This window comes from Sebastes umbrosus, chromosome 20 (genome assembly GCF_015220745.1).
Source record: "Sebastes umbrosus isolate fSebUmb1 chromosome 20, fSebUmb1.pri, whole genome shotgun sequence".
Taxonomy (NCBI): Eukaryota; Metazoa; Chordata; class Actinopteri; order Perciformes; family Sebastidae; genus Sebastes; species Sebastes umbrosus.
Genome location: NC_051288.1, coordinates 1,064,194 through 1,323,000, shown reverse-complemented (window position 1 = coordinate 1,323,000; position 258,807 = coordinate 1,064,194). Strand labels below are relative to the sequence as shown.

The window sequence follows — 258,807 nt, the reverse complement described above, 5'->3', positions numbered from 1 at the left end:
TCTCAGCTTTATAGTGATACCCAATTTATAGAATTCTAGACTGTTTAGGGACCCCAATATGCAATTTTATAGAACCCATTTTCATTCACATATCTGGAGGTCAGAGGTCAAGGGACCCATTTGAAAATGGCCGTGCCAGTTTTTCCTCACTACAAGTTAGCCCAACTTTGGAGTGTTCAAAATTTTTATTAAGCCGTTCCCTCAAGTTAGTAACTCGTTCCCTCGAGTTAGGTATCTCGTTCCCTTGAGTTAGTATCTCGTTCCCTCGAGTTAGTAACTCGTTCCCTCGAGTTAGGTATCTCGTTCCCTCGAGTTAGTATCTTGTTCCCTCGAGTTAGGTATCTCATTCCCTCAAGTTAGGTATCTCGTTCCCTCGAGTTAGTATCTCGTTCCCTCAAGTTAGTATCTCGTTCCCTCGAGTTAGGTATCTCGTTCCCTCAAGTTAGTAACTCATTCCCTCGAGTTACTTCATAGTGCACTTCTTCCAATCATTCCTGACTGTCCACACATTGCTGATGTACGGACCCCCCTAGATGATGTACTTCGGTAAAGTTGGAAAGATATTAACAGATTCAAACTTCCCGGATCAATAACTCATAACTAAAACGTTGTTAAAACACAAACAACGGCTCTTTCTAACCGTAGTGAGGTAGACAGCGAGCTACAACCTCATTTTAATCAACACATAACATTGGTCTCTATGTGCAGCCGGCGGTGAGACGAGTGGTCAGGGACCATCTACAAAATGCAACGCCGAAAAGAGAAAAATATTCAATAACTTCAGTATTATACAGTGTAGTACCACCAAAATCACTTCACACATCAATGGTCTCCTCATAGTTGTACTACAACACTTATGCTTTTGCATAATTTTGGCAAAAATATTCATTAACTTCACTTTTGTAAAGTGTAGTGCCATCAAAATGTCTTAATAAGTATAATCAGGAAGAGACCATTGATGATAACTCGAGGGAACGAGTTACTAACTCGAGGGAACGAGATACCTAACTCGAAGGAACGAGTTACTAACCCGAGGGAACGAGTTACTAACTCGAGGGAACGAGATAATACAAATTTTCTCCTAGGGGTCTAGGGGGCTCCGTAAGAATGGATTTCTCAGCAGCTACAAAAAAAAAAAAAAAGCTTTTAAAACTCTAGACAACATGCATGCAACAGATATGATAAAGTCTAGCCTATGTTCTCAGCCTATTTCCTCACATTGTCACTGAATTCACAGTTTTTATTAACTGTTACTCTGTGTGGAGTGCATTGAACAGAATGATGGATGAGAATAGGAAGGGACTCCTAGCTGGGTCTGGTAGATTTGCAGTTCTCAGCAAATCTCTGGTCTGAAGCATGTTAAGTAATAAGTTCTGTTCTAGGGTTCTTCCTGTTAAAGAGGAGTTTTTCCTTGCCGCTGTTGCACTGCTTGCTCAAGGGGGAATGTTGGGTCTCTAAATGATAGAGTACGGTCTTGACCTGCGCTATATGAAAGGTGCCATGAGATAACTTGTATTGTGATTTGGAGCTATACAAATACAATTTGACTTGATTTAAACAAGGAGCTACTTGGAGCTTGGTGGTCTTCAGGAAGCCTCAATCTGAATCTGTTTAGAAAAGGCTTAAGTGGTGGACACACTGCCCGCTTGAGGCTCGCGTGAGTCTCGCGTGGCGTGTTGTTTTTTATTTCGGCGTCCAAGTTAACAGGTTAGAGTGGACACACTGCCCGCGTCAGACGCGCGTCTATTTTATAGAATAGAAGGGTCGCCTATTTTACACACGAGCCTCTCGCCTCTCGCGTCTCAGCTGCGTGTCCCAGCAGCAACAGACAGTGAAGGTGATCTATTGACAGTATATGGACATCATATCAGCTACATAATACAGTTTACATGTCTAGACATCTGTAGAATATGTCACAGACAGTGAAAGGGATCTAGTGACTGTATATTAACATCATACAAGCAAGACTTTACTGTAGTTTACATGTCTGGACATCTGTAGAATATGTCACGGACAGTGAAGGTGATCTAGTGACTGTATATGAACATCATACCAGCAAGATTACCACAGTTTCCGTGTCTAGACATCTGTAGAATATGTCACGGACAGTGAAAGTGATCTAGTGACTGTATATTAACTTCATACCAGCAAGACTTTACTACAGTTTCGAGGTTTATCTGTAGAATATGTTACGGAGATGAGACACTTCCTGCTTTCATTTCAAAATAAAAGCCCTCAGGCGTTTTTTCTATAGTCAGAATCCCTTCATTTGTTAACACGAGGCTTTTATTCTGAAATATGAGCAGTCAGTGCTGTGGAAACACGCAGTCACTTTGGGAACTCAAAAAATTGATAACGTTTGGGGTTTAAATCAACACTTCCTGCTTTCATTTCGAAATAAAAGCCCTAAAGCGGGTTTTCTTTGCACAGAATTCCTTCATTTGTTAACACGAGGCTTTTATTCTGAAATATGTGCCGGACAGTGATGTGGAACAAGCAGTGACTTGGAAAGCATCATAAATGAATACAGTATGGAGTTTTAATTGTGGATTATTACTATTATTTACTAATTACCACACGTTTCTGAACCTTTCCGTCTAAAATAAATATAAACTATAATTATCATGAAGTTAAATGGCCATTAAAAGGCAAACTCTATGTAGAAAGAAAGGGCTGTCAGCAGCAGCAGAAACAGAGCTGACAGGTAGCTGACACGCTCCCGACAGGCAGCTAACTGGTGTCTAGTGTGAACACCCTAGGTGGGCTTAACGCAGCCACGACGTGACGCTGCCGTCACGCGAGCCTCATGCGGGCAGTGTGCCCACGGCTTTAGACTGGCCCTGCAGCTGCTGTGCTATGGTTATACTTGTAAAAGAAGTTCTTCCTTTTGGTTACATTATTATGATAAAGTTTTTCTTCTCACTCAAGAAAAATGTGTTCTGTAAATTGCCACAGATGGGCACTGCACTGTATCAAGGGTACACACTGTATACATCCATGCTAATTAATTACAGTAGGCAATGGAAAGTATCCATTTGCTACAGCCATACATCTTCATAAGAAAACACTGAAAACACAAGCTTAACAGATTTATTGACATATGTATGAATATATTTATGTTATGTAAACTTCGGTTAAAAGATGCAGGATTGTGGATCGATCAAACAGTCAGTCCTCTGCTCTCTCCTCTTCTAAAGCCGTTTCCTGTTCCCCACCTGACAAAAGAGAAAACACTAACACTAAAATGCAGATTTTGATCCTTTATCTTTTCCCCCGGCTCATCATATCCTGTCTGGCTGCTTTGTACCTTGGTATTTGAAGCATGTGAGGCATGTTACAGCAGCACTTCAAACTACAGTCACAGAAACAGCCATGAAGCTGAATTTATGCCTCAGAAACAACAACAAAGACTGAACTTCAGCAGATGATGGCATATTTACTGTAGGTCTATCGTATTGTATTGGTATCAATAAGTTAGATAAAGTTCACCTGAAGTGTCTTTGTCTGGAGTCAGGCCGGTGACACTCTTGGGAATCCAATTGAGAACGGCGGTGGAGGCCAACTCGCCCCACTCACCCTCAGCTTGGTCCTGCAAAGAATTAGATTACACAATTTATTTTGTGCACGGAAAAGAAATGCTCTGAAATATATTATTGGGACACATTTTGGTTTGTATTGCAAGCAAAATGCACAGATTTTCATCTCGATGTTTTCACAAATGACATAGGCCTCACTGTGTTCAGTTTAAGGAAGCAGCGTGACTGTGTGGAGCAAGACAAGCATGAACACGTCTGCAAACTCCTGGCTCACTAAAGATGACACACACTGCAGCTTGCATCTCCAACATACAGTACTTATAGTTATTAACATGCATTCTGAAGGTTTTATATAGTCACTCAACATGGCCCATCACATCATGCATATAAAGTGAAACATGCGCTTAGAACAGGCAAGTGTGCTTACTGAAAGAGAAGCATACTTCTAGCAGTGCATTCAACAACAGCAATGCGTTCTTGAACATGAAAAGACATTTTCGTCATCCAAGACACTGAAGTGGCTGATTGATCTATGCTACTGACAAAAGGTTGCACAAAGGCAGTGACGGCACCTCCTCTGCTCCTCCTGATGTCCCTAAGGTGAGATAACCCTCTCTGGCGCCCGGGTAGGGCGTCTTCTGCGTTTTCATATTTTTATCGTTCTCCTCATCGGTCGCTGGCTGGAGTTTTAGTTAAGAGAGTTGTCACGGTTATGTTGTGTCTCAGTGCACTGGTTGTCATATCAGGACATATTATATATTCACTCCGTGTGACCTGGCACAGTTCCAGTTCTCATGATTATCGTGATGTTGAATTACCTGCTCTGCGTGGCGGTATTCACCGTGCTGCTCACACCCAATGTCGAACACATACTTCCCCAGGCCGTACGGCTGTAAAATAAGAATGGGATGGCAGACACAGCTCTAACACTGAGGAGGAAGAATCTTTTTTGATAATGATACAGATCACAATGATACAAAAACATTTAAACATCATTTAAGCTATGCTTTCTTTGTGTAGCTCTAGCCAATGTTTCCATCAGTTGTAATAAACTCACCAAAGTAATTGCTGAGATGTGGGATGGGCAGGGAACACGAGCAGTCAAACAGGTTGTAAACAAGTGTACCTGTGCACCTGTAATGTTGCTAATCATTCATGATGGGCAATCATCATATAGTTTGTCTCACCTGAGGGTTAATAACCTGTCTGATCATCACAGTGCTCATGTTTCTTTCTATTAGCAATGTAATTATTATTATTATTATTATTATCATAACTGATCGAACTGATGGCCAGAGCTACAAAAGTGAAAATCAAGTTGTAATTAACTGTAGTTTTCTCTGAGCGATCGTTCTGGCTTTATTCTGATACTGGCAGCACCACAGATGGAATGTAGAAGAACTGGATTTAGAGAGACTGCCAGATTGATGTAAAGAGATTTGAAACCTGAGATGTTCTAACTACTTGTATTCTGTTTTATACTAAACCATCTACACTGTTACTTCTGACAGATATTGATCTTGCCTAGCGTAACTCAGGCCCCAGTGAGAGATGTTAGATATTGTCATTAATCTTTAGTCAAGCTTTTTGTGAATGAGTGATCAAAGTAGAACTTACGTTATTGTTGACAAAGTTACCCTTGTATCTGTGGCTAGAGTGGATGTACTCTCCAGATGACTCCAGCTTGCCATTCATCCATGAGCCCTTGTACTTTGAGCCCGTTTCATGGTAGTGGTAGACGCCCTGGCCATCCCTGCCAATCAGATCACACCAAGGAGGTCAGCACTTTTAAAACCCCCCCATCCCCTGTACCTAATAAGAGTGGATTTGGTGGTGCACAGGTAAAAAAGAGGTTGACGTCTCTGTAATTTTGAAAGCATTTCAGTTACTTTCATATGTAAACAGGTCCTGCTGTATATTGAAATATAGTCATTTAATGCTGTTGAAACAACATGTGCAACCTGCAACAAAATGTCGTCATCATAGATGTTTGACCTGCAAATCAACAAATCCACTCAAAACACATTTCTATTTTCTACAGCGATGTATCCCGAGATAACTCACGTTCTCATTAATTCACAATCAGATTTATTTGTGTGCACGTACAAGGAATTTGACTCTGTTTTTGCATTTCTCTCAGTGTACTGACACAGAAAATAAATAACAGCTAGGGACAAACAAAGGTGAGGAATAGACAGGACTGTTATGTACACAAGTAGTGAAAAAACAGATGTATATATGAATGTTATATAAATATATACACTGATCAGCCATAACACTATGACCACTGACAGGTGAAGTGAATAACATTGGTCATCTGGTTACCATGGCACCAGGCAGTGGGGGGGATATATTAGACAGCAAGTGAACATTTTGAACTTTGAACTTTGTGTTGGAAGCAGAATAAATGGGCCAGCGTAAGAATGTGATTAACTTTGACGAGGGCCAGATAGTGCTGGCTAGACGACCGGGTCAGAGCATCTCCAGAACTGCAGCTCTTGTGGGATGTTCCCGGTCTGCAGTGGTCAGGACCTACCAAAAGTGATCCAAGGAAGGAGAACCGGTGAACCGGCGACAGGGTCAGACCCGAGGCTCATTGATGCACGTGGGGAGCGAAGGCTGGCCCGTGTTGTCTGATCCAATAGAAGAGCTACTGGAGCTCAAAATGATGAAAAAGTTAATGCTGGTTCTGATAGAAAGGTGTCAGAACACACAGTGAGGAGCAGTTTGTTGCGTTTGGGGCTGCCGACCGGTCAGGGTGCCCCGTGCTGACCAGTGTACACCGCCAAGAGCGCCTACAATGGGCATCAGAACTGGACCACGGAGCAATGGAAGAAGGTGGCCCGGTCTGATGTATCACGTTTTCTTTTACATCAGGTGTTGACTCAGCCTCCAAATTCTCCAGATCTCGATCCGATGGAGCATCTGTGGGATGTGCTGGACAAACAAGTCCGATCCACAGAGGCCCCACCTCGCAACTTCCAGGACTTAAAGGATCTGCTACTGACGGCTTGGTGCCAGATACCACAGCAGACCTTCAGAGGTCTAGTGGAGTCCATGCCTCCATGGGTCAGGGCTGTTTTGGCGGCAAAAGGTGGACCTACTCAATATTAGGCAGGTGGTCATCATGTTATGGCTGATCGGTGTAAATCCTGAATGGATGGGTGATGGGTGATTATCTACAGTATGTCTATATACTGTATGTACAGCATGTAGGATTTATATTGACTGTATCATTGAGTTTAGATAAAAGAATCAAGCAGCTATGAATCAAGAAGATCACAGGAATGTGTGCTTTCAGAAATGAAAACTACCAACATCTAAGTGACATGCACTGTACACATGTATATATATATATATATACATATATATATATATATATATATATACACACATATATATATATACACATGTATATGTATATACATATATATATATATACACATGTATATGTATATACATGTATATATATATATATATATATATATATATATACACACACACATGTATATGTATATACATGTATATATATATATATATATATATATATATATATATATATATATATATATATATATATACATATACATATATATATATATATATATATATATATATACATACATACATACCTCATATGATGCAGCCACTCTCCATCATACGTGTCTCCATTGGGGTAAGTGTAGACTCCATGACCCTGTCTCAGGTCCTCCACCCACGACCCTGACAGACAAAGAGGGCAACAATGAGAGTTAGTTTCTGAGGTTCTGTGTCAGGGCTTCAGCTGGACTGTGTTGATAGACACCCTGCACACACACACACACACACTAATGACATGCAATGGTTGGCAACGATCTCAACTCGTATGCTTTAGCTTTATTGTACCTTCATACCGAGAGCCATCTGGATAGTAGAAGGTGCCCTGTCCATGTTTCATGTTCTCGTAATACTGTCCCACATATCTTGCCCCATTCTGGAAGTGATATGTCCCCTATTAGACAAGACAGTCAGAGACAAATATACATTAGTCAAAGAGACTTATTCTTTTATAGGTAACATAATGGAAACCTCTGTGGCAAGAACAGAAACATTGCTTTCATCATAGACTGAATATGGATCTATAGAGTGAACTAAAGAATATGAGAACATTTCTTATATTCAAAGTGTACATTGACCTCTTTGTACAAAGTCTACACTGGCATCTAATTACAGTTTGTCTCATTCACTTTGGCTCAATTCTCGAATGAGAATTATGTTGTTCAAAACAATAAATAAACTAGAATGGCACTCGGGGGGGCGCAGACCTCCGCCAACGCGTGACTTTAAAAACAAATCACAGCTCACAGCTGGCGGTACCGTGAGGTGATCGGCTGGTTATTAACACGGTGTGTTTCCGTGTAACGTATCGGCGGATGCCTCTCTCATTCGGCAGCCTTGTTATGTCTGTATAACGTTACACTACGTTGTCTCTCATCCTGTCAGCTACCGCTTTGTTCTTTCTCACCGCGCACGGCCAGCAGCTCCCGCACACACATCCACACACGTATCTCTCTGCTCTCAGAAGGATTACGCGTCATCAACGCGTCATCAGTTACACTGCGCATGTGTTATACCCTGTGGTCTTAATGCTCAGGCTGATCGGAATCCTAAAAAAAATATTCCTGAATCCGGAGCATGATCCGGATCGCCACCAAAATCTAATGGATTGTTCATTGTGCCACACCCCACCCCTCCAAAACATTTGATTTAAATCCATCATGGACTTTTGGAGTAATCCGGCTAACAGACAAACGAACAAACCAACACCGGTGAAAACATAACCTCCGCCCCAGGCCGAAGGCCTGGGAAGGAGGTAATAAAAATCTCTGAACAATTAGTTTTTTGTTCACAACAGATTAGAATTTCTCATTCATTCAAGCAATTGCACGTGTTTTGCCACATGTGTGCAAAAGAGTCAGTACAATTGTCTAATTTGAACAATAACCACTCGCACATTTCTTATTGATCAAAACTGATGAGTTGATTCTCAGTGAAACTGTCGTCCTCTTCACAACTTCCAAACGTTTGAGCTGTCACTTGCAAAATGATCCATTCAATTAACCAAATCTGTCAGACAAACACGTACTGTATATGGCATAAATATCCATTACATGGTGTTCAGTACTGTGAGGAGGTACAATTTGTCTTTGTTTTTTACTGAACTACAGCAGGTTCTCTCATTGTTGCAGGGTTTGGATGTCATTTTGTGACAAATTTTCTGTTCAATGACTTTACATGAAAGCTCAAAGGTGAATTTTCTATTTATAATTATTACATGTAACACATTGCTACACAAATACATTTACTGAATGAACACACAGGTACATATCATGTTTCTGTTTACTACAGTATTGTACATATTGACTTCTCCCAGTCAACGTTGACCTGCTGTTGAGCGTGAGTGCATACAAGACAGGTGGAGACCGAATCTCACTTCTTACTATGATGTGAGAAATATCAGGATGTGAGAGATGTTTTCACCCTTAGGAGCAGCAGCTCCTGAGCAATCTGAAGGAACTCCCACAGGTGCGGAGGTAGGCAACAAAACCACATTTTTAACAACTGGAGAAACAGGATATGTGTGTGCTTGAGACGAAACTGCAACAGGTGTGACTGCTTCTTTAAGGACCCATTCCTCTTGCTTATGTATTGAATTGACCTGAGAATTGAGTGCACACTGTTGACGCACAAGAGACTCAAGGGTAGCCTGCACTGAACCCATCTGCTGTTGCAATGTATGCACCACGGTCACCAGAAGTTGTACATCCTTGTTTTCAGTGACCGCGGATGTAATGGAGGTCATCAAGTTTTGACGGTCAGTAATCAGGGACTCTTGGAACTCAGACTGTGTTTGTTGTGCATTCCACTGAATGGCATTTATGCACTTTGAACCAAAATCCCTTACTTTTGCGAGCAAATGGTTACTTGCTTTCTCCACCACATTTGTTATGAGAGTAGTACACATTTTTAGAGCTTTATCGATGGGTATGCCCTTTGAAATGTTTGACAGCCACTCACGCTGCCAATCCACTGTATTTTTAAACACAAGTTTCATCGACTCTACAGCATTAGCAAAAATAACTAAATCCGAATCTGAGTGTTCCTGGGTGGGAGGAGCTACAGGAACTGGGGATGAAGGCGGAAGTAATAAGCCCTCTAAAGCCAAAAGAGGATGAGTGTCCACAGACAATTGTGGTTCTACTGGAGCATCTACCCATCCCTCTTCTTCATCATCATCATCATCATCATCATCATCATCATCCAGTAAGTGCACCTCCTGCCCAACTACAGGCATATCCAAGCTAACATTTAAAGAAAGCTCGGATTCCAATTCCGCAAGCGACGGTTCCAATGCGGTCATTGTAATGTCTGGATCTTCCCAAGACATGTTGAATAGTCACTAGTAATTATTTGGACTAATAGTCAAGCTACACTCCAAATACACATTTCAGAAATATACACTCAAATACACTTGCTAAATAGATATCAGAAGATGGGACACAAAACTAAATCTCTTTATTGAAAGATTATGCTTTGTGTTACGTGTCCCTTCGTGGTTGCCAATTATGTGGCGGTACTGAGTTCCCCAGACTTTAGTTGTTCAATCAGAAGACTGAAAAACAGTTCCCATCCACATAATAATATAAAATAAAATGCCTTCTTAATAATAATAATGAACAAATGCCTCTTCGCTAATGAACAAATGCCTCTATATTAACAAACAATTAAGGAAACTGAAATATTGGTTTGTGTTTTTCCTTTTAACCTCCTTTAAAGTTTTCCCAAATAAAATACACTAAAAGAAATGGGTATAAAGGGTTTCATTGAAAATCAACAAATGAATAGAATACAAAAATACAGCCTGCAGGCATTAGGCTATCGTAAGGCAAGCCAGCTGTTGCACAAATAGCACCTAATCGTCCCAGTGCAGGTAACCTAATTGGTTGGCACTTAACTTGTTTCCCCAACTAGGAGTCAACACTCTCAACAAACAAAACACAAAGATCACAGAATCCCAAAAGGGCCCAAAACAGACCAGAGTTTCTGGTAAAGCTGATAACACATGTTGCATTGAGTGAAGGAGAGATCAGAATGACACTGGGTGTGCAGTTTCCCTCCTCTTTTAAGCCCTACAGAAAGGGCGTCGTTACACCCTGATTGGCCAAGAGGGGAATGCACCAAGCTGCTCTCAACTATCATTTAAGAGCCAGTCCCCACACCCTGCGCAACAGGTGAACTGAATAACCCTCTAATCACTCAGCAACTCAACCAAAAAAACACCAGGGAAAAGGGAAACAACAGCAAACACCAGAGAATTGGCAGCTGCCACACTGTTGAAGTGGAGGCTCAGGAGAGAGAGGCGGTCATGCGCATTTTTCTGGACAGTGACACAAGTGATGAGGATGAATTTATGGGTTTTTTGTGACATTGTATTAAAGGTAAATAACTGTCTAAAGGATGTGTGTAAAACACCTTGGAGGCGGTGTTTATTATATGGGGGAGGGAGTGTGGCAGCTGCCACAATATATCCTGAGTTCATCCATCTCCCTGATCCTCAGAAAATAACATATTTATGTGGGGAGAAAAATCAATGTGTAACATTAGCTGCAAAATATGTTGACTGTTGCCGTACAATAAGAGGTGCTACAAGATCCGAACATGTTTCTGATTGATTACATCTGTAAAAGAAAGTATATTTAAAATGTATTTGGTATATTGTGATTGTGATTATTATTTTGTGATTATTTCTTGTGAAATGTAATTATTCATTAATATGTAATTTAGCTTTGGCAATAATGTAACCTGAACATTCATGCCAATAAAGCTTATTTGAATTTGAATTTGAGTGCCAACAGCATTCAGCTACTGACATTCTGGTATAGTACAGTCAGTAGTCAGTGTCAACAAAACAGTAGAACAAAACAGAGATTTGCATAAAATAAATATTTCCAGGGTTGACTGTCACGTTGAAAAAACATCTATCATTTTGACCAATCCGGCTCACAACATGACAAACTTTTCATTTGGTGGCATTGGCCAATTTACTGCCACAATAACTGCTTTAGAAGCATGAAGGAAGTGTTGTGGGTGAGTTACTTCCTTTATAGCAGACATGTAATAGAGTTGTGATGTCCCATCAAACAGTTGTGATAATTACACTTGAAGGTCCCATATTGTAAAAAGTAAGATTTTCATGTCTTTTATATTACAAAGCAGGTTTAAGTGCTTTACTGTGAAAGTATCGAAGCGCTCAATATACAGAGAAATACACACAGCCCGTATTCAGAAATTGTACTGTTTGAAACAAGCCGTTTCTGTCATCTGTCAATTTGTGATGTCACAAATCTACAATATTTAGACCATTACACGGTTTTAAACATAAACATTCTAAATGTGTCCCAGTTTATTTCCTGTTGCAGTGTATGTGAATGACATCAGCTGACAGGAAGTAAACATGGACCCAAACTGTTGCCAGGCAACGCAATTCTGTCGCAATTCCGTCACAAATTCCGTTGAAATGCGCTAAAACGGAGCGTTTCAGACAGAGCGTGAATACAGGTATATTCAGGCAGACAGTATGAGGAAAATAATGTTTTTTTTTAGCATTACAGCATGTAAACATGTTCTAGTAGAAACACAAACTACAAGTATGAACCTGAAAATGAGCACGATATGAGACCTTTAAAGTTTATAGAAAGTTACGACTGTTTAGAGAAATTAGCCAAAGCGACTGAGAAGAACTGTAGTCTCCTTTTCACCACATCTGAAGGCTAAAAAGTCTCATTTTCATTTGGAGGAATATTTAATAAAGTTATTCCTACTGCTGAGATTCACTACAACAGCACTCCTATATTCATTATTTCTATATTTCAATGTGTACCGCTACTCGGTGTCCACTCAGCCCCATCGGGATCGCTCTGGACCTGGACTGGTGGATTAGATTTGGACAGGGGTCAGCAACCTTTACTATCAAAAAGAACCATTTTAGTCAACAAAAAAAATTGTTTGGAGCCGCAAAACATTTGATCATTGTGATGAAGGTAACACAGTTTGTAGTCTAAGTATATAGTATATAAGTCTAATGCAGTGAGGGCCAAAGAGACAATGTTCTACGGAGTATTAGGACCACATTGAGGGAAAAAACATCTGAGATTTACACAATAAAGTCATAATATTACGAGAATAAAGTCATAACTTAACGAGAAAAAATTCGTAATATTATGAGAATAAAGTCATAACTTAACGAGAAAAAAGTCATAATATTATGAGAATAAAGTCATAACTTAAGAGAAAAAAAGTTGTAATATTATGAGAATAAAGTCATAACTTTAGAGAAAAAAAGTCATAATATTACGAGAATAAAGTCATAACTTTACGAGAATACAACTTTATAATATTATGACTTATTTCTCATAATATTACGACTTTTGTTTCTCGTAAAACTATGACTTTATTCCCATAATATTATGACTTTATTCTGTAAATATCAGATTTATTTTTTTTCCTCAATGTGGCCCTAATACTCCGTCGTACCATAGACCTACAACAATGATAAATAAAAATAAAAATGTAAACATAAAAACAGTTCTTCATTTCCATGTTAATAAGTCACACAGTGAGCCACTGGAGAGGGGCTGAAGAGCTGCAGGTTGCTGACCCCTGGGTCTAGTAGATGACGTACAGTATCATCATCACGTTAACGTTAACGTTACCTGTCCGTGTCTCTTGCCGGTCTCGTACTGTCCCTGATACATGTCTCCGTTGACCAGAAGAGCTTTACCGACTCCGTGTCTCTCTCCTGCTTCATTCCTGTCCCCTTCATATTCCTGTCCGGACAAAACAAACACAGGAGTATGTATCCCGAGAAAGACAGACAGAAAGACAGACAGACAACCACATGCTAAAGTTAGCTCCAGGCAGCTAACGTCATTCCAACAAACTAGTTTAATTATCTATCTAACTATCTATCTAACTAACTAAGGTTAGTTCATTGTGTTTTCTCACCCCCAGTTTACTGCCCTCATCACCAAACTCATCAGATTCCGCATCAGACATGGTTCTGTGTGTCTTCACTAGTAAAGACCTGAAGATGCTCAGTGCGCTCTGTTAGTTTATGGTTGCCGTGACAACGATTAGTCCCACGTGACCCAGAGTGAGGCCAGTTGAGCAGTATGTCTGTAACATGTAACATGAAACATGTACATGCATGGTAACATGTAACAGGGTCATTATGGATCCTATTCTAGGTCTATCTTGTTCTCTGGTTTTTATAATCACACTTAATGGATGAAGTTGCACTTTATTTAGACAGGGAGAACCTCCAGACTCCAGGAGGATGGGGGAAGTTCAGAGTCCCTCCTCAGCTCCTCCTTCGTATCTTCTTCTGTGGTCCTGACTATAAATGCCCTCTGCCCTCTTGTACCACTCTCCTGTGGGAGAGGTGGGGGTCATTTCTTTTGACTGAGTTATTATCCTTATCCATCCCATCATTTAGCGTACTGTTTTGTTTATATTTTTGTTTCCTACCATGTTATAACGTCTATCCCAACACGTCAATATAATGAGTTCAATGAACTGGCATTTAGGAATACCGTAGTTGTTTTAAAGGACCCATATTGTAAAAAGTGAGATTTTCATGTCTTTTATGTTACAAGGCAGATTTAAGTGATATGTAAATACTGTTAAACTATCAAAACACTCAATATACGGAGAAATACACACAGCCAGTATTCAGAAATTGTGCGTTTGAAACAAGCCGTCAGGATTTCTGTCCAGTTGTGATGTCACAAATATACAATATTTAGACCATTACACGGTTTTAAACGTAAACATTCTAAATATGTCGCAGTTTGTTTCCTATTGCAGTGTATGTAAATTACATCAGCTGACAGGAAGTAAACATGGACCCAAGCTGTTGCCTAGCAACGCAATTCTGTTGCAATTCCTTTGAAATGCACTAAAACGGAGTGTTTCAGACAGAGGGTGAATACAGGTATATTCAAAGTGTTTTTCGAACATTACAGTATGTAAACATGTTCTAGTAGAAACACAAAACACAAGTATGAACCTGAAAATGAGCATGATATGGGACCTTTAAGAGTAAATGCTGCTAGCTTAAAGTTACGGAGAGTTAAGCTAACTTCTGTTTTGTATATTGTAATCGTGTGTGTAGGAGCCGGAGCGGGCGGGCATGAGATTTGACATGGAGGTTCCGTTTCCCTGTGTTTATCAGGTATGTTTTACTATGTATTTGACTTTGTTCCAAGATTAATATTATGCCACATCGCTCGCCCTTTTGTATAACTATCCTGTGTGTAGGAGCTGGAGCGGGCATGCGATTAGACATGGAGCTTCTGTTTGCCTGTGTGTATCAGAGAATAAACAGAGGCCATATATGAAGAGATCCCCGTGTCACGGCCTCCTTTGTATCTAACCCACACAACGCAGAAGTCCACCGGTTACACATCCATCTCCATGTTGAGCTGCCTTTCTTTTTTGAACAGCTTCAACAACATGTAATGACCCCCCACCCCTCACTGCTGCCAGTATGAATCCAGATTGAACGTATTCAGGGAGCTTTTCCTGGCTCAGGGTCTCCTACATCACTTCTTCCTCTCAGAAACAGATCCATTCAGTGTCACTGCATCCGAGGGAACGTTAGCCTGCCAACAGGGGCAAACCTAAACACTGTTAGCCTCTTCAAACGTCCATGTTTATGTTCATTCATTTCACACATAAAGAGAGTAAAATACAATTCACATGAAAGGAATGTAAAATAGGTGTGAGGGTTTGGTAGAATCCTATGAAGGGTTATATAAAAACATCAGCCAAAGGACATACAACAGGTCAAAATATTACCATGATAAAAGTCACCAGTACATTTTAGATATTAGAGTTCAAAACATTTCACATATGAAAATATACAGTGTTAAGTGTAAAAGTAAAGTTCAAACAAAAAAATACAAAGAAGCAGATGAGTAATCGCCATATTTACAGTTTCTAAGAGCGATAATTTTTTTTCCAAATCATATGTTTTTGTCAGTAGAGCATTTCTACGTCTCATTTTATACACAGACACTAACACAGAGGAATCCATTAAATGGATTTTCATTCCAAAAGATAACTAAAATAATATCTGAATAAACAATGAGGTAAATCTGCATCCTTATATCCCACCTTAAGGACAAATATACAGGTTTGAAGAATGTTGATGTCAAATATAATCAACTGCAATTGAAAAATATATATTTTTTAGATTTTATATTCAAACCGGTCAATAAAATTGTGGTTTTTAATTTGACGGTTTTTATTTATTTATGTCGATTCTTGAGCACATTTCAATATAAAACAATTAGCTTTGTAAATTACCCAAAACATCTATTTGGCAGTACCTCCGCAGCCCACTAGATGGCGCTCTGAGGCCTGCCAGTGACCATGATCTGAGCCAATATCTTATCTACTTACAGTAGAGTTATTAACATATTTAATATCATCATATAGCGGCATACAGTTGTAACATTTGAATGGACGTGTATAAGAATAATTGTCAAATGTCACAGAATTGCTGGAGATGACCCGACTAACTAACTAGTGGTGGATTCAAGCTTACTTGGTTGTCTGAAGGGAATCAGGCAGAAGTTGTTTATTTGATTATTAAATGATTGTATAACATAGGAACCAAAGTTTATCTGAGAGGGTTTAAGCTTCATTATTTAGATTTCAATGCAGAAAATGCAAATGCACAGAAACCACACACACACACACACACACACGCACACACACACACACACACACGCAGCGAGGGAGGGAGAGAGACTTATTGATGACTGTTTTTGCCAGTTATAGTTAACCAACTATGGTCCTGTGCATTGATAGCATCAACAAAAAGTGAAACAATAAACATTGCTTTTTTTTACTACATTCATTTGCATTTGTTTAAAATATGTCATTAAAATAAGGGTTTTAATAGGCTGCTGAAAATGTCCAGCCCATCTACATCTCCTGGTTTTAAAACCTGGCCCAGTTGAATCTGTAATTGTTGTATTCCATTAGTACTATCACACGGGGACTTAAACATGGCTGCAATGTTTGTATTGACTCAGTTCCCTCTAAAAGATGTACGTTCACTTTTGTTCTTTTAACTTTGTCCAAGATAAACCACCAACACCATAGCAACAATGTCTGCACAAGGTGGCCTCAACATTCACAAGACCAAAATCCTAAAGAGCAGCACTGCCAGCACTGACCCGGTCACACTAGAAGGTAGCGCATTGGAAGAAATAACATCCTTCAACTACCTCGGGAGCATCATCGACAAGCAGGGTGGCACAGATGCTGATGTAAAAACAAGAAACGGCAAAGCAAGAGCAGCATTTATACAGCTAAACAACATCTGGAACTCACTACAAACCAAGGTCAGGCTATTTAACACCGATGTCAAATCTGTGTTATTGTATGGATCAGAGACACGGAGAACAACTGTGATGACCACCAAGAAAGTGCAGATATTCATCAACACATGTTTGAGTAAGATTGTCCAGATTCGATGGCATGACACCATAAACAACCACAAGCTTTGGCAGAGAACTCACCAACCTCCTGCAGATGAAGAGATCTCACAAAGACGCTGGAAATGGAGAGGTCACACACTCTGTAAACCTACAACAAGGAACACCAGGTAAGCTTTATCCTGGAACCCGCAAGGAAGAAGGAAAAGAGGAAGGCCAAAGAACACCTGAGACCTGGAACCAGCTGGAGAGAAAGGCCCAGGATAGAGATGGGTGGAGAAGCCTTGTCGATGGCCTGTTCCCCAAGAGGGGTAAAATAAGTAAGATCAACCACTAAATAGCCGACTTAAAACCATCCAGTATCCAACAGAAATTACCAGTATGCATGAAAATCCACACTAATCTATTAATTGGATAAACAGCAGTGTCTAAAATTAATATTTACACATTGAAATCTATTCAACAGATCAAAATGTATTATGTTATTATTTATGGTAATGAATGAGTTTTTGCTCAGGGAGGAGCGATTGTCCACCAGCTGTCCATCAAATGATATCAAAGTGCATCTCGGACAGATAATACCTCCATTTAGCAGCCCTTTATTTAGACAACTTGAACTTGACTTGACATTAACTCATAAGCCGTGAGATTTTGCCATCTGTTGCATTAAAGATTAGAATTCACTCTGATTATAATCCGCTGTATTCACTTTGGCTTTCTGAGACTCATGAGGAGGCGATATTCAGAATGTCTGAAGCAGTTATTCAATCAATAGAAACACGTGCCAGTTAAAAATGGCAAATGAAAGAGCAGTTTGTGGCTGCAGTGATAATCCACTGCATCATTGTCCCTTTGAGGACAGTCCCTAAAAATATCTCATTCCTCATTAACTCCCTAAAGTGGCCCGTGTCTAAGATGGAGGCAGTGTAACCCCGTGGGTTCACCGGCTGCTTGTTCATGATTTAGCACCCTTCTTGTCAGTTTACAGCCGTCTAATCTCCCTCTCATGACACCAGAATACAGAGTGACGGTTTGAAGACCTCAGTTCACTCACAGCTGGTCGAGCTGTTTACACGTTTTGATGTGTTACCTCTGAGGTGACCACATTTATTAAATCAAAACTGGGTCATTTCCAGTTCAGCGGTCAATATAGGTCTGTCATTAATACATCCAATATTATTAGCTGAAATAAAAAAGGGGGACCATTGTGATTTCATGTATTTTGACCATGGTAACTGTTGTACTGTAGTAAACTATTGGCAGCATTAACAGCTCTCTTTGATTGTTTCTGCACTGTGGGATGTGCCTGGGTCAGATATGTGACCTAAAATGTTCAAAAGTGAAACAATAAACATTGCCATTTTTATTACATTCATTTGCACTTGTTGAAAATATGTCATTAAAAAAGGGATTTAAATAGGCTGCTGAAAATGTCTGGCCATCTACATATCCTGGTTTTAAAATGTGGCCCAGTTGACTTTGTAATTGAATAGCCCTGATCTATATAATAAACTGTGACAATATGACATCACTAGTATCTCAAACGATTGTAATTTACCTGGCTTGAAAAGACATTTGTGTTGTGGATTCACTTGAACTTATAGCTTCTGGCCCAGTTTTACACAGCAGTTTTCGCAAATTGCGAAATCTGATCGGAGATCTGCAAAAACTCTCACGAGACTCGCTGCCCAACGACCTATGCTGACCTTAACTATTCAAGGTCGATGCCTAACCATCAGGCGAGAGTTTCCCCAATGTGCTGGTTCCCTTATAGACACAACTACACTAGCCTGAGCAAGTGGTTAGTAGAAGAAGAGTAATATGAAGATGTTATAGCAAGCAGCTCCCTCTGTTGGCCAAAACAAGCACAACAGGATTGAGACGTCAACTGGTAGGCTCCTCTGCTTTTAACCCTCTGAGACCACAAAAGACACGTTTTTGTCTTTTTTTAGGGGGGTACAGGGGGTCTTTATAGGGAGATAGTAGGTCAACAGTAGATGTCACATAGAAGTGGTGTACATCATCTGAAAACTGGGAACCTGAAGATTAATCTGAGATGCAGCTCAGCACTGTGTGTCAAGTTCTTCTAGTCAAAAATCAGAAATAATGTCATCATCATTAAGACACCAAGACCTTGAGGAACACCATAGAAAAAGCTATGCTATGATTTCGGATCAAAAACTTTTGACATTTGGAGATTTCTGCAAGAATATCATTTTTCGGCGATTGGATGGCGAGCACTTGTGTTGTGTAAACTGCTCAGAAAGCCCCTTATTGTCAATCTAGCTAGAAGAGCCATCCATCCTCTGAAAACTCTAGGTCTCTAGTTTGATCCATCCATCCTCTGAATGCTCTAGGTCTCTAGTCTGATCCATCCATCCTCTGAATGCTCTAGGTCTGTAGTTTTGTCCATCCATCCTCTGAATGCTCTAGGTCTGTAGTTTGATCCATCCTGAATGCTCTAGGTCTCTGATCCATCCATCCTCTGAATGCTCTAGGTCTCTAGTTTGATCCATCCAGCCTCTGAATGCTCTAGGTCTCTAGTTTGATCCATCCTGAATGCTCTAGGTCTCTAGTCTGATCCATCCATCCTCTGAATGCTCTAGGTCTCTAGTTTGATCCATCCATCCTCTGAATGCTCTAGGTCTCTAGTTTCATCCATCCATCCTCTGAATGTTCTAGGTCTCTAGTTTCATCTATCCTGAATGCTCTAGGTCTCTAGTCTGATCCATCCATCCTCTGAATGCTCTAGGTCTGTAGTTTGGTCCATCCATCCTCTGAATGCTCTAGGTCTGTAGTTTGATCCATCCTGAATGCTCTAGGTCTCTGATCCATCCATCCTCTGAATGCTCTAGGTCTGTAATTTGGTCCATCCATCCTCTGACTGCTCTAGGTCTCTAGTTTGATCCATCCATCCTCTGAATGCTCTAGGTCTCTAGTTTGATCCATCCATCCTCTGAATGCTCTAGGTCTGTACTTTGATGCATCCATCCTCTGAATGCTCTAGGTCTCTAGTTTGATCCATCCATCCTCTGAATGCTCTAGGTCTCTAGTTTGATCCATCCATCCTCTGAATGCTCTAGGTCTCTAGTTTGATCCATCCATCCTCTGAATGCTCTAGGTCTCTACTTTGTGGCTGTAAAGTTTCATGAGGCTGTGATTGTCCTAGAGGTCACCACAGGTCATTTTATACAGTGAGGTCAATGAAATGTCTCCTATGGGGACTAACATCATCACACATGAATACAGTTGGGCTCATTGGATCCACAAGAGTCTCAGCTTTACCTAATTTATGTAATTCAAGACTGTTTAGGGAATAACATTTCTGAAAAACTGTTTCTATAAGTTAATGATATTATAGGTCAAATTATTTTAAATAATTTCATATAGTAATTCTCCTTATCTACTGTAACTCTTGTTGTCATTCTTCAGTGATTTAATACCAAAGTGTTCTCTTTTGCATTATTCTTGACATTCTTAACTGTCCTTTTTCAAAGGTTCTATATTAGCCATCTCTCCCTCTGCCAGTCTTGTGTTCCTAACAGGTCATTATTTTCCTCGCTGTCCTCCAGTGTTCCTCTTTGGGAGATGATGGCAGGGGAAACGAGAGGACTCCAAATCTCTGACACAACCATTAGTCCCCTGTAATCTCTAAAGCCATGCGGAGGATCCTGGGGGAATTTCTATTGAGGGATTCATCAGCTATGCCTTTTATTTATAAGACTGTCATGGCAATCACAAGAAGTTACGGATGTATTTCATGTACTTTTCAAAACAGATAATAAGTCTCAGAGACAGTGCTATTGTATATTGGACTTCAACACTGAAATGTGTTCCTTTGAACACAATAACTGTATAAAATGCATGGTTAGCCGAGCCTAAGCATAAAGTCTGAAAATGCAAGGAAACAGGGGAGAGAAAACAACAACAAAAAAAGTTCCCAACAACTGGCTCACAAATTAACAGGTTGTATTTCATTAGTTTAATCCATACAGAAACCCGAAACATAGAAATGACAATTTGAAGCAGGGATGCACTGATGCCACTTTTTTTCAGACCGAGTACAAGTACTTACATTTGGGTACTCGCCGATACCGAGTACTGATACGAGTACTTCTCTGTGCCAAAAGGCCCTCATTAACAGCCAGCTGGAGGGTGTGAGCGACACACGGCAGGCTGGGGAGTCACGCATACGAGGCGGTGCGTCGCGACCGGCCCTAGATCGGCTTTACAGCGCTCCCCACCTGGACCTCGAGACACCGTGGACAAAGAGCTCGCTGCGCCCTCTCTCCCCGCCAGGACAGGGCTCGGCCCACGTAGAAGGTGCCAGGCGGCTGCGGCATGAATCGGATGAATTTCTGACATGTCATAAATTTTGGTCGGCCATCCAGACAGGCTTCTCCCCAGAACGCTCCGCTATTCCCACTCCCTATTGTCAGATACTTTCTAAGACTAAACACAAGGTATGTGTCACTGTGCACAAGCCCAGGTTGTCGGCTAAATGGTTGACTGTAACCCATTCTCTGATAGCTATTTTATATTGCTATCTGGCCATCTTTTATATCGTCTTTTCCACTGTGCTCAACCTAAAATGTACTAAGTAAAGACCGACTTTCTCTTCGGGATGACAGCTAAACCTTAGCGTACTGACGTCATACTAAGCGTCATAGTAACAGCCTTGACAACAACACGTTGATTGATTGACACACACATACAGACCAATCAGTGTTGAATTCAGATGCGTGGTGCATTGTTTATGTTTATGTATTGCGTTAGGTCATAATGTGTGGGACAGAACATGAGAAACGTCTATGTAAGCGCTGAAAACAAGTATAATATCATTATATTAATTGTGGTGAAAACCGTGACAATTTGGTGTTTTACAGATATTTGTCAGAACTCGTGTCCCAGCTTGAAACCGGGACAATCCCGGACGAACCGGGACATCGTATTTTGCTGCGTTAGCTACACACTAAGAGGAGCTGAACTAGGAGGCGTACTCGAGAGCGCGCATAAACGTCACATTCTTTGGAATTTCCTGCCAAAAACCGTCCCGTGTCCTTTATATAGAAATCATTCCACAGGCTGTTATAGGCAAACCAGAAAGTCGGGGAAGGTCTCAGTTTTTAATGGTCACACATTGGCAATACAAAGCGATTGATAGGCTACATGTAGATTGTTACATACGTATGTAAAGTTTTGTGTAAACAATTTCAATTCATTTTATTTTTATATAGTGTCAAATCATAACAGAAGTTATCTCAAGACGCTTTTTAGACCGTACTCTATAATGTAGAGACCCAACATGAGATAAGCATGCACTCACATCAGTGCGACAGTGGTTGGAATAATCTCCCCTTTAATAGGTAGAAACCTCAGAACCACGTGTGATAGGTTTCTTGTAACAGATGAGATACTGAGCTCTCAGGGTTAAGGGTTAAGAAGGCTAGCTGTCTTTATGCTACAGTAAGCTAGGCTATATCCACATCCTGACCCCAGCTGTGTACTTCACACACAGATGTAAGACTGATATCAATCTTCTCATCTCACTCTCAGAAATACAGCTAGAGATGTGAAATGAGAATGAGAAATGTGTCGAATATTGTCTTTAAATGTTATTTTTTTTCATTCTGTGGATGTTCTGTGTTGATTCATGCATAGGCCGATTTATGCTGCTATTTTGGCTAACACTCTCAAAAAAATGAGATTTTGATCCCAACAACACATTCTCATCACCAATTGACGCTTTGTCAGACCCGTCACAGGAAACACGTGCTTAATGTTGTGAATTAAACAAAAATGTGTAGGTTTAGGTAAGAAAACCTCTTAGTTAGGTTTAGGAAAAAAACAACATGGTTGGGCTTAAAATTAGCCTACTATATTTGTACAGTGAAAATATGACTTGACGTTATGAACACAGGACACGAACGAACAGCTGATTGTAACGTTAAAGTGAAACTTAACCCTGTGTTTGTTGGACCCATCCAACTCCCCTCATACCCGCCCTGTGTGTCTCTTTTCGCTCTTTAAACTACGTCACCACAGAACTTTCTCTGAGCGTTTACTGTTGCCATGGATGGGTTTACACTGGAGTTAATGGAAAGCTCGGTGCGTCTCATACCGGTGCTGAAGGGTGCTTTGTGCAGCGGTATCGAACGCCAACGGAGGTGGCGAAGCATTGTTGATGTCCTGTGAATGATAATGGGCCATCTCAACAGACGATGCTTATCAAGAAAAGGTCAAGTTAATTAATTAGATAAATGAAAATATATTGACTCTTAGGCTATAAACAGATAGGCTATAAAGACTGACTATATATGTCAGTTTAAAATCCTATAATAGCTGCTAATCATAGATATGCATCCTTAATAGTATTGTTTGGTTCTAATCTTCCAAACACAGCAATGAAGACGCTAAACAAACATCACGTTGGTCTCTGCGTGCTTGGAGCATTTCAGCATCTAGCGCCGGCTCTCTGGCAGAGGTCACCCTCGTTTGGCATTCATTCTTTTCTTGAGCTGCAGTTGCTGCCCGCCACGGATTTATAACAAAAGCTCAGTGACATCTCCATGATGCCAGACTAATCGCTTCTCTCCACCCACATTCGTTAGAGGCTTTGACCTAAATATAGGTGTTTGCTGTGTCTCCTAATGCACCAAGAGGGACCTTATAAAAGCAGTAAGGGTCAAAGCGTCCACATGTTTCAGCTGGAACTTCTGCTGGTGAGGACATGCTCCTGTTCCATTGTTGTATGGGTGTTATAGTTGGTGACTTCACTGTTAGGACTTCATCTCGTTTCTGATTCAGGTGTCTCTAGGTGGAGGAAACATAAGCAGACCCGTTGTAACCCACAGAGGTAAGAGTTGATATTAATTATTATGATTGATATCAATTATTCTACAGTTATTAGAAACACAATTCTAACCTTTTACCCCTGGACCTTTCAGTCCCCTCTGGGGTGTGTTGCAGAGATGAGTTCCGATGCTGAAATGAGTGTGTTTGGGGAGGCCGCCCCATACCTGAGGAGACCCGAACGGGAGAGAATTGAATCCCAAAACAGGCCCTTTGATGCTAAAAGTGCAGTGTATGTGGTGGATCCAAAGACGCTGTTTGTTAAAGGCACTCTGCAAGGCAAAAACGATGGCAAAGCGACCGTTAAAACCGATGCAGGACAGGTACGTCAGCTTTGGACGAGGCGAATCACCCACACACACTCTCCATATGGTTCCTGCTGATGAAGGGCACATCTCTCTTTCACAGGTTGTAACAGTGAAGGACGACGAAATCTTCCCCATGAATCCGCCCAAGTTCGACAAGATCGAGGACATGGCAATGATGACCCACCTCAACGAGGCCGCCGTGCTGTATAACCTCAAAGAGCGTTACGCGGCGTGGATGATCTATGTGAGTAATGATAATGGTCATTCCCACACAATGCCAGAGGACTGTTGCTCAACAGACAATGTTTGTGATGTATGATGCCGAAAATTATAATTATTAAATTAAGATTTAATTATACAGTTTAGTATCTGACAGCTACACGTAACAATCTGAAAAAAGGAATACTTTACCAGTGTCTCCAAACAAGTCCAGCAGTAGCGTGTTAATAACCAAATGAAATCTAAACAAGCTGACCTTGAGCTCCATTCTACACAGAAAGCTTGTTACATGTTTTCTTTTACATTTCCAGGAGAGGAAATACATTTTCCACGTTTCACTACAGCTACTGCCCTTTGACATTATTCCGAGTGTTGTACATCCTAGTAGGTATGGATTTGATGATATGCAGGTCAAAAGATGTCGACGTCTACATTAAAACCAGCAAAATTTGGTTGGAGAGTGGAATTATTATTATACATTGTTATTTCACATAAATACAGTATTAGTTTACAATATTAAAATTTCTATATTCTAATGTGAAGGAGGTCCTAACAACAAGTTGAAATATAGTCATTGGAATGCTGTTGAAAGAACTTTTATAGGTAACCTACAGACAGATCAACCTGTCTGCAACGGGATGGATTACATTCAGTTTCAATGTTTCTTTTATATTAAATCTGAGCATTTTAAAAAACATTCTAAAATACATGCAAGTACAGAGCCTGGGAGGTGTCATGGAGAAAAAAAGTAATCTGTACTCTCATATTTCTACAGCACTACTTCATGCTCTCGATTTAAATAATAAAATAGTAATAATTATTAGAAATGAATGAAGTTACCGCTGCTGTGCCACATGCGTAAAAATTCTTAATTCAGAGACCATTGTGCCATCCCTGCTGCTGTGTGACGGCCACGGATATTTAAAAATGAATATAAATAAATAGATTATTCAGTGATGTGTACATAATCAGTAAAACATATTAATCCAACATATTACAGACTCTGTGAAGTTGCAGAGCAAAGTGAAAGAGGCTGAACATAAATAAAATACATTGTGATTTAAGAGAGGTCTGTGTGAGCCTCCGTCCACTAAAGCCACACAAATTGTGTCTTTTGTCTCACAGCTGGAATATGGGAAAAAAGCCTGACGTCCAGATGCTGTCCTGTGTGAAGAGGCAGCAGTTAACATATGCTGTTCTTCACTAAGGAGTGGCTTTGTGGCTTTGACAATATGCCTAGCTATGTACTGGGCTGGACAGATGACCTGAATAAAGGAGCGGAGAATGTTAAACCTGCAGTAGGCAGTATATTTTTGGCATCATTGAGCAAAAATTCCAGAGAGAAAACTAGACTTCTGCTCCTCCTCATGGCTCTGTTTTCAGGCTTGAGAATATCTAGCCCGTGACGGGAGACTTTGACCAATCACAGGTCATTTCAGAGAGAGAGAGCGTTCCTATTGGCTGTGCTCCGGCTGGTGGGCGGTGCTTGGTATTTCTTCAACAGATCTCAACATGGCTGCCAGGTCACAAACTTTCTCATTTTACAGCTAAACAGTACACTACAAGATGATTCTGAGAACATGTGAGGAGAGAAATAGACATTACAGTAACAGAATATTGATTCATATTTGATCAGCGCTGCCTAGTTTGACCGTTTGGTCGGAGTTCGTGAGTGATTGACAGCTGCTGTTATGTTTTAGTTCACAAAAACGTGGACTCAAATGCAGCACACAAAACGAGAGTTTTAAAGGTAGAACAAAAAGAATATTTATTTTCCACACGGGTTCCAGGTTGTGGAGGAGCCGAGTTCAGGAGTGAGCAGGCAGGTTGAAGCAGCCACAGCTGGCAGGTGACAGACCTGAGCACAGAGCAACAAAAAACACGAGATAAGTCCAAAATCCAAAAACGAGCATTTAACAAAGTCAAGAATAATTTCACTAGGGTAAGAGAGTCTGAGTACGTCTAATACCACTGAGGGCGACGGAACGATCTGGCGATGATTGGTAGGAAAACCGGGGTAGATATACTGCAGAGGTGTGTGTTGATTTGATGATTGTTCACAGCTGCTCCAGCCGAGCCCGCCCAGAGGAGGAGGAGGAGGAGGAAGGCCACACCTCCCGACACACTGACAAAACTAGACAAACCAGGGGAAAACACACAAGAGACAAAAAGACAGGGAAACATAGGAAACAAAAGGAACCCCTAGACTAAAAGTAGTGATAACATGACAGTACCCCCCCCTTAATGAGAGCCTCTAGGCGATCTACCAGGTTTCTCAGGATAAGCCTGGTGAAACTCCCGGACCATCCCAGCATCTAGGATGCGGGCACGAGGTACCCAGGAGCGCTCCTCTGGGCCGTATCCCTCCCAGTCTACCAGATACTGAAGACCCCGGCCTCGCCGTCTAACATCCATCAGTCGTCTGACTGAATAAGCTGGCTGATTGTCAATGATCCGGGCGGGAGGAGGGGGATTGGTCAGAGGGACCAGAGGACTGGTGAGGACCGGTTTTAGCTGAGAAACATGAAACGAGGGATGAATCCTAAGAGACTTTGGCAGGATGAGTCTGACAGTGGTAGGATTAATAATCTTCTCAATTTCAAAAGGTCCAATGAAACGGGGAGCCAGTTTTCTAGAGTCAGTTTTCAAAGGAATGTCTCTGGAGGACAACCAAACTCTCTGACCTGGGATGTAGACAGGAGCCGGGGTCCTGTGACGATCCGCGATCCTCTTGTTTCTCTCAGCTGTCCGAAGCAAAGCAGCCATAGTGTCCTTCCAAACTTTGCAGCAGCGTCGAAGGTGATGCTGCTCAGATGGCACAGCCAACTCCTCCTCTTGTGCTGGAAACAGTGGTGGCTGGTAACCTAGTGAGGCCTCAAAAGGAGATACACCAGTGGCAGCAGAAGAGAGAGAATTATGCGCATATTCAATCCAACATAACTGTGAACTCCAAGAAGTTGGATTAGTAGCAGCGACACAACGTATGGCAGATTCCAAATCCTGATTAGCCCTCTCAGACTGTCCATTCGTCTGAGGGTGGAAACCAGAAGACAGACTGACAGTGGCTCCGAGGGCTTGACAAAAAGACTTCCAAACTTGAGAGATGAACTGAGGACCACGGTCTGAGACGATGTCCACGGGAATACCATGCAGACGAAAAACATGATTAGTCAGGAGTTCAGCTGTCTCATGTGCAGAAGGAAGCTTGGGAAGACCAATGAAATGAACAGCCTTGGAGAACCGATCAACAATGGTAAGTATCACTGTCTTACCATTAGAAGGTGGGAGACCGGTGACAAAGTCCAAGGCGATGTGGGACCAAGGGCGACCAGGTATGGGTAATGGGCGGAGCAACCCCACAGGCGGCCGATGAGATGTCTTTCCCCGGGCACAGACTGTGCAGGCGAGGACGTATTCCTTGACGTCCTTCTCCATTGTGGCCCACCAGAAGTGTCGTCTGAGGAGTGACAAAGTCCTACTCATCCCAGGATGTGAAGCGAACCTGGAAACGTGTCCCCACTGCAGGACCTGGGAGCGAACTGACACAGGAACAAACATTCGATTAGCAGGGCCAGTACCTGGATCCGGTTCTTCACGTTGAGCCTCCCGAACCGCTGACTCAACCTCCCAGGTTAATGTCCCCACCACCAAGGCTGCCGGCAGAATGGTGTCTGGAACATTTGGTGATTCCTCTGACGAAAACTGCCGGGACAAAGCGTCAGGCTTAATGTTCTTGGAACCAGGGCGGTAAGTAATGGTGAAGTTGAATCGACCAAAAAATAAAGCCCACCGAGCCTGGCGGGAATTCAGTCGTTTGGCTGACTGGACGTAGGCAAGATTCTTGTGATCAGTCCATACAATAAACGGAATCTCCGAACCCTCCAACCAGTGTCTCCATTCCTCCAGAGCCAACTTCACTGCCAACAGCTCTCGATTCCCCACATCGTAGTTCCTCTCAGCTGGAGACAGGCGTCGAGAGAAAAAAGCACAGGGATGTAGCTTCTTATCGGGTCTGGAGCGTTGGGAGAGAACAGCCCCCACACCAATGTCCGAGGCATCAACCTCCACAACAAACTGAAGAGAAGAGTCATGTTGCACCAGGATGGGTGCAGACGTAAAGCGGTCCTTTAATAAGGCAAACGCCTGATCCGCCTCAGGAGTCCAGCGAAAAGGAACAGCAGGAGATGTGAGCCTGGTCAGTGGCGCAGCAATTCTGCTGTAATCACGGATAAACCGGCGGTAAAAGTTGGCAAATCCAAGGAAGCGTTGTAAGAGCTTTCTGGAGGATGGTTCAGGCCACTCTGCCACCGCCTTGATCTTGTCCGGATCCGTCTTCACCTGCCCACTCTCAATGATGTAACCAAGAAATCCAACAGAGCTGACGTGAAACTCGCACTTCTCAGCCTTCACAAACAGCTTGTTCTCCAGTAGTCTCTGGAGCACTTGGCGCACATGAAGCTGATGTTCTGCGAGGTCAGAGGAAAAAATCAAAATGTCATCCAGGTAGAAAAACACAAACCGGTCCAAAAAATCTCTCAAAACATCATTAACCAGTGCTTGAAACACTGCAGGAGCGTTAGTCAGTCCAAAAGGCATCACTAAGTACTCAAAGTGACCCAGTGGTGTGTTGAATGCTGTCTTCCATTCATCTCCTTCCCGAATCCGTACCAGATGGTACGCGTTTCGCAGATCCAGCTTGCTGAAGACAGTGGCTCCCTGTAGTGGTTCAAAAGCAGAACTGATTAATGGCAGAGGGTACTTGTTCTTTACCGTGATATTGTTTAACCCTCGAAAATCAATACACGGGCGGAGAGTCTTGTCTTTCTTGCTAACAAAAAAGAATCCTGCCCCTAGAGGCGAAGAGGAAGGTCTGATGAGTCCTGCAGCCAGAGAGTCATTAATGTAGGTTTCCATAGCACCTCTCTCAGGACGTGACAGATTGTACAGGCGACTCGAAGGCAGAGTGGTACCAGGTAGCAGCTCAATAGCACAATCATACGGACGATGAGGTGGCAAGGATAACGCTCTCTCCTTACTGAAAACCTCCCCGACATCATGATATTCAGGGGGCACAGTAGACAAGTCAGGAGGAACACAGGGCAGAGGAGCAACACTAATATCTACTGGTGGTAATGCAGACTGCAGGCACGAGGAATGACAAAAACTACTCCAGCCCATAATCTTACTAGTTGACCAGTCGATCTGGGGGTTGTGTAGCTCTAACCACGGGTGTCCGAGAACAAGAGGAGTCTTAGGGGCAGAGAAAACAAAAAACTGTATTAGCTCACGGTGGTTTCCAGACAGAATTAGAGACAGAGGTTCAGTGCGGTGAGTTACTAATGCTAAGGACTTGCCGTCTAAAGCACAGACTCTGACAGGAGTCTCAAGGGGTTCAATGCTGATGCCAGCCTGAGAGACTAACTCAGCATCTAAAAAACTCTGCTCTGCACCGGAGTCAATCAACGCTAACAGGGGCAAGGACATTTTACTCATACACAGTTTAGCAGGTATTTGAGTTCGAGGTCTAGTGTTGGTGGGGGCATCAGTCTTACTCACCAGTATCCCCACAGCTACTGGTGAGCCCGCTCTTTTGGGCGGAGAGGACATGCAGCAAGGAAATGTCCGACTTGACCACAGTAGATACACTCACCCGCTCGGATCCGTCTCTGACGTTCAGCGGGAGTGAGCTTAGCCCGGCCCATCTGCATGGGTTCATCAGAGTAAGCAGAGGAGCTGGAACCGGAGCCGTGAGTCTCTGATGGGCCGGAGGCAACTCTCGCGAGAGTAGGAGTAGCAGCAACGGAGTTCACGGGAGTGTGGGATTTGTAGTTCTTCTCCCGGCGTCTCTCCCGCATACGGTTGTCCAGTCTTATGGACAGATCAATAAGAGCATCAAGGGAGTTAGTATCATCACGGACAGCAAGTTCATCTTTTAACTGCTCACACAAACCGTGTAGAAAAACTCCTTTTAATGCCTCGTCATTCCATCCAGCCTCCGCAGCCAGAATCCGGAACTCCACAGAATAATCCGCCACACTTCTTTGACTCTGTCGTAGGTTAAGCAAACGTTTAGCAGCGTCTCCAATACATACAGGGTGATCAAAAACCTTCTTCATTTCACTCATGAAACACTCATAGGACAAAAAATTTATCCCTCCTCTTCCCAACATTGCTTCAGCCCAGTCCAGTGCTCTCCCTCTTAACAGTCCCGTAACATACGCTACCTTGGCCTGGTCTGTGGTGAAGGTGACTGGTTGTCGGGAAAAAACCAGAGAACATTGGAGCTGGAATCCTTTGCATCTCCCCAAATCACCGGCATATGGTTCAGGTGGAGGAACAGGTGATTCTCTGAGTGGCTGAGGCGGAGGAGGAGGAGGCAGAGCGGGGGATGGGGCTAATTGGCCTGAAATCGTTTCCAAACATTTTCCCATCTGAGACATTTGATTACCTAAGGTGTGTTGGGTCTCCAATAAACCCTGAAGTAACTGGTGATGTTGTCCTAACAAAATATCATGGCTGGAAACAGCCTTCTGAAATACATTTGTGTCTGCTGAGTCCATAGTTAGGGCCAGATCGTTCTGTTATGTTTTAGTTCACAAAAACGTGGACTCAAATGCAGCACACAAAACGAGAGTTTTAAAGGTAGAACAAAAAGAATATTTATTTTCCACACGGGTTCCAGGTTGTGGAGGAGCCGAGTTCAGGAGTGAGCAGGCAGGTTGAAGCAGCCACAGCTGGCAGGTGACAGACCTGAGCACAGAGCAACAAAAAACACGAGATAAGTCCAAAATCCAAAAACGAGCATTTAACAAAGTCAAGAATAATTTCACTAGGGTAAGAGAGTCTGAGTACGTCTAATACCACTGAGGGCAACGGAACAATCTGGCGATGATTGGTAGGAAAACCGGGGTAGATATACTGCAGAGGTGTGTGTTGATTTGATGATTGTTCACAGCTGCTCCAGCCGAGCCCGCCCAGAGGAGGAGGAGGAGGAGGAAGGCCACACCTCCCGACACACTGACAAAACTAGACAAACCAGGGGAAAACACACAAGAGACAAAAGGACAGGGAAACATAGGAAACAAAAGGAACCCCTAGACTAAAAGTAGTGATAACATGACAGCTGCTCATAGATGGCAGCTGGACGGCAGACTCCAAATCAGCTCTGATTGGTTGTTTTCCTCCGGTCTGTGAAATCTTGCAGATGCCGTTAGGAGCACCGGAGGACACGATTTTTTTTCAGATTTCCTGTCTCATGCACTACTGTCAGGATATAGTGACCGTTTTTTGCTCCATTACTACCTACTGCTGCTTTAACTGATGTAGATGTGTCCATGCAGGTGACATCTTCCTGACATGAATCGGGTCCTCTTGTCCTCCCTGTAAGGATTCGTAGAAAAAAGTATATTTCTCAAACCAAATTTTGTCTGATTTTAACTATAGATTTCTAAACATCTTATGACTGCAAATCACCAAAGCCATGCTCACTCAAACACATTATTCTTCTGATTTGATTTGATGTGTTGTAGACCTACTCTGGGCTGTTCTGTGTCACTGTGAACCCTTACAAGTGGCTCCCAGTGTACAACCAAGAGGTGGTGGTGGCCTACAGGGGCAAAAAGCGTCAGGAGGCTCCACCCCACATCTTCTCCATCTCAGACAACGCCTATCAGTTCATGCTCACCGGTAAACTGAAAATGGAAAACAATTCTTGTTATATTCACTTTTCTATGAGGTTAAGGTTCTGATGCAATGCATGGCTCCTTTCTAATATGACTGTGGTGTTATCTGTTGTAGATAGAGAAAACCAGTCCATCCTCATCACGTAAGCTGCATGTTGGTGCAACTGTTACAGCCTTCATCTTTGAAGCTTGTTGTCAGAGGGAATAAAACAGTTTCTCTTGTTGTGTAGTGGAGAATCTGGTGCAGGAAAGACTGTTAACACCAAACGGGTCATCCAGTACTTTGCGACAATCGCTGGGTCTGCAGACAGGAAGAAAGATGCTGCTGCCTCTGGGAAAATACACGTAATATTACAATGATTTTATAGTCTTTCAAATGATATTACAAGTATTAATAACCTTCCATTGCATTTATATATTTGTAACCAAATCACTTCTGCATTTGTAATATTGTATGTTGTTCTTTGTGTTGCTGCAGGGGAATCTGGAGGACCAGATCATCTCTGCTAACCCACTGCTTGAGGCTTTTGGAAATGCCAAAACACTCAGAAACGATAATTCCTCACGTTTTGTGAGTTAAAACTTTGTTAATACCCGTTTCTGATCCGTCACCTCGTTTCCTACATTCATTGTTATTCCCCTTTTCAGGGCAAATTCATAAGAATCCACTTTGGAACCACAGGAAAACTGGCTTCCGCTGATATTGAAACTTGTGAGTTAGAATACAACGGAGACATGTGATGTTTAGTCAAGAGTCTTCAGTTTAAGTCAGTCTTCTTTCTTCTTTTGGTAGATTTGTTGGAAAAATCCAGAGTAACGTTTCAGCTGTCTGCAGAGAGGAGTTACCATATCTTCTACCAGGTCATGTCCAACAAGAAGCCGGAGCTGATAGGTAACATGTTGGAGGACAGTGTTACACTTTGAGCAAATGTCTTGTTATTATTATTATTATTATATTATTTTTCCATCCAGAGACTCTCCTCATCTCCACCAATCCCTTCGACTTCCCATTTGTTAGCCAAGGGGAGATCAGCGTGGCCAGTATTGATGACAGTGAAGAACTAATGGCCACGGACGTAAGTCGTCTTTGCAATGGCTGAGCCATCGGTGTGTGACTGAGTCTTTAGATCAGATCCTGATGGACAGGTTGGCTCCTTGCATGGCAGCCTCTGACATCAGTGTGAATGGGTGAATGCTGACATGTAGTGTAAAGAGCTTTGAGTGGTCGGAAGACTAGAAAAGCGTTATATAAATGCAAGTCCATTTACCATTTACCATCCCTGCTAACATTGGGCCTCATGCAAGAACATTTTCGTATTCTTGTCTTAACTTTCTCCTTCTTTTTTTCGTACCGTGGGCTCGTACCAGTGTTCCACATCAGATTCAGCAAACGCTCCTAACTTCAGATAACCACGTAAATGATACGTAAATGAGCACGCATTCATTAATGCCCACGCTGTCTAAAGAATCTGTTACGTACGAGCGGTTCTTGCATGAGGCCCACTGACTGTGACTGACATCAGCTCTGTTATGATGTACCTTCAGAGTGCTATCAACACCCTAGGCTTCACTGGAGAGGAGAAGATTGGCATCTACAAGCTAACAGGTGCTGTGATGCATTATGGGAATATGAAGTTCAAGCAGAAGCAGAGAGAAGAGCAAGCAGAGCCAGATGGTACAGAGGGTAACTGCCATAATCTCTGGATTTGTTCTGTTTATGATGATAGTCTTTTAGGTAACATTGTATTTGAATTGTTCATCTGTGGCGATGCATGTACAAATGAGCTTCTGTGCACCAGAATGCAGGAAATGAAGTGTATGAAGCTCAAAATGTCCTGGGCGGTATTAAAGCAGTGGCTATCCCTGCAAAACAGCAGTTGTGTTGTTACTGCAGTCAAACGGTATCTCCAGCTCAGACAAGCTTTGCTGGGTTTGGTCCAATCAGATAGCGGCTCAGTTGTGAACAGCCTCTCAGAGCCTAGGTGGGTCCCGCCTACATTAGTAAACATTTTACTGGTTCTATTTAAGATCTTTTTGACAAGAATTGATCATTATTATTGGGTGAAAAGAAATATATCTCCCGCGATTAATCGACTAGTCGACTACGTTTTGGTAGTAGTCGATGCCTACTAAAATACAGTGGTCATGAATGCCCTAAACGCCAATCAATATCCACAACAAGACCCTCCTGTTTTTTATAGGAAATATGTAAATATGCGCAATAAAATAGCACTCTACTAGCCGTGTCCTCCAAGTAAGTCTATTTACAGGTGCACAGTACTACAGGACACACCTACTACACCTACACCTACAGTTTGGTTAGGTTTAGGAGCTAAAACAACTTGGTTAGGTTTAGGAGCCAAAACGACTTGGTTAGCTTTAGGAGCCGAAACAACTTGGTTAGGTTTAGGAGCCAAAACGACTTGGTTAGCTTTAGGAGCTAAAACAACTTGGTTAGGTTTAGGAGCCAAAACGACTTGGTTAGCTTTAGGAGCCAAAACGACTTGGTTAGCTTTAGGAGCCAAAACGACTCGGTTAGCTTTAGGAGCCAAAACGACTTTGATGGGGTTAGGAGCCAAAATGACTTTAGGTTTAGGCACAAAAAGTACTGTTAGGTTTAGGAAAAGATCATGGTTTGGGTTACAATAAGTGTTTTAATAAATGTTATATCAGGGGTCGTGTCGTGTAGTGAAGTAGAGAAGCATGGCCTCAGAATTGGAGGTACTGACTCTCATCCTGACCGTTTCACATTTAGCTGCAAACCGCCCCAGTGCTGCTGAAGGTCACGGTCTGATGAAGCCAACAGAACCACATCATCTGCAAAGAGCAGAGATGACACAGCTATCACTTTGGTTATTCAAGGACCTGATGGCTCATAGCAGAACCCCATATTCCCGCAGTTCTTCTCTTCTGTGACACTCTGCTTTGTAGTTTTCTGAGTTTCTTCTTTCTTTTTCTCTGATCAGTAGCTGATAAAGCAGCTTACCTGATGGGTCTGAACTCTGCCGACCTGCTGAAAGCACTGTGTTACCCAAGAGTGAAGGTTGGGAATGAGTACGTGACCAAAAGTCAGACTGTTCAGCAGGTACTTGTGTGTTGTAAACAAGTAATGTGAAAACATCCTGCTCAACACATTAAGACTTTTATATTATTCCTTACAGAAGTTATTCTAATACTGTAAAACTGGGAAAACATGCAGGTAACAGAAAAGTCTGTATTTCATGCCCATTTGTTTGTTTCGGAAATGAAAACAATTTTTTTCCCCTTTGAGATCCAAACACTCATCTCTTCCTATCTCTCCATATAGCTCTGTAAACTACTACCATCCACCAGTGTGGCTAGCTGGTCGCCCAAAGTCTCATTTGATTGGATGATTTATTTTTTTGTAAATGCCCCTGAGTGCAGAATGAGTCAACAGACATTTAAAACCGTTTTACAGAAGAAAAAAATATAAATAAAAATACTCTTGACACATCTTTATCATATAACATGGGCCAAATGAACAATTGGACAGGAGGATTAAAACTGGGAAAATGTATTTTTCATTTCACTGGGTCTTTAATATTTATCTTATATATGTAGAAGCTGTCACTAGTAGTGGCACATTTTAGCCTCTTTCAGCTTATTGTTTTTGTTTTAAGTCTTGAAAACTCTGTTTGCCTTAAAACCGTACAACAGCAGGCAGCTGTTTCCACCTTAAAAGCTCAGATAAGCCCACAGTACACTACCTGCCTACTATCAGATGGCTAACAGACAAACTAGCTTGTGAAATAAGTTCCAACATATAACAACTAGTCATTATTGGACTTAGATTAATCAGAACACCAGAAACATGACTCCCAATGAATGATAATGTTGCTCTGTGTCTGATGGATATGTATGCTTGTTCAACATAATAACTTTATGAGGTGATAATATATCAGTTGTGGAATTCTTCTGCTCCAAAGTGGCCAAAAAATGTTAGCGTATAACAATAATGTCATCCAACATTTTCCCTCCTTTAAAGACCTTATGTCTTTGGTGTGTTGGGATCTCACTGCCACATGTCATTGTGCAGGTCTACAATTCTATTGGTGCATTGGCCAAATCAGTCTATGAGAAGATGTTTGTGTGGATGGTCCTCCGCATTAATCAGATGCTGGACACCAAGCAGCCCAGGCAGTTCTTCATCGGAGTCTTGGACATCGCTGGGTTTGAAATATTTGATGTAAGTTTGCATTAAGCAGTGCTTCTACTGTCATTTTATAACGAATCATTTGGTCATGCTCTAGTAAATGCTTTGTTTTACAGTATAACAGTCTGGAACAGCTGTGTATCAATTTCACCAACGAGAAACTGCAGCAGTTTTTTCAACCATCACATGTTTGTGCTGGAGCAAGAGGAGTATAAGAAGGAAGGCATCGAGTGGGAGTTCATTGACTTTGGAATGGACCTGGCTGCTTGTATAGAGCTTATTGAAAAGGTTGCTTCATTCAAGTATCATATTACACAAAGTTATAGAAATGAATGCCTTGTGTTTTTTTATGTAACGTATTTTTTTACTGTCCTCAACAGCCAATGGGCATCTTTTCCATCCTTGAAGAGGAGTGCATGTTTCCCAAGGCGTCAGACACCACCTTCAAAAACAAGCTGTATGACCAACATCTTGGAAAATCAAACAACTTTCAGAAGCCCAAACCTGTCAAAGGCAAGGCTGAGGCTCACTTCTCCCTGGTGCACTACGCTGGCACTGTGGACTACAGCATCTCCGGCTGGTTGGACAAGAACAAGGACCCGCTGAATGACTCTGTAGTCCAGCTCTTCCAGAAAGCCAGCCTCAAACTACTGGCCTTCCTCTATTCTACCTATTCTTCATCTGCTGGTAAGAACTGTTGTGATTCTGAACATTTCTTTCATTTAAAAGTGGTACATTTGAAATTCAGAGCATTGATATAGCAATACTATATATAGACAACTATATATGTAAAGATATAGGACCCTATGTAAACAATCTAGATTGATCTACAGACATTTAAGGCGTGGTCAACTCCACTTTTGCTAGTTAAACGGCGCATAATCTGAGCGCAAAGTAAGGCTCAAGGGGCGAAGGGGTTGTATTTAGTCTCTTAATTAATCATAGGTGTGTTTTGGGTGTAACATTAATTAAATCAATCAAAGTGTCATCTTCCGCAGATTCAACAAATTGGAGAAGCGACCGGTTTTCAGCTGAGGAAACGGATCTGCTCATGCGCGTGGCGAAAGCGCGATGGTCCTTGGCTGGTGGAGGAGGAGGAGAAGGAGCGCTGCTGCGCGTCCTTGTGTAACAACTAGAGTGTACACGTGCTGTGAAGAAGCCTATGTAGACATATCTTACTATCTGAATAATGAGCCCTTTAAATAGCAGGAATGTATTGTACCAGACTTTAGACCAGGTTTTTGTTGGTCAATGGCACAATCACTTTCTGTTGTCTCAACCTTATTTTAAGACCAACGCGCCCATGGGCGCACAGATGGGCGCAAGTACATTTGCTACATACACAATGTGGGCGCTGGGCGTGAAAATGACAACTACGTTGGTCTGAAACCAGCAATCGCTGTTTGCTGCGTGTGCGCCGCTTTGCGCCATTTTGCGCCATTTTGCGCCCGGTGTGAGATCGGGCACATAGTGGAGTAATGGCAACCTGAGCAGAGAACCTCTCGCTCTCCTTCTGTGTGTGTTGTAATCCGAGTTTATCTGTGAGCACTTTGTTTACGTAGCCCCCCTGGCCTCCTGGCTAGCTAATCGTCACTGCTTGGTACTGCGGTTACAGTTGATAACGGCATCCCGACCCACCCACAGAGTCGTCACGGAGGCGTAACACCCACCCTCCGGTTCCCTCCAGGTTAACACTGCTAGCTCTGTCAGCACTGTTCATGCTGTTAGCACCGTTAGCTGCTAGCCGCTGGCTCAGCCGCCGCCATGTTGAGAGCCGTGTGGAGGCAATCCCTCAATCATAGATGTGCTCTGAATTTGTAATTTAGCACCTTTAAAGGCCCAACTGTTCAGCCTGATGATGTTGATAAAAACATTTGTTCTTTTAGACAACCCTGGTGGAGGAAGTGGTGGAACTGGTGCTACTGTAAAGAAAGCAGCTAAGAAGAAGGGCTCATCCTTCCAGACTGTGTCAGCCGTCTTCAGGGTAACTACATACCAAAATTAATATTGGATGCTCCCTAATTTTGTAAGACTAATTTAATTTTGATTCCACGTTATAACAAAGTATTGACACTGATAATCTGGAACAGGAGAACCTGGGAAAGCTAATGACAAATCTCAAGAGCACCCATCCTCACTTTGTTCGGTGTCTGATTCCAAATGAAACTAAAACTCCAGGTATTTAAGTTCATGTTAATAAAACTCTTTATCAGAGTACGTAAAGCAGCTCAATTATAATGTGGCTCTGGTTGACCTTCAGGGATTATGCAACACCATCTGGTGATCCATCAGCTGCGATGTAACGGTGTCCTGGAAGGAATCAGGATCTGCAGGAAGGGCTACCCTAGTAGGATCCTGTATGGGGATTTCAAGCAAAGGTAAGAAGTAGTAGAGTAGGCTTATGAGAAATTTATAAAAAAAAAAAAAAAAAAAACATTTCTCAATTTTTTTCTTGTAGGTACAAAGTACTGAATGCTAGTGTGATACCTGAGGGACAATTCATTGACAACAAGAAAGCTGCTGAGAAGCTCTTGGGGTCTATCGATGTGGATCACACGCAGTATAAGTTTGGGCATACCAAGGTAATGTATTTTGAATTTGAGGGTTTCAGTGTGTTAGGACTGCAGCTCATGTGGGATCGTTTAACAACATCTGAAACCCCCTTTGTGAAGTAACAATAGGATAGGCTGTGTCCCTCAATTTTTGCAACTTTTCGGAACAGACCCTCTGACAAGTGTGCAACGCTATTCCAGTGATATGATTCATCGCATTAAGATGAGATTAGAAAGACACAGAGTTCTTGGAGACTTTGGGAGCTTGTGTGATGCAGTCAGAAAAGGCTATGATGGCTTTTTGCTGCTCCTCCGAGTGTATCCAGAACGCATATAAACACTTTTGCTGATGACATATCATACTACCTTGATCAACCATACTAAAACCTTTATACTATGAGATTGATGTTAAAACTGGTTTATTGATGTAGTATCTCAACATATGCCTAAACTTCTACTTCCTTTAGGTATTCTTTAAAGCAGGGCTCCTGGGTCTACTGGAAGAGATGAGGGATGAGAAACTGGCCTCTCTCATCACCATTACTCAAGCCTTGTGTCGTGGCTTTCTCAGAAGGAAGGACTTTCAGAAAATGACGGAGAGGAGGTAATCAGAGTTATGGTTAGATGAGTTCACAGATTATCAGTCACGTATACATCAAAGACTGTAGGTCTAAAGACATGTTTGCTGCTCAGTGAAGAACTAAGAACAAGCTCCATCTTTTCAGAGAGTCTATATACATTGTCCAGTACAACATTCGCTCTTTCATGAATGTAAAACACTGGCCATGGATGAAGCTCTACTTCAAGATCAAGCCACTCTTGAGGAGTGCTGAGACTGAGAAGGAGATGGCCATCATGAAAGTGGAGTTTTCCAAGTGTAAGGAGGATTTAGCCAAAGCGGAGTCTAAGAGGAAGGAACTGGAAGCCAAAATGGTTTCCCTGCTTCAGGAGAAGAATGACTTGTGTCTGCAGATTCACTCTGTGAGGAGAGAAAACACACCTTTTGCAATTAAGTAAGTCATAAGAAAGTAGAACTGTGTGTTACATATTTGCAAATTGTGTTTTTATTTAACAGGAAAGTGAGAGTCTGGCAGACGCAGAGGAAAGATGTGAGGGGCTGATTAAGAACAAGATTCTGTTTGAGGCCAAAACCAAAGAACTCAGCGAGAGGCTGGAGGACGAGGAGGAGGTGAACGCCGAACTGACCGCCAAGAAGAGGAAGCTGGAGGACGAGTGCTCTGAGCTGAAGAAAGACATCGATGACTTGGAGCTCACACTGGCTAAAGTGGAGAAGGAAAAACATGCCACTGAAAACAAGGTGTGTCTCTGCTTGGTGGTCATCTGAACACCAAACCCCAGCATCCCAAGCATTTACTAACACATTGACTACTTTTCACATATTCAGGTGAAGAATCTGACTGAAGAAATGTCATGTCTTGATGATGCCATTGGTAAGTTAACCAAGGAGAAGCTGGCCCTGCAGGAGGCCCACCAGCAGACACTGGACGACCTGCAAGCAGAGGAAGACAAAGTCAACTGTCTGGCCAAAGCCAAGATCAAGCTGGAGCAACAAGTCGATGATGTAAGCTGTAGACATTACCTCTTTGAAATCAGAACATGTATGACTACTAATTCTACTGTCCATGTGATAACACTATTATTATTATTGGTCATTTTTATATTATTATTACTGCTATATTATTGCTTTTATTATCATTATATTATATACACTGTTGGACTATATAAATAAAATCGGCATTAAAACTGATATTGAAATTGAAAATAGCTTGAGGGCTGTCTGGAACAAGAGAAGAAGATCCGGATGGAAATCGAGAGAGCCAAACGGAAGCTCGAAGGAGATCTGAAACTAACTCACGAATCCATAATGGATTTGGAAAATGACAAGCAACAGCTGGAGGAGCGCCTTAAAAAGTATGTACTGGTGCAGCGGTGTAAAGGCATAATGATAAGTTTGTACATAGCACGTGCTCTAATCATGGTATGGTTTTGCATGACAGGAAAGATTTTGAATGCAGCCAACTTGTATCAAAAATTGAGGATGAGCTGAGTGTGGCTGTGCAATCTCAGAAGAGGATCAAGGAGCTTCAGGTACTTCAAAAACTTGAGGGTTAATTGAAAATTTGCCGGAATCAAATGACTGATCTCAGGTCTTTGTTGCTTAACTCAGGCCCGCATTGAAGAGCTGGAAGAGGAGATTGAAGTGGAGCGTGTTGCCAGGGCGAAAGTGGAGAAGCAAAGGTCTGATCTCTCCAGGGAGCTGGAGGAGATCAGTGAGAGGCTGGAGGAGGCAGGAGGAGCCACCACCGCTCAGATAGAGACCAACAAGAAGCGAGAGGTCGAGTTTCAGAAACTGAGACGAGACCTGGATGAGTCGACCCTTCACCACGAGGCCACCGCTGCAGTTTTAAGGAAGAAACACGCCGACAGTGTGGCTGAGCTGGGAGAGCAGAACGACAACCTACAGAGAGTCAAACAGAAGCTGGAGAAGGAGAAGAATGAGTACAAGATGGAGATTGATGACCTGTCCAGCAACATAGAGGTCATGGTCAAGGCAAAGGTAAGCTAGACCAGTATGGAAAGGATAAGGATGTGGTAAATCAAGATTGCAATTTAATTAATGTTTATATATATTACAGGTTAATTATGAGAAGCTGTGTCGCTCTCTGGAAGACCAACTGAGTGAATACACGACAAAACATGATGAGACACTCGTCTGATCACTGAGCTAAATGCTCAAAGGGCAAGACTTCAGAATGAAAACGGTATGGAGTCAAATCATTTAAGTAGACTTCTGGAGTCCAACTCTTTTCTCTCGTTTCTTACCTTGTTTTTAAACCACTTGAACAGGAGAGTTCTCTCATCTCTGGAGGAGAAAAGAAGCGATACTCTCTCAGATGTCGAGGGCTAGACTTGCCTGCAATCAGCTAGTTGAGGAACTGAAGAGACACAATGAGGAAGAAACAAAGGTTTGTTGCACTGCTGCACTTTGTACAACCCAATCAGTGCCTGTCATATTAATTATCCTAGCAGGTCAGTGAGCTAACTGATTAGCTGAGGTAGCCAGAGACTTACGCCCTGTCCACACAGGGAATGTCAGCCGCCTATTTTTACCGCGAGCAGCGCGGTTCACAGCAACAACAGACAGTGAAAGTGATCATTTGACTGTATATTGACATCATACCAGCAACATTACTACAGTTTCAATGTCTAGACATCTGTAGAATATGTCACAGACATGAAAAAAAGTGAAGATTTATTTTTAAATCAACACTTCCTGCTTATGTTTCAAAATAAAAGCGCGGTAGCATTTTTTTCTGTGGACAGAATTCCTTCATTTGTTATGACGAGGCTTTCATTCTGAAATATTTGCAGGACAGTGGTTGTAGAAAATGCAGTGACTTGTATCGGGAGTTTTAATTGTGAATTATTACTATTATTTACAAATTACCACACAGTTCTTAACCTTTCTCTGTCTAAAAATAAATATAAATTACATTCATAATGTATTGAGATGGCCATTATGAAAGTCAAACTCCATGTAGAAAGAAAGGGCTGGCAGCAGCGGCAGAAACGCTGCCGGTGTGGCCGCACACGTGGTGAGAGACGGTTGCAGTTCAGAGAGGGCCAGTCTGGCCCAAGCGTTATAGGTTGTTTGAACTTGTAAGCTAAGCTAGGCTAACAGATTTGGCCTTTTTTTTACTGGGTTTCATTCTACTTAGAGACAAAAGGTCCTTTAAAGGAATGGAGGATTGGAGGTTTAAACGGAATAGTCAGACATTGGGGGAAAATTCACCAGTATACAATTAGTTTAGCTTAGCATAAAGCCTCCAGATAAATTCTGATTTTAACAAATGTTCTTCTTCAACTGAAAGCCTAATCTGCCTCTCTAATAGGCTAAGAAATGCCCTCTGCCCATGCTCTCCAATCTGCCCGTCATGACTGTGATCTGCTGAGGGAGCAGTTTGAGGAGGAGCAGGAGACCAAGGCTGAGCTCCAGAGAGCCTTGTCCCAAGGCCAACAGTGAGGTGGCCCAGTGGAGAACCAAATATTGAGACCGATGCCATCCAGCGCAATGATGAACTGGAGGAGGCCAAGTGAGAGTTGTTCTTATGCATATAGATAAGAAATACATAAATATACATAAGAAATTGGATATTTGCAATGTAAGAAAATGACAATCATGGCTCACTACTTTGCTCAGGGAAAAAAGCTTGCCCAGCGTTTGCAGGAGGCCGAGGAGGCAGTTGAGGCTGTGAATGCCAAGTGCTCGTCTTTGGAGAAGACGAAGCAGAGGCTCCAAGGAGAGGTGGAGGACCTCATGACTGATGTGGAAAGGGCGAATGCTCAAGCAGCTGGCCTGGACAAGAAGCAGAGATGCTTTTGATAAGGTAACAACAAGTATATTGTGCTAAAAAAAATCACAACAAGCCACAGATGCTGACAGTCTGAAACCTTGTCACTCAACAACAAACTCAACAAACACCTTGTTTGTTTTGCTTGTCGCAATTGTTGATTTATGTAGGCTAACATAGCAGTGACTCCTTCCATACCCAGTTAATAAAAGCTGTAACATTTGCTGCTTTAACCCTCTGAGACCCACGATAGACTCGTTTTAGTCTTTTTAGGGTGTACAGGGGGGTCTTTAGGGGGAGATAGCAGGTCAGCAGTAGATGTCACATAGAAGTGTGTACATCATCTGAAAGCTGAACCTGATAATTAATCTGAGATACAGCACTGTGTCAAGTTGCTCTAGTCATAAATCAGAGATAACATGAATTAATTAATAAATTAAGTAAAATAAATATTGAAAGTGTATAAGGGGTTTAGAACATTATGATAGAAGTATATGATGGTCATCCCCATGCTCTATTATGTCTCATACGTTGTTGCAGCACTTTTTGGGGTCGATACCAATGGCACCGTCGGAGATGCGACAGGCAGAGAAATGCCCATCCGGTGTAACCACCTGGGCTTCCACTTATAGATTTTGGTGCTAATTTAACAATTTTTTTATCACTGGAGAATTGATAAAAAAAAATGATCAATAATCCCTCCGAAATACCACATTAAGACACCAAGACCTTGAGGAACACCATAGAAAAAGACATGCTGTGATTTGGGATCAAAACTTTTGACATTTGGAGATTCTTGCAAGAATTACATTTTCGGCTATTGGATGCGAGCACTTGTGTTGTGTAAAACTGCTCAGAAATCCCCTTATGGTCAATGTAGCTAGGAAAGCCATCCATCCTCTGAATGCTCTAGGTCTCTAGTCTGATCCATCCATCCTCTGAATGTGATTATCCTAGAGGTCACCAGAGGTCATTTGGATCCACAAGAGTCTCAGCTTTACAGTGATATCCCAATTTATGGAATTCAAGACTCTTAAGGACCCAAGTATGCAGAAATATTCAGATACACCATTTTAGAATAGGAGACAATAACAAATTTATACTGCATGAAAAAACTGCATGTTTTTTGCCCCAAACATCATGTGATTATCATAAAGTGGGCATGTCTGTAAAGGGGAGACTCGTGGGTACCCATGGAACCCATTTTCAATCATATATCTGGAGGTCAGAGGTCAAGGGACCCCTTTGAAAATGGCCATGCCAGTTTTTCCTCACTAAGATTTAGCCCAACTTTGGAGCGTTATTTAACCTCCTTCTGTCCAAGCTAGCATGTCATGGTTGGTACCAATTGATAGTTTCATATGATATCTGTGTCTTCACTCAAGCCCTAAACCTGGACCTGCTAGAGCCTCTGAAAGACATTAAAGTCAGTCCCGTCTCAGAAGAACACCTGTTATGTGGTAGATCATTAGAATAAAATGACGTGGGGTGACCATTTCATGCAGCAACAGAAGTTTATTTGCAATATAGAATAACTGGGTTATTAGCATGAGCAACGACAATGTGGATCAACAGCGTGTGATCACCTACAGAGAAACACAGCCATTAGCACAAAAAGTTCAAATCTTAAAAATCGGACAAACCATCCTTATCCAAACCAATGTTTTATGTCCTCCTTAGATTCTGTCTGAGTGGAAGCAGAAGTATGAAGAGAGTCAGGCTGAGCTGGAGGGATCACAGAAAGAGTCTCGCTCTCTCAGCACTGAGCTCTTCAAAATGAAGAACTCTTATGAGGAAGCTTTGGAGCACCTGGAGGTCCTCAAACGAGAGAATAAAAACCTGCAAGGTACACGCATGTGACTATAAAATAGTACTGCTTTATTAAAGGAAGTTCATCTGGAACATGTTTGACAATGAATCAGACGATTTTGAATAAGCTCTAATGGACCAGAACGATTTGATATGAATGTTATGTTAATTCATATCACTTTCTCATGAGGCAAGACGGAAAGACTAGATAGTAGTGCATACTCCCAATTGTGGACAGATTAGAATAATTAGTTTTGTTTTGTTCCATTTGGTTGTTAATTGAAGAAATGCATTATTTTTTTTAGAGGAAATCTCTGATTTGACTGAACAACTTGGAGAAAACGGCAAAGCCATCCATGAGCTGGAGAAGACTAGGAAACAAACTGAGACGGAGAAGACAGACATCCAGACTGCTTTGGAAGAAGCTGAGGTAACATTCAGAACTATATAAAAAAATGATATATACAATATATCATTTTTTATTTCATATTTATATATATATATATATATTCTTATGTTTATCAATGCATTCTTATTTTATCTGTACTCAAGCTTCACTGGACATGAGGAATCCAAAATCCTGCGTATCCAGCTGGAGCTCTCTCAGGTCAAAGGAGAGGTTGATCGCAGGCTGGCTGAGAAGGACGAGGAGATCGAGCAGATGAAACGCAACCAGCAGCGCATCGTGGAAACGCTGCAGTCCGCCTTAGACGCTGAGACGCGCGGCCAAGAACGATGCCATGAGAATCAGGAAGAAGATGGATACCGACCTCAATGAGATGGAGATCCAAGCTGAGCCACGCCAACCGGCAGGCAGCTGAAGCCCAGAAGCAGCTGAGGAACATGCAGGCCCACCTCAAGGTGAAATACGCTTCACTGGCGGCTTTAACACAAGGCTATTAGCTTTTTGGGTAAAGCATCTTTTACCCGCCGGTCTCTCTGCAGGAACAAACCCTCCACCTGGATGAGGCGCTGCGGAGCCAGGAGGACCTGAAGGAGCAGGTGGCCATTGTGGAGCGCAGGAGCGGCCTGATTCAGGCGGAGGTGGAGGAGCTCAGAGCTGCTCTGGAACAGTCAGAAAGAAGCCGCAAATTAGCTGAACAGGAGCTGGTCGACGCCTGTGACAGAGTAGGGCTGCTGCACTCTCAGGTGAGCCGCAATAGTACATATATCAATGAGGGAATCTAACGGGACAGCAGTTGGTGGAGACCAAAGCAGAGTGGAAAGAGAGTGGATATTAGAATCTGTCCGGTTCACAGAAACACCAACCTCCCAATGAATGCCAATGTTGCTTAACTTCGTGAAGTATAAACATAAGTCACCTTTTATTGACAGTTTATGAATTGTCCTACAGAACACCAGTCTCCTCAACTCCAAGAGGAAGCTGGATGCAGATGTCAGCCAGCTGCAGGGCGAGGTGGAGGATGCAGTCCAAGAGGCTCGCAATGCAGAGGAAAAAGCCAAGAAGGCAATCACTGATGTAAATATGATGCACCTCTATTTATATCTAGAACGTACATCTTCATATAGTGTGATTAATAACCATAAGGTTGTCTCTATGGATGCTGTTGTTGTCAGGTCCAGCGTGATAATGTGCATTCGTTTGGTATTTGTAATGACAAATTATAAATCAAACACCAGTTTAACTTGCTGTGTTCTTGTAGGCAGCCATGATGGCCGAGGAGCTGAAGAAAGAGCAGGACACCAGCAGCCACCTGGAGAGGATGAAAAAGAACCTGGAGGTCTCTGTGAAGGACCTGCAGCACCGTCTGGATGAGGCTGAGAACCTGGCTTTGAAGGGGGGCAAGAAACAGCTCCAGAAGCTGGAAGCTCGGGTAACACACCATATGAGAGTCATTATTATAATTATTGAGAGCAAAAATGACAGCTGATGTTGTGTTTGTGGGGTTTGGACGTTATCTTGTAGGTGCGTGAACTGGAGACTGAAGTAGAGAGTGAACAGAGAAGAGCTGCTGATACCATCAAGGGAATCCGTAAATATGAGAGGCGAGTGAAGGAGCTCACTTACCAGACTGAAGAGGACAAGAAGACTGTTTTGAGACTGCAGGACCTGGTAGACAAGCTGCAAGTCAAAGTCAAGGCATCCAAACGGCAGAATGAAGAAGCTGTAAGATCTGATTTGACTGCTAGAAAAACAAACTAAAGAACGATTGTTTCCTTGTGTTGTGATTAGAGCTTACTCTGGGTTTTTTGCTGCAGGAGGAACAGGCTACTACTCATCTTGCTAAGCTAAGGAAGGTGCAGCATGAGCTGGAAGAGGCACAGGAGCGGGCAGACATCGCTGAGTCCCAGGTCAACAAGATGAGAGCCAGGAGCAGAGACTTTGGAAAGGTAACCCCTGATACATTTAGAGTCCAGTTTGGTTTAGTTTATTAGGAACCTTATTGGCTTCCTGAGCTGGAGCACCATCCATCCATCCATCCATCCATCCATCCATCCATCCATTTTCTTCCACTTATCCGGGCCGGGTCTCGGGGGCAGCAGGTTTAGCAGGGAATTCCAGACATCTCTCTCCTCAGTAACGTTTCCCAGCTCTTCCTGGGGGACCCCGAGGCATTCCCAGGCCAGACGATATATCTAATCTCTCCAGCGTGTTCTGGGTCTACCCCGGGGCCTCTTACCAGTTTGACGTGCCCGTAAAACGCGCCCGGAGGCGTCCAGGAGGATCCTGATCAGATGTTGAACCACCTCAGCTGGCCTCTTTAGAGGTGAAGGAGCAGCGGCTCTACTCCGAGCTCCCTCCGGATGACTGAGCTCCTCACCCTACCCACTCTTTCTCTAAGGCTGAGCCCAGCCACCCGACAGAGGAAACTCATTTCAGCCGCTTGTATCCGCAATCTCATTCTTTTGTTACTATCTAAAGCTCATGACCAGAGGTGAGGTTTGGAACGTAGATGGACGGTAAATTGACAGTGCCTGTCCAGCTCCCGCTCCATTTTACCGTCACTCATGAACAAGACCCCGAGATACTTGAACTCCCTCACTTGGGTCAGTGACTCACTCCTCCCCTGGAGGGTGCAGTCCACTGTTTTCCGGCAGAGAACCATGGCCTCAGACTTGGAGGTACTGACCCTGGGTCGAAGCAGTAAAGTAGAATTATTACCAACACGGTCATTAATGGTCATTAATCTTGAATGAAAAAAGAAACAAAATCAAAGAAACAAAAAAATGCATCATAAAGGTAAAAACAAATGTCTATCAATTATTACAAACCAACCAAATGAATTCCAGCAACAACACTCTGTCCTTTCTTGTTTGGTTATACTGCTTTTTGATTTACATCATAGCTACCAGTCCCTCTCCTTATGACATCACTCTTCCTTAACGGGGTCATTTACTACAATTTACCTGCTGAGGAGGACCGGTTGCGCGCAGTGCATTGTGGTCCAGGGTTGCGCCAGATGCAGTTTTTATCTCTTTTACAAAAATGACGAAGGAATGTGCAGGTGGACTGTGCGGGTGGCTTTCTGGTGTGCTTGCCATAGATCTGACCACAGCACAGATTACAGTGCCGACACACACACACACACATGGATGAGAACAATCAGTGCACGTATGGCTGCAGAGGACATGGGACGCAGTGACCCATAAGGATTCATCGAGACACTGAAATAAGTGAATCTAATTTGAAATGTTGTGTCAAGGGAAAAAAAGTGTTTCAGAAAGCTAAATGGTAACAGGTTGATTACTGTATGATGACCATAACACACTATGTTGTTTTAATAACTAGAAAATATTCTTTTATTTGCTCTCCCTTCATCTCCTTTTTTGTTTTTCTTTCCTTACCGTTCCTTCTTGCCATATCTGTCCTGTCCTGTCCTGTTCTGTCCTGTCCTGTCCTGTCCTGTCCTGTCCGGTCCTGTCCTCTCCTCTCCTCTCCTCTCCTCTCCTCTCCTGTCCTGTCCGGTCCTGTCCTCTCCTGTCCTCTCTTCTCCTCTCCTGTCCTGTCCGGTCCTGTCCTCTCCTCTCCTCTCCTCTCCTCTCTTCTCCTCTCCTCTCCGGTTCTGTCCTCTCCTCTCCTCTCCTTTCCTCTCCTCTCCTCTCCTCTCCTGTTCTGTCCTGTCCTGTCCTGTCTCAGGCTGCTGATTCTGAGTAGAGCCTGCAGTGAAGACACAGAAGACATCCTTTATGGAAGTTCTTATTCCTAGTAGAGACTCACCAGAATTGTGTTCCTGTGAGATGCTAGCAGAATAAATTGGTGTGAAGCATTAACTGTGTCTGTCTTTATTGTCTTTCTTTAGATATTTACTGTACAGTCACACATGTTTCTGATCATCATCACAGGATTCAGAGTATTTATCAGAGTTGTGGATGTATTAGCAGATTAGTAGCGTTGTGGTGCTAATGAGGCAGACTGCAGCAGATAATCAGTCCGGTAGGAGTGTGAGCTCATAGACGTCCCTCTCAGTGTGTCCACTTTGCGTCTAATTTGAGCATCTGTTTGCAGAGATCAGGGCCGATCCCAGCAGAACGCCTGCTGACATTAACATTCCGAGTTCAAATAGCCGTCCTGTTCACTGTCACTCATCTACATACAATAAGTAATGCAGCATGAGAGCAGAGGATTAACCGTGATTAGACCAATAACCAACGGACCTTATGGAGCTATCAGAGCAGCTGCAGAGGATTCATTGAAGATGAAGCCTGTTTGTTCAGCCCACCAGACAGAGGGATCCTCTACTCTTTTGTTTCTCCGTCAGTGTCTCAGAGTTCTCATCATTACAGGAATTTGTCTGAGACCCAGATTAGAAGTTAAAGCCTGACATTGAAGTATAATATTCATCAGCGTGTCTTTCATACTTAGTTAGCCACAGTTTAGTCTGAGAGTCATCATTTATAATAGAGCCGGTTATCCGCTGCAACTGTCTGGTGTACAGGAACCCTGGCTTGAAGCAGCGGTAGGCAGTATGTTTTTGGCATCATTGGGACAAAATTCCATAATAACCTTTCATAACCTTTCTAACTAGCTTATGCTACTTCCGCTACCTCACCGGAAGTTACGCCTATAATTATTTCTACAGTAACACCCCGAGAATAAGGTGGATGGAATACATCAACAAATACAAGTCTAGCATGAGACCCAGGTGTTTAACAAGTACAGGTGAGCTAACTGACGACTCCTCTATAGGAAACAAGGACTGAGGCTCAGAACCATCTCATCATGGCTGGAGCTCCCTCTGGGACACTGGCTATGTCCTTTATATACTGAGGACACTGGATATGTCCTTTATAAACTGAGGACACTGGCTTTGTCCTTTATAAACTGAGGACACTGGCTTTGTCCTTTATATACTGAGGACACTGGATATGTCCTTTATAAACTGAGGACACTGTCTATGTCCTTTATATACTGAGGACGCTGGCTGTGTCCTTTATATACTGAGAACACTGGGTGTGTCCTTTATATACTGAGGACACTGGCTATGTCCTTTATAAACTGAGGACACTGGGTGTGTCCTTTATTTACTGAGGACACTGGGTGTGTCCTTTATATACCGAGGACACTGGCTATGTCCTTTATATACTGAGGACAGTGGCTATGTCCTTTATATACTGAGAACACTGGGTGTGTCCTTTATATACTGAGGACACTGGCTATGTCCTTTATTTACTGAGGACACTGGGTGTGTCCTTTATATACCGAGGACACTGGCTATGTCCTTTATATACTGAGGACAGTGGCTATGTCCTTTATAATCTGAGGACACTGGCTGTGTCCTTTATACACTGAGGACTGTCCTTTAATAGAATAGAAGAATGCCTTTATTGTCATTGTATCGTTAAAAACCATACAACGTCATTTGGAGAGCTCCTCCAAGATGTGTACGGGGCACAGCTGTGTAGGCATGCTTCATGCTTGAATACACACAATGTATTACTCCCCCTGGTAGCACATCTCACATATTGGGTGAGATTGGGAAGTACAGTTTTTAAGCATGCTTGATTGAAGTCTCCAGCTCTGATGTGAACACCTTCAGGATGGGCTTGTTGCTGTTTGTTTATGACACTATGTAGATGAGCTAGGGCCGTTTGAGTGTTAGCATCTGGTGGAATATAGACAGCTGTAACAATTACTACTGTCAGCTCTCTCGGCAGATAGAAGGTCGACACATCACTGACAGAGCCTCTAAATCAGAGGAACAGTGACTGTCAGTGATTCGGCTGTTTGTACACCAGTCATTATGCACATCAATACAGAGTGCTCCCCCTTTGCTCTTACCAGTCTTTGCTTCGGTCCAGGTGGTGGATTGTGCGGCCTGCTAGCTGCACAGCAGCGTCGGGTATCAGTGGGTGAAGCCAAGTCTCCGTTATCAACATCACACAGAAGTTATTGACAGACTTGTTAGCTGCCATCTGTAGATAGATAGAAAGATAGATAGATAGTAACTTTATTGATCCCGAGGGAAATTCTGCTGTAGCTCCAATTCGTCCATTTTATGAACGATGGATCTGGCGTTAGATAGAAAGATATATATACTTTATATACTGAGGACACTGGGTATGTCCTTTATATACTGAGGACACTGGGTATGTCCTTTATATATTGAGGACACTGGGTCTAAGAAGGAGGTGTGTTTTTTTAAACAACTTGTGGAAGAGTGTACAATTTACAGTCTGAGGGAAGTCAGAATCTGACTCAATTTATTTACAATTAGGCTTTTTCTGGCAAAACAATAAAATAATATAGTGTATTATATATATAGTGTATGGTTGATCTATGTCAGTAGCATCTACACTAGTTGACCCCACCTACAAAGAGTCTCTAATATTCTCTAATATTATTATTGACATCTGTGTGTGTTTCATATCCACTTTGGGCTGTAAAGCTTATGTAAATGCCTTTTCATGTTTTCTACATCTTTATTGATCAGGTGATTCTTACTAGTAAAGACTATGAAACAACTCAATGTCTATTTAATTGAAACCAGATAGTTCTCCTAGCTCTCTCTCTCACTGTGTTCTGGTATCAGCTGTAGTTCTGTAACAGCAGCTAGATGGCTCCCTCGGACAGGACAAGAAACATGGAGGGAGGAAGAGCCAAAAGAGGATTCAGCTTGTTGAAAGAAGTTCATTACACACCTGGAAAAAAATACTTTTCTTGTATCATTTGTCACAGAGTGAAAATTGATTTGTGTTTATGTATATCTTATAAAAGCATAAAAGAGACAAATAACCTGAGCTAGATGTTTCGTAAAGAGCCTTGTTGCTGCTGCTCTGTATTTCATCAAATACTGAAGATACTAGAGAAACGTTTTACATGCCGTGTTATGTCTTCATTTACTGCTATGTTTGCATTTCAATCATCTCCATCCAGACTGTCATTTATGGAGAAAACAGAGAGACAAAGTGTGACTAATTTACACAAAGTATCTTTATGGTTTAACTTACTTTGAATACGCTGGTGACAGCCAGACTTCATTAGAGTATTTTTGATATCCAAAGTGTGCCAAATGGGTTTTCTAGCTCTTGAAAGTGAATCTGGCTCTAAAATACTCCTGATATCCACTACAGGAGGCTCTGTGCACACAGTGGAGCCTTTGGCAATGACATTTACCCTGTGCATCATCACATTCTACCATTGTGCACAGTATAAAACCAATAAAAACACAACTACATTGTATAATTTTGGCTCCAAATGGAGCAGTTTTATTATAATAATGAAATATGATCAAGTAAAACTCAATCAATAACAATGTACATAAGAAAACAAAATAGAATCCAAAGTCAAGTATGTACATTCAATATAAATATATTATAAAGTAACAATACAATTTCTCGTGCGTTGATTTTGTAACTAAAATATTGAAATCATTGCTGAACAAACATTGTTTGGACAAACTCCACTTGGAGTGTTATTTTAGTCGCGTTGAGGCCTCGTCTTCTAGAAACTATTCAGAAAAAAGACCACCACAGCATTTAGTGGAGTTTTTAAATGCAGCGTTTCAACACACAGCTGGACCAGGTCCGTCGGATAAAATAGGTACATTTATTAAATACGTATGATTTATGTTATTGATAATATACTGCAGAGAGAGCAGCTGGTATGATTCACTCCTTGGTGGACACGTATCATCCTTTTCCACATTCGACTGAAGAAGGCTCCCTGCTTTCCCTCTTTGTGCTTCTTTTCATCTAGAATAATCAAAAATAAAAAGGTAATAGCAGAAGTATTATGTAAGTATGTACAGTACAAAATTGAATAGAGTTTTGGAAACGTTTTTATAATGTTAGGATATCACTTCCCAGCCTAGTTTTCCCCAGTGTTTCCTTTAGTTTCCCGCCCTTTAGTCTCCTGTGTGTTTTCCCTGTCTGTCATCTGTGCGTCTGTGAGCAGGTGGGCGTGGTCTCTCCTCTCCTCCTCCGGGGCGGTTGCTGCTGGCACACCTGATTCCAATCAGCCTATCAATCCACAACCCTGCAGTATATCTACTGCGGTTTTCCTCCCAGACGTCGCCAGATCATTCCGGCACCCTCCGTGGTAGTTAACGTATTCAGGCCTACTTACCTTGTGTACCTTTTTGCCTTGACTTTGCTTGTTTTTGGATCCTGTGAAACGCTGTTTTTCTTCTGCTCAGGTCTGCCTACCTGCCAGCTGCCTCTGCTCCAAGGTTAATTCAACTGACCCTCGTGTAGATTCCTGGAGCCCTCTTCCTCGTGCCTCGTCTGCCCCCCTCCTCCTCTCGAAAATACAAGCCGTGTCAGGCTGGACGCCCAAACCCCAGCCTCAGCCCCTTTAAAGAACTTTATTTTTTTATAATAAAAAATCCTTTTGTTCTTTACTTACTTGTTGTCTGTGTGCTGCGTTTGGGTCCACGTGTTGAACCAGTTATAACATAAAATAAATAGAACAATATCAACAATTCACCAGTCGCCATACAGCACTCCTCCAGAGTCTGACAACAATATCTATGAATCTTAAATTATAAACATAGAAGCTATTCTTGCTTTGTTCTTCTACATTGTCAAACAAGTAGATGTAACAGTAATGTGACTCTGTTAGTAGGATTGGGGATTACTATGGGGGGGGCAGCTGTATGCAGCCCTCTGCACTCTGTCGTCCATGTCCTGGATGGCACAGACAACGCTCCTTCTCTTCTGCAGAGACGGAGCGTTCATCAAAGTCCATGAGGTGGAAGGTTTTGGAGCGGACAACAAATCTTTTGTAAATAGCTTTGACCTTATCCCGGGCCACCGATGAGGATGTTGAAGATGTATTCAGACAGAAGCAAGTCGCTGCTGTCAGCCAGCTGTTAGCCAGTCTGAGCGCTGGCAGCTTGAGCTCTGTTTCTCAGAGCAGAGGCCGAACTAGAGTCACTGCTCACAACGGCACCCTTAGTCTGGGAACTCCTGACCTCAACAAGTGGAAACTGTGGCAGTAAAGGTGCAGTAGTCTGCTGAAGCATGGCGAGCAGTGCTAGTTTGGAACGCTTGTTGGTGTGAGAGCCAGCAAAAGAGTTGAACAGCTTGTTGGACAGGTGGCAGAGGAAGGTTTGTACATCCTGCATTGCTTCTGGACGGATGACTTTGACTTTTAAACTTCCTTTATTAAAATATGTTCACCGCGTACTTTTGGGAGGATGACTGAGAGAAACATTTGAAATGCAAGATGACTTTCATATGGTTGGAAGAGAAAGGGAGAAAGAGAGAAGAGTGAGTGACTGTATGATTTTATCTTTACCTCTGAGTAGCAGTGAAAGCTCTTCCTCTTTTCAAGTTCCTTCTGGAGTAAGATGTCTGATGTAGATAGAGGCGCCTCGCTGAGGTCCAGGCCTGCACACCTCTCTCATTACTCATGCACTCTGATGAACAGTTAAATAATGCTACCACCACGTGACCTTTCTATTGTACCACTGTGTACATACAGTAGTGGCTTTAAAGTGAGACTATGTAGAAGAGATGATACATTCATTCTGTTACAAATTCAAAGTTGAATTCATAAGAAACTAGAAGTGCACTCGGGGAGCGTAGACCTCCACCAAGGCAGGTTTCATGTCAATTTCATTCAAATCCATCGCAGACTTTTGGAGTAATCCTCCAAACGGAAAACCAACAAATCAACCAACATCGGTGAAAACATAACCTCCTTCCTATGCCTTTGGCCTTGGTGGAGGTAATTAAATGCATTCTTGCTAAATTCAATTCAGTCAGGTGTTTTGCTGCTCCATAGATTATGGTAGCTGTTAGCTAATGTTAGCATGAACGAGGGTATACACAACGAGGGTCGTGATGACGTCTAGTCGCCTCATTTAGACACTTGTTAGCAACCACCTTTTTTTAAGACTCGTAAAAGCTTCAACATTCACTAATGAGATATTTACTGATGAATGAATCAGAAAACACAGGACGTGGTGTTAAAATGTGAACCCTTGTATCATCAGATGTTTGGGCCTTTTAACACTACACACCCTCCACAAAGGCGGCCAGCTACAGGGGGATCAATCCTCAGCTTGTGTACTGCGCCCAAGTGTCCCGAAAGGCCCACTGCCCAATGTTTAGTCATGAATAGTCACTACTTTTACTTTTCAGTCTCAGATTGTTGTATACATTTATTGACTTTATACATTAAGATCGGTTTACTCATCATAGAATCAGGGAGGGTCAAATGAAATATGTTATCAAGGTGCATTATGGGAAGTTGACTTTTTTAACTCATAGGGATTGAAAGTCAGGATATCTCGACAGCTGTTGCTTTGATTTTGAACATTCGTTTTAATTACTAAATTCAAGGAGTAGACTTTTTGGCCGTTGATGCCTCAACATATTGTTGACGTACATTTCACTCCTATTTCTACCCAGCATGTGTTTTCAGTGCATTCAGTTTCTGTCTGACTACTTGTGAACAGCCTGTTTCCATGTCAAAACGCACCTCCCAGAAAGAAAACAAATTACATTTGATTAAACATGGAGGGACTCTGTTGAGCTCAGTGGAAGATGTAAAACACCATAATGAAGTGATTGCTATTGGGTTTACTTCAGCAGATAGATTATATTGATTCCAAATGAAAAGAAAGAAAATATAGAATCAGTACTCACTGTGGCTTGAATTGGTCATTGTGGTATCTGTAAGTCTGTCATAATACCAAGGAACGCTGCAAATGAGGAACTCTTACCCTTTGGTGTGATTTGGGCAAAATTCATGTTCCTCTTTAAGTCAAATTGGCTGAAAGCTGCTTCATTGGAAATGAACATGTTACATAGAATTACAACAAAGGTTGTTTCAATCTGACTTTATTCTAGCTATTTATAACCTATTTATAGTAAGGCTACTACTAAAGAAGGCCTACTTCTTCTACTGTTATTGCTATGTGCTAATTATCACTGCCGCTACTGTATGAGTCATTTTAATTCTAGCCTAGTAGGCTACTACTGATAATAGGCCTATCTACTGGTAGCTTAGCCTTCTTAAAAAAAGTTTTAATGTTGAGTGTAAACTAGACCTACTTAAAGCTGCAGTAGGCAGTATATTTCTGGCATCATTGGGCAAAAACTCCATTACCTTTCAGCATATTGTAATTCAAGTGTTCTGAGAGAAAACTAGACTTCTGCTCCTCCTCAAGGCTCTGTTTTCAGACTTTAGAACATCTAGCCCGTGATGGGAGACTTTGACCAATCACAGGTCATTTCAGAGAGAGAGCGTTCCTATTGGCTGTGCTCCTGCAGGTGGGCGGTGCTTGGTATTTCCTCAGCAGACCTCTACATGGCTGCCGGATCACAATCTTTCTCATTCTACAGCTAAACAGTACACTACCAGATGATTCTGAGAACATCTGAGGAGAGAAATAGGCATTACAGTAACAGAATATTGATTCATATTTGATCAGCGCTGCCTAGTTTGACCGTTTGATCGGAGTTGGCGAGTGATTGACAGCTGCTCAGAGACGGCCCACGGGGTTAGCGAGGTAACTTCAGGGTTAACCCTTCAGGGTTTTCCGTCCTATGAAGGTGGTTCACTTCTTACCGGAGTAGATCACCATGGTAACTGATGCTGAACAGCAGGTTAGGTTCCAGATAAGACATCAACTTGTATAAAAGCACCTCCTACTGACCAATCAGAGCTCAGTGTGCAGATCGTATGATAATATTACACAAATATGAAGAAGTTTAAATCATAATCCAGACTAAAACCAACACAGTTTAAACTGACAGATGCAAGAAGGACAGCTGGATTTATGCTGTGGGTGTTTATCGCTTTGAATTATGTTTTTATATTTATTTTTTACCTGCTCTTGAGTCCGTTTCACACCGCCGGAGACGGGGACACAGCTGAAGAAGGTTGAAATACTCACACACGCCACATTTTACTTAATGGGCCTAGTGAAGTGTAATCCATTCATCCAGTACGCTTCTAAAAGCTATTTATATCCAGACGACTATATCTGACTTTTGAGTGTTCCGTTAAATTAATAAGGCTGTTAATTTACGCATTCACACATCGGGAGTTTTTTTTTTGCTAGTTGTTCTTCCTGCATTCGGCAGCTTCAACTGTATTACTTGTAGTCTGGATTATGTGTTTAATTTCTTCGTATTTGTCTAATATAGTTTACTCTTCCTTTGTTAAATGTGCCACTCTGACTGTCTGTCTGCAGTCAGTAGACTTGTCCATGTCTGTGATTGGTCAGATGCTGCAAACCCCGCCCCGTTTAAGTGAACGCACTCATAGCCAGAAATCAACCCTGGGTTGATTTACCGAGTTGTTAGCCACCGCCATAGGACCGCTTAGCGTGATTTCGTTTGTTAGGGTTAGTGAAGCCAGATAAGGAGGAGATACCCTGGGTATGTTGGACTCGCTTAATAGTACAGGCCTCTGATCAGCTCTGACTGGTTGTTTTCTTCCGGTCTGTGAAATCTTGCAGATGCCGTTAGGAGCACCGGAGGACACAGAGGAACATGATTTTTTTCAGGTTACCTGTCTCATGCTCTACTGTCAGGATATAGTGACCGTTTTATAAAAATATATTTTTTTAATCATATTTGTTCCATTTCTACCCACTGCTGCTTTAAAGGAAGTTTTAAAGGGGACATATCATGCTCATTTTCAGGTTCATACTTGTATTTTGGGTTTCTAAAAGAAAATGTTTACATGCTTTAATTTAAAAAAAAAAAAAACAATATTTTTCTCATACTGTCTGTCTGAATATACCTGTATTCACGCTGAAACACTCCGTTTCAGCGCATTTCAACGGAATGGCAACGGATTTACGTTGCTGGGCAACAGCTTGGGTCCATGTTTACATCCTGTCAGCTGATGTCATTCACATACACTGCAACAGGAAATAAACTGGGACACAGTTAGTATAGTTATGTTTAAAACTATGAAATGGTCTAAATATTGTATATTTGTGACATCGTAAATGGACAGAAATCCTCACGGCTTGTTTCAAACGCACAGTTTGTGAATACAGGCTGTGTGTTTTGATACTTTCACAGTATTTATATATCACTTAAACCTGCTTTAGAATGTAAAAGACATGAAAATCTCACTTTTACAATATGGGACCTTTAAAGGAAGTTGTAAGGTTGAGTGTAAGCTATAAGCCTACTTAACTAAATGACCAAACGGCAAATGGAGTTTGCTCGGTTGTCATGGAGATAGTTTACAGGAGAGCTTGTCACTTGTGTACTAACTTTGAAACACGTTGTGCTTTTATTTTGAAGGTTTATTTGACTTCCGGTCCTGGGGTGTCGCTCCGGGTAGCTTGACGCTGTCTTGTAGCTTCAGACTGACGGAGTGGAGCAGAGAGGAGCAGAGAGGAGGAGGACCTGTCCATGTCCACCAGCTTCACTCGAAAGTTTGTCTCCTGTGAGCTGTGAGCAGCTCCGGGTCCAGGTCCAGGTCCAGATCCAGGTCCAGGTCCTACTGCGGACACGACCCCTCAGTGGACTCCTAAAGTTAGACATTAGTTCCTCGGAGCTGTGTGTTCATCACCGCGCTGCTCTGCTGCGCTGCGCTGAGATGTCTGGATCCTACTGCAGAAGTTTGTACCCGTTCAGCGGGGAGCAGCACCAGCAGGGACTCACCTTCGAGGCCGGGGACATTATCAAGGTGGTCCAGGCTCTGCCCGGAGGCTGGTGGGAGGGAGAGAGGGACGGGGACAGAGGATGGTTCCCCTCCAGTTATGTCCAGGTCCTGGAGGTAAGACACACACATCTGGACTCAACACCAGCCTTAATTGGATCTTAATTGGATGAAAAGTTGCTCAACTTTTTATGATTTTGTTTTTACGAAAAACCCAGTGTTTCTTTTCTGTTCTCTAAGTCTCTCTTTCTCACACACCCACACACACGCACACACACACACACACACACACACACACACACACATGCACTCAAAGGGACAAGGGTGGTGGGTTCTAACCAGACACACGCACTCTAAGATAAAGACAGCATTGACATTACTAAAGGGTTTTCCCGTGCTGTGCTCATCAGATTAACTCTAACCTCACCGCCTGGCTGAGCTGCTGCTCACTTCCTCATTCCTATCACATTCCAGTGAGATCCTCAGGTCTGCTCTCAGAGGGCAGCCATGGTCAGCCCCCCCCCCCCTCTCTCTGAGCTCTCACACACTCTCATTCTGAACTCCCCCTCTCTTCTGTAGCTCTTTTAAAGTGCTGTGTTTGGCTCTGTGATGTGAATGATTGAGTTTGTGGTTGGATGCTGACACCCCCACCACCACCACCCAGTATTCTGACAGTTTGTTTCAATCAGCTTGTATCCCAGAGGGACCGGCACCAGGCCAGCATTCTTAGCTATGGCACCAAGCGCTGCCATTTGTATCACGTCTTCACTCTGAATGTGAGAAGATATAAACAGTAACATGATTTGTGACCCAGTGACACCACACTGATTCTGGGCGTGTGCTGGTTTAGATAGGATCACTTGAACATGTAGCACAGTTTCTCTTGTCTTGTCTGAGAGCAGTGTGAGGACTGGAGTTGACGGGTGGGGCAGCAGGGTGGTGCAGGGAGCAGAGACACAGTTTCATCAAGCAGCCACCCTGCTGAGGAGCTGGAGATAACTTCTAGGACCGCTGTTCTGCAGCTTGACCCCTGACCTGTCTGGTAAAAGAGAAATGAAGCAAACATTCACTGATTCTAGTCTTACTTAGTCCAAATAAAATCAATTGTATAGTATAGTATGTATGTAAAGTGTTTATGTAACAGAAAAAAATGATATTGGACAATATATTATTATTGGATATTTGCAAAAAGTTTTGGCATCAGTGGGCAAAAATTCCATAATAACCTTTCAGCATATTGTAATTCAAGTGTTCTGAGAGAAAACTAGACTTCTGCTCCTCCTCATGGCTCTGTTTTCAGACTTTAGAACATCTAGCCCGTGACAGGAGACTTTGACCAATCACAGGTCATTTCAGAGAGAGAGCGTTCCTATTGGCTGTGCTCCGACTGGTGGGCGGTGCTTGGTATTTCCTCAACTGATCTCAACATGGCTGCCGGGTCACAAACTTTCTCATTTTACAGTTAAACCGTGCACTACAAGATGATTCTGAGAACATTTGAGGAGAGAAATAGACATTACAGTAACAGAATATTGTTAAAACAAGTGACAACTGTCACTACAAAACGTGACAAACTCTGGAGCTCTGGTATGTGTGATGAGCATTCACAAGCTACTGTCTCCAAGGTCAAACTTCACACTCATATTAGAGGATGATAGAAACATGTGTTGGACAGAATAGATGAATATGAGGGAGAAAGCATGTTCTGGTCCCCCAACTGTGTGCACGGACACTTTTTTTTATAAAACTGATGCAAAGCTCGATAAAGGCTTAGCCCTTAAGCTAGGCTAAATTAAGTAACAACAACATGCTTATCTGATGTTGGCTGACTTATCACAGACAGATTCTTCTCACTTTCATGTGAGCCCACACTGCGGGAGCTCTGTGGTCTGTGTATGGTGTCGGATGTTTGTGGTGCTGTGGGTTCAGGTCTAGATTCTCACCACTAAATCAGCTTTCCTGTCACTGTTCACAGTTCTCTGCACTCAAGTGGAACTGCCTAAAAATGATGCAGTGAAATTGGTCTCAAAATGGTCACAAATGGTTATTATATGACCTACAAATGGAAATTAAGATTTACAAATGTGTGTAATTTTGGGTCACTCACAAATGCATGTTCCAATGTACACACAAATACCAATCAATTTGAATACATGTAAAGCAGTTTTAATAATGCATACATCACAACCTGAATAAATATTAATATTTTACGTACAGATTTTTAGCTTCGACTTCACAGATCTGATCATTTTCTGCTTTCAAAAAGTTTCCTGTGTGTGTACGGATCGCTTGATACCCACGGATCAGGTTACATTTGCATGTTGAGTTATGAGATTATTATATATATTATTTTCACGTCTCCAGCTCAAACTGATCCACAAATGCATGCTGCGTTTAAGTACTGCTGGAAAACTGGGACATCTGGGCTTTCGGTGAAATCGTGTGTAATTTCAAAGTGGGAAAGACATTTTTCTAAATAGACAGAACAGCTCGTCCCCCCTCGATTAGAACACATACATTTACCAACTATATACTCAATACAGTAGCCTATAGATGTAAATATATGGTTTAAATAGGCGACTGCTAGTTGGTGGACTTCTGCTGAGATAACATGTAATTTGTGACCATTTTGAGACTAGTTTCACTCCATAACAAAATAACCAGTAAAGCTGAGTGAAGTGACACTAGTGGAGGAGGTGGGGAAAGGATTGCGGCAGCACTTTGTTATTGTCATCTGTAGTGGTTATTTATATAAAAACACACAATTCAAATTATTAGAAAATAAATTATTTTATTTTTATTGATACAAATCTTGGAATTAGTAGTTATAATTATATATTAGAAGCTGCTTAGAGCTAGTGTTAGGAAGTTAAACAGGTCATAATTCCCTCTCTATTATCTATCTAATATTCCTGTGAAAACATCTCCTTCAAACAACTGGAGTTATTCAAGTTTCTCTCCAAAAACTCCATTTTACAAGATTACATTTGAACGCATCATGATAGCATTATAATCTACCAAAGCCCAATAATCATTTTACTGAGTAGAGCATGAACGCACCATAACTGAGCTGTGTAGCTGTCGGCAGACGAGCCGGTCACTGTGATCGCTCTGAGCAGCATCATGGGAACAAATTACAATAGAAGTGCCTGTTTAAGTTAGCTGTTCCAGATGTTTTAAGGTTGTTCCTCTGTGGTTTATTTTGGACTTGCAGATGTGGCAAATTACAGCTTAATGTCTTCTTCACATACACTGAAGAACTTCCACACCGACAACATGTTGTTGTCCGTCTGTGTGTGAGACGTTACTGACTGTGCCGCTGTGTGTCGACTTAGAACCCTCATGTGGCGGCGGCACATGTATGTGTGACCGGAGAAAAATCCGATATATGAGCATATGAGACTGCTGATTGACGCTGCATCTCTAGCTGTTAGTTTAGAAAGCATTTAATTTATGCAGCAGAGTTTTCTATGAGAAGAGCATTTTGAATGTCAATATCACAGTCGATCATGTTCATTTAATTGTGGGAAGCCAAAATCGTGATCATGTTTAATATTCGATTAATTATGCAGCCCTATGTTAAATGGGACAAGTTTCACCTCATCTCAATCAATCAATCAATCAAACTTTATATAGCACCTTTCAAACAAGTCAAATGCAATTCAAAGTGCTGTACAGACGAATGAAATACATGTAGAATGTTAAAAATGGATTTTGAGACTAAAACAACCAATATAAAAGTTCATTGAATAAGAAAGCAATAAAAGATGGGTATTTAAGATAATAAAAGATAAATTAAATACAAGGAAATAAAAATAACAATAAAAATGAATAGATAAAAATTATGAAACTACACAAAATAAGCAGATTGTATTAAAATAATGAAATATTAATAAAATAAAATAGAATAAAAGAGATAATAATGATCAGCAATAAAATGTTGATTAAACAAAATAGTGTAAAATAAACACTTTAATGATGATAAATAAAAAAAGTATAAACAATAAAACCGTAAAATTATAAAATTATAAAACATTGCATAAAAGCCAGACTAAATAGATGGGTTTTTAGTTTACGTTTAAAAAATATCATTATCTGAACTGGTCTGAAGAAGTTACAGCTTAGATTTTAGTCCTGGACCCTGTTACCACTTTGTACTAAGCTAAGCTGATTGGCTGCTGGCTGTAGCCTGATATTCAACAGACTGAAGTTACTATCAGCGACAACTTGACGGATACTTGATTTTTATGGCAGATACTGACATTGATACTTGAGAAAATCTAATAACAATCGACCAGCATTCATTCTGTTAACATAAATGAACATTTTGTGAGAAAGATGTGTGTGAGTAAAGATGTTTTACAGTTGAACAATAAACTTTATTTTTTTTTTTTTTTAAAGTTATTTTTTTGGGGGTATTTTCCATTTTTTATGACAGGACAGTGGATAGAGTCTTGAAAGGGGGGAGAGAGAGAGTGGATGCGGAAAGGGCCACAGGCCGGATTCGAACCCGGGCCGCCGCGTTCAGGACCAAGCCTTAATACATGGACGCCCGCTCTACCAACTGAGCTAACCCAGGCGCCCACAATAAACTTTATTAACAAAGCTGCCAGTAACAACAGAGATTACAGTTCAAATGGCTTAAATATAACTTAGACCATTCTAAATAATAACGCTAACATGTAAACCAAAACTCTATTGAATGGGAAAACAATTGTTTGAGAAAAACAATCTTCTTAACTCAAGGTCCTCTCTACTAGCTTTTTTAGTCAATTAATTCATATATATATATTAGCTTTCTACAACATCCTGCATTCTTAATAAGCGAGTGTAAGCTCTGGAAAAAGCTACTAAGAGGACCTTGAGTAAAGATCATTCTCTCAAACTACTTTCTTTCCTACCTCACGTAGGCGGAACTACACAAACGAAACTGGAGGTTTCCCCAGTTGTCCTTGAATGTGTCATCTGTAGGTTGGTGAGACGGGGGGGGGGGGGGTGTAGGATGGCACAACGGAATGAATGATGGTGAAACAAAAAACACTTCTCTATTTCCTCATTCTGGTACACTCTTAGAAATAAGGGGTCCAAAAGAGTTCTTCCTCAAGGCCTAAAGTTCTACCCTGAACCATTTGCTTCTGAAGAACCCTTTTTTGAAGAAAGGCTTCTTCAAGGGTTCTTTGTAAGATTAAGGGTTCCATTAAGAACTCTTTTCATCCAAAGAACCCTTTTTGGAAGAAAGAGTTCTTAAAGGATTGTAGAAATGGGTCCTCCCAGACAACACCCCCCAAAAACTGTGATGGAGAACCCTGATTGTTGTGGGTTGTTCTGAGCCACATCAGGACGTCTGGACGTGGTGCCAATGGCCCTGGGCTAAACTGTTAAACTAAAACCAACGTTAAGGTGGACAAAGACACATGGGTAATGTAGTCAGTTGTTATAAAACCAGTATAAAATTCCATAATTATAGTTCAAGACTTCTCTGTGACCCCTTGCCTTAGACAGCAAGGATTCCTCTTAACATTACTGTGTAATATAACTGATCAGTCAGAATTATACTATTCCACTGCACCACTGAAATAGTAAACGCTGTAGTAGAACTAATTTCATGAAATATTCACCCCAAAAATTGTATTGTGGAATCATGAATGTTGTGGGTTGCGTTGGACCACATCAGCCCGGCCCTTTAAGGAACCTTTCAAAGCCTAAGGGCGCATTCACACCTGCCTTGTTTAGTTGGGTTGAATGGAACCCTGGAGCGTTAACCCTGGAGCGTTAACCCTCTCGGTGCGGTTCGTTTGGCTAGGTGTGAACACAGCAATCGCACTCGGGTGCAGCACCAAAACAAGCGAAACGGGACCTCCTTGAAGGGGTGGTCTCGGTTCGCTTCCAAACGAACTGCAGTATGGTTCGGTATGGTTCGGTACGGTTCGGTACCCTTTGTTTGTGGTGAGAACATGATCCGTCCTCGATCCGGCCCAACTGGAGAAAGCATTGTGCCCTTTTGGATTAAACCAGCTCCGGTAGCGAGATGCACTGTGCACTTCAACACCAGACAACGTTACTACAAAAGAGCCTACGCTTGCCCTCACTATTCACATCAGTACTAAACAGGTGTAACGTCAGGCTGTGTTGAAGACCACGGGCATACCTGATGGATCTTCGGAAATATTTTGGGCCGATGAGCATGTCACAGTTTAGGAGGGTTGATGCATGCCTCCTCCTCCGTCCTCCGTACGTCTTGATATGCGCCTTCGGCGACTCCAGTTTATCAGTACATTGTTTTCCAGTCGCCTCATTTTCAAACTGTATTGTTGCCTTGAGGGAATAATTGCTACAAGGTAAAAAAAGATGACCCGTACCGAGATCAAGCCGCGCAATTGAGAGCAGTTTCTTTGCGCACAAAAATGTTGGTCCGCTTGTAAACACTGCCGTGTGAACACAAACCAAACTCGAGGCAACATGCAACAAGGTAACAATTTGGTCCCTGATTCAGACCAGAGGAAAACCAACTACAGGTGTGAAAACGCCCTGAGGCTTAAAGTAAAACCAGGATTAGGTCTTGATCACACAGAGTGGCGTTTTGCAGATGGAAAACGAGAGGCGTACTGCACTGCTTTTTTGTTGCCTGATGAGATAGAACGTTTTTTTGCAGTTAACCGCGTCTTTTGTATTTTATATTGTTGCTAGGCAAAAACCAAATGAGTGCTAATGTTGGCCTAATAAAAAACAGGAACTGTATGCTACCCAAATAGTTTTTCAACTTGAGGCGTTCAGGGCTCTCCAGTAAAAACGCACCGAGCGGATAAACGCGAGGCGCGCAGCAATGCAAAAGCAGCACACAGAACGCTTCACCCTCATTGAACACAATGTCTGCTAAAACGCTCTCCGTGTGATCAGGGCCTCATGGTACATGTCCACAGGAGCGTTTTTATCACAAGGGCACGCGCAGCTTCCCAGCATTGGACGCTTGGTGGGCTGCCACTAGACACAACACACTCGGCTCCTGATTGGACGAACGCTTTCCCTCCGTGGGCTGCTGCTCCCAACTTTCAAACTGGAAACAACACGGAGGCTCAGTTGGAAACTTTCTTCTCTTATTTCACGAAAATAGTTCACCGAAAGGTGTTTCTGAAAACATTTGCATAGTACATTTTGGAACGGTTGATAGAACCCCCAGAGAGGGATCTGGTTGGAACCACTACACCATAGAAGAAGGAACCAAAAACACTTCTCCTAAGACGACAAGCGGAAGAACCCTATATGGTTCCTTTATTTCTAAGAGTGTACTGTATTGGAACTTGAAGGGGCTCTATAAGGAAGTCACCGCCACTGCTTCCCTCTCATAACTGTAAATAATCATAAATGGAGGCTGATTCACCGTTAATCACCCAGACAGGGATTAGTAGAGCTGGCTCCGTGAACAATGCAGCTCTGATCTGTTCTTGTTGTCTTCTTCAGTGTCGTGGCTTTGTTCTACAAACAGCTCTATTCTTCTAAGCAGAATGAATCATTCAGAACCTGTTGCTGCCGGGCGCACCACACTACACTTCGGCTGTTTCTCAGAGACCAACACTGACTTCACTTACTAACTTTATTTTGCATAAAATAAAAATAAGAAAATGTATTTTTAATTAATTTAATTTGATTGCTGTTTAACTGTCATTTATCAGCCAGTCTTCCAACTATACAATCTTTCTGTTACACTATGCTGTAGCATTGACCATTACCCTATAATTGTCGTGGCCATACAAGTTACATAATCTGATTTTAAGGGATATTTCCGCTTTATTACAACCTGGGTCTTTTTTTAGCTGTGGACATCTTTTCATCAGTTATTGTAACGATTTAACTCCCCAAAGTAATCAGTGGTCAGACAATCACTCTTAAGATGTGTTGGTAATAATCCCTCATTGCACAGGAAATCTTTGTGTCTGTTAAAGTCTCCGTAAAGCAGAAGTTACGACCGGGTCATATAGGACGCTCGAGCAGCGCGGGTCCATCTCTGGAGCTGCGTTTCGTCTTTCCGGCGAGCTGCGACCACACTGTTGAACGCTGTTGAACGCTGTGGAGAGAAGGACTCGCTGTCCAGTCTGCTTTTCCTTCGTTCTGCTAATCAACAATTTCAGGTGATACCGTTGTAAATTAAATTGAAGTTTGAAGTGTATCAGATATACTTAACTTCAGTTTAACAATGTCAGCAGACATTTTTCAATTAGTCTATTTATCGATCAGGTGATTGAAAAACAAGCACTTTGAATATGTCAGGTTAGGACATGAGATGGGCATTTTTCTCTATTTTCTGAGATGTACACCAAATGATTAATTATACCCCCGTGTCAACGTAGTCAGGAGTATATAACGCTACGCGTGTCCGTCCTTCCATCCGTCCGCATGTCACACTTTCGTTTCCGGAGCAGAACTCAGAAACTATTTAACTTAGGAACTTCAGATTTGGTACGATGGTTGACAGTGTGGTCTAGTTGTGTTTGGTATGATGGTTGACAGTGTGGTCTAGTTGTGTTTGGTATGATGGTTAACAGTGTGGTCTAATTGTGTTTGGTATGATGGTTGACAGTGTGGTCTAGTTGTGTTTGGTATGATGGTTAACAGTGTGGTCTAGTTGTGTTTGGTATGATGGTTGACAGTGTGGTCTGGTTGTGTTTGGTATGATGGTTAACAGTGTGGTCTAGTTGTGTTTGGTATGATGGTTGACAGTGTGGTCTAGTTGTGTTTGGTATGATGGTTGACAGTGTGGTCTAGTTGTGTTTGGTATGATGGTTGACAGTGTGGTCTAGTTGTGTTTGGTATGATGGTTGACAGTGTGGTCTAGTTGTGTTTGGTATGATGGTTGACAGTGTGGTCTAGTTGTGTTTGGTATGATGATTGACAGTGTGGTCTAGTTGTGTTTGGTCTGATGGTTGACAGTGTGGTCTAGTTGTTCCTTTTGGGGTTTAGAAGTCCAGGGTGCCCAACATTTTTGCAATTTTGGCCACAAACTGTGATTTTCTTTTCCGACTTCTATTTCGTTTCCGGAGTATAACTCGAACTCTTGTCTTCTACTGACTTTATCCTGATAAAGGTGAGCTAATAACAAGCTAGATTGTGCTCAATAGACTAATTCCATTAGTTCCTAAAGGGCTAAACCTTTGGCCCTACTTTAGCAGGGGTCAAGCAGTGAGCGGGGGATGTGAGCCATGCTCACTTTTACCTTGTTGGAAAATGGTAAATGGACTTGCATTTATATAGCGCTTTTCTAGTCTTCTGACCACTCAAAGCTCTTTACACTACATGTCAGCATTCACCCATTCACACACACACATTCATACACTGATGGCAGAGGCTGCCAACTTTGCCCATCAGGATCTAATCTAAATACTCATTCACACACCGATGGCTATGCCTTCGGAAACAATTTGGGGTTAAGTGTCTTGCCCAAGAACACATCGACATGTGACCTGGAGCAGCCGGGGATCGAACCACCGACGTTCCGATTGGTGGACGACCTGCTGTACCCTCTGAGCCACAGCCGAAGAAAGATTTACTGATAATGAAAATAATTAATAGTCCAGTCCTGGTTTCAATATAAACAGATACTGTAGAGATCCCCAATAGACATTACATCAGCTGCTGGTGCCATGTTGGGGGCCCGTAGTAAACCCATTCATTGGTGAGGGTCTGGGTCACAGCCTTTAACGACTGGTCAGAGGCCAGTTACTCTGAGGCTAAATATGACTTCCCCATAACAAATTAGAACTCCCCTACAAGTGTTGAAATATCAACATGAGCAGTTATGTAATAGAAGCTGGGCCTGCCAGGGGCCATCTGGAGGGAGACCCCCCCCCAACCCCAACTACTTCATGTTGATGAAATATTGAGTGCAGGTTGCCACGTATTATACAGTAAAGTGTGACTTTCTTCTTCTACTTGAATAGGTCATTAATTCAAAGTCAATTTCTCTGATTTTAATGTTGGGCTCACATTATTATTATTATTATTATTATAGCATTATGTATTGTTGGTGTTTGGTGTGAGTTGCCATGTGGCGTTATATGTCTCTGTAGCCAGGGGAACTACTGTAAGCAATTAGCTGTAAATTATGGAGAAGCACTTTGTCTCCCTAATGCTTCTCCTGGTGGAGTGTCAGCTGTGTTTATTATGAAACTGTAGAGCTGAGAGCGAGTGGGGGTGGGAGGGGGGGTTCTAGCAGAGGTTTTGAGGGTGATTTAGCCTGGCATAATACCCTGTAGTGGAATGCCGGGGGTCAGACCACTGCTGTAGAGCCTCCAGCACACAGCCAGGTGTTTCCCCCTACACGCTGGAAAACTACCACCAACCCCCTCCTGTGCTGATGTCATAATAATAACCAAAATACAGTCATTCCTTGTCATGGAACAGAGGTGTGCAGAGCTGTGAAATATGAACTGGATGACTGTGAAGCGCTGTTAACCACAATCTGTTGTTTGTTTCCACACTGGAGAATAGGTTTGAGGTTTTTACACATCTACCAGCAGAGCTGTCATAGAAATGATGCGTCAGTACAGCAACAGGCAAAGAGAAGGAGACATGCTTTAAAAAGACTGGTGTCATGTGAGTGCAAGTCAATTTAGGAAACATAAAAGTCAATATGATTAATATAATAAGTTAAATTTGTTCCCACATGTAGGTAATGGTGGCAGAGAGAACTATTTAAAACCTTCCTCTCTGGTCCTCGTCTACATCAGTGGAGCTATTTTGAGTTCTAGCTTGAAAAATATTTGCTCAGTTAAAGAGTAATTACAGTTACTTTACACTTGGGCCTCATTTTCCCTTTTATTTTTTCTCCATACCATGGGCTTTAGTCATAATCTAGTGAAATACTCCTCTGTAGAGCTCTGTAAACCTGAACCTGCAAGGATCACTGGACTGAAATAAGCAAAATTGATCTGCCCTTAGTCTGAATGATCCATGTATGCTGAGGACCTTCTGTGAAATAGAGTACTTACCTGGCCAATCAGGACGTTCCTACCTGAATACATGCACAGCCCACAGTATGTAAGGCAGTGTTCACCGCTGTCAGACATCCTTTCCTCTTCAGCGAATGACGATTGCCCACTGACTGCTGTTCTCCACGGATGGAGTCGCCGCGTCAAGAACCTCGCCAGTGTCCGTCCGTCGTGCCCCGGCCTCATCACCGGAGTGGATCCTCATGACACTGTGATGATAGTGACCCGAAGACTGACCTCAACACCGCTCTAACAACCAACGCCCCCCCGCTGCCTCCGGTCATCCCTGCTGAGGCACCGGCTTTGTCTGTGGATGACGACAATATTTCCTCGATATACGGCACACACGACTTTTACGGACCAGCTCGTCCAGCTCAGTTGGCCTTCATCTCGCCTTCACTTCTGAATGTCTGGAGATGTGTTGAAGTGTCCTAGCCACAGCCATTGAATAGGAGAGCTCTGGTTGCAGGTATGGATGCAGGGTCACACAAAGGTGTCTGGCCCTGAGATGCCCCGCCTTTGCGGCCCACCTGTTTCCATAATCAGCAGGCTGGTCAGAGAGCAGGAAGCCTCTACCGCCGCTGGTTCGTGACACAGAAACGCTAGAATATTTTGACAAAATATTTCAACTGGGAGCGCAGCTGGCTGCAGCTGCTAATAAGCGTAAGCTCAGACATCCATTAATACAAGAAACCCACTCCTCTTCTTGTATCAATGATTTCATTCTCTCAGTCTCTATGCAGAGCTCATGACCACAGTTGAGGGTTGCAGTCTATAACGACTGATACATGAAGACATTTGGCCTGCATGGTTAGCTCCCTCTCCCACGACAGTCCAGTATAACTCTTGCGTTACTGCCGACCTTATTGAACCCATCTGCCTTTCGATCTGATGCTTCATCTTAGCCTAACTGGAACAAGACCATGAGATATTTTAAGTCCTTCACTTTTGGCGACAACTCAGTTCCCAATCCACGGTTTCCTGGCAGAGCACCGCGGCCTCAGACTCAGGGGTCATTACTCTCATTCTAGCTTCTTCACACTCAGCTGGGAACCGCTCCAGTGCGTCTCAGAGGTCACACGTTGATGAAACCAGCAGAGCGACATCATCTGGATACTCATGTGAGATCTTGATGTACAATGAACATTAATGAAAACATTCCATACATTAAAGCATGCGATTTATAACTTACAAAAAGGTTCATGCTTACAGATGAATGGGGGCCATGTGGGACCTTTGGAGTGGGAATCCAGGTCAGGTGAGACAACGTAGACCTAGTCTACCAGTCTGTCTTTCCCAACAATACATTTAACCACTGGCATGTCCACTTAATAATTAGTCTGCATCTGTTTAAAAGAGGGGGGCAGTGTGTTTTAATGTAAAACACTGAACTGACTCATATGGATCCAACCGGTACGTTTGGAGTTGTAAAGCGTTGCTTTACCAGCTGAGTGAAACAGTCAGGCTTTACTGCGTTGTCCTGCTGTGACTATTGACTGGTCCAGTCAGGTTTAGTACTCAGTGGAGAGCAGAGCAGCGGACTGACATGCTGCCATATCTGATCCTGAGAACATAAGCGGGCCTGTGCAGTTAGGATCTGCACACTAGAGAGCACGCTCCTTCATATGCAGTGCACAGTGTGTGTCATAGTGGTCTTGTCTTGGTCACGTCATGTATATGGCTGAAAGGGGGGGGGGGGGGGACGGCAGTGAGACGAACAAAGCTTGAGAAATTCCCATAAAGTGGACGGGGGGTGTGTAACAGAACAGGCTTTGTTAGCTGCGCTGGCCACTCCAGCCTGCATGTACTCACACAGACACACATGTGCCCGGTGCAGCGGCATGGAGCAGACAGTAATTACATGTGTGCATGTACAGTATGTGTGACTGAGTGCATGCTTTAACACGCATGTGCATCCCTCCTCCCCTCTGAGTATCTGAGAATGTGGCTTCGCTTCAGGCTCCCACATCTGCCCAAACCAAAACAATGTCTCCCAAATAAAGATACGGTCCACAGCCCCCATCGCTCTCTGTCTCTCTCCCTGTCTCACTGTCTCCCTCCAAGGACTCTTTCACTCCTCCTCCTCCTAATCCTCCTCCTCCTCCTCCTCCTCCTCCTCCTCCTCCTCCTCCTCCTTTCACTCAGTCTTGCCATATCTTGACACATTCTTCTCTCTAGGTCTAGTAGTTAGCGGCCAAGCATACATGTGAGAAACTTCTCCCCGGCTGTATTTCTCACGAGACCTACACGCCCACTGAGTGATCCCAGAGGGTTGGGAACCCTGTGGCTCAGCCTCAGACCTCCCGGGAACCAGGTTCTAGCATTACAGTCTCCACTGGGGCTTATTGACAACAGTGGGGATGAAATGTAGCTACGCTGCTCTCAGGAGTTTCTGTGTTAGTGTCCTTGTTCTGTGTCGGTCACTGGGAGGGTGTGAGTCTATTAACTAATCAAGAAACAGTGAAAATTGCCCATCACAATTCCTTAAAGCCCCAAAGTGACTCCATCGAATGTCCACAACCTAAACATATTCAGTTTACTATCAACTATGACGAAGAAAGCAGAACATTCTCACAATGAAGTAGCTTGAATGTGGAAGTTTTGCTTGAAAATCAGTTATTAAAATAATTTCTGTTGATTTACCAATTGATTAATCAACAAATTGTTTCAGCTCTTAGTGGCTGAGCCTTCAGGAGTAGTTTGGTGTGCAGTGTCTTGCTCAAGGACACTTCGACATGTGATCGGAGGAGCCGGGGATCGAACCGCCGACTTTCCGATTGGTGGACGACCTGCTCTACCCTCTGAGCCAGTGTTGCATTTATGTATCAGCATTTGTTCCTGTGTGACTGCGTTGATCGGGCCGTTGTGTTTTCTGTGTTTTGTGTCTTCTTGCACAGACACCAGCATCAGCATCTGAGTGTGAACTTCACAGTAACCAGCATGCAGAGTGCAGATATGACTGTGTTGCCCCAGAAAGGGAAGGTGGAGGTATTTATGAGTGAATAATAGGAAACAGACACTTCCCTTGTCTGTCACACCTCTGTTCCCATGCTCCTCTGACATGACGAGGTAGAAGAGGCGGTGAGCGGGGAATAAAACATCCACCATGTACCTCACTACTATTTCAGTAGAAACTCCAGACTGGAGTTGGCCCACGTTCTCCGTCTGCATCTCATCATGAAAAAGGGCTTGTGGCTGTTTACAGCTGTGCTCCAGTATGTATACAGCTGGAATATGTTTGGTTTGTCTTCAAGACGTGCATGCCTGTATACAGTATGAGATGTCTTTACAGTGACGTAGACAAGCACACTCTATTTGTTCAGGAAGGACTAATTAAAATGAAGTGAAGTCATGATTAGGTTTGCACTAAGAACATCTTGCAGTTTTCCCTGCGGCCTCATTTGAAATGTTTCATCTTGGGTAATAATGACTAAAGCAGAATATGATCAGTTACTCACAGGTTGTTAATAAAGTGAGCAGCCCATCATCAATTTCATTGGACTACATTATCAGTTAAAACTAGTAAGAATTAATATTAAAAATCTAATCTTACCATTACAACCATTTTATGTCGAGATCACACTGTGTCATATTTCTGTCTTTGGAGTTTTATTTGAAATAAGAACTTAAACAAGATTTACAAGAGTGAGAAAAATCGTACTTTAGCACCAAACCACCAAGTAATGTGTGAATTCATCACCATATATGTTAGACAAAGGTAAGACTGTTTATTACCTCACTGTAATGCTACTTTGGCACTATGGTGAGGCAGTGGAAGCACCGCAAATACACAGAATATTACATCTTCAACATAGTTTAGGATCAGGCTTTGTGGGTTGCATTCAAATAGATTTAAACAAATGACATGTACATCGGAGCAGCGGGGGGGGCCAGTATTGCATTCGCTTTCGACGAAAAGAGAGCTGAGCCGGAAGACAGAGCTCTCGATCTACGGGTTAATCTTCATTCCTACTCTCACCTATGGTCATGAGGGCTGGGTCATGACCCAAAGAACTAGTACAAGCGGCCGGGTTTTCTCAGGAGGGTGGCTGTCGTCTCCCTTAGAGATAGGGTGAGAAGCTCAGTCATCCGTGAGGGACTCGGAGTAGAGCCGCTACTCCTTTGCGTTGAAAGGAGCCAGCTGAGGTGGTTAGGGCATCTAGTAAGGATGCCCCCCCACTGGGTGCCTCCCTAGGGCACGACCAGCTGGGAGGAGACCACGGGGAAGACCCATGACTAGGTGGAGAGATTATATCTCCTCACTGGTCTGGGAACGCCTCGGGATCCCCCAGTCAGAGCTGGTTAATGTGGCCCAGGAAAGGGAAGTTTGGAGTCCCCTGCTGGAGCTGTGCCCCCGCGACCCGACCCCGGATAAGAGGTTGAAGATGAGATGAGATGAGATGAGAAATTACATGTAATTTGTTCCACTCTCTCCACATGATGTCAAATTAAACTTCATAGAAGATTCAAACGTCACAGGTGCTATAAGGACACAGTGCTTCTTAAACTGAGATTATGCAAAGAGATGAATACTCCAGTAAAAATCTGTCTTTTGAATATCAAATACTCACTGTCTTTAGGGTTGAAAGGTAACTGATTAGTTTGTAGCTCGCAGCTAGCTTTGTGAAGAACGGAAGCTGTGGTCTGCTTGGCTTCACACTCCATTACAGTGGATACCAATGCCAAAAAAGTGTGTCAGAACATCCATGGGAACGTCTCAAACCACTCAGCCTTTTCTGACAACATTTTTCTGATATATTGCTAGATACGTACCTTACTTTGAGCAGAGCTTCAGGAGGGGATAATGTGACTCGGAAGAAGTGTATCTAGAGTAGGTACGCTAATTTAGAATTTTTATTTTACCGATAACCGACCCTCGCTAACCGATTATTAACCGTTAACCGACTAGATTAGTGCGTCACATGCAGCGTAGCGCCAGTTGCAGTGTATGAGCAAAACTGACAACTGAGTCTCCAGTTCACCCGTCTGGTAGAGCTACTGTAGCAGCCATGATGCTGCGTGTAGTGTCGTGGACACATGCAGCCACTTTCCCAGTAAAAGTCTCCACCGCATCATTTAGTTTAGCTGCGAGGTTGTCAGCTGTGTATCTGCCTGGCTTAACGTCAGCGAGTACCCGACAGACCGTGTGTATGTTTGTGCTACGTTCGGAGCTATAACATTAGCGTTGCTGGTGGCTTCGTGCTCGCCGTTGTCCCACACATACGGTCTGTCAGAGCAGTGTAACGTTAGCGAGTGTCCGACAGACCGTCTGTGTGTGGTGGCGGTGGTGAGTGTGGGGTTGTCGGTGGCGTTCTAGCTGTGAACGTAGCAGTGCAGTGTGAGTACAGTTTATTTGTCGGTGAATAATGCTACAACTCCTCAAGACCCGAGCCAACTTCCTGTATCTGCAATACCGGCTCAGACTTTCTTATGGTGGACAGTTAAGGTGGACTGTTAAGGTGGACCAGCTTTCTCAGTTTTGCTCAGCTTTTTAATTAATCTTTAATATTTCTTTTAACCGATAGCATTAATCGGTTAAAATTCCTAATGTCGGTTAACAGTTAAACGGTTAATTATTAACAATTGGCAAAGTTTCTACCGAGGTTTTGAGTATTTGAGTATTTGATGCTGAAAACATAGATTTTAGCAGGAGTGCCCTCCAGCTAGTATAAAACTATACAGTATAAAGAGCCTTTTCATACATGGACCCTGGTGCTGTAGTCTAGGATCATTTCCACATCCTCCTCTGGACTTCTGCTCTCACAGACCTTGACCCCTACAGACTCTCCCCTTCCCGAATCCAGATGTTTCCACGGGGGTCACCAGAGGTCAGGTTCACTTGCAACTACACCAAGCTTGTACACACCTACACACACACTCAGACTGTGTCACCAGTCAGGGGGTACTGAGTCACTCAGGCATGTGTGAGGACAGCTCAGCATTAGTCCTGTCCAGTTAATCCAGCATGTTGAAACTCTGGACCACTGAGGCTGCACATTGGTCCTCCTCCACACGGCCAGTAAGTGGGTGAGCATCACGAAGCATGTGATCTCAGACAGCGACCGTTGCATCTGATGACTCACCTTTTCAGGACAATCGGTGTCTGTGTAGCAGCGCTGCTAACCTGCTGAAAGCTGACGGACGGATTTGTGACTCAGTATTTAGTTGTTGCTCAATGCTGAAAACTGCTCTGAATCTTTACAGCTAAAAATAATTGTCTCTTGACGTCAGGGGAAGAATGAACTCAATAAGGTTGTTCTGTGTTACAGTGAGCCATGGTGGTGGTTAATTCTAATATGCCATGGATTATTAACATGATATTTACTTTACGTTCATGTATGGACTCATTTAACTGACCTATAACTGACGGCAATTAGTCAAAGTGAGCTTCTCTCTTCTGTCCCCTATTGTAAAGTAAATGACTTATAATATGCCACAATTTCCACTAGGAGTTGGATTCTGCCCTGGGTTTGAACTTCCTCGCGGAGTCCTTCCTGCAGCTCTCAGCTGAGGCTGTTAAAATCCAGGTGAAGGTTTACTACATTGTTATTTTCTGACTAACCTCAAAGCAACACTGGCTATTTATTTAAAGGCATTTTCCAAGGGGGAATTTCACAAATGATTCTTGGTTTTCCAGGCAGCGAGCCAGCGTCCCTGAAATAGAGAGACCGTGAGCTATTTTGTTTTCCTTAATAAGAGATGCTGCCTGTGTTTGGGGGGCGTGTGGGAAATGTCTCTAATCTGAGAAAAAAAATGCTGATGTTTGTTTTCTGATATAATACTGTCATAAATATTTGACATATTGTTCAGTTCAATGGGAAACACATCTGTCATAAAAAGCCATCCAGAACTATCTAGCCATGACTGAACTGTGATGAAACATATCGATGCTGGTGATAATACTGGCTTTTCATGGGTTGAAAATGGCTCAACACGCCATTATCTGTTTTAAAAGACTGTTAATGCCCTCCGTGTATTGGTTATCTGGCTCTTCAGCTGCTAAATCAGCTCCACCATGTCCACTAACTAGTCGCCAACTCGTGCGTCTGCTGTTTGGCGCTGGGAAGGAAGTGTACAGTGGGTTTATTGGAGTTTGTTCACTGAAAATAGATCAGACTGAACTAAAACAGTAAAGTTCTGGGCTGTAAAACCAAAACAATAAGCTGAATGAAACTATAAAGCTCATTTGAGCTGAGAGGAACTGCAGAGTCCAGTAATAATTCTCTGTGGGTTTGTCATAGGGGTGGGGGAAAAAAATAATTTTTTTTAATTGATTCTTTTTTAGATTTTTTAATACCAGAATGGATATATTTGCTTCATTTGAGTCTATGTGGAGGTAGAAGGAAGTTACCGCTTTTATTGTTGTAGTCTGAGTAACGTGACGTCATATCCGTTCCGTATCCGTCAACCAAAACAAACCTCAGAGAGTCTAAAACGTTGGAGGGTCAGCGTGGATACGACCTGCACCCTCCCATGTTAAATCCAGCGTGGTAAACACTACACATCCAGTAAAGGATGGAAACACTTTGGGTTTCACACATTGACAGGAAAAGCAGAGCTAGACAGAGCAGAGCTAAAGCTGCATGCTAACTCTGTCACGGACAGGAAACGTTATCGTTTCACGGTAACGTGCGGTCGAGCCGACCGCCGCGCTCGTCTCCGTGATCAAATGGGACGACGCTACAACTATAGAGCACCCATATACTGACATTTATGTTAAAGGGGACATATCATACTCATTTTCAGGTTCATGTTTGTATTTTGAGTTTCTACTAGAACATGTCTACATGTTTTAATGTTAAAAAAACACATTATTTTTCTCATATTGTCTGTCTGAATCGCTCCGTTTTAGTGCATTTCAACGGAATTGCGTTGCTAGGAAACTAATGGGTCCATGTTTACATCCTGTCAGCTGATGTCATTCACATACACTGCAACAGGAAATAAACTGTGACACAGTTAGTATGTTTACGTTTAAAACTGTGAAATGGTCTAAATATTGTGGATTTGTGACATCACAAATGGACAGAAATCCTGACAGCTTGTTTCAAACGCACAGTTTCTGAATATGGGCTCTGTGTATTTCTCTGTGGATTAAGTGTTTTGATACTTTCACAGTATTTATAAAGAACTTAAACCTGCTTTATAATATAAAAGACATGAAAATCTCACTTTTTACAATATGGGACCTTTAAATGCATTGAAACGGCCCCGATGGAGCTGACTATGGATGGATAAAGAGAACGGAGCTGACGGGAGAGCTAGAGACCACCTTGGAGAGGTTAGAGGAAGTAGACACGTGTGACTACGTCCGCTCTTCAAAATAAGGTGTTAACAAAGGGAACTGTATCTACAAAATACATATATGGAAATAAGATTGATTGGATTATATTCACCAGAAGTATAAAACATTACATGTCCCTAATAAATTAAAAAGAAAATACCACTAATCTTTGAGGGAAATGTCTTTATTCTTTGATTTTTGGGTTGCTGGAAAAAATGAGTGACAATGACTGATATATTTGACTTCAGGACATCTCTGACTACAAACATGCTGAAAATCAAACATTCGTACTGGATTAATTTAGATATTTTCCAAAGTAAATGTCCCAAGAAGTGTATGATTAAACATTTTCCCATGGTCTAGTGTTAAAAAGGTTAACAAAAATCGCAATAAATCACAGTATCTAATCACAATACTTGTAGAATCGCAATACATATCGAATCAGCACCCAGGTATTGAGATGGTATCGAATCAGGAGATAGGTGGATCGTCCCAGCCCTAGTTTATCACTACGAGCGACACCTTTCACATTACACATCAGTTGCTTTCAGGATTACAACTCTTTCCCTTGTTTCCTTGTTCAGTATCAAGCACAATAATCATGAATATCAATTAAGTCACAATCTGGATATTCTTCCTTTTTCCTCTGTGGTCATCTCTCAGACTGCAGCAGCGACATGTTGAGAGCGTCTGCAGAGCTCACAGACAGCAGCAGTGATTGTTGTGGTCGCTCCTCAGTCATCGATGAGTCCTTGTGTTTCTCCGCCAGGGGCTATTCTATTCTGGCATGCTGTGAATGTGGAGCCAAAGGCAGTCTGGGGTTTAGAAGGTTAACCATCTGGAATGATGCATTATTTAATGTTGCATATGCCGAGCGGAGCTGGCTCTGAGATTCGTCATACTTCTCACCACCAAGGTGCTCCCATTCTCTCACTCATGTGACAGGACTGTCAGATGTGTCTCAGGCTCGTGTCAGGGAGGGGCTCGCTCGTGTAGCTGAGCACAGTTCAGTCAAAGCTTTGAGACTCAGTTTGAGAAAGGTCTGTGGATGTTTCAAAAGACAGAAACTTACACCGGAGATTCAGAGGTGCTTTGGGATTTTGGGAGATTGCAGCTTTGGAAATTAACCATGTCTTCAACCTAAAATGTCTTCATGTCCAAGAGTTCTGCATGTTATCTGTGTCCAAGCAGCCCACTCCCATCTGTCTTTCCTCCTCCTGAGAACCATTCCTGCTCAGCTCAGAGAAAAACAACACTGTGGTATCATCTCACTGTCAGTTCGCTTGGTCAGTGCCCCTCCACGTCTGATACCGACCCACGGAGGCACCCTTTAGCCAGGCCTCCAGCTTAAGGACGTCCCGTCGTCCATGGGCATGATCGGGGAGGAAGAAAATTAATTTTGGGACGAATTTGGGGCGAGAGTTGAAAGAAAAATACCCATTACATTAGAATGAACGGTGATGAAAATGACTGCACGTTGTGTGTAGCGCACCGTTAATATTAAACCTCCTTGACAACATAAACACACACACACACACACACACACACACACACAGAACATACCGCCGGCCTCTGACCTCACCACAGCCACAGCTGCAACGGAAAATGATTCCCTGGGTCAATGAGATAAACTTTCTAGTATTAACGTTACCAGTTAGCTAATGTTAGACTGTTTGATGTTAACGGTAACGTTACAGTTAACGCTCGCTAACCAGTCAACAACCGACGTTTGCATTTACAGTGAGTGAGCTGATAATGTTACGTTAACTACGAGGAGTCAAAGCTCAAATCATGTTACTAATGTTAAATACTTACAGGACCGGCTAGCAGGGCCGGTTCCAGCTAGCAGGGCCGGTTCCAGCTAGTAGGGCCAGTCCTAGCTAGTAGGGCCGGTTCCAGCTAGCAGGGCCAGTCCTAGCTAGCAGGGCCGGTTCCAGCTAGCGGGGCCGGTTCCAGCTAGCAAGGCCAATTCCAGCTTGCGGGGCCGGTTCCAGCTAGCAGCTAGCGGGGCCGGTTCCAGCTAGCGGAGCCGGTTCTAGCTAGCGGAGCCGGTTCCAGCTAGCGGGGCCGGTTCTAGCTAGCGGGGACGGTTCTAGCTAGCAGGGCCAGTTCTATCTCTAATCTTGTTTTTTGACTAAATGCTACTTTTTACACATAAAAAATATTTAAATTGAACTTTAACATCAAAATCAAAACAAACATGAAAATTATAAATAATAAAAAAAAAAAAACATTAAATGACACAAAGTGTAAAAACTTTTTTTTGCACAATAGAGGAAGTTTTATCAAATTCTGCCATTTCCATGCAGCTTTTCTAATGCAATACTTAAAAATGTGCATAATAATAATACGTTTATGGAAGCGTGGCTGTTGGCTACTCTGTCCTGTTTTCACCCAGTTATACACCAGATCAGTGAAAACAAATGTATAATGATGAGCCATGTTGTTTGGGGAGGAACAACATGTGTGCAACAACTGAAGGGGCCTTTCCTCTGCACACAGTCATGTACTGCAGCACTTTGCTCTGCTGTAAATGGATCTGTAGTTTGGCATATTGACCTTTTCTCTCTCCATTTCTGTTTCAGTACATGAACACGTGATCCTGTCACTGACGTGATTAAAAATAGCTCATATTTTCTTTAATGGCATGTTGGAGTTTATCAATTGTTACATCCATTACAACTTTTCACTGCTGTTGGACTATTTAAGCAAATTGGTTCCTCAAAGCTCACAAAGGACAAATATAACAGTGACCACGAGACCATCAAAGGGAAAACATGGCAGCAATGCTGTCAGAGACTGTAATTACATGCAGTCATAAGTCACCCGGGGTTGACATGGATGCATACTCTCCAGTCCTGCGGGACCTGAGAGCTCTGGCTTCCTTCCTTGCTCTTCTTCCAGCTATAGGGCAGAAAATGACTTTGTTCTGAGATGATGCAGCTTTTACCTCCAGCAACAGTTTGTGCTTAAATCAGTACTTTCTGCTGCTTGATGACCACTACAAATGGGGGATGAGATGAGATAGTATATATCCATGAAGAGATGTTTGCTTAGAGCTGATCTCTGTCCTCCCTCTGGTGTGTGACAGTGTGTAATGATAATGAATAGCATTCCTGTGTCCCATCATACGCCCTCATCCATCATCTCCACAGTGGCCTCCCAGGACTTTTCAGAGGCTAAGAACAGAATTTTGGAACATCAAATAATTTGCTCTGGGTTGTACCTTTATCTGACATTCAAATGCATCACCACTTGACCATTTGCTGAGCTTTTGGCTATTAGGGATGGTAAACAAATTTAATGAAAATATAAAGCTTTTGTTTAACAATTTTGAAATAGATGTTTTAATGCCAGAATCGATATATTTGCTTTATCTGAGTCTATGTTGAGGTAGAAGGAAGTTACCGCTTTTATTGTTGTAGTCTGAGTAACGTGACGTCATATCTGTTCCGTATCCGTCAACCAAAACAAACCTCAGCGAGCCGAAACTAGAAAGTTACTCAGTCCTAGTACGGGTAAGTATGATAAGGAAAAATGTAAGATCAGACTCTTATTTCATTGTTACGTGTTTGGTTGCTTAGCTCACATAGATGGACGATAAAGACAGAAGTTACTGTTGCTTTTTATTGAAGACACAACTGCTAACGCTAAGCTAACCCACACTCTGATAGCATCCAAGACCAGCTTCCACACAGTGGCAAAATACTGCACATAAAGGAGTAAGGGTGTAACAAAAAATGTAATATTGCGATATTATGTTTTATGATACTGTATTGATTCTCAATAACACTATCGATTTTTAGTTAATAGTTTCCATGCAAAGTATAACTCATTCAATACTTTATTCTATTTGCAAAAGAGATGCTCCCTCTCAGTGTATGTGTCCTCTCAAACTAGTGCAATGATGTCGGATGTTACAGCGACTGTGATAACTGTTCTGATTGCATAAAAAAAGTTAACTGTTTTTACTCAGATTTTATTGATATGATGGTGCGTTCTTTATACTATGACTGTTTTCCTGAAATTAGATTTAAAGCTCCCATATTATGCTCATTTCCAGGTCAATACTTGTATTTTGTGTCTAATAGAAACATGTTTACATGCTGTAATGTAAAAAAAACCAAACTATTTTCCTCATACTGTCTGCCTGAATATACCTGTATTTACACTCTGTCTGAACGCTCTGTTTTAGTGCATTTCAATGGAATTGCAATGGAATTGCGTTGCTAGGCAACAGTTTGGTTCCATGTTTACACACTGTCAGCTGATGTCATTCACATACACTGCAACAAGAAAAAAACTGGGACACATTTAGAATGTTTACGTTTAAAACCGTGTAATGGTCTAAATATCGTATATTTGTGACATCACAAATGGACAGAAATCCTGACGGCTTGTTTCAAACGCACAATTTCTGAATACGGGCTGTGTATATTGAGCGTTTTGATAGTCAAACAGTATTTATATAGCACTTAAACCTGCTTTATAATATAAAAGACATGAAAATCTCACTTTTTACAATATGGGACCTTTAAAAAATCACAATATATCGCCTTGATTACAGTGTCGAGAACTTCCTTACCATCCCCATCTCTGAACAGCGATTAGCGTACGGTCATTTATGTCCGTTATTGCTGCAAAGCCTCGTCGTCCTCCTCCTCCTCCTCCTACTCTATTCCATTGCATTCACATCTAGCCTGCAGAGACTGGATTTATTTGCAGTTAAACTAACCTCTTCTAGATGCTTCAGTGACTTGGCATGGACCTCGATAACCAAACTGTAGCTGTTATGGAATTTCATTTGGCTCTCCCAAGTCTTCAAACAGCATCCCCACAATGTGTTACAGCGGTCTCAGCCTGTTGTTTTCCTGCTAATCAGTAGCAGATGTGTGCAGTTTGTCTCCACGCTCTCTGGCGCTCTTCAGCTGTATGTTGTGTGCACATACGCTGACTCTGGAGCTCCGGGTCTCAGAGGCAGTGTGTTGTTCTTTGTGTGGCAGCGGTGGTAGCGCAGCCCGCTCCGCTATGATGTCATTGGTCGCTGGTTGTGAAATACTTGAGGAAATGAGAACCTCATTGAACCCTACTGCACATTTCATCTTCATCTCTTGTGTAGCCTGATCTCCTGTGGTTTTGTTTGATCTACTTTTATCTGTTTATCTCCAGCAATTATTTCAATTATGACTTGGATCTAACATGTTGTTTCAATTCACCTCCAATGTGCTGATGAGCCTGTTTGTGGTTATTGACACAAACTTTGCTTTGTCTGTTTTGACAGAGGACATCGTCTCTGAGTCAGCTCCCTGTTGAGGACCTCAGAGACCCCCTGCCTCCTCAGTGGAGGTGCTACATGTCTCCACAAGGGAAGCGATACTACGTCAACACCACAAGCAATGGTAAGAACAGTCCAGGACACATTTTAAAGAAATAGTTCAAGAACATAACTCTCCCTAAAACCACAATGTGCAGTTTTTACATTTCTGTTTATGTACTGGTTCAGCAAACAAGATACATCTTAATTACTCACTAACTGATTCCTCTGCTTCCAGCCTAGGCTAAGCTAGTAGGGGTGGAATGATACGTTTTTACAACGATACGATATGTATCACTTTCCCTGGTTCCGATACGATTCAAGGACGATATGTGGCTCATCTAGAGCGATACGATACGATACGATACGATAAGATTCAATGATTTGAAATCAATACAGTAACTTTTTTTGCCAAAAATTCAATCAGTGTGACTGTGAAATAAATATCTGAGACTGGACAGAGCAGGGCAGGATTCCTCAAAGTTTTGTAAGGGAATCAGGGATAAATTAATTATGGATATAAACAAGTAAATACAACGATTAATGGCAAATACATACAGCTTTTATTAGAATATAATAAAAAAAGTGCAACAACAGGACCTGCTGATTCAGTTCTCAAGATACAAGGCAGTGCAATATTTAACACAAAATATAATAAACCAACTTCTATTCAAGTTCAATGAACAGTGGTTTAACCTGCTGCTTCCGTTCTCATTTTCAATAGAAACGGCAGATCAATAATAATAATGATCAAACAGCTGATAGTGATCAAACAGCTGATAGTGATCAACCAGCTGATAGTGATCAAACAGCTGATAGTGATCAGACAGCTGATAGTGATCAATCAGCTGATAGTGATCAAACAGCTGATAGAGATCAAACAGCTGGTAGAGATCAACCAGCTGGTAGTGATCAAACAGCTGATAGTGATCAAACAGCTGGTAGAGATCAACCAGCTGGTAGTGATCAAACAGCTGGTAGAGATCAACCAGCTGGTAGAAATCAACCAGCTGGTAGTGATCAAACAGCTGATAGTGATCAAATAGCTGATAGTAATCAAACAGCTGATAGTGATCCAACAGATGGTAGAGATCAACCGGCTGATAGTGATCAAACAGCTTGGAACAGCTTGACTAGTCATAATTACATTGTGACTAGTCAGAATTCTTATTCCAGATATCTATAATGTCATTCTGACTAGTCAAGACGACAGTTGGAGATGGCTCTCAACATGGAGATGGCTGCAGCTAATGGTGCTATCAGTGCTAACAGTGCTAATAGTGCTGACAGAGTTAACAGTGTAAACCTGGGAGGGGACCGGAGGGTGGGTGTTACGCCTCCGTGACAACACATGCACTAAAGCTTGCACCACATGCACCACATCTGTCACTTTGCACAAAAATATTTCCTGCCTTGCTCCCCAACTACTCTTTGGATTGAAAATAAAGCAATATTTTTCATTAAAAATGTTCCAACAAGGAGTTTGTATTTATCATAAAATGTAATCTCTCAGTAAAGTTAAAGATCCACTCTCTGTCTCTACGCCAGTGATGGTACCAGTGGGAGACAGAGGGTGTACAAGAACTGATACTGCTGATAGAGCCTTGTTTCTGTCGACACAATCACCACTCAGTGTCTCCCTGAACACACACATTCACACACACACACACCCACACACACACACACACACACAGCGGCATAGAGACAGCTTAATACCCCCTCTGTTCCACAGACACAGCAACATAGCCTGCTTTTACTATCCCTGAGTGAACTCGCTGTAGAACCTGACTGATGATACTAATATCTGGTTGAACCGTTGACTTCAGCTCTAATAAAGGTTAGAGAGTGCAGCTTCTCAGACACAGTGTTCACCATTCACACAGAGTGACAACAGGCATCATGTAAAAACACAAATACCTATTCTTAAAGCTTCAGTAGGCAGTTTATTTTTGGCATCATTGGGCAAAACATTCCATAATAATCTTTTTTTGTCCTCCGTATTGTGCCGTTTACTCCCACCTGCCATCTTGTTATCGCGTTTCTGCATCATTTATTCAATAAAGCTTTTATTGAAAAGCTTGGTCACTCACAAAGTTTATTCAAAAGATGTATTATACTATCGACTCCAGTCTCATATCTGAAACCATCCCCCACTTGTGGAGCAGTTTATAATTAGACAAAGCAGGGTTAAATAAAAGTGAATGATCAACACTAGGGCTGTGTATCGGCAAGAATCTGGCACACCGCCATATTCATCAAATCTGAGTCAAATCTGTACTTTTTTGTATGCAATCAGAACAGAGTGGGATCTGGTAACAGCCAACATCATTTCATTTGCAAATGAAATAGAGCATTGACTGAGTTAATATTTGCATGTAAACTATTAATTAAAAATCGATACAGTGATATTGAGAATTGATACACAAAACACATGATTGCAATATTCAATATTTTCAATATTTCCTTGCTCCCCTATGCAACACAGCTAATAAGCTACAAGAACTTCCTCCATGTTGAACCCTCTAGCGCTCTGTTACCTCACAGTTTAGCTCTGTCTAGGTGGGCTTGTATTGGTCAATGGAGAGAATTAGCTTGTCAAAGTGAACCAAAGATGAACTCAATGGCAAAGAATTTGTGAAGATTTCTATTGTCCCTGCGGGCGAATCCATTACTCCCATGGGAATGAATTGATTATGCTGTTTTAAATGCTGGCCGGGCCTTTATCTCCTCCTCCTAAATCTGTGAGCAATGCTCGTATATGAGTGGAATAATAATAATAGACTGTGCTAAAATAACAGAAAGTGCATGCCATGGACTTTGATAAACCGGGGTTGTGGCTTAGTAGTCACTTTAGAGTGTAACCAGCTTCACATCAGAGATGTTCACATCATGTACGTCTCTAATGGCGGTTGCGGTGGTCAAATTGTGGCCATGAGAGGGGATCTAGAATTAGCCGAGGGCTCCACCCAGCCACGAGACCATGGGAGTCGCTCCTCCCTTCTCCTCCTCCTCCTCTACTCCTCTCCTCCTCTCCTCCTCTCCTCCTTCTCCTCCTTCTCCTTCTCTATGGAAATAAAAGGAGATGCTAAATGAACTCAAAAAGTGTGAAACAAACCAGACTCTTTTGGCTCTTTGGACTGTGTCGTTATTAGATGCTTTAACAGTTAAGATAACCTCATAAATTCAGATTTATTCCCCCTTATTCCCCATGCTATTCCTGTGGGAAGTGGCCAGCTCTGCTTTGTCTTCATACGATGGAGTTCGGAGGCTTCTCTTATCTAGTAGTAAAACAGATCATGTTCCAGAGAGTAGCAAACTGGAACAAAGAGAGTCCACAATATTTCCTAAGAGAGAAAATTATACATTTTTCATAACTTTCTGTGCGTAAAAAAAACACAGCAGCAGCATCTGTCTCTTGTGAAACTGCTGTCTGAAGGCACAGAAACCTCCAGGACTTGTTTTCTGTGTCTTCGCTGCATGCTGACTAAATGAAAGCCTGCTCAGCCCTAACACACACACACACACACACACACACACACACACACACACACACACACACACACACACACACACACACCCTGTACTACAGGCCTGTGGTTCTGCCTAACTCACCACCACAGCAACTGTTTCCAAACAAACCCATCTGATAACATTTTTCCTGAAACTATTGGTATTTATAGCATCTGTGCTATTTTTGCTGAACCCTTTTGTTACGCTAAAGTTCAGCTAGATTAGATACGGTCCTGCCTGTGTGTGTGTGTGTGTGTGTGTGTGTGTGCGTTTGTGATTCTGCATCGCCATAGTAACAGAGCGGGGTGCGTGGGTGAGGGCTGCATGTCCTTGTGTCAGGGCTTGTTTTTTTTCGAGGTTTTCCTTCCTGTGTTGCTGGGTGCAGCGGTACAGGGCGCTGTGGTTTGTACCAGCCATCTCCTAAGACTCTCCACTCATCCCAGCCTGACCAGTGGGCTGCTCCATAAACACACCAGTCTAAACACTCAACAGTCCCAACACACACACACACACACACACACACACACACACACACATACTGTAGATCTACAGCACACAGAAAATCCCTTCAGTTTCCAGCTAGTTTTTTTTTTTGGGGGAAATTCTTTTTATTCCTTTTTTCCAAACATAGCATAACAAACATAAAAAAACATAACACCAGTGCTATAATACAAACAAAAAAGATTTATAAAATGATATCTTACATTTAACATTTAATATATACATACATATACACACTCCTACACAGAGACAGGACCAGCCTTCTTCCAACCCTAGAGGTAAAGTTACAGAAAAAATAACGTAAAAATATTTTTTTAAAATAATTTAATTAGTTAGTTAGAATTAAAAGTAATAAGTACTACAATAATATAATTCATGGTAGTAAGATAGAAACCTTAAATAGATAAATAAATAAATAAATTAATTAATTAGATAAATGTAGAAAGAAAAAAGGAAAGAAAAAAAGAAAACAGCACGTAGAAAATAAAAATAATTAAGTAAATACCATAAAAGGTTAGGTTAAGAAGATTCTATATAAGTGATGCATGGATCCCATATCCTATAGAAAAGCTGTGGGCGACCTCTTATAGTATAGGTTATTTTTTCCAAGGGAGCACATGAATTGACCTCATTAATCCACTGAGTGATATCAGGGGGATCCTCATGATTCCACTTAGATGTGATACACACGTAGGCAAAATTGTTGGTACCCTTCCGTTAAAGAAAGAAAAACCCACAATGGTCACTGAAATAACTTGAAACTGACAAAAGTAATAATAAATAAAAATTCACTGAAAATTAACTAATGAAAATCAGACATTGTTTTTGAATTGTGGTTCAACAGAATCATTTTAAAAAACAAACTAATGAAACTGGCCTGGACAAAAATGATGGTACCCCTAGAAAAGATGTAAAATAATTTGACCATAGGGACATGTTAAACTAAGGTGTGTCCTGTAAATAGCATCACAGGTGTCTTCAAACTTGTAATCAGTCAGTCTGCCTATTTAAAGGGTGAAAAGAAGTCACTGTGCTGTTTGGTATCATGGTGTGTACCACACTGAACATGGACCACAGAAAGCTAAGGAGAGAGTTGTCTCAGGAGATCAGAAAGAACATTATAGACCTTCATTTTAAAGGTAAAGGCTATAAGACCATCTCCAAGCAGCTTGATGTTCCTGTGACTATAGCTGCACATATTATTCAGAAGTTTAAGGTCCATGGGACTGTAGCCAACCTCCCTGGACGTGGCCGCAAGAGGAAAATTGATGACAAATCGAAGAGACGGATAATACGAATGGTAACCAAAGAGCCTAGAACAACTTCCAAAGAGATTAGAGGTGAACTCCAAGGTCAAGGTACATCAGTGTCAGATCGTACCATCCGTCACTGTTTGAGCCAAAGTAGACTTAATGGAAGAAAACCGAGGAGGACGCAAATCATAAAAAAGTGAGACTGGAATTTGCCAAAATGCATATTGACAAGCCACAAAGCTTCTGGGAGAATGTCCTTTGGGCAGATGAGACAAAACTGGAGCTTTTTGGCAAGTCACATCAGCTCTATGTTCACAGACGCAAAAATGAAGCATCCAAAGAAAAGAACACTGTACCTAATGTGAAACATGGAGGAGGCTCGGTTATGTTCTGGGGCTGCTTTGCTGCATCTGGCACAGGGTGTCTTGAATCTGTGCAGGGTACAATGAAATCTCAAGACTATCAAGGCATTCTGAAGCGAAATGTGCTGCCCAGTGTCAGAAAGCTTGGTCTCAGTTGCAGGTCATGGGTCCTCAAACAGGATAATGACCCAAAACACAGCTAAAAACACCCAAGAATGGCTAAGAACAAAACATTGGACTATTCTGAAGTGGCCTTCTATGAGCCCTGATCTAAATCCTATTGAACATCTGTGGAAGGAGCTGAAACATGCATTCGGAGAAGGCACCCTTCAAACCTGAGACAGCTGGAGCAGTTTGCTCACGAGGAGTGGGCCAAAATACCTGTCGACAGGTGCAGAAGTCTCATTGAGAGTTACAGAAATCACTCGATTGAAGTGATTGCCTCAAAAGGTTGTACAACTACAACTATTAAGTTAAGGGTACCATCATTTTTGTCCAGGCCAGTTTCATTAGTTTGTTTTTTAAAATGATTCTGTTGAACCACAATTCAAAAACAATATCTGATTTTCATTAGTTAATTTTCAGTGAATTTTTATTTATTATTACTTTTGTCAGTTTCAAGTTATTTCAGTGACCATTGTGGGTTTTTTCTTTCTTTAACGGAAGGGTACCAACAATTTTGCCTAAGTGTGTACATCTTCTGGCAGCCCCTTATCCTCTGGGAGGGAAGATTCAGATCAGTCAGGTCCTCCAACATAGTAATCACAGGGGAAAGAGACATTTTTCTTGATAGGACTTTTCCAAGAATGTTACTGATCTCCAGCCAGCACCGTTCAAGATCAACACAGGACACACCATGTGTACCAACCTATAGTCTCCAGCTGGTTTTGAATGAAGATTCATACTAAACTATTCAAACTTCTCATTTGGTTTATAAATGATATGAAATCTGTCTAATATTAAATGGGTAGATTTGTTTCTGCTACTGCAGACAGATAAATAACTTCTTTTTTTTTACACAAAATCAGTATATTCAGAATAGACATTTTTATTTTATATGCTCTGATTCAAAGTAACATTTAGGGGGATCTATCTGCAGAAATGGAATATGATATTAATAAGTATGTTTTCTTAAGTGTATAATCACCTGAGAATAAGAGTCGATCCCTTAGAATGAGTCGTTTATATATATATATAGGGAGCCGGTCCTCTCCACGGAGCTGGCCGCCATGTTTCTACAGTAGCCCAGAACAGACAAACCTGCTCGGGCCGGAGTCGATAACGTTGCTCTCTCCAGAGTTAACCCCCGTCACTCCACCCAGCAGCAGGAAACAGGACACAGGAAACCTCTGTTGGTCTGGAGGAGCTGCAGCAGTTATTTCTGCACAAACTGAAACTTTCACTGAACATTCACTGACATTCTCAGAGCTGAACTAACTCTGTCTTCTGCTCCACTGCTCACACTCACCGCCGTTCTCTCTCTCAAGCTTCACCACTCACTTCCCTCGTACACACACACTCTCCACACTGGCTCTGCTACTCTCTAAAGGCCATTCATGTTTTCACATCGTCTACCGTAGTTCTCCCTATATGGAGAGGTTTCAATCTGCGACCTCACCACTATGCCGCCAGATGTTACACACATCAAATCATTTCATTTCAACCTACACCGAAAAGCCATAACATTAGGTCAGCACGGGCACCCTGACCGGTCTGCGGCTACGCAGCCCCGTACGCAACAAACTGCTCCTCACTGTGTGTTCTGACACCTTTCTATCAGAACCAGCATTAACGTTTTCAGCAGTTTGAGCTCCAGTAGCTCTTCTATTGGATCAGACAACACGGGCCAGCCTTCGCTCCCCACGTGCATCAATGAGCCTCGGGTCTGAGCCTCGGGTCTGACCCTGTCGCCGGTTCACCGGTTCTCCTTCCTTGGATCACTTTTGGTAGGTCCTGACCACTGCAGACCGGGAACATCCCACAAGAATACTTGATTCTGATTGGTTAATCACGGTGTTCTACAGTCTATAGCAGACCGTTGCTATGGGCGCAGCTCTGATGTCGGACTCTGGCGGACCGTTTATGTGTCAAATAATTGATTTCTTAAGTAAGTAGTCATGTATTAAGCAAGCATCGCCCTGAAGGGGATTCTCTCACAACAATGAGCCGCTAGCTGTGCATTATCCCTTACTCAGATTACTTGTCTCATGCACTGCTGTCAGGATATAGTGACCGTTTTATAAAAATCACTTTTTGTAATCATATTTGCTCCATTTCTACCCACTGCAGCTTTAAAAAAAACCTCTTTATTTTACCAGCGTGGCAGTGCTCATACTTACCATCATGGCATCATGGTGCAGTAGCCCGTCACTTGGCTGACTGCAGTCTGTCAGATTGGTGACCTTTAACCCACGGGGGTCTTGATCTTGTGGGAAAAGGTTTTCATTAATGCTGTTAAAAAGCATGTACATGAAATAAATAACAATATTACATAACTCTGTTATGTTGCATGGCTGGATTTTTAGTCATTTGCATCACCAATTTACATCACTTGACAAATGTCAGTGTGGTTTTCTTTCTTCTGAAACAGAACGTTTCATCTCAGCTCTCTTTCCTGCAAATGTCAACCCTGTTCGGTTTAGATGCTAAATGGTGGTCCTTATTCTGTCCTTGGCTGGTGAGTAAGTGTCCAACAGAGGTTTGTTTACATCGCGTCTCAATGCCTCTCACTGTCTGCTCAGCTATCATTCAAACTCAGAGTTATGTCATAGTCTCACAGCAGTGTTTTTCCACAGTACCTAGCCTGTATCTTCTGCTTTTTCCTTGATTGTTTTACTGCTATGAGAGGAGATCCCTAAAGCGCTATGGTTCCTCTTTTGGATGACACAGAGTGTGAATGGGCTGTTTTGACTGATAAAAATCAGAGACAGGAGGTAGCTAATGCATCAAGGCCAAGTGTCATATGGTTATGAATAAAATATAGCAGTGTCAAAGCTAACTAGGCCATTTCTCCTTCTCCCCGCTCAGAATCGGGGACGTCTCGCATCACTTGTGGCGTGGCTGGCGGACAGTAAGCTGGTGCTAGTGTATTTCTGTTTTTAGACCTGCTGTTGACTATTTCCATTCATACAGTCACTTACACATCTGCCATATCTTTATTCAAGAGAGTTGACTTTTAATTTGAGGGAATGACTCTTTGATTTCACGTTCCGATTTTGTAATGCTTTCCCTCAAAACCCTGTCCTCGCACTCAACAGCCCCTGCTTGCACTTGGATCTGCTCTGCTTCTGCTCTAACAGTATGCTTGTACTCAGATATGTTGTTGCGTGCACAGATTTCCTGCTGCAGCCCTTCTCCTCATCTTAGATCACGGTGGTCACAGGCCTCTGTGGCGTCTCCTCTCATCGTCCCTCTGTGTGTGCGAGTGTAGACGTTGGCTACTTCAGAGTTTGCGGGCCCTCTCCACCTAAACGGCGGCGTTTTGAGGCAGATGGATCTGCGTTACGCACCGCCTCTCCGTCAGCGCCCGGCTGTAAGTCTGTTCGTAAAGCAGATTCCGCTCAGCCGGTCCGATCTCCCCGTGGGTTGCATCAGAAAGCAATACAGTTTTCATTATTTATTAATACATGTCTGTCATATTTGTGCACGAGCAGATCGGTTTCCTCAGCAGAAACCAGCTTGCTTCTCCAATTTGCCGAATCCGCCTTTTAAATAGCGATGCATGTGCGCCATGCACTTCAGACCATGCTCAATAGATGGTTTAAATAGGGCCCTAACAGAATGCTCCCGTCTGTGATATTATGTACCGATTTTGCAGTTCGTGAACATGGATATATGGATATGTATGGATATGTTACAGCACCCTCGTTCTCACCCCCCCTCTCCGTGCCGTGCGTCGGCTCGTCCAGCAGTATGACGGCAGGGAAACGCCTGATATTAAACTAGTTTTAAGCTTGTGTCTCATGAGGCCCTCTGGTACTGGGGCCCGGGGCTTCAGCCCCAGTAAGCCGGTGCATTAAGGTGCTATTGGTTGCTGCTCCACTCTGAGTCTGAACCAGTGAGGTATTGATTGACTTTGGTGAATCAGAAAAGCATGAATCAGTGTTTTTTCCGTTCCATAAAAGACCCTCATCCTCACGCAGCCTGAACTATTGGAAGCTACATACATTGATCATGAATTCACATCATTAATATCCATCACAGGCCTGAAAAGGGCGGATGAACTATTCCACAAATGGTAAAGTGGGTAAATTGAGCTGCCTTGGGTTTATATTCTACAATCTAGACTATCAAGGTAATTTAGGATGATTGGCAGCTTTTTAGACTTCAGCTCGTCTGCGACAAGGCGGCTGATGAGAATCACTCCTGCTGCTGCACACAGTACGTATCTCTGTATCTGGAGCTATGAATCTGGCAGGTGCCGAGTCTGATCTCTCACCAGTATAAAGAAAGGAAATGAGAAACAATATGCATTTCAAGAGAAACTCAACCTGTTCCACTCGGGTGTCAAACATAGTAAATAACCTACAGTCACATGTAAATATAATCAAATCAAATATTAAAAAGATGTTTCATTTGACTGAAAAGTATTTTAAGAGAATGTTAAATTAGATGTGATATGATAACATAATTCAATCTATTATTTCAATTGAGTTTCCATCTGGCAAACTGGGTATTATCCACATGTTAAATGGAATATCATTTAAATGGGATTTTCACTGCTATCCTTTTGGCAATGCAGACTGTCACAATAACAAACAATTTCCCCGAGGTAAGTAGATTATGCTGTATTTTCTGCATTAATATCCTATATTTCTCACAGTATCGATTTGTTTGTGACAAGCTAACAGAGAGAAATTGAGGCGTTTAGGGGCCAGGGAGTAAAGGCTGTGCGCTGGTGTTGTACATCAAACGTAAAGGCACAGCCTCTCTCCGTAAGCCCGCTGCCAGTTATCCCCTCCATGCGTGTCATTTGAGCTGATGGGCTTGGCTCAGTTGTCTCCTCCGCTAAAGCGGCGCCAAATAGAGCCGAGCCAGTCCAAAAGGACCCAAATGAAATAAGAGCTCTTTACATGTCTGTGCCTTTTCTTTGTATGCTGACAGTAAAGGGCTAATTTAGCTCAGTGCTGTGGTGAGAATGGACACAGGGGAGCATCAATCAAAGAGAGCCCTTCTATATTATAGGGTCTTTGTCAGTCATGCTTTTTGTGTCCCTGTTCTCCAGCATCTTTACCAGCAGAGGTCAAACGGGGACAGATGATGGAGAAGTGTCTCTATGGAGCTCAGTTAAACTTTACAAACCTGTCAAAGGAAATCTGTGAAACATTTTTTCCTTTTATTGGGTTAAAACATGTACCTGTTGTATTCAGTTGGCTTTACTCTAGAAGACAACTGCTAAAGGAACCTGACTTTATCCAGATTCACTTGGCTGAGGTGAAGGGGGACATGTGGCTGTTGTAGAGGACATTCTTTCTTAACACGAGGCTCCTCTTCCAGAGTTAAGGCTCTCCACTATTATATGGGATTGTTGCCAATTCTGGTCATGATGTGATAAGCGTAGTTCTTGATAGATACTGGATCAACAAAATACAAATTTGAGCACATAACCTAACAAGCAAGACTGTGACAACCATCACGGGTGACTCTCATTGGCTGAGACACCTGTCAATCAAGTTAACATTTCCCAAAATACATTTATCTTAAAGACACAGTGAAATCCTAATCTGTTGTCCATGTGTTGATTCTCTCTTATCACATGCTAAATATGTGTCATCAAAATCATTTTTATAGCTCGAAATCCTCTTCCTGTAAAATTCATTTTTGATGACTCATCTTGAACTGATGAGTTCTTGTGGGAACAACACCCTGATAAAACTGGGACTTGGACACTTTTTAAGATAGCTTTTAGCCATGACGGTGGCCAGCTGTTTCCACTAGGTTATGCAATAGGAGAATTCCGCTGAGAGGGTCTATAGTTTGCTGTAACATGCTTTTTGGAGGTATAATTCATTCTTTTTATGAATCTAAGAACAGAAATGTTATTATTTAATACTTAACACATTGCTTTGTAAGCTGTCTTTGCTGTTAGCTGTTTAGTATATTTGTTTGTTTATTTGTAAGGAACAACTACAGCCAAACACTGACAATTCAAGTAATCATTAAAGTTTCATGTTACAGTTTAAAATCTTCAAGATTATTATATTTTTTGGGAAGCATTTCTGCTTCATTTTGATAGTGAGAGACAGACAGGAGAGGCAGGGGAGATGACATGAGATAAAACGCTCCAGGCCAGACTCCTGCAGCAAGGACTGAGCCACCGGGCCGCTGCATCAAGGACTGAGCCACCGGGCTGCTGCAGCAAGGACTGAGCCACCGGGCCGCTGCAGCAAGGACTGAGCCACCGGGCCGCTGTACAGTTTAAAATCTTAAAATGGACTTGCATTTTATATATCTCCTTTCTAGTCTTCTGACCACTCAGAGCTCTTTACACTACATGTCAGCATTCACCCATTCACACACACATTCACACACTGATGTCAGAGGCTGCCATACAAGGAGCCAAACTGCCCATCACGATCTGATCTAAATACTCATTTCATATCATATCCTAATCAAACAAGAGCAGTCATCTATACTGACAACACACAACAACATTCAAACAGGCAAATGAAGAAACAAGACATCCATAGCATTAACTCAAGTACACAAATAATGACTAGTTGGTGTCACGATCACAGCTCTGTGCTAATGCTAATGTTAGCCAGTTACTGTTACTGTTACTGTAGTGAAACAGTTGATGAACTAGGGAGCCAGAGATTGATAACAAGGCACATACAGTATGTCCTCTAGCCTTGTTCCAGACCTCTGAGCTGACGGCCGTATCTGAGATTTGTTCTGGTATTGTGCTGGTTGGCGTCAGTCTGATGGTCAGGCTTGTCATCACAGCAGACAGTGAAGGATCTGTGCCTCTTTGTGTGTCACGTTTGTACCCACAGATGGAATCACTTCTACTTATTGTTGTTGCCCAAATGGAACAAGTAGTTGCAACGCTGTTAACAAAATGACAAAAAGAATATGCAGCTGGTACTGATCTCCTAATGTCATCCCCCCCCCCCCCCCCCCTTCTCTTTAACACTTCATCAGAGACGACATGGGAGAGACCGTCCAGTGCACCTGGGACCCCCAAGACCTCCATCCGACACAAGAACTCCCTGCCGACAGGTAGCCTACTACAGATCTATCTCTCTATCTCTCCGTCACTTCCAGCCCGGGGCTGTGGATTCTCCTCAAATTCCACAGTGGTACAAAGCACTCGCTCATGCACACCAAACACACTTCCTGTGACTAATTTTATCTGTAGCCTCGACTGCACAACTAAGGCCTCCTCTGTCTGTCTGTTGGCCCTGTTCTAAAGGCAGATAAGCAGAGGGAGCCAGGCAGGTCAGTGTGATGTTTCCCACTCGAAGGAGTACTCAATGCTGGGAGCATCTCACCTCAGACCAAACAGAAACATCTCTCATACCCACTGAGACTTTTAATAGGAAAGTCAAACCAGTCCTTATGTAGACATTAGTTGTTACTAATATGCATAGTAACTAATATGTGACCTATCTGTTAGTGTGAAAGAGAAAAAGAGGTAACTAATATGGAATATGGTCAACATATCTGACCTGACACTTGGTCAAAATGCTGTTTTATAATGATGTCAATTGACCGATCCTAAATCCTGCCCCCCTTAGTTACTGTTGCTAGGTTGGACAAACTTGACAAAAAGAAACATACTTCGACAAACTTCGGGGCATCAGGAAGCGGAGTAAATATAATGAAATCAGACGAAATCATGCAGGTTCACCAGAAACTCCTTCAGCTCTTCGGAACTCCAGCAGGACCTCCGGCAGCGACCTGCAGTCAGAGCTACGTAGGGAGGTGGAGAGTTCCGCGCCCGGCAGCAGCTCCTCCTCCTCCGGCTCGGAGCAGAGCTTCACCGCGCTGCTGGAGGCCCAGGCCGTATTGCTGGGCCCGCTGAAAGGAAGGGAGGCACGGGAGAACCAGAACCAGGACAGCGCGAAGCAGGCTGTCAGACCCCGTTGCAGTAAAATCATGCACGGTTTTAAAGGGATGCAACCCCTACAATCTGATTTACCAACCCAAATGCCACCCCAGAATTTTTGCCACGTCATTGGCTTTCACCTCAATATGGGGTTTGGGGTGTCTGGCCAGCGTGTTTAGTTATGCCTGTATATGATTGAGTTCATGGTGCCCCCTTTGCCTTTAAGGGAGGAAACTCTTCTCTCTTCAGCAACACAAACACGTGCGAGCACCACAGCTTTTTGCCCGGTCGTCAAATACACAGTGTTGTGCATGAACTAGGGATGTTAATAATTAACCGTTTAACCGTTAACCGACATTAAGCATTTTAACCGATTAACGCTATCGGTTAAAACGGTCAAAAGAAATGTTAATAATTAACTCAAAAGCTGAGCGGCTCAGAGGAGCGGCTTGTCTCTTTAAGGAGAAAAGCTGGTCCACCTTAACAGCCCACCTTAAGAGGCGGAGCCGGAGTTGCAGGATACAGGAAGTTGGCTCCGGTCTCTGGCTCTCTTGAGCGGAGTGGAGGAGTTGTAGTTTCATAGCATTTATTCACCGACAAATAAACTACACACACTGCTACACCTACGATCACAACTAGAACACCACCAACAACCTCACACTCACCACCAACACACACACGGTCTGTTGGAAACTCACTAAAGTTACTCAGACTACGTGTGCGTCGGCGAGCACGAAGCCTCCGGCAATGCTAGAGCTGCTAACGTAGCACAAATACACACACTGTTTGTTGGACACTCGCTAAAGTTCTGCCGGGCAGACACACAGCTGACAACCTGCTAAACTAAACTAAATGTGTGGTGGAGACTTTTACTGGGAAAGTGGCTGCATGTCCGCGACACTACACGCAGCATCGTAGCTGCTAAGTTAACGCTCTCAGACGCTGAACTGGAGACTCCCGTCAACCAATATCTGTTGTGCTCCTGCAGCTGGTACACCGCTACATGCGAGGCACAAATCTTGTTGGTTAACGGTTAATAATCGGTTAACGAGGGACGGTTATCAGTTAAGAACATTTTTCAAAATGAGCATCCCTAGCATGAACGCACTAAAAGAGCGTGTTCATGTAATGTGCTCATGTTTTCGGTGAACCTGTTGATTGACACATACATGCATACTAAGGTTTTTAGTAGCTAAAAGATTCATTAAGTTTTAATGTTAGAAACTAGCTAGGAGTTACTAAGAACTTAGAAAGGACTCTACACACAAACTTAGTGATGGATGTATGTATAGTTAGCCTAACCCTATCCAGATCTGTGCTTGCCCCATTAAAAACATTTATCTAGCTACAAAAACAAAAGGCCAGTTCAGCACTGGCTTGGTTTGACTCATAAAGAGAAGTGGATTCTCCCTGGATCAGCACATGTTTACAGCCCATCTGCAGACACCAAAGAACTAATGAAATGTCTTTCTCTCTCTGTCTTCATCTCTCCTATCTGTCTCTTATTTCTCTCCAGTGAATGGATTTCACTCAGGTGGTAGTCCCTTGCATCATGTGGAACATTCACACAACAGTCTGGTTAGGAAGAGCAGTACAGAGCCACAGGTAACACTGTCTGACTATTGTTATTCCTGTCCCTTTACAACATGTTACACACCCACCGCTGTCCAAAACTGTGAGCATGAACTCAAACTGAAAGAAGGTAACATTTCCATTAAGCCGTGTCAACGTCATACTACTAACCTTTTTACATCAACGTTATTTCTCATCTTATTTGCACTTAACCTTGATGATGTCATCAAACTAAGAGGAGAATCTGAGAGAGAGAGTGAGAGACAGAGAGAGAGAATGAGTGAGAGAGGGAAAGACAGAGACAGACAGAGAGAGACAGACAGAGAGCTGAGAAGAGCTTGATTGACAGAAGTCTAATCAGTCAAATGAAGTGATAAGACCGGTGAGGTCAGAGTGGAGAGAGACACTCAACTGTCAGTCAAAACCAATAAGGTTCTACAGCCAGTAGTGTTGTCTTGACATAGCAGCTGCGATTAACTTTCAAATTTGTAGCTCTATCCAATCATACTTAACCTTACTAAATGTGTCTTTCTGTTGTGGATGGCGGATGTTCTGAATGTTTTTACCCACCACTGCCAACATTTTACCTGCATTTTGGCAGGTAGCCGGTGTTACTTTCAGCCCCTGGCTGTAGAGTTTCTTTTAACTAGGGCTGGGTTTTGGTACTGGCTGGTTTTATCCGCTCTCTCTCTCTCTCTGAAATGACCTGTGATTGGCCAAAGTCTCCCGTCACAGGCTAGATGTTCTAAAGCCTGAAAACAGAGCCATGAGGAGGAGCAGAAGTCTAGTTTTCTCTCAGAACACTTGAATTACAATATGCTGAAAGGTAATTGTGGGATTTTTGCCCAATGATGCCAAAAACGTTCTTCCTACCCTGATTTTAACCTGTTTTTGGACTACTTTTGAACAGTAAGCTGGAAATCACACATTGTGGACCTCTAAAGTTGATATGTAAGCAAATAGTTTACATGCACAGACACAAAGCAGTTGTGTTTCTCGCCACCTGACAAATGTAGGTCCAATATTCACTCTCCTATTAGCTCTGTTTTGGTCTCCACCGACTCTTGAAAAAATATCTGGTTCTTTAGCTGCTCAATGCTCCACTGCGTTCACCAGCTAGTCTCTACGTTTATCTCTCAGGGCAGGTAGCGCACAGTCCATTTATCCAAACGTTTGTTTCACTGAACACAGCTGCCTGCTGCTCCTGGAAACAAAGTGGATGAGAGCCATGAGAGTGAACTAAAACAGTAACGTTTTACAGCGGGCCATAAAACCAAAACTATGGGCGACAAGACATTACAACAGTCCATACAGGTGAAGGGGAACTGATGATTCTCTGTGGTTCCCCCTTTCAGATTACATTAAATCATTTAATCCATTGTAAATATAAAACATATTGATTAGCTCAGCTTTAGCGTAGCATATTTATAGAGTCATAAAAATAAATTACAGATAAAGACACAAGCCTGTTTGACAATAATGATGTATGATGCAGTGTTTCCACATTTCAGATGTCTCTCATCATTAGTGGAGAGGCTGATGGCAGTTAGAGCAGATTAGTCCCTCCTACAGTATCTGCTCCCTTGATCCTAATCCAGCAGGCAGTCAGGGTGCAGTTCTACAGGACCCACCCACCACTTGTTCTCTCGTCTCCTCACTTCTCTCCTTTGCTGCCTCTTACACTCGCGCACACACACACACACACACACACACACACACACACACAGCCAGTCATTCAAAACACCCAGGATTCTCTTTTCTGTCTTTAGTTTTTTGCAGAAGAGGAGGTGTAGAATTCCCTCTACTTTTCATCACTTTATATTTATTAATGTTCTCATCATCTCTGTCCGCTCCATATGCTCTCACTCCGTTGGTTTACTCAGGACATTGGAAATTACTCTGTAATAAGCTTAAGGGTTAAAAATCCCCCACCCCCCACACACACACATACATCCACACTCCCACACAAAGAGAGAGAAAGCCAACCATGCTTTGCTTTGCTCTGCAGAACTATCCTCCCTACTCTGCACAGCAACGCACACATACACAAACACACATACATACACAACAGCAGCAGCAGCAGTAGCAGCGGAGAGAGAGAGAGAGAGAGAGAGAGAGAGAGAGAGAGAGAGAGATGAGGAGAGAGAGAGAGAGAGAGAGAGAGAGAGCAGCAGACAGACGCTAACAGCACTCGCCAGGAAAACAACTGTGTTTGTGTGTGTGCGAGTGACAGTGTGTGTGTATGTTGAGCAGTCATGTCTGACACGGAGGACGGAGGTTTTGATGGAGCGTCCTTCTTCTCTCCGCAGAGCCCGGGATCAACGTCGCCCACCAGGAAACAGAACAAGGAGACCACGGTCACGGTGAGTGGGGCAACTAACGGCAACTCTTAACTAACCGTGAACTCACCGGGGCTCTCTACAGTAGCCCTGAAGGACCACATTTGATATCAGCAAGAGGAGAGCTTGTGTATCCCCCACTCCCCCCCAAGTTTGAAAAGGAAAATGCAATTTCCAGGAGTGTAGAATATTTGCCGCATAAAATACATTAATACACATATTTAACACGTTGGGACAATATAGAAACTTTATATTAGCTGCTAATGAGTTTAATTTCCTCTACAGCATTGCTCTCTCTATATATATATATATTTATATATCTCCTACCCAGTCCCTCCTGTGAGAAGTGTTTGGTGCTTGTTTACAGATACACAGTGACATCATCCTATTCAGCATCCAGATGCTCTGTTGTCAGGTTGTTGGTATCCTCGGGGCCTTACGCTCAGTACAGTACTGCTGCTGTCACCTTATGGATTTATTTCTGACTTTTATTTTCTCAAGATTTCTTTTCTTACTGTACATTTAAAACCACAAGCTTGAGATGTGTGGGGGGGGGGGGGGGGCATGTCTCGGCTTCCATAGCAACCAGGGTGATGCTATTGGTAACAGGAAAGGAGAGGTAAGGAGAGCTACTCTTGCTACTGATGTTGTATGTTAAAGGTCAAGACTCGAAGAGGTCCATGTGACTCTAGGCTGGCACGGCACGTGCAGTTTATAATATATTACCGGTAGCACATTTATCTGATTTTCAAACACAACTGTTGATTTTGCTCACTGAAAACAACATTCACTACCAGATTTGATCATCTTTTAGCCAGCCAACGTTCATTCTGACCCCCTTTACACACCCTGGCACATTAAAATGTATTTTGTATCTAGATATGATTTAACCTGATGCGTCTCCAGTGTCTACATTGAGATGTTTCTATAAGTTATTGATAACTTACTCACTTCTTGACCCGCCTGAAGCCACTCGACCAGGTCTGCACATCACATTCACTACCACCACGTAGGCCTTGTTGTTGTGTGTGGATTCATGCGATTGCATTTACGCCTGTGTTCAATGTGGTCACAACGCGTCCTTGGTTTAGCTGATGGATCACAATCCGTCCTGAGTGCGTTTTGGATGCATTAACACCTGTACTTTCATATGGTCACTATCTGATTGCAATCCGAACATACAAAACACATTTTAATGCCGGGTGTAAAGGGGTTATCTATCTCCGGCTGATTGTTTTTAAAATGAGAACTCTGTAAAAGGGTCTTAAAAAGAATCTAAAGTAAAATGTAGCTACAAACATGCTATAGTGCTAAAGGGACGAGGCTAAAGTTACAGTTAGCAGTACTTGGGCAAACAACACGTGAAGAAAGCCAAAGCTTGGCAGGCCTGCCCTCTTGTTACAAGTTTTCAGCTCAGATTGGACATTCACTGCTCAGAGGAGGGGTTTAGGGGATGGTCTATTGATCGAGGTTACCGGAGGTCAGGAGAGAAAGTGCCGGAAGCAGTGTGGTGCGCGTGAATGCAAACAAACTGTGCCCTTCATTGGAGACAGTTGGAAGTAGTCTGGTCCTCATCTTCACCAAAGGAAGCGGGGGTCAGTTTTTAAAGCCCTTCTAGCTGTCAACCTCTGGACCTCAGCAGTGATTAAATAGGAAGCCACTCCCTCAAACTAATTATAAGCTTCATAAGCCAAGATGTGGTTGAATTAGAGGCCCTTTTCTTCTTCTTCTTTCTGTATTTCAATCTGAATATTGGCTCTGGAAAAGTCATCAGCAGAGCCATGTTGGTCAATTTGCTCTGAAAGGCGAGGCTTTGGCATTAGTCGAGGGTGCTCTCTGGTGCCACTGACGTGTTTTAAATAGAAGCAGTACATCCTCGCTGCAGGCTGTTTACCTCCTGAGGTTAATTGGAATGAATGTGAGAGAAGATAAAGCTCCTTTTGTTTGCCCTGCCGTCTTCACTCAGCCCACTGTCTGTTTCTATCTTTATTTTCTTTTTGAGATGTGTTGAATCTTTCCTTTTGTTTCTTTCTTTCCTTTTTTCTTTCCTTGTCATGACAAATTGAATTGGCAGCTGAAGAATCTGCAGAGCAAATTTAGAATTTTCATGGCGAACCAGAGTTTTTGTTCTACTAAGGCTGGAAGCGATGACCTGTCAAACCCTAACCTTGTGCGTTTGTGTCTGAAGCAGCTGTGATTTCAGAGTATTATCCTGTGTGAATGCATTTCATAAAGCGCTGATTGTCTTCCACCTTCCCCTACCACCCCAGAGGTTTAAATGAAAGGAAAAATATAAAAGCACTGCACCAAGCCCCTGAGCACAGAGTACTAGAGTGACATGCATGGCGTACAGTCCTATTGAGTGTAACCCCGGAGCAGAACGGAGCAGCTCACAGCAGGGAGCCCTGCAGCCGACAGAGTCAACAGAGCCAGCAGACAATTAACTGCACCCAAATAATTAAAAGGCAATCTTTGGGAGTCCATTTTTCTGATTGCTGTGGGCCAGAGTAGAAGTTCAGAGTGTTGTGGTAGAAACTGGACGATGAACCCCAGAAAGCTGAGAACCACAAAGGCTCTGCATCGACGAGTGTCCCCGAGGATGGGGCGGGTAGAGAAAAGTGAATCAACGATGCGGGGTCGATTGGAAATGTCTTCTTTACTTTAGTGTGTGTTTAGTGGAGCTGCTGAGATGAGTGTTGCCAAAGCAACGGAGTGCAGACGACACTGAATACCAGCAGAAGTCTGTGTGTGTGTGTTTCTATAAACTCTCTGTCAACACATGGAGCATTAATAGTGCTGCTGTACAGTACGGTGGCATCAAAGCTAAGTTGTCATGATACGATAATGTGCCCAATTAAACTGCCCTCCCTGTGGTTCTCTCTCTCTCTCTCTCGCTCCCTCTCCCTCTCTCTCTCTCTCTCTCTCTCTCAGATTAACTGTGTGACGTTCCCGTCGCTTGCATGCATGCCGGAGCAGCAGCTGCTGAAACCAAACGAATGGAGCTACTGTGACTTCTTCTGGGTAAATTCACCTCAGCATTTAAGAGGCTATAGATCTGTTGTCTGCTGCCCTTAAGCACCAAATGGCTAAGGGGTTAGATCAAGATGAGCACCCTAACACCAAACACCAAACAGTTCTGACCCTCCTCTTCTCAGGGAGGCTGTCGTTGGACACATACTGCTGGAATCAGCTCAACCTTACACTTATATTAGTTTCTCTGAGGATACTTGTTTAGAAATTGTGTAAAAAAAAAAGTGCTACATACAGTATAACTTAGAAATATTAGATTTTTGTCTGTACATCCATTGTTCCGATGCAAACAGGAGCTGCCAGTTTCAGATATCCTAAAATGTGAAAGCTTAATTATAAGCTAAAAACACGGCTCCGGTGTACACCACAGCTACCTGCCAGGGCTGTCACTCCCTACACATAGTGGACTGTATGTACTGTTCATCATTTCATTTGACTGTGAAATTAATGCACCTATATAGTGCCTTCAAAGGTTCCCACAGGAGCCACAAACAGTCATATCCATACACTTTCTGCAAACCATCTCACACTGTAATTATGTAGATACAAAAATGAAGTGAAAAATGCAGCCTGTGCCCAACATCTCAATTTACTGGTCACTATAGATGAAAACTAATGTATTATATAGGGAGAGGCCACTGACTCCCTGGTAACATCACAGTATACTTCTTGTTTACGTCACTCCATTTGTCAATGCATACAAAATAACAAATACAAGATTATTAATTTAGTATCGTAAAAAGATCTGTTCTACAAATGAATAAACAATAAACCTCATGCCTATATTCTAGTTTACACCTATAGAAATACAAAGTGACAAGAATGTGACAGTACTCAGGTATAGAATGTGACAGGACTCGGGTATAGAATGTGACAGTACTCAGGTATAGAATGTGACAGGACTCGGGTATAGAATGTGACAGTACTCAGGTATAGAATGTGACAGTACTCAGGTATAGAATGTGACAGGACTCAGGTATAGAATGTGACAGGACTCAGGTATAGAATGTGACAGGACTCAGGTATAGAATTGCCACTTGACAACAATTTTATTTCCTTAGAACACACCAACATTAGCATCTTTCCATTCAGATACGTTAACAGGTAATATTGTCTAGGTAATTCACAAAGAATAACCCTTATAAACCCGAAAATATCATTATATGGCAAGCTTTTAAAAATAATAAACTGCATGCCAAGTGACGATGCCAAACTCCTGTAAATATGGGGGTAAAAACAGCAGCATTGTTTTTAAAAGGTGAAAGATTACAGTTCTTCACCAGCAGCTAAGATTCTGGATGTGAAGAGGTCACGTTTTAGTTTATGTCTTATTTGGAACAAGAACTCTCCAAACCAGGAAGATGAGGAAACCGAGGAAAAGGGAAGAAGGAAAATATCTTTTTGAGGAGACTTTTTAAGAAAACTCTGAATTCTAATAACTAGCAACCAAAGAAAAGAAACGTTCTACTGATGTTGACGTTGCTGCTCTCCCACTAAATCACTAAATGAACATCCCGAGAGTCTCTGTGAATGAAAACAACAACGGATCCTTTTCATCTTTCAACACGACTCCATATTGATCTCATACCGCCTGTGCTGCACGCTGAGAATCAGGCTTTAATACATCACATGTAACTGGCTGGAGTGATCCAGCTGGCCTCTGCTGCTCTGTTTGGACATCTTCCACCCCTGCAGTGTAATCTCTACCAGGTGTGGTGTGTGTGTGGGGCTAACACACTGCAGTCACACACACACAGAGGTGACAACACAGTGGGAAAGAAAGAGTGAGTCTGAAAAGTGGACACCAGAGCCGGGGAGGTGGCAGCTCAGTCACTCTCAAACCTGCTTTAGGCCTCTGTTCTCAGGACTTTACATGCACTTCAGTCACCACTTTACTGTTGCCTTTTCTGCATGAATCAGATTTTTTTAAACATCCTGTAGACAAGAAAAAACATTATTGGGATTAGTTTGATTTGGTTATCATAGCTTGAATTCTAGGAGAGTTTCAGGAGAATGTGTACTGTATGCATAACTGGGTTTCTAACAGGGTTTTATGTACAGTATGTACTTGAAAGGTTTCAGACAGAAATGGGCCGTGACAGCAGTGCAGAGGGGTGAAATGAACGATTATTACATGCATTTGCATTCAAAATGATTTAATTAAAACCTCTGACTAAAACTGGTACTGACACAAAGTTGTTTCTAGGATTCTACATGAGCTGTTTTCCACAGGTTAACAGTAAAACGTAGATTCACATGCCTTGTAAGGACAAACTAAGCTGAATGAGTTCATATTTCTGTCTACTTCAGGGCAGCGGAACAAACTGAAAACACAACAAGGACTTATTATCACCTAAGAAAATTGTTACAGCTAACGTTACATGAAAAATCCAGACACTGAGCATTAGCGTTCATTTGTGTCACATTTCTGTCCACATGACAAATGTAAGTCCAGTATTCACTATTAATATTCATTTTAGCTCTGTTTTGGTCTCAACCAAATCCAGGTGGAATGTCTGTCTCGTTAGTTGCTAAATGCTCCACTATGTTCACCAGCTAGTCTCTAACTGGGTCTCAAGTGGCTTCGGGCTGGGCAGGTAAGTGAACAGCTTCCTGCTGCTGGACACGTTCATTTAGGCCCGTCAGACCGGGTATTAACCTGCGTCCTCAGTGATCCCATCACAAGTGGACAGCTACAAGTAGTCCAGACGCATTGAGATCAGATCTTTCAGACCACATTCAGAGGTGGTCTGGGCCACATGTGGCCTCATTCTTTTAGCAGTGTGTAGTGAATGTGTCCCGGGCCATAAAAGGGACCTTCAGGATGCTTCAGTTAAAGGCAGCCTCTGATGTTGCTCCGTTACTCCTCTCCCAGCAAGCAAGCAGGAGGTTTATTTGGTCACGGTGGGGTGTTCTCATGTTTGTTGCTACCGTTAGTGTTTGTTTGGTTCAATGCGTTTCTCGTGTGCTTGCTGTGTTTATCTCGTAGACTGATAAGAAGGATCCCCCAAGGCAACGGCTGCATCACAGATTCGAGGTGTTGCTGCAGAAACAGCTGAAGGGGAAACAAATGCAGAAAGAGATGGCCGAGTTCATACGAGAAAGGTATCTCCCCTTTTCTTTTTTTCACACTTCATCCTCAAGTTACCATGAAAACATTACAGTTGTCAATAAAACAAACCATTTCCCCTTTTTTGTGCTCATTCATGTACACTCACTGTGTTGCACAACACAGGAAACGCACATGGAAACAGTGAGATTGCGTAAGGCTGTGCGGTAATGAAACTCTCTACTTCTCTCTCAGGATAAGATAGAAGAGGAGTACGCCAAGAATTCTCTCCAAGCTCTCCCAGATCCCTCTCGCGAGCCAGGAAGAAGGGTGAGTGAAGGAGAAAGACACACCCCCTCTCATCACAGAGCAGCTTGTCACACACATGGCCGGACAGGACGATGTGAATCAGTATTAAAGAATTAAAAAAACCACACGTCAACACTCGGAAAAAAGAAGTCTTTCCACTGTGCAGCACATCAACAATGATGTCTTTTTGTACTTCTACCTCCACAGTATATTTTGTAATAATATGAATCTGATACTTTATTGCACCATAGAGGGCATATTACTGCCAAGAAGGTCAAAGGTCAGGGTCAGCTGCAGAACAATGGCCATGAAGCTGTAAAGATTCAAGTATCAGATATGATTGACAATCTGGGAAAAATATATGCATGGCTGAAAAGAAACATCGCTAATTTACAAGGGAAAATGTCAAACATTCACTGGTTCCAGCTTCTCAACGTGAGAAAGGAAGTTGCAACCCTAGTGCACGTTGTACAGCAGCACTTTGGGAAGATATAGCTGCTTCTCTCCCACTTAAAATCACCCTGTGTAGCTTTACTGAACATAGAGCGCTGCAGGAGTGAGTCCCTAAAAACCAGAAATGAGTTAGCATTTTAGCTCTTCCTGTTCTTCTGGTCTGGAAGTCCAATGGGTTTCTAGGTAGATGTCTGAAATCATGTCTGTGGTTAACACAAGCTGAAGAGATTTTAATGTTTTGCTCTACGTTATAAAATACGTCAGTAAATCACTGGTGACTGTTGAAGCTTTTACGTGTCTTAAAAAAGGCAGTGCTAACAAGTGGCCTAAATGAGACTACAGCCTCGTTGTGTCTACTCATGCTCATGTGACCGTGGTGTAGTGTCGTTAACAGCCTAACGTTAGCGTCGAGCTTCTTCTGATTGCATTCACCTTCATAAGTCATAAAGTGGTGTTCATTAGTGGAGATTATCTTACCGAACAAAATGTGTAACTATCATAAACGTGTGTTTGCCAAATCCAATGGAACAATCCCATTGCTTTTTGTTGAGGTAACCCGACGGTGATGCTAACTTGTGGTTGGCCTACAAAAATACATCATCCGTGCAGCACTCTATGTCCACTGTGCAAAGTGACAATTACAGATGATCAGTTCCAAAAACATAGATCCAAAAGCACAACTAGATAGGAGGTCAGAAAGTCAGAAAACTGGTTAAATAATGTGCAGATGTGCTTGTTGTGTGTCTGCAGAACCTTCACAGTTGGTTTGCCACCTCTAGGTGAATAGCTTCTTAGGGCCCTCTTTAAACCATCTACAGCGCATGGTCTAAAGTGCATGGCGCAAGTGCATTTACTGTAGGGCGTGTCCAATCTAGGATAAGTGCATAATCTGGGCCAAATTAAGCGCAAGGGGTTGTAATTAGTCTCTTAATTAATCATAGGTGTGTTTTGGGCGTAACAGGAAATTAAACTAATCAGTGTCATCTCCCGTTCCCTTTAAAAGCCAGGTTGCGCCTACACATCGGCACATCGCTATTTAAAAGGCAGATTCGGCAAATTGGAGAAGGGAGCGGTTTTCTGCTGAGGGAAAACGGAGATGCTTTACGCACGGGTGTGTAAACGCACTGATCCATCAGCCTCAAAACGCTGCGTTTAGGGGGAGGAAGACGCCACAGGGGGCGTAGACCACCGTGATCTCTCTGGTCACGGCGGTCACACCAGTGACCAGAGGAGCGCTGAGGGCGCTGCAGGTTGATCATACAGAATTGCCGGAGAGCCTCACTACATTATATTCTATTATATTCTGAATGTCACTTGTTGCCAGAATTTAGGTTTTCCTTAACATAAATAAAACGGTGTTCCATTGCCGACGCTATAACCACAGGGAACGTCACTAGTGCGTGGCGGCTGCGGAATCTGTTGTTTTTTCTCCGCTGCCTATGTCAACAGGGTAGAGCATCCCCACAAGCCGTGTGAGCAGCACGGCTCAGGTACGGCTGCCTGTCTGCTGCGTCTCTTCTAGAGATTCAAGGTCTCTGCTCTAACCTGTTAACATTGGACGCTGTAATAAAAACACAACAGGTTTCCGGAGCCTCCGTGCGCTGCTGATGTTCCCTGTGTGGCCGGCCGATTACCATCTGAATAATGAGCCCTTAAATAGCAGGAACATGCTGTGCTAGACTGGAGACCAGGTTTTTGTGGTAAATGACGCAATCGCTCTCTGCTGCCTCAAGATAGCAATGCTCCAACAAAGCACCTGAACCAAGCGTCATTTAACACCAACACGCCTGGGCACACAGACGGGCGCTACTTACACAACGTGGGCGTGAAGATGACAATTGTGTCGGATGCAATGACAGCTGTGCTGCGCTGTGCGCTGGCCAGGTGTAAGATAGGACCCCTAGTGTGCTACTGCTAGTTTGGACTCAGGTTATTCATCTAGAACAACGTTACTGTTAGCATGTCTGGCTGCTGTGGCGGGTTTATAGACGCTGCTTCTTTTGATGCCACATCAACAAGCTCTTGCTGCTGAGTAGTGGAATACATAGCTTGATTAGACTGGCAGTCTGTATTTAACACTGGTTGGGTCAAATTTGAAACTCTATTGTCTCACTGTCTGACTCAAGTTCTCTCTGTGTTCCCCCTCTTTGAGACAGGCAAATATTAGTATAATATTAGCCTACTTACCATAGAGAAGGCTAGAAACACGCCCCTGGGTAATGTAGTCTAGTTAGAGCTATCATGGATCCCACAGAGAACCTGATTTAACATAATCTACTGGTCATAACATTGACTATAGCAGGGAAACCCACAGGTGTGTTGTAGTGCTCATGAATTCAACTCAAGGAAGAAATTGTTATTTCATCTTTTAGTTTCATAATCTAACTTTAAAGTCTGTTCTAAGTGATTTTGGGAGGTGGAAAATAAACACTCGAATTAGTCGGTCAATTAGCCCATCGGGCAGACAGCTCCTCGGTGAGCTAGCCAGTCAACTAGCCAACCAGGCGAGACATCCCGGTGTGGGTGTGGGTCTGGAGGTCTGGAGGTCCGGAGGTCTGGAGGTCTGGAGGTCCCGTCAGTGATGCTGTGAAACAGTACGGCCTTCCTGTAAATCACTACATGCTTTGATCTGTGTCTGCAGCGAACTGCAGCTATTAACAGAGAGCAGAGGAGCAGAGGAGCAGAGGGAGGAGAGGGAGGAGAGGAGCTACAGAATAAAGGAGGAGAGGAAAAATGAAGATGAGGGCAGTGAAGATTTGAGGAGGCAGACATTTAGTTGTGTGTGTTGGGGGGTTGTAGGGGATGAAGGGGATGAAGGGAAAACCCTGCAGGGGGAAAGGGTTTGCTACCACTCCTCTGTTCTCCAGTCTGACAGCAGAGGGGACATCATGCTGAGGGCAAGTCTTTGTTTGATTCTCTGAAGGGACGCAGGAACATGAAAAAGTAAGCTAACAGGAAGCTGAGAGGGGCACGGAGGGCTAAAGACACCCTCAAAGAGAAGAAGCTGTGATTTGTACGCCTACGGCGCCGTTATTAAACTACTCATCTTTATTAAGAGATTCCACGAGGACACAGCGATGAGAGCGTAGCAACGGGACGAAATGTCACTGCAGCATCAGATTCAAGAGGCCTCAGAAGGACATATTAAAGTTACCTGACAATCATTGTGAATGAAGTTTACTTTTCTTCATTTATACATGGAAGAAATAGATGTTAGGGTGAGTGGGACATTTCTAATTCCACGTATGCTTATAATTGCTTATGGTGGGTAACGTTAGCTTGTGTTAGCAAAGACGAAAGTCAGTTAGCTAACTCGTCTCTACTGTCATGCCACCTTCTGAATTGAAGTGACATGTATAGGCTCACTTTAACTTCATACAAATGATTAGTTTGTATTCTTTATTCTAAACACCAGACTGAGAATTGTGGGCGAACTCAAATGAGACCCGCGTGCAAACGCGCTTTAGCTGGGCTTACCCTCCCCTGCACTGTTAACAGCATATAACCCCCCCCTCTTCATATTAGCATGTTATAGAGGACCAGAGTGGGATGGAACTGTCCCATATAGGATCCAGATTATGCCATCCGGCTCAGTCTGCCCCACACCCAGAAAAGTGCAACACAATACTTTCATTTCTTCTCTCCTCAGCCCAGCGCTGTTGCAGACAGGACAATCACTGTTTTGTTGGTCAGTTCCTACCGTCGGACCGGCCGCAGCCAGAACCAGCCGTCTATTTATTCCTGAATTTACCATTTGTTTGGTAGAGACGTGGCCGTGAGGCATGTGACCACTTTTAATGCTACCAATCGTGGTGCTGTATCAGTTCTGTTGAACGCAGAGATTCATTTCCCTTTTGCAAAACAAGTGATTGTCTTTCATGGGGACAGTGAGACTGTAGGGACGTGACAGAGGTCATTTACTGTGTGAATAGCATCTAGAGTGGTGGGCTTAGGTTTTGTCCCAACATTGGTGGGACACATATTAAGCGGGGGGGGGGGGGGTCCTGCCCCACGAAATGTTCAGCGTCAAACACGTCATTTCCTGCATTCTATCGAATTTCTATGCACCAATTTATGTTTTAAATGATTTTACAATAAATTCAGGCACCAGGTGACCATTCACAATATTGAAATATAATTGGAAAAACAATGCAGTAAGGTTCTGTCATTCTGTATTGCTTTCAAATATTCATTCTCCTGTTGATCAATTGTCTCCTTTTAAAGGTAGAATATGCAAACAATTTCCTAAAAATCAGTGTATAGATTGATACTAAAGTAATCCCTCTCAATCCTCACATCTGACCCACTAGCAGTGTGTGCTGGTGTCTGTTTCCTGCAGATACCCTGCAGCCCCCCTGCCTGGATCTCTCTTTGCTTCTTATTTTGATTAACTCTCGGATGCTGCGGGCTTCAGCCAACAGCCATTAGGCCCATGTGGGGGTGTAACCTCCAGACAATAACAGCGTGCAGGTGTGCAGACCGTTCAGATGGTCCGATATCGCCACTTGTCATGCCAAGGCCCAAGCATTAGGCTATACATCGATGGGTACAAGTCACCCTTTAGATGCTTTTCAGCCGTATATGATGGATGAGAGCGGGGTTTGTTTGAGAATAAAATCACAATATTTCGAGAAAAAATCCCCCTACCCTATAGACATGTTCCTACATCGATATACAAACCTACGCCCGGTGGTGCAACTTTTGCAGCTTGGAATCATGAGAAATTTACAAAATGTTATTTCCTCATATGTTTTTAAGGTAGAGAACATACTGTACTGTATGAGCTGGGCTGGAGTTGACCACATTATAGATACCATGAAACAGCCTTTCACATCTTTAAATGTTGGAACTTAAAGCTTCAGTAGTCAGTATATTTTTGGCCATCATTGGGCATAAATCCATAATAACCTTTCAGCATATTAGAATTCAAGTGTTTCTGAGAGAAAACTAGACTTTGCTCCCTCCTCATTGGCTCTGTTTTCAGGCTTTAGAACATCTAGCCTGTGACGGGAGACTTTGACCAATCACAGGTCATTTCAGAGAGAGAGCGTTCCTATTGGCTGTGCTCCGGCTGGTGGGGGGCGGTGCTTGGTATTTCCTCAACTGACCTCAACATGGCTGCCGGGTCACAACTTTCTCATTGTTACAGCTAAACAGTACACTACAAGATGATTCTGAGAACATTGTGAGGACGAGAAATAGACATTACAGTAACAGAATATTGTTCATATTTGATCAGCGCTGCCTAGTTTGACCGTTTGGTTGGAGTTCGTGAGTGATTGACTCATAGACGGGCAGCTAGACGACAGACTCCAGATCAGCTCTGACTGCTTGTTTTCCTCCGGTCTGTGAATCCTGCAGATGCCGTTAGGAGCACTAGAGGACACCAGAGGACCACAGAGACACATGATTTTTTCTTCAGATGACCTGTCTCATGCACTACCGTCCAGGATATAGTGACCGCTTTATAAAAATAACTTTTTTTAATCATATTTGCTCCATTTCTCCCCACTGCTGCTTAATCAGTATGATTTTGTCTAACTGTACTGTAACACATCCATGCCATTTATTTTATAGGCTTACATAGGTCATCATCAACCAAAGGATGTGAAAAATATTTCAGAATTAATTGTAAAAACTAAAAATCTTTTCGAGCCGTTTGGATGCCGCAGACTTGCAGGTGCTAGACTTTACTCTGACGGTGTCAGGAATGTTTGGGTGTCAGTTATGAGGGAATTCCATCACAATGTCTGTCCATTCAGAGCGATGCTTTGAAGTAACCGCTTACCCATGAAGACCGTCAGTCCTGGACCTAAAGCCTCTGACTGCTTCTGCCTGGAGGAGAGCTCTACAGGGTCTCTGCCTCACAGCTCCTTATCAATCAATTCACTTTCTTCAAACCAAAACAAATGTGGGCCTATCATTAAAAGACAACTTTTGTTATATTAATGTGCAATCGGCTGACTTCATTTGAACTCTTATCTACAGAACAATACAAACAGTGTTATTGCCCCAGCTGTGTTGGAGAGCTGAGAGCCGTATGTCATGTCTCATACGTCCTAATCATCTGTTGAACTGGCCTGGGCCTCAAGCTCAGCTCTCTAGATTTACTGGTTATTGGTGTATCCCTGAACTTTTGCACCGGCTCCACTGCTGAACAACATCTGTGTGCGTGTGTGTGTGTGTGTGTGTGTGTGATAGGATTCACCCTCCCCTTTCCCCGACACTTTCTGCCCTCCCTGCATGTCTTTATGTAAAGTGTGTGTGGTCCTTTCTTGTGTGAGATATTAAACAGCCTCTGTCCTATCTCTTGTCAGGACTCTCGGGGAGGCTTGGGCCCAGTTGAAGAAGAGCCTGGCAGACGAAGCTGAGGTTCACCTAAAGTTCTCCTCAAAGGTAAATTCATCACACTTTTCTCCACCTCCAACCAGCTGCCACCTGCTCCATGCCCACACCTAAAATCCTGTTCATTCATTCATCCATCCATTATCCGTAGCCGTTTATTCTATTCAGGGTGGCGGGGGGGCTGGAGCCAATCCCAGCTGACATTAGGTGAAGGCGGGGGGGTACACCCTGGACAGGTCTCCAGACTATCACAGGGCTGACACATAGAGACAGACAACCATTCACACTCCAACAATGACCTGACCTGACGCTGACACGGGGAGAACATGCTAACTCCACACAGCTCCACTCTTGCTGTGAGGCGACAGTGTTAACCACTGAACCACCGTGCTGGCCCCTATTCTGTTTCATGTAAGCACATTTCCTCCACATTAATTATTAATTATTAAATTATTAATTATTCACTTTAATTTGACTGCTCAGGCGTTTTTGTTTATTTTACCCTGAACAGACAATGTACCAACGGTATGTTAGACTGTAAATCTACGGAATTTTCCATTTTAGGGTTGAAGATGTCCATAAACTTAACGGAAAATATCCTGGTAATTTTCTGCCAGGACATTATCTGTTTTTCTACAGATTTTTGTGTGAAAAATTCATGAATTGTGAAGAATTGTAGAAAAATCTCAATCTTGCACTTATACAAAGTTAACAATACGTCTTAGAGTTTAGAATATAAAAGTGATCAGCGTTACGTAGAGTAAGGAACCTCTTGTTGTACGGTATGTGATTCCATATTGACTGGGCTCTGCAGCCTAACAGCACGTGTGACTCATGTGGCAGACAGACTGCCTTCAAATGTAACTCCATGCAGTAAAAGGCTTCATGATGGCTCTGTGGGCTGAAACTCACACATATGACACTGAGACTTCCTCTGACTGGGGACGACTCTCCTCTCAGTGTTTGCAGTGTCTTCTTGATGCTAAGTCAAAGAAGTGCTAGATGGTTTGTCTTGGGAGTTTAGAGAGATGAAAATGGAGGCCAGGGATTACAGCTGGACCGATGGAGGAATTAGAGCCGGTGATGTTATCCTCCAGAGATGCACAGATGGTGCAGCACAGTTCCCCGGTTCTTGAAGGAGAAGTGAGGATTTGAGTGGAAATGAACTTTGAATGATTGTTTACAATGTGGCTGCAGGAGGGAGCTGTAGATCTCATTCATCACTGTGACGCTGAGAGCTTATTAGGATCATATAACCAGTGACGGGCTTGCTACCCCACAAGTTATTCATTTCAAAATAAATATTATCTTGTCACATTGATTAGAGTAGTACGATTTCATAATGCGTGTTATTTACATTTCCTTTACTCTATAAATCTGAAAAGGAAGCTAAACAATGTTGATACGTAATGTTTCTGGTTGAGGTTGGCTCCAAATATCAAACCATTTCACTCACAATTGTGAGGGGGATGATGACATCATGTTGAAAGTTACCACAGGAAATGGAACTAATTATGTTTTTTTGGATAATAAATCAGATATATAGAGGGGATTATAGTGATTTCCCTTTTGATCGATAACTTTATCATTCCTGAAATTAAATAGTATCATTTTTTTCATGACTTGCTGCTGGGAAAAGAGTCATTTTATTTCAACACCACTTTATATGCATGAAGAGTCATGTATCTTGCGTCTGGATTTATGTTTTCATTCAACCCTCAGGGCCCTGTCATTGCTCGTTTTCAAGACCAGCGCAGTAGTTTATAGATATAGATAGATAGATAGATAGATAGATAGATAGATAGATAGTAACTTTATCGATCCCGAGGGAAATTCTTAGTGTCCAGCATCCACAGTTTCCATAGTGCAAAACATGTTAGTAAAAAGGCAGTTAAAAAGTTAGTAAACAATAAATATACCAGATATAAAAATACCAGGAGATGAGAAAACTGTTAAAAGTGAATATCGTGCAGGGTAACAACTGAGATATGGGACTAATAAAAATGTGATATAGTGCAAAAAGTGATATAGTGCTGGATAATAAAATATAGGAGATATACACTAGAGACCAGGGGATTAAGAAATGTCAAATATAAAGTAATGCGGATGAGAACTGAGGGTAGAGAGTTTTTTAAAAATAGACCTAAAGTGCAGAATAAGCTGTACATTATTGGTAGAATACAGTAAAACCAGTCTATAAGGTGCAGAGTAAGAGCTGTTGGTGGGTGGTGCAGAATTAAAAGTAGCTCTGAAAGTGCACTGTGTGCATTATTATCTGTCCTGCAGACCAAGCAATTGCGCCATTGACCACCAAAAGCCTGGTCTAAAAGTCTGCGCAGTATTGTCCTGCTATTTAAAGGTCACATTAATCAGATAGTGAGATGCGCCTACATACACCCTAGATGGGTTCACGTGGGACATTTTGAACGTCACAATACTTCATTTCCTGCATTGTGGGGAATTTTTATGCACCACTTTATGGTGGAAATGTTTGTTGACATCACTCCTCTATATCTTTATATAGATAATAGTTGATGATGATATATTAATACTGATATCATAGACTCAGGTAGACATTACTCCTCTATATCTTTATATAGACAATAGTTGATGATGATATATTAATACTGATATCATAGACTCAGGTAGACATTACTCCTCTATATCTTTATATAGACAATAGTTGATGATGATATATTAATACGGATATCATAGACTCAGGTAGACATTACTCCTCTATACTCTTTATATAGACAATAGTTGATGATGATATATTAATACTGATATCATAGACTCAGGTAGACATTACTCCTCTATATAGACAATAGTTGATGATGATATATTAATACTGATATCATAGACTCGGGTAGACATTACTCCTCTATATCTTTATATAGACAATAGTTGTTTCCTGTCCTGTACCTGCAACTCTGTGGATGTTGTTAAATTGCATTACATAAAGGTCTTGGAGGAAAATGCTGCTAAAGCAAGTTACACATGTAACTCTTGGAGACCCGTGTTTTTTACATTGGCTTAAAGAGCTCAGGAGGGGGGTCTTCAGTTAAGACATTTAATAAAAAAAGGAACCTTTCGTATCTTCTGCTGGTCAGTCTTATTGGTTGTTTTCTGTTTTGAGCAGCTCCAGAGTGAAGTGGAGAAGCCTTTCCTGTCCTTCAGGGAGAACTTTAAGAAGGACATGAAGAGGTTCGACCATCACATCGCCGACCTACGGAAGCAGCTGGGTCGAGGTCGCTATGCAAGCGGTGGAGAAGGTACACACACAAACACATACAGATAGAAGAAAGGAGCACCATGGACTCTAACGTAACACAGTTCTGTCCTTGTACTCGGCAGCAGCAGGATTTCAGGGAACCGTCTCGCTGGTGATTAAAATTCCACATCTCTTCCATAAGCAGACGGCTGTTTCCCGTCCTTAGAATGTTTCCTGCTTTTGTATATAGATGATGAAAAGCAATTGGTTGAAGCCTGAAGGCAATCTGTCTCACATCATATGTCAAATCTGGGACAAAACAGTTTGTCTCTGATAATCTCATCTGATGGATGATTGAGCATTTAAAGCAGGACAGGACATACGATACTGGCTGTGGATGAATACTGAGACGGTTGTGTAGCGGACCACATTATGCTGTGATGAATGGAAGCAGAGTGTAACATAATACATAATGGCTGCAAACTTTTATCACTTTAATAACATTGATGTTTTGTTTCTACAACACTACATACTGGAACTTTGCTTTTTTATTAAAAGTAGGATAGTAGGAGGACGGTCTAGCCTCAAAGATTTCTATATGTGCAGCTGTGAGATGTGAGAGTGTCTCTGACTCAGGTCCCCTCACTGTGTCTCCGGCAGACCCGCAGAGCTCTGACTGACAGACAGAAAGAGCTGGAGCTGAAGACTCAGCAACTGGAGATCAAAACTCAGCAACAAGATTGAAGAAGACATCAAGAAGGCCCGCAGGAAATCCACACAAGCAGGTCAGAGCCAAGGGTCAAAGGTCACACTGCAGGGTTAATGTGGGGGTCACAGTCTCACTCAGGTGTTTATTGTTGAAGGAAGAAGAGAGCACTGCCCAGCACAACTCTCATATGTCTGTGGATGTAAAACATACGGTGTGACAAAAAGTGGCTGTTGACTGCTGATGCTGATGCAGATCTGCTTCTACAGTTTCCAGAGGTGTTTTGTAATTATGTGAAGTGCTTTTAATTTCTGCTTTTAAAATTGTCATGCCAAAAGAATGAAAGCTTTCACGTCTTTCCCCAGGTTTTTCTACAGGGAGAGGCTCTTAGAAGACATTTAAACTGGCACTAAAACTCTTGTGTACAGTTAAGAGAAAAACAGAAAAAGAAAGAATTGACTGAAGAACAAAAAAAGTTAAAAGAGACAGTGATAGAGCAATGGACGAAAACAAGAGTCAACCTTGGTCAGTCATTCAACAGAGGGAGAGAATCACAGGATTTGAAAGGATTCAAAACCGATCCTGAATTGGCCCTCTATCCTCCGAGACTGTATTTAATGTGTCTCTTTTATTTATGAAATACATCGCCAGTGTTTCCCTCTGGATTCTCTTCAGCATGCGGGGGGAAAGGTTTTTGTTGTAGCGCTGGGGGTCACAGTGGGCTGGTGTCCAGCTGATCCCAGACTATCTCGACTCCTCACCGGGTCAGCAAACTTGCTGGGACGCTCAGCGCTGGCCACCAGTCCGCTGGGACTCTCAGCGCTGGCCACCAGGGTTTGTACTGGCTGAATTCGATCAGCCATTAATGGTACCATGTCCACCAGATCAGCAGGACACTAGGGGACGCGGATGCTCCACTCAAGTGGTGACGTACCCTAATCATGAAATGCACCTGATTGGTTCCTGGTTCTCGGCTCGCCGTTTTAAAACAGGAACAACAATGTTGTTCCGTCTAAACGATCCACCAAAAATGTACTTCTGAAAAGGCGATGCCACTGCTGAATGTGGTTTCATTTTAGAAGTAGATCGCCTAGTTTTCACAGCTTGGTCAAAGTTTCGTGAGCCCGGGCATAGTGCATTCATTTGCATAGTGAGTTGAGATTTTTTCAACTTTATGCAAATACAGACTCTCTCCAACTCGCTGCAGCACTCCCCACCATGCACTGGGCCGACTGCTTCTCCTGCTCTCCATAGAAAAATTAATGGAAAGCGTTGAGACCCCTCCGGAAATGCGCCATAACTGAAGTTCCGCTGGCGCCCGCCTTCTACTCCTGGCGAACTATAGTCTCTTAGCAGCGGTGAGTGAGGCGGAGGGGACCATGGGGTGCACTAATTACCTAATTCTTGTCTCATTTGTGGTCTGATAAAGAGTAAATTCATCCAATTCAGTGACCCGTGTCCACTATTTTTCAGTCCGCCGATGCAAAATGTATTTGAAATGATTGCGAGACATGGTTCTGCATCAATATACTTCCGGGGCGGCTGTGGCTGAGAGGATAGAGCAGGTCGTCCCCGGCCTCTCCAGTCCGCATGTTGAAGTGTCCTTGAGAAAGATACTGAACCCCCAACTGCTCCTGAAGGCTGAGCCGTCAGTGTGTGAATGAGTCTTTAGATCAGATCCTGATGGGCAGGTTTGGCTTCCTTACACAGCAGCCTCTGTCATCAGTGTATGAATGTGTGTGTGAATGGGGGAATGCTGACCGGTGTAGTGTAAAGAGCTTTGATTGGTTGGAAGACTAGAAAAGTGCTATATAAATGCAAGTCCATTTACCATTTACCATACTGTTTGAATTAACGTTGGTGCCCAACAACGCTAGCTAACGCTTTAATTAACGTTGAATGTAGCTAACGCCAGCTGTTGGTTTGGCAGCTAAAGTCGTTCACTGCTAGTGGCCCCCAGAGGCTGCAGTGTTTATTACACCCCACTATAAAACACTTCTGGACAGAACCAAAAACACACTGATGATGTAGCTGAATTTGAAGTTGACTATATGATTCTGTTTGGAAGTACTCTGTACTGCAGAAATGTGGATCTGGGTTTCATCATTCAACCTAGTAAAGTCCCCCCCCCCACCTGATGTAGGATTATCAGAGATCATCTGAGGATGATCAGCAGTGGTTTTGTGTCAGCGCTGCCTTCAGTCAGACTCCACCAACAGCTGAACTCCTACAGTTTAGTAAAATAGTTAACTTACTGGACATAATTCTGTTTCTTTAGCTCTCCATTGAAGCTCCACTTGAGATCGGCTGTGAACCCAGACGCTGTGTTTGTCTTTTTACATGAGTCATGAGCTTTATCAACTGCTTTGTTTTTTTAATAGACAGATGAGAGAGGAGGGAAGAAGAAGGGGGGGGGTCAGAAACATTCTCCGCTCAACTAGTCTGGCGTTCACTCCAGACTCACAGAGAAGCGTGGGCGTGGACTAACTCCACAGTCCCTTGATGGAGATACACTCACACATATATAATAATATATTTATAATCTGACTGCAAACAAATAGTCCATCGTACAAAGAAATTTCATTTATTATAGAGATATTTTTGACTCCTCTGGTTGCAAGTGTGTTTTCACTTCCTCAAAGTTAATTATAACCTTTTTGTATTTAGCTCCACCTCTTGTGTCACCTCTGGTTGCAACATAAACAAGATGGCGACGTCAAAATGTCAAACTCAAGGCTTCAAAACAGCGTCCACAAACCGATGGGTGACGTCACGGTGACCACGTCCACTGTTATATACATGTCTGTGGTTAAAACAGAGAGGACGCTGTGTTGTTATTAGTGCCAGTGGACATGAAGTCCAGTTGGAGTATTAGATTCATGAGTTTGGTGGCTCATGTTAGCTTATATTAACTTTACATAGTGGTTATGTAACTGACATTACTGAGTCAGTTTGCTGGCTTTAGGCTTTCTACTAGTGCTACTATCACACTCCACTTTAGCACTAAGCATGAACCTGTAATTTCCACTTGTGGCCACAGTGGCCGCTGTTACGTACGTAGGCTCAGGACTACTGTAGGCGATGTAAACACAGAAATCGTTAGAAACATGTCCTCAATAAGAAAATTTGAGCGTTTGGTATTCTGTCGATAAGTTACATTGCTCGACGATGAACTAACAACCAATCACATTACAGAAACAAAGCAGTCCTTCTAAGAATAGACAGCCTCTTGCCCACGATGGGTAAAGAGTTAGCAACACATGTTATTTCTTTTGGTATCAAAAGTCAGATAGATAGACGGGAGAGATGAGTGCTTCCTGTGAGGAACATTTTTCGTGTCTTCAACAGAAAGCGACAATCACAGCAACCTTGAACTTAACAGATTTTCTGTCCGCCTGTCAGTCGGATGAATTTCCGACATGTCCGAAATTTTGGTCGTCTGTCCACAGGCTCTCACACAGTTGAAGCAGAGCCATGAGCCAATTCCCCAACGTCAGCGCCTTTTTTCTCCTCTTTTAAAGTAATCAGAGCGTAGCTATCAAGAAAACAATGTACAGTAGATATAGCTAGAAAAAACATAGCTAGCTTACCTCCAATTCTCTCTGCAAAATGGACCAAGCCATACTGTCCAAGTCTTCTTAGCCACAGCGATATATAGACATATATAGTCCATATAATATTACCTTTACCTTGCCTCATAGCTTTCAGACCAATCTTTATTGACAACAGCTAGAACTGTCTGCAGGGACCAACAGGGCCATGTTTTTTTTTCCTATTTTACATGTCCAGAGTGAGCACTCAGGTCGTGGCTGACTATCGGACCGTACAGTGTGATCACTCAGGTCGTGGCTGATGATCGGACCGTACAGTGTGATCACTCAGGTCGTGGCTGATGATCGGACTGTACAGTGTGAGCACTCAGGTCGTGGGCGACTATCGGACCGGGCAGTGTGATCACTCAGGTCGTGGCTGATGATCGGACCATACAGTGTGATCACTCAGGTCGTGGCTGATCATCGGACCGTACAGTGTGATCACTCAGGTCGTGGCTGATGATCAGACCGTACAGTGTGATCACTCAGGTCGTGGCTGACTATCGGACCGTACAGTGTGATCACTCAGGTCGTGGCTGACTATCGGACCGTACAGTGTGATCACTCAGGTCGTGGCTGTTGATCGGACCGTACAGTGTGAGCACTCAGGTCGTGGCTGACTATCGGACCGCACAGTGAGATCACTCAGGTCGTGGCTGACTATCGGACCGTACAGTGTGAGCACATAAATCATGAACTTTGGCTAGTACAGTACAGTAGGAGTAGGAGTTACACAACATTTCTAAAAAGGTACAGTGTATGCCCAGCTTAACCTGATTCTAGACCTCAGAATCCTTGCCCACATTTGACAAACTTTAAGTTTGTCATGTCAAGAGAAAATGGCTAATATGAACAAGCAATAGCAATCCAGTCTGATTATCAGGCTACATTCACGCACACATATGCTTCTAACGGTACACACGTTTAGAGCGCGAGGGGGGAAATAGGCAGGGTGGAAAAGTAGCATTAGCAGCAGCCGAGTTGGTTTGTACAAGTTTTTAATAGGTGTGTGACCTGAGGAAAGTGACCGGCTAAGAGTAAACAGATGTAGACTCTCTGCCGAAGTGTGATGTCATGACTCAACCAGGCACGACCACATGCTGTCACACATAAGTACGAATCCTCCATCCAAACTGGCTCTCTTCACACAAACACACACAGAGTCATCCCTCCTCCATGCTGCTTATGCAACCAGGGAGAAAAAACAGCAGCAGTTGTTGACGGTGCTCATGGCGTCTGGCTGCCAGTGCTGATGACTACAGTGTGAGGGAAGCAGAGAGGAGACTGATGCCAAAACAACTAAAGCACGGCATCTGTCTGCTCATAACAAAGACTCATTATCGCTTAGTGCTCTCGCTGCATTGGACTACACACAGCATTCACACATTTATGTCTCCTATACCAGGGGTTTCCTAATGTTTTTATATCAACCACCTAAGGCCATGATCACCGTTTTATGGAGCTCATTACTTTTGGTTTGTACTTTAAAAGAAGGGAATTTATTGGTATTCATTTTGTTTTTAAGGGTTGGAGGGCTGATGTGACGAGCTTATTTGCAGCATGAACAGCAGCTCTTTTGCATTTTCTTACTGTTTTTCTTCACTTTCTATTTATAGAAGCATATTCTGAGCTGACCTGAAGACCCTGTTTACTGTAAACTGTGCTGCAGCAGCAAACAATGAATGAAAATGAACAACTTTTTGATGTGTTTGTACACACAAACCTCATAAAAATCAATTTAAATAGATCTGTTCCTTTAAACAGACCCGCCAGTAGGTCTGTCATGATAAACCCATGCTGTATGGCCAAACATTGTTCCAATTTATTCTATTGGGGAGATCAAAGTTTCCAAAGATATCAAATATGTCAGTGTCAAAAAATCAGCTATGAAAAGGTTTAAGATGAAATTAAATGTAGAAAACTAGATGTTAAGGGGTTAAATGTATAATGTAGGTAAATTACAGGAAGGAAGGAATACGATGTGGGGGTCGAGCGCGAGCTCTGAAAGTCGGTTAGCAAACTACTAATGTAGCTAACTCATTCATTTGTACTCGTTAAATTACTAATTAGTTCATGTTGAATTTACCAGAAGACCAATACACTTAATTCCTGTTTTAAAGCTTCAGTAGGCAGTACATTTTTGGCATCATTGGGCAAAAATCCCATAATAAACCTTTCAGCATATTGTAATTCAAGTGTTCTGAGAGAAAACTAGACTTCTGCTCCTCCTCATGGCTCTGTTTTCAGACTTTAGAACATCTAGCCCGTGACGGGAGACTTTGACCAATCACAGGTCATTTCAGAGAGAATGTGTTCTTATTGGCTGTGCACCGGCTGGTGGGCGGTGCTTGGTATTTCCTCAACTGATCTCAACATGACGGTCAGGTCACAAACTTTCTCATTTTACAGCTAAACAGTACACTACAAGATGATTCTGAGAACATCTGAGGAGAGAAATAGACATTAACGTAACAGAATATTGATTCATATTTGATCAGCGCTGCCTAGTTTGACCGTTTGGCCGGAGTTCACGAGTGATTGACAGCCAGCTCTCATAGACGGCAGCTGTGGCTCCAGATCATCTCTGACTGCTTGTTTTCCTCCGGTCTGTGAAATCCTCTAGATGCCATTAGGAGCACCGGAGGGACATAGAGGAACATGATTTTTTTCAGATTACCTGTCTCATGCACTACTGTCAGGATATAGTGACCGTTTTATAAAAATAACTTTTTTTTCACATTTCACATTTACTCCATTTCTACCCACTGCTTGTTTAAAGCTTTCTGTGACAATCAAAGAAATAGTCCGATTTAAGAGTTGTTTGTTCTGTACAGCTGCGTCCAACAGTGAAACTTCAGATCATTTGTTCTGTGGACCTGAAGGCCCTTTTTGGTCCCCAGACTCAACACTGTCCCACACTGGCTGTGAGCTGTTTCACATTCACACATTTCAAAGAAGACTACAACATTAATGTGAATAAAAAGTAGCAGATATAGCAGCAGACGTTGACTGCAGAAGATTGAGAATCATCTGCTGAAGAACAGAATGATCAGCATCATTTCCTCCCTGATTTAATCTCTGATGATTAGTGTGTGTTGTGCTGTCAGCAGGATGCAGCCAGTGACATTAGTGAAAGGACAGATTAGACCCTTCCTTTTATCATTGCTTATGGTATCATAATGGAATCTATTATCAGTCCAGATTGTCTGAACTGTTTGGGTTAATCGCATCAGCTGAGTGAGGTAGAACTAATACTGTACATGAGTGTTGTGGTAACGCATCAGCTTGGAGTAAATACTGGTGCAGTTGCACCACCTAGTGGAGGAATCATGCACTACATATTTTAAGAGGTATTTTGTCAGGTCTCACGTAGTCCTATGTGTACATACTGTATATTTCCACTTTAAAAGGTCTCATTGTATTCTCTTTATTCTCTCTAACAGGAGATGATCTGATGCGCTGTGTCGACCTTTATAATCAATCTCAGTCCAAATGGTTTGAGGAGATGGTCACCACCAGTCTGGTAAGAGATCATGTGTTAAATATGTGTGCTTTGGTGTGTGTGAGAGGAAGCTGTGCTGCTGTGGTATATTTCTCATCAAATTTATTACATCTTACAGTATTTTACAATTGCTTTAGCTCATTTCTAACAGTTTCAATGTACAAAACTCATAATGTAAATAGCCAAACGGACTCACTGAATGATTGTACGAAGTGTAGCATTTAGTGTTGAGAGTTCTTTTCTAATTTAAACTCTATTGTAAAATACTGTACTGTACAGAGCAATTAACACATTAACATTAACACACAATTAACAAAATGAAATAAAAAGAAAGAAAGAAGTCTTGTAAAAATTAACAAGAATAAAAGGTAACCATGAAATATAGCCTATAGCCACTTTAAAATGAAATACAAAAGTTACACATAATATATTGTATGTTTCAGAAATACATATTTATTACACCCTTTTATCTCCATACGCATGCCCATATGCTCATATATGCAACCATGTACAGTATATATACTCACTCTTAGTCCACACGTAATGTCTATGATATATAATTCAAATACAGTTTGAAATAAATACAGTATATACAGTATAAATCCTCCTTTAAGTCACTATAATAGTCTATTCTGATGGTTGTACAGCCGTGATAACAACTTGGATTCCCTTCTAACCACGACCCCTGAAACATTACAGATATAAAAATTCTAATGGGACGTCTAACGTGAGCAGATCTGTTTTAGTTCTGCGAGATATTTCTCCCATCCTACACACACATCGTGTGTCGTTCTTTTCATTTCTTATTGGACCGTCTGTTCTGCTCAGTGTAGACAGATGGAAGTGTAGAGAGGTTTCTCCATGACTCAGGCATTCCTAACTGCTCCTCTCCTCAGGAGCTGGAGCGGCTGGAGGTGGAGCGGGTGGAGATGATCAGACAGCATCTGTGTCAGTACACCACCCTTCGACATGAGACAGACATGTTCAACCAAAGTGTAAGTACAACTTCAAGTCAGTATTACAACTACTAAAAAAAAAAGCTACTGCTACGTCAAAAGACATTTTTATAAATAACTTTTATCACTAAGTTTGCAATTAGAGGTAAAAGTCAAGGAAAATGTTGCTTTTACTAAGTACTGGCCTTGGCTTAACTGAAATGTTTGGGAGGCATTAAGATGATGAGAAGACAAGATGTTATTGATCCCTGAGGGGAAATTCACATCACAGCAATACAGAACCAGGCCAAGAGGTAAGAAAATACAGATAAAGGTGATAATAAAAAAACACCTTTGACTGACTTTTTCTTTTGCACACTATAGAGTTCTGCAGGGATGACGTATTTTTGTAGGCCAACCAGGAAGTTAGCATCGCCCTCGTTCCCTCGACAAAAAGCCAATGGGATTGTTCCATTGGGTTTTGGATTATTGCAGAAAATCAGCGTTGTGGCAAACGCAACTTTATGATAGTTACAGGTTTTGTTCGGTAAGATAATCTCCACTAATGAACAACCACTTGATTTTTGAGGTGTGAATGCGATCAGCAGAAGTAAAAAAGCGAACATTAGGCTGTAAACGAACTACACCACGGTCACATGAGCGTGAGTATACACGAGGAGGCTGTAAAGGAGGACGAGACGTCATGATGGCGTTTAGTAGTCTCATTTAGCCGCTTGTTAGCAATCGCCTTTTTTAAGACATATAAAAGCTTCAAAATTCACTAGCTGGGTCTTTATTGATGTATTTTATGTTGTACAACAAAACATTAAAATCTCTTCAGCTTGTGTTAACCACAGACCTTATTTCAGACATCTAACTAGAAACCCATTGACTTCCAGACGAGGGAACAGGAAGTGCTAAAATGCTAACTCATTTCCGGAGCACCGGAGGACACAGAGGGACATGATTTTTTTCAGATTACTTGTCTCATGCACTACTGTCAGGATATAGTGACCGTTTTATAAAAAATAACTTTTTTAATCACATTTACTCCGTTTGTACCCGCTGCTGCTTTAAAGGTATGATATGTAACCGGTTGCTGTTTGTTAACACTCAGCATTCATAGTTGGCCCCTCCTCCTCAGCTCAAAGAGTGAATAAAAGAGAAGAGAAGTGATGTGGAGCGAGCTGTAAATGTGACTGAAGAGGGGAGCGCCGTTACAAATAAAACTTATTTGATTATTTCACAGGAATTATGTTCTAAGCACAAATAACATAACCCTGCAGGAAGAGGCCGCGTCACTGATTATGAATGAATGCAGCCGACAGGCAGGCCTGTCCTCTCTGCTCAGAGCTGGAGCACACGCGATGTAACGTAACGTTCTGATCCATGAATACGGCCAGATGGCAGAGCTAAAGGAGACTTGTGCTTTGATATCAGAAGCCGAGGGGCGTGACAAAGCGGTGGTATTTGAGCACCTGAATGGCTGCACACCTGCGCGCTGTTTATTGGCTGGGGGGTTACACCCCCACGTGGGGCCCATATGCTGTTTGCAGACGCCCAGAAACGTCCTGCGTAAAGCAACAATAAGAGAAAAAGAGACAATCCAGGCAAAAAAGCTGCAGGGTCTCTGCAGATACAGGACACCACCCACACCTGCTAGTGGGCATATGTGATGATTGAGAGGGATTCGTTTGTATCAATCTATACATTTTTTTAGGAATATTGTTGCATATTATAACTTTTAACAAGCAACTAAATTTCCACATGGGAGAATATCATTTGAGTTGAAATCTAGTCCACATCAGTTAACCGCCACCTACACCAGCAGAAGGGGAACCAAAGAACCGCTGAACCAACGTAGAACAGTAGATATCACATGAGCCGATGCCTCAACTGTTCGTTCTGTCTGTCCAGACGATGGAGCCGTGGACCAGCTGCTGCAGTGTGTGGACACCGGCCAAGACAGAGAGCTGTGGGTGCGGGAGAACAAGACCGGGAGATATCAGGCCAGTGGAACGGTGAGATCTGACCTCAGTGCTGTCTTGACGGCTCTGCATATGCACCCTTTGACCCTCTGGCTCACACTCAGACACATTGACCCTGAGGAGATGAAATCTGTGCTGTGATCTTCACTCCCCCCCCCACTGATCCACTTGTGACTCCTAACAGACTGAGGATGAACAGTCAGCGCTCTCTGGCTCCTTTCATCCCAACAGCAACCTGCTGAGGATGATGTCAGTATTTGGGGAGTATTGTGAGAACCCTAAGCAAGGGATGAAGATTTCATATAGTGACAGGTCATAGTTTTCTGTTATGCAAGCTGATGCCCAGCTGGGATGGCACAGGAAAATGGGAACTATGAGTGTGAATCGTGGGGCAAATAATCAAGAAGCACCAAACAAAGAACATTTAACACCTGTAAATGTTGAATAGCTTTATGTCATGCAGCAGTTTGTATGTGCTTTTGCTCTGTGAGGTAATTCTCTGATGATGACTTCTGCAGGTTTTCGGCAAAAATGATTTAACAGATGCTGCTCAGCAAAATGCATTCTGACCTGAGAGTGATATTACTGTGTACCAGAATAAGACTAAATACTAATCTCCACTGTGTGCAGGTGACTGACTGTTTACTAAGCCTCGCCCACCCTATGTTACTGTTGCTACGAGCCTGTCTCGCTTGGCACATACTAGTTTACAAAAAAACAGTTAAATCTTTTTGAAACAATAGGTCTTCCATTTCACACACAAGTAAACAAAAACGTCTTCTCATTTCTGGATTTTGTTGGCTGAAATGACAACTGTCGCTAGCAAACTCTTTGGGCTGTAATTAGCTAATGCTACGCTAAAAATCTGTCTGCAGCTGACATTTCAAAGTTTCATATTTGTTTAAAAGGAGAAGCCTGTTGAAGGTCTTAAATATGCACCTAATACATACATGAAGTTAAGAGACTGAGACTAAAGCGAACAGATCCCAGGCAAAAGTTTAGCATCCTCACCAGACATGGAAATAAGACACAACATAGTTCTAGTATTGCATGGTCCTAGTATTATCATTAAAAAAGAATTCAAATGGTGTTTGTTCTAATATAGGTTTGGTTTAGAGCAGGGTCAGCAACCTTTACTATCAAAAGAGCCATTTTAGGCAAAAAAAAAAAAAAAAAGAATCTGTCTGGAGCCGCAAAACATTTGATCATTGTGATGAAGGTAAACACAGTTTAAGTCTAAGTATATAGTTATAAGTCTAATGCAGTGAGGGTCAAAGAGCAAAGGTTACTACGAAGTATTATGGGCCACATTGAGGGAAAAAACAATCAGATTCACAGAATAAAGTCTGAATATTACGAAAATAAAGTCATAACTTTACGAGAAAAAAAGTGAGTAACATTACGAGAAAAAAAGTCATAACTTAACGAGAAAAAAAAGTCGAATATTACGAGAATAAAGTCATAACTTTACGAGAGAAAAAAGACGGAATATTACGAGAATAAAATCATAACTTTACGAGACAAAAGTCGTAATACTTACAGAGAATAAAGTCATAACTTTACGAGACGAAAAAGTCGTAACATTACGAGAATAAAGTCGATAACTCTACGAGAAAAAGTCATACTTTACGAGAAAACAGTCTTAATATTACAAGAATAAGTCATATCTCTACGAGAAAAAAAAAATAAAAATAAAATTACCAGTTTTTTAATATTATGACTTTATTCTCAAAATCTCAGATTTATTTTTTTTACTATGGCCCTAATATTTAGTCGTAACGTCGTACCATAGACCTACAACAATGATAAATAAAAGTGAAAATGTAAACGGAAACAGTTATTCATTTCCATTTTTAGAAATCCACAGGGAGCCACTGGAGAGGGACTAAAGAGACGCATGTGGCTCCAGAGGTTGCAGACCCCTGGTTTAGATGACAACCTGTAAAAAAAAATGTCAGTACAGTAGAGTAGCCTATGCTTCAGTTTCATGAGAGAAAAGGATGTACGAATGACACATAACCAATGAGTTTGTCAAATTTAACACTAACAACAAGTGGAGTGTAAACTTCCCCAAACATATGAAGAGTTTGGACACAGCTGCTAGCTGCTAGCTGCTAGCTGCTAGCTGCTAGCTGCTAGCTGCTAGCTGCTAGCTGCTAGCTGCTAGCTGACTAGCTGCTAGCTGCTAGCTGCTAGCTGCTAGCTGCTAGCTGCTAGCTGCCTACTCTAAACTGATATAGTGGCAACCGTTGGCTCTCATGCAGTGGATGTTTCCCACACCCTGAACAGATATTTTTCTAGCTATTGTAACCTGTAAAATCACATAATAACATAGTTATCTAATTATCTAATTTGAAATGAAGCCAGGGTTACTGAAGGTAGTAAAACAAACGTCGGATAGTAACATGCTAACGTTTGCAGCCTACATTCGATTCACATATCCAGTGCACTTTGGCTCTTTTGGGTTTTAGGTTCTTGAAAAAAAGACACCACCTTCCCAAACCATTAGATACGGAGTATTGCTCGTATTAGTTTATGTGTTTGAGAAATCCTAAGATTGACAGGCCTGCTGTGCCTAGCTACGGTTGCCGAGCTATGATTGTCAGTACTGACAATCATTTTTCTCGGTCTGGGGTTTAGCAAACATCAATTTCTGATGGACGAAAAAAGTCAAATATGGCCACGTTTCACACCTCTGGAACAAGGTTCAGTTTTCCACCTGTGTTTCACTTCTGTCCTAAAATTTAACAATCAGGCCAAAATTGCACTTTATACTCAATGTTTTTAGTAAATATATATGAAAAGTATTCTAAAGAGACTTACTCGTTACAGAATTGTATACTAATGAGAGTTGGGAGTGTTTTGGTTATGTTCACAGGGAGCCTGCTGTAAATATATGGGATGTATGATTTGCAATGAAAGGAGACAGTAGAGTAAAGGATGTAAAATACAGTTAATTACTGCAGTGGAGGCTCAGAGGAGGCTGGTCCCATAGAGGCAGTGGAGGCTGGTCCATAGAGGCAGAGGAGGCTGCTCCGTCTTCTATTTTTGAGAGGCAAGAGGGAGATCAAAATATATAAAGAATAATTAGTTGAAATAAACCATTACCAATCTCATTATCATTTATAAAATATTTTCTTGTCTCTTCTTTGGAAAAATAAACCATTATTGAAAGTAAATGCTTCAACAGCGACACCTGCAGGGGCAGGAAGAAAGTGGTGGTGTGGGGCAAGGGAGGACGGGGACATGCTGTCCTCCCCTGAGGAAGGACCTCTTCTATCAATTCATGCATTTCATTTTTTTCATGCTGTCTGTGATGGTTGAAAACATGTAAAATGCCACTCCAAGGGAGGATAACCTCCCTTTGGTCATTACCAATCAACAACCTGCAGATTACAAGATTGACAGCCCGTTGGTCCAATAATGATGTCCAAATGTCCTCTTCATGTCTCTACCACTGTGTTGTACATGATGAGCATATTAGGAAAATAAATTGTAACGTGCAATTGTGAACTACTTTTAAACACATAACAAAACAAATCCTTTTTATTTAGGCCTTTTATTGAGCTGTAGCTAGCTACTCGTGTTAGCTAACGGAACAGTTAGCTTGTTATAGCAACCCTGAAGAACCCAGTACAGCAGACCGGGATCCAGAGTTTCCGAGTGCAGCAGCACGTTGGACCGCTGCGAACCACCGTGTCCTGCTGTAGGTCAGTCGCAGACAGTTGAGCGAGGGTTGAGGCTGCCTGGGGCACACGGCAGCGGTAGGAGTCGGGCCTCGCCTAGTCAGAGCTGGACCCACAGCTGAGCTACGTGACGTGCAGCGCCACGACGTGCTACTGCAATCTGCCCACCCAGGACAGCATCCCGCTGTGGGCAACGGAATGCTGTACGCGCCGTTCCAGACAGATTTAGTGACACATTACGAACACAGGTCATTTCCACCCTGAGCTGTGTGATTGTTTTTAAGAAATCTTGTAAGCCATTGTTTTTATTGTCTTATTTTTTTGTTTCACATAAGAAAGTAGAGATAAGTAACCTAGGTAACTAGTGATAATAATAATAATTTTATAGCACTTGTCAAACTTAAGCGCAAAGTGCTTTCCAGATTAAAAGATTTACAGAATAAAAATTAAAAAAATCTGAATCATGTAAGCCCCCTATATGAGAGGAACATGAGAGCACATCAAGCAGCCTGAGTCCATACATAGTGCAAAATAAGAGAAATAAGTCAATAAAATAACATGACACCGTGGCTTGGTTTTCTTCCTCCTCCCCAATTATTTGTCACCAGCCGCCACTGGTAAATAGTATTATACAAAGACATGATATACATACATTTGGTACTGATAATATATGGACCATACAAAGTGTTTTCTATAATGAAATACGCTAACAGCCCAGACTCTTAAATATTCAACAGTTTTGAAAGTCATTTGCTTCAGTTGGATTCAGTGTCAGTGCTGCTGCCTGCAGAAGTGAAATGTTGTACACAATGCTCTTCCACAACCATGTCTTCTTCTCCAGCATTACTGCCTTCGTATTACTTGAGGCTCTTGAGAGATGAGGATTGAGATGCTTTTGGACATTAACAGCTAAAGGTTGGCATTTTTCATTAATAAAATGAAAATATGTATCTTATGTCATAACATGCTCCTTTCCGAGTTGGTTTTTGTTTTCTGTGTGATGTTTTTGTATGACCACAAAATGAAAAAAGTCATATGTATATACATGAAAAAAAGTATTTTATTTCCTAAAAAACACATTTTCACATTCAACAATAAATGGTTTGATCAAGCCATGTTACAGGTTTAGGCAGCGATAATAAAGACGTGGTTAAAAGTTCAGACGGAGACACACTTGGACTTTATCAGATAGTTTAGGTAAAATACATTGACATCGGTTTCTTATTATTGACCTAAAATAAGTAATTAATTGATGACATCTTGTTGCATATCTTACTGGGTAACACTTTATAATAATGAAGTAATTTATAAGCCATTAGTTTATTGATGAACTAATCATTTACAAATCATTTGTATATGTGTAATTAAATGTAATTTATTGATACACCACACGACACTAACTCACACAGTTAGACTCCAATGTGCTGCAAGCTTCACCAGTCTGAACCGGTTTGACTGTACACATAACACAGTAGCCTAGCTGCTGTTGACGGCTACATACAGTGTTTAGCATGTAGACCTGTACATTATATGGGATTATATATTATAATGTTTAGCGTTGTGATCTTCCAAATAGCACTGTTAGAATCAACTAAAGCTAACCTGCTTTAGACTTCCTAGCTAACCTGCTAGCCTCTAGCCGTGTGGTCTATAATCCTAGCTATTTGCTAGCAACAATGTTCTGCTATATTAGCTAGTAGAAAATGTGATAAAAGTTACTAGTTAGCTATTTAAAGTGACAGAATATGGTGCTTACTACTTTATAACGTTACACCCTCCAGTCTGTAGCTGTTGGGAAACATTGAACTAGCTTACAGATGAGGTTAGCTAGCATTCATACAGTTTGAGCTAATGTTATGTTGTCCATCAGGGGAAGGTGAAGCATTTTTTAATCAATTGTTAAATATTCCATTTTTTCTGAATGGAGACAACATTGTTTGGACAGTTTACTACAGTACATCATTTAGAAGTGGTGAATAGTTTATAGGCTACTTCAGATTAACAGCTATTAATTATTATTGTGTCATTTACACATGTAAATAAATGATATGTTAATGATGCTCATAATAAACTGATGACTTATAACTGGTTGTAATAAAGTGCTACCTTTGGGGGATTTTAGAACACATTTGCAGTACAGATTTCAATATTCAATCTGTTTTTACATACAAATTGGACATTATAAAAATGGATATAAGAGTGTGTTATTAAAGTTGTGATCGTACAGACTGCAGTCATAACAAAGAGAGGAAGGAGTGAGTGGCTATATTGTTGAAAGGTCCAGTAGGAATGTACAGTACACACAAATGGGTTGTGAAACTGCAGTTTCAGCCTCTCGGATGTTTCAAAACGTCATCCTGTAATGCGACCATGTTTTCACTTCTTCAAAAGGCAACGGAGCTATGTGATGTGATGTGATGTAGCACCTGGAGAGAGTTTGATCTGTACGCTGAGATGCTGACCGTGATGACGTCACAGCTTGGTTTCTAATCAACCATGAGCTTCTTGAGAGAGTTGAGATACGCTGGGATGAGGGAGCTGACGGACTCGTTGTCATCATTGAGGATCTTCTCCCCTCTGCCCTCTGAACCCACAGAGCTGGGTGACCTGACCAGGCCGGGATACGGAGTGCTGTAACCCTGGAGGAGCACAGACACACCTCACAGTCATTATTCAGAGCAACCACGGGATTATATCAACACCCTGCTGCAGAGTTATGGAAGGTTTTAGTGATTATTTAGAGCAAAATAACAGTGTCACTTTAGTTGATTTTGGAGTAAAATTGCAGAATTGTTATTAGTGTACTACCTACCATTCTTAAACAATCAGATCTAATCACTTCCTGACATAGAAAGCCTGTTTCTCTACATACTGTAAAAAGATATATTTAAATGGTAATGCAGGATATTACTGCGCTTTGGTTCTACTCATCATAAAATACATCTTCAACTGTACATTAATACAGTTGAGCACCAAATTAAATCAGTTTATTTAAACAACAGTTTCACAATTTCTCAAGTCTGTCTTAAAACAATAGTCCAGTGTTAGTTTGGTGTATTCATTCCTCCTGTTCATACTGGGTGTTAGACCATCTCTTCATAAAGTCTGTGACGTCAGAAATCTGTGTTGTTTCATTAAAAATAGGCCCACTGAATTCTGAGGTATGCTTCACTTCCCTCCTTTTGTTTAATTCTTTTGACAAAAATCCAATCTCTGCTTTCAGAATAAATGTGCAGTAGAATACACTATACTAAATACACAATAAAAGTATAGCAGTTGTTCATTTGAAAATCAAATTGTTGTTTAAAAGACGTATACTAAAAGCACACTTCAAACAACATGCTGATTATCAGCAGGTATAATTAAGAAATGTTAGCATGCTAGCATGCTGCTTATTAGCAGGTATAAATCAGGAAATACATTTATAACTCTACATCACTTTACATCAGCAGCACATTACAGTATATGGTGCATACAGTGCTGAACTTTTTCCACCTGCAGGAGTTAAATAGACTGTGAGTGTGGTTTGTTAATCTTTTAAGGAACAATGGATAGGATAAAGGATCATTTCCTACAATTATAGGATGAAAATCACTTGATATAGCAACATTATGAACAACGTTCTAAATGCTAACCCTGAATAACAAGAAAACACAACTAGATTTGTCACAACAGAATCCCAATATGCTGAAGCAGATGACGTCTCAGTCATCAGTTGATGGTTTGGTTGATGCCGGTAAGTACTCACCGAGGAGTATCCCTTTCCGAAGCTGCCTCTGTTCTTGGTCCTGATCTTGGTGAGCGCTGACTCAGCAATGTCAGCTCGCTCCTCGGCGTCATCCAGCTCATGGACGGTCTTCCTGTACTTCGCCAGGTTCATGTTAGCTTGTTCCTCCTGCAATGACAAACAGACAAGAATGTCATCAGGTGACGTGCTCCGTATGTCAAAAGGTTTAGAGTAAGTAGAGTAAGAGGACGAGGTGACATACAGCCTCCTCCACTTGTCTCTTGTAGGCCTTCATCTTGTTCTGCAGCCTCTCCACCAGCTCCTGCATCCTCTGCTGGTTCTTCTGGTCCTCCTCCGACTGAAACAGCAGCTCCTTCAGCCGACGCTCGTTCTTCCGCAGCGTCTTCACCGTCTCGGCGTGCCGCTTCTGCTCCGAGTCCAACTCCAGCTCTATCTCCTTCACCTGCACACAGACACGCAGCAGTGACTCTGATGAACTCTGACTGTTCAGCAACTGATGACATCATCAGGGTTACACCTCGTGACAAGTAAACTGATCTTTGTGTGTATCAATATTGGGTCACTAGGGGCCCACAGCTCCTTTGTGCCCTGGGGCCCCCGAGCAGGTTAATCCGGCCCTGGAATATATTTAGCAATTTTCTTCCCAATGGATGTTGATGTTGGATATACTGTATTTGTTTCCTCAAATGAAATGACAACAATATCTCCTTTCCAGATTTTGATATTTCTTTTGTGTATATGTGGACATTTTGGCCTCATAGTGGTGCTAAAGGAAAGGTCAGAGGGGTCAAACACATCATCCTGTGGGAGTCATGAATATTCATATCAGCTTTCATGGCAATAAGGGGCTGTAAAGGTCAAAAATGTCTTCCTCTGGACCAGTGTTGACGGACCCGACCGGCATGTGACTCCGTACCTTTCCCTCCAACTTCTGGATGATCTTCTTGCCTCCTTTCAGAGCCATCTGCTCGGCCTCATCCAGCCTGCTGCTCATGTCTTTGATCTGGGCCTCCAGACCTTTCTTCACTCTCTCCAGGTGGAGGCTGTGCTCCTGCTCCAGACGCAGCTCCTCCCCCACTCGCGCCAACTGAAAGAATTACACAAACCGTTTAAACCGCCCTGAGACCCGACTGTCTTTACTGTCTTCAGAGGCTCTAGTAGGTTCAGTTTTAGGGCTTGAGTGAAGCTGCATATATCATATGAAACTAGAAAACCAGGAAGGAGGCTAAAATAACGCTCCAAAGTTGGGCTAACTTTTAGCGAGGAAAAACTGGCATAGGTATAGGTATAGGTACCCACGAGTCTCCCCTTTACAGACATGCCCACTTTATGATAATCACATGACGTTTCTTTCATGCAGTATAAATGTGGTATGTGTATGTGTCCTATTCTAAAATGGTGTATTTTAATATTTCTGCATACTGGGGTCCCTAAACAGAATTACATAAATCGGGCAGTTTACACAACAGAAGTGCTCGCCATCCCATCGCCGAAAAAATGCAATTCTTGCAGAAATCTACAAGTGTCAAAAGTTTTTGATTCCAAATCACAGCATGGCTTTTTCCTCAAGGTCTTGGTGTCTTAATGTGGTATTTTGGAGGGATTATTACAATTCTCCAGTGGTAAAAAATAGTTAAATTTAGCACCAAATCTGTGGAACAAATGGTATCAACCCAAAGAATTGCTGCAACAACTTATGAGACATAATAGAGCATGGGGATGACCATCATATACTTCTATCATAATGTTATAAACCCTTATACACTTTCACTATTCATGTTATGATCATGTTTATAATTAATTTATTAATTCATGTTTATTTCTGCTTTAATACTAGAACAACTTGACACACAGTGCTGAGCTGCATCTCAGATTAATCTTCAGGTTTCCAGCTTTCAGATGATGTTCACCACTTCTATGTGACATCTACTGTTGATCTGCTATCTCCCCCTAAACACCTCCTGTACCCCCCTAAAGAAGACAAAAACAGCTCTATTGTGGGTCTCAGAGGGTTAAAATGCATTTATTTCAAGTAACTCTACTACTATAATATCTCAATTCCAGTTGTATTGTATGTGTTTACCTCACAGCTGGCCTTCTTGGACTTGTCTGTGGATCCTCTCAGCTCTCCTTGCAGCTCCTCATGCTCCTGCTGCAGAGTCTGGAGATCCACCTCCAGCTTCCTCCTCCCACTCAGAGCCAACTGGAACTGAACACACAAGACAAAACTTTGAGAAAGTCATCAGTCTAATTCTGCCAACACAGGTTTGATTTCTAGCTGTTGCCTCTGCAGAGAGACACAGCGTATCACCTGGTTGTTGAGGTCGCTGTGTTTCTCACTGGCCTCCTGCAGCTCAGTCTCCAGGGCCTTGCGGGGCCCTCTCTGCGCACTCTAGGGCTGCACGAGTTTCCTCTCCCTCGCTGACCAATAGAGTGCAGCGTCGTTCCATGGCCGCCTGCTCCTCCCTGCACTCGTCGTGGCTCCGTACCTCCTCCTCCAGCTGGGCCTGCAGCTCCTGGGGCAGGGGACAGGAATTCTGTTAATAAGCCTCCTAGAAAAAAGCAGAGTATAAAAAACTATACTGTATCTTATCATCAGACCTTAATCTGTTGCTGCATCTTCTTGCTGTTCTTGCTGAGCTCTGCATTGTTCTTGTTGAGCAGGTCCACCTGCAGCTCCAGCTCGTTGATGTCAACCTCCAGCTTCTTCTTCAGCTTCAGCCCCTCTGCTTTGCCTTTCACCTCCACATCCAGACTGGCCTGCAGGGACTCCAGCGCCCTCTGGTGGCTTTTTCTGACAGAAGAGGAGAGTGATGGATTTAAAAAAAGAGGTATTACAAAGATGAACTGTGCATGTATCACTGCAGAGACAGTTTAATGAGATTAGTCTTACCTCTAAAGGTAATGTACTATGACTTTGTTGAAGGAATAAAGGGAGATAAAGGACAGGATGAAAACAATTACAGTTAGAGAATTACAGAGCAATAATGTCATAGGTCACCTTCCAGGCAAGACACAAAATGATTTCCACAAGTAGGGAAAAGCAAACTAACTTATTTCACAAAATGTCAAACTATTCCTTTAAGATAAGATTTCAAAGCAGAGGCAGTTTTAGCAGACCTCATGCTGAGAGCCACGGAGCCAATGCAGCAAAAGCTTCATCACCCTTAGTTTTTTTAACTTGGCCTCGGTAACAGTTAATAGACTCACGGTCGCTGGTACAATAAGCAGTTAGAACTTAGTTATATACTCAGACCATACAAGGCCATGGATGTGATCAATAGTCATTTAAAAGGGAATGGCAGACAGTGTAGTGGAAAATGAAGGATTGAGAGGAAGCTGATGTACCTAGCGACTTCTATCTCTTCCTCCTTCTCCTGAAGTCTGCGCTCCAAGTCTCCTTTAGCCTGAGACAACTCCAGCTGCAGCCTCAGCACCTTGGTCTCCTCAGCCTGGGAGGAAGGAAGGAAGGAAGGAAGGAAGGAAGGAAGACCAGGGATATTTTTATGGAGAGTTATCCAAACTATATTGAATGAAATGAAGCTTGGCATAAAATGAATTAAGAGTACGCATGTACTGGTGGACTCAAGGGGGGGAAGGGGGTCAGGGGGAATGACCACCCCTTTGGTGCCCACATGTTTGAAACCAAACCGCAGCAAAAGTGCCCTCTTAGGTAGATGAAACATGAGTGCCCTCTACGGTGCCCTTCCAGTGGAGAAAACCTCGATCTAATCTAAACACTCATTCACACACCGATGGCACAGTGTCCCGCTCATGGACACTTTGTGTGGACTGGAGGAGCCAGGGATCGAACCACCAACCTTGAGCTACAGCCGCCCAGTGGAGAAAACATTCAGTGCCCTTTATAGGGTGGCCTTAAAATGGAGAAAACATGATGCCTGGCGCCATGTAGGCTGCCCTACATGCTAGAAAACTCTCTAGGTGTCTCAGCGCGTGCAGCTGCCCCTCAGACAGCCTGAGTCCGCCACTGGAACGTAGCACATACTGACAACACAACAGGCTCCAAATCACAAATCACAGCTAATAGGCCGATCTGATGGAGTTCTGTACCTCCAAGCTGCCTCAGACTCTTCCAGTGAGGCCTGTAACTCTTCTTTCTCCATCTCAATCTTCTTCTTTGCTTTCTGGAGCTCGTGGACACTTTTACCTCCATCTGAGAGCTGGTCTGTGAGGTCGGCTACCTCCTCTGTCAGACAAAGAAAAGGCACACACAAGTCTAATTAAACCATGGTTACTATTCAGCTAGTCCTTAACACCTGCTAGAGGCATCATCATCATCCTACCCTGGTAGACCTTATTCTCCTTGCGTAGGGCCTCCAGATGCTCCAGGGACTCTTCGTGGGCCGTCTTGAGTTTGAAGAGCTCGCTGGCGTGTTGCCTGCTCTCCTTCTGCATTCTTCCACCTCGGCCACCAGCTCCTCACACTTCTGCTTCCAGTCTCCGAGCTGCTTTCTCCAGGACCCGCTGCTTCTTATCCAGAACCTGACCACAGCTGCTGGCCTGGGACAGGGAACATATAAAGACAACAATAAAGGAACCCATGGCACTTCAACACTCATACAACATGTCTCCTCTCCCACCTTCTCCATGTCCATGCAGAGCTCCTCCACCTCTCCCTGCAACCTCTGTTTGGTTTTCTCCAGTGAAGAACATTTGGCTTGGGTAGCTTCCACAGCCTCCTCGGCCTCCTGAAGCCTGGCTGCCAGCTTCTTCCTGTGACGCACACACACATTATTTGGACCACTGAGATACATTCAAAGCGTCAAATGTGACAGTTGACCGACAGTCCCAACACAACGTACTTGGTGTCCTCTAGCTCATCTCCGTGCTGGATGGTGTCGGACCTCGTGTTTGGTCCTCCAGTGCGTCACCTCGCTGTTGAGTTTGGAGACGAGACGCTGCAGCTCCTGCTTGCTCTCCTGCTCCTCCTCCAGCTGCTCCTTCAGCACCTCGCTCTCCTGCCGCACTGAGCTCAGACTGCTGCTGACCGCCTGCTTACACTGGCAGCCACACCAAACACACACACGTGAATATACAGTATAGTAGGACTTTGAGTGGGAGAGCAAAGGATTTTTAAAATGTATTTGCATACTCGATATTTTACACACACACACGCAGACACACACACACACACACTGACCTTGACCTCCTCGTCCATTTGTTTCTTCAGGTCTTCCAGTTGGGATTGGAGCAGAGTCCTGGAGCGACTCAGCTGGCTGGCTCTGCTCTCTGCCTCCTCCATCTGTCGACTCACGTCTGCATTATCAGCTGACAGGACACACAAGGAAAGGTGATTATCACATTAAGCACCGTACATGTGCACAAGAAAACAAGCATAAAATGTGATTTCATTGTCCTGTAATTATTATCTCTGTTTGGTTACAGCAGCAGATATGGATTACGTCACTGAGAAAGATAAGTAGCAAGGACTAAATGCAGTGTCAATGACTCATCTTCCAGTAAGCTACGCTCATATCTGTGTCTGTTGTATTGATCTGTGGTCAATAAATGAACACATTTACTTGCCATTGGAAACAAGGTAAAAGTATTTTTTTACATCTGTCACTTGCAAGTCCCCAAACTATATAGAAGAGTGATACTATGTCTCTGCATACTCGCCAACCTTGAGACCTTAAGAAAAGGGAGGAATTCAAAACCAACGTGGGAGTGTGGCGGTCCTTCTCCAGAAAAATGTGAGTTTCAGAGACTTTGTTTCCTGCATTCTGGTGACATTGAAAAATAACAAAATAATAAGTACACTGCAATAGCATTTTTATATTAAACTTTCGATTTGACCTTTCACTCCCAGGAAGGAAAACAGAATAATTCTCCCCTGTGCTGTGAACTTGCTGTGTGAATCTCTGGAATAAACTAATATTCATTAGTTTTTATTTATTTTGCTCCTGCTTGAGTATTTCTTTCTCTTAGTTCTCTCCATTTCTTTCTCCTTTCTAATAATAATAATACATTTCATTTGGTGGCGCTTTTCAGGACACCCAAGGACACCTTACAAAGATAAAATAATACTGGAACAGATAAAAACAGCCAGACGAAAACACCAGCAGAGCGGTGAGAGGGAATAAAACAGTACCAGTGTTGAGGGAAGGACACAGACTGATGGACACTATAGTGAATAGGCTAGTTTGAACAGGTGAGTTTTGAGGTGGGATCTGAATGTTGTAAGAGTGTCAGACTGTCTGATGTGTGGAGGGAGGGAGCTCCAGAGCCTGGGAGCAGTTCAGCTTAATGCACTATCACCCATGGGTGCTGAGGCTTGAGATGAGGGTGGTCAGAAGATCAGCTGAGGATGAACGCAGGGAACGGGCTTTCTCTCACTCAGTGAAGGTCCTTTCAGACAGATTATTTCAGATTATTTCCAGCGGCTTGCGCCGCCACAACGGCTTTTTGCGACAATGAACAAAGCCCAACTTCAGGTGCTGCACGCTGTGGCGAGCTCAGCTTAAACATGAGCTCAAACTGCGCTGTGTCGCGAGCACAGACTGCTCTCTTCCCCTGAGAAATGACAGTTGGTGTAGCTCTATTGTCGTCCGGGTGGAAACAGTAGGGATCATACACACTGTTCAGTTCCAGAAACAGGCTGAGATAACGAAAAAAAAACGGGAGAGGACGATGAAAAACGGGAGTCTCCCCGGGAAAATCGGGAGGGTTGGCTCATGTGTGTCTCCGAAATGTTTCTTTAACAAACAAAGGTTTTGTTTATATTCAGTTTTTCTCACCAAAACACATAGTGTGTACTCTTGAAGCCTAACAAAAGTGTTTGCATGCATTTTCTACCCAATAAAACATTTGCAAAGTAGATTTTTTAATTTATTGCAATATTGCATTGTTACATCCATGTTTGCAGTCTTCTTCTTCACTGTCTTTTTGGCAGATCACTTTGTCAACAAAGCAATTTGATGCACGTGCTCACACAAGTATCTTAATAGGGCAATGGAAGGAAATAGGTTCCGATCTGTCTTTCAGTTATTTATTTATCGATTTATTTAGTAATTTCCACCTTTTTCTGTACTCTCCTACATGTGTTATATTTTAGTTAGAGGTTATGGGGTGTGAGGTGGCTGTGAGGGTTGGGTAAGGTGGTTAGGGAACCATGCCAGTACAGGAATGGAGCACACTGGGGGCACACTGTTTTTACAGTCAGCGTCTTCTGGGGTCCTACATGAAATCACTTTGTTGCAGTTTCTTTCAAGAGCCATAACAAAAGCAAAAGATGGCAAACCCTGGATCAGACACTAAAGAAACTGTACGTGATGGGTTAGATGACTTGAACAAATAAGATCTTAAGAGCATCTGTAATTGCCTCCGAACACGAGGAGAAATGAACATGTACCTGTGAGTCTGTTCCTGGCCACACTGAGCTCAGTCTGGGCCCTCTGCAGGTCGTCTCCTCTCCTGTTGGCGTCGGACAGCTGCTCCTCCAGCTTCTTCACCTGGCTCTCTGAGGACGTCTGCAACATAACACCAACACCCCAGCACACATTACACTCACTAGTTCAAAATGTTAAAAACATTGTGACAGTGACCTACTGTAGCTTCCTGACCTTGGCTTTCTGTAGACTGTCCAGAGAAGCAGCCAGCTCATCCACCTCCATCCTCAGGTTCTGTTTCTCCTTCTCCAGTTTGGCCCTGGTCCGCTGCAGAGCCTCACACTGATCGCTCAGCTCTGCCATGGCGTCACTGTGCCGTTTCCTCAGAGACGCAGCCAGCGCTTCTGACTGGACAGACGTCTCCTCCAGGTCACGCCTCAGGCGCTGCAGCTCAGCCTCTCGCTTCTTGTTCACCTCCATCTGTAACTCACACACACGCTGTATGTCAAGTTCTGTATTTAAGGCTGCACAGCTTACTGTATGTCCTGAGGCACCCATAGGATTGTATATTGTTTGTAATAAGTACTGCGTATGTCCAATGTAAACCCATCAGCAGCAATATTAGTCGCTCAGAGCAACGGACATAGTATAACGGTTGGGTCCTGACCAAGAAGTCCTGACCAAGAAAACCTGACCAAGGGGTCCTGACCAAGAAGTTCTGACCAAGAAGTCCTGACCAAGAAGTCCTGACCAAGAAGTCCTGGCCAAGAAGTCCTGACCAAGAAGTCCTGACCAAGAAATCCTGACCAAGAAATCCTGACCAAGAAGTCCTGACCAAGAAGTCCTGACCAAGAAGTCCTGACCAAGAAGTCCTAACCAAGAAGTCCTGACCAAGGGGTCCTGACCAAGAAGTCCTGACCAAGATGTCCTGACCAAGAAAACCTGACCAAGGGGTCCTGACCAAGAAGTCCTGGCCAAGAAGTCCCTGACCAAGAAATCCTGACCAAGAAATCCTGACCAAGAAGTCTTGACCAAGAAGTCCTAACCAAGAAGTCCTGACCAAAAAAATCCTGACCAAGGGGTCCTGACCAAGGGGTCCTGACCAAGTGTCTGTATATGTGAGGAACTGGGAATGTGAACAGGTTGATATAGTTTACCTGTGAGGCGCTGACCCCTCCTGCTTCCTCCAGTCGGTCAGTGAGATCATCCAGTTCTCTGGTCAGATCTGCTCTCTGCTTCTCAATCTGCCAAAAACAGAGCAGTTAAAGAATGGTAACAAACATTAAGTGTACAACTTGCTACTAAATGTAGATGATATGATTATAGATAGTATGCTTCATATTACGCCAGAATAAACCATTAAAGGGACTATTTGTAACTTTCAGAATGTCTTGTTAACAGCGACACTGTGGCCGTTAAGTCAACGAAAGTCAGCGTCGGGCTCGCGCTTGCTCGCTCTAAATAGACATGAACGAGCATCGCTCAAAACAGTGAGGCGACACACGTCAGCTAAAAGCACAATATCACTCTACAGTATATTTCAGCTGCTTGGCAGTAATGTTAGCTGACCAGACGAAGGTCTCTCCATGAATCACTGCTGATCCTAGTGTTGGCTTTTCCTGCCTCAGCGTCGGTGCCGGGGCTCTGAAGCAGGAAAAGCGGGTCAGTGACGGAGCTCCCTAGCGAGACATGTTATCGCCTCCCCGAACGGGTGCTGGTGTCTCCCCTACGAGCGCAGTCGGGAGACACCGGCACCCGGTAGGGGAGGCGATAACGTGTCCTCGCTGCGGAGCTCCGTCACTTCACAAGACACGGGAAACCTCTGTTGGTCTGGAGGAGCTGCAGCAGTTTATTTCTGCACAAACGTCCACTGTACATTCACTAGATATTCTCAGAGCTAAACTAACTCTTCTGCAGTGTGGAGTGAGCGCGCGTTCACGTCTAGAGGTGGAACGAGAGAGCGAGAACACGCGCTGTCTGAGTGAAGGCAAGCAGGCATAGGAGCAGAGACTCCGGCCACACGCGAGCGTGCATATGCGAGCGCGCATAGTGTTCTGACCCGGTACATTTATACGCTTAAAAGTTACAAACAGTCCCTTTAAGACTGCTGCTGTCATAGTCACAATTTATCCCTGAGTGGACTGATCTTCTATCTGGAGTCACAAAAACCTTGCATCTAAATATTCATTAACATACATATGTTCACAATTCCTTGGTCAAATGAATGTGTTGGTTGAACACTGTGACTGTATTAAACCTTCAGGCAGAAGACTTCATCTATTCTGGCCCTATTCAGCAGTCCTACCTCCTAGGACAGGATATTTGCCCACCAGGGGATCAGTATGATTGACAGCCCACAAGGGGAAGTGATCTTTCCTGGGGTCAGAGGCCAGGAGAGTAACTGGTATCCAGGTTAGCTGCTGTCACACAGTCCAAATATTATCTGTTAACTCCTGTTTCCTGTGGAAAGTTAGCCCATGCTCTGTTCACCGCTAAACATCCTACAGAGCTGCTAAAGGCCCTTAAAGCTGCATTCATTGATTATTGTTGGCTAGTTGGGGACAGCTTAACAAGCTGTAAACACCACATTGACATATTATGGCTAACATGCTAACAAACAGTTTCCTATTAATACATGCAGAAGACACGGAACAACATTACATTGGATTTAATGGATGTTTCTGGCCACCTGCTGAAGGTTAAGTCCAATATTCACTTTCTTTTAGCTCTGTTTTAGCTCTGTCTCTACCAACTCCTGGGAAAAATATCCGGCAGCTCTTTAGCTGCTAAATGCCCCAACTTTGTTCACCAGGTGGTTCACTAACTGTGTCTGTCTGCTGTTTGGTGATGGGCAGTGGGGTTTTTCACACTTTTTTCGGCCGCTGCTGCTAGAAACGAGGTTGATGAGAGCCATGAGAATGAATCAAACATTATAGTTGTGTGAAACAAAACCAATTGGCTCAATGATGCTACAATGCTCGGTACTATAGAACTGAGGGTAACTGCAGAGTGAGGTGATAAATCTGGGTTTTTGTCACTACATTCCACATCTTTCACATTAGTCATTTGATCCATTGTTAATATAAAAACATTAGTGCAGCTTTAACTAACTTTGGCTCTGTTTTCAGGCTTTAATAATTGTAGCCCGTGACAGGAGACTTTGACCAATCACAGGTCATTTCAGAGAGAGAGCGTTCCTATTGGCTGTGCTCCGGCTGGTGGGCGGTGCTTGGTATTTCCTCAACTGGTCTCAACAATTCTTTTAATCATATTTGCTCCATTTCTATCCACTGCAGCTTTAAAATAGGTGCTTTATTTTAGTCCCAAACTCAAATATATCAGTGTAATAAAAGTTTTGATTTCTCATAAATACAATACTGTTTCAGAAGAAATAAAATTACTCTGACAGAATAAAAAAAAAAATCAAAGAAATATCAGCATCGTCAATATACATCTGGATCACAATCAAAATCCACACTGGCTAACCTGGTATGATTACATTTAATATAATAATATTTTTTATATAATAAAACTTGATACCTTACATCAAAAGAATTACAAACTGCATAGAAATGCAAAACAAATAAAACACATGAAGCCTCAGAAATGAATGAATGATAAACTCCTCAGCAAAGTGGTCAGAGAGACCCTTCTCACGCTCAAACGTGGCACAGCACACATGGAGAGAGTTTATAATCCCGGGCCATTACACGCACAAACAGCCAGCGCTCTGTAGTTAAAAGCACTTGTTGTTTTAACGCCGATCTTTTACAGCTGTTTTAGAGGCGGCCGTAGATGTTGAGACTGGTCTGTAAAGCTGCAGTCTCAGGCCTCCCTGATAGACACACCTCAGGCAGAACAAGGGAAAACAGATGATACTCACTGGGGGGCCCACCAGCTCATCCCCCCCCTCTCTGTAGAGGGTTAACACTGAGCACTCGGCTCACTCATCGCTCTCCTCCGCACTACTGACTGAGTCAACAGCTCCTCTGGGTCAGCACCAGTCACTCCCATTCACATGCTAATAGGAAGTCAGTGCTCCCAAAGTCTCCTGAAGGAGGAGGCCGATTCATCTTGGTTTGCACAACAGCCTGAAGGAGTAGGAGTAGGTCTCTGTCTGTATGTTTGTATATGTGCTCTCTAGTATCCATCCATGTCCTCTGCTTCCTGTATGATGGAGGTTCTTCCCTGACCTCAGCTGCATGGTTTATTTACTATTAATACGTTTAGGTGAGGTACACTACCCTGAAAAGAATGTGAAAGTGTACTTTACCAGCAATGTCCATTACAAGTGTCCATTAAGCTGCATGTGCACACAACTACTGTAATAGTAGAGTACATCAAAGCTTATCCTGGAACCACTTTTGTTATATCTTAGCCTTCTCCTCAGTTATTAAATTATAATATGTAGAGAAAAAATATATACTGTAGGTGTTGGCAATTCTCAAACAAACCACAGTCAGAGAGAAAAACATTGAAAAATGGTATGCATTTTAAAAGCTATAAATTGATGACTAACCTCACTAGGAGAACGGTGGCTGGTTTTGACTGTGAGGTAAACTTCCTTTAGCGGTCTATCTAGTCATGCAGATGTTGATTATCCAGAGTAACCAGGACATGCTTTCCCAACAAACACACTGCTGTTGGATTTTACTGTTGAAGTTTTCAAAGCTTTGAGCACCACAAATAAAATGACATTCATCTCCGTTGTACTCAGGCAAATAAAAACCCAAACTATCTGCATGGCTAGAGAATATGTTTTTTATTAATTTGGTTGAACTGAGGCTTTATTAACATCTCATTCTTTGGTGAATAATTCCAATATGGCGAACATGTTAGCAAACAGTTGCCATCCACCAGACACTGAGCAACATTAGCAAGCAATTGGAGTAGTTTTTCTGATAATCTGAAAAATGAAATGAAGTCCAAAATTCTCTCTAAATTTAGCTCTGTTTTTGGTCTCCACCAACTCCTTGGGAAAATATCAGTCCCTTTAGCAAACCAGGTGCTTCCACTTTATCTAATGTTCCCCAGCTAGCTGCTAACTTTGTCTGCTGTATGATGCTGGACAGATAGCGTACAACTGGTTGAAAGTAGCAGCCTGCTGTGACTGAAAGCGATGCTGATGAGCCATGATCAAAAGAGAACAGTTTTAGGTGGGAAATCCCAAACAATGAGCTAAGAAGCTAAAGAGCTCAGTAGAGCTGAGGCCAACTGCAGAGTTGGGTATGTGGGTATATCACTACTAGTGACCCCTGTCACATTACTCAAAGTCATTTGACCCATTGTTCATATAGAAATATGAATTTGTTCACCTTTCTTTAGTACGGGTTTCAATTGAGACTTTTAGTGTCACCTGAGAGTCCAATTCAAAAATATTGATGGCATCTCTGTAGTTGTCTTAAAGATTACATACCGGTTGTGTGTGTGTGTGTGTGTGTGTGTGTGTGTGTGTGTGTGTGTGTGTGTTTGTGTGTGTGTGTGTGTGTGTGTGTGTGTGCGTGTGGCGTGTGCGTGTGCGTGTGTGTCACACACATACAGTATATGTGTGTGAGAGGGGTCTGGCATTCAGTTGGGAGGAGATCCATGGAAAGTAGTGCTGTCTGTCAGCCTGTATCTCCTGATGATATCTGCCCTGTGCGACCTGAGGAGCAGAGTCTAACAATAGGGAGCCTGTCTACAGCAGAGGTATGTTGTATCTGAGCTCCTCTGAAGGTGCAGAGGCTGCGGAACAGATAAAGACCTGCATGTCTCTGCCTGCCTCTTTCATGGCTCTGCAGCTTTGAGACTGGTGGTGGGGGGGGGGGGCGCAACTAGCACCATTAGGAATGCCACCCAGAGTGGGGAGAAGTCTACCAAACACGCCCTCGGGCCCGTTGTCACTCTATTCAACACTCAGGGTACTGTACTGTAACATGGAAACTACAGGCAGGACTTAAGAGGGGCGCCCAGGTTCTGTGGCTTAAACACACACACACGCTTTAAGAGTGTCTTGTTTGAAACAACAAGCACTTAAAGCGTCCACCTTGGTAGATTAGCTTCATATGAACCAGGCCTGCTGTTTTCAAAGCCTTTTACATTACAAAGAAGATGTCTTGGAAACTTTAGTCCGGTGAAAAAGAAGGTGGAAAAAAAACGTCCTGTTCTTCCGATTTGCTTCGAGGAGCAAGGAGAGGGGATTACAAGAAACAGAAGGTGCACTATGTGTGTGTGTGTGTGTGTGTGTGTGTGTGTGTGTGTGTGTGTAAGGGATAGATTGGGAAAAATAAGAAAGAAGAAGGAAAGAAGAAGGAGGGAAAAGGATGTTGGGGTCCCTATACGCCTCTGGGGTTGCCCTGTATGTTAACTACAAACACAAGGTCCTTCCCCCCCCAGTTTATTATCACAGGTGCAGATAGTTTGGGGTGACCAGAGGCGCAGCACCAACCCCACCGGCTGCCAACAGATCAGCCATCTTTTTTCTCTCTTTCAATGGTCCCTCCAATCCACAAACAGCTCTCAACACCACAGGACTGACTGTTAGACAGAGCTGAGCTCATCCTCTGATCTGCCCTGCAGCCTGACACACACATTTAAGGCTCATCTGCTCTTTGTTTCATCCAGGGAGAGGAGATGTTACACAGTGCCTTATAGTTGTGTACCATACCTTGGCTCTGATGGCCCGCTCTGCCTCCAGCTCCTCCTCCAGCTCCTCGATGCGAGCCTAAAGAGAGAGAAATGGATTTCAGTGAAACGGCCAAAAGAATAACAGTCTGCTTTCACTAAAATATGAAATATGACTAGAATATGTGACGTTGAGCTGTTATCCTCTGGTTTCACAGTGTCTATATCATCCTGACAGAGAACAAATGGGGCGTCACCTCCGCAGATTGTTTGCTATTTCAGGGCAGCACTTTGTGTGGTTGTGAGGCCATTTCATACTCTCTGCTTTCTTTTGGGGATTTGGCACGCCTCTGGCTTTTTCCTCAGGTAGCAATTTAGAGCAAGAATGTCCGTAGCCACCATCATTATCTGTATTCTGACCCAGGGCTGGGTCTGCTCTAGAGACAAAAAAGCATCGGTGCCATTTTCATGACATTCAAGGAATTTGTGTTATGTTTTTGCTTTCTCTTGGTTTTACAGTCCTGGCTGGATGTCAGTGCTGCTCTTCCCAAAGCAACACCAAGGACTGAATATACGATGTACTTCTGCAAATTATCCTCATTTTATCTAATTCAATTTACACAGGTCATACTGAGTCCTGCTTAAATTATAATATATATATAGAGATATATGGTTATACACGTGTTTAAACAGTTAATAAATGTGTTTAAATGTACTGAATACATATAATGTATGATAACAAATACTGTGTTATAATGAGCTGTTAAGGTGTTATTAATGTGTTATTAACTGTTAAAACATAGATAGTGATGGTTGTTGAAATGTAAATTGATAAACACTTATTAAATGTCCTTTTATCTGCTTTACGGCATGTTATAAACCATTACTTAAATGCTTTTAAATGACAAACAGTGAGGTTATATGTTTGTAAAACAAATGAGAAATTCATTCTTAAACAGCCTTGCAAATCAAAAACACACCGGTGCTGATTACAATACTCAAAATGACTTGTAACAGTCAGGGGTGAATGTAACTTAGTACATTTACTCATGTGCTACTACATTTATTTGATGGTTATAGTAATAGTATGGCCAAATGTGGCTAAATGCTCTTAATATTATTCCATTGGATTCTGCTCCGACAGTGAAAACAATGAGAAGGATCCAACATGAATAAATCACCCACAGTGCATCTCTGTTCCACTAATCTCCTGCCAAAGCTGCGTTTTGCACTGCTGATAAAAATGTATCGCTAGTTTCCCAACATGGCATCATCCTTCCAAGTTGTGTCATGTTCTGCGTTATCTCCAGCTTCTATCTGTGTCTCCGTGTCAGGAAGTGTGTCTGACATGGCCTCTAGCCCGGGGCCATCCACAGCAACAACACCTCCACTCACTCACTGATGTGGTGAAAGCCACTCACCGGCTACACAGCTCCCCAAAGCTCCCCAAACAGGACAGTATCACACATTTAGAGCAGAATTAACACATGGACAGGGGATTATCTTGCAGTTAGTACCGTCTTTCATTCATCATTAATGCAAGGAGAGCTTGTCTAAATATTTCCAAAATGTCCCAAAAGTGGGGTCAGGCATGTCGTAGCCTAATACTAAAAATAACACATGACTTCATACTTTTCTCAACAGTATTTTTTATAAGTTAAGCGCAAACAGAAAGACATAAAAAGTGAAATAAAAACTCACATGCCAGCGTAGGACCTCAGCAGAGAGAACAGCCATGGTGAGGCAGCAGCAGCCCAACTGACTGACTGACTGACTGACTGTCCCACACACACACACACACACACACACACACACACACACACACACACACTCACACAGCTTCACTGTTGATCCCCTCCGGCATTTTACTGTCCACACCCCCTCATGCATGCACAGCCTTTTTCTGTCTCTCACAGTTCCCCACTCACATATCTGTTTCTTGTTAAATTCCTACTTTCCACAGTCTCAAAATAAATATTGTGGCTCTAATACAATTGTAGAAAACACAGTGTACTAACAGTGTTAAGATGTCTGAGCCAGAATGCATGGATAAACGCTGTTTGGACTACGCCACGGCAGAAAGAGTTTATAACATTGATTTTGTGCACCGCTCTAAATTAAACTGATATCATTCTAAATGATCTCTCCATTTAGGAGCACTCTTTGAGTCGTGTAGGGAAATAACAACATTAGCCCTTCATTGCTGAAAATGGTTGCAGGGTTTCATCTCCATAATTGTATGTACTTAAAGTTTTACTTTTCCTTTTTTCCGCTGCACTCTGAAACTATAATAATTGTCCATAAATTGCAATCAGATGTGGCCTCATAGCTGATGTCTCCTCTCTTGTGTCTGAGGGGATATTCAGGAGCGTGGGCAGTTATATCCTGAAACCCCCCACCCCCCATGTCAGTCGGAGGGGAGAACAAGAACCAAAGAATTTGAAGTCCTGCGTCTTCAGCAGACACAGCATTACAGACCCCCCGCTGATGACAGTTCACCATACTGTCCACACATGCTCACAGAATTCCGGTCCCTTCGACTGGGCTGGAATCTGCTGCTTTGTTCTTTTAAATGCCTTCAGATGGCCGTGTGCAGCCTCCGGCAGTACAGTCAGTGATGACAGGTCCTGTTGACCTGGTCAGAGCCTTGTACTGTGGGTGATCAGTGTTAGAAATGATGTGATGCCTGCTCATTGTACAAGTGAGATAAAGACATTTCAATGAGATACACATGACCTTTGTCCCCCTTTTTGAGGGGGACTATAGGAATTCAAGTTTTAAATAGAGTTTTCAAAAATCATGCCGATTCAGACCAACAGCAGGAAATACACCAACACAATACACTCCCTGATCTGTTACAGATCCCAGTCCTGTCCCCAAATCCCCAAAGTTTCCTCCCAGGTCACTGTACCACATTGTACGAGTTCTAAAACAGCAACGCAGAGCCCGGAGGGAAATTGGTCATTTAGGGACAATATTGAACACTAGAACAAAACCAGAGCATGTGTCTGTAAATGCCGCGCTTGGCTGCTGACAGTTCACTAATTTGGGAGATTAGCTTATTTGCTTTTTCTTAGAGTTACATCATATCTACACAGGAAGCGTTCAGGCACGGCAACTATTAAGTGCAGGTCACCCGTGTTTTCACAGCGCTCAGAGCCAAACACAGAATCGCTGTAGTTGGACTTGTAAAGTGGAAGAAAAAAGACTTGAAGTGTATAAATACGTGGCCTGTGTAAATATCTGTTCTGTCAGATGTGTGTGAGACAGACGACTGAAAAAACACGGCTTCAACGCCTCCTGTGTGGACACGCTGTTAGATGAGAAGACTGATATTACTCTCATTTCTTTGTGTTAAGTATGACGCTGTTGTCAGGATGCAACTGGCTTAGCTTAGCTCAGCTTATCATAAAGACTGGATGCAGGGAGAAACAGCTAGCCTGGCTCTGTTTAATTGAGGTTTATCCACCAAGAATTCCATCAGACATGTGCTCCTAAAATTAAAAAAAAATATTGCTAACCATGACCCAACTGACAGACCTGAGACTGATATCAATCTTCTCATCTCACTCTAGGAGAAAAAATGAATGAGTGTATTTCCTAAAATGTTAAACTATTCTTTTAACTGAATGAATGCAGTCCAAATATAAGTACATTCAATCCTAAACCTTTTTACTGTAGGGTGGTGCTTAAAGTTACTCATCTTAAAACACTAGCAAGAGTATTCTAGATTATAAAATGATCTGACCTATAAACCAGCCCAGTGTTGTCAATTCTTTTCCAATGAAAGCAGCTAGCAGCACTAGCTGCTAACTAGCTCCAAATGTCCCTCAATCTAGAGAGAAAGTCACCAAGTCCTCAACACTGACAGTTTGTCCCTCCCATGGATGTATTAAGAGAACTGGATCCAGCGTTGGAGGCGGGGCCCGTTCATTCCTATGAGAGTTGCTCAGTGGAGCATGATGCCAAAATGGCTCGACTTCCGTCTGGAAAAGTACACGGATCTTCTGGCGATCTTCTGCATCCACTGGGCCACCGGACATGCGCAGTAGCGTCTGCTCGATCACATGACTCGGTCACGGCTTGGCGCTCCAGACTCGGTCTGGGTCTCATTCACATGAACGGAGGAAGGGAAATAACTTTACAACTTTTAGGACCTAATGATTTAAATAAGGACTATTAGAGTGTTCATACTGGGGAGTTGATTCACCTCAAAATAAATGATCCTCTGAGTTACAGAAATCTCTTTACCAATGTAATTCTATGGGGAAAAGTCTTTTTGGGCCCAATGGCATCATGTGACGGACACAGAAGTTGCAGTACCACCGTTTGGCCACTACGAAGGTTGGGATCAACGACCGGCACTCTTCCAGGGGGCTTGGTCCCTTCAGGCCTCCCTCCGAAGACACTCCACCAACATTATCATTATGAAACAACCAACATGGCTGCTGTTAATACTCACAGCTGACAGACAGATAGGTAGACAGGCAGGTAGGTAGACAGGTAGGTAGACAGGCAGGTAGGTAGACAGGCAGGTAGGTAGACAGGTAGGTAGACAGGCAGGTAGTTAGACAGGTAGGTAGACAGGTAGGTAGAAAGGCAGGTAGTTAGACAGGTAGGTAGACAGGTAGTTAGACAGGTAGGTAGACAGGTAGGTAGAAAGGCAGGTAGTTAGACAGGTAGGTAGACAGGTAGTTAGACAGGTAGGTAGACAGGCAGGTAGGTAGACAGGTAGGTAGGTAGACAGGCAGGTAAGTAGACCGGTAGGTAGACAGGCAGGTTGGTAGACAGACAGGTAGGTAGAAAGGTAGGTAGACAGGTAGATAGGTAGACAGGCAGGTAGGTAGACAGGCAGGTAGGCAGGCAGGTAGGTAGACAGGTAGGTAGGTAGACAGGCAGGTAAGTAGACCGGTAGGCAGACAGGCAGGTTGGTAGACAGGCAGGTAGACAGGTAGATAGGTAGACAGGCAGGTAGATAGGCAGGTAGTTAGACAGGTAGGTAGACAGGTAGGTAGACAGGTAGGTAGACAGGCAGGTAGTTAGACAAGTAGGTAGACAGGTAGGTAGAAAGGCAGGTAGTTAGACAGGTAGGTAGACAGGTAGTTAGACAGGTAGGTAGACAGGTAGGTAGAAAGGCAGGTAGTTAGACAGGTAGGTAGACAGGTAGTTAGACAGGTAGGTAGACAGGCAGGTAGGTAGACAGGTAGGTAGGTAGACAGGCAGGTAGGCAGGCAGGTAGGTAGACAGGTAGGTAGGTAGACAGGCAGGTAAGTAGACCGGTAGGTAGACAGGCAGGTTGGTAGACAGGCAGGTAGGTAGAAAGGTAGGTAGACAGGTAGATAGGTAGACAGGCAGGTAGATAGGCAGGTAGACAGGCAGGTAGTTAGACAGGTAGGTAGACAGGCAGGTAAGTAGACAGGTAGGTTGACAGGCAGGTAGGTAGACAGGTAGGTAGACAGGCAGGTAGACAGGCAGGCAGGTAGACAGGCTGGTAAGTAGGCCGGTAGGTAGACAGGCAGGTTGGTAGACAGGCAGGTAGGTAGACAGGTAAGTAGGTAGACAGGCAGGTAGATTGGCAGGTAGGTAGACAGGCAGGTAGACAGGCAGGTAGGTAGGTAGACAGGCAGGTACACAGGCAGGTAGGTAGACAGGTAGGTAGGTAGACAGGTAGGTAGACAGGCAGGTAGACAGGCAGGTAGGTAGGTAGACAGCCAGGTAGGTAGACAGGTAGACAGGTAGGTAGGTAGATATGTAGGTAGACAGGTAGGTAGGTAAACAGGCAGGTAGACGGGCAGGTTAGTAGGCAGGTTGGTAGACAGGTAGGTAGACAGGTAGGTAGACAGGCTGTCCAATCATTACATTCGGGCTGAATGAAATGATTTTTCTTTTTCTTGTCGGAGCGTTTGATTTATTGATTACTGTCAGGATGGAATGACTATTTCAACAAATAACAGAACTATTGTTGAAGAAGACCAACTCCAGCTTTACGTGCAGGATAAACAACATTAAATGTGTTGTTCAATTAAGAACATTCTATCTTGAGTAGAAATAAAGAACACTTCTGAAGAGCTGGTATGTGTTGCAATATACTGTATGTCAATGTGAGTGTTGTGATTACAGCTTGTTGTGCTGATCCCAAACAGAAAAAAAATACAATTAATGCAGCTTTAACAAGTCCATTCATCCAAATTACAAAAAATACAAACATATCAAAACTTTCTATCAAAGCCATAGTCCCTATAAAAGCTGTTGATGGATTATCTGCTGTTAAATTTATTGCCCTGAGTACCACAAAATTCCATTCACCTCCAGTTGTTTGGGGAGAAAGCAGAAGTCTTCTAACACCTCCAGCAAAACATCTGGTATAAACTAGGACCACTGAGCTTTCTCCTGTCAGATTGTGATGACCCTTTACAGCACTGTGTCTGAGTGTAACTGCTTTACAACCATGTAATAAACCCACGGAGAGGACAGGGCTGTTGTAAGAAGATGTATCAGGACCAGTACACTCCCTTCAAGCCAACTGCTTTAAATTACAGCCCACTGGAGACAAAGCTATCTCTTTGATTCCACTCAAGTTTGTGGACATATTCATGTGACCTTTACGTCACAACCAGACGTGAGTGGGTGACAGAAGAGATGGGCCGTGCAGTCAGCTGGGCTGCCTGTCCACCTGCAGAGAAGTCCATAACATATAATGGCCTCATTGTGAGATAGGGAGAATGCCAAAGCTATAGTAAATGTGAAAACATGCCTACCCTCGAAGAGACACGGATCGTCTTTCACCCCTCCAATCAGAGACAAAGGCGCCCTTTATTGTTCCTCTTACAAACCTCTGGAGGAAACATCAGGCTCCCAGAGGCAACGGCAGGCCCAAGAAGCACCACCTCAACTCTGAAATCACCGTCTCCCAATGTCTCCTGCTCACTCTCCCTCTCAGCAGCTTTCATCCCATTCGCTCCATTGGAGGGACAGACAAAACACATTATCTGCAACATGCACCAGTGACACATAAAAGCTCTCAGACTGGCTTGATTCTATCTGACTAAAGACAAGGAACAGCTTCAGTGTAAACTGTCCAGGACTCTGTACAGAGGCAGACTAAACAATAGAGTAGATAGTGTAATGAAACCAATCTAGTCCAAACAAATAACGCTGTCCTACTCGGTGCTACAAGGCCTTTCAAAAGTCTAATCCTGAAGATGGTGTTTTAAATGGCAACATCTTTGGTGGCAGACAGTCGTTGCTGTGATTTTCCACTGCACACACCAAAAATGACTGGGTGGTGGGGAAAACTCCACCAATTTCACACATGAAGTTCAGTTCAGTCCTCTTGAGGACAGCCAGTTCAAACAGTTGTACAATGTCTTCTGTGGCTCTGGAGGAGCTTTCCCAAGTATGATGTCAGGGAGGGTATAATTAAAGGGTAACCATGCTATTTTTCAACCTGATCCCTATTTCCCCATGTTTTTGTGTCTAAGTGACTAATGGAGACAACACTTTCTGAAACTGTTCCAGTATTGAGGGAGAACGCTGCCAAACGGGCTGTAATGCAATCGCTCGGGGCAACTCCTCATCGTCAGTTTACGTCCACTAGAAGTGCTTGTTGTTGCCACTGACAGGCTCAGACTGTTATTAGAAGTGTCTGACAACATTATGGAGAGGACCCTACAGAGAAATTAAACCTTTGTCTTACCTTCCTCTTGATCAGGTCTGTCAGAAAGTGTAGCTTAGTGTTATCTAAATGACTTTCAATGTCATGGCTGAATATGATTTCCACAATGTGGATGAGACACAAGATTTCAGAATGAGACTTCTCCGAGCGAGACATGGTCGTACACAATAACAAACAGAAAGCGAAAGGTTTTATTTCTCTGTAGGGTTCTTTCCATGATGTTGTCAGACACTTCTACTAACAATCTGAGCCTGTCAGTGGTGAAAACAAGTACTTTTAGTGGACGTAAAATGACGGTGAGGAATTGGCCCAAGTGATTACATTGCAGTCGTTTAGCAGCTGCAGCACTCTCCCTCAATAATGGACCAGTTTCAAAATTTGTTGACTCCATTAGTCAGTTAGACACAAAAACGTGAGTAAATAGGGTCCAGGTTGAAAAATACATATAATAGTTATCGTTTATGGACACTATTGAGCTGGTAATGTCAGATCCAGTATTTTTGAACTTGACCCGGGTCTAAAAGTCCAGGTATCTGAGTCTCTGCTGCTTCAATTTAAACCATTCGTTTTGTCTCTGGTGAGTTCCCAAACTTTATGGAACTGCAATACTAAATTGCTAGAGAACTTCATTAACAGGCAGCTGACCTCTCTATCACTAAACGAAAAGTGGAATTAATGTTGAAACACATTAAACATGTTCTGTCCATGTTTTTGTTTCAGTTATCTAATGCTACCACCAACTTTGAGGTGGAAACTTCCACGTTAGAAAAAAGAAACAGTGAAGCCCACATCTGAAGAATGGCTGCTGACTGCAGCTCAACCCAACTGCTCCTAGTAACCCCGTCAGAGGGGAGCAGGAGATGGTTATCAGTTTGGGTGTAGGAGGTATGTTTTAACCATCTCCTGACAGGCATGGAGCTGTGAAGTGACTGCTCCAATCACGGAGCAGAGCCCAGCAACTCTGTTGAAAGGCAGGAATGCATCACACCGCTCTACTGTGAGCTACGGCTGAGACCCCTGCATGTCCTTTTAGGAAGCCGAGCTTGGTCGTCATTCCAGCCAAATATTGTAATTACTGATTAGCTACAGCCTAGAAAACTTGCAATGTCACTATATTTGTTACTTTTCCATGGAGCTGCTGTGTCCAATATATCCTCGAAACATAACTAAAGTGCTCCTGATGATTTGCACTGATTCATCTTGAAAGCCAGCTGCAGGTTGAGAAAGATTTCATCAAGGTACCCGTATTGGATGTGACGTACGTAACTGCACAGCTTATTGAAAATGTTCACATCTCTCAAATTAGAGGCTGCAGATGGAAGGCACATACCAGTCCTGGTAGATGACTATCAACCAAAAGGGAAGGACTTTATGCATTCTACAAACAGTCTAGTCCTACTACCAAGTACTGCGTGTGTATCAAAGCCTGATATCTCTTCTTCCTCTGTGCCTTAGAGCTCTATTGTTGTCCACAAACTAAAACCACTGGGTGACATGTTCCTCACCATGAACACACACACTGTAGTTTATATTGACTCAATCCCACATACACCGTCCCGCTGCCACAAATACTCACTAGCGTACCACATGTGGATTAATCCGCTGCTGAAAATAGTCCCCAACAAATGCCCTATTTCCTCCTGTTTGAATAACATTTGTTAAAAACTGCAGTGCCCAGCTGTTGTAGGAAATTGCTGAGCCCTTTTAAAAACCTAAACTTGGCCTCTTTTTGAAAATGTACATGTGACATCGAGTCCCAACAGCTGTGTGCTCCACATCCTACTGGAAACGTAACCGGATGTAACCACTTAAAGGATGGGTTTGTAGTACTTGCTATCTCCATACACAAGGGAAGGTAAGACAGACTCGAACACAACGCAACGCAAAACAGCGCACATCTGACTAGGCGTTCAAGGAAGTTGCGGAGGACGGAGCAAAATAGGCATAGTTTTCAAAACTACGTTGTTTTGTTGTTGCCAGCAACAAGGATGCATCTGTCCTGTGCTAAGAAGCATGCACTAGCACTAGCCCTACTTGGTTGGACGCGTGTTTTCAAAACAGTGCTTTCCTCCCAAAGTCTCGATTGAAGCGTAAACTTGTGTTGTACAATTCAGGTAAGTCAGACACACACGAGATTAGTGTTTCCCCCATTTTGCCTTCCGTGCCTGGCTGGCTGCCTCGTTTTTGTTGGCCACGGCCAGAGTTCAAAGTTGATCTGAACTTTGGGCCGAGTGGCGCGCTGTGCTCACGCTCTGCTCGACGTAGCCTTTGGAAATAATGAGTTTCAGAGCTGAGGGGGCCTTAAGATACTGTTGGCTTTGGTCTTCTTTAGTCCTTACTTGCTGTGGGAGCCAAGTTTAGTATAAATGTTTTAGTTTAATAAATAAGCACAATCTGTATTTTATGTAGGTGAGATAAATAAGTGATTTCATTGAATAAGTTAATTCATAGTAATTAATATGTTAAAAGGTTAAAAGTAATTTAATGATCATTTGATTTAATTCATCTTGATGTAATGTCTTTGTGTGTTACTTTGTAAAGGCAACACTATATAAGCTTTCTGCTAGACCGGTAAGTAGGTTACCGTCGCTTTAAGAGAAATAGGCTTCTTGTGCTCATTGAGGTAAAAACAGTGGTTTGTTCAGTTGAGGCTCAAGTTAAGGACCGAGCCACACGGTTTTCTTACCATAGTACAGTTTGCTAATTAGGATAACTTAGCTTTTGAATACTCCTGTAAGAAGATACTACAAAACTGTGGAATAAAGATTTTTGTTTTTATCCTTTTTTACAACGGAGTCCTGTGGAAGTTTTTCCTTCTCAAGTAAATGTACACGAGTAAATCCAAGGTGACCGTTGAGCTTCAACCCCCACATTTGTAAGAAAACCAGCTCCACTTGGACTAATGGACATTTGTGGAAGGATTTGGAACCTCAAGGAAAAAGGAGTTACAACCACTCCAAGATACAGTGGTCGTGAGTAAAGTCATCCTCAGCTCTGCTGATAAAAAGTGCTGTGTCACTCCATGTGGACGAAGCTACTAGCATAACTGGAGCCCACAAGCTAATTCCCATGTGTTAGCTAACGGACTAACCCTGACATCATCGAGAGAAATATACTGTTTCTTGCTGTTAGCCATGCTACTTTGTGGACGGTGATTATCATTAAAGACTCTGAACTGTTTCACATTAAGCTAATTTAAGCTAGTTTGCTTTAAGAATGGAGGAAGAAGATGAAGATATGACTACAGTTGTGGATGCTGCTAGGGTGGTGAAAGTCACAGCTAAGGCAATGGAGGAAAAGTTGCAACGTGCTATTAGCTCAAGGAAGGCCAAGCTGGCTAAGCTAACTGGTAAAGCAAATCAGATACAGCGATTAATGGACGACGGTGATGACACCAGCTTAACAGTGATTCAAACCAAATTAATGGTGGAGTTAAGCACGCTTTTTGAAGAGTTTGGTGATTTGAATTACAATGTTAAAGGGATACTTCGACAAATCTCTGAAGAAGAAATGAACCAAGATGAAGCTAACTGGTTTTTACCTAAAGCTGATGCCTACAAGGACTTTGTTGTGAGAGCTAAGGCTTGGATGGATGAGGCTCATCTACGCAGCGTAGAAGCTACAAAATGCAACGAAGAGGTGCAGCCATCAGATAGTGTATCCATGGCATCTTTTTCATCAGTAAAGCATAGTTCCAAGACTTCTGTGCGTTCTTCCCGTGCATCATCTACTGCTTCATCTACTCGTTTAAAGGCAGAGTTGGAGAGAGCTACATTATTAGCGCAAGCATCTGCTCTAAAACAGAGACAGATTTTAGAGGAAAAGGAAGCCAAAGTAAAAAGAGAAAAAGAGGAGCTAGAGATACAAACTGCTTTAGCAGCATCTGATGCTAAAATTAAGATCTTGAACGAGTTTGAAGGACTACGTCTCTCATCTAGGGCATCAAGTCGTGATGGAATGAACTCCTACTTCATTTCCGCCAAAGCTACAGATATGCCAGCTTACAGGCAACCAAAGCATCCCTCGCCCACAGACAGGCAAATAACACAGAGTAATGACATTCGACACAATGTCCAAAGATCAAATGCTGCAACTACTCAACTGCAGACAGAAATGGCTGAGGCTTTTCAAGGAGTTACTGAAATGTTGACTAAGCAGCAAAGAATAGCTACTCTGCCTCCTCAGAATATTCCTGTGTTCAAGGGAGACCCCCTAGAATATCAACTGTTCATCAGGGCGTTCGAACACGGAGTAGAGGACAAGACAGAGAGCAGCAAAGACCGGCTCTACTTTATGGAGCAGTACACCAGTGGACAGCCCAGGGAGCTGGTTAGAAGCTGTCTCCATATGGAACCCGAGCGCGGCTATCGTGAGGCCAAGAGACTTATGGCAGAACATTTTGGAAACGCCTACAAGATTTCAGTGGCATATATCAACAAAGTACTGAACTGGCCTACCATCAAGTCAGACGACGGAGAAGCTCTCCATTCTTTCGGCCTCTATCTCACAGAATGTCGTAATGCTATGTTTGACATGGAGTACATGGAAGAGTTGGAAAATGCAGCTAGCATGCGTGCTATCATTGCCAAGCTCCCGTACAAGCTGAGGGAAAGGTGGAGAAGCGTGGTCTGTGGCATTCAGGACAGAGAAAGGCGCAGAGCCAAGTTCAATGACCTTGTGAACTTTGTCAACAAGCAAGCGAAGGAAGCCTTGCATCCACTGTTTGGTGACATAAAGGACTTTTCCTCAAAGAGCCAACCTAAAGGGCAAGTGGACGAGAGGTTGCATAGGAGAAGTGGTAGCAACAGAGGCTTCACCACAGCTGCAACTATCGCCAGTAATCAAGCAGTGAGTCCCAAGTCTAAACCAGAACGTAAAGTCAACGGTAGCCTAGTCTGTGCATTTTCCACACCCTGTCTCTTCTGTCAGGGTGGAGAACATGCTATGGAACAGTGCAAGAAGATGAAGAAGTCTCTTCATAAAGAAAAGATTGACTTCTTACGAGCAAAAGGTTTGTGCTTCAGCTGTCTGAAACAGGGGCACATGAGTAAATCATGTAAGGAGAGAATGAGCTGCCAAGTCTGCATGCAGTCACACCCTACAGTGTTGCACATGAAGGCCAAAAACAATGGTACGAACAAAGAGGTAAAGCCTGAAGGGGAGTCACAGGAAAATGACGAAAGACTGACAGCATCGGTCGTAAGTGGGTTTGTGGGAACAGATACAACAACTTGTGGAGCAACAAGTGCTGAGAACACCGAGAGCATCTTAGCAATAGTCCCAGTTCAAGTCAAGACCGGCAAGGGCCAAAGGGTAAAAACGACTTACGCTTTCCTTGACCCTGGCAGTACCGCCTGCTTCTGTACTGAGGAGCTAATGAAAGAGCTCAGCCTGACAGGCAGAAAGACACAAATCTTACTTAAGACCATGGGGGAGAAAAAGATCGTTAACAGCCACATGGTGTCTGGCTTGGAAGTGAGCAGCTTAGGCTGCAACGATTTTCTCAAGCTCCCAGATACATACGCCCAGAGGACCATTCCAGCAACTAAAGGTAACATTCCTTTGCAAGAGGACGTCGACAAGTGGCCTCACCTTCAGCAGGTGATACTCCCGAAAATAGATGCAGATATAGGACTGCTTATTGGGACTAATGCGCCCAAGGCTATGGAACCCTGGGAGGTCATTGCCAGTGTAAATGACGGTCCATATGCTGTAAGAACATGGCTCGGCTGGACTGTCAATGGACCTCTCCGGGCAGACACTGGTCACAGTACAACAAGTAGGCTGATACAGGTTTCAGCCAACCGTATATCAGTTACGAGACTGGATGAACTCTGAAGTCAGCAGTTTAAGAACGACTTCCCAGAGTGCAAGCAAGATGAGAAGCTGGAGATGTCCAGAGAAGATCTTCAGTTCCTTGACATGGCCTCACAGTCAGCTAGACTTGTGGAGGGACATTACAGCATCGCCCTGCCATTGAGGAACAAGGACATGAAGATGCCCAACAACCGTAAGGTAGCTGAGCAACGGGCTCTGAACTTAAGGCGGAAGTTTGTGAAGAATCCAAAATTTCATGCAGAGTACTCGGCATTCTTGGGTGGTATGATTGAAAGGGGTTATGCCGTGAAGGTACCCAGAAAGGATATCAGCCGCGACGATGGTAAAGTTTGGTACCTGCCGCACCACGGGGTTTATCACCCCAAGAAGCAGAAGATCAGAGTGGTCTTTGATTGCGGAGCATCATACCAGGGCACCACTTTGAATGACCAGTTGCTACAGGGACCAAATCTCACCAGCACCCTCCTTGGTGTCATCACCAGGTTCAGGGAAGAGGAAGTGGCAGTCATGGCCGATGTGGAAGCGATGTTCCACCAGGTGAAGGTGCCAGAGGAGGACTCTGACCTTCTCCGGTTCCTCTGGTGGACATCAGGCGATATCAGTCAGGAGTTGGTGGAGTACAAGATGGTGGTGCACTTGTTCGGTGCTACCTCCTTGCCTAGCTGCGCCAGCTATGCCCTGAGGAAATGTGCAGAGGACAGCAGAGATCAGTCCAACATCCAAGCAGTTGACACGGTGCTGCACAACTTCTATGTGGACGACTGCCTTAAATCAGTCCAATCGGAAGAAGAGGCAGTGTTGTTGTACCACACCTTGAGAGCTGTATGTGGAAAGGGTGGCTTCAGACTCACCAAATGGGTAAGCAACAGCAGGGCTGTGCTATCTGCTATCCCCGAAGAGGAAATGGCAACAGAAGTTAAAGACCTTGACCTGGATAGGGATGCGCTTCCCATAGAGAGAGCTTTGGGAGTTCATTGGTGTATCCAGTCCGACAGCTTCAGGTTCAAGATCATCATGCCGGACAAAGCACCCACCAGGAGAAACATCCTATCCATTGTGAGCTCTGTTTATGATCCATTGGGTATCTTGGCACCAGTCGTGCTCCAAGTGAAGGGAATCCTGCAAAAGCTCTGCAGACTGAAGCTAGGCTGGGATGTCCCGATACCTGATGAGCTTGCATGTGAGTGGTTTGCTTGGAAGACAGAGCTTCACCAGCTAGAGGACATCAGAGTCCCTAGGTGTTTCAAGCCTGCAGGCTTTGGTGAAATAGTAATGAGCCAACTGCACCACTTTGCTGACGCTAGCGAAGAAGGTTACGGGACAGTTAGCTACTTGCTACAGAAGAACAGCAGCAACGAAGTCCATTGTGCATTTGTCATGGGGAAGGCCAGAGTGGCTCCACTCAAGCCCATGACTATCCCACGCATGGAGCTCACCGCCGCCACCATGGCTGCCCGCATGGACAAGATGTTGAAATCGGAACTGCAGCTGCAACTCCAACAGTCAGTGTTTTGGTCAGATAGCACAACTGTGCTGAGGTATATCAGAAACAGAAAGAGCAGATTCCGCACTTTCGTCGCTAACCGAGTGGAAACCATTTTGAAGATCTCTGAACCATGTCAGTGGAGATATGTTAACACTTCACTGAACCCTGCAGACTATGCATCAAGGGGACTCAAAGCAAATAAATTCATCCAAAGGCACACTTGGTTACAGGGGCCGGGCTTTCTCACCGAGCCTATGGATGATTGGCCTGAGAACTTGGACCACCCTGGGGACCTAACCACGGAGGACCCAGAGGTTAGGAACGCCGTGGTCGGTGCTACTGCAGCGGAAGACCAAAGGGATGCAGTAATGAAGTTCATGCAGTACTTCTCTTCCTGGATTCGCCTTATGAAAGCAGTTGCTTGGATGCTTAAGGTTTAGAGCACTCTGCTGAGCTTGTGTCATAAGAGGAAAGAGTTGAGCGCTACACTCTCTCCACTCAAGGTCGGTAAGGAGATGAGGAACTTCAAGGCAGTACTCATACTGTACTATATCTAGGTGCTACAGTATGTGCTGGTAAACTCTGGCACACAGTGTAGTAGTTGAGGTAAACAGTAAATCAAGCAACGAAGAATGAAGACTGTTTACACAGAGGGACTTTAATTTCTTTGTCTCCACATGTTGTATATTTTGGTAATTGTCTCCAGTTAAGAGCACAATTAGGGGCCGGTATGTGGGAGCCAAGTTTAGTATAAATGTTTTAGTTTAATAAATAATATAATAATAATATAACATATCATAAAATCATAAAAAGGTACATAATAAGCGCAGGGAAAATGTCACAGAGCTACTAGGTATTAAAAGCCAATCTAAATGAAAAAGTCTTGAGCTTAGATTTTAAAGTGACAGTGCATATATCAGGGGGGAACTTGTTCCATAGTTTAGGAGCAGCGACAGCAAAAGCACGATTAATCTAGTCCAAGTCAAGTCCAAGACCAGGTCCAGTCGAGTCCGAGTCAAGACCAAGTCCTAAGGCAGTCGAGACCCAGTCAAGACCGAGTCCAGAGATAATTGAGTCCTGTTCAAGACCATGATCGACAATAATGTCTTTCCAGTGCTAATATAGTGATTAATGAGTTAGGATCTATAAACAATATTGATCTTCTAACATCAAACTAATCAATACATAGAATTCAGGTTTGAGGACCGTTACAGTCTAACGTAAACCTTGAATTTGATCCGATATTTGCTACTGATGTTTCTACCTCGCGCCGTCTCACTCTCTCTTACTCTCATAGAACTACAGTTATTTTTGTTACCGTGGTGGCCCACAACGCATTTGGGGAGATTTTTACCAGTGGCACTGCACCGTTGAATGCATACAGGGGAGACATTGTGTAGAACCAGGCAACATTCTGTACAACTGATCCCAAATCAGCTGCCACTTAAACAGTTCTCAATAGCCGAGCCCGAGACCAAGACAAGTCCGAGTCCAACAAGGCACGAGTCCAAGACGAGTGCAAGACTTGAGACCAGACTCAAGATCGATACTCAAGTACTACAGCCTGGTAATACACACACTAGATGCATACTGTACTATGATCATGTACTATACTGCATATGTTAACAGACTAGAGGGTCTGACCTGGAGCTCCTTGCTCTTTCTCTGCAGTCCAATGTTGAGGGCCTCTTCTGCCTCTAGTTTGGAGCTGGTACTGCTGATCTCCAGGTCCTTCCTGCAGAGACAAACAGATAATCAACAATCTCCATCGATATCACAAACTTGTTCTAGAAAACACAAGCAGCCCGAGCTGACCCATCACAGAAAGATGCAATCATTTTGATGTGATAAAGGCATGCAGGGTGCTTTCATTCTGAAGATTTATGGATTCATTGTACGTGTTATTACCTGAATGTACTGTCTAGGCTTTGGCAGCATGCTTTTTGATCCAAACATAATGTGAATAAATATTATTTGAGTTTGGAGCGGAGTCAAACTGAGTGACAGATTTCATATTCCCTACAGACTGTTTGGAAAACACAGCACACCTGGTAACAAGGTGAGTCACTCCCTGTATTAATGCTCACTGAGAGAGAGGGTCTTTGATGCCAAAGAGAACAAGTTTTAACTTCATGTTGGAGATAGTATTGTTCAGTAATCAGTGTGCTCAGTGTGTGTGTGTGTGTGTGTGTGTGTTAGCTGATTGGTGCTGCGAGGTAAAGTACAGTGAATGATTCCATTTGCTCTCATATTACTGAGGGCGGATAGCAACATGTTGGGCCGTTGTTGAATGCCGGGGGGGCGTACACCTCAAAGTGGAGGTAACTGGACTGTGGAGCAGCTATATTCCATACTATAGCCTCACAGTCCAGCCCCCCAGGACAGGAGCTTCATATCAGAATGTCAAGAACTTTTTGAAGTCCATCAGTTTGTCTCCTCCCGAGGTTAATATGTACGATCAGAGCAGCTCTCATTTCAGGGGGTTGTAGATAAGACTTGTTGTCACATGCATGAGTTCTAGTACTACTAGAGAAAATCTCATAAAAATCATTTGACTGTGCTCTTTTCTTTTTTTGTAGGCTAATATAAATGTTTATGAGGTACCTTTAAAGCCTACAGTAGATCATAGCTGGCATAAATGTAGACCTGAAAAGGTCTACATTTATGTTGGTGTTTTCCCTTATGATCACTGACGGTTTACTCATCATCTTTTTTTTACTGCTTCATGACTGATTACAAGTTATAGAGAATCCCACAGTACACAGCATGCTCATGGTTACTAAACCAATGCGTTATCATTTATAGTTTCTCTCGTTCGCTTTGACTCAGTTCTTGAATTATAATTATTTTTCTCAAAACAATAAGTTCAAATATCTAAACAAGTAATTAACTGTTCGCAACAGATTCAAATTTCTCATTCATTCAAATTGCACGTATTTTGACACATGTGTGCAAAAGAATCAGTACAATAACCACGTGCACGTCTTGCTGATCAAACCTGATGAGTTGATTCTCAGTGAAACTGTCGTCCTCTTCACAACTTCTAAACATTCTTTCATCGTTTGAGCCGTCACATGCAAAATGATCCATTCATTTATCAAAATCTGTCAGACATACACCTATATTGCACAAAGATTCATTACATGGTGTTATGTACTGTGAGGAGGTACAATTTGTTGTTTTTTGCTTAACTTACTTTTGATATAGATGTCATTTTGTGGCAAATTTTCTGTTCACTGTATGTATCCTCTCCGGGAACCATCACCTTAACGTGGTGGAGAGGTTTGTGTGTCCCTATGACCCTGAGGGCTGTGTTGTCTGGAGCCTCGTGCTCCTGGTAGGGTCTCCCATGGCAAATTGGTCTTAGGTGAGGGGCCGGACTAAGAATGGTTCACAAAAAACCCAATGACGACACGAGGCAGAGGAGGAGTTACCCGGCCCGGAGGAAGCCCGGGGCCCACGTCTGGAGCCAGGCCCAGACGGAGGGCCCGTCAACGAGCGTCTGGTGGCCGGGCTTGCCACGGAGCCCGGCCGGGGATACCCCGAAAAAGGAACGTGGTACCCCCCTCCTCTCCATCCTGTGGGCTCACCACCTGCGGGAAGAACCGCTTGGGTCGGGTGCGCTGCCACACGGGTGGCAGTGAAGGCCAGGGACCTCGACGGACTGGACCCGGGCGGCAGAGGCTGGCTCTGGGGACGTGGAACGTCACCTCTCTGTGGGGGAAGGAGCCGGAGCTTGTGCGGGAGGTGGAGCGCTATCAGTTGGATCTGGTAGGGCTTACCTCTACGCACAGCCTCGGTTCTGGAACCGTACTCTTGGATAGGGGTTGGACTCTATTCTTCTCTGGAGTTGCCCATGGTGTGAGGCGCCGGGCGGGTGTGGGGATACTCACAAATCCCCGGCTGAGTGCCGCTACGTTGGAGTTTACCCCGGTGGACGAGAGGGTCGCCTCCCTACGCCTTCGGGTTATGGGGGGGAAAACTCTGACTGTTGTTTGTGCGTATGCACCAAACAGCAGTTCGGAGTATTCGGCCTTCTTGGAGACCCTGAATGGAGTCCTGTATGGGGCTCCAGTAGGGGACTCCATAGTTCTCCTGGGAGACTTCAACGCGCACGTGGGCAACGATGGAGACACCTGGAGTGGCGTGATTGGGAGGAACGGCCTCCCTGATCTAAACCCGAGTGGTCGTTTGTTGTTGGACTTCTGTGCTAGTCATGGATTGTCCATAACGAACACCATGTTCGAACATAAGGATGCTCATAAGTGTACGTGGTACCAGAGCACCCTAGGCCGAAGGTCGATGATCGATTTTGTAATCGTATCATCTGATCTGAGGCCGCATGTTTTGGACACTCGGGTGAAGAGAGGGTCGGAGCTGTCAACTGATCACCATCTGGTGGTGAGTTGGGTCAGAGGGTGGGGGAAGACTCTGGACAGACCTGGTAAGCCCAAACGCGTAGTGAGGGTGAACTGGGAACATCTGGAGGAGGCCCCTGTCCGAGAGATCTTCAACTCACACCTCCGGCGGAGCTTTTCTGGCATCCCTGTGGAGGTTGGGGGCATTGAACCCGAGTGGACGATGTTCAAAGCTTCCATTGCTGAAGCTGCGGCGGTGAGCTGTGGTTTTAAGGTCTTAGGTGCCTCAAGGGGCGGCAACCCTCGAACACCGTGGTGGACACCGGTGGTCAGGGAAGCCGTCCGACTGAAGAAGGAGGCCTTCCGGGATATGTTATCTCGGAGGTCTCCGGAGGCAGTTGCAGGGTACCGACGGGCCCGAAGAGCAGCAGCCACTGCCGTGACGGAGGCAAAGCAGCGGGTGTGGGAGGAGTTCGGAGCAGCCATGGAGAAGGACTTTCGGTCGGCACCAAAGTGCTTCTGGAAAACCATCCGGCACCTTAGGAGGGGGAAACGGGGAACCATCCAAGCTGTGTACAGTAAGGATGGGACACTGTTGACCTCAACTGAGGAGGTAATCGGGCGGTGGAAGGAGCACTTTGAGGAACTTCTGAATCCGACCAATAGGCCCTCTATGGTAGAGGCAGAGCTGGAAGCTGATGGGGGACCATCATCAATTACCCTGGTGGAAGTCACTGAGGTAGTCAAACAACTCCACAGTGGCAAAGCCCCGGGGGTTGATGAGATCTGCCCAGAAATGCTGAAGGCTCTGGGTGGGGAGGGGCTGTCTTGGATGACACGTCTCTTCAACACCGCGTGGAAGTCAGTGACAGTGCCTAAGGAGTGGCAGACCGGGGTGGTGGTTCCCCTTTTCAAAAAGGGGGACCAGAGAGTGTGTGCCAATTACAGGGGTATCACACTGCTCAGCCTCCCTGGTAAAGTCTACTCCAAGGTGCTGGAAAGGAGGGTTCGGCCGATAGTCGAACCTCAGATCGAAGAGGAACAATGCGGATTCCGTCCTGGCCGTGGAACAACGGACCAGCTCTTCACTCTCGCAAGGATCCTGGAGGGGGCCTGGGAGTATGCCCATCCAGTCTACATGTGTTTTGTGGACTTGGAGAAGGCATATGACCGGGTCCCCCGGGAGATACTGTGGGGGGTGCTGCGGGAGTATGGGGTGAGGGGGGCACTTCTCAGGGCCATCCAATCCCTGTACGCCCAAAGCGAGAGCTGTGTTCGGATCCTCGGCAGTAAGTCGGACTCGTTTCCGGTGGGGGTTGGCCTCCGCCAGGGCTGCGCTTTGTCACCAATCCTGTTCGTGATATTCATGGACAGGATATCGAGGCGTAGTCGGGTGGAGGAGGGTTTGCAGATCGGTGTGCTGAGGATCTCATCGCTGCTTTTTGCAGATGATGTGGTCCTGTTGGCATCATCGGTCTGCGACCTCCAGCACTCACTGGATCGGTTCGCAGCCGAGTGTGACGCAGTCGGGATGAGAATCAGCACCTCTAAATCTGAGGCCATGGTTCTCAGCAGGAAACCGGTGGATTGCCTACTCCGGGTAGGGAATGAGTCCTTACCCCAAGTGAAGGAGTTTAAGTATCTCGGGGTCTTGTTCGCGAGTGAGGGGACGATGGAACGTGAGATTGGTCGGAGAATCGGAGCAGCAGGGGCGGTATTGCATTCGCTTTACCGCACCGTTGTGACGAAAAGAGAGCTGATCCGGAAGGCAAAGCTCTCGATCTACCGTTCAATCTTCGTTCCTACTCTCACCTATGGTCATGAGGGTTGGGTCATGACTGAAAGAACGAGGTCGCGGGTGCAAGCGGCCGAAATGGGTTTCCTCAGGAGGGTGGCTGGCGTCTCCCTTAGAGATAGGGTAAGAAGCTCAGTCATCCGTGAGGGACTCGGAGTAGAGTCCTTGCTCCTTTGCGTCGAAAGGAGCCAGTTGAGGTGGTTCGGGCATCTAGCACGGATGCCTCCTGGGCGCCTCCCTTGGGAGGTGTTCCAGGCACGACCAGCTGGGAGGAGACCACGGGGAAGACCCAGGACTAGGTGGAGAGATTATATCTCTACTCTGGCCTGGGAACGCCTCGGGATCCCCCAGTCAGAGCTGGTTAATGTGGCCCGGGAAAGGGAAGTTTGGGGTCCCCTGCTGGAGCTGTTGCCCCCGCGACCCGATCCCGGATAAGCGGTTGAAGATGGATGGATGGATGGATGGATGGATGTATGTGACTTTTCTGTTTACAGTACATGTAACAAATTGTTACACAAATAAATGTGCTGTATACATACAAACAGGGTCTGAAATTAGCACCCGCCAAATGCAGGTCAATTATTGGCAGTGGCGGGTGAAATCATCAGGACACCTGCCACTTTGGCAGGCAGGGAAAACTCTAGTGATAGGAACAGAGAACCAGTTCCTAGTTGTCAGATTCCTTGGCATCTCATGCCTCCGTGACTATCGATTCCTCTTATTGATGCTTTCCCACAGTTACACATGCACAATGCATATACGCACGCTGTATCATGTTTCAGTTTGTTTTGGACTGGAGCCACGGCGGAGAGAAAAAGCACTCAACAGCATGGCGCTACTATACCTGAGGGGACGCACCCTATTTATACCTGATAATGAGACACTGTGGACAACAAATCTGTGTTGAAATCAGCAGGAGGAGAGTTAGTAACGTTAGCTGTTAGCAGCCATTAGCAGCACAGTCCTGACTGGTTAAATAACGGAAATACTAACGTTAACGTTAAGGTGCCATTGAGTTATTATTATGAGACATTCAAGCAGTAAAAATGACTATTGGGTGAAGGTAAATTACGTTTTCATGATGTGTTCAAATGTAATCTCGTAAAATGTAGTTTTTGGAGAGAAACTTGAATAAATCCAGTTGTTTGAAGGAGATGTTTTCACATCAATATAAAATAGATATTAGAGAGAGAATTATGACCTGTTTAACTTCATAACAACTTACCAAGAATTTTTTTAATCAAAGCAAATATTAGATTAATCATAATCATTTAAATTGTGTTTTTATGCAAATAACCACTATAGATTACCATAACAAAGTACAGTACAGTACTGTGTACACTACCCTCCCTCCCCCCAAAAATAGGACTCCCCCAGAAGCTACGGTGTAATTCAAACACTGTAATTTACCATGTATATAATTAAATTTCTGAGTGGAAGACAAAAGAAATACTTACTGACCACAGTGGCAGGAAGTGAAAAAAGTTCATTTCAGACCCTGCATGCAAATGTGCATATCCTGTTTCTGTGTACCACAGTAGACCTATCGTCTTTCAGTAAACTTTTACCTGCTGTTGAAATGGGAATCTAAAAAGCTCAGTACGTTACACAACAGCCTTCAGCTAGACAAAACTGACATTCTTATAGTACAGAAACAAGTCAGTGTCAACAAAAAGTAGAACAAAAAAGAGATCTGCACTATATTAGAAACATGTCCAGGTTGACTGCTGTGGTGAAAAAAAACACCTAAATATGTTGACCAGTAGCCTACGGCTCACACAATGACTAAACTACTTTTCATTGTAGTAGCGTTGGCCAGTTTACTGACACAATAACTGGTTTAGAAGCATGAATGAAGTGTTTATAGCAGACATGCAATAGAATTGTGATGTCCCATCAAACAGTTGTGATAATTACACTTAAAGTTTAGAGAAAGTTAAGACTGTTTGGAAAAATGACGAACAGTAATAGGAAAGAATATCAAAGAGTCTCCAGCATGCTAGCAGCTCTGTGAGGCTCTACTTAAAGACACAGCAGTGCAGTTTGAGCTAAATGCTAATATCAGCATGCTAACAGGACAATGCTAACATGCTAATGTTTGACAAGTCAAATGTTTACCATGGTCACCATTGTAATTTAGCGTGTTAGCATGCTAACATTTGCTAATTAGCACCACTAAACACTAGCTGTAGCTGAGGCTGATGGGAACGTCATTAGTTTTGCTGGTATTTAGACCTGATGATGGCGCTAAATGAAAAGTTTAGGAATCACCAAAGTTGTTACAGTTGAGGGGAGCATGAATGTCTGAACCACATTTCATGGAAATCCATCAAATAGTTGTTGAGCACAATCGATGTCTGTACAAAATTGTGTGAGGTAGATGTGGATGAAAGTCATGTGATCAACAAATTTAGCACTAATCTTCTGGGACATAGATGAGTGTATAAAACTGAATGGGAATCCATCCAATAGTTAAGATAATTCAGTCTGGAGCAAAGCGGTGGACTGACCTCGCTAGCTAACAGTGATAGCTGTGATTTTCACAAGCCAATACCAGAATTTAATTCAGCTTCAGAGCTACAGTATTTCTCTGTCAACTCTAATAGCTGTTTAGCTGCTTGTCATGTTCTTTTCTTTTGAGAAAAGAACATGACAACCAGCTAAACAACTATTATTTTGTTATGCAAGCTAATGACAACTCTTGGATTTTTTTCACATACTGTAAATCTAAAATGCTAGTGTGTGTGTGTGTGTGTCTTTGACCTTTTGATGAGGTCTTCCAGCCCACTCCTATTCTTCTCCATCCCTCCCAGACTCTCCTGTGTAGCTCTGCTATTCCTCCTGCTCTTCTCCAGCTCGCCACGCTGACGGCGCTCCTGCTCCAGCTGGTAGTCCAACTGAATACAAACAATGGAACAGGAAGGACAAGATACAAAATACAATCAGAATGCAATACAGCTGCAAAAGGTACAGTTGAAAGAAGGGTTACATTTATTTTAATTGTTTGTGAATAAACTGAAACTGAGCTGAACTAGCTACATAAAAGTACATGTATTCAATGATATGCCAAGGCCTCTTGGCTAACTGGGTTACAATTAAGTCAAAAAACATTAAGTTTCCATTCCTCATATTATTGTCTAATAGTTGGTTCATAAGCACTGTTACAATATTACATTATTTTATGTGTTCTGTTGGATGCAAAGGTTAGACCAATATTCTGGTCTTGTACTGACCTTTAATATAGTCCAGTCAGTATAATCTACCTCTGATTTGAAGTTTAATCAATTACTCAATTATTGTAGAATTTATACTGTGTAGGAACTTGTATTATTACTGTTTAACTGTTTGTTTCTAGTTAGTGACCAGCTGGTGCGTGGACAGTGGGGCTTTTAGCAACAAGAGCCGGATATTTTTTCTCAGAAGTTGGAGAAAGAACATGAATGCTAGTGTTGTGTCCTAACGTTCATGTCTGGTGGGTGTGTGAATAAACACGTTAGCCGCTAACCCCCGAAAGGCACAACTAGACCACACTGTCAACCATCATACCAAACACAACTAGACCACACTGTAAACCATCAGACCAAACACAACTAGACCACACTGTTAACCATCATACCAAACACAACTAGACCACACTGTAACCCATCAGACCAAACACAACTAGACCACACTGTTAACCATCATACCAAACACAACTAGATCACACTGTTAACCATCATACCAAACACAACTAGACCACACTGTAACCCATCAGACCAAACACAACTAGACCACACTGTCAACCATCATACCAAACACAACTAGACCACACTGTCAACCATCATATCAAACACAACTAGACCACACTGTTAACCATCAGACCAAACACAACTAGACCACACTGTTAACCATCATACCAAACACAACTAGACCACACTGTCAACCATCATACCAAACACAACTAGACCACACTGTCAACCATCATACCAAACACAACTAGACCACACTGTCAACCATCATACCAAACACAACTAGACCACACTGTCAACCATCAGACCAAACACAACTAGACCACACTATTAACCATCAGACCAAACACAACTAGACCACACTGTTAACCATCATACCAAACACAACTAGACCACACTGTTAACCATCAGACCAAACACAACTAGACCACACTGTCAACCATCAGACCAAACACAACTAGACCACACTGTCAACCATCATACCAAACACAACTAGACCACACTGTCAACCATCATACCAAACACAACTAGACCACACTGTAAACCATCAGACCAAACACAACTAGACCACACTGTCAAGCATCATACCAACACAACTAGACCACACTGTCAACCATCATACCAAACACAACTAGACCACACTGTCAACCATCAGACCAAACACAACTAGACCACACTGTTAACCATCAGACCAAACACAACTAGACCACACTGTCAACCATCAGACCAAACACAACTAGACCACACTGTCAACCATCAGACCAAACACAACTAGACCACACTGTTAACCATCATACCAAACAACTAGACCACACTGTTAACCATCATACCAAACAACTAGACCACACTGTTAACCATCATACCAAACACAACTAGACCACACTGTAACCCATCAGACCAAACACAACTGGACCACACTGTCAACCATCATACCAAACACAACTAGACCACATTGTAAACCATCAGTCCAAACACAACTAGACCACACTGTCAACCATCATACCAAACACAACTAGACCACACTGTCAACCATCATACCAAACACAACTAGACCACACTGTCAACCATCATACCAAACACAACTAGACCACACTGTCAACCATCACACCAAACACAACTAGACCACACTGTCAACCGTCATACCAAACACAACTAGACCACACTGTCAACCATCATACCAAACACAACTAGACCACACTGTCAACCATCATACCAAACACAACTAGACCACACTGTCAACCATCATACCAAACACAACTAGACCACACTGTCAACCATCACACCAAACACAACTAGACCACACTGTCAACCATCATACCAAACACAACTAAACCACACTGTTAACCATCATACCAAACACAACTAGACCACACTGTTAACCATCATACCAAACACAACTAGACCACACTGTCAACCATCACACCAAACACAACTAGACCACACTGTCAACCGTCATACCAAACACAACTAGACCACACTGTCAACCATCATACCAAACACAACTAGACCACACTGTCAACCATCATACCAAACACAACTAGACCACACTGTCAACCATCATACCAAACACAACTAGACCACACTGTCAACCATCAGACCAAACACAACTAGACCACACTGTCAACCATCAGACCAAACACAACTAGACCACACTGTTAACCGTCATACCAAACACAACTAGACCACACTGTCAACCGTCATACCAAACACAACTAGACCACACTGTCAACCGTCATACCAAACACAACTAGACCACACTGTCAACCGTCATACCAAACACAACTAGACCACACTGTCAACTGTCATACCAAACACAACTAGACCACACTGTCAACCGTCATACCAAACACAACTAGACCACACTGTCAACCATCATACCAAATTAGAAGTTCCTAAGTTAAATAGTTTCGAGTTCTGCTCCGGAAACTAAAGTGTGACACGAGAACAGACGGAAGGATGGAAAGACGGACACGCAGAGCGCTATATACCCCCGACTACGTTGTCGCGGGGGTATCTTAAAAAATAAATATTGTATATAGTATGAGCAATACAATAAATAAACATAATATGAGCTTACATCTTCAGCTTGCATCTTTAGCTTGGTTTTCTCTTTGGTCAGCAGGTTCACCTTCTCCTCTTCGCTCTGCAGGTCTTCAATGGCCCCCTTTAGGGGGGAAAGAACATGTTAGAGCCTGGGCCGCACATGTGTCCCTTAATCATTGATCCACCATAGCGTTGCCTCACATCCATCTGTCTGCCACATTGGTGCTTGGAATGATAGGAGTTATTGGATTGCAAAGAAAATGTCAGAAGTGATCCCCAGTTTGATCTGACGGATCAGAGATTTTCTCTCTGCGTTGGAACACTAAACTCACTGGTACAGCTCTAATACTAACTCCATTCATCTTTTTTCACACGCTTGTCTTTGTATTCCAGACTACATCCATAACCTGACACATGTTCAACAAATAGTAGGAAGATAATGAGGCTCCCACAGGTTACATAATGATGCAGACTGCTACTGTTGGTCAAAGCATCTGTGAGGACTTAGTGAACAGGGCCTCTTATTTCTGCCAGAGAGTGTGATGAGGTTGTTGAGGGTTAAGATTTCTTTAGATTTCAAAGCATCTGCTCTACTTTTCAGAGTGGAGAGAGCTATGTGTCTGATGGGGAGCACATTTATCGTGAGTGCCACTTTTGGCGGGTCCACAGGCCATATGGTTCTATTCTCCTCAACTGATGTTTCATTCTCAGTCAAGCAGCACGTGAGGTATCCCTCTATACTCGCTGTCGATAATACTAATAAATAATCACAAATAAAGCCAAACAGCTTCACATGCTGTCTAAGTGCAAGTAGATATGATTAAGATTCGCAGGGTCACGACAGTCCTTTAAACTGGATTTAGATTGGATGAGCATAGTCTAACTATTCATGTCAAAGCAACTTTTTGTCTGAAAATAACCTTTTTTTTGTGCTGTGATATCTCAATTTCCATGATACACATTGTGTGAAAATATGAGTTTGAATTAATGGAATTAAAGATCCTGTAATCTCTGGAGTTTCTGATTACTAGTTCACGGTAGGATATGTTTTTACAGGTGGGCACTGTTTTTTATGTATTGTGCTCGCACATGTGCATGAATGTGCAAGAAAAATGCATGGTTAAAATATTTTGAAATTCTGCTTTGCAGATGTTTTATGAGGACGAAATGCATTCAACGTATGTTAGCCCTCAAGGACACACACAATGTGTGGTGAGAAACACTGTACGAAACTTAAAGGGACTGTTTGTAACTTCTTGCACGTATAAATCATTGTGGGTCGGTGTACCATGCGCGCTCGCGTGTGGCTACGCTGTTCAGAAAAGACTCCAACACAAACTACAAGGAAGCACCAAAACCTCTTGGTTGTATCTAGTGAAGCCCGTCTGTTAAACAGTGTTGGTCTATGTTACAAATTGGAGGCGTGGCATTTATCTTTTGTTTCCATTTCTGGGAAATGTAGGATCTAGTGTATTTGTGTCTTCACCTACACTAGAGAATAAAAGTCAGGATATCTCGGCATCTGCTGCTTCATGTTTGGCCATTCATTTTTTCATCTGTCTCTCTAAAGTCCTCCAACTTTATAGAAGTGCAATACTAAATTGCTGCAATGGCCCTTTAATAAGGTATCACTGCATACTGTACAGCAATATCCTACCGTGAACCTTAGCACTCTCACCTGGCTGAGCTCCACCAGATGGTCTTTCTCCTTCTGGAGCTTCTGTACAGCCTCGTCCTTCTGAAAAAGCTGTTCCAACAGCCGCCGTACTTCACTGTCTGATAACTAAAGAGAGAGAGAGAGAATGGTCATCAACAAATCAACAAACTTTAAAAAAATATTTAATTTCTGTTCTTTCTTTATATCTTATTAGATAATACATATTGTGAATCACCAAACCAAAAAGTATCAAAGTAATCTTTCTCTGCATAACATTTTGTTCTGCGAAAAACCGTCTTTCTGTGGTTCTGAATGTTTTCCTTGTGGGCAGGCAGCCATGACAGCTTGTGAATACAGCGGTTTCCATCTGCAGGCTCTGACTTTGCTTCATCTCCTTACGTGACATAAACAGACATCATTATTTTGCCTCTCTCTTATGGACATCAAAGCTTTATTTGCATGTGATGTCCTGGCTCCTATTGTATTGTGGACATGTGGACCTAATGAGAGAAGTGTGAAATCAGTTAGAGCACTGGACTGCTAATGCAGCCCAGCAGACTGGGGGATGATATATTGTGGTATCAATTTGTACGCCTATTCTTCAAGGAGGGCAACAAATATCTGTTTTACAATACATTTCAGAACGGACAGATATTCTGCTTTGGATCAAACACATCATATCTAGTCATAATGACTGTTATGACAGCATACCATAAATATTAGACACGGTCACGTCATTTCTTTCAAAGTTCTGTGTCAACTCATCACACAGGTCTAGTCTTGTTGCTTCCACTGTGAAGGAGTCCTCTCACACTCGCCACGTGGGAGACCAATTAGCCAAGAAAACCTTCATAAAGCCAGAGGATCAAGTTCTTAAGGCTCCATACGGAATTCCTCCACACGGCTCTCAACATGGAGACAGCTGAACCGGTGGCTAGCCGCTAACAGTGCTAACAACAGCAACAGAGCAAACAGTGTTTACCTGGTGGGTGGGAGGGGGGGTCGGAGCGGTGCTATCAGTGGTAGGCTAACCGCCGTATTAGTGCAGTGCAGAGCAGTGGCCATTTGCTAGCCAGTGGGACACAACAGAGAGACTCACGTGCACTAAAAGGCATGCCCGGCCGGCCTGGCTATGTAAACAAAGTACAGAGAAGCTCTGATTACAACATACACAGAGGGAGAGAGACTTCATTCTCTGCTCAGGTAGACATTACTCCTCTATATCTTTACATAGCAAACAGTTGTTTGCTGCTATATTAATGCTCTGTATCCTATAGAACCTTATAGGGCGGCTGTGGCTCAGAGGGTAGAGCAGGTTGGTTGTCCACCAATCGGAAGGTTGGTGGTTCGATCCCCGGCTCCTCAGGTCACATGTCGATGTGTCCTTGAGCAAGACACTGCAACGATAACCCCATCCACTATTTATGACCAGCTGCAGTGTATGAACACAACAGACAACTGAGTCCCCAGTTCACCTGTCCGGGAGTGTTAGCAGCCACGATGCTGCGTGTAGTGTCGTGGACACATGCAGCCACTTTCCCAGGAAAAGACTCCACCGCATCATTTAGTTTAGCTGCGAGGTTGTCAGTTGTGTGTCTGCCTGGCGTAACGTTACTCTGTCAGCCCGTCGTAACGTTAGCGAGTGTTCGACAGACCGTGTGTGTGTGGCGGCAGTGAGTATGGGGTTGTCGGTGGCGTTCTAGCTGTGAATATAGCAGTGCAGTGTGTGTACAGTTTATTTGTTTGTGAATAAATGCTACAACTCCTCAAGACCCAAGCCAACTTCCTGTGTCTGCAACACCAGCTCAGACTACCAGTGGGCTGTTTCTCCTTTCTCCTTCAAACCACTCCTCTGTGTTTTGCTCAGCTTTTTATTTCATTTTTAATATTTCTTTTAACCATTTAACCGATTAATCGGTTACAATTCTTAATGACGGTTAACGGTTAAACAGTTAATTATTTACATCCCTAGAACCTAACATCATGACCCAGATCATATTAATCAGTGTGACTTTGCAGAGACTAAATCAACACCACCCTGCATCTCTGAAAACTCTTTATCACAATATGCAGTGTTGTGCGTAGGCCTACAGGACATTCTTGTGGCATTCCAGAACAGAGATAGCATCTTAATCCTTTGGTACCACCTCAATAAAACAGATAAAGGGGTTTGGTGAGGGGCCGTAATGGAGATGGCAGAGTAGCCTCTGCTTGTTAGTGTCTACACAGAAGAGATGGAGCTTCATCATGGCACGGAAGAACTTGTCTCCTACAAGAGTTCAGGCGGGATCAATACATTCTCTCTCCCAACTCGTCAGATATAGCCGCTTGGTCAGTGCCCCTCTGCATCGGAGACCGACGCACGGGATAGCCTACCCATCTTGCATTATTTCTGGACAAACCAGGGACTGCGTGTCAATATACGCTTGTTACATGCAGTGACGATAAAATCAAACAAGTTTAATATTATCGTAAGATCTCCAGCACCAAACAGGAAGCAGCAAACGAGGTAGAAAGTAAACATGGAGAAACTGGTGGAGTTGTGGAGTGAACAAGAGTTCCTCTTTGACGTGTCCTCCCATATGTACCATAATAAAGTGGAGAAGGAAAAAAAGTGGACAGAAATGGCTCCAGCTCACAAAATCCCCGCTGAGTATGCTATATGCTATAGCTAGCTAGCTAACCACTGTCCCAAACGGGGCTACTTGCAAGCTAACGTTTGCTAATTGAATGTTATCTATTAACCTATGAGTACTAGTGGAAAGTGGGGAACCTTCCAAAGGTAACAAAATCCTCCTACAAAATGTCAAACTTGTCCTTTTTAGGAGCAACTCTACTTTTATACAGTTAAAATATCAAGGTCAAGATTTCCCTGCAACTTTAATTTGTGGTTTTTAATTTACTTAATGACATAATACTGTCAGTGCCATCGAAGTAGCAACTATTGGCCAGGAGACTCTCCCATGGCGAAGATCACATAATGCTCTACCTGTTTGTCGTGCTCAGCCACAGTCAGGGTGTTCTCCAGTTCATCCAGGTCTCTCCTGAGGCTGCCACACTCGTCCTCCAGCCTGTCCCTGTGGAGGGCCAGCTGGGCCGAGCAGACCTCCTCCTCCTCCAGACGGTCCAACAGGCCTGATAGCTGCCGCTCCAGCTCCCGCTGGGCCTTCTCCAGCTGGACACAGCGCTGCTCGGATGCCTGTGCACTCTCCTGCTCCTGTAAACAGACACAAAGAGACTTAGATCTACAACTGGTAAAAACCGATATATTTCAGATTTACTGCTGTATTTTACACAACTTTGTGTGAATCTGTGGAAACCAGTACACCTGCTTAAAGATCTAGTTTTTGTTAGTTTTCTATCACAAGGTTATAAAATAAATTCCATCTTTCAACCCATTTTTTACTATTTACAAATTTGTGATTGAGTAATTTACCATTGACAAAATTGTAATTTTTGCTTTTTTAAGCACTCAAAACAAAAAAAATCATGTTGCATTCACTGAAATTACTAATTTGCTATATGTCATAAATTACTATCAATTCCTGTGGCATGAATGTTTCATTTTATCCTAATATGACAATAACCGAAGAGTAAATATACTGTAGTTTTAGTGGTTAGACAGACTAGTTCACAGCGTTAAAGGAAAGAGAGAGTGAAAAAAGAAATTATAATAATTAGTAAAAGGCTAAGGATAAAACATTAATATGAAGGGATTAACTGAATAAAACAGTAGTTATAATGAGACACAATTTGTTAATACAAAAAGGATCTTACTGCCACAAGATGAAACTATATCCTCTCTCAAGTCAGAATATATAATATAACATATAAATATAATATTACCCCAGCCTTCCAGATGAGTAAGCAAGCTTTAAACATGGAATTAAAACTGTTACCAGCATCAAAATGTCTGGTTGTTGCATGGTCAGTTGTCAGAATTGATATTCCATAAGCGGACTCAGGTTCTACTGGAATTACCGACAGGGTCACGACCGTCTCAGAGACACAGGTGTTTCAGTTTATTGAGTGAACGTGTTAACTAGTGACTTTCAGCTGAACGTCCACGGTTGCTCGTAGTAACTTACGCAAATGGTTGGCGTACCTAATAAATACAGATGAGTATGTATATAAAATAGATTTACATGGTTGAATGCTTTCAACAGTTGCCGTCACTACGAGCAACCTCCACACATTCGGCTAAGAGTCACCAGTTTAAACACGGTCACTAGCGTAGGGGATCATATTTTCAAACCCCCAAACCAGGACCCTTAAGTGCACCTCACATTCATGTGCGCACACGTGTTCGCGCTCTTTTAGTGCATTTGTTGTCTCTCTGTTGTGTCCATGAATGGTTGTGCACAAGCCCTCAGGAAAAGCGCCGGTCGTTGATCCAATTTTTCATAGTGGCCAACGGCGTTACTACAACTTCCGTGTCTGTCTCGTGATGCATTGGGCCCAAAAAACTTTTTCCCATAGCTATAATTTTTTTTTAGGTGAATCAACTCCCCAGTATGAACACTAATAGTCCTTATTTAAATCATTAGCTCCTAAAAGTTGTAAAACACACTAAAAGCTGAATCCAGAATTATTTCCCTTCCTCTGTTCATGTGAGTGAGACCCAGACTGAGGCTGGAGCGCAAGCTGTGATGACGCCATGACGTTGGGACCCCATGATTACCCGCCAGACGCTACTGCGCATGTTCGATGTGCCCACTGGACGCGGAAGATCGCCGGATGATCCGGGTACTTTTCCAGTCGGAAGTGGAGCCATTTTGGCTTCATGCTCCACTGAGCAATTTTTGTAGGAATGAACGGGGTCCCGCCTCCAACTCTGCATCCAGTTCTCTTAATACATCCATGAATGTGCCCCACTGGCTAGCTAATGGCCACCGCTCTGCACTCTGCTCATGCCGCAGTTATCGCTGATAATGCCAACCAGAACCACGGCGTAGCGCTTCCCCCCCACTGTGAGCTCTGTCAGCAATGTTGCCGTTGTTTGCACAGTTCATGCTGTTAGCACCATTAGCTGCTAGCCACTGGCTCCATGTTAGAGCCGTGTGGAGGCAGTACATATGCTCTGAGCAGTTTCAAGGCCCTAGTTTAGCCTACATGCTTCCTCGCTGGTATGGCTCACTGCAGCACCCAAATGGTCTGGAGCCATCATTTATGTTATTAAGTACACTTGTTCCTGTTACGACCATAGACTGTATAAAACATGGACGTATTTCATCCATAGGTTTCTGAAGAGCCAAAGTGAAGCTCAAAGTGGGCAGCTCCGGCTGTAGCCATCGTGGCAGTGAAAACTTTGGCTAAGCCAGAAATGGGCAAAGAGGTGGAGAGTTGGATGGAGCTGAGGTGGCCAAATGAAACCTGGTTGTTGAAATACACCCAACCTAGCTCGAAGCTATTAAGCTAAATAAGGCCATCAAGCTAGGCTAAGAAGCTAGGCTATATCATGGAAGAGAACGGACTATATGCTACTAAGTGTAGCCGGCTAACTTTAACCCTGTGGTCTTATTGCTCCCAGTTGCCAGTGGTATCGGTACTAACATTTTTATAAAATAATAATAATGTTAGAATTTCACTGACCGAAGGAAACTGGAGCGCAGACTTTTCAATCAGTCAATTTATTTGTTATATGAAATCATACAAGGCCACGTTGCAGCTCCAGTGAAATGCAACCCCGTCAGCTCCTTCAGTGTGTGCATGAACGTTAAACGTTGTTCATCATAAAGTACACGCCTCCTCTTTTTTTCTTCGAGTCCTCTGTTCTGTCAGATCGGTTTATAGAAAAAGAGTCAGGATTGAATGCCGCGGTCCGGTATTTCAGGATTTAGCCAAGTTTCACAGACATTATGTGGGTACGGAGGTCATCCAGCAGCAGCCCAGCAGGCTGCCCTGCATACAATTACCGCACAGCAAGCCATCTTATTTGTCTCATATTTGAATGAAAAATGTTCCAAAAGGCACCGCACCAACACCACTAACATACCAAGAGGTTAAGTTCAGGGACTCAAATTAGCTGAGGTGACATCTATAGCAGACAGCTAGCGGACATGATGGCACCCACATGTCACTCAACGTGGCCACACTCTTAATTATGCACAACTTCAAGCCTTAATATAATTTAAACAGGTGAGCCATATAAAAAATTTAGCTACCCCCCAGTAGGGGGTCACAGTAGGAAAAACAGGTTTAAATAAAATGAATGATGGCTGAATTCCATTTAGCTGCTTGGGTTTCAGGGTCCCGTCATACTGTTGTGACTTACTGGGACACTTGACTAGAACAGAACTGTCAACTGTCAAGTAGCACCTCTACTTTTCCTAAGTGAAAATGCTGTAAAAAGGTCAGTTGAGGTTTAGCTCTACCAGTAGGCTACAATTAGTTTTGCTTCTGAGAAATTATACAGTAGGCCTATGTAGATAGTATTTACAAACCAGCAAGAGTTACCCACAGCTGCTAATCTGTGCTCCAGTGTGGTGCTATAGCTATCCCAATCCAGCTCTTCAGGTTCCAGTTCTGGTCCAGGATCTGCATGGTTTCCATTGGCTTCCTCAGAGTCATCAGAGAGGGAGTGGCAACGCCGGTGGCTCCTCGCAGACATCATTCCTCCAGTCGATACACTTCGTTGCTTTGCAGACTTCACCTGTTTGGCAATGTGACAACTTTCCCACCTGTTCTGACAGTGTTTCCGCACTGCTGCAAAGATGCTTACTCACTTCCCTGTCTCTTCCTTTGCTTGGTGCACAGCTGTTCTGGTTGTTCCAGGTGGGTTTCAGCAGAAGGAACAGTAAATTAATTCACTGATGCTCCAGTCAGTACTCTCCCAGCAGATCCTCTCTCTCGCAACACATCAGCAGCTCTACTCACCTTTTTTTTCTCCTTCCTCACGCTACTCAATCTGTCAGTCCTTTTTTTCTTCTCTCCTCTCAATCAACCATTCATTACGTTTCACTTTAGGGTGTGCTGATATACGCTACTCATATCCAAAGAGTCCTCCGTACAAACTTCCAGCCTGCCCACAGCCTCCTACTGCTACTAGTAACCCTATTCAGGTAGTCACTGCTCTGTCCACTCTGTTTTAGCACGACGACCACCTCTCCTGCCTTCTTTCCTCACTGTCTCCTCCCCCAGAAACAGGTTGTTCTCCCCACTTTCAGGGGATTCAAAGTGTCCCACAGGGATAGAGGTTGGTGTAGGATGTCAGGTCAGGAGAAAAGCCTTTAAAGCTGTGCAGTTCTGCCACAGAAACGCAGCCCTCAGCTGTACTATCTATCAAAGCCACATGACAGAAAGACAAGAAAACAAGGGCAGTATTCCAGAGTCAAAAATGCCTTTTCTCCTCTCAGTCTACGTTATAATTGACATAAATGTTTTGTGCGCCCACGCCCACTCGGTCCCCCCACAATGCCACGGCATTCATCTTAGCATGAACAATGAGGCATATTGTGCTTTAGATTCAAGCGTGGATGTTTTTCTTGAATGAAGACCCACAAAGATTAGACTAAGCATTTCCACAGAGTTAACATCATGATGATCAAGATAGGATGGAACTTAATATTCTCATGAGAAATTTGGCCACTGCAATATTAGTATTATATATGAGAAATATAGTTGTAAAGAAAAACAGACTCCTAATCCTTATTGAGCAAAGAGAGGAATTGAACATTCATTATTAACCTGCACTTTGAATACTAGAACATGTTGAGAAGAGTATAAATTGAATGAAAGAATGTATAATAACTTTATTGTGAGGGTTCATTCTTGACCTTTGAAACTTGGAAATGCAGTTCTGGAGCTTTTGAACCATATCAAATGGTCTTCATCGGTGAGAGAGAGTTTGCTTTGTTGTCATGATGTAGATGTCCAGCTCTCCATTGTTTGGCAATTCTTGTCAACAAAAAGAAAAATGAATATAATCTCAACTCAAGATCTCCCTACTACCATTTTCAGGGGGTTTCAACCACAACTCATGGCCTTCATCATGACTGTAAGTGATGGACGTGACCTAAGTCTGACAACTGAGCATTCTCCACGAATAAACGCCAATTGCCGATGAAGACCATGATATGTGACTGAAGGCTCCAGAAAAATCTAGTGGACCTTGAGTTAATTATTTTTTGTCCGACTGAATAATTGTTGGACCTGTCCAGGGTGTACACCGCCTTTACCCAATGTAAGCTGGGATCGGCTCTAAAATCACTCACTCACTCATCACTCATCTTCAACCTCTTATCCGGGGTCGGGTCGCGGGGGCAACAGCTCCAGCAGGGGACCCCAAACTTCCCTTTCCCGGGACACATTAACCAGCTCTGACTGGGGGATCCCGAGGCGTTCCCAGGCCAGTGTAGAGATATAATCTTTCCACCTAGTCCTGGGTCTTCCCCGTGGTCTCCTCCCAGCTGGTCGTGCCTGGAAAACCTCCCTAGGGAGGCGCCCAGGTGGGCATCCTGACTAGATGCCCAAACCACCTCAGCTGGCTCATTTCAACGCAAAGGAGTAGCGGCTCTACTCCGAGTCCCTCACGGATGACTGAGCTTCTCACCCTATCTCTAACGGAGACGCTAGCCACCCTCCTGAGAAAACCCATTTCGGTCACTTGTACCCGCGATCTAGTTCTCTGGGTCATGACCCAGCCCTCATGACCATAGGTGAGAGTAGGAACGAAGACTGACTGGTAGATCGAGAGCTTTGCCTTCTGGCTCAGCTCTCTTTTCGTCACAACGGTGCGGTAAAGCGAATACAATACCGTCCCCCCGCTGCTCCGATTCTCCGGCGTGAACAAGACCCCAAGGTACTTGAACTCCTTCACTTGGGGTAAGGACTCACTCCCAGTAGGCAATCCATCGGTTTCCTGCTGAGAACCATGGCCTCAGATTTAGAGGTGCTGATCCTCATCCCAGCCGCTTCTCACTCAAATCAGTACTTGCCAATCTGCTGTGTATTAAAGAAGTTATGCTGCAGAGATGCCGTAACAAAGCGATGTGAGTAAACTAGCAAGCGCACAGCAGATTTGACAATGTCCCCAGAAAATAGCCAGGCCAATAAAAGACAAAAAATATTTTCATGAGTTTTTTTCTCGAACATGAACGACAAATGTGTGTGTCGCATTACAGTTGGTAAAAAAAAGATGTAACTTTGATCGCCACTTCACCAAAGTCCACTGCACCTTTTCATGGGACTTTCCGGCTGGTAGCGCTCTACAAACAGAGAAGGTAAAGGAGCCGAAAACAACGGTCAACAACAGTCTCTGTTTACCAAAGTGACAAAGAAAGCCAACACAGCAACAGACGCTTCGTTTACTGGACACATCCTAACGAAACACTAAAAGCCCTTTGCCTATGGCAGGATTGAAACAGATGCAATGACTGTGGTGGCTGAGACGTTATTAAAGGACCATTAAAGTAAGACAGAAATTATGTCTGCTATTGGTGATGTACAACTTGAAGCTATGAGTAGCTCTTAGCCACTTTCATTTTGTCAAATTAGCTCAAAGAGGAAAAAAAGGTTGTAGACCCATGTTGACATGTAGAGAATGTACATATTTTAGAACATTTGATAGCCATCGACTTTATCAGAAACTGCAGACTGAGAGCCATTTGTGGCTAAAATGGAAACCAACATGCAAATGCAATGAGGTGAAAATCAGAAAACTCCAGACTCCAAATTCCAGCACATTCATTGTACAGCATTTTATAGCAACAATGATTCTCACTCTAAACCAAAGTCTGTGGAAAAGCAACCATATGACCTTTCTAAATTACATAAAGCTAGAATAACACCGAATCTAAAACTGCCCAAAAGTGGACACAGCTATATGAGAAAGGATAAGCACTCTGCCAGTGCCACTGAGCCGTGGAAGACATCCAGCCACCCTAAAAAAACATGAAAACATAGGATCTCTGAGAATTCAGATTGTTTTCTATGACAATGTGGTCTGGGTTGTTGTGCGGAGAGGCAGCACAGAGAGATCCGTTCATGTAACTCCCACTTGAGCTGGAGAAGCCAGAGACACTGAGCTGCCTCTACAGACACCACTCATGTCCAACACCAACACTCAAGGCTGCCAGTGAATCAGATATGCACTAATTCACATTTTCATCATACCAACTCTAAGACTTGGAATCATGAAACACTATAAAGGATGGCCAGTTTCCTGTTTACACTGCTGAAATTACGCCATGTTCATTAATTTACCGAGAGATCTGAATTGCGGTTGATACTGATTACAGAGTTATAAGGTAATGTTAGGACGTGGTTACTGTAGATGAAAGCATTGCAGGAAAACCCTCAGGTTGCACAGATGATATCTGATTATGTTTGGCTGCTCTGTGCCAAATGCAACCCATATCCTGAGAGTCACAGTACGTCTATCAGGTAGAAAACCTCAAAACCTGACATTTAATTGCTAACTGCCTTTTAACATTCTAAAAACAAGATGAGTGATAACACCGGAGGGAAGAGGAGGTTGCGGGTTCCGTTGCAGGATGTTTTTAGTATGATAGCTACCATGCAGTCTTGTAAAAAACAACAACAAAAAAAGCAAGACTATGAGTCTGCAGCAGCTCTGTGAGGCTGTATTTAGACAGTGGTGCTTTGAGCTAAATACTAATGCTAGTAAGGCAACACAATGCTCACAATGGCAATAACATGGTGATGTCTAGCATGTTCACTGTCTTTGTTTGCTAGCACTAAACACAAAGCACAGATGAGGTTGATAGAAATGTCACTAGTTTTAGTGCAGCACCGTTCAAATGGTGCCTTGGTATAATAACCAAACTGCAGCAGTGACTCTCGTCTGACTTTTAAGGAATAGTATCCATAGGCCAACGAGCACTGCATACTGTCTGACTCTGGAACATGAACAACATGGCGAGGCCCAAAGCCCTGCGGTAGCCTATGCCTACGGTATTCTATGGCATACAGGCAGAAGTTTGACATGTAGGCCTACAGGGATAGTCAAGGACAGCGAGTATAGCTGGTATCATCATCAGCAGCCAAATCTACTCCGGTGGAGACGAGTGTATGGGTTTGTAGTCACAAACAGTCTCAGCAGCATGTACATACACCTACGGCCATTTTAATTGCTGGAAGTTGGTTTCTTAGAGTGTGAGGCTAGAGCTTTAGTGCAGACCCAGAGCATCAGGTGACCATAAACGTCTGTACAAAATTTCATTGCAATCGATCCAATAGTTGTTGAGATATTTCAGTCTGGACTAAAGTATTGACTGAACAACCAACACTGCCATCCTTACAGTCACAGCTAAAAACATCAAAACGCACCATCTGAGAAAGAAAGATTCTTTTTTAATGATAGAGGGAAAAAACCCAAATAAAGCTCAAAGCAGAGCCGTCAGTAGCTTCCTATTAACCATGCAGTCAATCTGACAGACTTTCACTCCAAGTTACCCTCAAAGGTTATCTCTTCTGACCAATTTGTTCATACATTCATTTGCTTCCTTCCCCCTTGTCCCTGAACATCAAATCAGTCTTCAATTCCTCTCCTCTCTTCACCCTCCTCTCCTCCCCTCTCCCCCCTAATTCATCTCTCCCTGCCAGTCTTTTGTCCCTTAGTTTGCCTTGGGCCCCAGAAACTTCAGAGCTGGTCCAGACTGAAAGTTTTTCCACATGCAGAACTGGGGCATCTGGATAGCTCTGCAGGAACGCTACACATTTATTTCTCATTAGCAGTAATTGAGGGGTAAATAGTGGACTTCTCTCTCTGTTTAAATCCATTTGTACAAAAGATAGTTGCAACAACAGTAGAATCGATGAAAAATCTATTCTTTTCCCCTTTTTCTTGCAGTGGTAATCCTCTAATACCTCATTTATTTTCAATGTCGTTTTTATTGGTGTTTTTGCACTGCACTTGTGCGTAGTTAATCACAAAGAGTGGGTGGTACTGTCACATCTTTTTCCTCTGGTTTTCTGAGTTTTCCCTTAGTGGCACTTTTTAGCCATGCTAGAAGCATGGCTATGGATTGCAATGTCGGTCAGTCAGTTCTGATGACTTTGGGGATCAGTATTTTCATATAGTGCCACCATGAGGTTGACTTTTTTCAATTTTAGGCAAGTGTCTCAACAACTACTTGGTGGAACTTGGTGAACCCCTGATTTTTCTTCTGCTACCAAAATTTTAATTTGTCCAATAATCGGTTGTACTTTGTGTTTGGTGCTAATTAGCAAATGTTAGCATGCTACAACTACACAACAAAACTAAGACGGTGAACACGGTAAACATTATACCTGCTAATCATCAGCATATTAGCAAATGTTGCTTTACTAGAGTTGGCTTTTAGCTCAAAAGCACTGCCGCTGCCCTGCTGGTCCCACCCTCTCAAGGATAGGCATCGGGGTCGGGTGCAGACCAGGTGGTTCCCATTTTTAAAAAGGGGGCCAGAGAGTGTCCCAAGTGGAGCCCCCTGGGGAATACTAAAAGAATATGGGGTACTGGGTTATTGCTACGAGCCATCAGGTCCTTGCATAGCCAAAGTGAGAGCTGTGTCCGTATACTCGGCACAAAGTGAAACACGTTTTCCGGTGGGTGTTGGCCTCCGCCAGAGTTGTCCCTTGTCACCGATTCTGTATGTGATTTTCATGGACAGGATCTCAAGGGAGGTTGTGTCCGGTTTGGGGACCTTAGAATTGCATTTCTGCTCTTTGCAGATGATGATGGTTCTGTTGGCTCCGTCAGACCGTGACCTGCAGCACGCACTGGGCGGTTTGCAGCCGAATGTGAAGGGGTCGGGATGAGAGTCAGTACCTCCAAATATGAGGCCATGTTCTCTGCCAGAAAACAATGGATTGCACCCTCCGTGGGGAGTGAGTCACTGCTCCAAGCGAGGGAGTTCATGTATCTCGGGGTCTTAGTCACGAGTGAGGGTAAAATGGAGCGGGAGATGGACAGGCGGTTCAGTGCTGTGTCAGCAGTTATGCCGGCGTTGTACCGGACTGTTGTGGTGAAGAGGGAGCTGAGCCAGAAGGCAAGTCTCTCGATTTACCGGTCCATCTACCGTTCCAACCCTCACCTCTGGTCATGAGCTTTGGAAACAACAAAAGAATGAGATTGCGGATACAAACGCCCGAAATGAGTTTCCTCTGTCGGGTGGCTGGGCTCAGCCTTAGAGAAAGAGTGGGTAGGGTGAGGAGCTCAGACATCCGGAGGGAGCTCGGAGTAGAGCCGCTGCTCCTTCACCTCTAAGAGGCCAGCTGAGGGTGGTTCGGGCATCTGATCAGGATCCTCCTGGACGCCTCCCTTTAAAGGTTTTCCGGGCACGTCCAACTGGTAAGAGGCCCCGGGGCAGACCCAGAACACACTGGAGAGATTAGACATGTCGTCTGGCCTGGGAATGCCTCGGGGTTCCCCAGGAAGAGCTGGGAAAACGATGCTGAGGAGACGGACGTCTGGAATTCCCTGCTAAGCCTGCTGCCCCTGAGACCCGGCCCCAGATAAGCGGAAGATAATGGATGGATGGATAGATGGATGGATGGATGGAATCATAAGATGCTTCTAGTAAACCAGAGAGCGAGAGACCTACATAACACCTGGAGCCAGATACATAAATCTCTGTGTAGATTCACAACTAAAACTGTGTGTACGCACAAAGACAGAAATATGGAAACACACTATTTTCGTCAGATTTATAAAGTTGCACATACGTCTGATTCTTTTTTATATATCTCAATCATTGTGGAGCTGGACACACATGTACACATGTGCACTAATTCATCACGTTTTTACAAACCATCATTGCAGTAAATTCTGAATCATCATTATCAATAAATGTCAGAATGATGATCAATGATTCATTCATAGCGCTGATGTTGAAATCGACTTTAGAAAGTGCTTCACAATTCAGGATAAAGTTAAATGATCATTAATTAGTGAGCTGATGTATGTACGTCTGGTCTGAAGTATGCGCGAGGTGTGCACATTCTCACTGGACATTCTTCCTTTATAGATACCAGTTTATGTGTGGGAGAGTAGCAAAATGGAAACTGTTTTCTATCTCTTTTTTGGAGAACATAGTTTGAAGAAATAAATTTTTCGCGCATTAAACAGTAAATGAAAAGTATGTTGGTCTGTCAGGACAGTGCTGACCTCAGGGCAGCAGTGTATTAAGGTTGATTAAGAAGCAGGAATTATTCGTAGCCCTGATGAAAGACGTGTGCAGTGTCTTCAGCCTTTAAGTACACGACGGAATAATGAAGAACGGGACAAATTTCCCCTGGAAAACTGGAAGGCTTCCTACAAGCAGCAGCAGCACTAAAATAGCTCTGACAAGGGGTCACATTTCTCACTGTAGTCAAATCAGAAGGGCTCCGAGGTATGAATTATGCAGGCTGATCTGTCTCTTCCACAAATTAACTTCATAATTTATGGTTGGCTAATCTAAGCAGTGAAGAAAAGAAACAGTTGGAGTCAAAGCATATCTGCATTTAAAAAATAAAAAAACAACAACCATTTTTTTTGTGTGTAAAAGCGTAATAAAAAAGGAGTTAGAAGTTATTGTTCTCAATTTACCTCCTCTGACATGAAAGACTGAGTATAAAAGAAGGATCTGGAAAAGAAAAACAGATTTGCAATGATATTAAACCCAAATTATCCCACATATTAGACTGACTTCTTATGATTTCAGTAAGGAAAAAGCACCGGTTAAGTGATTTCTGACAGTAGTTGTTTGGTTTATGATCATCAAATATGGGTCTGTGTACAGAAATCACTTAAATCACTCTGAGTCTGATAAAAAACAACTGACAGTGCAGATAGTATAAAGGCACTACATACGAAGATCAACAGTGACACATGAATTTGTCATATCAGACGGCAGTAAAATGCAAAGTGACGAGAGCCAATGTCCAGCTCCTCAAGGCGGTTTACGATGCGCTCCATCAAAGCCGTCTGAAGCGTCTGCTAAGGCACTCAGCACCAGTAATGACCAAATCCGTGGGCAACCCTGGATCGCTTTCCACAAACATTGGCCAACAGCAGTGCTGCTCCACACTCTCAATCCTCTGCCTCAAGGAGAGATTCACTTCAAAATGGGACATTGACTCACTTTTGGAAAATGAAACAATCGAAGAAGTTATCTTCACTTCCAAGACATATACATTTTTGCAAAAAACTATCTATTTTATTGGCCAGTTAGACAAAAAAAAGACAGTTGGGTAAATCCAAAGGCACGTCGGCCTACCAGGAAAGTGCCCGGTATGCCAGATGGCCATCCAGCCCTGGTTGCCGTGGATGGGTTTGCATTGTAGTTAATGAAAGCCCGGTGCGTCTCATACAGGCGCCAAGACAAAGCCTCAGTATTTAACACCCTGAGATTGAGAACGGCCTGGTTTATCGGGACTTTTTCAAAGAAAACCGCTGCCTGCTTTGGTTGGAAAAATGGTTGACAAGGGTGGAAAGACTGATTTCATTGGCCTCATTTGTTATATTGTTGATATAGAAACATTGATTAGTGCAGCTTTAAGTTCTTATTATACTGGATGAACAGTATTGTTTTACTGTTGATCTCAAAATCCGTGGTAGACTTCTCACACTTACAGTACACTTGCGGTAACACCTCCTCTCAACCAAATGGGATGTGCCACTCAAACAGTACCTCGTGGCAGTAAACCAATCAATCATACCGTGCACCTCAGGCCAGGAACAGCATGACACGGTGCCTCACACAACTATGACAGCAGTCTCAGTAAAAACCACACTCTGTACTTGGTCTCTCAATAAAACGATCAGCTGGAAAATGGTCAACACAGCAGTAAAAAGCCACAGAGAGAAACGCAGCATTAAAACAAGCTTGAACACAGCGACTGCCATGGTGGCTGCATCTCTCCCTCTCTCCCTCTGCTAGGGTATCATTATCCACTTAATTTCATCCACCCGGGGTTGGTATAATGACCACGTTCAAAATCCCTTATCGAGCACAAATTCAGACTGAATCACAATTCATGTGAGTTCTAAAGTATCAAGTTAGTGAAACAAAAGAGGAATGACTTTTTTTTTAAAGGGAAAAAATGAGAAAAGAGAAGGAGAAGTAAAGGGAGAGACGCAGCAGAGCAGAGCAGCAGACTTACAGCTCGGTATTAGTGGCCACCTCATTCTTTTCCTTGTTAAGCTGGGTGTTCTGCTCCTCTAGCTCACGGACCTCGGAGAGGAGTCGGTCACTCTGCTCTATGGCTCTCCTCAGCTCCTCTCTCTCCCTCATCCCTGCCTGCTGTGTATCAATGTGCTGCTGCGATGGCAAAGACCCGACCTCCAACTACACTCACACAGCTCTCGCACATACAGAAAGCCTGATATTTCAGCTTGGCTGGCTGGCTCTCTGACTGAGTCTCTCACTTTTGTTCCCTTCGGTCGGGAGTCTGGACTGTACCCCCCCTACCCCCCTCTCTCTCCCCTCCATCCACACACCGACACTGTCAAAGAGCTCTGAAAGTACATCCACGTGCATGTATAAATACGTGCACACTGCACACATTTCCTCCTCTCGGCCTCCTGCTGGCCTTCTTTCACTAAAACAATATCAAACTTTCTTCCCTTGCTGGTGCATTGATGCTGAGTGGTCTGCAGTCAAAGGGCGAAACTATGTCTGCTGCCTCCAGCCGGGTAGATGAGAAAGAGAAGCACCAATTTTAAAAATCCATTTTACGGCACTGTGACATAAATATATCAGTGACAAATTCATTACGGCTACGTTCACTGCAAGCATCAGTGCTCAGTTTGGATTTATCACTCAGATCCATTGTTGCTGTTCACATGTTTTAAATGTGGCCAATATCAGATTCCAGTGTGAACTGGTCGCGGTCTTAAACTGATCCGCATGCACAAAAGAACAATACCAAGAAGACGTCTCACACTGCCTTACGGAACTAAACACGGAGGCCACTGAAGTCAGCATTTACAGTTTCATTTCAAAGTTGATGTGCAGTGGAAGCCAGATGATAACATCCCTGTCCCTCCACTGACTACCTCCATCACAGCTGACTTCATTTTGTACTCAACAAGTAACTACCACCAGTGCAGAATTGTGATGAATGTCAGACACAGCCTCACGCCGCCGGCTTTGTCCGCTTATGTTAGTGTGATCATGGTCGGGTGTGGGACCGCACCGGCCTAGGACGGGATGGCTTGTATGTGTTTTAACTGCATTAACACTGGGTGACAGTTAAGCGTCATACTCGTTCTGGAGAAACAAGATGTTGATTTGGGTCTGTCCACGGAACAGACCATAATAAAAAAAAAAAAATAGTTTCTTTCTTTGGAAAAACAGATTTGAGCTGAATTTCCACAGTGAGATGTAAAGAAGAGGTTTACAAGGCAATGACAGGCAGAAGGCACACACACACATAAACACACGCACACACACACACACACACACACACACACACACACACACACACACACGCACACACACGCACACACACACACACACACACACACACACACAGAAAAACCTGTTGCTGCTTGAGCGCTGGTATCTGTGCCATTGGAAAAGAGCTGCATTAGCTCAGCTCTCTGAACACTGACAGTGAGTTTACCGCTCAAACTTTTGTCAGTGGAGAAATTAGACAGGGAAATGTGGTATCATCTTTCTGAAGTGGTGCAACAGTAATCGCCATGTTGTCCAAATAAGGCCCTGTTCAGACCTGGTATTAAGATGCGTCCTCAGTGGATCGGATCACAAGTGGACAGCTTTAAAGTACGTCTGTTCACACCTGGCATTAGAATGCGTCTCCAGTGACCACTTGTGATCAGATCTCACTTCCCTGCTCTATATGCAGATAAACACGTAGTAAACACATGGCTAATATAGCAGGACCGTTGTGACGTAATATTACAGTAATGTCAGTAGTAATATCCTACATATTCGTGAGTTTGGGTACATTTAAATAACATCAAAATATAAGGTTATTGTACCGGCGGTCCCCAGGGACCTCCCGGTTTAAAGCCAGACAGGCGGTCGGGTGTCAGCCCTGTGCAGAGCACTGGAACAAAACACAGACCACATCACCGACAGTATGACAATAATGCATGTCCCCGGTCCAGTCTGATAGTCTGTAGATATGTAGGCCTATAGATAATGTGTATTTTAATAAAATACAGTTTGTATCGACAGGATACAGTAGAGCACAGAGGCCGTTTCCATGCTGACAAGCGCTCACGTCTGCCTGTCTGTCTGTACACCTGAGGAGCTCAGTGATCTCGCAGATCCCAGCGGGACATCAGATGAGTAGGCGGTGCTTAATGTGACCCAGGACACATTCACCACACACTGCTAAAAGAATGTGGTCACATGTGCCCAGACCACCTCTGAATGTGGTCTGAAAGATCTGATATCAATGCATCTTGAGTGAATTCACACTTGACTTTGTAGGGACCTCACGAGACAAAGAGCGGCCTAGAGTAGAGCTTAGGAGTAAGCCTAAGATACCGGCCTACATGGGTGATTTAAAGCCTGATAACAGAACAAAGACTAAACCGCCAGCTCATGAAATCTCGCGTCTCACGTGAGATCTCAGTTGAATCCAAACGGGAGCAGCCCCATTGGATGAGGCTAATAGGAAACGTGGGGTCTTTCCGGGGAAACGCCCACTTCTCACAGGAGATATAGGCACGCTCACCTGAATCTCATCCCCCTTTTTCCACTGCGACTCACGTTGCTACAGGAGGTACCCAACGCTGCGGCGTTCACCTTAAGACTCGAGCCACAATTTCCTGACCTCGCTGGACGAGTTTAAGAAATTGTTGTGTCCATCAGACTTTGATCCACATCCCTGCAGAAGGAAGACTACAGCCCGGCTTCACCAAGGAAGCCGAGGACAACCGTTCTTCATCAAAGGAAACGAGCGCACCGCCTTTTCCTTCATTTCTGGCTGCTTTCCCCTCCGCTGCCACACGGAGGTCCAGCCTGCCGTTCATCAGACGTCCAGACCACCATACCTATAGAAGGAAGACCCGGATCCGCGTCCTTCACCAAGGAAGAGACGATCGCCCCGCCGTCTTCACATCAGCTGCTTCCATCCGCTGCCACACGGAGAGCCAGCCCTGCTGTTCATCAGATGACGAGCATCATGACGGCCCGTTATTGTCGAGCCTGCGCGACGCCGCCGGACCAATTGACAACGATATACTCCACTATCGCTCCGAAGAAGCAGATTCAAGTAAGAGGCTTGTGTCTGGGCAGAGACTAGTGAGATTGTATATTCCAATAAGTTAATAACTATGTTGATTTATACTGAACGTACGGACCGCCGAGTCCGTCTGTTTGTTTTGTTTATTTAACTTGCTTTGCTCTGCTTTGCTTGTTTTATGTTGCTTTGTTTACTGTTGCTGACTGTCTGATTACTGTGTGCTCCTTGTGTTAGCTCCTGCCAAACGTGAAGATCTGTAGCTGTAGTTTATTATTAAAAGACCAATGCACGGCTGACTAACGTGAGTTTGCCTGCCGAGCATCTGAGTAATAATAACCCAGCTAGTACATCTCTCGCGCGGCAGTTAGGATTCCTGCTGCTGCGGGGTTTACTGTTTACTGTTTACTGTTTTACTGTGTTGATTGGTGACTACTGTGTGCGCCCCGCCGTGGGTTTTCCTGAAAATCTCTGTGCTGCACCAGAGCGTCTCAGTTTCCCTCTCTTTTCTCTTTCTCTCTCATCGACCACGTGGGACTTAAAATCTCCCATTCGTACGCAGTTGATGATTTTCCGTGGCGCCTTCGTCACCAGAGTAACCCCCACTCCTACACACTCTTTCTCTTTCTCTCTCTCATCGACCACGTGGGACTTAAAATCTCCCGTTCGTACGCAGCCGATGATTTCCGTGGCGCCTTCGTCACCAGAGTAACCCCCACTCCTACACACTCTTTCTCTTTCTCTTTCATCGACCACGTGGGACTTAAAATCTCCCGTTCGTACGCAGTCGTTGATTTCCGTAACTCCTCCCTCGTGACGTAACCACATACGTGGTGACGTCGCCTCGGGGTTTCCCTAACTCCTCCCTCACGTGACGTAACCGCTTACGTGGTGACGCCACCGTGAGCTTCCCCTCTTGCTCCTCCCTCTCTCTTACACACCTCTCTCTCTCTCACACAACAACCCCCCCCCCCCCCCTCTCACAACATACCAACCCACACCTTCGCTCACATCTCTCTCTCTCTCTCTCTCTCACTTTGTGTTTTGTTTAATTTCTAGTTTAGGGCTTAGAGCTGCATTGTAGGACATCCATTTGTTTATTAAAAGTGTTGTTAATTAGTAATTACTGCTGTGATAAATATTGATTTAGATTAATGTTGTTAGAGTGTTTATTATTGATTAAGATTACTGTATTTAAATAAATGGTCTTATTTTAAATAGCAGTTGTCTGTGTTTATTGTGCATTCATATTGTAATAACAACTGGTTATGAGAGTTAGTGCTCGGATTCACCCTTCGCTATTCACCTCCTAAGTGTAAAGTAGTGTTAAAATACTGGCCTTTGGAGGGAATATTTCCCTTTTGAGACTGGATTAACGTTTGGTTATTGGTCCCTGATTCCAGGGTGGTGCCCCGTTCATTATTAATGTTGATTAATAATTCTTATTAATAATAATAATTCTATGAATATTATTTATTTAATTAGCTAATAACCAAACCTGTTCCATTTGTAAATCCCTTACAACTTGTACCTGCTGTCCACTTGTGATCGGATCACTGAGGACGCATGTTAATACCAGGTCTGAAAAGAGCCAAAGATTTAGGACATGTGTGTTTTAACCACCATGAGGATCTACCTGCTGACACACCTGAACTTCCTTTGCATGTAGTCAGTTTAAACACAATATCTCTAGCTGTCAGTGCAGGATTTAGCATCGCACTCAACATCAACATCAACATGCACACTGATGCCAGAAAAAGCCGAAGATAAATGTGACACATCAATGGTTCACCTTTAGCATGATCACAGGGCTCAACCTCTTTGTTGCAGCACAATCCCTCTGTGCATGATGAATGCCAGTTACACTTTAGCAAAGTTTTCGTGTTTTGACTTGAAGCTCAGAGATGTTTGTCCGATCAAACCCGCAGAGTGAAGCAGACACACACTGCACTTCTTCTCCTCCCAGTAAAACAAACTGTCCAACTGTCCGTCTGATTCACAGCTCCGTTTCTAGTGAGTAGAAAATGTCTTTTTTTCACAGTATTCCTAGACAATGCTGCAATGTCCCAAGAAACTCCCTCTTCTTCTGATTCCTGGCATTTCCAGTCTGAGTGGAGGTAACTGGGATATTAATCTCATGATCTCCATTCCTTTCTTTTATTTGAACAGCTGCTCACCACTTCAACTCCTATTCACACCGTCTACTGACTACAGACTCCTTGAACGTTGTACCAATGTATATAATCCCACTCGTTGTCACTTTCCACAAACATGGAACTTGCCAAACTACTTTTGAATGAGAACATGATGCTAATACGACAACCTTGCAAAGTCTGTATCCTGGTTCAAAGCTTTGCATAATGTTCAATTTTGGTAGAGTTGGTTTTGAGACTCATTAACTCACATTCTTTTTGAGCAAGCTGCTGATCCACAAGGAGAAGCTGTTCAGTTATTACGAGAGCAGCCTGCGCCACCTATTCTTTGAATGAACTAGGGAGCTTCTGCATTTCATCATTTTGTGTTCTCCCTTCTGTTTACAGCAGAAGAGCCATTATTTAGCTTAGCGTTGCCCGTCGACAGTGTTACATCCATGGTTATCATCCTTTATTTGCCAAAAAGCTGTTTTTAAGCCTTAAAAAAGCTGTTATTATTAAGTTGTAATGTTTTTTCAGGCGAGAAAGTAATCATTTAAATTTCCAGTATGTGATCAGTTTAAAGGGTACCTATTATGCTTTTCCTTATTTTCTGTCATATATAACGTTACAATGTCAGATGTTCATATTGAACATGGCCAAGTGTCAAATAATGATGTAAACGTATGTTAAAGTATTTCCTGTGACAAACCATCAGGCTTCAGACTGGCTTCTGACCATTTCCAACGTTTTTTTCTACTTTGACTACGAGATTACGTCAGCACACCTCTGTCCGAGTGAGGAGGAAACCTTTCATGCATAGTAACACACACACGGCTCGCTCTCTCTGGGTTGTTGTTGGCAACAGCATCCAACAAAAACTGCCCACGTTGACATTCATTACAGCAGAATGATTCGTTTCTGTTGGTATTGGAGGGCAATTTTCTTTTGCTTCAGTTTCATTCGGCTTCATCTCCACGTCGGTACCGGTGTTGTGACTATGTATTTGGGAGCGCGCATGCAATAAGCAATGAGGTGCTGCCATGGCAACGTTCACAAGCACTATGAGCTGCTCTTGCCAGGATTCTACAACTTTGGTCAATGAGATGCGACAGCTTGTTTCTGACAGAGGATGAACTGAGGGCCTCAATGATGAGCCAGCATAAGATGAAGATTTGTGAATCATGCAAAACTCCTCTGGTGAGTCACAGAATTAAAATAGAGAGCTGTAAATGGAGCATAATAGGTCCCCTTTAACCAATAATTTGGACCGATGTTTTCGGGGCTGAGAGGCGCTGCTGGCTGTGAGACCAGCTGGTCAGCGTACAAAAGCACGTCAACAGTGTTTTAGTGATTACTCTCACTGACAGAAGGAACTAGATACAGGTATATCTATGTAGCTAGTTAGTGGCTGGATAGCTATCTATAGCTAGTAATTTGGCTAGGGTGACCATATTTTCAAACCCTCAAACCAGGACCCTTAAATGTACCGGATGCTCATGCACACGCATATTCATGCACGCGCACATATGCACGCACCATTGGCGTTTTCATCAGGATGGCTACCTTGGCGCACTTGTGGCACATTTGAGTAAGGGGTGGGATCAGAGAGAAGGCATTATTATAGGGGGGAGGGGCATTAGAGGCTGTGACAATCATGAATCATCACATTCACTACTTTCTCCCCCTTTAATCACAGGTCTGTCCCCGTCATGACACACTGACAGTCTGGGAGTCCTGTAGAGAGTTTCCCTCAGAGGAAACGTATTGTTGTCTGGGACGACGGAGATTATTTTTCAACTTTAGTTTTCAACTTCAACAATCTCTATCACATCAGGTTGCTCATCACAGCCACGGCCTTAATTAACAGGCATAATTAAAAAATGTCTGCAGTGGAGTGTTTACTGTACAGTATAACTTCAAACTGTAGTGTGCAAACTGCTCCCAGGGTGAAGCCTGGCCTCTGGATGAACTCTGGATCCAGGTCATAGAGCCAGCCTTTGATCACTGAGGCTCCTCACAGTTCACTTACACTCATGTGGTCAACTGGCTGCAGGTCAGGTACAATAACATCAGCTTTTAAATCACATCAGTGACATCATTGTTGTCAGGTAATTACCACCGGAGAGATAAACTGTTGTCAGTAGCGGAGGGTTTCTGTTCTCTTCAGTGCCGGTTATTGTCCTGAGAGGGCTGATTAAAATACCTGAGGACTACAGTGCAAGCAAATTATAGACTGACACTGACAGTGGTTAAATTGAACAGACCCAAACATAGGATTATCTGTAAATTCCTTTCAATTTAGCACCTTTCAAATGTATTATAAGATAACACACACACAAAGGTTCAAAGGATTCTCTATGACCCCTGAAAACACTCCAGTGTAATGATGACCCGCAGCAGAAAACCACACAGCTGTAAGGCCTTTGTTGGTTGACGCAGCTGTGTGTGTGTGTGTGTGTGTGTGTGTGTGTGTGTGTGTGTGTGTGCGTGCGTGCGTGCGTGCGTGCGTGCGTGCGTGCGTGCGTGCGTGCGTGCGTGCGTGCGTGTGTGCTGCATGTGTGTACGGGTGTGAAAATACAGAGGGAGACAAGAACAAGAGATCAGACCAGCATCCACATGAAAGATCATCATGGTCTGCAGTGGAGAGAAGGTGGTCAACGTCACATAGTCCTATATTAGACTGTAGATAGACAGATAGCAGGCAGGCAGGCCAGGAACAGAAACACGCCAGACGTCATCAGGGTTTTTTCTCATTGTGGTGACTTTAGCTGGATACCCGGAGCTATATGAAGCTTATGCGTAAATTCAGTCAGGAAGACCAGGTGTGCAATCTCATTCATTCTCATTCATTCTGGGTCACTCTCTCATGGGCTATTAATATGTCAGCTGATTATGGGCGTCTCTCTTTTCAGTGACCAATCAGATCTTGCCATATCTCCCTAAACCAATCACATTGCTGCTGTCAAAAGTTTAAAAAACGTTCTCCTCTAAGCTGTTTTCAGTGTCAGCATTAAGCACAAACGGATGCAAATACTGCCACCCCATCACCTCCAGATTCATCACATCAGAGTAATCCTGCTCCACTTCATTCATCGGATCTGCATCAATCTTCACTACCACCATCACCAGTGTCTAGACCCGGGGGGAATAATTCCTAAATCCTATAACAGCCTCACTTCCCCCTTATTATTTCACATCGGGTCTAAATCACCAAAGAATGTTACTATTCATAATTTGTGCATTGTAAAAAATCACCATTCAATTCATACGAGTCTCTCCTGATTGAAATTACTTTACAAAGCGTAGGCACCACGATCTAAACAGAAAACAGCAGGCCGGGAGGATGTTGCTGGATACCCGAAGCTACTGTTAATGAGTTTACCAACTGGAGTTACTCAGGACTGAAAAAAAATGGATTTACTTTTGCATCGTGATTTTTTCTTTATGATTTTGAAATAGATTTTTTAATGCCAGAATCAATATATTTTCTTCATTTGAGTCTATGTGGAGGTCGAAGGAAATTACTTTTATTGTTGTAGTCTGAGTAACATGACGTTGTATCCGTTCCGTATCCGTCAACCAAAACAAACCTCAGAGAGTATAAAACGTCGGAGGGTCAGCATGGATACGACCTGCACCCTCACATGTTAAATCCAGCGTGGTAAACACTACACATCCAGTAAAGGATGGAAACACTTTGGGTTTCACACATTGACAGGAAAAGCAGAGCTAGACAGAGCAGAGCTAAAGCTGCATGCTACAACTGTAGAGCACCCTGATACTGACATTGATGTTCTCTGCATTGAAACGGCCCGATGGAGCTGACCATGGATGGATAAAGAGAACGGAGCTGACGGGAGAGCTAGAGACCACCTTGGAGAAGTTAGAGGAAGTAGACACCTGGGACTATGTCTGTTTTTCAAAATAAGGTGTTAACAAAGGGAACTGTATATACAAAATACATATATGGAAATAAGATTGATGGATTATATACACCAGAAGTATAAAACATTACATGTCCCTAATAAATTAAAAAGAAAATACCACTAATCTGTGAGAGAAATGTCTTTATTCTTTGATTTTTGGGTTGCTGGAAAAAATGTAATAAATAATTCCTGCTAATGACTAATGTATGTATTTGCCTTCAGGACATCTCTGACTACATACATGCTGAAAATCAAATATTCTTACTGGATTCATTTAGAGATTCTCCAAAGTCTTTGGGACAGAACCAGGCTAGCTGTTTCCCCCCGTTTCCAGTCTTTATGCTAAGCTAAGTTAACCCCCTGCTGGCTAGTCTTATTTACCAGGAGAGTGGTATTGATTTTCTTATCTAACTTTTGGCTAGAAAGGGAAATTTCACAAAATGTTGAACCGTTCTTTTAAACCTTAACTGACCATATTTTAACCTTCATGGATGAAGTTTTGCTCACACTTAAAAATCTGTTTGCAAGCACATGAAATGTACTGTTTCTGTGTTTTCAGCCTGTCTGATGCTTGTCTGTGTTTGCATTCCTCTGTAGCATGTGTGTGTGTGTGTGTGTGTGCGTGTGTGTGTGTGTGTGTGTGTGTGTGTGTGTGTGTGTGTGTGTGTGTGTGTGTGTGTGTGTGTGTGTGTGTGTGCGTGTGTGTGTGTGCGTGTTTGCGTGTGTGTGTGTGTGAGAGAGAGAGAGAGAGAGAGAGGCTTTGATTAGCAACCATTTAAAGCTGATTGACTAACAGCTGGAACTGTAGAAATTATACTTTGAAGCAGCTTTAACAGACACAGATGTGCTATCTGTGTCTGTTAAAGCTGCTACCTCACTAGCACATACTGTACAGCAGCCACATCCAGAAGCCTTATAATACATGATCCTACACACTCTGACGCCCCCTGTCGAACAAGCTGCTCCTCTTTCTAAGAGGTGAGGGCCTGCAGTGAGGAGGAGCTCTGCAACATGCTGGAGAACACAGGGACACACTAAACACAGACTGGAGCAGAGGGAATGAGCCAGGAAGAACAAAGATGAAGAACAAAGGTGGAACTTGAAAGTCAGAAATACAGAGAAAGAAAGCAGGGAGAAGAAAGGAGTGAGTCAGAGGAAGAGAGGCAGGCTTCTTACATGTGCCAGGAGGGTGCTGTGCAGAGCGATGGTGGGTCTGTACTGGTGGAAGTCAGTCTGGATCACACACACTCGCTTCTCCATCCTCACAGCTCACAGCTGCCCATGATGTCTTCACCCAAGCGGGCTCTGGGGAGGAAGTGAAGCATGTGTGTGTGTGCGCGCTCTCTTGAGGCTGTGGGAGTGTGTGTGTGGGAGAGAGAGAGAGAGAGAGAGCGAGAGAGAGAGAGAGAGAGAGAGGGTGTGTAAGTGTGTGTGAAAGTGTGTACGCCTGCTACCTGACCCTGAGGAGAGGGAGGGAGGGAGGTGACGAGCAAAAAGAAAACACAAACGAGCTTCAACAGCCCCCCCATCCCTCCCTCCCTCCCACACACACACACACACATACACTCCTCCTGCCTAAAGCCACACCACCTCCTGACAGCAGTACAACACTGGAAGACAGACTGCCAGCCTCCAGCTCAACAATATGTAGCCCCCCCCCCCCCCCCCCCCCCCCCCCCACCAACACACACCTCATCTTAAGAAAAGAACATTCCTGTGCAGAGAACTTACTCTAAAGCTCATTAGCCAAGCACATCCCAAGTCACCAAAGTTTGTTTGTGTTCGTATGAAAATTGACAACTACCTTCTATTAGTCGCTAAATGAGGGAAATGAGAGCTTTCGCACAAAAATAGGACTGCCTTATATACAAAATCTTACGTCGGGTAAACATACAATAATGACCTAAAATTCAGCGCTGAAAGAAGAATTTATTTTTCTTATCTTAAAGGGGACATATGCTCATCCTCAGGTTCATTCCTGTATTTTGTGTTTCTACTAGAACATGTTTACATGCTGTAATGTTAAAAAAACAACTTTATTTTCCTCATACTGTCAGCCTGAATACACCTGTATTTACCCTCTGTCTGAAACACTCCGTTTTAGCGCATTTCAACGGAATGCTTTGCTAGGAAACAGTTTGGGTCCATGTTTACTTCCTGTCAGCTGATGACATTCACATACACTGCAACAGGAAATAAACTGGGACACAGTTAGTATGTTTACGTTTAAAACTGTGTAATGGTCTAATAAATTGTAGATTTGTGACATCACAAATGGAAAGAAATCCTCACCGCTGGTTTCAAACGCACAGTTTCTTAATACGGGCTCTGTGTATTTCTCCTTGGATTGAGTGTTTTGAAAGTTTAACAGTATTATATATCACTTAAACCTGCTTTATAATATGTAAGACATGAAAATCTCACTTTTTCCAATATGGCACCTTTAAGTAAAAGTAGCTACAGTATGATGACACTCCATTACAAGTGATGCAATCAAAATGGTACTATGTTAAAAAAAAATACATAAGTATTATCAGAAAAAATATTCAGATAGTGCCTTGTGCCACTGTTATTGAGTCTTAAAAGTCACATTTTCCAAAAAACTTGTTTCTAATACAAATAGACAATGAAAACCCCGATACCAGTGATTGTATCCTGTAACAAGACTGGTAGGTCACTGCACTAGTGTTAAAGCTTCAGTAGGCAACACCTTTTTGGCATCATTGGGCAATCAGGCAAAAATAGCCATTACAGTAACAGAATATTGATTCATATTTGATCAGCGCTGCCTGGTTTGACCGTTTGGTCGGAGTTCGTGATTGATTGACAGCTGCTCAGAGACGGCAGCTGGATGGCAGACTCCAGATCAGCTCTGACTGGCTGTTTTCTTCCGGTCTATGGAATCTTGCAGATGCTGTCAGGAGCACCGGAGGACACAGAGGAATATGATTTTTTTCAGATTACCTGTCTCATGCACTACTGTCAGGATATAGTGACCGTTTTATAAAAATAACCTTTTTTTAATCATATTTGCTCCATTTCTACCCACTGCCGCTTTAAGAAAAAAATTACACTTGATTCTGAAAAAATTCTTCTGACAAGGCTTTGGTATTTTACAAAGAGTGGAATAGTCTTACTATACTGGCAGATTATTTTTCTCTCTCTGTGTGTATTAGAGAGATATACATGTTCTTACAGTGGCAGATAAAAGCTGTAAGAGAAGACGGGACGCCGTAAAATTGCTTTAAACAAATACCATACAAGATGCAAAAAGAAAAAGCAGAAAATATTCTGTTGTTAATGGTTATGTGCATTTCAATGGTTGCAGTGGTCTAAGAGAATACATCAAATCTTGTAACAATCAAGCAGACAAAATCTGCTGAGGCAGGATTTTGTTGAAGCCTGTGAAATCAAATTATTCCTGTGGAATTAGCAGGTCTCAGAAAGGATTCATCAAATAATGAGCTGCTCTTAAATCTTCAACCCCCCCCCCACCTTTTCATTCGCTGCTTGTCTGCCTGCATGTGCCAATGTGTCAGTTAGTCATCTCCTCCCTAAAGATCTGTGGCATCCACTGGCTGCAGGCAGGGGGGAAATCATGCACAAAATGATATGTTTACTTTGCAACATGAGGAAAAAATGACAGCAGCGGGTGATTTATCTTGTTTCATCTCAGAGGTATGAAGGGAACAGCTCATTTAAGTTTTTAATCAAGCTGGCAGTGGAAACTTTGGATTTTTACAGGCTTATTGTCTGACAGGAAAAGATGACAGTCGGCTTCTGGCTCGTGTTTCGTTAAGCACCGAGTCGAGCGGATGTCAGCATGTGTGCAGAGCTCAAGAATTTGACCTCGTGGCTCCTGCTCATGAAAAAACATACTGCATGTCAAAGTCAATTTATTCTTTACCTGTACATACAGGATGTATACAACGGAACACTTTCACTTCTCATAGTCTGTTTAAAAGTGCACTATCCACTATTTTATGATGATAATGTGTAAGATAAGAGGGCTCACTCATTGTGACAAATCCACATCAAACTACCACCTAACTGTGCACTTCTCCTCAGTGAGCAGCAGGCAGCTGTTTTCACTGATAAACCCACTGTACACTACAAATACTTTCTCACCAAAACAGAGCTTAAAGCTTCAGTAGGCAGGATATTTTTGGCATAATTGGGCAAAAATTCCACCATAACCTTTCAGCATATTGTAATTCAAGTGTTCTGAGAGAAAACTAGACTTCTGCTCCTCCTCATGGCTCTGTTTTCAGGCTTTAGAACATCTAGCCTGTGACGGGAGACTTTGACCAATCACAGGTCATTTCAGAGAGAGAGAGCGTTCCTATTGGCTGTGCTTCGGCTGTTGGGCGGTGCTTGGTATTTCCTCAACAGATCTCAACATGGCTGCCAGGTCACAAACTTTCTCATTTTACAGCTAAACAGAACACTACAAGATGATTCTGAGAACATGTGAGGAGAGAAATAGACATTACAGTAACAGAATATTGATTCATATTTGATCAGCGCTGTCTAGTTTGACCGTTTGGTCAGAGTTCGAGAGTGATTGACAGCTGCTCAGCACCAGAGGACACAGAGGAACATGACTTTTTTCAGGTTACCTGTCTCATGCACTACTGTCCGGATATAGTGACAGTATATAATCTTGCTTCATGTCTGCTGAATATGTAGATATGCAGCTGTTAGCAAACAGCTAAGTGGCCAAAAAAAATCCGTCAGTTGTTTTCATACTTACCAACCGTGAGACCTCAGAAACAGGGAGGATTTTCAAAATGAAAGCGGGGAGTTTCAGAGACGTTGTTTCCTGCATTCTGGTGACTTTTAAAGATTAAAAATGGACAAATATTAATTACACTGCAACAGCATTTTTAATCTCAAATACTTTCAATTTTACTTTTAATTCTCAGGAGAGAATACAGAATAATTCTCCCCTCTGGTGTGAACTCTGGTATCAACTAATATTCATCAATTTTCATTCATTCATTCATTTTCTTGCCTCTGCTTGAGTATTTCTTTCTCTTAGTTCTCTCCATTTCTCTCTCACTCACTGAAGGTCCTTTCAGACACAACACGACAACGTCACCACTGACCTCTGAAGCCCGTTATTTCCAAAGGCTTGCTCCACGCCACGACGACTATTCGCTGCATCGAGAGAAGCCCAACTTCTGGCGCTGCGATGTACGGCAAGCGCCACTCTCTTCTGCCAGTACACAACATTAGGTGTAGCTGTATTGTCGTGCTTGTGGTAACAGTAGAGCTGATACACGCTGTACAGAGCCAGAAACATGTTGAGATAACGAAAAAAAAAGTGTGAAAACTTGTCATAAATCGGGAGAAATACGGGAGAATTGTGACCTCCGGAGCAAACCGGGAGAGGGCGATGAAAAACGGGATTCTTCCGGGAAAATGGGGAGGGTTGACAGGTGTGGTTCTTTTGTTGTCCTTCAAATAAAATCGTACCAATATGGATCATATTTCCTGTGCTTTGACATCTCTGACAGCTTTGACATCTCTGACAACTAAACGAGTGTCAGTACTGTGACATGGAAAAAGAGCTGACAGTTTCCCGGGCTGCCTTTTCCAAACCAACTCTTACCTTCCCTAACAAAAGCTTTTCAGATTCAGGAGGAATCGTTGTATTGCACCCTTAGCTTGAGCTTATCTTTGGCAGGGATTTACCCTGGCAGGGTGCCATGTCTCAGAGAAAGACACCTACTGTTGTAGGGAGGGTGGTCGCCACCAAAACCACCTTGAATCCATCGTCTAAGCATCGACTTAGCTAAAGCAAACTCACAGTAAGAGTGTACCCTTTGTGTTTGAGATACAGTTCTGTCTGTGCCAAGACAATTAGAGGATGTAATTTGACCTATCTGCCTCGGTATGGGCTAAATACACAAAATAGTAAAGCACAGAGTCCTTTCAAAATGTAAAAGCAAACTTAATTCAGGATCATAAGGTGCAGTGAAAAATACTTTTCTGTGAAGCAGCAGGATAATCGCTGGCTTTTACCTGTTAATAGCAGTAATCCAGCTGCCTTCTATCACAGTGTAATTATAGAGTTTGATTTGTTGGGTATCTAAGAAGTCTGTCTACATAGCTGGCTTTAGGTGCAGATCTGGGATCAGCCAACCTTCACCACGGTAAGAAGAAGAGAAAGGCTGGTTTGGATCTGGGATCAGAGTTGTGAGGGGGCTTCTCTGCTCTCTCCGTCTTGCTCCGGCTTGTTCGTGGCAGGTTGTCTGCCCGTGCATGACACATGTTTATGGAATTTGATTAATTAAAGGTTTGAGGTGGCAGCTGACTCTTGACATAAAGATTACAACTTTGGCACAAAACAGAGGGGCCCCTTGTTATCAGCCGTACATCCAGTGACATTTGACACATGTTGTGGTCTGAAGGGTGATCACACTATCAAGCTGAGAGGAGAGTCTCTGACAGTGTGGTTAAAGGAACAGCTTGACATTTGGGGAAATGTTCTTATTTGCTTCCTTCTTTCTTCTTGCAAATTCCAGCTTTACCAATGACGTTCCCACCAGCCTCTCTGTGCCTCGTCTGTACTTTGTGTTTAGAGCTAATTAGGAAGTGTTAGCGTGTTAACATGCTAAACTAAGATGGTGAACATCGTGGTATTGATAGGGTGAGTTGACGTGATGTGGGACACCTCAGCTCCAGTGGGTGTAGGTCTTCTTCAAACAAATAAAAGACAATAAAACTATTGGTTAACACAAGCTGTGAAAATCACATGACACCTCTAAAGTCCAATCATAGATTAGGGTGGAGCAGTCTTCAAACATGAAGCAGCCTGTGTGACGACCACCCAAAGGTCAGTGACATAGAGTTTAGACAAACTGAATGTGAAGGGTACATTTCTTAGAAATCACACAATCCTGATAGTTATTATCAGGATGTGGTTATGATGTGTTTGTTCATCAAAACATATCATAATATGGTGTAAATATACTCTATGTTTGTTATTTCAATCACATATTCCATTGTCCCATTTTAGGAAATATGGTTTGGAAAAGTGGGACAGGATGATTTGCCTAAAGTGGGACAGTATGGATTGTGCAATAACAATGGTTATTTATAGGGTTGTAGTCTTCTAATGCATTATTTAACATAGTTAAAGTGGCAGTAGGCAACAATATTTTGGCATAATTTGGCAAAAATTCCATAATAACCTTTCAGCATATTGTAATTCAAGTGATCTGAGAGAAAACTACACCTCTGCACCTCCTCATGGCTCTGTTTACAGGCTTTAGAAAATCTTGCCCGTGACGGCAGACTTTGACCAATCACAGGGCATTTCAGAGAGAGCGTTCCTATTGGCTGTTCCACAAAAGGAGATGCGCGTTCACGTCTGGTCTCTGCAGATAGTGAAAGCCTCGGTCAATGGCGGAACAACCTACTGGAAAGCTTGCTATTCCAGCATTGGCAGCAACTGCCTACACCTCAAAACAACCCAAAAAAAGAAAGACAGACTTTCAAAAAGACAGTCCAAACTGTTGATGTCGTTAGAAGGTAATGTGTAGCTCGCTGCGGTAGCCTCCTCAGATGTAGCGAGCACGTATGAAGCGCGTGCATATGCCCGTTCTCGTGTGGGGGGAGGGGCTTCGGACAGAGAGGGGAGAGCGGAGAGAGGAGAGAGAGGAGAGAGCAGCTCGAGGGGATGCAGGATTTTGCGTTTTCCGGATTTCTACGCACTGCAGCTTTAAGGTGAAGTGCAAATGATATTCCATAATTGTGGGAGGCTGCATACGGTGGTTAGCTCTACCGCCTTACAGCAAGAGGGTCGCAGGTTCCAATCCGGCATGCCCATGCCTAGAACCGGCCTCGGTTTACATTGGAGTTAGTCGAACGCCCGGTGCATCCATAGTGATGCTAAAGAGTGCCTCAGTGCAACGGAATCAGACGTCCATTTGACGGTTTGGGAGTGTAATGACGGGTTGTAATAACACAACTTATAACGCATCTGTTTCAGCCACAACAAAACTCTGGGAGTCTGGAGGCCTGGCCAAAAAGAACAAAGGGATGCAGGAAGTCAGGGCCAGCCACAGACGGGCCGTAGGACCCAAGGAAGAGAGAAGAGAGAGAGAAGAGAGGGAGAAGCAGCAACATACCCTCCATGAGAAGTTCTCCTCACATTGTGATTAGTCGCTGGAGGTTTTCAGGCCCCACAGAGCCGGCCCAGAGTTCCATGTCTGCTACGGCTGATAAATCAGAGCGTACATGTTATCCTACGTCTGGAAGACAGAGTAGCTGCAACAGCTTTACACAGACATAGTGAGAATTATCTCCATAAATCATACAGATGTGTTTCTGCAGAATGGAATAGGTATGTGTGGAACCAGCTGGGAAATATGGAAGAAAAAAGCATCTCTGGAGGAGCACATAAAGAATGTGAGAGTGTTAGTCGTGTCAGTGTTGCTACTTTTCATCAGCGAAGTCAATCATGCCTGGATCCCAAAGACATGCAGCGTTATCCTAGAAGTGGAGATGTCACCCTCTAGTGGTTCATGATTAACACTCATATTTTTGACATAATATCAACTCCAGATCCATTTAGTAGCTGTTCTGGAGCTTTTGATCATATCACATGACCTTTATCAGCAGTCAGACTTTACAGAGCCGTACCAGTATACTTGCAAGTTTGAACTTTTTAACTATAAATCATGTTGCTGAGCATTTGGAATTGTGTGCTGTAAATGAGTGTTTTTGTGATGTCTTTTTTCTACCTTCCCACATAGCCGTTGGTTTCCATGGTTACTGTGAGCGGAATGAGGAGGAAAACTAAAACCTTTACATCAGGATTTACAACAAGTATTTAAAAACATTCCAGATTCAAATGTAGATAGAATAGAGGATGGATGTTTGGAGAAATACAACTTATGATAGATACTTCACTGTATGTGGATTATAGACTGTATATTTATTAATGAAATGTATCAGGCTTGGGCCACGTTTGGGCTCTGTACAAATGGTGCTATCATGGGAACTGTACGATTCACTGTTTTGGGAATTTGACCTCTTGGCCCCTGCTGCATGATTTTTTAACTATTCTTTTTTTTTTTTTTAAATCTGTCTCTTGTGAGTCTTTATGGAAATGATGGGAACGCTTTAGCTCTACTTTTTGGTAAGATCATACTACAATTTACAAAACGTTCCCTTCATACAATTCCATAGGATTTTTTTTTCTCTCATTCAGAACATATTGAGGACACAAAATCCATTGAGTTTGTTTTTGTTGCAATTTGTGTGAGATTGACCCACATTGTACATGTACTGTTCACACAACGCCTAAACACACAGACGACTCACATCACTCGTTACATCAATATGACACCTAACAAGCATTTAGTTAACGTCAGAAACAAACACGGGCTTCTGCTGCAGTCAATAAAGCTCCGTCTTTCTAAGTACATAACTGCACTTTAGGCCAGAGCAGACTCTACCTGCTCAGGAGACTGAGGTCTTCAGGAGTGCATAGACCTTCTATGACACGGTGGTGGCATCAGCCGTTTTTCATGGAGAGGTCTACTGGGGCAGCAGCATCTCGGCTGCAGACAGGAAGAGACTAGACAGAGTGATCAGTAAGACCAGCTCTGTCCTGGGATGCCCCCTCGAGAGAGGAGAATGATTGGTAGGCTGTCATCCATGATGGAGAATGACTCCCCCTCTCCCCCCATGCAGGACACCATCTCAGCACTGGAGAGCTCCTTCAGCAACAGGCTGCTCCACCCAAAGTGTGTGAAGGGGCGCTATCGCAGGTCCTTCCTTCCTGCAGCTGTCAGACTCCACAACCAGCACTGCTCCCAGTATACCACAATCAGCACTGCTCCCAGTAGACCTCAACCAGCACTGCTCCCAGTAGACTACAACCAGCACTGCTCCCAGTAGACCACAACCAGCACCAACCAGCACTGCTCCCAGTAGACCACAACCAGCACCAACCAGCACTGCTCCCAGTAGACCATAACCAGCACCAACCAGCACTGCTCCCAGTAGACCATAACCAGCACCAACCAGCACTGCTCCCAGTAGACTACAACCAGTAGACCACAACCAGCACTGCTCCCAGTAGACCACTTACACACCAAAAACTGACAATAACTGCACCATACTGTATACTGACTGTAAGAGCCAAAACATGATGCTGACATACTGAGGTTGGGATGTAATTCACTTCTACGAACACTAGGTGGCACTGTATTAATTGATTGACCCAGCCACGGGTATATAGGTAAGGAGGTGTGTTGTTGGCGTCAGGGTTTAGCCCGGAAGGGCAAATGGTTTTTGACCGCAGGGACGCTGAATTGTTTGCCGTGTTGTTATTGTTTACTCGTTGCTATGGTAACTGGACTTGCTTCCTTAATACCATATTAAGAATAAATGAACTGTTATTGTAAAACCAACGAGCGGACTCAGGATCAGTTTTGTACAGCACAACAGACAACTAAAGGTACCATCTACAGCGAAAAGCGCGTCAGTCCAGGGCTAATCACCTCAGTAGCTACAGTATCAGACTTTAGCTCCTACACTGACAGTGCAATATCATTATCATTATTACTACTCAGGTGTAATTCATACTGTGCAATATCATTTTTTCCACTTGTGCAATTTTATTAAGTCTGTTTATTGTCAATACTGTATATACTGCTCCTAGTTGTATACTTCCTTCTATTTAAATGGTTCATATGTTGTTACACTTTGTTTAGCTCTTTTCTACTGTGTTATCTGATGCTTCTTGTTTTCTGCTCTATCCCCTTTGCTGCTGTACACTGCACATCTCCCCACTGTTGGACTAATAAAGGAGTATCTGATCTGATCTTACTTGAGAGCAGGACCTGTTGATGTGTCTATAAACTAGTGCTGAAGTGACGACCAGTAGAGTAGGAAGAGGACAGGAGAATGGTATGAAGAGTCTTTAATGTTATGCTGTCACTCTGCATGTGGTCAGTAATAAGGAGATTACAGTAAAACATACAGAAAGCAGAGCAGGACAAGACAACCATGTAGCAGATATGATAATACAGAAGAGATTTGAATTTGAGAAATATACAAAGAATAAGCTCTGAAAAGGTTTTATAGCCCACCAGTGGTGAATATACTGTCTGTGTGTTTCAACACCAGACTGACTGAATTGATGACAGATTTTCTGTTTCTGCTGTCAGACAGACTGAGTAGAACGTTGTGATGAATAAATGCTACGTGTTAACTGACAGTACTTCCTGTGTGATCAGCTGACAGAGAGCTGGAGGTGACACAAAGCTCCTCAACACTCCCATGCAGCAGCTGAATGTACGGCACCCACAGAGCCCCGGGGGAGGACAGTTTAGATCTGATGTTAAACAAGACAAATATGTTTAACTTGTATTGACGGATTATTAATCATATAATAATGTAATGTTTCACATCTTTGAGGTCGGTTTGAAGCCGTCCACTCATCTACAGATGCGCTGTGGTAACACTCCATATAAAGATGCTTGATATTTGTAATTGTGTAGAGTGAAGTTTCAGCAATACATGAACTGTGTTGAACTCTAGTGTGCCCACTAGCTGAGTACTGCTGAGAATCTTTACCCTTTTTTGTATTTAACGAAGTAACCACAATCCAATGAGGACCAAATGAGTCTCTAAAGTGATGGATAGCAACGCTCCTAATGTGTTGGCTAGAGAGAGACTGTATATATCCATAATGTGTCATTCACTGCTCTTCCCGTTCTGGCTTCAAGGTGTAAATTACAATCAGCACATGGAACATGATTTCAGATGAAGCATTGTGTAATGGCCGTCTGGTGTTAGAAGAAGGAAGTGTCTGAAGAGAAGGCCCCCGCCAGCCTGAACTCCTCCCTCATCAGCACACAGAACAGCCTCTGAGGCAGAGCTTTGGAGTACGGCGCCGGCCGAGGGACGCACGTACGCAACAGAATCTCCCGGCCCGCCGGAGAAGGGAAGTCGGGCACTTTGTTGCTTCCTCCCGTTGGCTTCCGCTCACGGCCGAAGTCTTCGTCCAGTGGTGCCAGGAGGGCAGCCTGAGGGGGGAGAACAGGGGAGATGTTACAACACCGCCAATGAAAAGGTATACAGAGAAGAAGCTAAAGAGGTTTGTGTGTAGCCTGATACACCAGTTAAAGGTAACAACAAGATGGAAGCTAGTTTAGCTCATTTATTTTCACAATAAATACATTTAAAAGGTTTCTTATTCAACAAATGAATGAAAAGACTGAAGCCAGTAATAAGTTAGTTTGTCTCTTTCTTTCTGACTTCCCTCACCTGTCTGTGTCTCTCAGCTCCACAGACTCTGGTTCCTACTGGTTCCTACTGGACATGTGGCTCAAAACATATCGCTTTTATACCACAAGCTCACTAGAGATACAAAAAACACAGCTGATCACTGTAGTTTTAGAAAACGTTATTGAAACAGGTGGAAATAATGGACGATTTCAGGGTCAGATGACTAAACATCTGGAGCTCTGTCGTAGTTTAGGTCTAGTATTTCCTGAAGCAGTGAGTGGGATTGAATCAAAATCAAATAATGTGCCTTGATTTGAATAATCAATATTACAAACACCTATCAGATAATGTTCAGATAATGTTCAGATGATGTTCAGAAAATGTTCAGATAAGCGTCCAACATGAACATAAAGTTGAATCAACACATCTCAAAGTGTTTCAACGGGACGTCTGGTTCTAACTGCTCCAGAACGTCCCATCCAACCCATCTTGTTCTACGCAGTCAATGAATACTCCCTGGAGCGATGTGGAGCTGGCCAATGCTAAAGAAGAAATACTGTATAAATGTGACCCGCTCTATCAAAATGAGTCGGATGTCACGGCAGCGCATTCTTGTAAAAACACGTTTTTTTATGAAAAAGTGTGTTTTGAGTTTTTTTTTTTTTTTATCCGTTTCTGAATAAATAAAGTCTCAGCTTTAATACATAGTAAGAATCAATGTAAAATTCAAATGATAAGTCTAGTTTTGAAGCTCTTAAACATAACGTTGTCGTAAAGTTTTTACCGGAAGTCCGCTGTATTGACTCGGCTCAATAGAGCTGATTGACAGATTGTGGTTGACAGAGGAGATAGCTGGCTTGACAAGATGAAATCACGTGAGGAAAACATCGCTCGACTTTTAAATTAAATTCATGTTAGAGGTGCTACATCTGACGACAACTGGACCGACTTAAATTCAGATTATTTCACTGCACTGGGTGATGAGGACAGCGGGTGCACCGAGTCGGGTCGGACGCCCGGCTAACGCTAGAGGCTAGTCTAGCTCTCAATCCGCTGATCAGGACGGAGAAAGAGAGTTGGAGGAAGGCGAGGAGGAAGATATTCCACTCATGGCTGAGCCGATGATGACACACAGTGTCTCTGATTAAAGTTATTAAATCAGGACAGTGTTATAGAGACTGAGATCGCCCGGCCGGGAGTACCAGTGTAGCTGCAAACTGTACAACAGCGCCGCCCTCTACACCGGAGGAGATGGAGAGAAGACCCGACCAGATGAAAGAAATGACTGATGGTAAGTTCTTATAGTTAAACTACACTATCCTTATTTTATCTGTTTGTTTTAAAGACTTTTAAAATCCCTAGAGCAGGCTAAGAAGCATTAATAGCAGCTAATAATGTGTGTGTCACTGTGTGTAGTCTATAGGTGTCTGTCTGTCTCAGGTGTGTCTCTCTGGTGGTCTGTCTCAGGTGTGTCTCTGAGGTGTCTGACTGTCTCAGGTGTGTCTCTCTTGGGGGATATCATTTTAAATAGCAAAAGAAATAGCTTAACATATAGTAAAATGATATGTTGTATATTAATCTGATATCACATGGTGAATAGGCTATGTTAATGAATATAAGGCTGTATTGATATGATAATGATCAGGCCTCGTTCAACAATGATTCAACATGATTTAGCCAGCTTAAAATCTTTGAGATGACTTGATTTTTCACTTTATGCTTTTCCCTTTATGTCATTTTGTAGATGAGAAACATCTGGATCTCCTTGAGAAGATCAGCTCCCATATGACCCTGTCAAAGGACGCAGTGAGCTCCAGGAGAAGCCAGCAGAATGTGCACAGGCAACGCATTTCATAGTCTTTCTATTATGTCTATATTTCTATTATATATTATATAATATTGTACATACATAATATGTACATAATATTTGTTCATATGTTATCCATTTTCTAGTATGTTTTTGTATTGTTTGGATATGGACTTGTAAGTTTGTGCATGTACCTGTGTGCACATGGCTCCATATTTAATATTTTTAATTGTGTATTCTTCATATAATTATTATTATATTGAAATAAACATATATACTATATATTATATCATATGTACAGTATATTTTTTTAATATTTTATCAATTTTATTCCATACATTTTGGATTCTTTTCTACATGGACTTCTAGCCCTATCTACTGTACTGCTTGTGGTCATACGCGTGCACGTGGCCACGTGCACATCACGTGCTCGTGACTATGTGCACATGTATGCATGAAGGTATGTGTAGGCTACATTATGAAATGTTGGTTGTCACTTTTGACCAAGAAATATTGTGTTCATTTAGACTTGAGTCTTAATAAACGTGTTTTAATCAATGCAAAAAATGGCTGAATATGAATTCTTATCTTTAATGCCCTTTTTCTCAAAAGTAATGTTTCATGACAGTCGAACTTTGAAAGAGCATATCTCATCGAATATTTGTCGTAGAAAGATAATCTTGGTATTGCCATAAAGCTGAGACTTTCCTCTTTACAGTCAGACAGATAACTCAAAATGTGTTTCGGGGTCAATGTGACTCATAATGATGGAGCAGGTCACAAATACTATCGGCAATAAATCATTTGAAGTTGGATATTTTTGTCTGAATAGAATTTTAACTGCAAATGAAGAAACAAAAAAAGGTTTGTCTGATTGTACCAGGAGGTGCTCCCATCAACCGAGGAGGATAAAGTAAACGAGTTCTGGGCGACTGTGAGAGAGAAGTTGTGGCCATGGAGACGAGATCTCAACTGAATAACTTAGTGACTAGAGAGTAAACCTGCCGGACGGAGCTGAGGGATTCTTCATTGGACACCAGAACTACCGGATGTGGTACTTAGAACATTACATCCCATAATGAAGCTTCGGTGACTAAAGCAGCCGAGGCAAAGAAGGAGATCTTCTCCTATTTATTCGGGAGAATAGGGTTCCTTCATATAGTTTCAAGATCCAGATATGACTGGCATATCATGCAACATGTTGTGATTGAGTGCGTGTGTGAAAACTAGTTAGCAAGCAAGCAGAGTCAGCTAAAAGCATGGGATCATCAGATCAATGGTTGGAATAGAAAACAGAAGTGATCAATCAAATTGTAAAAAAGTTGAAAGGTTGAGTTAGCTAAAAGTAATGTAGAGATGGTTGAAACGTCCAGCTTCTGACATCCAAAGATAGAAGCATGAACGCAAACTTGACAGACCAAAACATCATTCAATAGTATGAAAGAAATATATTAACAATTAACACTTTTATATGATTAGATATGGTGTTAAATAACATCAAAATTAATCCAATTAAAATCAATTCTATTTTACTGTTTGGGAATTTAGAGGACTCTTGGGAGCTTCCAGAAGTTCTATATAATATCTCTAAAAGAATTCTAATGGATCTTTTATTTTAGGGTTTTTAGCCAGAAGAACACAATTTTATTAAAAGGGAACAAATAATGATAGATCTTTGTTTTCTGCATACAAAAAGACTGATAGATAAAAAACAACAGGTCAAGTATTAAACAATGAGCTGGACAGATGCTCTTAAGTCTCCCGCAAGAAAACTACAGTACGTATGCAGTATACGAAGAGGACAGCAGGAGAAGTCTGAAAAGGTTTGCGGACCATTTATTGCTTTTGTTATGTGTATAGACTTAATAGAGGATGAAGAGGAGGAATGAATACCCCCAATTAAAAGGGACTGTTGGTAACTTCTTACACGTATAAATCATTGCAGGTCGGTGTCCCATGTGTGCTCGCATGTGTCTACGCTGTTCAGACTCAGACTCCAACACAAACTACAGTGAAGCACCAAAACCTCTTGGTTGTATCTACTGAAGCCCGTCTGTTAAACAGTGTTGGCCGCGGTCGGAGGCCGTAGCTTTGGTCTCCAGGACCGGAGTCTCTGCTGGACTCTGCTCCTCTGCCTGCCTTCACTCACACACCGCGCTCGTTCTCACTCTTTCTCACTCTTTCGCTCCACCTCACGTGCATGCGCGCACACTCCACACTGCAGAAGAGTTAGTTTAGCTCTGAGAATATCTAGTGAATGTACAGTGGATGTTTGTGCAGAAATAACTGCTGCAGCTCCTCCAGACCAACAGAGGTTTCCCGTGTCTTGTGAAGTGACGGGGCTCCGCAGAGTGAAACGTTATCGTCTCCGACCAAAACTCCGGCGTCTCCCCTGTTCCCTCCGGCCGCGGTCGGGAGGCTGAGGCAGGAAAAGCCAACACTAGGATCAGTATTGATTCATGGAGAGACCTTCGTCTGGTCAGCTAACATTACTGCCAAGCAGCTGAAATATAGAGTGATATTGTGGTTTTAGCTGACGTGTGTCGCCTCACTGTTTTGACGGATGCTCGCTCACATTCAGGTAGCGCGTGCACACGGGCGAGCGCGAGCAACAGGACGCTGACTGTCGTTGATATTGTGGCCACAAGTGTCGCTGTTAACAAGACATTTCTGATTCTTACAAACAATCCCTTTTAATGAAATCATTTGATCATTTATTTTCAATTTAGATATGTTCTATTAGGGATTACCACTGTATATGGAAGGTTTTGTGTTTTTGAGAGCCTTACTGTGTGCTTCGCTCAGTTTTCTGTATGTTTGTGTGCATACGGCAAAGAAGAATAAAGATACTGTTAAAAAACAGTTTCAACAAAAAGTGAACATTAGAACCTTCATGAAGGTAGGATCGGCTGCAGGACTGTAGTGCTAGACACCATTAGCTAGGTGGAACTAATAAACTGAGTGTGCAGCTTCATGCTTAAGACATCTGGACCCACCTGAGATTGAATACACAGAGATGAAATAGATACTAGGCATAGTTTGACAATTTGGGGAATGTTCCTCATCACATTATTTCCAAGAGTTTGATGAAAATAGCAACAGCACTCTTAAAGTACAGAGGTGGAGCCCTGAGCTTACAGACTGGAGGCAGGTGCATTGACTTCCTGGACTCATGTCACATGACACAGTGAGGCAAACAGCAGGGATACAGCACTGATGTACTGGGCAGATGGATAAACTGGTGTTTATCCTAACTCCACCTAAAAACCACAAACTTCTGTTTGTTTACTGATTAAACAAAGAGATCCACCAGTGGATTACTGAGCTGCTGAGCAGATGTCGGCAGGTGGACTTTATAAGGCCAGCTGGTTCCCCGTTCTTCAAGTCTTAACGCTAAGCGAGGCTAACCACGTCCTGACACAGACAACAGATTGACATCAATCCCAACATCACTCCTGGAAACAGAGCAAATGAGCCCATTTCATCAAATACTGACTTATTCTTTAAGATGAAATCTTTGCCAATGTTAGACTATTTCATTACCAACGTTCAGTTACAGCTGTTTGTTTTTAGATGTCTAAAATCTGTCAACTTGTTTTGCTCAATGAAAAAATGGTTTTGTAGAAAATTGTTTATGTTTCTTCAAGTAAGATATTGCAAAAACACGTCATCCATGAAACAACATGCTGCAACAGTTTAACTGGTGCAACAGGCCACTGAATGATCCTAGTCTAGTCTAGTCTAGTCTAGTCTAGTTCAACACGGTACAGGACCTTCCATGAAGCAGAAAAGGGGATTCACTTTACACGAGGGGTCCCACAGTGACATGCACACTAGCCCTCCTGTGATGTGGTATCTTGTTTACAATATTTGGCATATACATATAAATATGGTATATACAGAATATCTCTGTATACATGATTAGAATAGTATTCAGGTTTCTCATCACAGTCTGCAGCTCTGACTTGAGTTCTTTTAACATCAGGATGAGGATGTGCACGGTGGTTTCTGGCTGACCACACACACAGACCAGAGACCAGAGACAATCCACGATATGGGGAGGACATACAAACTCCACACAGAGAGAGGTTCAGCCGGCAGGTTCAGACACACAACCTTGTTGCTGTGAGGCGACTAGCAGCTAACCACTGCAACACGGTGCCGCCCATGAATCTGATGATTGTGGCCTGAGCGTCTTTGGGTGGTGTGGGATTGGGTCTTTGTTATTTATATATAAATGTATGCATGTCTGGTTCAGGTAGGTTTTAGGACGTGTGAAGACCTCTGTCAGCATTTCCCTTTAAAGTGTGAATCCTTCATATAGTGTTTCTTCTATGTACATGTTGGGTTGGGAAATGAAACGGTTCCAAATTAGAACCACATCCAAAGTGCCAAGAACCAGGTACCCGTTAAACAATTGTTGTGCTTATTGGTTCCTAAACAGCTGCACAGTGGTTCAGCAACATCTGTTTGCCATCAGCAGCGGCCGTCTCTCTCTCTCGTCCCTCACAGCGTATGGCGAGCCGTTTTAACATTTAATAGCTAGACGGGATATTCATTAGAGATATTTACATCTGCTTTTTGACTCGTATGTTGTTTATATGACTATTCAATCCATAACCAGAACTGGAACCACAATTAGAATCATTCAAATCCAAACGATACCCAACACCATGGACATGATATGAGTCAAAGATTTGACTTTGCAGACAGTGATCAGAAACCTGGATCAGGTGTTTACATACCACATGAACCCAGTTACAGATTCATTCAACTAGCTATGAGGAAACTATGGTTTATTACAACATGGGCTTGTTTTCATGGCTCTGTCCATCAAGAGACGCTTATGGTGAAGGTAAAACCCAGTAACCAGGATAGGATTTTAACACATACAAAGAAAACATACGCGTAAACACACACACGTTCCGCCTGATTACAGGTAATCAGGTGGAACTAAGGGAGAAACTCTTGTCCTCTTATTTTTCCTCTTAGCAGAAAATAGAAGAGGAATTGAAGAGGTTGTTGCTCCATGAGGCCCGATGTGTAGTGGCTTTGATTGATTTGGTTCTATGTGCTTCTTGGAAAATCGATGTATTCAATAAGGTAGGGGGTGTGTTAACCGAGACAAAAAGTAGCTGAGCTGGAGCTACAAGAAACCAAACAGCAGGAGCAACACCACTAAAACTACCACAGGTAGAAGATTTTGCTGTGCAAACCTCCACGTCATCAAAAATGTCCTGCTTCTTAAAACAGATCACATCGGAAAATATGAGAGGAAATGAAGATGAAATAGACATTTCTGTTAACATATGATGGGCTTCAGAAAGGAGTCTAAGTGTCGTCATCTATGGAAGTGATTGAAGCTTTGGAGGAGAATGTGGCTCTGTGTGTGTGTGTGTGTGTGTGTGTGTGTGTGTGTGTGTGTGAGTGTGTGTGTGTTTTATACCGTACAAATCTTTAACTACTGTATGTAAGTTTTTATGGTCCAATAGAATGCTTGTTGATATAATGCTTTAATGCTGTCTGTTTTCTTGTGAACAGGTCCCTCTGAAGCTGCATTATCTGTTGTTATTTGACCACTAAGGGGCCACAGGACAAGCTGTCAGCAACGTTGCCGTATTATCACCTCAAGTTGTTGTCGGCAAATGTGTTATCATTGGACCCACACATCCAGCAGACACAGAGCAGTATCAGCACTCATGTTTGTGCCCACCTGTTGAATCTCTCCTTTCGGCTCTATTTTGGTCTCTACCAACTCCAGAGAAACAAGATTTGTTTCTTTTCCAGCTCGTTGCTTACTTTAGCATACAGCTCCTTCACTGAACACAGTGGCGTACAGCTCCTTCACCATTAGGATTATGAAAGTAAAGTTTACCAGCCGTCCAATGCTCTGTAGAGCTGAGTGGAACTGCAGAGGTGGTGATAAATAACAGATGGGGATTTGCTCCATTGTTGACTGGAGGTTTAAGAGATCTCCATCTCAGACTACCTGTTTAAATAACAGGCATAAGCAACTAACTAAAGCTGGAAACAGACCTTAGATAGGCAGACTATACCCAAATATACACTCAATTGAAAGTTTTGACTGTAAGAGAGTGCACATACTGCACAACAAAGTAAATAGGGAAAGCTGTAAAGTTATGTCTCTAGGCAACCCCACAAGATAATTACAATATCTACATTTTCCAATAAGAGGTATAAATAAGTGAAACAACTACATTTTTAAAAGTAAATGAATGTGAGCGGTTCCTTGTGGTGCATACAGACTTCTGGAGCCCAATCAGATCTGCTTATAGTGTGTTTGTGTGTGTTGGTTTGCTGTGGGGATGGTACTAAGGGACTGCTGAGGGGTAGAGGCTCGTGGTTACCTCGTCACTGGTGAAGTCAGCCAGCTTGACGTAAGCAGCAGGGGGAGAAACAACACAAAAAGACAGTCGAATGGAGGACATGTAGAACAAAAAAGAAAAAGCACATATTTGTGTCTCAGGACACTCTGAGGAACTGAGGAACTGAGGAACTGCTTAACTACCCGATCGTTCCTAGTTCTTGCATTGCAAACACAATAAAAAAGGGGAGGGGGTTCTTCGAACTGTGGTCTTAGAACTATGAAAAAGTTCCTCCGGTCCGAATACGCCTAATGTCTCACACCTGTAAGGGCACATAAATCAACAGGAGGTGTTGTTGAAAAGGAAAAGGGACAGTGGAAGAGAAGATTCCATGTTCTCCATGGAGATGTGGTCCACAGCCAACATCAGCACTATTATAGGCACTGTGAAACCATGGGAATGTATTCCACCAGTTATCATGCAGGCAGTAGAATGGTATGGAGGATATTTATCCACATAAACATGTCACTGTGTGGACCTGGCTGGGATCATTCTTCTATGAGTAAGAGAACTACAGACATTAATACAGACACATTGTGTTCAGGCTTATTCACATTTTAATTCTGTTGTTCTGAAAGGTTTATAAAACATTATTTATTTGGTAGCCAATACCTGACCTATTTAATGAGTCCAGTATCAGTGCTGATACCAATCCACTGACTGGATCGCTGCATCACTATAACTGTGCCAGCATCATGGTAATGGGAAATTCATTTGCACTTCAAGCCTGGGACACACCAGGAACGTCAGCAGCGCATGGCGGCTGCGTGGCCTGGTGGCTGCGTGATTCACACGTTGGGTGTTCACACCAGCTGCGTTTCAGCTTCGTATCTGCTGCTGCTGCAGCTGCTGCTGTCAGCTCTTTCTTTCTACATAGAGTTTGCCTTTTAATGGCCATTTCATTTCATTATAAATATCATTTATATTTATTTTAGACTGAGAAAGGATAAGAAATGTGTGGTAATTTGTAAATAATAGTAATAATCCACCATTAGAACTCCATACTATATTCATTCATGGAGCTCTCTAAGTCAATGCATGTTCTACAACACTGTCCGGCACATATTTCAGAATAAAAGCCTTGTGTTAACAAATTAAGGAATTCTGTCCACAGAAAAAATGCTTGAGGGCTTTTATTTTGAAATGAAAGCAGGAAGTGTTGATTTAAAAATAAGTCTTTACTTTTTTTCATCTCCGTAACATGTTCTACAGATAGACCTCAAAACTGTAGTAATGTAGTTGGTATGATGTCAATATACAGTCAATAGATCACCTTCACTGTCTGTTGCTGCTGTGAGACGCGTGCGCACGCGTTAAAAATAGGCGAGACCTCTATGAGACGCAGCTGAGACGTGTGACGCGCGTCTCCCGTGGGCAGTGTGGCTGCTCTAACCTGATAACACGGACGGCGAAATAAAAAAACAACAGGTAACACAGCCGCCACGCGCTCCTGACGTTCCTGGTGTGTCCGGGCTGTCAAGCTGGCTGCAACACACCAGATGTGTGTAGCATCAGTAAGGGGTCTTCTAGCTTACTAGCTGAGGCCTGAGCAGGTCTCAGTCCTGTTTCTGCAGCTGTCAGCGGTGTACTGCCACCCATCCACTGCTGACATGAAGCACAGATGATGATCAGTTGAAGCAACCTATTTGTTACTTGAAATGAAACCTACCTACAGTTTATGAAAAACATACCATAAATCATAATACCTGGTCTTGTCACATGGTAAGATACACTAGGCTACCATAGCCATATAATGAAATAACCCCCCCTGGTGAACTGTGTCCCAGGGAGAGTGAGGCTGCTTACCCTCTGAGAGTTGACAAACAGCCGGTGGATGATGCTGCCCGCCGGCCCCTGGCCAGCTCCAATCACCCCCACCTCTGGTTCTTCCAGCAGGGAGCTCACAAACCTGGACAAAGACATCAGATATGATTCCAGTGGATCTGGTGACATCAGTAAAATGTCACACTTGCTTTGCATGTACAGACGTAGGCAAAGTTGTTGGTAACGTTCCGTTAAAGAGAGAAAAACCCACAATGGTCACTGAAATAACTTGAAACTGACAAAAGTAATAATAAATAAAAATTCACTGAAAATTAACTAATGAAAATCAGATATTGTTTTTGAATTATGGTTCAGCAGAATCATTTAAAAAAACAAACTAATGAAACTGGCCTAGACAAAAATGATGGTACCCTTAACTTAATATTTTGTTGCACAACCTTTTGAGGCAATCACTGCAATCAAGTGATTTCTGTAACTCTCAATGAGACTTCTGCACCTGTCGACAGGTATGTTGGCCCACTCCTCGTGAGCAAACTGCTCCAGCTGTCTCAGGTTTGAAGGGTGCCTTCTCCAGACTGCATGTTTCAGCTCCTTCCACAGATGTTCAATAGGATTTAGATCAGGGCTCATAGAAGGCCACATCAGAATAGTCCAATGTTTTGTTCTTAGCCATTCTTGGGTGTTTTTAGCTGTGTTTTGGGTCTTTATCCTGTTTGAGGACCCATGACCTGCGACTGAGACCAAGCTTTCTGACACTGGGCAGCACATTTCGCTCCAGAATGCCTTGATAGTCTTGAGATTTAATTGCACCCTGCACAGATTCAAGACACCCTGTGCCAGATGCAGCAAAGCAGCCCCATAACATAACCGAGCCTCCTCCATGTTTCACATTAGGTACAGTGTTCTTTTCTTTGGATGCTTCATTTTTGCGTCTGTGAACATAGAGCTGATGTGACTTGCCAAAAAGCTCCAGTTTTGTCTCATCTGTCCAAAGGACATTCTCCCAGAAGCTTTGTGGCTTGTCAATATGCATTTTGGAAAATTCCAGTCTCGCTTTTTTATGATTTGGTGTCCTCCTCGGTTGTCTTCCATTAAGTCCACTTTGGCTCAACAGTGACGGATGGTGCGATCTGACACTGATGTACCTTGACCTTGGAGTTCACTCTAATCTCTTTGGAAGTTGTTCTGGGCTCTTTGGTTACCATTCGTATTATCCGTTTCTTCAATATGTCATCAATTTTCCTCTTGCGGCCACGTCCAGGGAGGTTGGCTACAGTCCCATGGACCTTAAACTTCTGAATAATATGAGCAGCTGTAGTCACAGGAACGTCAAGCTGCTTGGAGATGGTCTTATAGCCTTTACCGTTAACATGAAGGTCTATAATGTTCTTTCTGATCTCCTGAGACAACTCTCTCCTTAGCTTTCTGTGGTCCATGTTCAGTGTGGTACACACCATGATACCAAACAGCACAGTGACTTCTTTTCACCCTTTGAATAGGCAGACTGACTGATTACAAGTTTGAAGATACCTGTGATGCTAATTACAGGACACACCTTAGTTTAATATGTCCCTATGGTCACATTATTTTACATCTTTTCTAGGGGTACCATCATTTTTGTCCTGGCCAGTTTCATTAGTTTGTTTTTTAAAATGATTCTGTTGAACCACAATTCAAAATCAATATCTGATTTTCATTAGTTCATTTTCAGTAAATTTTTATTTATTATTACTTTTGTCAGTTTCAAGTTATTTCAGTGACCATTGTGGGTTTTTCTCTCTTTAACGGAACGTTACCAACAACTTTGCCTACGTCTGTAGCTGACATCCACTCTTCCATTCACAGCTGTGCGACTCAGCTGACTAGAAACGTCCAATCATAGTCACGCAGGTGTACGGTCATTATAAAAAACATCCTCCTCTTAAGATCTAATATCCATGGACGTGTTTGTTAAAAGGTATAATATGCAAGAATTAACTAAAAATTCTTCTGATACCAAGGCACAAGTCCCCCTTTAGCTCTGAGATACAAAGCAGTCATAATTTACGGATGACAACGGGTTGTGTTAGGTTCACGTGTTCCAGTGATCTCCTGCTCCTCTCTGTGCTGTGAGCAGCTATGATCGGTGTGTGTCTGTAGTTAGATGAGAGCAGCGCTGAGCCACAGCCAGCAGACAGGAAGCTGCATTCATTCACAATCCGGCAACCCGGCACCTTCCTGCAGGGTTGTGCGGAGTTGTGTGGAGTTGTGCGGAGTTAGTTGTGTGTTTATTTGTGTTTTGGAACGTAACCGCCGGGAAACAATCAGAAAATAACGTTTTATTTCTCTGATTCGTTGCTTTGTTCTCACTAACGCCGCTCCCTCTCTTCAGTCACTCTATAGCTCGCTCCACCATCGCTGCTCTCTCTCTCGTTGAGCTGAGGAGGAGGGGCCAACTATGAATGCTGTGTGTTTACAACCAGAAACCGACAACGGTTACATATTATACCTTTAAGGGAGGGGGGTACTTTTCTCAGCACAATCCTCTCTGAAACAGTAGAGCCTTCCCGCCAGACCATATAAACATTTGCTATAAATGGTCAGTTCATTCACACAGTGTTTCCCCTACCATTATATTTGAAGTAAAAACACATTGCTCCATAATTTCTGACAATGAATGATATATTTGAATTCAGGACATCTCTGACTACATATAGAATCGAAATCAAACATTTCTACTGTATCAATTTGGAGAATGACAAAATGAAAGTCCCATATTTGTACCTTGAAATAGCTACTGTAAACACGGGTAAGTCCGGCTGTGTTCCAGCTATCACCAGCTAACTTCAGACAACAGTTTTTGGAAGACTTAAGATTAGTCAAAGAACGTCAGCAAACGTCTTAATGTTTATCTTATTTATTAGATATTATTTAATCAAAATGTGTATTATGTAGTCCACCAGCAACCCCGACCCCATCCCGACCCTCTAAGACAGTTGATCTTGGGGAAACGCTGTTGCCGTGTCTCTGACTGAATAACGGTGTGGAACTTACTTCTCCAGCTCTTCTGTGTCCTCCCCCTTCCCGCCCTCACAAATGGCAAACTTGGCCTTGAGCGAGCGAGCTCGGGTGATGACCGTCTCCATGGCCATCAACTGGTTAATGAAATCCTGCAGATAGAGAAAGGTCACACAATGCATGCTGTCAGAACTTCACATTAAATGTGCTTTGACTCCAACACATTAACAAGTAGAGTCAGGAGAGATGATGTTAGTGTTTGTTCACTCTGTACTTGAGCATGTTGGATCTGAAGTTAAAGAGCGACTACAGCAACTACAGCGACTACAGCAACTACAGCGACTACAGCAAGTACAGCGTCAAAGTACTAATTGGAATTAAAGGGCGAACGGCGCTTTATATGTATTCAATGTTAGGGAATCAAAATGTAATGGGCAAAAAATTGATAATTAATAAGTAAGGGGGTTGCTATGTCCCAATGTCATGTTGGTAAATCATATGTAAGCTTTTAGTTTTCTCTTAATCAGTTTTTATGAACACATTTTAGGGAAAGAAAATAAGAAATGAATGAATGTGGCCCATTGATTCTGTATCCATTAACCACATCCATCTCATTACGTCCCAATGTCCTGCTACTATTACCCTAATACCTGGAGATGGTTCTTGGTTTCTAATGTACTTCTTAATTTTATCACTTCCACACATGCATTAACTGTGCTGCTGATGCCCCCCCACTCCCCACACTTTCTCCAGCCTCTCCTGGGGATTGATTAAAAATTGTTATTATCAAATGACTTCATCTTTATACTTTTTATTACTTTTCTCATCTTACCTTTCACACTACCCTCATTCCCAATATAGACAAAGTCTCTCTAGGTATATATCTATATAAGGATTTGTATATAAGTAATTGTACATATTGTTTTATTCTATTCTAATGTAAATATTTGTAAATATGTTGTGTGTGTAGTGTGAACGGGCTACAACTCACATTTCATAGTGCAACCCTATGTTGTAAAATGACAATTGAATGAACCATGTAACCTTGTGGAGACGCAGCGTTCAGTCTTTATATTATTCTTATATTATTCTTCTCTTCATATATCTGGTAACAGCAAGCTGCAGGTCAGGCTGCAACTCTCCATGCTTTCAGATCAACACTGAAGAGTGTTTTTATGATTGTCATCTCTTACACTGCACTTTAACTTATATTCTTGCATTTTGTAATTTATATCTGTCTTATTCTATTTCAGCTTGCTTTAAGTTTCTGTCTCTTGGAATGTGAATTGACTGCTTTTAAACTGTAATTAAATGTCTTTTTATATGGTTTCTTTACACTTTGAATTTGCCTCGTTGCTGAAATTGTTCTATATAAATAAAACTTTCCTTGCCCTTGGGTAACCTGATTATTTGGATTTGTTTCGATATGCTATTACCTGGAAAAGGCAGACAATTACAAAATATTTCAGAGGGGAGATTACTAAGAAATTGAAGGGAAATACAAGGAAACATTGAATCATTCACTGTTTACTGAAGAACCCCCATTCATTGTTTCCTTTTAAATCCAATAGTGCTGGAGTACAGAGCCAAACACAGTGAAACACCTCCAGCATGTCCTCAGAGAATGATAATACAGTCAAATCAGTGAGAAAAGCCTATGGTTGGTTTTATGTTCCTGAAAGGTTTAATCACGTAAACAGCTGTTAACGGACACACTGTCAGACTGTATTGGACCTTCTCCAGTAAATCCCAGCAGTAGATTACCAATGGGATGACTGAACACAAAGAGAGAGGAGCGTCAGAGGTTCTCATCCTAAAAACAGAATGAGCCGCTTCAGTCCTTCCTGTCACTGACCTCTAGCTTCTTGTCGTCTGGTTGTGAGGGTGTGCCAGCAGCTTGTGCGGCTTGACTTGTCGCCTGCTGAATGTTTTTTCTGACTGATGGAAGTCTTCTACTGACTCTGTGAGCAAGGGGATCCGGAGGAGACAGGGGGAGAGGGAGAGGGAAAAACAATGACAGAGGTTGTAAGAGTATTAGTCAGGGAGAATATGGAACACCGTATACCCATATCCCACTGTTGATGCACACATTGGATATACACTTCATTAGTGCAATACACTGGGCTCATACATAGTTTAACATTTGACATATTTGTTAGAGGCGGCCACGTTCAATATTTATAATAACAAATGTATCAAAATAATCTGTGAACACAAGGGAATAAGCTGAAGTGAGTCTACAGCTCCACATGTTTTACTGTTTGATGTCACAGCAAAGTTTTCGACAAAAGGACTCTTGACTCACCTTCCTCCTTCAACTTTAGAATAGCAGCGTGGAGGACGCAGGAGCAGGAGATGGCGGGTCAGGTCTGCAGGTTTTCTGCACTGTGCCATAATAATGCAGAACCTGAAAAGATAGTGAAAACCAGGTTTAGTCTCCACATTCATCTGCCTTCAGTCTGCTTCCTGCTGCTCCCTCAGTTACAGTACATCTGATACACTTAATTAAGCTGCAGTGGGTAGAAATGGAGTAAATAAGATTTAAAAAAAGTTATCTTTATAAAACAGTTCTCCGGTGCTCCTCATGGCATCTGCAAGATTTCATGGAAAACAACCAATCAGAGCCGAGCTGAGCCTTCCGTCTATGAACCGGTTTAAACTAGGCAGCGCTGATCAAATTATGAATCAATATTCTGTTACTGTATATGCTCTATTTCTCTCCTCACATGTTCTCAGAAACATTCTTTTAGTGTACTGTTTAGCTGTAAAATGAGAAGGTTTGTGACCCGGCAGCCATGTTGAGATCTGCTGAGGAAATACCAAGCGCCGCCCACCAGCCGGAGCACAGCCAATAGGAACGCTCTCTCTCTCTCTGAAATGACCTGTGACTGGTCAAAGTCTCCCGTCACGAGCTAGATGTTCTAAATCCTGTAAACAGAGCCATGAGGAGGAGCAGAAGTCTAGTTTTCTCTCAGAACACTTGAATTACAATATGCTGAAAGGTTATTATGGGATTTTTGTCCAATGATGCCAAAAACATCCTGCCAACTGCAGGTGTTAGTCAGTGACTTTAGATGTCAGTTGTAGGTGTGTTGTCCAGCTGTACTGAAAATTACCTTTTCAGCCTCCTTCGTGTCGTCAAAAAGTCTTCTCTGGCGGCGTGCAGGTGTGACCCGGGCCGTCTCCCAAGCCTCCACCCACATGTTGCCTGGGATCTTCATCCTGGCACTAAGCTCTCCTTTCACCACTGTGTCGCCCTTTTCGTCGACCACCTCCTCCTCCACGTAATCTTCTAGGCGAGTACCAGCGCACAAAGCCTCAGGACACAGCCCGGGTTGGCAGCCTGTGGACAGATTTCAGTCTTTGTTTAACTGATCTGAAACACACCCATGGTCTATCGCCATGGGATCAATACAGAGCCATAGAATGAACCAGTAGCTGGACAAATATATTCCCCCGCAAAGGAAAAGAATGGAGCCCTTGTCATGGTATTGAATAGATAAATAGAATAGTTGAAAGTGTGTTGTATGTCTTGGCCTGGTTCACCTTAAAGGACTCCATGTCAGAGAGCAGACAGGCACCTCTGCATCCGGGCACGGAGGTGGGTACCTTCAGCTGATGTGCCCAGTTTTGGCCAGTACTTCTGACTGCTCCTCTAACAGATCCTCTGTCATGGGAGCAGGTCCTGAACATTGATCACACACACAGCAGCATCAATGTATTTCCACTTCACTCAAAGGAGTTGAGGAGGTTTGTTTTGTCTTATATAATGTAGCTTCATGAAAAGTTTCCATACATCACATCAAATCCACCTGAAACAGAGTTACTTGATTATATAGGTATAGTGAAAGATCAACCTCTAACATTATTTTTGGACTTCCAAAAAGCATTTGACAGTACGCAAAGATTTGATATTTTACTAACAGCGTGTCTTTTGTTTGCCGATTTTCTCATTAAAGGATAGGTTCACATTGTTTCAAGTCTCTCTTGAAACAATACCGACATGCCCATATGAACATTGGAGGAGGTATCGGTTGCTGTAATTGTTCCTCTTGTCCATACTGGTTGCAAAGAGATCCCTTACTAGAGCGATTGAAGTGATGGGGGGGCAAAATCCACAGCCATCATTCGGTGTGAAAATGCTTTCTATGGTTCAGTTGAAGCTAATGAGGGTTAAGCAGTCTGGGATAAACAAATCAAGTGGGTGGTGCAAAATTCTTTATGCTTCCACAGACAATGTTTCCTTGCAGAGTCGCAACAGAGTGAGAGTAATAGAGAGAGGGAACTTTGCTCAAAAAGGCTGGAACTTTGAAGATCTGAACTTGATTTGTATTCAACGTGGACTGGAACTGAGAGAGAACAGCAACACCAGGCGCTATGCTTGACCTGTGTGACGGGGATGTAGAGAGGTCTCTGTAGAGGTGTGAGGTAGAGGTCAGTTGTTACAGGGACATGACGCAGTCGGACCCTCTGCTTTACTTTTACTGCCATCCTTTTTCTGCCTCGGCATGCGGAGCCTCTAATTCTCCCCCTGGTTCACTCAAGGCACTCAAAGAACTCATCCTCGCTTGTCACTCCACGATAGTCCCAGGATTTCCCCGGAGACACCTCCCTCGCTGAGTGTTGATGCAGATTCTGGTACGGGGCGGCCGTTCTGGCAGCCGCCGGGACACCTTGCGCTCTCTCTCTTTGCCTCCCTCCCAGCACCTTGCGAGCTTCATCTCGGGCCCTCTTCCTCTCAATGCAGCAGTTCAGCATCTGTGCAGGAACATGAGCCCCTTGTCAGACATGAAACTATTAACACTGCTGTCTTCATCTCTTTGTAAAAGTGATGGCTTGTTGTTGTCATTCAGACAGGACACAAACCGTTACAGAGAGAGAGCGAGTGGGAGCGGCGCCACAGTTGAAAAGTTGAATGATCTGAAGGAAGGTTTTCTCAACAGGCTGCATCACGGATGGATTTCTGTGTGCACACATTCTGTATGTAAAGCATTTAGCGGATATTCATTATTCATTTATTCAGATGACATCAGAGTGAGGCCGCTGGTCTGGTCTGACTATCACTGTGATCCTTTTTCTTTCAGATTGGTGAGACATGACAAGAATCTTCTCAATATGTCACAATGGCTTCTTCACAGTATTTCTTAGTTTGTTAAAAACACTTCATTTTCATGAGCTAGGAGCATATGGTGCTACATGACAAGGTTATTGCAGTGATCTCAATTATTATTTAGTTTGGACTTTTTATAGGTCGTTCCCTTCAGCTCACAACTACTTCAATGTTTTGCTTCTTGGATATATTTTCATGCTGTTCATTTGTATGGGCATACGGGATTATATTTATGGATTAAAGAAGTTCAACAAAGTGCTGTAGTTGCATGATGGGAAGAGGAGAGAGAGGACAAAACAACGTAATGACACATGCAGACAAACAATAGATTCAGTTTTGTGTGTTTTTCTGGCTGCCCAGATCACAGCTACGTCAAACCACCTAACAGACATATTACTGATTCTTCATCTTTCTGTACAATGAGTTCTCTTCTTAGTTAAATACATGTAGCCATCAGCAGGCAGGACTATGTGTGTTTCCAGTTGTTTTAATGCACAGAATGTCACAGTGGGTATCTCATCATTATTAAATCTTCTGATACAACTGTATCGAATGATTCATTGTCCTCCTGTGCTTTCGTGTGAGATGTTTCACAGATAAAGTGAAGCACATCTCCAAGTCCAGTCTGAATGATCCAAAGTCATTCTGTGTGTCTGTTGGATTTTACACATTAAGAATGGAACTAGTTTCTATTTTAATTAATCGTTGAAATACCATTCAGAGTAAACCATTAAAGAGACTAGATCAGTTAACCTACTATCATTTATCCATTTGTCATAAGGGTGATATTAATTTAATATTCATTAAAGTTAATATTTAATATATTTTTTAATAATTCACAATAGAGCAAAAAATGATCTAAATAACCTGTTGCACCTACATTTGGTCTTGTTATTTTGTTAATAATTGAATCTATCCTTATGGGCTCAAACCACACATTGTATGCATTTTTGTATGAGTGTCTACCTGGAGCTTCTGATGCAAAAGACAACAGCGAAGATCAGGAGGTCCCCCCGCCAGTCTGCACATCAGGAAGCAGATGGAGAAGATATGGTACGATATGAGTGAACATGACTGTATTAATAGATTGGACAACTACTACTTTATCTGTTTTAACTAGTACAGCATTACAGAAATAATTACCTCGCATATGGTTTGATCTTAGATGCATTTATACTTGTATACTGTTTTATCAGTCTGTGTTTGAAAACTCTAAAAAAGGTGGCCTGACGAAATGTGTAAATACAATCTACATGTGAGGATCAAGATGTGCCGACATCACAACAGTGACAGCTTTCTTCTTGTACAATAGGACAAGGTACAAGGTGGTTGTAGCTCTGGTGTTATCTCAACATGTTATATGTGTGGTGCTATGCCTCTAGGCCTCTCCAAACAAGCCTAAGAGCAGCCCCAGTGTGTGTTGTACCCACCCGTAGATGAGGGTAGGTGTTTTCCCAGCGGTAGCGCAACTCCAGGACAAACTCCTGCCAGAGGTGGGCGACGGCACGCAGCCCGCCGTGGTTGTAGTTGACCAGACACGCACACAGTGCCAGCCGGTACGTCAGAACTGTCACTGGGTGCTGACTTCAGCTGGAGGAAAAGGTTCTGGACACAGGGGGGGGGGGGAGACGATGGGATAAATATGTATATATTAGTCTGTGAAACGTGCCATTCAGATCAGGAATCAAATGTAGAATACTTTAAAAATACTTAAAAAAAAGCTAACTTTTAACTCCTAATGACTGACAAGAGGAACGCAACTATCAGCAGTGAATGCACAGAGGTATCCTGATACCACATTACTATTGGGTGGACTAACTCTTTTTCAGCTTTTCTGACACCAATGGGATTCTTTTTTCTTGATACAGCAGGATTATGACTGAAACACTTTACTGTATGCAATGGTCATTATATGTTATATATATACAGTATATATATATATACTGTATATATATATATATATACAGTATATACATATATATATATACAGTATATATATACAGTATATATATATATATATATACTGTATATATATATATATATACACATATATATATATATATATATATATGTGTGTACTCTATATGTCCCAAGCTTGCACAACAACTTGTTATTGCAGTTTACGTGTTGTATTTTCCAGTGTTTGATGGTTCTAATGGTGTGCAGTGTTGGAAAGTGGTATATTACATGACAGTTTCAGATTCAAAACATGCATCATTGCCTCTAAAAAAAAGCCTGACTTGATTTAAACCTTAGATGTCACCTTGCTGGCACCCCAGTCAAGATTATCACGGTGTGTAAGTGGTAAAGGGGTTCACATACATCGTCAGAGTTTTTATTGGGCTCGGCTTTCCCACAGCTGCTTGACTGTGCAGGTTTATTCTTGCTGCTCTCTGATGACTTCTCCACAGCAGCATCTGGGAAGAGATACTGAAACATGCAAGAAAATACAAACATCAAACATATAAGTGCAATTCAATTATACATTTACATAAAACCAATCCATCAAGTGTCCAAATGTCTTGCCCCTTAAACATATTGAATATTGGTCTAACCCTGCCTTTGTGCAAAAAGGGGGATATTTTATTGTCCTAAATAAAGCCTGCACATTTGTGTCTTAGAGGAAAAACATAAAGATACATATGATAAACACCTATGCACATATAAATTCTTGCCCCTACATGAATCCCACATGTACATACACATATACTGTATATACATAGTATTCAGATGGGCTTCCTTTTTTTAGGGCTGCGATGGAAGACGACTCTCCAGCCGAAGCAGTTCCTCTACATTTTAAAGTCCTGTAATCTGGAGCCAGATGAAAGGAATGTGAAGAGTGGACTGAGAGGGGATTCAGTGTCATTCCACTATACATGTGAAGCTCTGTTGTTTTGAAACATATGGCTGGTAGTGGTTCTATATGACCTAGCGTAAACCCTGCCGCCCAGCACCTCTCACCCTGGGCAAACTCCTCAAAAGGCGAGAGTCCAGCCCCTCTCCAGGAGGATCAGCTGTGAAATCGGTGCCAATCCGTCTGTGTCTCCCGGTCCGGGCTCGTGTCCAACATTCCTTGGTTCTGACTGTGCCCGGGTCCCAGCTTTCAAGTAATAGACGGGTCCGGTTCGGTTCCGGGTAGTACATTTTTGGGTTTGGGCACAAATCTTTGAATCCGTGAAGACCTCTAGTCAGCATGCTTAGGTCCCCTGCCTCTGCCTGCCGCCGGATCACAATGCAGAAATTGTTACATCAAGGTATTGAAGAAACATTGATGTATCATTATTTATATCATCATTGTAATGGCTGGTCCGAGCCACTTTGTTTGTTTCACATTTCCACAGTCAGCTGGCTGTGGATGAAACACCACAGCACACACAGAACAGACAGCCAGCGGGCCGGAGGAGAGAGGTTCACTCAATTTGACAAAAGTGTATTGGAATAGAATCACAGTGGAAGTCCAACTGGTAAGAGACTCCGGGGTAGACCCAGAACACGCTGGAGAGTTCTATATCTCCTCTGGCTGGGAACGCCTCGGGTCCCCCAGGAAGAGCTGAAAACGTTGCTGGGGAGAGGGGACATCTGGAATTCCCTGCTATGCCTGCTGCCCCCCCCCGCGACCCAGCCCCGGATAAGGGATGAGAATGAATGGATGGATGGATGGATGGATGGATGGATGGATGGATGGATGGATGGATGCTTTTAGCAATTTTGCTGTAAGGTATATGTAATGTAATATTACTGATAAACCCTTACCTGAAGAACAGAATTGAGGTATATCAGTGTTGAGTGGTGACTCATCGATGCGTCTGTGGCGGCGGATGTGCTTTCGGGCGCTGTGCACCATACTGGAGACAGACAGCTTGGAGATGGGCACTGTAGCTGCTGGCTTCTGTCAGCTTTGATAAAGCAGAGCTGATGTCACTATTTTCTGCAGGGAAAAAACAGCCGTTATTTAAAATCACACTAAGCACCTACTATTTGATCCTGTATAAAGTATGTATTTGTATATTTGTATACTGAGGGAACATCATAAACCAAAGATAGAGGTAGTAGGCTCCACGTTTTAGACTTTGGTTTGTATATTGACATTACAGTGAGAAACAAAGCCGTTCATTCTCAGTGTTAAACAGTGCAGTTAGTAACCTGACCTTTGCCCTCCTCTTCAGTCAATTCCTCTTCCCATAACCTCTTCTGCAGACTCCTTCCTACAGCAGAGCTTATAGAACTCTGTCAGAAAGTCACCTGCATGGGAACGATAAGAATGGGTCAAATCCTCAGAGCATTTCTTTACACTAATTATACTGCCCCAAGGTTTGGAAGGGACATCCCTATGAGAGGGAGTGAAGAGAACGGAGCCTGGCATCCTCCACTGCCCAACAACAGTGCAACGAGATCATCTTATTTTGTTACTTTTAATATTTTATATTGTACAGTTTCAGTTTCATACCAGGGGTGACCATTCATCTTACCAGTAAACACTGAGGGTTTTCGGCCGTCCTGACTCGGACTGACCAGTGGGGAGCTTGGAGAGGGTCAAGGTCACTGTCGGGTCACACAAAAAGAGAGAGCATATTTGGTTAAATCACAAAGCCTGTTGCTGGTCGAAATTTCTGTCCAAATTATGGCCCACAGACTAAATCTAGGTTTTTGTGCAGATGATTATGCACATTCACGTTAATAAACTCAGAAGCCCAAATAGTACAATGGAAATCACAGAGTTCAAGAAGTTTGGTTTAGTTGACCAATCACAACAGTGGGCCAGCTGACCAATCAAAGCAGACTGGGCTTTTTGGGAGGGGTGGCCAGGGGGGGCAGGAGTTGTTTGCTTTGTGCGGTGGTACCAAACGCAGACGGCCGTGACAAAGCATCGGTATTTGACGCCCTGGGAATGATACAACATACTAGTGCTGATAACTGTAGCCAATGGACAAACAACACTGAGCATCTAACTGACTGATGCTGACATTTACACATTGGTTTTTAAGCTGTTGTGTGCTAAAGCTGACTATAGAATTAGTTGTGTAGCCTGCAAACTGACATCAACAGTGGACTTCTTTGACAGTGGATATTTGTTTAAGAGATGCTAATAAGCTCCAGAAGCCAGTTAGAAAGGCCCGGCTCAGTGATTGGAGGAGTTGAAGGTGTCGGATTCTCTGGAGAAGAGGATGCTGCCCAAATTGGTTAACATCCTGTTAAATCCGGTCTCCCACCCTGCTAGTACTTGTGATTGACATTTGTTTTTGTATTCTTTTTCATTACAATGCTGCTGTGGCATGCAATCTCCCCACGGGATGAATAAAGTATCCATGTATGAAGGTGTTGCAGTGGAGACAGAGACAGTCCAGGTAGAGAATCCAGGACACTCTCTTACATGTAGACATCATTATCCACAACTATGCCCTCCGTCAGATGAGGCCAAGTGGCTGCAAGATGAAGCTCACTACAATATCCAAAAACAGAGACACAATTATTCATTTTGTTTTGCACAGAGATTAGGAGAATCCTTGTGTAAAAACATTATTTTATATATAATATATATATATATACACATATATATATATATAGATATATATATCTCCTAATGTTCTGTCATCGGAGTTACAAAGCCTTTACTGATTGGCTCCTCACAGGCTCCAAATGGAAGCTTCCCACACTCCAACCCCTCCCACCTCACCTCCAAGGAGTGTGTCAAAGTCTGCCAGAGAGCCAAACAAAATACACAACAACAGGTCAACTGAGTATTTATATATGACCAGCCCCAGTCAGGGAGGCCAACCAAGAGGCCGTGACACACATGAAGGAGCTGCAGCATTCAAGACCGGAGACACCGCCTGTGTCTAGCATCATTCCATATTTGACACCTAGTGCACATAAATTGACTTTCAGACATGTTCAGTGTCATTAGTGGAAAATGTGTGCAAATATTAACTGTATGGTGGAATAATTCTGAGAAAGCATTATCATAATATACACTTAAAAAGACCATAAAGACGAGCAGGTTGGTTGTATACAGTTTACAAACATTTCACTAAGAATTACTCTGAATGCAAAATAGTGTTTGTGTCTCTCAGATATTACACAATGAAAAACAAAGCTACCATGGCTGTGACATGAAGACATACACTGTTTCCAAAGTTCACTTAGCAGCCAACATCTATAATGTGGAAACCATTATCTGAATATTAAGTAGTTAATACATCATTGTGTAGCAACATTTGACATTATTTAATGATGATTATTGGTAATATATCATATACAATATTGCATATTGTACAATAAGGGCTGCCTTGATATTAAAGTACAATATAAGTACACTACTGTATTATTGTACTTGTGATCAATGAGATGATCTGGTGAGAGTAACCACATCCTCCTCTGTTGTGTAGGTGCCTACCTGGAGGCTGCTGGTGGTCCACGAATGCTGCTGCCAGTCCTGGAGTATGTAGGTAAAACGGATGGCGATGTTGAGGGAGGTAGAGGGGACAGAGTACATCCCTGAGAGGAAGACAAAACAAAAGGGGGGTGTTAGCCCTTTCTCACCAAACTGTTCCAGGAACTTTGGAACCAAGAAACTAATCTCAGGAACTCAACGTCACTTTTGAGCTTGTGTTTCCACTGCATCCGAAGATCCATTATCATACACGGGGAAACAACAACTATTGTACAGGAACTAAGCAAACCTGGTGGAGAAACAGACTCAGAAGCATTCATCTTAAATAAAATATGCTCCAATATAACAGACATCCACACAGACTGTGGGCCCAAGATCTGCTCAAAGATTGTAGGTCAACCCCTTGAGAAACTCTATGAAACAGCTATCATAATAACATCTTAAGGTGGCTAACACATCGTCTCTGAACCCCAACCATGTTTTGAACAGTGAATATCAATTGTTACCATCAATTGGAGATACAGGGTTCCACGATTAATAAGGTTTAGACTGAAGCACTCTTTGGTACATCAGTCAATCCTTAAACTAAATATGGAGCCTAATCCCAGATCAAATGCGCGTTAAAGGGCCCTGAATATCGTCTTTCTGTGATTGTAATGTTTAAATGTTTGTATCCTTGTTTATTGTCTTCGTCCTTTCTGTGATGTTGCAAACGGAGCTGCTGTGATGCAAAACAAATTTCAGGCCTGTCTGACAATAAAGTATTATCGTATTATCGTATCTACCACTCTTCTTCACACTTTTCATCACTTAACCTGGTGATGTCTTAGCCCCTGGATAGAGCATCAGCTACAACATTGTTCTTGACATTAATGTTATACAGCTGCAACATCAGGCTCCATCTGAACACTCAAAGCATTGACATGCTAGAACTTGTCAAAGAAAGCTAATGGATTGTGGTCACTTTGAACGACTACTGGCGACATAAATCTCAAAATGCTTCACAGCCAACACCAATGCTAAAGCCTCTTTCTCTGAGCATTTGACCAAGTTAGAGCTGAGAGTGCTCTATCAGATTTATTCCATTGAGTCATGTTTTTCTCATGAGTCTTGTTCCATGGCACACTTACTATCTTAGACTTGAAGATGTCAAGCAGGCCAGACAGGTGGTTATACTGGCTCGGCACCTTGCGGAGGTGGACCATCTCAAAGTCAGTGCGCACACCTGGTCCCTGGCACTCTCCAGCATACACCCGCCTCCACTTCTGCTGGATCTGCACAAACATGGGCACCTGGCTGAGTGCACAAGATGAAGAGGAGCAGGCATTACTATGAAGGATTCACTGTGTTCTATATCTTTGATACCACTCACATCCAGCGGCAGCTTCTCTCTGAAGCTACACGGCATGAAGTGAAGTGAAAACTGAAATTCTTTACTAATTGGATTTTATGTTTGTCGATCACAGCATTGGTTCTCAGTTCTGAGGATATCAGACCTCCTTCATAAACAAATCTGTGCTTAAACCAGGCGTATGAACGTTTTATGCACAAATCTGGGATTCATCAATATTATCTCACTGGAATTTGTTCGTACTCTGCCAACAAATTTCAAACTGCCTCACCATGCGTACAGATGATGAAGGCTCATCCTCATCAATTATTGTCATAATTAAAATACTCAGTGCTCAGCCCTAGCTTACAATGGAGTATATGAGATGTCCATATTGAAATGTACACTTCCTTGTCTTTATTGACTGAGCCTTTAATAGAGGGCACACGCCTGTCAATTTAGAATGATTCCAATTCACTAAAAAACACACAAAGGTAATAACACAATTGGGCGGTTCCCACGTGTCATGAATCCAACGGTAATTTTGAGCGTACACTTTTTTTGTGCGCAAAGAAAGAACATTTCTACCTGCATATTAGTGAATGAGGCCCACTGTACTTACTGAGACTGGGAAACAGGGTGATATCGCTACAAACAGGTCGAACGGGTCAAGAAATATGAGCAGTCAGATGATCAGATGGGTTGGAAACAAACCAACCGTTTCTCCAGATCATCTAAACCACTTTATTTAGAGGTGGAACTGAAAGTAGGCACAACTGAAATGTCTCTAATGATCTCTCATTTCACATACAAACTGTGTGCACACAGTACAGTAAGTAGCCAAAGTTGAAGCTGGTATGAAAAATGTAAACATCCATCACAGTTTACAGACAGACATCATTTTACTGTTTGCCTTCACTAGGTGATTGCTTCTATTTCTCACTAGTGATGGAAGTGTTCCCAGATCTCTCTTGGAGAGCACAACGGTATTACCACTGATTGAACCAATGGCTAGAGCTACGAAAGTAGTTGTAAAAAATATTAGTTTTTCCATCCAATATACCGGGTAACCAGGGAAACGGCTGCATGCCTCCTTTCAAACAAGTCTTGCCCGCAGCTACGTAGTTGGAAGTCCTTTAAGTCTTAGGGCCCTATTTGAATGGCAGTGCAACAAGCAGCCTGAGCAGCAGCTTGGTATTTCTGGGCCAATGAAATGTGTTCTGCTGTCAGCTGTTAAAGAGCTATGAGACTAGTGACGTGACTGGCTGAGAGTGTATTTCCTAATCCTCACATCCTCAGCTTTTTATTCTACTTTTGCACTTTGCACTGCTGAACTTACATGAACCAAAATAGCAGGTGAGCTTTGAGACGCCCACAGTCCAAACCTACTGCTTTGTGCTTGTTGCTGCGTTTGCATGATTAAAATAGAGCTCTTACAGTTGATGCTCCTGGCCATTGTGTACATTGTAGGTCATTCAGAGCTGTATGGATTTGATTAGATTAGATTTTAAATTTCTCTGAAATGTGCCACAAAAATAAACAAAAACTTTCAGACAACAAAATAATACTACAAACAACATTTGTAATGCGATGATACATCATATTTAGTACTTCCTAACCTAATTTGCAATATTAATTCGTTTAACAAGAACTTCAGTTCAGCTCCTATTCCCACATCGGACTAACACAAAAAACTGCCGAAATGATGAGGAAAGCCTTGAGTGATGAAAGAGACTCACCAGCCACTGTTGGCCAGAGAAATGGAGATGGAGCTGAGAAGCAGATTGCATTTGGACTCGCTGATGATGGCCTCGCAGTTGGTTCCAGGGGTGATGACCACAAACTCTCGTATACCATACCTATCACCGGAGACACAGATACAGCACAACATATATATCAGCATCACCTGAGGCCTGTACTACGAAGAGAGTCCAACATACCCAGGGTATCTTCTCTTTATCTGGCTTCACTAACCCTAACAAACGAGATCCTGCTAAGCGGTCCTACGAAGCTGCTTATCAACTTGGTAAATCAAACCAGGGTTTCTCAAGCTGGCTACGAGCACGTTCACATGAACGGGGCGGTGTTTGCAGCATCTGATCAATCACAGACATGGACAAGTCTACTGTCAGCAGATAGACAGAGTGGCACATTTAACAAAGGAAGAGTAAACTATATTAGACAAATACAAAGAAGTTACACACATAATCCAGACTAAATGTAACACAGTTGAAGCTGCCAAATGCAGGAAGAACAGCTGGTGAAAGAAAAAACTCCCGATGTGTGAATGCGTAAATTAACAGACTTATTAATTTAACGGAACACTCAAAAGTCAGATATAGTCGTCTAGATATCAATAGCTGTAAGAAATATTATGGATGGATGGGTTACATCTCATGATGCCCATCATGATATATAGGGCGTGTTTGACTATTTCAATCTTCTTTCAGCTGCGTCCCCGTCTCCGGTGGTGTGAAACGGACTCAAGACCAAGTAAAAAAATAAGTATAAAAATATAATTCAAAGCGATAATCACCCACAGCATAAATCCAGCTGTCCTTCCTGCATCTGTCAGTTTAAACTGTGTTGGTTTTAGTCTTATTATGACGGTAACTTCGTCATATGTGTGTAATATTATCATACGATCCGCGCACCGAGCTCTGATTGGTCAGTAGGAGGTGCTTTTATACGAGTTGATCTCTTATCTGGAACATAACCTGCTCCAGAGCAGGTTAGCTGTTCAGCATCAGTTACCATGGTGATCTACGGTAAGAAGTGAACCACCTTCGTAGGACGGAAAACCCTGAAGTTACCTTGCTAACGCCAAATCCTGCTTCGTAGTACAGAACTCCGGTCTATTTTAAGCAATCAGTTTGTATCTCTGAAGCGTGGTATACGCCTGTACATATATATATAAACAGTATATACTGTACGTACAGGCATATACCACGCTTCAGAGATGCAATCTGCTGCATTTAAATGATTTTACCGCAACCAGGACTGAATGTAAATGCATCGTCAGATTTTCTATGTAACTTAATTTCTCTTTGTAGAAAACATGAGGAATGACAGAGCTCACCATCTGACCAGGCAGTGGGCTCGAGGAGGGAAGTCATTATTCATACACAGAAGGTCCTGCATTGCCATGGGGAAGGCATCTGCATACAAGAACAAGAGTTTAGTCAGACACTGATTGTTAGAGATGAATTATGTGCATTCTCTCACAATTTAATGTTTCCATTAATGTTTAGGCTTTAGCTTTATGCCTTCCCTATAGGAAGGGGATATGCTGCCTCTCTCAGCATTGCACACACACCGATGTAACAAAAAGCACACAGGATGACACAACCGTAAACATTAAGTTTAAGTGCAACTGCTAAAACATTGCTATTAACTTATCAGGTAAGCTACATATTATGACACATTCAGACATAAATGTACCTTCTTCCAGCTTGTCCGTCCCATTGTCCTTCTCACATTCTTGTTTCAGGAAGTAATGAGTTATGTAGAACTTAAAGTCAGCAAAATTAATATCCTGAGACTTCTCGCCCCAGTTGCCACTGGTGTATTCACCCTGTGTTAAAATAAGAGAGCATCATAACAGAGTGAAGGTGAAGAACCTACTGACTGCATGCTGCTCACTGGTGTTATCAGCTCAATCTTTAGTGTAATACCTTCTCTGGGGTCACATGTCCTGCAGAGGACCCAATCAGCTTCCAGTCATTCAGCACTTCCTCCACTTTGGACACAAACCTTAAAGTAGATAGAAGGAGTTTAGCTGCCAGCAGCAGGGATTGGTTGGATATACACACTACCCTATATACACTACTAGATACACACATTGATAACTGTCTTTTGTTAAAGTAATAAGTTCAAAGACTTTCATTTTAATAAATGTCTGTTAAAGCAGCAGTGGGTAGAAATGGAGCAAATGTGATTAAAAAATGGTCACTATATCCTGACAGTAGTACATGAGACAGGTTATCTGAAAAAAATCATGTTCCTCCGGTGTCCTCCGGAGCTCCTAACGGCATCTGCAGGATTTCACAGACCGGAGGAAAACAACCAATCAGAGCTGATCTGGAGTCTGTCATCTCTGAGCAGCTGTCAATCACTCTTGAACTCCGATCAACGGTCAAACTAGGCAGCGCTGATCAAATATGAATCAATATTCTGTTACTGTAATGCCTATTTCTCTCCTCAGATGTTCTCAGAATCATCTGGTAGTGTACTGTTTGTGACAGCAATTCATGTAGGCTGTGAGTCAACGCAGTCCAGTCTCTTCCACTGTAACGGTACCGATGGCGAGCTGTTTTAACATTTATTAGCTAAGCTTGACTTTCTGGAATTAACATTACAGATATCCACAATTGCATTTTGACTGGTATTAATTACGTTTTGACTAGTCAGAATTCATATCCCAGATATGTATAACGTCAATGTGACTAGACAAAACGACAGTTTTTATCTGTACGACACCTGTACCGGTACCGGTACGGGTACCGGTACAGGTACCGGTACAGTGAGCTGATGCCGTTGATGACGTGTGAAGGGTTCAGGGTGAGTAGTCTCAGAACCCTGTGTCTGTGTCTGTCTCTGTTGGCACCAGTCCTCCCTGTCATGTTACACACGGATCCAAAACACGTCCGCATCTGGTGGATTAGACCGGTTTTGATGAAGCCAATGAAGCTAATGAAGCTAATGAAGCTAATGAAGCCAATGAAGCTGATGAAGCTCTGCTAACCTGCTGACAGACACATTACATGTCCTACTTCTTTACAATAATAGCAGCATGGCGGTAAGCCGGTAGAACGGCTGCTGTATTGACTGCTTGTAGTAATAATAATAATAATAATAATAATAATAATAATAATAATCAGCAGTGGTTGTGTTATGGTGTACAACATGTATATAACGTTAATAATAATCAGCAGTGGTTGTGTAATGGTGTACAACATGTATATAACGTTAATAATAATCAGCAGTGGTTGTGTAATGGTGTACAACATGTATATAACGTTAATAATGATCAGCAGTGGTTGTGTCATGTGTATAACATGTATATAGGGTTAGTCCTAGCTGGTTAGCGTTCCCACAGTGTTTCTTTGTGTATAACATGTATATAACGTTAATAATAATGAGGGGAGAGTGTGTCATGGTGTATAACATACATATATATAACGTTAATAATGAGGGGAGAGTGTGTCATGGTGTATAACATATATATAGATAACGTTAATAATAATGAGGGGAGAGTGTGTCATGGTGTATAACATGTATATAACGTTAATAATAATGAGGGGAGAGTGTGTCATGGTGTATAACATATATATATATAACGTTAATAATAATGAGGGGAGAGTGTGTCATGGTGTATAACATATATATATATAACGTTAATAATAATGAGGGGAGAGTGTGTCATGGTGTATAACATATATATATATAACATTAATAATGAGGGGAGAGTGTGTCATGGTGTATAACATATATATATATAACGTTAATAATAATAATGAGGGGAGAGTGTGTCATGGTGTATAACATGTATATAACGTTAATAATCAGTAGTGGTTGTGTCATGGTGTATAACATGTATATAACGTTAATAATAATCAGTAGTGGTTGTGTTCTGGTGTATAACATGTATATAACGTTAATAATAATCAGTAGTGGTTGTGTCATGGTGTATAACATGTATATAACGTTAATAATAATCAGTAGTGGTTGTGTTCTGGTGTATACCATGTATATAGGGTTAGTCCTACGTAACATGTATATAACGTTAATAATAATCAGAAGTGGTTGTGTCATGGTGTATAACATGTATATAACGTTAATAATAATCAGTAGTGGTTGTGTCATGGTGTATAACATGTATATAACGTTAATAATAATCAGTAGTGGTTGTGTCATGGTGTATAACATGTATATAACGTTAATAATAATCAGTAGTGGTTGTGTCATGGTGTATAACATGTATATAACGTTAATAATAATCAGTAGTGGTTGTGTCCTGGTGTATAACATGTATATAACGTTAATAATAATCAGAAGTGGTTGTGTCATGGTGTATAACATGTATATAACGTTAATAATAATCAGTAGTGGTTGTGTCATGGTGTATAACATGTATATATAAGTGTAGTTAGTCGTAGATGGTTACCGTTCCCACTCTGAGGCGGTGGTGAAGTCGTTGATCTCGAACACGTCAGACTCGGGCTGGAAGAAACAGAAACAGGTTGACATGGAACACTAGTCCTCCTCTGCTGTCATGAGACAGCTAGACAGCTAGGCTGACCTCTACAGTTACAGATACAGGTATTGGACTAAAGAAACTCACATCACTGTCGGCGGCCATGGCCACGTCTTCTTCTTCTTGTTGTTGTTGTTATGGTACTCTTCTTCCTCGTCTTCTTCTTCTTCTTCTTCTGCTGCAGCTTCTCTGTCTTCTGTTTCCGGTGCGTCACCGCCCCCTAGCGTTCTTCTTCTTCTTCTTCTGCAGCTTCTCTGTCTCCTGTTTCCGGTCAGCCTAGACGCTGCGTGCTGTGTCACAGCTGTCACCGCCCCCTACCGTTCAGAACCTCTTATCAACTTTACATTGGTTCCTCCAGCTATATGCACAAACACCTCTCCCCAGCGGGGGTAATGGTAATAACCCATGTGTGAGGGCCAGCAGCTCTAGGCAGGGAGCACCTATAGGCACCTATAGGCAGCTCTAGGCAGCTCTAGGCAGGGAGCACCTATAGGCACCTATAGGCAGCTCTAGGCAGCGAGCCCTGGCCCTTGTAGGTGTGGTTGAGTGGAGCTTCCTGCCTTCAGAAGGTCAGGTGTGGGTGATTAGAGTCTGTTTGTCTGACTCCTGTGGCAGGTCAACACTGTTTGTTCAGATTTGTAGTGCAGCTGTGTCCTGAGCCGTCCAGAGTGATGCTCTGTGACCCCATACTGAAAAGGGAAAGATTCAGCCTGTTGCCTCTCCCCTGGTTGAGCCACAGCAGAGCCAGTGATTGTAGTGTAGTAGGGCCCTACTGAGGAGTAAGACTGAAGCTAGACTGCTGCTTTGCCTAGATGTATTTAACACCAAAGCCTGACTGTGACTACTGATTGTTTTACATGGACTTAAAGAGAGACTGTGTCCAGCGGCCTATTTCTTAATGTGGACACATCCAAGTCTGACTGTTGCATTGTGGTGGTTATTACTTGAAATACGTTTTAACTCTTTGTAAACCAGAACCAACTGATTCATATTACATTGTATTTTTGTTTCTGTTCTGAAACTTTTTACATCCACCAAATGAAGGCCAAAGTATATCCAAGACGACATGAAGAAATAGATTTTAGTCCGTTCTTGTATGCATGTGGTCTGGTACTGTTGCCATAAATGGTTATATATTATTACTTATTTACTTTTTTCTGTCTTGTTATCTGTATATTTATGTTTTCTTATTTTATTACCTCCATCAAGGCCAAAGGCCTAGGAAGGAGGTTATGTTTTCACCAGCGTTGGTTTGTTGGTTTGTTGGTTTGCTGGTTCGTCCGTTTGGAGGATTACTCCAAAAGTCCTCCGTGGATTTGAATGACATTTGTTTGGAGGGGTGGGGTGTGGCGTGGCACAATGAACAATCCATTCGATTTTGATGGCGATCCGGATCATGATCCGGCTTTGGGAATTTTTTCTAATAACTCCGCTCAGCCTGTGCATTAACACAACAGGCTTTAAAGGGACTCAATGTAAGAATCAGAAATCACTTGTTAACAGCGACACCTGTGGCCGTTAAGTCAACGAAAGTCAGCGTCCTGTTGCTTGTGCTCGCTCTACATAGACATGAACGAGCATCGATCAAAAGGCGCCACACGTCAGCTTAAAGCACAATATTACTCTATATTTCAGCTGCTTGGCAGTAATGTTAGCTGACCAGACGAAGGTCTTTTCCATGAATCAATGCTGATCCTAGTATTGGGTTAACGGTCACAGGTGTCGCTGTTAACAAGACATTTCTGATTCAACACAAATAGTCCCTTTATAATCAGCCCCGGCTCCGTTCAGGTTCAAAGTGCTGATATTAAAATCACTATCTTAACTGTACTCTTTCTCTTCTTTGTAATGAAATCCCTTTCTATACGCATGTGGAACATTCAGGGCCTAAACTCTTCAGCCTTCAGGCTGAAGAGTTTAACTCCTGAATTCAAAACAAACCTTAAAGATGTGGACATCATCATTCTGCAGGAGACATGGTATAAAGCAGACACTGTCACCCACTGTCCAAAAAATTATAGGAAAATAATAGTTCCATCTCAAAAACATAGCTACACTAACAAAGGTAGAGGATCTGGAGGATTAATCATCTGGTACAAATCTTTTTTTTTTTTTAAAGTTATTTTTTTGGGGGCATTTTCCATTTTTATTGAGAGGACAGTGGATAGAGTCTTGGAAAGGGGGGAGAGAGAGAGAGAGTGGATGCGGAAAGGGCCACAGGCCGGATTCGAACCCGGGCCGCCATGGTCAGGACCAAGCCTTGTTACATGGGCGCCCGCTCTACCGACTGAGCTAACCCAGGCGCCCCATCTGGTACAAATCTGACCTACAAAATGTAATCAAGCCCCTCAAAATTGACAAATACCACATTTGGCTAAAACTAAAGAAGGAAGAAGAATGTGTTTCTTTGTTTAATATATATATCCCCCCCCCCCTTCTGAATCCTCCTATTTCTCAGATGAGACCTTCTCCGTCCTTGAAAAAAGAGACGAGCCATTTCCAGGCCCAGGGAAATGTGCTCATCGCTGGGGACACAAACGCACGCACAGGAACACTAGCTGACCTCACCGACCCAAAAGGGGACAATTTCATCCTAAATCAGAACACATTAGACACTCTCACTCTCCCCCACAGGAACAACAGCGACCACGTCGTCATAAGAGCGGAAGGGACCTCCTACAGCTCTGTCGAAGCTTCAGTCTGTACTTCGTCAACGGTAGGGTAAGGGGGGACAGCCTGGGTAGATTCACCTGTTGCTCACCTCTTGGCCACAGCACCGTAGATTATATGACGACAGACATCGACCCTTCCTCTCTCAGCTCATTCACAGTCAAACCACTAACCCCTCTGTCAAATAACCCTGTTTATCAAAAGATCAGACATACAGATAATTCACACGCAACCCAGTAAGCTGTACAACATTAGAAATTCATACAGATGGGACCAAAACAGTGCAGAACAATACCAGAAAGCAATCAATAACTCCAAAATCCAAACACTTTTAGATAACTTTCTGAACTCCACATACTCTTACAATAAAGAAGGCCTCAATCTAGCAGTGAAAAACATTAACAATATAATCAGGCATATTGCGAAAACAGCTCAACTGAAAGTAACCATGAATAAACCAAAAACAACTGGTTTGATACAGACTGTAGAACTATTAGGAAAAAGCTTCGGATGTTATCAAACCAAAAACACAGAGACCCCAATAATGCTGATCTACGCCGTCATTATTGTGAGACCCTAAAACTCTACAAACGTACACTCAGACTCAAAAAAGAGCAATTCAACAAACATCAACTGACAGTAATTGAGGAGGTCATCAACACAAACAACAAACATCAACTGACAGTAATTGAGGAGGTCATCAACACAAACAACTTCTGGCAAAATTGAAAAAAACTGAATAAATCCCAACATGAGGAATTGGCTATACAAAACGGTGACATATGGACAACTCATTTTAAAACACTATACCATACCGTTCAAATTAATGCAAACAGAACATTCACAAATTCATGAGAAGTTGACTGAATTGGAACTAGCTATAAAGGACAACCAAAATCCATTAGACTCCTCAATTACTGAGCAAGAGCTCCTTGAGAAACTACAGGCCCTCAAACCTAAAAAAGCAGGTGGGCCTGATGGCATCTTGAACCAAATGCTCAAACCCATAAACAAGAAATTCCAATTGGCTATATTAAAACTATTTAATTTGATTCTGAGTATAGGTTATTTTCCTGACATCTGGAATCAAGGACTCATAACCCCAATCTATAAAAACGGAGACAAATTTGACCCTAACAATTACCAAGGCATCTGTGTGAACAGTAATCTGGGGAAGGTTTTCTGTAGTATCATGAATGCCAGACTTTTGAATTTCCTTACCAAACACAATGTCTTGAGTAAAAGCCAAATTGGATTTATACCAAAACATCGCACAACTGATCATATTTACACCCTACACACCCTGATTGATAAACATATAAACCAAAATAAAACCAAAATTGATGCCTGTTTTATTGACTTTCAAAAAGCTTTTGATTCTATTTGGCATACAGGACTGTTCTACAAAGTTATTGAAAGTGGTGTAGGGGGTAAAGCATATGATATTATTAAATCAATGTATACTGGCAACATGTGCAGCATAAAAGATGGTAAAAAAAGAACAGAATTATTTAATCAAGGGCGGGGTGTTCGTCAGGGCTGTAATCTCAGCCCTGCCCTCTTCAATATTTACATCAATGAACTGGCTACTCTAATAGAAAAATCCCCGATCCCTGGTGTAAGTCTTCACAATCAGGAAGTGAAATGCCTGCTCTTTGCAGATGACCTGGTCCTGTTGTCCCCCACAGCAGACGGCCTACAGCAGAGCCTGGACCTGCTAGAGCAGTACTGTCAGACCTGGGCCTGCTAGAGCAGTACTGTCAGACCTGGACCTGCTAGAGCAGTACTGTCAGACCTGGGCCCTGACAGTAAACCCCAAAAAGACCAAAATAATGATTTTCCAAAAAAGATCCAGATCTCAGGATGTTCTACCAAAGTTCTCAATTGGTACAAAACATGTAGAGTACTGCACACACTACAATTACCTCGGTTTAAAAATGCGTTCAACTGGACATTTTAAAGAGGCAGTTCATGAGCTGAGAGAGAAAGCACGCAGGGCTTTCTATGCCATTCAAAAAAATATCCAAACCGAAATACCGATTAGAATTTGGCTTAAACTTATCGAGTGTGTTATTGAACCAATTGCACTCTATGGCAGCGAGGTGTGGGGTCCACTTACAAACCAAAACTTCACGCAATGGGATCAACACCCCACTGAGACCCTGCATGCAGAGTTCTGTAAGATTCTCCTACATGTCCAGAGGAAAACTACAAATAATGCATGCAGGGCAGAATTAGGCCAGTATCCACTAATAATACAAATACACACATCTAAAACATAGTGACCCCCTCTCATATCATTACCAATGCCTGCAGTGCCAAGAGATGAGCAGAAAGGGGAACCCCCTTACCCAGCTGGTCCTGAGGCTGAGTTCACCAACCCTCTCCACTAACACACCAAGGCCTCAGGACCAGAACAGACCAACCAGATTTCAAACTAAACTACATCACCTATTGGCAAACACAGACAAAGGCACAGAGCAGAATGCAGCGCTATCTGGCTCTAAATTGACAGTACACCACAGCAGACTATCTGAGCATGGTTACTGATCTACATTTAAGAAAAACCTTGACAAAGTCCAGACTGAGTGAGCACAGCCTCGCCATAGAACAGGGGCAACACAGGAAGACCTGGCTCCCTGTAGAGCAACGGCTGTGCTCTCACTGCAGCCTGAGTGAGCTTGAAACAGAGCTACACTTCCTCACCAGATATGAGAAATATCAAGAAATCAGGGATATATATTTAAAAGAAATTAATTTCAGAACTAAAGATTTTCTACAGCTCACAGGTGAAGACAAGTTATCTGTCCTACTGGGGAGGACACTAGGACCTGTGAGCTGGTAGCAGTCTATGTTGCTGCCTGCCATCAACTGAGGGACATGGACATCAACTGAGGGACAGGGACAGCTGTCTGCACCTTGTTGTTGTTTGTTTGTTTGTAAATTTGTATCATTCCTGTTTATATCATTGTTCAAATTAATTGATTGAAATTATTTTGTATTTTATTTTATTTAATCGATGTTTATGAATGTAATTATTGTAAAAAAATTCATCATTTGAATATGCTTTGGCAACATGTGCAGTGTTACGTCATGCCAATAAAGCCATTTGAATTGAATTGAATTGAGAGAGAGAGAGAGAGAGAGAGAGAGAGAGAGAGAGAGAGAGTTGTAGATTTCAAAAAAGCATTCGATTCAATTTGGCATAATGGTCTGTTCCTGAAATTAATTGAAAAAGGTGTAGGAGGGAAAACCTATGATATCATTAAAACAATATATACAAATAATAAATGTGCTGTGAAAATTGGCAATATGGAAACAGATTTCTTCCCCCAAAGTAGAGGTTCAACATTTATATTGATGAATTGGCAAAATCACTAGAACAATCCCATATCCCTGGTCTCACCCTCTCTGACACAGAAATGAAATGCCTACTTTTTGCAGATGACCTCATATTGCTAGCTCCATCTAGGGAGACATTACAACAGCAACTGGATCATCTGCAGACCTTCTGTCAGACCTGGGCCCTGACAGTTAACCTGGAAAAGACTAGAGTTATGGTCTTCCAGAAACGACCCAGGTGTCAGTGAAACCCAAACAGGTTTTTACTGGGCTCCACTGATATAGAACAGACACACAGCTACACATATCTGGGACTAAACATAACATCAACAGGGAATTTCAAACTGGCCATTGATGATCTCAGAGACAAGGGAAGAAGGGCCTTCTATGCAATTAAAAAGTCTTCAAACATAGATATACCTGTAAGAATCTGGCTCAAAATATTCAACTCTATAATTGAACCAATTCTACTGTATGGTATTGAAGTGTGGGGTCCTCTTGCAAATCAAGACTTTGATAAATGGGACAAACACCCAATGGAAACCCTACACGCTGAGATATGCAAGAGCATTCTCAGAGTCCACAGGAACACCCCCAACAATGGATGCCGAGCTGAATTAGGTCAATTTCCCCTTTTAATTAGGATACAAAAAAGAGCCATCAAATTCTACAACCACCTAAAAACAAGTGAGCCCAACTCCTACCATTACAAAGCTCTCCATTGCCAAGAGGAGAACATAGAGAGGAGTCCCCTCAGCCAGCTGGTCCTGAGGCTCACCTCCTCTAACAGCACCAGGCCTGAGGATAGCCCTCACACTATCTGGACCAACCAAATTAGAGCTAAAGAAAAAGAAAATTACATCAACTAATTGGACCATCCACCACAAAAAAGTCAACACAAACTTCAATGCTATTTGGCTCTAACAGACAGTACACAGTGGCAGACTACTAGTCTGACCACCGTGACTGACCAGAAACAGAGAAAGACATTGACTATGTACAGACTCAGTGAGTCACAGCCTGGCCATAGAGACTGGCCGACACAGGCAGACCTGGCTGCCTAGAGGGAAGACAGGCCTAGTGTCGAGCTCTGTTCACAGAGACAGGTGGAGACAGAGCAACATTTCCTGCTTCAATGTAGCACATATGACGAAATTAGGGAAAAATTCTTTACAAAAATTAAATGTAAACTCCAAGATTTCGATTCCCTCTCTGACCAAAATAAAATACAACATCTACTTGGAGAAAATAGTGTCATCAGCATAGAAGCTGCAGGATATGTCAGTGCATGTCATAGCCTGAGAGACAACCACAACAACAACACATAATAGATGGAACTCACACTCTGCCTTTTATTTACTCCTCTACTTCATGGTTTGTTTGTTTTTATTTGGGTTTTTTTATATATACATTTGATATTGCAATATATTGTTATTAATTGTTTTTATCTGTTTGTTTTACTGACACAACAAACTTGAATTATTTCTGTATTGTTTTCTACCATTTCCATGTTCTTTTTAAATATCTATATATTGTAATTTGCTTAATGAATTGTATTTATGTGTATATATATGTTTTTGTTTTTATTTTTTTATTTTTTTATTATTATTATTATTGAATTGACGCTTTGGCAATATTGTCATGCCAATAAAGCAAATTGAATTGAATTGAACTGAATTGAGAGAGAGAGAGAGAGAGAGAGAGAGAGAGAGAGAGAGAGCTGAAGAAGTTAGCAGCATCATGATGAGCTCCTGAATATGTTCAACTTTTTGTTTTAAAATGAGATAAACTTTTAAACAACTGTTTAGAGGAATTACCTCCCTGGAAGCAAAACAAAAAGGAACGGCAAGCGAGAAACTGTGAGAAGTGCTGCCCAGCTGAAAAGCCCAACAGGAACCCCAACACACTGCCAAACTGACAGCTGTCAGTTAGCTAGCAGGACAGTTAAGGACAATCAAGCTAAGAAGAGGAATACAGCCAGAGACGTGAGTGAGAACATTAGAGAGACAATACAATCTAAATAAGAATTTAAATTTATAAAAGAAATAACTAGCTACAATAACTGCTAAATACTAGCAAGTTAAAGCTAACAGCTAGCTAACAAAAGCTAACAACAAGCTTAAGCCATAACAACGGTTGCCAAGGAGTAGCAACAGCAACAATGCAGGTTCCATGGATTCAACCACAGCCTGGACAGAGGGCCTATTCCTCTTGTCTACCCACAATTCAATAATAATAATAATTATTATTATTATTATATGTATATTGTGTATGTATGTATAGTATATGTATATGTATTATGTATGTATTATGTATATCATATATATACATATATATGTATATTTTTCACAGCCGTCTTATTTAGTTATTATATTTAGTTAGCCTGACAAACGGACATGATCGGACAACAGACGGTGTATTCATTTGAAGCGCTCCTCGCCTTTCGGGACAGAGTAGCAGCGCCACCAAAGGATTTACCTGCTGAGATACGGCGACACAGACGGGGATCAAGAGCCGGTGTGATCGTGAGGGGGAGGAGGGAGAAGGAGAGGAGGAGATTTAAACCCGTCCTGCCTTCAGTGATCATGGGCAATGTGAGATCTCTGGCCAACAAGACGGACGAGCTAGCAGCCCTGGTGAAAGACCAACGGGAATACCGAGAGTCCAGTGTGCTGTGCTTTACGGAGACATGGTTGAAGGGGATTATACCAGACTGCTTAGTGGAACCGGAAGGCTTCACGGTGGTGCGAGCTGACAGAGACAAACAGAGCGGTAAAAAGAAAGGCGGAGGGCTTGCTGTCTTTGTTAACTCCAGATGGTGTAATCCCAGACACATCACTGTGAAGGGGGCTGCACGGTGGTGCAGTGGTTAGCACTGGCGCCTCACAGCTAGAGGGTTGCAGGTTCGAATCCGGCTTGGGACCCTTCTGTGTGGAGTTTGCATGTTCTCCCCGTGTTAGCGTGGGTTTTCTCCGGGTACTCCGGTTTCCTCCCACAGTCCAAAGACATGCAGGTTAGGTTAATTGTGGACTCTAAATTGCCCGTAGGTGTGAATGTGAGCGTGAATGGTTGTCTGTCTATATGTGTCAGCCCTGCGATGGACTGGCGACCTGTCCAGGGTGTACCCAATGTCGGCTGGGATCGGCTCCAGCCCCCCCGCGACCCCTAACGGGATAAGCGGTTGCAGATGGATGGATGGATCACTGTGAAGGAGCGCATCTGTACCCCGGACATTGAGCTGCTGGCTGTGAGTTCTCACACTGCATCATAGTAACTGTTTACATTCAACCGATTGCTGTGGCGGTGCAGGCGAGTGACGTCATCCACTCCACCGTCGCGGGATTACAGACGAGGCACCCCAGCGCATTCATCGTTGTAAATGGTGATTTTAACCATGTGAAGGTCTCCAGAGCCCTGTCGAACTTCACCCAGTATGTGACCTGTAACACCAGACACAATAAGACCCTGGACCTGCTGTATGCCAACATTAAGGAGGCATACAGCATGTGTGCCAACATACAAGCCTGTTGTCAGGAGGCAGCCCGCCACCACCAGGACTGTTCAACAGTGGTCAGTGGAAGTTGAGGAGGAGCTGAGGGAGTGTTACAGGTCAACAGACTGGGAGTGTTGTTGACAGGGTCCACGGTGAGGACATCGATGGACTCTCCCACTGCATCACAGACTACATCAGGTTCTGTGAGGAGAGCGTCGTACCCACCAAAAAGGTACGCTGCTTTCCTAACAGCAAGCCCTGGATCAATGGGGACATTAAAGCCCTGTTGAACAGGAAGAAGAGGGCGTTCATGGCCGGGGACATTGAGGGGGCCAAGGTTGTCCAGAAGGAGCTGAAGAAGGAGCTGAGGGCGGCCAAGGACACCTACAAAGACAGACTGGAGGGGAGACTACAGGCCGACAGCTCCAGGAAGGTGTGGGGGGGGTTCAGGAAGATAACTGGCTACAAACAGCCGAGCCCTGGTGTTGAGGGGACCCAGGAACATGCAAATGAGCTAAACCTGTTTTTCAACAGGTTTGACCAACCAACCCCCATGAGCTCAGCAGGACAGCCTGGGTCCTCACTCACCAACACCAGTGCCCCCCCTCCACACCTCTCCTTCCCCTCCTCCCCCCCCTTCCACACCTCTCCTCCTCCCCCCAGCACCCATCCCCAGGAGGCAGCAGCTTGCCCCCCCATACCTACCCTGAGGATCACATCCACAGCATGTCCTTTGCACCTGGAGACATTGCAACATCCACCCTGATCATCACAAGGGGCCAGGTGAGGAAGCAGCTCTCAAAGATCAGCGTGAACAAGGCCAGGGGACCAGACAACATCAACCCCAGGGTGCTCAAGGCGTGTGCTGGGGAGCTGGCAGCAGCATTCCAGCACCTCCTTCAGCCTCTCCCTGAGGCTGAAGAAGGTTCCCCAGCTCTGGAAGACCTCCTGCATCGTCCCGGTGGCCAAGAAGGGACACCCCAGCACCCCCAATGACTACAGGCCAGTTGCTCTGACGTCACACGTCATGAAGATCTTTGAGAGACTGGTTCTGCAGCACCTCAAGACCCTTGTGAGCGACTTCCGGGACCCCCTGCAGTTTGCATACCAAGAAAACATCGGTGTGGATGATGCCATCACCTACATGCTCCACAGAGCCTACACTCACCTGGAGAGGCCGCACAGCACTGTAAGAATATTGTTCTTTGACTTCTCCAGTGCCTTCAACACCATCCTGCCACTCCGGCTAGCTGAGAAGCTCTCAGTGATGCAGGTAGATCATGGCCTGGTGGCCTGGATTACGGACTACCTCACCAGCAGACCACAGTATGTCAGACTGCAGGGCAGCCTGTCAGATGTGCTGGTGAGCAACACCGGCGCCCCCCAAGGAACTGTGCTGTCTCCCTTCCTGTTCACCACCTACACCTCCGACTTTCGCTTCAA

The 258,807-nt window shown here is 43.0% G+C and overlaps 4 protein-coding genes, 3 long non-coding RNA genes and 1 pseudogene across 7 annotated transcripts; 4 read left to right on the top strand and 4 right to left on the bottom strand.

The window, feature by feature from the left end:
• Nucleotides 1-3,074: 3,074 nt before the first annotated feature.
• On the bottom strand, nt 3,075-13,736 carry rsph1 (radial spoke head component 1). Its single transcript, XM_037754463.1, has 8 exons — nt 13,581-13,736; nt 13,289-13,402; nt 7,422-7,527; nt 7,169-7,259; nt 5,154-5,289; nt 4,355-4,426; nt 3,490-3,589; nt 3,075-3,215 (listed from the first exon to the last, which is right to left on the bottom strand). Exons 1-8 carry the CDS (start codon nt 13,629-13,631, stop codon nt 3,169-3,171), a joined length of 717 nt encoding a protein of 238 aa, XP_037610391.1. The 5' UTR covers nt 13,632-13,736; the 3' UTR covers nt 3,075-3,168.
• A 10,318-nt stretch (nt 13,737-24,054) lies between these two features.
• Nucleotides 24,055-49,278, top strand: LOC119479168 (annotated as a pseudogene).
• A 9,439-nt stretch (nt 49,279-58,717) lies between these two features.
• gas7b (growth arrest-specific 7b) lies at nt 58,718-128,496 on the top strand. The gene is given in 16 exon segments (XM_037754459.1): nt 58,718-59,207; nt 83,638-83,755; nt 96,440-96,517; nt 98,863-98,951; nt 101,228-101,281; nt 104,189-104,278; nt 107,277-107,392; nt 107,592-107,666; nt 114,416-114,494; nt 117,583-117,702; nt 117,704-117,715; nt 118,315-118,377; nt 118,379-118,439; nt 125,397-125,476; nt 126,352-126,450; nt 128,308-128,496. Coding segments are annotated over 16 exon segments (1,422 nt in total). The 5' UTR covers nt 58,718-59,027; the 3' UTR covers nt 128,416-128,496.
• LOC119479177 lies at nt 81,737-85,398 on the bottom strand. The gene is made up of 4 exons (XR_005204630.1): nt 85,387-85,398; nt 83,610-83,614; nt 82,859-82,866; nt 81,737-82,291 (listed from the first exon to the last, which is right to left on the bottom strand). It is a non-coding gene; the product is annotated as an uncharacterized LOC119479177 (long non-coding RNA).
• A 4,606-nt stretch (nt 128,497-133,102) lies between the features above and the next one.
• On the bottom strand, nt 133,103-204,869 carry LOC119479174 (myosin-16). Its single transcript, XM_037754466.1, is given in 27 exon segments — nt 133,103-134,703; nt 135,813-135,959; nt 136,054-136,254; nt 136,729-136,899; nt 137,896-138,021; nt 138,124-138,186; nt 138,188-138,328; nt 138,414-138,606; nt 139,161-139,275; nt 139,894-140,019; nt 140,117-140,227; nt 140,230-140,284; nt 140,286-140,333; nt 140,414-140,546; nt 140,636-140,676; nt 140,678-140,833; nt 140,974-141,101; nt 143,185-143,302; nt 143,396-143,641; nt 144,319-144,405; nt 149,808-149,864; nt 166,408-166,498; nt 173,680-173,813; nt 176,722-176,808; nt 178,366-178,470; nt 181,334-181,561; nt 204,722-204,869. Coding segments are annotated over 27 exon segments (3,345 nt in total). The 5' UTR covers nt 204,806-204,869; the 3' UTR covers nt 133,103-134,550.
• Nucleotides 204,870-214,470: 9,601 nt separating this feature from the next.
• On the bottom strand, nt 214,471-247,964 carry rab3gap1 (RAB3 GTPase activating protein subunit 1). The gene is given in 42 exon segments (XM_037754467.1): nt 214,471-215,595; nt 223,973-223,996; nt 225,797-225,899; nt 228,809-228,924; nt 230,628-230,719; nt 230,722-230,733; nt 231,078-231,120; nt 231,122-231,157; nt 231,159-231,179; nt 231,889-232,062; nt 232,064-232,088; nt 232,090-232,115; nt 232,319-232,354; nt 232,356-232,403; nt 232,405-232,457; nt 233,140-233,393; nt 233,395-233,450; nt 233,453-233,530; nt 234,849-234,903; nt 235,313-235,323; nt 235,325-235,447; nt 235,449-235,487; nt 236,205-236,312; nt 237,636-237,653; nt 237,655-237,768; nt 237,770-237,810; nt 238,031-238,052; nt 238,054-238,125; nt 238,352-238,424; nt 239,254-239,318; nt 239,485-239,538; nt 239,540-239,577; nt 240,277-240,289; nt 240,292-240,350; nt 240,353-240,377; nt 241,404-241,569; nt 243,343-243,462; nt 244,683-244,761; nt 245,045-245,177; nt 245,278-245,356; nt 247,770-247,825; nt 247,947-247,964. Coding segments are annotated over 42 exon segments (3,012 nt in total). The 3' UTR covers nt 214,471-215,361.
• A 2,364-nt stretch (nt 247,965-250,328) lies between these two features.
• Nucleotides 250,329-251,319, top strand: LOC119479891. Its single transcript, XR_005204771.1, has 2 exons — nt 250,329-251,180; nt 251,226-251,319. It is a non-coding gene; the product is annotated as an uncharacterized LOC119479891 (long non-coding RNA).
• A 1,766-nt stretch (nt 251,320-253,085) lies between these two features.
• LOC119479657 lies at nt 253,086-253,648 on the top strand. The gene is made up of 2 exons (XR_005204732.1): nt 253,086-253,204; nt 253,312-253,648. It is a non-coding gene; the product is annotated as an uncharacterized LOC119479657 (long non-coding RNA).
• The last annotated feature ends 5,159 nt before the right edge of the window (nt 253,649-258,807 follow it).

What these genes read in the sequence shown, in the direction of transcription:
- rsph1 (XM_037754463.1), bottom strand. Translation starts at nt 13,631, where the DNA reads ATGTCTGATGCGGAATCTGATGAGTTTGGTGATGAGGGCAGTAAACTG. An exon ending in GTAACTTTGTCAACAATAAC is followed by an intron (nt 4,427 to 5,153) that starts GTAAGTTCTACT and finishes CTTATTTTACAG; the next exon opens with CCGTACGGCCTGGGGAAGTA. An exon ending in AATACCGCCACGCAGAGCAG is followed by an intron (nt 3,590 to 4,354) that starts GTAATTCAACAT and finishes AATTCTTTGCAG; the next exon opens with GACCAAGCTGAGGGTGAGTG.